The sequence below is a fragment of the Vigna unguiculata genome, chromosome 5, assembly GCF_004118075.2.
Source record: "Vigna unguiculata cultivar IT97K-499-35 chromosome 5, ASM411807v1, whole genome shotgun sequence".
In the NCBI taxonomy this organism is placed as follows: Eukaryota; Viridiplantae; Streptophyta; class Magnoliopsida; order Fabales; family Fabaceae; genus Vigna; species Vigna unguiculata.
Window position 1 is genome coordinate 46,224,900 of NC_040283.1, and position 281,556 is coordinate 46,506,455.

The 281,556-nt window shown below is 31.5% G+C and overlaps 36 protein-coding genes, 1 long non-coding RNA gene, 1 other non-coding gene and 2 pseudogenes across 67 annotated transcripts in view; 25 read left to right on the forward strand and 15 right to left on the reverse strand.

Moving 5' to 3' along the window:
- LOC114185141 (small G protein signaling modulator 1-like) overlaps positions 1-7,514 on the reverse strand; it is a 9,654-nt gene extending 2,140 nt beyond the window's left edge. Inside the window, exons 1-10 of one of the 6 annotated variants that reach the window (XM_028072688.1) lie at positions 7,494-7,514; positions 6,751-6,898; positions 6,125-6,223; positions 4,438-4,541; positions 3,295-4,079; positions 3,052-3,174; positions 2,837-2,925; positions 2,556-2,756; positions 1,111-1,548; positions 103-186 (exon numbers count right to left, since the gene is read on the reverse strand). In XM_028072688.1, the coding sequence (XP_027928489.1) occupies positions 103-186; positions 1,111-1,548; positions 2,556-2,756; positions 2,837-2,925; positions 3,052-3,174; positions 3,295-4,079; positions 4,438-4,541; positions 6,125-6,223; positions 6,751-6,885 (2,058 nt within the window). In that variant the 5' untranslated portion in view covers positions 6,886-6,898; positions 7,494-7,514. Of the gene's footprint in view, positions 1-102; positions 187-1,110; positions 1,549-2,555; positions 2,757-2,836; positions 2,926-3,051; positions 3,175-3,294; positions 4,080-4,437; positions 4,542-6,124; positions 6,224-6,349; positions 6,515-6,750; positions 6,919-7,195; positions 7,467-7,493 lie in introns of those variants that run through there. The other 5 variants (XM_028072689.1, XM_028072686.1, XM_028072690.1 and 2 more) reach the window with 5 other exon arrangements.
- Positions 7,515-17,114: 9,600 nt separating this feature from the next.
- On the forward strand, positions 17,115-24,423 carry LOC114185922 (protein NLP8-like). 11 transcript variants are annotated; one of them, XM_028073877.1, is made up of 9 exons: positions 17,115-17,429; positions 17,552-17,662; positions 17,775-17,840; positions 18,138-18,208; positions 18,315-19,382; positions 20,810-20,854; positions 20,974-21,720; positions 22,195-22,318; positions 22,844-24,423. In XM_028073877.1, the coding sequence occupies exons 5-9, from the start codon at positions 18,423-18,425 to the stop codon at positions 23,905-23,907; spliced, it is 2,940 nt and encodes a 979-aa protein (XP_027929678.1). In that variant the 5' UTR covers positions 17,115-17,429; positions 17,552-17,662; positions 17,775-17,840; positions 18,138-18,208; positions 18,315-18,422; the 3' UTR covers positions 23,908-24,423. The 11 variants fall into 11 exon arrangements, with proteins under 11 accessions (XP_027929678.1, XP_027929681.1, XP_027929683.1 ...); XM_028073880.1 differs by having other exon boundaries at positions 17,115-17,662; positions 18,143-18,208; XM_028073882.1 differs by lacking the exon at positions 18,138-18,208.
- A 737-nt stretch (positions 24,424-25,160) lies between these two features.
- LOC114185718 lies at positions 25,161-26,731 on the reverse strand. Its single transcript, XR_003604885.1, has 2 exons — positions 26,584-26,731; positions 25,161-25,576 (listed from the first exon to the last, which is right to left on the reverse strand). It is a non-coding gene; the product is annotated as an uncharacterized LOC114185718 (long non-coding RNA).
- A 2,361-nt stretch (positions 26,732-29,092) lies between these two features.
- LOC114185125 (peroxisomal membrane protein 13-like) lies at positions 29,093-32,422 on the forward strand. 2 transcript variants are annotated; one of them, XR_003604752.1, is made up of 5 exons: positions 29,093-29,294; positions 29,777-30,010; positions 30,113-30,432; positions 31,028-31,238; positions 31,792-32,422. XR_003604752.1 is itself a non-coding variant. In XM_028072658.1 (5 exons), exons 1-5 carry the CDS (start codon positions 29,270-29,272, stop codon positions 32,014-32,016), a joined length of 897 nt encoding a protein of 298 aa, XP_027928459.1. In that variant the 5' UTR covers positions 29,093-29,269; the 3' UTR covers positions 32,017-32,422. The 2 variants fall into 2 exon arrangements, 1 of the variants encoding a protein (XP_027928459.1); XM_028072658.1 differs by having other exon boundaries at positions 31,028-31,120.
- A 1,216-nt stretch (positions 32,423-33,638) lies between these two features.
- LOC114183191 (GTPase-activating protein GYP1-like) lies at positions 33,639-39,269 on the forward strand. Its single transcript, XM_028070118.1, has 10 exons — positions 33,639-34,118; positions 34,520-34,670; positions 34,781-34,964; positions 35,608-35,678; positions 36,022-36,159; positions 36,234-36,325; positions 37,308-37,579; positions 37,921-38,006; positions 38,208-38,309; positions 38,856-39,269. The coding sequence occupies exons 1-10, from the start codon at positions 34,012-34,014 to the stop codon at positions 39,015-39,017; spliced, it is 1,365 nt and encodes a 454-aa protein (XP_027925919.1). The 5' UTR covers positions 33,639-34,011; the 3' UTR covers positions 39,018-39,269.
- A 106-nt stretch (positions 39,270-39,375) lies between these two features.
- On the reverse strand, positions 39,376-42,801 carry LOC114183192 (pentatricopeptide repeat-containing protein At1g62350-like). 2 transcript variants are annotated; one of them, XM_028070119.1, is made up of 5 exons: positions 42,475-42,539; positions 40,845-41,531; positions 40,325-40,652; positions 39,848-40,243; positions 39,376-39,731 (listed from the first exon to the last, which is right to left on the reverse strand). In XM_028070119.1, exons 3-5 carry the CDS (start codon positions 40,616-40,618, stop codon positions 39,702-39,704), a joined length of 720 nt encoding a protein of 239 aa, XP_027925920.1. In that variant the 5' UTR covers positions 40,619-40,652; positions 40,845-41,531; positions 42,475-42,539; the 3' UTR covers positions 39,376-39,701. The 2 variants fall into 2 exon arrangements, with proteins under 2 accessions (XP_027925920.1, XP_027925921.1); XM_028070120.1 differs by lacking the exon at positions 40,845-41,531 and having other exon boundaries at positions 42,475-42,801.
- A 933-nt stretch (positions 42,802-43,734) lies between these two features.
- On the forward strand, positions 43,735-51,532 carry LOC114184962 (polyadenylate-binding protein-interacting protein 3-like). Of its 2 annotated transcripts, XM_028072398.1 has the most exons (15): positions 43,735-44,056; positions 45,561-45,724; positions 45,807-45,968; positions 46,524-46,660; positions 46,829-47,019; positions 47,756-47,933; positions 48,050-48,280; positions 49,013-49,140; positions 49,268-49,334; positions 49,444-49,477; positions 49,725-50,038; positions 50,148-50,288; positions 50,602-50,697; positions 50,785-50,841; positions 51,146-51,532. In XM_028072398.1, the coding sequence occupies exons 2-15, from the start codon at positions 45,589-45,591 to the stop codon at positions 51,173-51,175; spliced, it is 1,902 nt and encodes a 633-aa protein (XP_027928199.1). In that variant the 5' UTR covers positions 43,735-44,056; positions 45,561-45,588; the 3' UTR covers positions 51,176-51,532. The 2 variants fall into 2 exon arrangements, with proteins under 2 accessions (XP_027928199.1, XP_027928200.1); XM_028072399.1 differs by lacking the exon at positions 50,785-50,841.
- Positions 51,533-52,941: 1,409 nt separating this feature from the next.
- On the forward strand, positions 52,942-55,873 carry LOC114183912 (nuclear transcription factor Y subunit A-8-like). Of its 2 annotated transcripts, XM_028071092.1 has the most exons (6): positions 52,942-53,323; positions 53,508-53,692; positions 54,036-54,166; positions 54,240-54,302; positions 55,204-55,359; positions 55,438-55,873. In XM_028071092.1, exons 2-6 carry the CDS (start codon positions 53,542-53,544, stop codon positions 55,699-55,701), a joined length of 765 nt encoding a protein of 254 aa, XP_027926893.1. In that variant the 5' UTR covers positions 52,942-53,323; positions 53,508-53,541; the 3' UTR covers positions 55,702-55,873. The 2 variants fall into 2 exon arrangements, with proteins under 2 accessions (XP_027926893.1, XP_027926894.1); XM_028071093.1 differs by lacking the exon at positions 52,942-53,323 and having other exon boundaries at positions 53,600-53,692; positions 53,791-54,166.
- Positions 55,874-57,101: 1,228 nt separating this feature from the next.
- LOC114185338 (PHD finger protein ALFIN-LIKE 4-like) lies at positions 57,102-61,664 on the forward strand. Its single transcript, XM_028073006.1, has 5 exons — positions 57,102-57,392; positions 57,883-57,915; positions 58,739-58,967; positions 59,647-59,785; positions 61,120-61,664. The coding sequence occupies exons 1-5, from the start codon at positions 57,308-57,310 to the stop codon at positions 61,384-61,386; spliced, it is 753 nt and encodes a 250-aa protein (XP_027928807.1). The 5' UTR covers positions 57,102-57,307; the 3' UTR covers positions 61,387-61,664.
- A 1,544-nt stretch (positions 61,665-63,208) lies between these two features.
- Positions 63,209-65,340, forward strand: LOC114185272 (threonine synthase, chloroplastic-like). Its single transcript, XM_028072903.1, has one exon. It carries the CDS (start codon positions 63,238-63,240, stop codon positions 64,786-64,788), a length of 1,551 nt encoding a protein of 516 aa, XP_027928704.1. The 5' UTR covers positions 63,209-63,237; the 3' UTR covers positions 64,789-65,340.
- A 3,405-nt stretch (positions 65,341-68,745) lies between these two features.
- Positions 68,746-70,018, reverse strand: LOC114185789. Its single transcript, XM_028073704.1, has one exon. It carries the CDS (start codon positions 70,016-70,018, stop codon positions 68,795-68,797), a length of 1,224 nt encoding a protein of 407 aa, XP_027929505.1. The 3' UTR covers positions 68,746-68,794.
- Positions 70,019-72,289: 2,271 nt separating this feature from the next.
- Positions 72,290-75,463, forward strand: LOC114184784 (U-box domain-containing protein 34-like). The gene is made up of 6 exons (XM_028072093.1): positions 72,290-72,447; positions 72,542-72,639; positions 72,764-72,885; positions 73,035-73,220; positions 73,543-73,942; positions 74,016-75,463. Exons 1-6 carry the CDS (start codon positions 72,294-72,296, stop codon positions 74,706-74,708), a joined length of 1,653 nt encoding a protein of 550 aa, XP_027927894.1. The 5' UTR covers positions 72,290-72,293; the 3' UTR covers positions 74,709-75,463.
- A 3,006-nt stretch (positions 75,464-78,469) lies between these two features.
- On the forward strand, positions 78,470-79,434 carry LOC114183434 (mitochondrial import inner membrane translocase subunit TIM23-2-like). The gene has a single exon (XM_028070455.1). It carries the CDS (start codon positions 78,601-78,603, stop codon positions 79,165-79,167), a length of 567 nt encoding a protein of 188 aa, XP_027926256.1. The 5' UTR covers positions 78,470-78,600; the 3' UTR covers positions 79,168-79,434.
- Positions 79,435-83,981: 4,547 nt separating this feature from the next.
- Positions 83,982-87,720, forward strand: LOC114183038 (seed linoleate 9S-lipoxygenase-2). The gene is made up of 9 exons (XM_028069872.1): positions 83,982-84,342; positions 84,448-84,737; positions 84,826-85,066; positions 85,179-85,496; positions 85,603-85,688; positions 85,800-85,901; positions 85,988-86,292; positions 86,394-86,657; positions 86,761-87,720. Exons 1-9 carry the CDS (start codon positions 84,084-84,086, stop codon positions 87,512-87,514), a joined length of 2,619 nt encoding a protein of 872 aa, XP_027925673.1. The 5' UTR covers positions 83,982-84,083; the 3' UTR covers positions 87,515-87,720.
- A 384-nt stretch (positions 87,721-88,104) lies between these two features.
- LOC114184430 lies at positions 88,105-91,989 on the reverse strand (annotated as a pseudogene). The gene is made up of 9 exons (XR_003604590.1): positions 91,681-91,989; positions 91,118-91,401; positions 90,783-91,020; positions 90,318-90,638; positions 90,114-90,199; positions 89,900-90,007; positions 89,478-89,782; positions 89,119-89,382; positions 88,105-89,009 (listed from the first exon to the last, which is right to left on the reverse strand). The product of XR_003604590.1 is annotated as a linoleate 9S-lipoxygenase-like (transcript).
- An 11,378-nt stretch (positions 91,990-103,367) lies between these two features.
- On the forward strand, positions 103,368-107,068 carry LOC114185686 (linoleate 9S-lipoxygenase). The gene is made up of 9 exons (XM_028073557.1): positions 103,368-103,649; positions 103,789-104,072; positions 104,165-104,402; positions 104,519-104,839; positions 104,939-105,024; positions 105,132-105,239; positions 105,377-105,681; positions 105,778-106,041; positions 106,110-107,068. The coding sequence occupies exons 1-9, from the start codon at positions 103,442-103,444 to the stop codon at positions 106,864-106,866; spliced, it is 2,571 nt and encodes an 856-aa protein (XP_027929358.1). The 5' UTR covers positions 103,368-103,441; the 3' UTR covers positions 106,867-107,068.
- Positions 107,069-112,629: 5,561 nt separating this feature from the next.
- LOC114184324 (linoleate 9S-lipoxygenase-like) lies at positions 112,630-116,856 on the forward strand. The gene is made up of 9 exons (XM_028071633.1): positions 112,630-112,934; positions 113,499-113,782; positions 113,877-114,114; positions 114,261-114,581; positions 114,700-114,785; positions 114,892-114,999; positions 115,117-115,421; positions 115,517-115,780; positions 115,890-116,856. Exons 1-9 carry the CDS (start codon positions 112,721-112,723, stop codon positions 116,644-116,646), a joined length of 2,577 nt encoding a protein of 858 aa, XP_027927434.1. The 5' UTR covers positions 112,630-112,720; the 3' UTR covers positions 116,647-116,856.
- Positions 116,857-120,123: 3,267 nt separating this feature from the next.
- On the forward strand, positions 120,124-120,195 carry TRNAP-UGG. Its single transcript has one exon. It is a non-coding gene; the product is annotated as a tRNA-Pro (tRNA).
- Positions 120,196-120,257: 62 nt separating this feature from the next.
- LOC114185546 (seed linoleate 9S-lipoxygenase-3) lies at positions 120,258-123,959 on the reverse strand. Its single transcript, XM_028073340.1, has 9 exons — positions 123,652-123,959; positions 123,212-123,498; positions 122,897-123,137; positions 122,482-122,802; positions 122,299-122,384; positions 122,093-122,200; positions 121,691-121,995; positions 121,341-121,604; positions 120,258-121,245 (listed from the first exon to the last, which is right to left on the reverse strand). The coding sequence occupies exons 1-9, from the start codon at positions 123,866-123,868 to the stop codon at positions 120,492-120,494; spliced, it is 2,583 nt and encodes an 860-aa protein (XP_027929141.1). The 5' UTR covers positions 123,869-123,959; the 3' UTR covers positions 120,258-120,491.
- A 7,434-nt stretch (positions 123,960-131,393) lies between these two features.
- Positions 131,394-134,646, forward strand: LOC114185293 (eukaryotic initiation factor 4A-10-like). The gene is made up of 5 exons (XM_028072948.1): positions 131,394-131,571; positions 132,093-132,162; positions 132,265-132,371; positions 133,223-133,653; positions 133,819-134,646. The coding sequence occupies exons 2-5, from the start codon at positions 132,095-132,097 to the stop codon at positions 134,452-134,454; spliced, it is 1,242 nt and encodes a 413-aa protein (XP_027928749.1). The 5' UTR covers positions 131,394-131,571; positions 132,093-132,094; the 3' UTR covers positions 134,455-134,646.
- Positions 134,647-137,366: 2,720 nt separating this feature from the next.
- On the forward strand, positions 137,367-138,172 carry LOC114184088. Its single transcript, XM_028071327.1, has one exon. The coding sequence runs from the start codon at positions 137,511-137,513 to the stop codon at positions 137,853-137,855; it is 345 nt and encodes a 114-aa protein (XP_027927128.1). The 5' UTR covers positions 137,367-137,510; the 3' UTR covers positions 137,856-138,172.
- A 2,135-nt stretch (positions 138,173-140,307) lies between these two features.
- LOC114183838 lies at positions 140,308-144,922 on the reverse strand (annotated as a pseudogene).
- A 2,891-nt stretch (positions 144,923-147,813) lies between these two features.
- Positions 147,814-154,951, reverse strand: LOC114185980 (probable phospholipid-transporting ATPase 4). Of its 2 annotated transcripts, none has more exons than XM_028073970.1 (11): positions 154,676-154,951; positions 152,112-154,069; positions 151,831-151,941; positions 151,274-151,550; positions 151,104-151,192; positions 150,898-150,976; positions 150,602-150,811; positions 150,151-150,276; positions 149,239-149,337; positions 148,871-149,062; positions 147,814-148,780 (listed from the first exon to the last, which is right to left on the reverse strand). In XM_028073970.1, exons 2-11 carry the CDS (start codon positions 153,935-153,937, stop codon positions 148,100-148,102), a joined length of 3,690 nt encoding a protein of 1,229 aa, XP_027929771.1. In that variant the 5' UTR covers positions 153,938-154,069; positions 154,676-154,951; the 3' UTR covers positions 147,814-148,099. The 2 variants fall into 2 exon arrangements, with proteins under 2 accessions (XP_027929771.1, XP_027929772.1); XM_028073971.1 differs by lacking the exon at positions 154,676-154,951 and adding an exon at positions 154,450-154,615.
- A 12,406-nt stretch (positions 154,952-167,357) lies between these two features.
- On the forward strand, positions 167,358-173,075 carry LOC114185171 (serine/threonine-protein phosphatase 7-like). 4 transcript variants are annotated; one of them, XM_028072738.1, is made up of 12 exons: positions 167,359-167,599; positions 167,748-167,941; positions 168,047-168,097; positions 168,196-168,360; positions 168,470-169,036; positions 169,263-169,730; positions 170,273-170,416; positions 171,004-171,108; positions 171,419-171,484; positions 172,150-172,350; positions 172,561-172,632; positions 172,723-173,075. In XM_028072738.1, exons 2-12 carry the CDS (start codon positions 167,786-167,788, stop codon positions 172,789-172,791), a joined length of 2,064 nt encoding a protein of 687 aa, XP_027928539.1. In that variant the 5' UTR covers positions 167,359-167,599; positions 167,748-167,785; the 3' UTR covers positions 172,792-173,075. The 4 variants fall into 4 exon arrangements, 3 of the variants coding, with proteins under 3 accessions (XP_027928539.1, XP_027928540.1, XP_027928541.1); XR_003604756.1 differs by lacking the exon at positions 172,723-173,075 and having other exon boundaries at positions 167,358-167,599; positions 171,419-171,570; XM_028072739.1 differs by lacking the exon at positions 167,359-167,599 and having other exon boundaries at positions 168,189-168,360.
- A 2,596-nt stretch (positions 173,076-175,671) lies between these two features.
- Positions 175,672-178,626, forward strand: LOC114183311 (5'-nucleotidase SurE-like). Its single transcript, XM_028070285.1, has 10 exons — positions 175,672-176,117; positions 176,208-176,302; positions 176,400-176,467; positions 176,566-176,609; positions 176,730-176,807; positions 176,880-177,033; positions 177,230-177,379; positions 177,498-177,608; positions 177,963-178,028; positions 178,190-178,626. The coding sequence occupies exons 1-10, from the start codon at positions 175,870-175,872 to the stop codon at positions 178,286-178,288; spliced, it is 1,113 nt and encodes a 370-aa protein (XP_027926086.1). The 5' UTR covers positions 175,672-175,869; the 3' UTR covers positions 178,289-178,626.
- A 5,237-nt stretch (positions 178,627-183,863) lies between these two features.
- Positions 183,864-185,860, reverse strand: LOC114184180 (transcription factor MYB26-like). 2 transcript variants are annotated; one of them, XM_028071450.1, is made up of 3 exons: positions 185,385-185,860; positions 185,191-185,312; positions 183,864-185,058 (listed from the first exon to the last, which is right to left on the reverse strand). In XM_028071450.1, the coding sequence occupies exons 1-3, from the start codon at positions 185,451-185,453 to the stop codon at positions 184,224-184,226; spliced, it is 1,026 nt and encodes a 341-aa protein (XP_027927251.1). In that variant the 5' UTR covers positions 185,454-185,860; the 3' UTR covers positions 183,864-184,223. The 2 variants fall into 2 exon arrangements, with proteins under 2 accessions (XP_027927251.1, XP_027927252.1); XM_028071451.1 differs by having other exon boundaries at positions 185,191-185,320; positions 185,358-185,860.
- Positions 185,861-194,975: 9,115 nt separating this feature from the next.
- On the reverse strand, positions 194,976-197,419 carry LOC114183819 (protein IQ-DOMAIN 1-like). Of its 2 annotated transcripts, none has more exons than XM_028070970.1 (5): positions 197,169-197,419; positions 196,858-197,064; positions 196,184-196,411; positions 195,966-196,079; positions 194,976-195,849 (listed from the first exon to the last, which is right to left on the reverse strand). In XM_028070970.1, the coding sequence occupies exons 1-5, from the start codon at positions 197,238-197,240 to the stop codon at positions 195,241-195,243; spliced, it is 1,230 nt and encodes a 409-aa protein (XP_027926771.1). In that variant the 5' UTR covers positions 197,241-197,419; the 3' UTR covers positions 194,976-195,240. The 2 variants fall into 2 exon arrangements, with proteins under 2 accessions (XP_027926771.1, XP_027926770.1); XM_028070969.1 differs by having other exon boundaries at positions 194,976-195,852.
- A 3,045-nt stretch (positions 197,420-200,464) lies between these two features.
- Positions 200,465-203,069, reverse strand: LOC114182945 (IQ domain-containing protein IQM4-like). The gene is made up of 8 exons (XM_028069758.1): positions 202,741-203,069; positions 202,407-202,518; positions 202,091-202,156; positions 201,862-201,950; positions 201,678-201,765; positions 201,273-201,503; positions 200,973-201,074; positions 200,465-200,876 (listed from the first exon to the last, which is right to left on the reverse strand). Exons 1-8 carry the CDS (start codon positions 203,067-203,069, stop codon positions 200,475-200,477), a joined length of 1,419 nt encoding a protein of 472 aa, XP_027925559.1. The 3' UTR covers positions 200,465-200,474.
- A 3,998-nt stretch (positions 203,070-207,067) lies between these two features.
- On the forward strand, positions 207,068-208,103 carry LOC114183231 (EPIDERMAL PATTERNING FACTOR-like protein 6). Its single transcript, XM_028070166.1, has 3 exons — positions 207,068-207,389; positions 207,582-207,643; positions 207,831-208,103. The coding sequence occupies exons 1-3, from the start codon at positions 207,284-207,286 to the stop codon at positions 208,065-208,067; spliced, it is 405 nt and encodes a 134-aa protein (XP_027925967.1). The 5' UTR covers positions 207,068-207,283; the 3' UTR covers positions 208,068-208,103.
- Positions 208,104-208,825: 722 nt separating this feature from the next.
- On the forward strand, positions 208,826-211,059 carry LOC114184786 (coatomer subunit zeta-2-like). Its single transcript, XM_028072094.1, has 6 exons — positions 208,826-208,837; positions 209,506-209,665; positions 210,181-210,328; positions 210,434-210,511; positions 210,593-210,677; positions 210,914-211,059. The coding sequence occupies exons 1-6, from the start codon at positions 208,826-208,828 to the stop codon at positions 210,971-210,973; spliced, it is 543 nt and encodes a 180-aa protein (XP_027927895.1). The 3' UTR covers positions 210,974-211,059.
- Positions 211,060-211,976: 917 nt separating this feature from the next.
- On the reverse strand, positions 211,977-215,554 carry LOC114185305 (heterogeneous nuclear ribonucleoprotein 1). The gene is made up of 6 exons (XM_028072962.1): positions 215,217-215,554; positions 215,016-215,056; positions 213,489-213,652; positions 213,298-213,400; positions 213,040-213,209; positions 211,977-212,936 (listed from the first exon to the last, which is right to left on the reverse strand). Exons 1-6 carry the CDS (start codon positions 215,333-215,335, stop codon positions 212,472-212,474), a joined length of 1,062 nt encoding a protein of 353 aa, XP_027928763.1. The 5' UTR covers positions 215,336-215,554; the 3' UTR covers positions 211,977-212,471.
- An 840-nt stretch (positions 215,555-216,394) lies between these two features.
- LOC114185469 (nonsense-mediated mRNA decay protein 2) lies at positions 216,395-218,117 on the reverse strand. The gene is made up of 2 exons (XM_028073203.1): positions 217,625-218,117; positions 216,395-217,335 (listed from the first exon to the last, which is right to left on the reverse strand). Exons 1-2 carry the CDS (start codon positions 218,016-218,018, stop codon positions 216,842-216,844), a joined length of 888 nt encoding a protein of 295 aa, XP_027929004.1. The 5' UTR covers positions 218,019-218,117; the 3' UTR covers positions 216,395-216,841.
- Positions 218,118-218,459: 342 nt separating this feature from the next.
- On the forward strand, positions 218,460-222,104 carry LOC114185466 (glyoxylate/succinic semialdehyde reductase 2, chloroplastic). 2 transcript variants are annotated; one of them, XM_028073201.1, is made up of 13 exons: positions 218,460-218,707; positions 218,772-218,853; positions 218,964-219,029; positions 219,189-219,264; positions 219,339-219,394; positions 219,718-219,802; positions 219,972-220,032; positions 220,354-220,406; positions 220,500-220,570; positions 220,671-220,743; positions 220,982-221,086; positions 221,173-221,373; positions 221,893-222,104. In XM_028073201.1, the coding sequence occupies exons 1-12, from the start codon at positions 218,587-218,589 to the stop codon at positions 221,341-221,343; spliced, it is 1,020 nt and encodes a 339-aa protein (XP_027929002.1). In that variant the 5' UTR covers positions 218,460-218,586; the 3' UTR covers positions 221,344-221,373; positions 221,893-222,104. The 2 variants fall into 2 exon arrangements, with proteins under 2 accessions (XP_027929002.1, XP_027929001.1); XM_028073200.1 differs by lacking the exon at positions 221,893-222,104 and having other exon boundaries at positions 221,173-221,504.
- Positions 222,105-222,196: 92 nt separating this feature from the next.
- Positions 222,197-225,565, forward strand: LOC114185467 (nucleosome assembly protein 1;4-like). The gene is made up of 10 exons (XM_028073202.1): positions 222,197-222,861; positions 222,977-223,014; positions 223,749-223,847; positions 224,175-224,267; positions 224,409-224,475; positions 224,556-224,617; positions 224,710-224,891; positions 224,979-225,228; positions 225,318-225,349; positions 225,477-225,565. Exons 1-10 carry the CDS (start codon positions 222,825-222,827, stop codon positions 225,559-225,561), a joined length of 945 nt encoding a protein of 314 aa, XP_027929003.1. The 5' UTR covers positions 222,197-222,824; the 3' UTR covers positions 225,562-225,565.
- Positions 225,566-227,236: 1,671 nt separating this feature from the next.
- On the forward strand, positions 227,237-229,703 carry LOC114184787 (nucleosome assembly protein 1;4-like). Its single transcript, XM_028072095.1, has 10 exons — positions 227,237-227,273; positions 227,377-227,414; positions 228,128-228,205; positions 228,396-228,488; positions 228,623-228,689; positions 228,770-228,840; positions 228,933-229,111; positions 229,200-229,383; positions 229,475-229,506; positions 229,619-229,703. The coding sequence occupies exons 1-10, from the start codon at positions 227,237-227,239 to the stop codon at positions 229,701-229,703; spliced, it is 864 nt and encodes a 287-aa protein (XP_027927896.1).
- Positions 229,704-230,993: 1,290 nt separating this feature from the next.
- On the reverse strand, positions 230,994-234,017 carry LOC114183695 (beta-fructofuranosidase, cell wall isozyme-like). Of its 2 annotated transcripts, XM_028070807.1 has the most exons (7): positions 233,681-234,012; positions 233,505-233,513; positions 232,543-233,411; positions 232,278-232,436; positions 231,796-232,031; positions 231,583-231,673; positions 230,994-231,413 (listed from the first exon to the last, which is right to left on the reverse strand). In XM_028070807.1, exons 1-7 carry the CDS (start codon positions 233,865-233,867, stop codon positions 231,234-231,236), a joined length of 1,731 nt encoding a protein of 576 aa, XP_027926608.1. In that variant the 5' UTR covers positions 233,868-234,012; the 3' UTR covers positions 230,994-231,233. The 2 variants fall into 2 exon arrangements, with proteins under 2 accessions (XP_027926608.1, XP_027926609.1); XM_028070808.1 differs by lacking the exon at positions 233,505-233,513 and having other exon boundaries at positions 233,681-234,017.
- A 14,683-nt stretch (positions 234,018-248,700) lies between these two features.
- LOC114185187 (protein indeterminate-domain 11-like) lies at positions 248,701-251,428 on the forward strand. The gene is given in 4 exon segments (XM_028072763.1): positions 248,701-249,391; positions 249,394-249,417; positions 249,542-249,938; positions 250,309-251,428. Coding segments are annotated over 4 exon segments (1,464 nt in total). The 5' UTR covers positions 248,701-249,264; the 3' UTR covers positions 251,225-251,428.
- Positions 251,429-260,339: 8,911 nt separating this feature from the next.
- LOC114185199 (beta-galactosidase 17) lies at positions 260,340-271,020 on the forward strand. Of its 2 annotated transcripts, XM_028072787.1 has the most exons (20): positions 260,359-260,592; positions 260,668-260,720; positions 260,943-261,044; positions 261,401-261,596; positions 263,333-263,421; positions 264,476-264,556; positions 265,197-265,291; positions 266,296-266,366; positions 266,689-266,779; positions 266,851-266,968; positions 267,050-267,145; positions 267,227-267,275; positions 267,937-268,124; positions 268,203-268,274; positions 268,419-268,568; positions 269,526-269,576; positions 269,649-269,820; positions 269,972-270,117; positions 270,465-270,530; positions 270,769-271,020. In XM_028072787.1, exons 2-20 carry the CDS (start codon positions 260,718-260,720, stop codon positions 270,871-270,873), a joined length of 1,941 nt encoding a protein of 646 aa, XP_027928588.1. In that variant the 5' UTR covers positions 260,359-260,592; positions 260,668-260,717; the 3' UTR covers positions 270,874-271,020. The 2 variants fall into 2 exon arrangements, with proteins under 2 accessions (XP_027928587.1, XP_027928588.1); XM_028072786.1 differs by lacking the exon at positions 260,668-260,720 and having other exon boundaries at positions 260,340-260,592.
- Positions 271,021-272,763: 1,743 nt separating this feature from the next.
- Positions 272,764-273,438, forward strand: LOC114184788 (LOB domain-containing protein 22-like). Its single transcript, XM_028072096.1, has one exon. The coding sequence runs from the start codon at positions 272,764-272,766 to the stop codon at positions 273,436-273,438; it is 675 nt and encodes a 224-aa protein (XP_027927897.1).
- A 1,072-nt stretch (positions 273,439-274,510) lies between these two features.
- LOC114184314 (serine/threonine-protein kinase BLUS1) lies at positions 274,511-276,042 on the reverse strand. Its single transcript, XM_028071615.1, has one exon. The coding sequence runs from the start codon at positions 276,030-276,032 to the stop codon at positions 274,569-274,571; it is 1,464 nt and encodes a 487-aa protein (XP_027927416.1). The 5' UTR covers positions 276,033-276,042; the 3' UTR covers positions 274,511-274,568.
- Between the last annotated feature and the right edge of the window lie 5,514 nt (positions 276,043-281,556).

The window sequence follows — 281,556 nt, forward strand, 5'->3', positions numbered from 1 at the left end:
TTAAGCACTCACCAAATAAAAAATTATACAAGGTTCGCAAAAACAGTTAATACCTTATACTATGAGTAGCACATAGAGGAACATAACTAATTTAGGATTTACCTTGTTAAAATATTTCTTTTGGAGTTTGATTGCAGTTGTTATGCATCTTTTCACATTGATCTTTAGCATCTTGTCATTGAAGATCTATGAAATATAAATTTGCTATATAAAGTTAGAGAACGCACAATAATGATTAAATTTGTATATATGAATTTAATGAACCACCTGAGGAAGGAAAACTAAGATAGAACTTGAACGCAGATCTCATTAAAAAAAGTAAAGATGTTGGTTGAGAAAGAAAACACAGTTAAAAACAGATCTCCTTAAGAACTTAAAGAAATTTGTTTCAACTTTCGAGAAATGATTACAGAAAATCACAAAAAGAAGGACATAAAATTGGATACAATAAAATAAGCTAAACAAACCATGGTGAAATGATAAAAGAAATGAAAAAAATAACTTTTTGGTCACTATAATATAAGTTTTTTTTTGGCCCTCTTAATTTTTTCATTTTAGCCTCTAATCATCTGGCCTGTATTCTAATCTATGTTAAACACAACATCACTTAAAGACAAGGGCCAAACAAGAAAAAAAAAAGTAAGAGAATTAAAACAAAACAACCTTTTAGTCATGGGAACTAAAAGGCTCTTTAAGCCTACAAATATATTGAGAAAGGGGGTTTAGTAATATATAGTAACACCAGAACCAGGTATAAGTTGATGCAAGACAAGAAAGTCATCAAATAGGTACAACAAGCTCCTTTAACCTTCTTCAACAGAGTACAACAGACATCATTAAATGATAACACTGATATGCAATTATTCTACAAGTTAGTTTGCAAATGTCATGAAGGTACAAAGTCCATGGAAGAATACAAGCTTCCAGAAATAGAAGTCCGTGCAGTTTCAGCTTTACATTTTCAAAAACCACAATCCAAACAAAGGTACCCAAAACCAAACATTAAAAACATAAAATAGAAGACAATGTAAGAACGGTAAAATAATTATAAATTTTGAAACAGTAATTAAATGCTGAATAATAAAAAAAACTAAAGATTAAAGCACCTGCCTTTATTATATCATCAAAGGAGTGAGTTTCTCGAAGGATCTTCTGGCGGTTTAAAACCAGAATTGCTGCAACGCAGAATGTGGCCAACTCATTATTTTCTTTCATTGAAGAGGAAATACTGTTCATTTTTGCTCGATCATTTTTTTGCCAGATATTCCTTGCCAATCCACAAAAGGAATGGGATGAGAACAACTTCAATTTGATGCTGTATCCAGAGGTACAAGTTCTTTCATGACTTGAATGTGAGCTAGCTTTTGTGTTGTCATTTTCATTATGATTTGACTGTGACCTACCCTTCACACTAGCATCACCACTGTCTGCAATTACTTCTCTCAGATCATTGCTCGAGTCTCCAGGAAGATGTAATTCCAATGCTTCCAGGCAATTCTCTTCTAAGTCATAAGCCAAGGATTCATCAAAGTCAGCTGCCCACATCATCTGCACTAAACGAGAATATTCTGATCATGTATTGATGGACTAAATCATTGATGTATCGAAAAGGGCTCATTAGAAAATGGCACAATATAGGCAACATTCTTATAAATACACACACAGAGAAAGGATGTATCAAGAGAGAACTCTGGGTTATGATGGAAAATGGCAACTATAAATTTGTGTGATACAATCATACATGAAGAGTCAAGATTAGAAGTGAGTTACTGAGCACATGGCCACCTAAAAAAAGTCATTTCATTTATCTATTAATTTTGACCTTTCAATAGGATCTAACAATCCACATTTATAGTTTTCTTTTTTCACAATAACAAATAATTCTTACTAAATACCCTTTACTGTATAAATATGAGAGAACAAATCAAATTACTTTGCTGCAAGTTACAAAAACTGCTATAGTAACTCTATAAACGCTACAGTTTTCATTAAATCCAACCCTTGAGTTGTAATAATATATTATTATGAGTGTAATATTTATACACTAACAATGTAAAAAATTTAATGCAAAAGTTAACAAATTTACCATACATGTTTTTAGAATTGGATGACCATGCAAAACTATTTTACATTGTCAATGCAAAGTCTATTTCCTCTTATTTAATTCTTTTGTCAAATTCTCTAAAAATGGCGCAACTATAAGCATATAATGAAAGAATGTTTATGTTTTATATATTTTAAAAGTATATTATCTTACTTTTGATATATATATATATATATATATATATATATATATATATATATATATATATATCCGATAAAAAACCGTTGAGTTATATCAATGTTAGTTTAATATATAGCAATGTAAACTAATCCTTCCTCTATATATATCGTTATTGACATTTAAAAATCATTTCAATGTTTTCCAGTAATCCAATAATCTCTAGACTTTCTGTTGAAGTAGAAGCAGGCAAGTAAAAAAAGTAGTTCCCCGAGAAGTAGCTATTGAATTAATTGGTTCTATTTTGAAGATATGGGGGGCATTAATCACAAACCTCCCACATTGAAAGAGCCTCATTGAAAGACAACTCTCTTCGAAAAAGAACCAGCAACATACGAAATGCAAAATGAAGGCTTTCAGCTCCAATTTTCGAAAGGTGGGCAAACATTTCTTTGTCTAACAGTTCAAGAATATTCCATAAGGCTCGCAATTGCTTCAACACTCTAGTTGGGCCTTCCATTTGAAAATTTTCTCTCTGGAGATATGTGAAACAAAACAAGTCAGTCACCACAAAACTAACTTACATAGTTGAAATTTAGCAATATTTGTGAATACCATTCTCCTTAAAAGCATCTCAAAACACCAAAATGCATCTGCATTATCCTCAAAGATTACAACAAAGGGAGACAGCAAATCGCTCATACCTAAAATCAAATATTCAGTGAAAAAATAAGTGTTGGCATCCAGAGTCAGTGTGACAGGACTCTTGATAGAACAAAATAGAACAGAATCATTGGTAAGAAGTCAAGAAATACCAAGGAAATAACAACCTTGGCAATACCCCGTAGCAGGATCAACCCAGGCATAGACAGCAAGAATATCTGACATTCTGGCTAAATTTCTCGTGTCCTCATAGAATTCAAGATGACTATCAGTCCTCACAACATCAACAACTGAAAAGGAATTAGAAAAAAGATAAGGTCAAAATATATGATATCACCAAAAAGAGAAGATAAACCTCTCTCCTTGTTTAACTAGGGGGGAGAGGGAAACACACTATACAACTTAGGTACCTATCCTATGCAAGGTCCAAAGCCATTCTGATACTCTCTCTTCACTGACAGGCCAAGCTTGAGAAATTGAGGATCGTATCATTGCTGGCTGAGGTACATCTGATATTTTTAGTTGATTTACCATCTGTGCTTGATAAACTTGATTCTTAGACAGAAGTCCCGGCTCTTCCTCATCAGGTGAAGCAATTCCAATTTCAGAGTCCATGGGATGTAAGGTAGCAAGAGGTTGTTTGCTATTTGATTCAATAACTAAATCTACATTGTTATTAATTCGAAAGCTATGCATACTTTCATCTTCAAATATTGATTGTTCTGGCACAGGAAGCTTATCCCTGAGCTCTATGCCTGACTGATATTTACCACTATTTTCAAACATATCAGTGACAGATAAATGAGGAAAATCAAAACTACTGGCACTTACATAATCCAATTCCTCATCTTCTCTCCCTGACTTTGGGGAACTGGAGTTTTGTTGACCAGAAGAATCATATGCTACATTATCAGTGCTGACTCTCAAACTAACTAGTTCGACCCCATCATTTGAGCTATTCCAATGGCTTACTTTTGCTTCCTCTGTACAGATATTGCTCCTATCATAACATTTTCCTACTTCAACATTATTATCATAACAAGTAGATTCTTCTATATTATCCTGTAATTTCCGGCCATCTTTGGAATAAGTCCGCACATCCATTACTTTGGATCCAACAACATATGCCAATGAACCAGTTCCAATACTTGAATGCATTGTTTGGCATTGCTTAATCAGGTCCCTATAATGCTCCCTGCAAGGACAAATTCTTGTGGAAGTCCATAAATAATAATTGCATACTAAGAATACAGAAAGATGCTACCCTAGTTGAAACAAACCATATGACCATTGGATGCCAAAGTCATTTTCCAAATACCACTTCCAAACATTGACACAGTTACCCAAATAGTAACCAGATGCCAAAGGAAGGTAGCTATGCATGCATTACCATATGGTTACAATCATCGATGATAGAAAGATTGAATTTAGTAAGTTCTGAGTCGTGAAACTCCAGGCTAATGATAGTAAATTCAATATTAATTATGTGAAAAATATCATACAAGATCCCAAAATTGGAGGAAAAATGTAAAAGGAAATTGAAGGATCCACACCTCCTAGCCGCTCTCAACCTTCTCCGATACTCAGCAGTGCTGCTCAGCGTATAACAACCTAGTAAAAACTCCCAAACTTCAGGTCTTATTGATGGATCTACACCCTAACAAAAAATGTATAAAAAAGTGTAACAAATCAGGAAGACCAACAATTCACTAATTAGCTTAAATTGATCCTTCTAGAGTACAGATTTATACATTCATATTGATGAAAAAATAAATTACATTACAAATTTAAGTAAACATAAAGTAATCTACAATAAATATATTTAGAACATGGCAAGAAAGTAACCAGATTGGTTGACTCAAAAAATAACTTCAAGCTTTTTATGATGTTATTGATGAATTAAAACACATACATGTGGAAGAACTTCATAAGAAAAACAACTTGTTATCCCGTGCAAACTGATTTGCATATCACCAATTTGGTATATTTAGAGAATAATTCCTAGTATGATATAAAATGAATAGACTCAGTTTAGGGCATGGTATAGGATTTATTGAAGTTCTGCCACTAGGCCATGACTTAAGGGACTTCTTTTTTTCTATTTTAATGAAATGGTGGATTACTGATAAAATATTTGTTAAATAGTGCATGTGCAAGAGACCGTAGTACAATATAAAGTAATGGGAAAATAAATAAAAGTTATTGTATATTTTTGTGAATATGATGAACAGAATGCATTTTATTAGGCTTTCAGCATAAAAATTAAAGCAGCCAGGGTTCTGTCATCAATAGGATCCCAAAAGTAAAACACACTAACGCCTATGATGAACAAAGCTGTTATGGTTGTGTTAATATCAGTTTTGCGATGTTCATAAATTCAGTATCAAAGGGAACACGAGACTTCCCTATAATGCCATGGTAAAAACAAAAATTTTAGTGATAGAACTGACTCTGTTGACAATAGAAAACATTGAATGCAGCACGGTGAATGTGGACTGGTTCAAACTGTCCAGCTCATTAGAAATTTGAAGGTTAAAGTTAAGGAAAATCCCTTTTTCTTTTATCACATTTACAAAAGAATAAAGACAAACTGCCTACTGCTTATTTTTCCAGTAATTATATATACCAAATTGACTTTCACATATAATAAATTAGCAGGTTGTGGCATCATGAAACCTCATGATTTCATTAAAAAACAAAAAAAAATAAGAAGATCCACCTTTGAGTTGTGAGCAACATCCATGTTTTCATAAAAGTAATAGACAAATAAATCCTCCCTTAAGTTGAGGTTTCATTCCCAAGAATATGGATTCAATAAAAAAAATACTCTGCCCCATGCCATGCCCAAAATTTATCCGTACTCTCTCACGTTTGCATCTAATATAAATTATTCTTTTATGTAAAATTGGCAATTTGCACCTTTGGAATTGAAATTAAAATTCAAGAAAAGCAGGTCAATGACAACCACTGACAAAGAACACCCTCGACCTAAAAGCATCCGTGACCTTAAAGAAACTAAAAGAAATAACTACATATTAAATAAAGTTAGGCAGGTTTGTTCAAATCTATTACTCTATGCACAATAATTTTTGTTTTAAAAAACATGAATGGGTGCACCAAATTCATGAGCATGCATCATCCTAGACCGGAAGAAGATGATTATGGTGAACAGGGGATAACAAAGATAATGGTGCAGATAAATAAAAGAAGAAAAAGAATCACGGCATAATGACAACATACCCCCAGCACAATCAATTTTAGAGCTTTCCGGAAACCAGACACCTTTCCTTCACTATCTGACATGGCTTGCCACTTGTCTGGCTTAAGCATTCTCTTTACCTGCTCGATGAAGATTAGTACAATCGTTAAAAAAGGTCACCTTATAACAAGATTATATATCTACAATTAGCAACAAGATCTCCATAGATGCCCATGTGTTCAAATGACAAACAGAGAGGAATTTACTCTAATGCAAAGAGGGAGTCTGAGCGTTCTCAAATCACAGTATGTATTCCGCTATAGAAAAACCCGTGTAAAGTGCAATCAACCCAGAAGTTCTAGGGCATTGTCAATAGATGAACTAGCATCAAATTACAGAAGATGCTTTGAACTGATCATCCTAGTCCCATTCTACACAGAGGATAACATTCAAAAGAGCCCTGATATCAATCCTTGACAATATAAACAATGTTGAGAAAGAAACATAAAAAATTGTTCAACAAATAACAAAATGCTGCCTACCACTAGTCTCAGATAAAAAAATAAAAAATAAAGAGCAGCACTCTGAGTATGATGATGCATAACGAACGACCGAACTTGAGCACAAACAACGCAATTAAAAAAACGCGGTAGAGTTGTAGTCTTACAGTTACAACAACCTTTGCGGGCGAGTGAGAAAGGCAGGGATCCCCAATGTCACGCACAATGGAACTCAGTTTTCGAACATTGATAGCCCCAGCGTTTCCACAATTCCATTGGTTCTCTTCGCCACAACAATACATCACACTCGCTCACCTTCCATCACAATCACCAATCACAGCAATGTCAATAACTAACTGCACACATATTAAACCCCTAAATGCATGCCGAACGAAAACCTTCAATGTTACATTTCTATCGTTGTTGTTATTGTCATTTGCGTTTCAATTTCAAAATTCGATCACCGAACGATGCAAGTGACGACTACAGAATATTCCTTCTTTTGCATAGATTGAACGAGCAATAGTCGACGGTCAGAAAAATACGCTGATGAAAGAATGCGATAATAAAATAATGAAAAAAAAACAACGAAATCACGAATCGCAATCGTACCGAAATGTAAGCAGTTGAATCGAGAGGGAAATGGAAGAAGGATCGAAGTCGATGGTGGAAAGGATTTATTGATTGAAACGGAAAGGGTTTGAGTTGCGATGAGAGAGAAAAAGAGAGAGAGAGAGAGAGAGAGAGAGAGAGAGAGGGAGAGAAAGAGAGAGTGATGGAGTAATGGAGTGAGTGGAGGCTGAAGTTCAGGTTGAGGAGAACCTCCTCCGTGCGTGCATCGTCGTATGCTCAAATAACGAAAAAAGAAGAAGTGAAAAGACCGTTTTGTTTGTATTTCCCTGTTAAGTACCTTCGATAATTTGAGGATTAACCGATCCTCACTGCTTTCTGCCAAATGCTAAGTACACATTCGAACCATTAATAATTATTATAATTGATAATTACGAATAATAATACCGTATTTAAGAATTTTCAAACACACGCAGTCATAAAGCACCGCTTCAACACAAAAACGCGTGACAAATTAAAATAAATATCAAAACACAACATATTTAACGTTTACTTTTCTTATATAGATTTGCGTGTATCAAAATTTAATATTATATATATAATACTTATTAGATAAATTATATTTTTTCATATTATTTAATGTTAGTTCGTAACAAAAACGTAATTATATTTTTTTCTAAAATTTAAATGTAAACACAATTATCTGATTTTAATGTGTTAAGATAGAAGAAAATGTTCTCATCTAAAACAAATATAAGAAATACTTATATTTAAAAAATTCTTTAATTCTGATTTTGAAATGGGTTTGAATTATTGGGTTTTACTTAAATATTTTGAAATTTTAAAATAATGTTCGGTTTTATTATAATAATACTCTACCAACAGTCTTGAATCGAGCCAGTTTACTTTTAACCAGGTTTATTTAATTTTAATCTTATGAAAAGTTATCTAAAAAAAAGTTGTGCAGAACAGTTTTAATGGGTTTGATTTATATTATTTCTTGAAATTAGACCGAAACTTATAATACTATTATTTTATTCAAGTGAGATAAAACAGGTAGTTTATAAAAAAATAGAAATAAAAAAACAGAATCATAACATTTAAGATATACGCACAATTCTTAATATTTAAGATAAAAAGATAAAGAGGCCATGAGCACTTACTCAACCTGACTCAATTGATTAAAGGTTGGTTCTTTATGGTGAACCCTATACTTAGCTCATTTATAAGTGAACTTAAGAAAAATAATAGACCGGCTTCACCCATAGCTCACATAAACATAATTTTGAAATTTATCTTTTGCAATATGAAAATTGAAACTAACTTTTAAACGTAACATCATATAGTAAAATAACACTATAAATAGAGTATTACAATTAAAATATTAAGTATAAACATTTACTTAGTGTACAAAGTTCTCTGAGTTTTCAAACTATGAATAAGAACCAAAATAAAAGCATTTATATTAAGAATAGTGCATCAAAATATAACTATAGAAAGTGTGAAACTAAAATTTCATAATATTGTATATTGATAGTCTCGATACATCATCATTCTTACCTCCATCCAGTAGCGGACCTACGAAAGGACTAAGAGGGGCCATGCCCCCAATTTTTTTTATATTTATATTTATTAATATATAATCTTAAATATATTTTTCAAAAAATTAATATTTGTAATATATTTTATATATTTAATATTTTAATAAATCTGTATACATTTATATTTATAAATAAGTAAAAGTTTCTTTTGTCCAATTTATTTTTTAATTTTATATTTTAAATATTTTTTAAATAAAAATAATTATTTTATTAATATTATCTTTTAAATGATTATTTGTGTAATTTAACTATTTTTTATTTGATTATTTTTTAAAATTTAATCATTATAAATGAGAATTAATTATTGTAAAATTATAAAAATAATTTATATTTAATTTTATAATTATAATAATAACAATAATTATAATTTTTATTTTATTTTTATATTATAATGAAAAAAGTGGATATAATGTTTTTACTAATTTATATAAAATCTTTGAGATTATTTTTTTGGTTTCTATTTTCTTTCAAAAATATTAAGTTGGTCCTCCAGTTTTTTATATTTTTTTGTCTCAATTTAGTTCCGATTTTTGAAAACATGATGCAATTTTGTCATTTTCGTTAAATTTCTTGAATCAGATTTTTCTTCAAAATTGAAGTTGTAAATAAGAATGATTATTTGATTTGTTGGTATAATTGACATAATCCTAATATCAATTTTTTATGGAAGATCTTTCTTCCGCTTTAAAAAATTCAACGAAAAAAAAAGTACATCAATTTTTAAAAAATCACGAATAAATTAAACGAAAAGATAGACCAAAAGAGTAATTCAACCAAAATTTTGGCACCCCCAAAATTTTAGCCAAAGATCCGCCACTGCCTCCATCATCGTAAGTTTATGTATAACATATAGTAGATGGACAAATCACAAACCAAACAAAACATAAAGTAAGTTAATATAATTATAAAAGTTTATATCAATTATAATTTATCATATCATGATGAATTCAATTTCCATCAAATACTTTAAACAATAGTTAAATGTCTACAAAAATATGTTCATTTCGACACAAAAAGATAATTATAACTCTCGTGACCACAAGCCTTAAACATTTAATTCTACTTTCAAAAGATACATGTATCGAGTATACTCAAAGATTTTACACTTGTCATACCACCTCACACTCCCTAGGAATTCGCTCTTAAAGGATTAACCAAGAGCAATGTCCCCCTCAAGTATGCCATGGTAAAATTCTCATACATGCGATCAAGTTTCTTACCAAAACACCAAATTGTAGAAACCTCAATCAACTATTACAAACATGTCAGATGGATAATAGCAAAGTCAAGATAGTCTTATTGGATCACGATTCAATACATCCTATAACCAAATTCAATATAACACTTCCTCCTTAGAAGTCACCACACCCTATCATTCACACAATTCATGCATCACATTTATATTATTATCAAATAAATAAAAACATATACATAAATATAGAAACTAAAACATGTTAGATCATGAAATACATCTATTAGCACCCAAAGTTAACTCATTTTCGCCCAACATAAACAGGCCAACTTTCAACGCTCAACTTGGCGCTCAACTACAACTACTTGGCGCCTCACACTCATAACTCCTAATCTTGTATTTGAATGAGAAATTTCAAGAATTCTAATAAATTGAAATATATAATATTTGAATTACTTACAATTAAATTTTCTTCATTTCTTGAATAATTTGTTTGGATAGAGTAATTTAAATATCTTAGATTTCAATTTTATTGTTTGAATAAAACAATTTAATTTATATTTTAAGCCAAACTCAATTTTGCCCTTGCCTCCGAGTTGAGTTAGATCGAATTTCGATATGAGATTACTCATCTCGATTTCAACCCGAATAAACTCGACTTAATTTCGTCTTGGGTGGACTCGACTTAACATTCGGTTCGAGCCTACTCGACTTGACCTTCGATTCAAGCCAACTTGACACTACCCTCAGTTAGGTCAACTCGGATAGATATTCGGCCTGGGCCGACTCACCTCTACATTCGGCTAGGGTCCGGATGGCTTACCTTATGGTCGCGACCGACACGATTAAACCTCCAACTAGGACCAACTTGGCTTGACATTTAGTCGGACTGACTTAGGTTGACATTCTTCTCAAGTTTAATCGACTCGACCTCCATATTGGAACGACTCAGTTCAACTTTCGACCTCGGTTGGCTCGGCTCGACCTTTTCACCCTAGACCAATTTGACTTGAATTTTTCCCGATCGACTTAATTTAACATTCAACTCGAATCAACTCGGCTCAAACTTTGATCCAAGTCAATTCGACTTCATAATTGTATTTTATTTTACTAATAGTTATAAAGTTTTTTAGTTATATTGCTTGCTTTTATTATAGGGAGACATAGTGGTAGATGTTTCCATCTAAAAGAATAAAATACTTCTCTTAATTTCTTTTATGAATAGTAATTTATACATATTGTTAAATTTGAAACTACTCTTATATTATTCATCAAAATTATTATGAATTTTATGAAAATGCTCGAATATCATTTTTTTACCAATTCCAACATCATGTTTTTTTTTCCAGAAAGATGAATATTAATGAAGTATATTAGTCAATTTTACACAAAAAGCAATTGTTATTTTCTAGAAGAATCTTAAAACAATAAGTATGTGAATTGTTTTCTTTATACATTGTTCAATTTTTTCACTTCACTCTACTCGATCTGATTATTGGATTTACACTTTAATTTATTCACACTTGTATATTACAACATGATCTTCATAATCTAAATAATATAAAAAGAAAATAGGATAAGTTAACCACAAATATTCAAATAGACAATTCGATAAATTATAATTAAATGCATATTTATTCTATTTCATAACAATTTAAAACATGTTTAATCTAGTATATCTAACAGAAGTAATGTGACAATCTTTTACATATTATCCAATTCGAATAACTCAACACTTCCAACTAAATGATAAAAAACATCCATTGAGTTTCAGTATTTAATATTTTCATTTATGTAACTCTAATCATCAAATAATGTCATCGAAACTACTAACTTAATATTAATACTATACATCATCACCTAAGAGTACTTGTTGACTACTACTAATTAGTCATATCACATAAATGATCACATCTTACAAATAATATACTTACTTTTTTTCATCAATCATTCGTACAAACTACAATCGACAACATAATTAATATGCATCAACCGTTCGTACAAACTACAATCAACAAAACAATTAATATGCATAATGTATATTAAGTATTTAAGTATATAGTTAAATATACTTTTTTTCCTTAAATTTTAGTAAAATTTAAAATTAGTTTATTTTTAAAATTTTGACCTAATTTAGTCTCGTGACTTTATAAATGAATGTATTTAGTTTTTTTAATAAAAAATTGTTAATTTTAATTGACGTTTCAAACATGTTTTATAACATCATTTGAGTTATTTACATTGTTCTACACATTTTCGCTTCAATGGTGTTTGAAACATCAAATAAACTTAACAAAATTTAGTTAAAAAAATTAAATCCATGTATTTTTAAAATTATGAAATTAAATTTAGTCAAAACTTAGAAGAGAAACCAATTTAAATTTTACTGAAAGTTAAAAGATGGAAAACATATTTAATCCATATATAAATATAAAAAACAACATTATAATTTCAATGTCATATTAGGTCCCTAATAAGTGTTTCAACATTTGAGCAATACTTCTTTAAAAAAAAAATGTTACAACTTTTTCCTCAAGCTATCATTATATAACTTGAGCATTACATAACACTTCTTAAAATACATATAGTTACTTTATAGATAATAATATATAAATAACTACACGCCACTTGGGTGGTTTATTTGAATAACATGAAACATAATTTCCTTCCAATATAATCAAGACCATTAGAATCCTAATATTTAAAGTAAACTATTATTTATTGGTAATTATGCCAAATATTTATGTAATCTAATGTTTGTAAAAACAAGTTTTACAAAATGTACCAAATGTATTGTGAGAATGTTATTTTTTTTCCTCGTATTTGTCATGTAGTTTCCTGAAGTCTATCTCAACACATTAAGTAAAAAAAATAGTATCTTTTATACTACTGTAATTATCATTTACCTGACAATTATCATTTTAAAATTTTATGGTAAAAAAATATCATATTTTTTTTTTGAATGGTCTCGAAAACATAAAAAAATATGAAATATTTAACTAATTTAAGTTGAGTTTTTCATATGAAGACAAATATATCAATATCAAATTGCCTATTTTATGTGTCGTTAGTCGATGGCGTTGGTATTGGTAATGATCACGATACTACTTTGATTTGAATATATAAAAAAAAAAACAAATGAAAAATCAGAGCCGCATATAAAATTACATAAAGTTGTTTCATCTCCTACTATTATTAAAAAATTATGTTTTATTTCTAGAATAATTCATAAATTATTTTGTTCTTTCAATATATGAAAATTGTGTAAAATATTATTTCTAACAAATTGTAAATAACAAATCAAACTTTACACTAAAATGTTTCGCACGTGATAAATAGAATTTTCCAATAAATTATAAACTAAAATCTTTTTTGTTTCAATTATTCAGTTTTTTTTTTCATTTATTGTTAAAACAATTCAATTATGTCATTTTTATTGGTTAACATTAATGTGGCATTTGTACTAATACATGTGTCGTATTTTTAACTTTTGTTTCAACTTTTTTTTCAAATTTTTGTTTGGTGTTAAGTTTTTATTGTACAACGAAATGTCACATATAATTTATAAGTTAAAAGATGTAAAAGCATTTGACACATTAAATTTTAAATAAGTTAACAAAAAAAAATGTTTTTAAAATTATTTCAAAAATACATTTCAAATGTTTGTCCAAATACCTCTCCCTCCTTATTTTCCTCATTATCCTCCTTTATTTTTTATTATCTTTCATATTCATCTCCTTTTAATATAATATAAAACTTCATAAAATTCAATGGGAAATTTATCATCAAAAGTGTGTGCAAAAATATCCGTTTATAAAAGTTATCACAAAATAAAACCATCAATAAATGTAATAGTGTGATATCAACAAAACTTTCCAACAAATTTGAATATAAAATATGTCAATAATATTTATTTGTAAATTAAAATTTATCGACAAATTATAAACTATCGGTTATATATCGTATGAGCCGAAGGCCGCCCGCTCACTACAAGCGGATAATCACGTGGATTATTGATGTGACAATTTATTCGGAGTGATTTTAGGGAGCCCAAAACCTGAGTGGTCATAGAGCTCATTCTAATGGAACTTTGTCGCCATAATTATGAGGGCTTCGACAACACGCTTGACCCTTCAATCGGGCGGCTGCATCAAAACTAAATCTGCAAATTAAAGTAATACAAGTCAGTAATAAAGTTTAAAAAGTAATTAAGCAATTAATTAGGCCATGATTAAGAAAATCCTAATCACATGTCCATGTCAAACACTATAAATAAGAACACAAGGTAAGTTGGTAAGGACTTTTACTTCATATTTATTACAACATTAATTGCATTTATCCGAACGGACTTAAACTGACTTAAACATGAGAGCCTTGTAGATAGGTACTCTGATCGTCCAGGCAACCAAGCAAAAAAGAGCGAAACGAGATTGAACGTGAGCTAAAGAAAGGAAAGCAAACGGTAAGAACTATAACGATGGAAGAGTAAAGACAAATTGAATGTTTTTGGATAGGTGCTAACACAAGTTATATTTCATAAAAAATAAACAGTGTAATAATTTTTTTTATATATATATTTTTTTAAAATAGTGTATAGTTTAATTTAAATATAAAATACATTTTTTATAATTATTTAAAAATAATAAATATATGTAATTCATTATATACAAGTGTGTGTAAGATTCCGAAATTAAAGAAGACAAGTTTTTATTAGCTCATTTTGTAGAATAAAAATATTGTTGGTAGCAAATCAAAACATGACAGCGTTAAGCATTGAAGTTTCCACTGTTTCGACAACTCCGTTTGGGGTGGCCAACTGCTACATAGATTGACAAATAGATGAGAAGAGAATGAGATGTGAAATCCCAAAATAAAAGGAAAACCTAATCCCATAATTGTGAATCCCAATACGTAAAGTCCCATTGCCCTTATTTAACTAAACCTTCTTCAAAATCAAAGCTTCTTCATGTCAAACATTTACGTCTTAAGATACCGATCTTTATGTTTAGGGGTGGCAATGCGCGCCGGCCTGTCCCGTTTAGGCCCGTCCCGCATAAGGTTCGTACAGCGCAGGCTGACTCGTCTCATCCCGCATACTTTATGCGGACTGAAAACACTGGCCCGCCCCGCATATTTCTTGGCCCGCAGGCCGGCTCGTTTTTTTTATTTTTTTATTTTTTTAATTTTTTTTTAATTTTTATGATAAAACTTTTCATGTTAAAAATTGGGAAACTTTAAGAAGTTCACAAAATTAAGTAAAGACTTTGGAGAATTAGATGATAAATTGATAATTCAATATTTTCATCATATTCATACTATGACATACACAATGTATTCTTTAAAATTTAGCACATTAAAAATTACATAATACTTGTCTTTTCCAGTTATACAAGAATTTGAAACGTTAATGCGAGATTCTATAAAAGAAGTAATTAATATACACAAGTACAAGTTTTTTTTTTTAATTTTACGCGGGCTTGCGGGCCGGCTCGCGCAGGCACAGACCTATGCGAGCCTACGGGCTCACTACCTTGGCCCGTCCCGCGTTTTTTCTGCGGACAGACCCTAATTGCCATCCCTAATTATGTTTACAAAAATACAAAATTAAAAAATGCATTAATTTCAACATCACATACACCCTCATAATGTAGGTGCCCTAAGATGAGAAAAAAATATAAATAAAAACATTTTGTAAGCATTATTATAACATCACTCATAATTATCATTCAACTCTACCTATATATGGAATTTTCCAAGGATCTTTCCTTGAACTCTTTAAAGAATTAGCATAGACAATATTTATATATAACATTACAATTTTAAATGGACAAAGTCATGATTTTACAAATTAGTTTTACAAGAATGAATTATACCTAAACTTAAACTAATTTTTAAATATAGTATTATAACCTGTTTTAATGAGATTTTTTTAGTTTCCAGTAAAATATACATGTTTCGATTGATATGAGTTATGTGAGATGGATTACACTTAAACACAATTTCTAATGAAAAAATTAAAAGTTGCATATAGATATTTTTTAATTAGTAATTTGTGTAATATTGTATTGTTATTAAAATAATATAATTTACTTACACAGCTATAACTTATTTTCTATATATTAGTTTTGAATGATTATAACACTATTTATATTTTAGTATATCATAAACTAAAATTCATCTCTAAAGAATAAACCATACATATTCCAATTGACTATTCAATATCTTTTTTATAATCTTGACTTGAGCGTGCAATAACTCTTAAAATTCATGTAGATAGAAATATTATCATATGTGTAAAATATAATTGTATTTAAAAAAAAGGCTTTATTTCACCCAATATATAAAACAAATAGTATTTTAAGAAAACTCAAAAAGCAAAATTCTAAAAAACACGATTTTTTTTATACTTTAATAATTACCAATCTGTTTTCGCGAGGTATATTCAGAAACATAAATAAATACTTGACGTGCGTATATATTACAGCATATAATGAGTAAAAAATAAATATTGCGGTATAATACCCAACAGAGCAAAGATAAATTTAGAGAAGAAAAGGTAAATAATTTGCATAAATAAAACTATCAAATCATAAGGTGGATTTAGTGATGAATAGTGAAATTAGGCAATAATTACACATTACTAATATAATATATACAATTAAAATACTTTGAGCAGATATTTGGTTTACATTGTTAGAAGTTGACTTAAAGCGCCTTATTGCCATAATTAGAAACGTCAAAACAATGTTTCATTTCTGTCTCTAGAAAAAAAAGGTATTATTAAGATTCCAATTTCTATCAACCACGTTCTTACAATGTAAGTACTTTAATAAATTTCATTAAATTAAAAGTAATTGTTGCGTTGAACTTTGATGCCATAATCTATTTAGCCATGAAGTGAAAATAATTACTATAACTTATGCATACTATTATACCATTAGTAATATTTTCTTTTTTTGCATAATATAATTTCAATTGACGAAATAAAAATTAATATTGAGTTACAAGATATCGAATTCAATTGAATTGACTGCAATAATATTTTACTACGTAGGAACCGTAGAGCAAGTTTCTTTTATTTATTTATAATTATAAACTAAACAGCGAGATTCTTGAAGGAAAGTGAATCAATGGGAGATATTTAATTAATTTATATAAAAAAATTGAGATCTAAAACGGAAGAGACGAGTGAGTTCACATAGTTAAGAACGCCGTACAAAGGTGAAAACGGCTATGAAAACCGTCTTTCCGCTTTTAGCAACCCAAACCAAAACCTTCTCTCTGATTCTTCCGTCCAACGAATTCAGTTTTCAGCTACAACTTTCTCGTTCTTTTCTTTTCAGCAATACTTTCGTTTTTTTTTTCTCTAAATTATTTCCATTTCCAGAATTTTAAATTCTCACTGCGTCAACTTCAGAGCTGAGTTGCCCCTGTTTTGTTGAATTCTATGAGCAGGGATTTCGTCATGGTCGAGGATTTTAAGGTCGGTTAGACTCGCTGCCACTCTCACCAAACCCATTTCTAGGGTTCACGTGTTAGAAATCCTCAATTGCTTTGTCAAAATTGTCGTCTACCTCAATTTTTTTTTTTAAACTATGTTAACAGTTCACACATAATAACGAGGATTGGAGTCCCTCACAATTTGCCGGTCGTTGACAAGATTTTCGAAATTCTAGGTCCCTTGTACTTTACGCCGTTTTATTCCTCAACATTCAGGTTTTGGGAACCCTAACTAAGTTCCTTGTTATTGAGTTAACTTTGTGGGTTTCTTAATGGCTTGTTGTTTTTAAGGTGTATGTTTGAAATGTATTTTCTCCTCTATATCTAGTTCCAGTTGTGTTGTGGCTTTTTGTGGATTGGAATTCTCTTTGGGGTTTGGATGCGTAGCTTTGAGGTATGGGAACCTCGGCCTTTAAGTTGTTGTTTATGGATCCGGATTCTCTATAGTGTGAAGACTGTAGAAAATGAGTTAGAGAGATGGATATGATGGCGTTAGATTAATAATTAATATTTAACATATATCGAGATTGTAAAAGGACTTTAAATCAGCTCAACGAAATGCAATCAGGAAATACGAAGTATGCATATGCATACTGATATTGGATTTCTAATATTTTTCCTATGCAGTTTTTTTGTTTTTTGTTTTGTTTAAAGAACTGAAGTTTTATTTTGTTATTTTAAATGTTTTTAGAGCAGTTGCATATCCTGGCTTGGGCATGGGCTTCCAACTTACCATTCTCAAAAATCTGCTGTTGTGATGTTGTAGGATTCTAATTATCGATGTGAAAATTTTATTTTTTGGTTTTTTTTTTTCTGATGTTAATTTGCTTGATTGATAAGCTAGCTAATTTAAGTGGACAACTTACAGACTTCGAGAGTGCTGGTGAATATGGAAGCGGCGTCTCATGCAAATTTTTACACAGAGGAACTCTAGCATTGGTTAAATTTTTCAGGAAGTTTGATTTCCAAACCAAGTATGGAATACCCCTTTTCCTCCAAGGAAAGAGAAATTGGGGATTGGCAATCTTCGGGAACTCAGTTGGTGGGATCAACATCATTAGATGGCAGAATGAGCAATTCAATATCAGAGGATATGCCCAATAGCTTCTCAGAGCTCATGAACTTTGATACTTATGCTGGTTTGTGCAACAGCCCATCCATATCTGATCAGATTTTGGCTAATGAGCTTCCGTCATTTGCTTCATTACCCTATTCATTGCCTGATGGATTCAACCTAGTCCAACAGAACAATGGGCAATGCTATATGTCAGGAGCTGGCAGAAATGACAACGATATGGAAAGCCCCCGCATTTATGGGGAGAAAGTTGCCTGTCAGCAAGTGGACACCCTTCTTGGTTTCTTAAATGATGAAAATGAAGCAAATAAGTTGAATTCTAAGTTAAAAATTAATGACTCTTCTCAACATCTGAACAACTCTGATGCAGGAAATTATATAATGTCCAGGCCACCTGCTTTATCACTTGATGAGAGAATGCTGAGGGCTTTGTCCTTCTTTAAGGAATCAGCTGGAGGGGGAATATTGGCACAAGTTTGGGTACCCATAAAGGATGGTGACCAATTCATCTTAAGCACGAGTGAACAACCTTATTTGCTAGATCAAATGCTTGCAGGGTACCGTGAAGTGTCCAGGACATTTACATTTTCTGCAGAAGGAAAATCTGGTTGTTTCCTAGGACTTCCTGGTCGTGTATTTACCTCCAAAGTTCATGAGTGGACGTCAAATGTTGGTTATTACAGTATGAATGAGTACCTAAGGTTCGAGCATGCAATTAATCACCATGTTCGTGGATCAATTGCATTTCCCATTTTTGATTTGCACTCGGAATTTCTATGTTGTGCTGTACTGGAAATTGTGACTACAAAGGAAAAGCCAGATTTCAACAGAGAATTTGAAATTGTTTCCCGTGCACTCCAGGTATCTTTTTCTTTTTCCAATATTACTTGCCTTTCTGCACTTTTTTGTCTGTCTCACTACATTTCATAATGAGTTTGATGATAGTTTACCTGGTGTCCTTCACCATAAAATTCAGAATTTTCCTTGCGCTTTATTTGTTACTCCTCTGTTACAAATATACGTGGAAGTAGAATGCTTTTAGGGGTATGTACAAGTTAAGTTGGGTTAGGTTGGTTGGGTTTGGATAAATCCATGACCCAACCCAATGAAGAATTCTCATGTTAAATTAAGTTGGTTCAATGTTTTGAAATAATGAAATTGTCAAACAATAAGTATATTTTGATAATAGAACTAAACACAATTTGTCCTACCTAGTTGAAGCAATAACGCAAGTAGTCAATCACATTGCGAGCAAACTAATTCAAGGCTCCAAAAAGATGAAGCCACAACACACTCAATTTAAACTAATTCAAAGCATGAAAGGATATACAACACAATTCGTCATAATTAACAAGTCATAACCACAAAACAACATACTGACATATTAGTCTACTTTTACTTATGAACCAGTATAATACCAAGAGTAAATCTTTCTTTCTATGAACTAGTTTACTTTGCATGTTATTAAAAGTAAGCTAAAGAATGAGAGATTTTATAGACTAAGTTTTTGAAGGTCTTTGACTTATTGTTTGTCAGCTCAAAATCTTGCATCTGACTGAGCTTTCATCAAACAATTCATTGCGAATATTTCCAAATGTTTTAATACACAATTCAACCCTCCATTGTATAATTTGACTTGTTTTTCACATTTAAGGAGCTGCTCTTCAATCAGTTAGAAAAGTAACCCTTTTTTTCTATGCATGAACTCTTCAAATTCTTACCAAATGTAACCTTTTTTTCTATATTTTATGAAGAGTAAATAGTTAGTTCAGTACAAGTATTGACATATTTCATTTTTAGTGTAATAAGGAAAAAATATCAGTCTTAGTACAACAACTTTAATTCCGTTAATTTTGTTTCAACTCCTTTGATCGTTAAGGTGATTGAACGTGCGTTTGGTCTTTATTAATTGTCATGTGCCTTTATTAAAGGGAAAACTAACATTTATATGTAATTAACATCGAAGGAACCTTTGCCTTTCGCTTTGTAAATTGAAATATCCTTAGGTGGTTCCTTCAAGTTTAATTGCATGTTAACGTTAATTTTCACATAACAATTACTAGAGACCAAACACATTTTTATTTACCTTAACCATCAACGGAGTTCAAATAAAACTAATGGAATTAAAGTTTTTATACTAACACTGTAATTTTTTTTTTCTCACCGTACTTAAAGTGAAATATGTCGATACTTTTTGTACCGAATGACTATTTACACTTTTATGAATTTGAACATTATACTATAGTTGCAGGCAGTAATGATAATGTATTTATAATGATTTTTTGCAGAATGTAAATTTAAGCACTGCCAAGCCTCTTCGATGTCTTCCCCAGGTATTTTTGTGAATTTGTTTATTTATTTTGCCTATTGATATTACCCCACCTGGCCCACCTTAATTGAGATGTGGTTTTATCTGTATTTTTCACCTGCAATATTATTTCTTCTTCTGCAGTGTCTTTCAAACAACAAAAAGGCTACATTGACTGAGATAGTTGATGTGTTACGTTCTGTCTGTCATGCACATAGATTACCGCTGGCACTTACATGGCTTCCCTGTTGTTACACTGAGGGATCAAGAGGTGAAGCTACAAGGATACGAATTAAAGGGTGCCATTCAACTATTAGTAGAAAAAGCATACTCTGCCTTGAAGAATCTGCTTGCTATATAACTGATAGAGCACTGGCAGGATTTGTCCGTGCATGCACAGAACATCATATTGAGGAAGGGAAAGGTATAGCTGGGAAAGCTCTTCGATCAAATCATCCTTTCTTTTGTCCTGATGTGAAGGCATATGATATTAGTGAATATCCACTTGTCCATCATGCACGCAAGTATAATTTGAATGCTGCAGTTGCAATTAGGCTAAGGAGTACTTATACCAATCATGATGATTACATATTGGAATTCTTTCTGCCTGTTAACATGACTGGGGGTTCAGAGCAGCAACTTTTATTAGACAACCTCTCAGGTACCATGCAGAGAATTTGTAGTAGTTTGAGGACTGTGTCAGATGCTGAATCATCAAGAATAGAAAGTTCACAAGAAGGATTTGAAAAGAAAAATGCCCCCTATTTTTCTCCTTTGTCACGTCAGAACTCTGGAGTACCATTAATAAATGGTGACTATCATTCTGTCCCAAAGATGTCATTGACAGCAACTAACGCTGGAGACAATGAAATTGAGCCTTCTGCTATTCAGGTACACATGCTATTTTTTGGACGGAATAAATATATTTTATTATCTTGCAAATTTTTTTGTAATAGTTCTTCTTGATGTCCAAGTTTGCGAATAATTTTCCTCGTGAAATGAATGGCTACCTAATGTATATAATAAACTTTTTAAAGTTCTTAATCTTCATAAATTTCTGATAATTCTTAACCAGGAAGATTGCACAAGATTAGATGTTAATAATTTATTATTATATTGATATAGTGGCAGAATTAAATGTGAAATTGCTGCTCCATTTATGGACAAATCTACTGCAAGTGATTATGAACTGTGGAGTAGATCACTGGAGAAACACTGAATGCTCGTTATATTTCTTTCTTTTTATGTGACAAAGTTGTCTGCTAATTGAGAGCAAACTTGATATAGTTTATGCATCAACTTTTTAAGTTATGAGTGATGTAACAGTTTTTAATATTTCCTTGAGACATCTTTTTTGTCGTGTAGGGAAGAAATGGAGCAAAAAGACAGGTCCAGAAAAATAGAAGTACATCAGAGAAGAATGTTACCTTGAGTGTTCTCCAACAATACTTTTCTGGTAGTCTGAAGGATGCTGCAAAAAACATCGGTGGTTAGATTTCAACATTATTTATACTAATTTCCGTATATTCATTGAACTGGCTTATTTATTTTAGATTAAGATGACTGGTGTTAGATTTTTTATCAGATTTGCACTTTTTGGGTTATATGGGTCGATCTTAACCATCATTTTGGGCTGTATACCTTCTGAAAGCTATTATGAATTTTATTTTTTTTCTTCAGTTACTATTTAGTGTGGAAAACAATGAATGCATTTCACCATGTATCTTATGACGGAGTTGTTTAAATGGTGCTGATTGCATATGTGGCACCTTTTATTTGAAGAACTCAATTGTTCGTATTATATTGAATGATACAAGAGGGTTGTTTAAAGAGTGGTAATTGCAGTATCTTAGCTTCCTCGTTAGTAACAATTTTACTTGATATGTGATACAACTGTTCTATCTTAAATAAAGAGTACCATTTCGTCGTCCATAAGAGATGTTCAGTATTTCTGAAAGGAAATTCTTGTTAATTGAAACAATTTTTTATTGGCAAATATTTCTCCTTTGACCAGTTTGCCCGACAACTCTGAAAAGGATATGTAGGCAACATGGAATCTCAAGGTGGCCGTCCCGCAAGATTAATAAAGTGAATCGATCACTGAAGAAGATACAGACTGTGCTCGACTCTGTCCGAGGAGTGGAGGGAGGGTTGAAGTTTGATCCCTCTATGGGGGCATTCGTGGCAAGAGGGTCAATCATCCAGGAAACTGATGCACATAAAAGTCTTCTGTTTCCTGAGAAAAGTATTATAAAAGACCCTGCACCTATTACACAAGAAGCAGTCCCGGTACCATCTGCACCTTGTAATGAAGTTGAGAATTTTTCATTTAAGATGGAGGAAAAATTGAAGAAAACCAATGCTTTTTCCGTTGGCTGTTGTGAAGATTCAAAATCAGTGGCAATTGACGATGGGTCATGCGAAATGGAAAGCCTTTGCACCAAGGTGCAGAATTGTCCTGAGCAAGCTTGTTTGGGCTCTGTTCTTGCAAAAGAACAAGATAAATGGACTCGGAACAAGAGTGGTTTGAGAGTAGAAAACTTTAAATGCAGTATTCTTGGTCAGAGTTCAAATTCCTTGATTGGTAAGGAGATGGACATTGGTGTAGATGGGGATGCTGGGGTTGTTGAACCTAACCACCCCAGTTCCTCAAGCTTGACAGACTCATCTAATGACTCTGGTTCAATGATGCATAGCATTTCATCAGGTTCTCAGAGCTTCAAGAACCAGAATCAGTCCAAAGTTAAGTCAACCATCGTTGATAGTGGGTCAAAACTAATTGTCAAAGCTATCTATAGAGAAGACACCGTTCGATTCAAGTTCGATCGATCTGCTGGTTGTTTCAGGTTATATGAAGAAGTTGCAGCAAGATTCAAACTACAAACTGGGTCATTCCAGCTGAAATATCTAGATGATGAAGAGGAATGGGTGATGTTGGTGAATGATGCTGATTTGCAAGAGTGTCTAGACATATTGGATGATATTGGTACATGCAGCGTCAGGTTTCTTGTCCGTGATTTGCCTTCCATTTTAAGCAGTTCTGGCAGTAGTAATAGCTACTTGGGAGGCAGCTCATAGATGTGGTTGGCGACTTCAATGTGAAAATTAAAGTCTCACTTTGACAAGATGATGTTAGTTTTTCGGAATCTTCTAAAGGTTCTGCATCTTGAGGAGTTTGAATGTTAGCCACAAGCCACCTACGCCAAGTGAAAAGCTTCAATTATCCAAACGTAGTGCATTGTCAAATTATCATTTCTGAATATCTTTTTGGAAGATAGAAAGGTGCGGTTCATTGGAAGTATTGCGTGTTAAATTCATAGTTCTGTACATATCGATCGAACACATAGCAGCAGAATAGAAATTTGTAGTGGTAGTGGCAGTAATCAGGACTGAGGTAAACAGTTCTGCAATGCTGTGATCGCACTCTGTAATTGTAAATAGACAGTATCTGGATAGATTGATTCTCAATGACATAATATAGCTAAAGTATGGTTGTATGGATAAAAGAGGACAAATCCAAGTTACGTGGCTACAACGACTACTAATTCAGTATCGCCCCAAGGCGATTATAAAAGTTATTGTAGATTTGGTGATTGCATCTTTTCGGACTTCAAATGATAAAGACGAATAAATAAATAATTGAATAATGACATCGTTATTAAATTAAAAATAAATATTTACTGTATTTAATGCAATTGTATTTTGAAACAAAATTACTTATTAAGTTATTTATAATTTGTTATTTCAAAGTAAAGTTTATAAATAAGAGTTTAAAAGATGAATTTGTGCTAAAACATGACAACTTTACTATTAAACAAATCTATTTTTGTAATTTTAAATTGTTTACTATTTACATTTTTTTATACCATCTAATATTTATATTTTAAACTTGAATGTTTATTAACTTCTCTCACAATTTTTAATAATGATATTAATATTAAAAATTTATTGTTATACATTTATTTTTAAAATAGAAAGGAATTAATATTAAAATGTTCAAAATATTCACACTTAAAAAATAAACTTCTGTAAGTATGTCGTAAAAGATATTAATGTTAATAAATAATTTTTAAAATATCATTTGTACTTATTTACAATAGAGAAGAGAAAGAAAAAAGTGTTTTGAAAATGTTTTCTATCGTTAGATAAATGAATACAACTAAAATAAGTATAATGTATACATAAGTATAAGTATGTTGCAGGTATAAAGTTAGATAATGTAATTGTTTCAAATATATATCCTTACTACTGATACATTATTTAGAATATTATATGACCTTACTTCTGCTCAGATTATAATATTGTTTTTTTATAAACTGGTGTGCCAAAGCAAAAGTAACTATTGTTTCATTCTGAGTGATTTATTCAGCAACTTTTGTCACAAAAACTATATCGTTAGCACTCGTTGAAAGTTTGTCTGAGAGTGATTTATTATGGTTGGTTACTCGGCAAGATAATGTGGGAAGAGATCACGTGCAGAAATTCATTCCGAAGATTATTTATTTCTCTTTGAATGTCATCCTTCTCTTCTGAATTTCCTATCCCTTCTCTTCTGAATTTCCTGAATTCTCTGCGGGGCGTTATAATGTTGTTGTAGCTCAGTATATTCTTGATCCCGCAAATGTGCAATTTTACGTAAGTGCTCTATCCCACCTAATAGTTCCCGAACAACTTTCCGTTTGATGGATAGCAAAATCTACATGGAACGGGGGAGGAGGTTGAGGTTGGTCGCCTGACATGACAAAACCTAATAAAACAGCAATCAAAAATAATTAAAACAAAAATTAATTAAATGAAAATATAAGAATACATAACACAATAACACAACACTGTTCTGTTCTGCATATAAGTGAATCATGGACTCTTGTTACAAGAGCTAAGTGGCACTGATCTGCTACAATTCACAACTCAACAATGAAACAAGACTCAGCAGTACAGTAATAATCAGCAGACACAGTAATAATCAGCAGACACAGTAATAATCAGCAGACACCATCCAATATGAAATAGTTTGCAATTTCAAATGAAGGCATAATCAAGGCAGCGCTGTGAATCAAATATAACCCACAAATATAACCCAGTGCATTTAGGAATGTGAAAACGGGTCAGTCCGACCTGATTTTGGTCCGTTTTATAAGGATCGGGCCGGACTGACCCAAAATGGTTAAATGGGATGAACTTTTGAGCCCGACCCGCGGGCTTTTTCATCTATGTTAAACTTTTAGCCCAAAATCAGATTTCAAATATGACAACAAAAACAATCCTGCAATGTATAATAAAACTGATCACAAAACAAACAACCTTACTACAATATATAAATGTACCACCACTAGCGACTATACTGCATTAATACAATAGTCCATCAAATTAATACAATAGTCCATCAAAGTTCAAATAGATTGAAAAAATGAAAAAGACATATAAATGACGTTTTGCTCTCTGCAACGCAAGTCATCAAGGTCACTGCTGCAACAATCTCCCCAACATCAAACATTGGTAGGGATGCCTCAATCAAAGAAATGGTGATGTAGCTCTAAAAAAAAATATCTTAAGTTTGCAAGTCAGCTTCAAAGATCAACATGACAATCAACATGACAATCAACATGAATTTATGGACATGACAATCAGCATGACAATGTCAGAAAGCCAAGCCAAAACAGAATGTTCAAGGTTCAACTCAACATTCAACACAGAAATCAACTCGAAAACTCAAGCAATCAGGATCAGAAACAAGACAGGAATCAATAAACTCACAAGAATTGGTAAACCTCGATCTTGGCCAGTGGATTTTGCTCTCGCACTAGAATTTCAAAATCTCTTCTTTCGGGTTTATAAACCAAACCCTAGGTTAAAAATTTCTCTATCTATTTTCGTCAGAAGTGATTAAATGACATTCATATTTTTCACTAAAATGGGTCCCGCTTTATGGATTAAGTCCAAAAGTATATGGCCCGTTTAACTCCTCGAAATTTCGAGATTGGCCCGTTGTGGGTGGGTTGGGTTGTGAGTGTGAGAGAAGTAAAGTGGGTTAATGCGTTTGGGCAGTGGGCAGAATGTATATATATATTTTTAAGGCTTAAATATAAATTTGATCAATATTTTTGTTGATTTTATTTAATTTGGTCTCTATTTTCGTTTTACGTTTAATCAGGTCTTCATTTTCGTCAAATTATGGTCAATTTGGTCCTTTTCACTAACGTGTTTAAATAGTTAACGTTTTTGAACAGTACATGCCACGTGTCAGCTTTTGGTTTTTTTGATTTTTTTTTAAAAATTTTTTAAATTTTTTTTAAATTTTTTTAAATTTTTTTTTAAATTTTTTTAATTTCAAAAAAATGATCCACGTGTCAAGTCACAATTGTGCCACGTGTCAATGCTAGTGCCACGTGTCAGTTTGTGGTAGTATTATTTTTTTTGTTCAATTTAGTCTCTATATTCGTTATTTTTGTTCAATTTAGTCCAAATTTTTATTAAAATAAATCAATTTTGTTCTTTTCAAATTGACACTAAATTTAATATCTTTTATACAAATTATATTAATGTCTTTTCTAAAATTAACCTTTAAATTTATTATTTTTTAAATTCAATTATAAATTATTAAATTTAATTATAAATAGAATAAATTCTTATATTTAATTTCTAAATAGAATATAATTATTTAAAATATTATAAGAGTATAATTATTAATTTTTTTTCTAATATTTATATTCTAAAATATTTTTAAAATTGATATATAAAAATATTTTATAAAAATAAACTAATATTTGTAAAATTAACATTTACATATAAAATATTTTAGGATTTAATATCTAAAATGCAATAAAAATATTAAATATTTTAAATTGAAATGTAAATTTTACAAATGTTAATATATATTTTTAAAATTTTAATAATTATATTTTAATTATATTTAAATAATTATATTCTATTTAACAATTGAATCTAAAAATTATATTCAATTAATAATTAAATATTATAATTTATAATTAAATTTAAAAAATAAGTAATAATAATGTCAATTTTAAAAATCAAATAGTTTTATTTTAACAAAATCTGGGACTAAATTAAACAAAAATAACGAATATAGGGACTGAATTGAACAAAAATAACGAATATAGGGACTAAATTGAACAAAAAAAAAATACTACCAGAAACTGACACGTGACACAATTGTGACTTAACACGTGGACATTTTTTTTGAAATTAAAAAATAAAAAATAAAAATTCAAAAAAACCAGGAGCTAACACGTGACATGTATTGTTCAAAAACTTTAACTATTTAAACACCGTTAGTAAAAAAGACCAAATTGACCACAATTTGACAAAAATGAGGACCTAATTGAATATAAAACGAAAATAGGAATCAAATTGAATAAAATCAACAAAAATAGGGACCAAATGTATAGTTAAACCTATATTTTGAAACAATTTAGTACGTTTTTTTTAGATTATTATAAACCATTAAAATAATTTAATGATATAAAGAGTATTTTATTCAAATTATTATCTAAAAAAATATGGAAGATGAGTTAATACAACAATTGTTTGATCGAAAAGAAATAAAATAAAACTAATAATTGATAAATAGATAAATAAAATATAAAAATATATGTGAAAATAGCATAACAGACACATTATTTTATGATCTGATTTTACCAAATTTTTTAATCAAATCTCTTGAACTATTTTCTTTCTTTTTAAGTGATAAGGAATTTGTTGTAGTTGGGAGCGACAATTCTGCATTGGCTTTGGAAAATATGGTTTTCTATCTGAACGATTTGATTAACATTGTCTCTCTATCAGTAAGTATACTATATAAAATCATTCTTCCATGTGAATGAACATTGACATACCGTATTCAAATACTAACTTGTATTGAGTTTAAATGCCTCTTACACATATTTTATATTCTGACTTCTACTTAATCCTGAATCTTTAATCATAATCTTGAAATTAAAGAAATAGAATCAAACTATTCGAGTACTAGAATTAATAGTAGACAAATTTTAAAAACATCTGACATTACAAATTGATTTCAATTTTTAATAACATAATATATCGCAAATTGCCTATCATTTTTTTATACCAATAATAATAGTTATTTTAACTTTATTTTAAAAAAATTATTAAATCTTGTAATAGAATGAAAATTTATCTGTGAATTAAAAAAGAAAAAAAAAAACATTTGATTGAGATTTGGATGAGATGAGATGGAGAAATGCTTTACATAGGTGAAGGAGTTGGGTCCCACCTCAGAATATAGAATAGAAAAAAATAGAAGATGAAAGAAATAAAGAAGGTGCTGCGAAACAAAACCCGCCCCCTTCTTCGCCGTGTAATTGTAAGGCGAAAGCCACCCGAATCGCTTGGCTTTGGTGCCAAGAACTGAACCTCTGCATACACAATCTTCTTCTTTATATGCCTTCTCTCTGCAATTCCCATGGAACCTAACCCACAACCCTCAGGTTCGTTTTCCTCGCTCAATTTTACGTCCCACACTTTTTTTTTTTTTTTATTTCCTTCATCGCCATGTTCTCCGTTTTCTCCAAACCCTAAAATCCTACGCATTCCACGTAAATAACAATACCTCCCTTTTGTTCCTTCCTTCGATCTGTTATATCATTGATTTTCATCAACCGCTTTTTTTCTATATAAATTGAAGCATGTGTACTCTGAATATTCTGAAAACGAGTATGCTTTCTGTTGGCCTCAGACTGGAATCGAATCATGCTTTGATTATATTCTAATTTATTTTCCCAACTTGCTAGTTTTTATTTTTGTGTTTCTAATTGTTTGAAACAGCTTAAGTTCACCTTTGCTCACCTTTCTCAAAAGGGCTTCTTGTTATTGATATATACGAAGTATGGCGCTGGAAATTCTTACGAACTGCACTTTGATATCTGAAAATTTTATGATATTTTGGCTGTGTGTAAATTTTTTGTGGCAGCAAATGGTCCTCCGCCAAAACCCTGGGAACAAGCAGGTTCCTCGTCTGGCCCAGCGCCTTTTAAACCCCCGTCAGCTGGCAATACGAGTGATGTAGTTGAGGCTTCAGGAACTGCGAAACCTGGGGAAATTGTTTCTGCTTCTGATAGGACTGCAGCTGTTAACAGGAATTCTCTTGGGAGGCCCGTGCCCACAAGGCCGTGGGAGCAGAATTATGGAAATAGCACATATGGAGGTGGTTTCTTCTTCCTTGTTGAAAAATGTTTCGTGATGTGAACTTTTCTCTCTGCTTGTGTATTTTAACGAACCTTGTTAATTTTGTTATTGTAATATGCAGGATATGGTTCTACAATGAATTATAATTCTGGATATGGAACTGGGATGTATGGATCCTCTTATGGTGGACTAGGAGGAGGAATGTATGGATCTTCTTATGGTGGGGGACTTTATGGTGGTAACAGTATGTACAGGGGAGGATATGGTGGTGGCATGTATGGGTCGTCCGGGATGTATGGAGGGGGAATGTATAACAGTGGCTTTGGAGGTCCAATGGGTGGTTATGGCATGGGTGGTGGACCTTATGGAGATCAAGATCCCAACAATCCATTTGGTGGCCCTCCATCCCCACCTGGATTTTGGATTTCTGTCCTACGTGTGGTGAGTGATATGATACTTTGGTTAGTTTAGTTTTTCTTCCATAGGGGTGATTGATGAAAATGAAGAATGGTCATTGTTTCTCCCGATTTGGTTTGCTAGATTAGTTTGTCTGTTAAGTCATATTTAATTCTTTACCACTGGCAACTTCATGTTTGTGATTGTTTGTTGGTTGACCCATTCATTTTTTTTGTTTGCATGCCGTTGTGCTAAAAGAATTCAAATCTTATGTTTCAATCTTGTTATTAGTTAGAGTGCCTATGAGCCAAGTGAGACAATACGGTATGATAATAAGGGTAATATCAGTGTTTGTTTAATTGAGTTAATTTTTTGAAGAAATATTTGCTAATTTTAACCAATTTATGACAAAGCTTCTGAAGAAAATAACTGATTCCAAACATTCTGCTAATACTTTGTAGCTGGGAATTATTGGTCTCTAGTCAAATTTCTATTAGTTAAAGTGCCTGGTTATCATAAGCAGCATAGGAATATTATATTTAGGTACATATATAAATATGGATATGATTTTGTTATATGTTATATGTTATTTAAAACTTTTATTTTTGGCATTTGTTGAATTCATTTCTTCTATTGACAGATGCAAGGTGTGGTTAATTTTTTTGGTCGAATATCAATACTCATAGACCAGAACACACAGGCTTTCCATCTGTTCATGACTGCACTTCTCCAGGTTTTTTTATTCGTCATTGTCTTTTCATTTTACGTAATTTTGTCTATTTGCTAATTGTATGCCCAGCTTCTATGGCTGTTGGAACTTTGGAAGAATGATATTCCAGTGAAAAAGGAAGGTCAGATATGTTTTTAATTGCTTTGGAATTTTATCTTTGGGGAGGATCTCCTGTACAATGATTTTGTTTTTTTTACATAAAGTTGTCTAAAAAACTGATTGGTGGAATTGTTCTCCTTTGGATATTAACAATGAGATATACTACTGTCAAATTACGAGAAAGGTTATACAAATGATGCATTCTCTTTCATACAAAATTTTAGGTCTTTTTGGTCTCGCATGATGAATAATAACCTATTCCGGCAAAACCAATTTGAAGTCCTTACCAGCTTTTCTAAAGACTCAGTTTTTATAAGTAACTAAGTAATCTTGTCCAAGCACACCGATTAACGGCTGTTATTTCCTCAGGAAGCGCTCTACCTTGTGTAATATTTAGTTTAATGTAGCAGTAAGCCAGTTGGGTATATAATGTAACATTTTCATTGCATTTGTTGAACCCATTTGTCTGCAGCACAATGCTAAATCTGGGAACACATTCTATATTATATAACACTTTATTTTCTTGTGTTATGAGCGTAGTTTAATTTAAGATGATTTCTTGATCTCTAATGCAGCTGTTTGATCGCTCCGGTTTATTGTATGGAGAGCTAGCTAGATTTGTGTTGCGCTTGCTTGGAATTAGAAGTAAGTCCAAGAAGGTTCACCCACCAGGTCCAAATGGACAGCGGCTGCCTGGACCATACAATTCTTCTGGAGATGTAAATTACATTGAGGCACCAAAGGCTGCTCCAAGTGGTGGTTCATGGGACAATGTTTGGGGAAATGACTCCCCTCAATGATATGTTGAATTTTTTCTGCTAAAAGAGATCGTCCAAATACATTGAAAAGATGAGACAAAAGCATTCCACAAGAAGATACTGAAGCTGCAAAGTCGTGTATATCCCAGATTTTAAGCTCAGTTTCCTGTTCTGTTTGTTTGCGTTGGTCTTGATTTTACTGGAAGGGGATCTTAAATAAGATACCAACCCTGCATTATACCTTGTAAGTGTTTTCTGAATCTGCAGGATGCTTATATTTGCTCCCTTATATGTATTATTTTGTATTATAACCTTGTTAAGATTTTGTGGGGCCATTCAAGTACGCTCCTTTTCGTGTAGTTGTAGCGTGACTTCAGATTTGCTTTACGTATGGATGTGCCATACATCGGTATGAGTAATAAAGTCTATTGTTAAATTTTTGGTTTAATTGCAGTTTTAATACGAATGGTTATATGATGCATAATTTTGATTCTTCATTAAGTTTTTTTTGTTGGATTTGGTTCTTTCTTTTATTGTAATAGTTGCAATTAAATAACTCAACATATCCCAAATTTCGGTCGCCTTTGTGCGAACTCATTGATGCCTAACGTTAGGCACTGTAGCGAGGCAAACGTTAACATCACATTACTGAAGACATTTTTATTGTTCGTTTTTTAGAAAAATACTAAAATGAATGGGTTTTACTTCATATTAAAGATTCCCATTTATGATTTTGAAGGTATCAATATATTTTTATTTAATAAAAAAGTGTTTTTAAAAAGTATACTTGAATATATTGTACTGACACTTTTAAGAAGATAATGCATAATGTTCATTCTTTAATGAATTGTTATTGGATTTAATCGTTTATTTTATAATGGATTCAATTAAATCCTTCCGTTAAAATTGGTCCAATCTAACTTAAGTTTTGGTCCAATCCTTCCATTAAAATTTCTCATTGTATAATTCAATTTTTTTTTTATGTTATACAATTTAGAATTCATCGTTCAGAACGTGTAATCCTTAACTATACTAAAACTCGGACTATTATTTTGGATTAAAGACTTCTAATAAATGAATTAAATTTAAAGATGAAAAAAAATAAAATTTACAATCGAAATAACTATTTTCTGTGATTGAAAAATGATATATTATAAAATATGTGTTAAATTTTGTAGTGAAAATTATTTTATAATTTTTTTAAAGTGTTTAAATTTAAATAACTTTAATATATACACTTTAAATTACCTTTCACATACAATAATATTTTATTCAAGTTTTTGCTACCAATAAATAAAGGGAGTAAAGTATAAAATCATGAGGGCGTAAAGCAAAATTCATTAGACTTCTAACTCCGTACTCTATCCCACTTTAAACTTAATTTTCTTCATTTTGGCTGCGAAGTGAACGGAGGAAACGTTAATAAGAAAAAAACACTTTTATGGGCTCAAGTTATTTAAAAAAATTGCAAAAATTATGGATTCCACTTCATGTAATGAATCTCATTAAAATTTTATTATTATACTTTTGGATATGTTTTTATTCATAATTTTTAAGAAAAATACGTTGAGATATATATTTCTAACACTTCTTCAGCAAGAGGAGTTGATTAACAACTGTTCTGTTGCAGTATATAAGCATTTTTTTTTGTAGTTTTCAAACATTTTAGTATAAAACCAAACCGTGTATTAAAAGATCTGTCAGAAAATGATATTGAGTATTTGTATGATTCAATCTGAAATTTACATAGAGAATTGCCAGATTCAAGTTGTGGATCTCTGTTCTCTTCTCTCGCGCACACGTGTATGAAGTGAGTGTTGATTAGCGAAGAGGAAAAACGAAGAAAAAAACATGATTATGGATTAGTACCAAAAGAAAAGAAAAAAGAGAATTTTGGGAAGCATTGATTCATGAACCATGATGTTGCTTGCACGCACAGATTCAGTATAGTCACTCACTAGCTCTCAAAAGATATCAAAGTGTCACTAATAACTATCAAGCAAAACAAAACACGGATTCCATTCTGAGAGATCAACCATGAAGAACGACGACGACAACAACAACAACAAAGCCGAACGCAGCAAAGACGCTGCCGTGGGAATCCCAGATTCCCGATTTAACCAGACCCTCAGAAATGTTCAAGGGTACCTATCCTCCTTTCTTCTCTCTACTTAGTAGTTGCTTTTAATTTTTCCTCATAATTTTCTATCAAGAACTCACGATCTCCAGAATTTGGCTGCCCGATTTGCTGATCTTTACTTCCTAATGTTTTCTTCCGTTTGATTTAGAAAACCCATTAGAAATTTTGAATCTTTTTGGCATAAGGATCACGAATTTTCGATGGGTGAAATTCTAATACACCGTACTTAGGAATGGTTTATGTGCGTCTGGTGTAACCACCCCATTTTGATTTGATTGTGATCCGTTCAATCAAATTGGGTAGCTTCTTTTCGTTTTGTATGGATTGTATACCATATACAATCAAATTAAATATACCATATACAATTGATGGGAATTTATAATTTTATATTCTTCCTTTGTGAAGGTTACTCAAGGGTCGTAACATTCCTGGTAAAATATTATTGAGCCAGAGGGTTAGTTCTCCAGATTACTCAAGCTTATCCTCACCAACTTATACAAGGAGCTTCTCATACAGTGAAACTGGAACAAGTGGCCTCACATCTGAGAGAATAGAGGTGATTTTAGTACATTCATGTGTCATAGTTGTATATTGTACTCACATACATATCTCTAATTTTCGTGATGGGTAGCAATTCATCAAGTGAAACCTCTATTCTTAACACAGAAGCAAGCTCAGAGTTCAAGGAAATCATTTGGTTCTCTCAATGACAATAAGTTGAAAGTATCAGCATCCAATGTACAGAGCCCGTCCGAAGAAGTACAGAAATCTTCATTCGGTGCTAGAGCTACAGATTCTGCTAGGATATTAAAGTTCACTAAGGTGCTTTCTGGGACGATGGTTGCATTAGGTATTATAATCTCTTCATTTCCATTTTTTTTTATATCAGCAATGACTGCTTCTCATTGCTCCTTTATATTCTGGTGGAAGTGTCATATTTAGCACATCCGTGTTCCCATATTACCACACTCATGACACAGTTGCCTTTGCTTGTATGATTTTTTAATGGTAAGGTTCAAAATAGTTTTGCAAGACAATGTGCGTAGTTCATATACCTTCTACCCCTTTGTTGATGCCCCCAAAATGTTGTAAATATGTCAAGCATCCAAGTTTTTTTTATAAAACATCTTTTTGAGAAAGAGGAGAAACACAAAGTGACGAGGATAAGAAACCCTCTGGAGCTAAAAATTACTGGAAAATTGAACTGAGAGCATGATGCATTGAGGACAGCGTGCAAGTATTCTATACCTACTACATTGGTAGGTGCAGAATTGGAGTAAAGCAATGAAGATTTTCAAGATATAGTCTTGTATTTTCAGTTCTTAACACGCAGTTCTATCAACCCCACATAGTAAAGGCCTCAATTGGAAACCACCCTCGGCTTCTTAACTGCCAAAACCGTATTGAGAATTAAGAATATCCAATTACTTTTCTATTTTTCAGCAATGAACCAATGATGCAGAGCTTATATTTCTTCCTCATCTATCCTGTAGAGAAATTGCGTGAATTATCTTGGAGTGGTGTTCCAGATTACATGCGTCCTACAGTGTGGAGACTTCTCTTGGTAAGCTCTGTGATCGTAAGCCATTTATCTTACTCAAGCATGTACTTTCATGACAGTTATCAGTTGTACTTTGGAGTTTAGATTATACTTTATATGGATATGTATATTCTTATTTTATTTTGGCGATATGTGATTCTTTTTTATAGAAATAAAATCATTGAGGGTAAGTTCTTTCATAGTGATGTAGGTGCTGCATATATAAACTATAAACAAGGCTACACAAAAAAAATTGAGTATTTACCCTATGATGTTTTCTTGTTAAAAATTACATAGATTAGTTGCGTGTTTTCTATGGATACTTTCTTTTCTTATTAAAAATTTAATGATGAACTTCGGAGTCCAGGGATATGCACCAACTAATTCAGATAGAAGGGAAGGAGTTTTGAGAAGAAAGCGCCTTGAGTATCTTGACTATATTTCTCAGTATTATGATATTCCTGATGCAGAACGCTCGGATGATGAGATCAATATGCTTCGCCAGGTATTCTTGATTATATCATATTCCTAATTGGATTAGTGGCAAAAAATAAGGTTCTTCATTTTTATGATTGTTAGATTGCTGTTGATTGTCCGAGAACTGTACCTGAAGTGTCATTCTTTCAGCAAGAGCAAGTTCAAAAATCATTGGAGCGTATTCTTTACACATGGTTAGATACTACTGATATCTTGTTTCTATATGTCTGGTTTCATTTTGAGCTAGTGTTCTTTGTTGTAAATTTTTTTGAGGTGTAAAAAGGCTCTAAGCTTTCACTTTATTTGAGCTTAAAAGCTACTACAAACTGAAAATTGAAAATAAGAGCTTTAAATTTAAAATGTTTGGGAATTTATAATTCTATAATTTTTTGAAGTTTTAAATATCTTGTATAGTGTGTTCATTTTGGGATTTGAAATAAAGTAGGAAAAGGAGAAGTACAGTCACAAGCTCCTAAAACTAGTTTGTTTGGAAGAGAATCCGAAAATAAGTTGGTCCAAACACTAAATTAGAATGGGTCTTTCTGCTTCTATTTTTTCAGATTCTGTACTCAATCTTTTTTTTTTACACTAGTAACAGATGATATTATTCCATAGGTTAGCAAATGACATGAATAATTTATTATTATGTGCCATAGTTAAGGAAGCTCGATAAACTTGTGGTTGTGATATACATAATGAATTAACTTCATTCACTTTTGGATGGATCATATATTTGTTTCCATTTATCTTATAAAATGATAACCTTGATGGAGACTGTGAGTAGATTCTGTTCTTCAAATGGTTTCAGCATTGGAAACCAGAAAAAAATGGTCCAAACTACCTTATGATGCATATTTATTGCACTTTCGGAACATACTTAGAATAACTGCTATGATATTGTATTAATAGTAGTTTAGATCAATAGCCTGAGAAAAGAAAATAGGAAAAAAAAATGATAGAACCACAGTAAACCTTTGTGATCTAGCTTTCCCATTTTAAGTGCATCACTCAGTTGTCAATTGGATAGGTAGTCATCTTTACCCTGATAAATACTCTGGAACTCTTTTTCTTCTGGATTATCCTTGTTGAACTGATTTTTTTTCTCACTAAGTATGCTATTGTTAGAAGCTTTTTTTTTTTTTTTTTTACTTATTTGGTTTCCTGATTGTCTTCCAGGGCCATCCGGCATCCTGCAAGTGGATATGTTCAGGGGATAAATGACCTTGTCACGCCATTTTTAGTTGTTTTCCTATCAGAATACCTAGAAGGGGCCATAGATAATTGGTCAATGTCTGGTTTATCTTCGGATCAAATCTCTAATGTAGAGGCCGACTGCTATTGGTGTTTGTCAAAGTTGCTTGATGGCATGCAAGACCATTATACATTTGCTCAACCAGGAATTCAAAGGCTTGTTTTTAAGTTGAAGGAATTGGTCAGGAGGATTGACGGTAACCTTTTCTCAGGACTGCTGTTTTTTCTTCAAGTAATAATTGCATGAACTTAAAGACTCCACTTTTGAATGTTTAGAAAAATATAACCACATTTGACTAATTATCCTGTCACTCTATGTTAATGCTCTCTCTTGTTTCACTTTGCAGTTATACCGAGAGAAAATAAGAATAAAATTGAAAGATAAAGCAAAATGAGTAAATAATGACTTGGTTTTTTGAACTGACTAATAAAATGAAACAAAATTTCTTTAAAAAGATAACTGACATTTGAAATGTGGAGTATATTATGATTCGAATATCTCAAATTGAATCCGATACTGAATTTTGAGTTCCACCAGATCCTGTTTCAAGCCATATGGAGGAGCAAGGACTGGAGTTTCTTCAATTTGCTTTCCGCTGGTTCAACTGTCTTCTAATTCGAGAGGTTTGCTTTCAACTCCTTTTTTTTTTTCTCATAAAGTACGATAGTCTTTTCCCAAGAAGAAGTGCATGCATATTTTATAAATTGGCTGCACATCAAGCCTCAAGAACTGGTACATTTAGTCAGTAGAGAAATTCTAAACTACAAAAAAATAGGCATAATTTTATGCTTTTGTTGACTCTGATTTCTGATTTATGCAATTAGGTACCCTTCCATTTGGTCACACGTCTTTGGGACACGTATCTAGCTGAAGGAGATGCCTTACCAGACTTCCTTGTGTATATATTTGCCAGTTTTCTTCTAACGGTGAGTCAGCATACTTTGGCCTTTTCACCAATACAACTTATTTGAATTAAATTTCATCCTGTAGCGAAGAAACCGAGGGGTAGTATTTGTTGGTCCATTTCCCTCTTGTACATTGCAGTAGGTAATGGTAATTATGATTTTCATTTTTTTTTTGACAGAGTACACTTGTCTCTTGCACCACTTTTATGCTGTTAGAAATCCCTTTTTAGAGATGATTGTGTTATTTTAGAAATCTCTTGCTCCTCTTTTAAGCAGAAACACAATTGTGATCTATTATGTTTTCTTACTGTTATAATATAGTATAATCTTACGTTTTAGATGCTAGTTAAATAAATGTATTCTCTGGTTTCTGCTTTCACTTCAAAGCACACATTCTGGTTATGCTTTTCGCAAGTACGGTTTATTAGGTTGTTTATGTTTTCTATTTCTGTCACCATTTCTACCATAGCCGTTTTAGAATAAACGTATATTATCTGTTTTATCAGTAATATTGATTATGTGTTGTAGAGAATGAACATGGTCTAATCTCTATGACTGTTTTATCAGTGGTCAGAGCAGCTCCAGAGGCTTGATTTCCAAGAATTGGTTATGTTCCTTCAACACCTTCCAACAAAGAATTGGACGCACCAGGAGCTGGAGATGGTACTTTCTCGTGCGTTTATGTGGCACAGCATGTTCAACAGTTGTCCCAGCCATTTAGCTAACTGATCAAGGAAGCAGTTGTGATTTTTCTGTATTTAGTCACTCAGTTTTCTGGTTCTTTCCTCACTTCACATCCCATCTTTTTCCCCTTTAGTGTGAGATGAACTAATTTTTTTAACCAATTTTTTCCTGTATTTTGCCTTGTAATATCTTGTAAAGGAGAGACAAAATAATCAGAAGAGAGAGAGAAAGGCTTTTTATTGTATTAATTTTTTTATATATGCATATTCTAGTAATGTCAGCAGATGATCATAGTTCCTTGCCATTTCTTGGTAGAAATCATAGCATATGGTTTTCAAATTCAATTATATTATGGAATTGGACCTCATTCAAAAAAAAAAAAAAGGAATCCACACAGTAATCAGATTTGTAATACAATGATAAAAGGAGAAGTGTTTAAATACAAGTTTGTTTCAACAGGATTGTTTGTATTTTCGTTGCCCCACACCCTAATATTACTGTATATAAACGTTATTCTCCAAATAGAAAACTCCAACTTTCAAATCAATATCACAAGCACTACTTATAACACGTGAAAACATCATCATATTTATGAGGTACAAGTCTACTACTAATGTTTTTACATGCCAAGAGCATATACTGATCACTATAACCTAAGATTTCAATTCAAGTTCAATTTTGTGTAAACAAGAGCCAACAACACCACCCTGAAGCAGAAGCTGCAAAATTTCATACAAGATCCACACGTCTCTTTCTGGGCTGAACACAAAAGAAAACACATAATAATAATAATTATTATTCATAAAATATATATATATATATATATATATATATATATATATGCTCACGAATGATGTCCGTATGTATAATCTTACTTTATCTTGTTGAAGTTGTTGAAGGAATTTATCAGGAAACTCCACATAGTGAAAACAGTCTTGTTTGAGAGACTCCACCAGTTGTTGATGTTGCTGTTGTTCGTTTCTTTCTAAATTTGTGATGAGTACAGTGAAAATGAACTTATCGGGGGAACAACCCCATTCCTTCATGGACCCGTATATCTCCATCGCCTTCTCCGTCATCCCAGCTTGCAAATACGCCCCAATCATCTCACCGCACATCCTTGTGTCCGGTTTCAATCCCTTCTCCGAAACTTGAGAGAAGAGCTCCTCCGCCATGTCGATTTTCATGTTTCTTCCGAGCAACAGAATCATGTCGGCGTAGAGTTGCAGCAGCGTATCATGCCCCACCTCCTCGCGAATGAAGTGGAAAACCTACGGTATAAATTGAATTAAAAAAATTAGATTAAAAAAAAAGTCATCATCATTGAAAATGAAAGAGACAGTGTGAATTGCCTTGAGGGATAAACTGAGTTCGTTTTGTCTTAGCAATTCGTCGAACAGGTTTAAGGCGTCGGGTTTCAAAAGGCGTGAGAGTTTGGCGTCGAGAACGTGGTCCGGGGATTTGGCGAGTTTAAGCGCGTGAATGACTTGAATGCTTTCTTTGGAGAGTATCCTTGTGCGCCGCCGCGCTTTGTAGCCTGAACGGAGGCCGCATACCGTCACCGGTCTGTTGTAATTCAAATTTGACGATGAGAACCGCCGCTCAGAACCCCATAGCGCAACCCTCTCAGAGACTCTCAAAATCATTTTCAATATAAGGAGGTATTCGAAGGGACTTAAACTACACAATTAAAAAAATAAAATTACTCCTAATAAATTTGTAGCGTCAAAAGGTTAAAAGAAAACTTCAAAAATTCAGGCACGAGATTGACGAGAAAAAAATACTTCCCACAAAAACGACTGTAACTGCTATTTCCAAGAAGCATTTAAAGAGCACTATACATTATACACACTATAAAAACAAAGAAATTACCCGCATAGCAGCAAACAAGCCTAGGTCAATGAGAAACTCGTGGTTTGTGGGGGGAATTTTTACCCAGGTACCTCCTATTCTTCCCCCGCCCCCTCTTCCCCGTTCCAATCACAACCAAAGTACTAATCATATTTGTCTACCCTCACTCCTTTATAAATCAGAAACACACATTGGCAAAGATTCTACGAGGACTTGCAGATTGGGAACGTCCATATCTCTGATCCGAACTCCCGAAGCATACAAATTATTTGGCATCCACTCCCTACATTGCCAACTTACTTGAAGTTCTTTTTCTCTCAGAAATAAACATTTACCGAAAATTTCAGTATTCCAAACCCTAGAAGCAAGAGAAAAATCAGAAACTGAAGTACCGCGATTTTACACTAGGCCATATGGAAACCTACCCTAGAGCACAATGATTGGCAGTTGAAGTTCGAACTCGAGATTCGTGCGGCGTAAACTATAGCTAGTTAGGGATGTCAAAACGGGCCAGTCCGGCCCGTTTTGACCCGGCCCGATTTTGGCCCGATTTATACGGGCCGGGCCGGGCCGGCCCGCAAGGGTGAAACGGGTTACACTTTTGAACCCGGCCCGCAAGCTGGCGGGCTGGCCCGCGGGCTTTTTTCCATATGTTACATTTTCAGTCCAAAATCAGATTTCAACAAAATTATTGCAACAAAAACAACCCTGCAGTATATAATATAACTGATTACAAAACAAACAACCCTACAATATATATAAATGACATTTTGCTCTCTGCAAGTCATCAAGACACTGTTGCAACATCAATAACAAGTCTGAATTAGAGTACTTTAGGCGTGGAGCATTACCAAAGTGCAAACAGTTACATAAAAAAAAACAGAAGCATTAATTATGGATGAGAGGTTGTATAATTTGTTTGGCAACATGTGCTGCAGAAGCATCTAAACCCTCCAAATCAATAGGACCATCTTCTGAAATCTCCCCATCATCAAACCCCGGTAGCATAGTGTTACAGAGAAAGGGGTGAAGGGAATTTTTACTTGGTACAAGGGAGGCCTATGTGGGTTTGTAGCGGTCAACAACACAAGCCACTATTGTTCTAAGTAATTGGAGCTAGAAGAATGCAGGACACTCAATCACAAAACGAATTAACACCAAATCAGATCCAATTACTCCAAAAAGTACATTCCATATAAATAACACCAAATCAGATCCAATTACTATATCCAATGTACTTTCATCAACCCTAGAAACCGCGAAAACGAAACCTCATCAAAAGTGAAACTACAAATGACTTAAAGCGCACGAGTTCATCTGAGATAGGCGGGGATCTTAATGCGGATGAATAGCATACTCATAACGTAGGCGAGGACGACGGAGGAGACGCCGGCGGAGGCGTAGGAGACCTTGACGGACTTCGCGCGGTTGCGATCGAGCGCGAGATCAAGGAGAATGATGCCGATGCCGCCGAGCACGAACATGAAGCCGGAGGAGAGGCCTTCTATGATGTACTGCCCGTTACAGGAACAACAACCACACATACACCATAACTTCCAATTACAGGACACCAATTTTAGGGTTACGAAAATCATAAATTTAGGTTACAAATTGAAAGAAAAGGGAACCAGAACGCAAATTACAAACAAACCTGTGTTCGTGGTGGTCGTGGCGGTCGAAATCGTTCGTCAATCGCAGTCCGATGGTGGCGCTGCTGCCCCTGCCAGCGACGTGGTGGATGTCACGGTGGAGGAGAAAGGAGACGCCGTGAATGGCCTGCACTCTGCCTTCGTGTTTCTTGGCCAGCGACGTGGGTGGAGGAGAAACGAGGGTGCTCTCTTCTGGTTTCCCAAAACGCGGGTGGTGGAGGAGGAGGAGAAGAGAGTGTGAGAGGAATGAAGGAATAAGTCTGGCAGTGCCAGAGTAGAGTAGAGACTTCAAAAAAATTAAACACTCCACCCACCTCCTGCTACACTGCACGTGTTATTTTTTTATTCATTAACTTATACGGCCCGGACTGGCCCGTTTTGGCCCATGGGCTGGCCCGACGGGCCAGCGGGCTTGACGGGCCGGGCTGTCATGAATTGGTGGGCTAAAATTTTTGGTCCGGTCCATATTTTTTCAGTCGGGCTGACGGGCTGGCCCATCGGACCTGACCCATTTTGTCATCCCTACTTTAAGTTTATGATATTTTTACTTATTAAAGTTAACATATTATTTTTAAGAGAAATTAATAATGTTTAACTATTTTTATTAGTTTAGTCTATAATACACAAATTAGATATATATCGAATATATATCCAATATATTTATATATTTATTTAAAAAATAAATATATATATATATATATATATATATATATATATATTACAAAAATATATAAATAATTTTTATAAATATAATAAATATAAGATTATGTTTTTTAATCAAAACTAAAATCACACACATTAAAATTATAAGATATATATCGATATATTTATATATTTATTTTAAAAAATCAAAGATACGTGATATATATTAAAAAGATATACAAATAATTTTTGTAAATATAATAAATATAAAATTGTTTTTCGTGTGAATCAAGATTAAAATCACACACGTTAAAATTATAAGATAAAAAATTATAAATTATTACTGACTTATTTTGTAAATTAAATATTTTATTTAATAAATATTAATAAAATATCGTACAAAAATAGAATTAAATCCTTGCCTTTTGCATGCATGGATTCATTAAATATCTATTTGCGAACAAAATAATATTAAATAGATTAAACGGGTAAGTAAATCACAGTAATGTGAGATTTTTCTTTTTTGAATTGTATCTATTAAGATTAGATACGGTGAATAAGTTTTTGGAGGACATAAATACATGTAATTGAACCATACGATACGAGAAAAAGGCCCACGATACTCCCAACCGCAGCCGATAATTTCTTGATTGTCTTTTGGGTGTTTCTGCTTCGTTGCGCTCTCGCTTCGCACCTCCCTTCAAAATCTCAAAAACCACTCTCTCTCTCTCGATCACGCCGAGAGAACCTAACCAAACCGAACTCCTCCGCCGTCTCTCTCTCTCTCTCTCTCCGTCGCCTCGTCCGGCCACCGCGCCCTCCCACCGAAGCAGCCCCTCAATCGCCGCAATCAATCCCTAACCGACACAAACTTCCTTCTTTAGCTCCTCTTTTCAACCTCTGCCGGAATCCGTCAGTTAGGTTCTGATCAACCTCTTGCAGGTGCGTTACTTCGTTTCCAATTCCTTCTTGCCTTCTTCCTCTTTCCGTTTCTCTTTCCAATACCTCTCTGCTTGCTATTTATTTCTATGCATGCTTGGATCCTCTTAAAACAGCTCGTAAATTAGGGTTTCCACCTTAGGAGAAACCGCAGTTTCCCTAGGAGGACCACAACGAAAGATTTATCTCCGCCTGGGGAACTGTAAATAGGACTAGCTATAGTTTACGCCGCACGAATCTCGAGTTCGAACTTCAACTGCCAATCATTGTGCTCTAGGGTAGGTTTCCATATGGCCTAGTGTAAAATCGCGGTACTTCAGTTTCTGATTTTTCTCTTGCTTCTAGGGTTTGGAATACTGAAATTTTCGGTAAATGTTTATTTCTGAGAGAAAAAGAACTTCAAGTAAGTTGGCAATGTAGGGAGTGGATGCCAAATAATTTGTATGCTTCGGGAGTTCGGATCAGAGATATGGACGTTCCCAATCTGCAAGTCCTCGTAGAATCTTTGCCAATGTGTGTTTCTGATTTATAAAGGAGTGAGGGTAGACAAATATGATTAGTACTTTGGTTGTGATTGGAACGGGGAAGAGGGGGCGGGGGAAGAATAGGAGGTACCTGGGTAAAAATTCCCCCCACAAACCACGAGTTTCTCATTGACCTAGGCTTGTTTGCTGCTATGCGGGTAATTTCTTTGTTTTTATAGTGTGTATAATGTATAGTGCTCTTTAAATGCTTCTTGGAAATAGCAGTTACAGTCGTTTTTGTGGGAAGTATTTTTTTCTCGTCAATCTCGTGCCTGAATTTTTGAAGTTTTCTTTTAACCTTTTGACGCTACAAATTTATTAGGAGTAATTTTATTTTTTTAATTGTGTAGTTTAAGTCCCTTCGAATACTATTTTGTGATTACAATTACAGTCACTTGTACGAAAATGTATACTTTCCACCCGATTCTCTACTTTTCCAGTGTGTCAGATTTTTTTTTTCTGTTTATTCTTTAACATGTGTCATACTATACCATTAACTTTTATACCGTACCTATACCATGTTCACGGTCACCATTTGAACAATTTTTAGTTATTCAGCAAAAATTAGGTTTAGTGTTTAAAAATTTGCCCACAAAATTATCTTTGAAATGTTGATTTTATTTTATCAACTTGCATATGCATTGTTAGAAGTGTGTTCATTTTGAATGAGGCATAATTCAACTATAATAGCCAAAAAAATTGCTGTCCTAGTTGCATTATATTCTAGAAATAGACTTGTTCATTACAGTCAATCACTTGAAAATTTGTATTTTCATGATTTATCCAATGGCCACCAAATAGCTTTGTGAACTTGACATAACTATAGTGCTATTACCATCAGCAGCAGTTCCTCTTCTGTAATGTTATTTTAGAAAATCAGTTGGATTTCATAAATTTTTCCTTGAAATCTTATGTAAGACCTTTGGGTTTTCTTTTTGGTCTTACGAATATATATTTATTTTTTCTTTTGTTATAATTTCCAGATTAGAGGGGCAGGGGCTGTAAGTGAGGATGAATCTACAACAACCTGGGCAGCCCAAATCCTCCAATGGATACGGCCGCCGAAAAACTGAAAGAGAAGGGACAATTAAATCTGAGAATAAAATCCTGTCTGGCAAATTAAATGCCAGCAGATTAACAAATACAGGTAAAATTTGGAGCTGTGTAATGTATTATTATTTATTTGTTGCTGCATTCAGAATGTTGATATTTTTTGTTTGTTGTCAAAGGTGCGGTGACTGGCAGTAAAGGTGGCAATTACGAGAGTCCTTCACATGATCGATTAGTATATGTAACAACATGTCTTATTGGGCACCAGGTGGAAGTCCATTTGAAAAATGGATCCACGTATTCTGGAGTCTTTCATGCAACAAGTGCAGAAAAAGATTTTGGTATGTTCTGTTGTATTTTTTATTGGAAAAACGTGTTTTAGTCTCTGTACTTTCAGTTAAACTTGGTTTTAGTATTTATAATTTCTAATTGATGAAATCTATCCTTTAACTTCTGAAAATAGATTTTTGGTCCCTCCCAACTAATTTTGTTGGTGACAAAATCACATAGTGGAGGTACAAAAATAACATCTTTTAAGTAGTTGAAGAATTGATTTCATCAATTTAGAAGTATAAGGACAAAAACCAATTTTTACTTAAAGTATAGGAGTAAAAACACATTTCTCCCCAATTTTATTGATTTTGGTTGTATTGTGAAGACTATTGTCTTATATTGTTTCACAGCTCCCTGTAGCAAAATCGATAAGCATGCTATTTAGGGAAATTATGCTTTTTAGAATATTTTGTTATTTCTGTTTGGTTTTGTCTTATTTTAATAAGACTTTGTTTTAAGAGTTATTGCTCAACTGGGATTTCACTAGCTTCTTCTAGACCTCTATCTGAATAAGCTTCTGCTGCTGTTTTCATAATTAATTTTATAAAATGATCATATTGTAGGAATCATTTTGAAAATGGCTCGCTTAACAAAAGATGGTTCGTCACGAGGACAGAAATCTGGTGCAGAATTCGTCAGCAAGCCCTCTCTGAAGATTTTAATTATACCTGCCAAAGAACTTGTCCAAGTTACAGCACAGGTTTCCTACTTTTCAACTATTTGGAATGTGGTAGTTACTAAGCTAAGGTTTTTGTTGGAATGCTGTATGCTCAGCAATGATTTTGGAGAATTTAGATTAGGAGAAGTAGCTTTTAACACATTGTTGATTTCTTTGCTGATAATACTATTCGTGTTTCAATCATGGCAGGATGTTGCTATTGCCTGGGATGGTTTACCTAATGAATCTCACCATGATATGCATCAGGAAATCATGGTTGATTCATTGATATCTCAATCTCGTCATGTTGAGCCAGGGAGAGAATTAAAACCCTGGGTACCTGATGAAGATGATCCACAATGCCCAGAACTGGAAAACATATTTGATGGCCATTGGAATAGGTTGCTTGTTTTTTATAAAATAATTTTGTGAACAGAATAAATATCAGTTTTTCTTGACACTTTGACACCCATTCGGACTGTTAGTTGCCTTCATTAGTACACCATCTTTTCAGTATACAATAAGAAATTTCTTTACAAGTGTCCAGCTGTAAGTAGTAGATTTTAGAGTGATATCTTTCTCCAAATTTCATTGACAACACTTCTCCTTTTATTATCAACACTTCATATTGGGTATGTCGAAAGAATAAATACTGGAGACGAAATAAAACCTCCTTATAGGTATTGACATGTACTTCCTGTATTTTTCTTGATGACTTCTAGAACCATATTTCTGGTTAGGGTCCATTCACCTTGCTTTCTATAATAATCTAAACCCTTTGTTATGAATCTGATTTTAATAAAGATTGAGGGTTTATAGGTATTCTATTTGTTTTCTTGTGTTGCTTCAAGTATAGTTTTGAGCTTTCAGTCCATAATCATTTATGGAAGCTAACAAATGTTGCCAAAGGAATTATTAAAAGATCATTGGCACACAATTGATTGAGATTATGTTCTTGATGTAGAAAAAGGAAATAGGATTTTTTGTGCTATATCCTTAATGATTAAAAGAGGCTGGAGTGAGTATAGGAAGTTAACTAAAATACCATGATTATAATTTATACACGTATTTTTATCTTTAATTTACTAATTTCAAAATTTGCACAGAATTAATGATTTTTTTTTTTGTATTTTTAAGAGGATGGGATCAATTTGAAACAAATGAGGCATTGTTTGGTGTAAAAAGTACATTCAACGAGGAACTTTACACAACAAAGCTTGAAAAAGGGCCTCAGACAAGAGAATTGGAAAAGCAAGCTTTAAGAATAGCAAGAGAAATTGAGGGTGAGGAAACCCAAGATCTTCATCTTGCGGAGGTTAGCATGGTTTCAATACTTATCGTTCTTTATTTTCATTGCTGCTTGTAAATTTCTGCTGTTTTTTATTTAATTGACTAATTGAATTCAACGACCTACATAAATTTTCTTAACAGGAAAGAGGCTTTCACTTGCATGAAGACTTTGATATTGACGAAGAAACTAGATTCTCTTCAGTTTATAGGGGTAAACGTGCTGATGACAGTGGATTTGATGAGGATGTACTGTTTGAAACGCGCAGTTCTGATACTTTTGGTGGTGTATTTGGTTCGGTTGTTAAGAGGTCTAGTGAAATAAGTGGTGGGAAAGGAAATGATGGAGCTCGAGCATTGGCAAATTCCTCTGTGGTATCACCTGAATTATATTTAATTATTCATACTCTACTATTACGTAATTCTTAATCGTTTTTCATTGTCACATTTACTGGCTTGTCCTTTTTTTTGTCTGATTAAATACTGCTGTTAAGTTTTCATATAGATTATAGATATCACCAATGTCATTCCTATGTAAGACTTTGGTTGTTGTCACCATAGAACCCAGTTTTGTAAGGCTAAATCAGATCCCAAGGTGTAAATTGTTAGAACTACCATATTTTATGTGTGTACCTTATTTTAAGTAAATAGTTTCTTTTAGGTTTTCTTGCATTCTGAAAATCTTTGGTTCGGCAATTCTATAAAGGTAATTGCTTATTTCAATAGAAGCTCTCTCAAAATGTTTGCAAAAATAAATGATTATTTCTTGAAAATGAGCTGTACCAAACGTGTGTTCAAGACAATGGCTTGCTGTCTCCTACTTGCCTAGAAAATATTCGTGAAGATTCTGGTACATGACTATTATTTTAAATGACACATTTGTCACTAAGTTCTGTTTGAACATGTCCTATCAATCCCGAGTCTTGTTATGCTTACGAAATTGGTACAACATGAACCTCTGATTGATGCAGCTGAGTCTTGTTGGGGAAAAATGTTGATATGAAACTATTCCTTTTTTGGAGTTTTTGTCCTTGTCTCTCCCTCCTCTTATGAAGTAATTATTTTACTTTCTAAACTCACCTTAGTACTTGTTAATTATGTGTGCAGGATCACACGCAATCATCTCAGTCAAGTACTAGTGTGGATTTAAGCCGCTCTGGTTCTTATGATCATGCTAAGCAGTTAGCATCTGAACTCCCTGCCATGAGCTATTCATCAGTGGATGGGGAAAGCAGGTGTTTGTTACCCTTTTCTCTTCTGTATATACATTCTTTCTTTGTTCTGTTTTTTATACATCAATTTTGAACTTGAAAAAGAATTAAATTCTTCGTTATCGTGATTTTTAATATGCAAAATGTACAGGATTCTGGAGAACTCAATTAGTAATCAACATGGAGACAATGATACTACCAAGGAAGCAAGTGTGATTGTGAGTTGAAGTTTGTGCATTATCTCTTAAACTTGTGTCTAGGAAAACATCTCATGAGAGAGATATTAGTTCTAACACTCAAAGTCTTTTTTTTCTTCAATTGATGCAGCAAGCTGAGGATGTTCAACTGTCAAAATCTGAGGGTCTGTGAAATCCTTTTCTTAGCTTTCTTAAATTTTGTGGATTTAAGATGTTGTGCCTGAAATGATGCAAATGAAGCAACCATTTTCATATTATTGATTATTCTGTCTATTGTAAAGGAAGTGCTGAAGCTTTCTGTTATTACTCTTCATAAGTGCTTCTGAATGGCAGCTAACCTACATTTCAATTTGGTGGCTGCTTCTTTCATAAAACATGTATTCCTCTAATCTTTGGCAAATTGTGGCGCAGATTCACAGGGACCACTCTACTTGAAGAAGGATGGCTCTGATAAAGGGGTATTATCTCCTAATGCTAGCTCCTATGCCCCTTCAATTCATACTTCATTAAAAGCTCATGAAAAGATGGGATCACATGGAGATTTAGTTGAGGGTTCAGCAACTGGCAAGGTTAATGGGGAAACAAAATCTGTAAATTCACGTGGGACCCCATATGTGTCAGATTCAGTTGGAGTCCCTGCAGCATCTTCTGGTCCTGGCTTATCTCCAAGCTCATCAGTTGGTTCACTGTCTTCTGAAAAATCAACTCTGAATCCCAATGCAAAGGTATGGAAGTTCAAGCCTGACTTTTTGACAGAATATTTTTTTCCCGCAATCTGGTTCTAGTCTTTTATGTTACTGTCACATGTCTGAGTTTGCCCTTTCATGTTGTAAGGAATTCAAGCTTAACCCTAATGCAAAGAGTTTTATTCCATCACCTGCTCGGCCTCCCACTCCAGTGTCCGATGGTTCCTTCTATTTTCCAACTAATGTAACTACTGTACCAAGTATGCCAGGCATGCCCATGGGTATTGGAGTAAGTCATTTGGTGTGCATTTATTGAATATATAGAAGTGCATAATTAGGGAGTGAATTTACTTCTCTAAGGTTTATTGCATATCCTAGTCGCACGTTATTGCAGGTTATAATTTTCAGTTTGGGTATCCAATCTTATGGTGTTTTAAATTTTTGCTAGTTAGTTAATCTATTTGAGGATAAAGATTTCATTTTGCTGATTGCGTAAAATAGTTTGCAAAAGAAGTTATGCAGAATTGTTGGGCATGGCTTAATAATCGCCTCCCAGCCTTGGTTCTGTTAATAAACTTGATTGTTTTGCACATGTCTTGCAGATTGGACCTACTTTTGCGGGTCCACAACCTATGGTCTATAATCCTCAGGTAGCACCAATGCCGTCTCAAGCATATTTTCATCCGAATGCACCACAGGTATAAGATTACACGCATTATCCCTCTGTTGACTGTTCCGTAAATATTGGTGCTTCAGGGCAATTGCTTATTATAATCTGATTTCAGTATGGACAGCTCCTTGGTCATCCTAGGCAAGCTTTATACATGCCGAGTTACCTGCCCGTAAGAACCCTCGTGCTTAATTTTTTTTTTAAAATTGGTATTTAATTGATATTGCTCATGTCTTGAACACTATGGGCAGATAAAATATAAAACTATCTATTTCAATAACTTTATACATGGTTGATGCTCCACCTTGATGTGTCATGATGCTTGTTGGATATTCTTCTTTGACACGTACCTTGGTGGAACATATCAAACTGAATTTGAGCAATCTTATCTGTAGTCCTATATATACACTTTTGAGGAAACTTTATCTGCTTATTAATGTTCTTAGAACTCGATCTTCTGAAATAAATATTTACAGGAAATGCCATACAAGGGACGGGACTATTGACGACTTGGCTATTAGCATTCTTGTTGGCAAGTCAAACCCTTGCTTGAAAAGAATAAACAAAGTGGTTGTCCTGCTAAGTTTTAAACGAGGATATCTGCAGCTGATGCGAAATCTCTAAAGGCATATGTTATGATATTTGCCAAGTTTGCTAATTCTGGGATATAATTTTATGACCTTGTTTTAACCCATGCATATACATCTTTTGGGGTTTCTCAGGCTTTGGTTGTGTAATAGATTATCTCAGATTCACCTTTCCCATCCTTTTTTCTCCCTCTTTAAATTCAAAGCTTACTTCTTTTAACCTCAACTGCCATTTTAGTTGCTGTAATGGTAAATTTCTTTATTTTATCGATTTAATGCTCGTGCCATTTTTAACATTAATGTGTCTCATAAACCTGATAATCAAGGGTAAACAAATCACTGGAAGATAGTCACTACTATTGTCAAAAACGTATACTCTGTTCTGGTTGGAAACTCTATTAGGATTTTTTTGGTCAAACAAAGGGTGTGCCTTGGCAAATTATTCAGTAATTCAAAATTGTTTTTAACAAATCGGCATTTTGTGGATAGTAGTAGTGGAAGCTTAGTTTTGCAGAAAAAAAAGATAGCACTTAATTTAATGGTAATGAGGCAGAATCTGTTAATTGATTATTCTAATAGCTCTGTAGCGCATGCTTTCGAAGAATAGAAGTCCGAATTATGTAATAGTAATTTCAATTTATGGATAAAGCGTAGTTCTCAATAAATAATGTAACCCAATTTTGTTAGAAAAGAAACTGTTTGTTTAGCGCAGTCTCGTTTAGTGACATGTTTCCAAATCTACTGTGAAGAATATTCAACTATCTTTTAAATAAGAAAATATTGGAAAATTCAACTAATTTTTTATCACAAAATATAGTGTGGCTAAATTATTTATTAACGTTGCACAAACTGTCAATATTTCACAAGTTAAATTATTTATTATAAATCTAATTATAATTATCGAAGAGATTTTATTCATATGAATTAACATAGCTTATTTGTTTTAACTTAAGTTCAGAATAAATAATTTGGAGACACTCCCAATTTCGTTCTCTTTTAATTATAAATTCTTAAAGCTGTTGTCTTTTCCCTCCTTCCTTTGAGAAATGTAATTCTAAACTAGTTGTTATTATCTTTCCAATTTTATCTCTAAGTTTTATTTTGAAAAGAATAAGGCAAAATATATATGCAATTAAAAGAATAAATATATTGATAAGAATAAAATGACAATAGTTTGAGAGATATTTGAGATGAGAATTTTATTATTAGTTGTGGCGACGATGTATGTATTAAATGCAAAAATCTATTTATTATGCATTTGAATTATATAAAAAACACTAATTGTACGATTTTTAATTAATTAGTTAATAATATAAGAAATTATTCATACAACAACTCACATAATCATTTGTACAATGACATTCTTCTTCCTTTTTCTACCTCTCTTGGCCATATCATTTGTTCATTACCTTAATATATTAAGTGGTTTTTGAATGTAATACTGAAATAATAGTGCTCTTCTTTCGGTGAGTTAATGAAAGAAAATAGTTGTCTTCTGCAGATTTAATATAAATTAAGCTGTGTAATTATTAACTTGCAAGAATTAAATAAGCAGAAGAAATGACAAAGAAAGTACATTAATGGGGTTTGGCAGCACAGAACTGAGGTTGAAAATTTGGAGGCATTGAAGATGTAATAAGAAAAGCATATGATAAGCAGCAGGAAGCATGATAATGAGAGAGTGCGATGCCATGCTCCATTACAAAATTCTTATTTCATTTTTTTAAAACCAGACAACAAGGAATATCAGTAGGGACAGCAAAACGACAAAAATGGAATGCATCACCATAAATCATTTTTAATTCATAGATATTTTGAAACTTAGATTCTCATTTTGAAAAATGTTTTTTTTTTCTTCTCTTTAACATGGTAGCAGATGAGTGCAGTTGGTGTGTGTTAATGCAACAGAGTCACTGTTTTTAAGACTTTGTATAAGCCACTTTAAGGGTCAACAATTTCTTAGCACTAAAGCCAAGAGACCAAAAAGACTAAAACAATGATGCACTCATTCAAGTGTGATGTGTGACTCAGTCTCTGATTCCTCTCCAAATTCATCCAACTTCCAAGGTCTTTCTCTCTCTTCTTCCTTGTTTTTTTCCTTTTCCACTTTGCTTTCTTTCTTCTTTCATTTGCAATTTCATGACATGCCTTGAATCATTAAAAGGGTAGTTTTTGAAGTTTAGGATGATGGAACAAATCTTAGATAGATGATTTCTCAATTCTATTTATCTTTTTGTTTTCTTTTTCAAAGTCAAGGGAATATTGTTCCAAGAGGTCAGAAAACAATGAATTGTTCATCATGGGGGACTTCAGAATCCAGAAGTTTGAGCTTAGAAGTGGATTTTCTGCCACAACAATGCCACAGGAGCAAAACATTGAGCTTTCAATTCCAAGAACAGGATTCATCTTCGATTCATTCGGGTCAATCTTCTACCGGTAATTGGATTTAAACCCTGTCTGTTTGTACAATTCTGAATGCTTCTTGTACTTATCATCTGTGGTTCTGTCATTTCTTTCTGTAATTGAAACTGTAGCATAGCAGTATACTGTTTTGTAAACGAAATGAAATGGAGCACCAAAGGTATATGACTGTGATGTGATCCTATGTTGCATTAAATCCTCACTCAGCATTGGATATTGGATAAAAGTTTTATCCACACATGATAGAAGATTTCTTCCAAAATGGCTTATTCGGCATCAGAAAATTCTTGTCAAATTCCCTGGCATGCTACTTCATATACCATATTGATGAGTATTTTCTCTGCTCTTTGCATAATAGTTGAAATGTCTGTTCAGCATAGTTCTATTGGTTCAACACTTGGCACAACCGAGGGATGTGTCATCAGGTCATTTATGCAGAATCAGGATTTCACCTTCCCTCCTCCACTACTGGATCAAAGCCAAACACTTGTAAGTAGATATATTCTCAAGTTCTTGTGGATGGAAGATATATGCATATGTTTTCCTAAAATTTGTGTTTCAGGCTCACTATGCTGATCCAGGCTATAGCAATCTTATGTCTTCTTCATATGGTCCACAATCCAAGGTAATTAGTACTTTGGTACAAATTATATTAAAACACTTTATCGACTAAAGATAAGACCAATTTAGAGTAAATATGTGATGCTTAAGGCTTTATTTTACAAACCGGTTTTGTAAAGTTGAGTTAGACTTAAAATTCACTATGGTATCGTAGGTATACTTTGGTACTTCTCAATATAGATACACTTCAGTAGACATTATTCATCTATTTTCATTACTACTAACGTGATATGCAGGTTCCTCTTATTTAGGTCTGAATTCTGACTAAACAAAATTTCATATGAATGTTAAATGTTAAATGTTGCTGTGGAAAATCCTGTTTGTAACTTTATGTGGTTCTTCTAAACGGAACATTCAAGAGTTCAACGCTATATATCCGCTGTTTTTTTCAATTTCTTACAACCTTAGATTCTTTTCAGCAGTAATCCGTGGTTTAATTATTTTTAAGGTTTGTTGTGCTGCGAATAATTCACCAGCATGGCATATTCTCATTGCTGATAAAGGTTAAAGTTGGTCTGTGGAGTATCTGTCTGTTTAAAAAGTTCCTCAGCTTTCCTTTGCATCTCGTTTATTCTCCTCTTTGCATTATTTATCAAAATTATTATTCATGGTGGGGAATTTATGTCTTGTCTTGAACACCAAGGTTTTCTTTATTATAGCTTTTATAAACATTTGAAGACGCAATCTCTACAAGAATATTCTTGTTGGCCTTTGGAGATGAGATCATGTGATAAACTTTCCTGATACTAAAATTCACAGTTTCACCTATATTTCTCTGCATCCTCTTTTCAGAGCCATGTTTCTTACCGTTTTTTCTCTAAGTTATTTAATTAATTACCTTGCACAACAAAACCATGAAGCTTGTAGCATGAAGATCAAACACTGATGAGATTCCTAATGTTCAGACAGTGGAAGAAACTGCTCCTATTCGAATTCCTCTGCAATTGGACGTTAAAGAAGAACCCATATACGTGAATTCAAAGCAGTACCATGCTATTCTGAGAAGAAGACTCTATCGAGCAAAACTTGAAGTACAAAACAAACCCATCAAGTATCGAAAAGTAATAAACATGTCTATGTTTTTTTCTCTACAATTTCTGCTAAACCAAACTATAATAACACTGTTGCTATGCATGCAGCCTTATCTTCACGAGTCTCGCCATCTACATGCAGTGAAGAGAGCAAGAGGTGCTGGTGGACGCTTTCTCAACACTAAAAAGCTTCAACAATCAACTCGTAAACATGGAAATACTGCAGAATCGAACATGCATCAAATAGAAAACTACAGAGATGGTGATAATGCAACATATGCATCTAACAGTGGTGCAAGAAATATGCAGAATTATACATCTGATAAGGGTGGTGGTGGCACCACTCAGCACCCTCTTTTTGTCTACATGTGAATGACTAAACTGGGTTGTTCTTGGATTCACCATTGGGAAGTCATCCTTGGCTCATATTCATTACGTTGTTGCTGTTTATTATTGTGTGTTTTGATTTTCCTCGACATTGACATGGACCTGTTAAAGTTGTTTCAAACTGATTTGTCAATAACAGTGTTTTTCTATGCTGCAACATGTCTCGTTGGAATTCGTTTACGTGGCTTCTGATGTTTGGTTTCTGATACCAATTCTGAAACCATTGACACATTGCGATATTTTCTATAGGCCAATCATTTTCCTTACCATAGATATTTGGGTGGATAATGTTGTTTATTGGAACAGTAGTCACCATTTCAGTTTCCGTATGGAAGGTGTTATAAAAGTAAACACAGAACAACTTTTGCTTCCTACGAAGATCTTAATAATAGCATTCCAACTATTAATAGGAGAAAAAAAAGTTTTTTTTTTATACCATATTACACTTATACATAGATAAAATAATTATAAAAAAAAAGTTAAATATGTTTTTATCCCTTAACTTTTAATTTTTACTCAATTTTGGAATTAGTTCATTTTAAAATTTTGGACTAATTTAGTCCTCCATCTCTCAAAATACGGATTTAGTCATTTTAATCAAATTTTGTTAGGTTTTTTTGATATTTTGTACGCATTTTATAATTGTATTTGAGTTGTTTATTCTATTTGGTATATTTTTATTTTAATGTTAAGTCAAATATTATTATGAAACGTATTTAAAATATCAAATAAATTTAATAAAATTTGATTAAAAATAAAAGAATAATGTAATATGGGTGTGAAAATATTTGGAATGTTATGAAGACAATGAGATTTTTGGTCTCTTTCTCTTCTCTTCTAAAATATTCGGACTACAGAAAAATAAGGCAAATCACCATTTTTGTCCTGGTTACGAGCATCTTATAAAACTGACATACGTACATGAAAAATATTAAAATGTAAACAAATATTAAATTTAGAAACTTGGATAAAACCGCAGAAACGGGGATAAATTTAACATATATTTCGACGAAATTCGAAGTTTTAAAGATAAAAAAAATTGTATGTTAAACTTATTATTACATTCTAACTAACCTGTGCATTTATTTAATTCTTTTATCCTTAGAAAATATTTTTTAAAATTATCATTTAAAGAAGACATTTTTCAAAATATTTATCGATATATTTATTAAGATAAGACGACAGTAGAAAAAGAAGGACGGATGCAAATTGCGTGACCGGTGGGTCCCACACGATTGAATCATTGCATATATAATGTACGGAATAAAATATGGAAAAAGTAAATCGAAATCAAAGTGAAATCAAAATCGAGATCAAGATCGACGATTGATATGCGTGGAAGCGGTGAGGTTGTAATTTAATTGCAGTGGACGCGATCACAGAGAATGGAAGGAGGAGGATTCATTGTTCATCATGCAAATGAAATAAATTTCACTACACTATACTCAAACGCAGCACATACCATAATACCCTGCGACTGCGTTTCGTTTATTCTCTCTTCTCTTCTATCTCTGAATTTTGTTGTGAAACAAAGTTGCGTTTGTGCAGTGTGGTGAGACCCTAAACGACCTCGTTTTCACGTTCTCTGAGAATGGAAGCGCGAAGTCGCTCCGTGGAAGACATATTCGAGGATTTCAAGGGACGAAGAGCAGGCATCATCAAAGCCCTCACCACCGGTAACGTAACTAATGTGTTTTTCAATTTTCAATTCCATGCACCGTTAAATTAATTATCCACCACTGTTCTTCGCAAATACCTATTCCTTTCTCTTTTTTTTCATGATGGGTTAATGAGTTATGTAACCAGAAAAATAATAATAATAGTCATAAATCACGAATCATGGCAGGGGATTGTTCACTGATCTACTGTAGCGGTTTCTTTATTTATGTCATTTCGGTTGTGAATGACATGTTAACCTGCGACCGGTTACTGTTCCGTTACGACATTCGGTTTGTTGTATTGAATGAATGGAATCCTTTTTTTGTTTTTTTTTCTTTTTTTGCATTTCTATACCTTCAGGGGATTTCAGTTTGATGAGTCGCACGTAACGGGTTTTGATCTTTGTTTTAATTTTTTTAAAATTTTATGTTTCAATTGTTTGAAGGTTTTTGAATTTTTTTTTTATCGTACTCGTTTAATATTTTTGGCCTGTTTGTGCTGTTGCAGATGTTGAAGATTTCTACAGCCAATGTGATCCTGGTTAGTTACCCTGATTTTAGGTTTGAATTGTTTTTCTAGCGGTTTGCAGTTACCGGCTCTTGAGTTTTCCTGATGCTCTTGCTTTTCTAGTACATGCACTGAAATCAGCTCGATATTCGAGCATGACTGTTTTTCTTGGTCTAGTGTTTGATTTTCACCGTACCCATCTCGAGGCTCTTGCTATAAAGGGATGTTAATTCAATATGGTAGTTTTTTATCTTTGTGGTGACTTGGTCATGTATTTATTTCAATTGACGGTGACAATTTACTATTCTCTATCATCTGACTGTAAGCTTCGGACGCCCACTTTTTCTGTTTTTTTGTTGAATTGCCTTCTTTGTAATCATCAGCTCATGTAGCTGTAAATTATATTGCGGTACATATTTCCTTCTATGATTAAAATATATTGCGTAGACTTTGGGTATATGATAGACACTTGTGGAATGACAGTAGGTCACTAGGTTTGGTATGGTTCTGGCTTTCCCCATACGGTTTGTGATTGGTTACGACCTTACAAAGTTACATAGATGAGGGGAATGCACTATTTTGCAATCCCAAGCATCATTCTCCCCTAGAGATATTATTGTATTATTACCTTAGCTGCAGAGCTAGGATGACATGAAATGCTTGATACTTCTTAAAAACCTCTTGGCAGTAAATTTTTTTCGGGAGTAAAGATGTTATGGAGTTATTCTAGCTTCAAATAAAAGTATGCTGTAAAGGTAGAATTACCAGTCGTTTTATCCATATGAAATTTCTTTCCTTTGTAGCTAGTTTATCTGTGTATGAGTTTATTTATATATCCTTTGTTTTATTTTTTCAGAGAAGGAGAATTTGTGCTTATATGCATTACCCAGTGAGCAGTGGGAAGTAAATTTACCTGTTGAAGAAGTTCCTCCAGAGCTTCCTGAGCCTGTCCTGGGCATTAACTTTGCTAGGGATGGCATGCAGGAAAAAGACTGGCTATCTTTAGTTGCCGTTCACAGTGATACATGGTTGCTTGCCCTTGCCTTTTATTTTGGAGCCAGATTTGGATTTGATAAAACTGACAGGTATATCTTACTCGGAGCATAACTCATATCTCATGTCAACTTGTAAAGGATTTGGTTCGAGATGAGGTTGAAAATAAAGGAACTAAGGAAGCAATTTAGTCCAAACTTTTCTGATTTATCACCTTGGTTCAGTCAAGTTCGTGTGGGATTTTTTAACTTATGTTTTTTCTTTCACCACCCTCCTTGCTGAGTAAAACTTTACCTCTTGTTCAATATGAACATTCTTCTCCTTTTAATAGTTATTTGGCTGCATCACTGTTTTTATATCGGTTGATTTATAATTTTGTTGCTGACTAGTTATTGTAGAAGCAGTTGCTCACCATGGACAAGGGCAAAGATGTTGAAGAATATACTAACACATTTTGCCTTTTTGTTTGAGAAAAAACATGTTGAAGAGGAAGAGAGAGAGAGAGAGAGAGAGAGAGAGAGAGAGAGGAATAACAGTGTTATGACTACTGTTTACTGACTTATCTTAAGATGGTGCAAGGAGAAAAAGTAGTAGAGCTTTTATATTAGTTTCATGTGAATGGAATACCGTAGTGGACTTCCTATCTGGCACCTAAGTGAATGTTCTTTCTGTCATCACTTAGTAGGCTGTGTATTTGTTCTTGATAGTTGGTAATCTGTATATGTTTCCTCATGCATCGATCTACTCGTGATTTTGGCATTTGTTACGTAGGAAACGACTATTCAGTATGATCAATGAACTACCAACAATATTTGAAGTTGTTACTGGTGGTGGAGCAAAGAAGCCAGTTAAAGAGAAGTCTTCAGTTTCGAACAACAGTGGAAACAAATCTAAGCCTAACTCTAAAGTGGTAAACAATATTTTTCTCCTCAAACCTAGACATGACATGTAAATACAGTTTGCTCATAAATACCTATCTCTCCAAGCTGTGATGGGAAAAAAAATCAGGATATTTTCAGGTGTAGACTGTTTATAGAATTATAGAAACCTCTCTGAAGTTAAGGCCCCTTGGTAAAGGATTAAGAATGTATTACATGTGCATTAAATATTATAACCAATACATAACATCTTGGGAAGTATTATCCTAAGTTTTAGGAGTTTAGTATCATGGTAACTCTAATATATAACCCTTAACGTAAAGTATGCGAAGCTATGGATTGTGGGATTGTTTTTCATCTTTCAGTTTTTAATTCTTTCATACTCTTGGTTCTGACTTTAAGTCCATTATGCTCTCAGGTCTTTTAATATAACATTGCTAAAGTTGATAACTGTTTCAAGATATTGTGTTTTGAAGCTTAATGCTTCTGTGAAGTCTGTCCTTAAAAAATAAAATATCTCGGTGACTTAAGAGAGGAAAGTGTTTATAAATTTTACCACTGACATTGATTCGTAAGCGATTTTTTTTTTTTTCAAATGGAAAAAATAGAGAATTGGTTTGACATGGTCCATGTGCTAAGATGAAAATTATATTGAGACCTAGAATAGAAACATTAGGATAAACATAAAAAAGGCTACAAATAAGGGTTGTTACAGCTTACATTTCAGTTCCTTGCTTAGCCATTTCAAGGTGCAAACGTTTAGTATTAACTGTAATGATTTAAACTGGCTGGCACTGAATTGAAAAAGAAAAAAGGAAGAATAGAAAAGCAAGTTAGTTTAATTAGCGAAAAGGGAAACAATTGTTTGAATCAAGAAGTAAAAGAGTTCTTCCTTATTCTAGACCCTGTCACCAAAAACCGTATAACTTGTTATAACTTTCCATTCAAGCATTATCTGTTTTAAAAGACTGAGGTGTTACACTTACAATTTGTTAAGAAAAAAACCTTATCCTTAGCCTTGCATTTGAATGAAAAATGGAGTAGGATAAATACTACAGAGGGATGGTGAGATAAAAAGATCATGAGGGATCCTAATATGTTATATCATGCTTTTCCGTTGTTATCTTTTTAATTCAGTGTATAAGAACATTAGAATATGGACATTTATTGATAGCGGCATCTCATGTTCTTAAAGTGCGTCAATGAGTGTTAATGGAGGAGCAGTCACTGGGTTCTGTATACATGTTCTTGCAAATATATGTGGGAGGAGTTTGAGAGTATCTGACCTGTATGGCTAATGTCATCTTGTTTGTGGTTCTCCTTTACTTAATTTGTGTTCTTATGTAATTGTTGGCTGGTGGAACAGCGGGTTTCCGAAACCCAGGGCAGACAGTCAAAGGCATTGTTACAACCAAAAGATGAGGATGAAGGAGCAGAAGAGCAAGAGGAAGATGAACACGGAGAGACCTTGTGTGGGGCATGTGGTGAGAATTATGGGACTGATGAGTTCTGGATTTGCTGTGACATCTGCGAGAAGTGGTTCCATGGCAAATGCGTGAAGATCACCCCTGCTAGGGCAGAGCACATCAAGCAATACAAGTGTCCATCGTGCAGTAACAAGAGAGCTCGCTAATGAAGTTTCTGTCACGGACAAACTTTGTTCGAGCCTTTACTACTCTGGTTAATATGTTTTTCTTTCTAGATGTAGTTGATGGATAGTTTTTCTGTTTGACACAAGTAGATTTTTTTTGTCTTGTGTTGGTTGTCTGGGGAAAGTTGTGTCTTTCCCTAAGCCTAGCCCTAGCTATGGATTCACGTTGGGTTGAAACCTTAATCTCCTGGCCACCTTAAATATTAAGGAAATTGAAGTGGTACAACATTTGCACCAAATGAATGGATGGCATTTTAACATCTTAATTTTCAGTTCTTTAGATTTTCTGAGGGGAAGAGCAACTTTTAGAAGTATGGTGCTTCTCATCATATGAAGCCAGAATTTTATTAAAGCAATGTCCATGAACAGGTACTACTGAGTGAATGATCTCCAGGACAAGTTGATTCAACGTTGAAGATTCTTCTGGCGTACAATGACATTTGCTAAATGCTGGAAACAACTCATATTCTTTATTAATGGTACTCTCTCCCACCAAGAAGTTGATAGCTCCACTGCTCCCACGATTAAATAGATAACGTCTGTTTTAAGGTGAAATAAATTATTTATGAGATTTTGTTTTGGAAATAAACTTTCAAAAATAGTAAATAGAACTAGAAAACTGAAACTTAGTGAAATAAAATTTATCCAATTTTTTTTTAATAAAATATGATTAAGTTTGAATATTAATTGAAATGAAATGTATTTCAACTAATCAGTTTGAAATAAAAAAAAACAATAATATTATATATTTTTTTTAAATTATTTAGACTTAAATTTACTAAAAAATCTTCATTTTGTTTGTGCTAATTAGTTTGTATACATAACTTTAAATTTATATAAAACCAAATAGGTTAAGTGTTACATAAAAATTGTGTGTGTAGGTGTTAACTTTCTTGTATAATTTCGTAAAAAAGATGAAAACTACTACAATTAGAAGTTCACCTTACAAAATTCTAAATAAAATTTATAATCTTTAATGGGCTGTTAATGTTAACTTTATTGACTTTTTGTTTGTCTCTTTAGTAGAGGAATCCTTAATAACAGGCAAATTGGTGGAAGATATGGAAAGGAAAGAAATCTTCTCTCACTTATGTGTTAAAACACGATTAGTGGTTTATTGACTCCCAACATTATAACCTATTAATCATATAATATACTTTAAAGAGTTTGAGTTCTCTTTTTCCTCGTTCAGCATCACTACAAGTAATATATATATCTTAGTAGGATGAATGAATAAAATGTTCTCTTATTACAAGATTTAGTTTCTCAAAATCTAGTCTTTATCCAAGTTTCCAATGTTATTGTTTCATGTGAGAAAAATATCTTTTCTCCTTCTCATACCTACACCCCTATGAGATATTCTATCAATACAATTAACATACATTAAGATAGTTTTTTCTTGTGAATGAGAGGAAGAAAAATAAATTAATGAATAAAATTAACATATGTGTTCATGTTATGAAATTGTATTTGTACATTTGAATCTCATATGTCAATGAAAGGAAGAAAAATAAATTAACGAGAAGATAATTTTGCTTGGTAAAAATTGATTTAATAAGTATTAAGTATTTTAAGTGAAATTTTTTATGTATACCATTGGTCAACTTAATAATTTATTTGTTAAAAAAAGATTGTGTATGAAAAAAAAAGTATTTTAATTAAAAAAAAAGAAAATAGAGGTGAATAATTATTACAATAAGATAAAATTAAATATTATTTTGTAATGAAATAGTATTATTTATTATGTAAATAGATCTAAAGGGTGGGTGCGGAAGGAGTAATATAAAAGGAGACGCATTGGTCGAATCTCACTCCAAATTGAACACTCAATCCATGGCTTCCGCATCTCTCTTTCAGTCTCTCCCTTTCCCTCTCCAAAACTCTAATCGGGCCTCTCCCAAGCCCCCGGCCCACTTCGTTATCCGAGCCCAGTCCCTCAACACTCAGAACAACCCACCCGCCGCCGCCAAGCAGCGCCGCCCCGCGGATGAGAACATCCGCGACGAGGCCCGGCGCGTGAATGCGCCGCACGACCACCACCTCTTCTCCGCCAAGTACGTGCCCTTCAACGCCGACCCCTCCTCGTCGGAGTCCTACTCCCTCGATGAGATCGTGTACCGGTCCCAGTCCGGCGGCCTCCTCGACGTCCAGCACGACATGGCCGCCCTCAAGCGCTTCGACGGCGAGTACTGGCGCAACCTCTTCGACTCCCGCGTCGGCAAGACCACCTGGCCCTACGGCTCCGGCGTCTGGAGCAAGAAGGAGTGGGTCCTCCCCGAGATCCACGACGACGACATCATCTCCGCCTTCGAGGGAAACTCCAACCTCTTCTGGGCCGAGCGTTTCGGCAAAAAGTTTCTCGGCATGAACGACTTGTGGGTCAAACACTGCGGAATAAGCCACACCGGGAGTTTCAAGGATCTCGGCATGACCGTTCTCGTAAGCCAGGTCAATCGCCTGAGGAAAATGAACCGCCCCATCGTCGGTGTCGGTTGCGCTTCCACCGGCGACACCTCTGCAGCGCTGTCCGCGTATTGCGCTTCCGCAGGGATTCCTTCCATCGTCTTTTTGCCTTCTAATAGAATCTCTCTTGCGCAGCTTGTTCAGCCCATTGCCAATGGCGCCTTTGTGTTGAGCATCGACACTGATTTCGATGGCTGCATGCAGTTGATTCGAGAAGTCACTGCTGAGTTACCCATCTATTTGGCGAACTCCCTCAACAGTTTGAGGCTCGAGGGGCAGAAAACTGCTGCCATTGAGATTCTGCAACAGTTTGATTGGCAGGTTCCTGATTGGGTGATTGTTCCTGGTGGCAATCTCGGCAACATTTATGCCTTTTACAAAGGGTTTAAGATGTGCCAAGAGCTTGGACTTGTGGACAAGATCCCAAGGCTTGTTTGTGCTCAGGCTGCAAATGCAGATCCTTTGTATCGGTACTTTAAGTCTGGGTGGAAGGAGTTTAAGCCTGTGATACCCACCACCACCTTTGCCTCTGCCATTCAGATTGGTGACCCTGTTTCCATTGATAGAGCTGTTCATGCCATTAAGAGTTGTGATGGGATTGTGGAGGAGGCGACGGAGGAGGAGCTGATGGATGCCACGGCGAAGGCGGATAAAACCGGCATGTTTATCTGCCCCCACACTGGGGTTGCTTTGACGGCATTGTTCAAGCTCAAGAACAGTGGGGTTATCAAAGCCACTGATAGGACTGTGGTTGTTAGCACTGCTCATGGCTTGAAGTTCACTCAGTCCAAGATTGATTACCATTCTAAGAACATCAAGGACATGGCTTGCACCTATGCTAACCCACCCAAGGAAGTGAAGGCTGATTTTGGGTCTGTTATGGATGTTTTGAAGACGTATTTGCAGAGTAAGGCTCATTAGGTAGGTTTTCCAAGTTTTGCTTACTCATTACTATTTGTTTACTTTTAGGCACTACTGAATTGTCTTTTTCTATAGGTCTGAGTGTTGTAATAATTTGCTTTATTATTATGCTTTCTGGCATGTTAGGGTTTTTGTTGTAGATTTTTCTTGGTTGAGTCATCGTAGAAAAATGAATTGGTAATTGGTACGAGGAGGAATGCGTATTGTTGTCTTCTTAGAAGCCATCTCCTCAAAGAAAATAATCCCAAATGATATAATTAGAACATTTTTCTTTCATGATATGTTATTGGCATCAAGCTATGTTGGGTAATGGGAAGTCACTGTTCAATGAGAGAAGAAATTGTTGGAAGGGGCTGCATTGTTGGACTAAGCATACATGTTATATTGAAATGGTAGTCAATTTAGATACTTCATCTTACGCTTTCTTCTAAAGATGAGTTTTCCTTAGTCATTTAGTATAATATTTTATAGTATGAAATTTGACTTTTAAACGCCTTCAACTGTATTTGCTTTATTAGAAAAGTTGAATGAAATGTGGTGTGTTGGATTGGATATCTTCTCTTCCCTCTGCCTTTCATTGTGGCACTGTAGTTTCTTCTATTGTCCCACTGAAATCAAAACAGAAAAAATGGCCCTTGCAAATTTGCATTTGAGTTGAAGTTCTTGTTTGTAGAATTGGAATTATTGCATGTTTTTAGTACAACTTGCACAAGTTATTATGAACGCCTTGATTCTACAAACGATCACAATAAACAATTCTGAATTTTATTTTTTTTTTCGGAAAGCAATCATCCCTTTCTATTAGGGTTTCGAAAGTTTTTTCTTTTTTTTCTTGTGGTGGAGGGAGAAATTTGATTGGATGTAAGAAGCAACGTTTTCTTCCATCCCCTTCCATATCTCCACCTTGTAGCATCTTCATCTTCTTTCTTCAACCTCTCCATCACCACCGTTCTTAATATCTCTATTACCACTCACACACACCATCATCTTCCTCATCCTCCATTCTTCTTAACCGAGGAAATTGAGAAATAGAATGGTCAATAAAGAGCGCATTGGAGAAAAAGATAGAGAGGATGATAAAATTATACATATATTCTTCTGAATTCAATGTTCTGGAAGATAAAATTTACTCTTACTCCTTTTTTTGATATATTTTAAGAATGAACGTTTCTAAATATATTTTCAGATATAGAAATACTTTCCAAATACAACTTTTTTTAATATATTTCAGAATGAATTTTCAGATATTAAAAAGTACTTTTCAAATACATAATCCGGAAAACATTTATTTATACATTTTCGATTATATATTTCAGAAAATATTTTCAATTCTATAAATACATTCCAAAATATTTACTTTAAAATATATTTTTATTTTTTGAAATGGATAATATTTTTCACAACACTATTTCAAACGGTGTAAAAAATAAAAATATATTTTGAGTTGTTTATTTTGAAATATATTTTCGGATATAGAAATATCTTTCCAAATTTTACGTTTTTATTATGATTTGAATGAAATATAATTTGAGGCTCATGGGTTTTATGGTGGAGGATGGAAAAAAGAAAAAGTGCGTTGAATGTAGCGTGTCACTTGCCCCTGTAACATCTATAAATAGTAGTATTACGTTAGTCTTCTGTGAGAAAGTCTAGATTCAATGTATCGCGTAAACTTTGTTATGCATACTTTTTTTAGGATCGGATTAGATTTAAAAATTAGACTTGAACTCCACTCTTAACTCTTAAAACTTTTTCGATAAAGAACAGCATAAAGAAAAATGTAATAGAAAATCTTGACTTGGAGTCTATAACTTTTTGAAGAGGAAACTGAACACAAATTCCGGTATAAGATTCGAGTAAAACACTTCTCACTGGGAGACTTGTTCTGGCGAATGTATCCATCATCTCATCATGCTATTTAATATTTATTTACACACTACATTATCTTAACATGTCAATTATATTGTAATTAAATTTCATAATAAATTAACAACAGAGTGTGTTAAAACATATTTTTAGAAAAGTATTAACATAAAATTATTTAAAGCTTAATTTATATAGATAAAATTGACATAGTATATATCTTTTAAGATATGCTAAAAGATGAATTATTTGATTACTTTTAATCATATTTAATATAAATAATCAGGAAGATGTCAAATTATAATTTAACGGTTGAATTGATAAAATTTATTTTTGCATAAAACTGTTAATCGTTGAATTAAAGTTACATCCGTCGATGTAATATATATATATATATATATATATATATATATATATATATATATATATATATATATATATATATATATATAAAGAGAGATCGCCTTAATAATTAATTCAAATTATTAGGTCATTGATATATGCTTCATATATACAATTTAAGATATTTGTTTTAAATATCCTATATTGAAAGAGTTTGACTATTTTATTTCACATTATATTTAAGTAACTTATGTATAACTATGCTTCAATAATAAGAAAACTAGACGAATTACATCTTTGTTTATATTTAGTTTTTTTTATTAGAATATTATTATTTTTTATTTGTAAATAACTATATCTTATAAGAAAATACACAACTTATTTTAAAAAGTTTTTTTTCTTTCTTTTCATATTAATGATATTTTGAAAGGTTCATTGGAGAGACTTAATATAACAATGAGATAAAATCGAACCTTCGGAAGTCATTTATATCACTTTGAACTCAAAATTTTAAGAAATTGAATTTATAGATCTTCATTTTAATATAATGTTTAAATTTTTTATGTCTATTCTCAATTGTTTCAAGCTTAATTCTTAACACATATTAACTTATTTTAATAAAAATAATATCTTAAATTAAAATACTTACAAAGATATCTTTTTTAAAAATGCTATTAGATTAAAGTTTATATATAAACTTGAGTAAGACGGTCCAACTTAGTACAACTTTAAAATGAAGGAATTGTGTCATGTTGAAGTAACTTCGCTACAAATGAACTAAAGTTCTACTAAGCTGTGATAATTTCTATGAAAAAGTTGAAGTCATCAAAACTTGAGACAATTTCAACTGTTTTATGAAATGAGCTGAAGTCATGTTATATTACAACGATTTCAATTTTGTAATAATTTCAATTCGTTTCTTTATAAAACTAAAATCATCACAACATGAACAACTTCAATTCCTTTCGTAATGTCATGACTTCAATTCATTCTCAATGAAATCGTTTCAGGTATAATTTCTTCATTTTAAAGGCATATCAACTTGATAGGATTTGTTCAGACTTAATTTTTTTTAAACTTGAACTATTCTTATAGTTCATAATAAAATTATACCAAAATGGTAAAAAAGTCCCAAGAAAACACGATTTCAAGTATTATAAACAGAAAATTACAGTCCCCCGTTTTATTTTTTCCTTTTTCTTTTTAAACTTCATGAAGTTCATCTTACAACAACCAGTATAATTCCCTTTTAAAATGGAAAGTTTTCTGCTTTTTTCCCCAACCATAGACTCATTACAAGTAAATATCAAATACAAAAAAGCAAGTGGTGTTTCTATATCTTTTCAAAATGAAAATTAGATAGAACTTTTCGTGTAAGATTGAGTAAAATACTTCCTTGTATCACACTCAACTTACCCGAGACTACTCTATGTTTTGAAGAAACTGCACAAAGCTTAAACAAGAATGTTTGGCATAGCTGTAAGGATGATGAATAATCAAGAAAATACAAAGAAGGATTCAGCATTTTACTCAATTAGTTCCACTCCTAAGAAAGAGACATTGCTTTTTCAAAGGAACATTGTCTTATTATAACTCTGTGTTAAACCAATCATAGCAAGTGATGTTATCAAAGGAAGTGTTAAGCATATGCTATGCAAAACTAAACATCTCAGGTGTTATATACATTAAAAAATGCTAAAACAAAAAACATCACTTCATAACAATTCTCAGAAAGAAAGCAAAAACATAAACTAATCAAAGAATAAAGACATAGCATCGATCAATTTTACACCTTAAAAATTCAACTGGGTCCACCTTTCAAACCAGTTCTGAACCTTTCAATAAAAGTATCAGCTTTGGTATCAACATCATCAGGGTTAGGATCATAGAACAATAAGATTGCAGGTTCTCCACCATTTTCACTTCTTGGTGACTCCACAACTTCATCTTCTAAATCTGGGGAACCACTACTCCAGCTTCTAATGCTGTTTATTCTAACAAAGTCACCCTGCACCCGGAACTTCCACGCCGGCATCTTGAACGGCGGCGGCGGCGGCGGAGGTATAGGGATCAAACGTGACTCCATACCAGTAACAGCCACATTTTCCTTCAAGAAAGTCTCTTTCTTATTTGATTTAAGTGAACTGGCCACACTCCCACGAACTGGTTCGGTTTTGGATAATGAAACATGCGATGATGAAGCAGACTCAAGTTTCTTCCTCTTGCTTTTCTTAGAAGAAAACATATTATGAAAAACTGAGGAAACTCGAGGATGTGAATGAGATTCAGAATTTCGAATATGCTCAAGATTTTCAAAGCTTCCTTGTCTTTGTTTCTTCTTCTTCTTCTTTCCCTTCGAAGAAGTCAACAACTCTTCAGTTGTTGAACTTGTTCCCTTATTCTCACTTTCCCCACTCCCCTCCTCCGCCGGAACTGGTGGTGGAGACGCCGGTAGCAGCGGAACCTCTTTATCTACCACTTCTATGTTCTTGACGCTCTCTTCTTCCAAGTCAAATCTACAATAACCGTTAACGTGTGTATCATCATAAAACCGCCACCGTTCGTCGGAGGCTAGCCACGGCGACTCTCGGCGGAGATCCGGGTAGGAGTTGAAACTCCTGAGCCTGTTATACGATTTGTAGGACGTGCGATCTGTTTCCTCGTACCACTGTGGCGTCGTTGTAGGGTTTGGTTTCTCGTACTGGTATGACGTGTCGGAGAAAGTTTCGTCGGCGTTGTTCCGGCTGAGGAAGGCGCAGAGAATGGCGAAGAGGATAAGCACGAAGTTGAGGGAGTCCCAACTCTTCTTCACGGAATTGGGTTTGAAAAGATGGTAGGGGAAAGCCTGCAACGTGGAAAAGATGGTGGGAATTATGACCAACGTGAATGCAAGTGCAATCACCAGAACGCATATCAGAGCTGCACCGGAGCTCAGAAACAGCGAGTAAGATCGCCGGAGGCGGCGGTGGCCACCGTTCTCCGTCCAGAAGTTTGGTGGCGTTTCTTCTTCTTCTTCCGCTTCCATTTGGTTTGACAATGCTTTTGTGTTCTTTGTTCGCTTATATATATACACGTAAATACGTGGTTATTATTTTTATTATTTATTATTATAATATTAATTATTTTATTTTATTTTTTGACATATTTTATTATATGAATTTAGTGAAATAATGCAATTTCATAGTTATGTATAAGAAACTATTTGCAATTCAGTGTATTGGGGAATAGTACAGCCAAATAAAAAATGGTGTAAATAATTCTCCATGCTCATTTCGAATTGGTCAAATTTTAAGGCCAAAAAATATTAGTATTTTTATTTTATGCTCGAAGACTATTAAAATGGACTAACTCAATTCATGCCATATCACGTAATCACGTTGCTTCTGCATCAAGTTTATAATAATATCATTGCAAGTTAACTGCATATGTTTTCTTTAAACTTTGTTTTTCCCACAACTTTCTAGATTTTGCTATTACTATTGGACCTCTTGGTGTTTCTTGTGAACATGGCTTCCATAAAGACATTAAAATAAGTTAAATTAGTTATGATTTTTTTTAAAGACAACACACTATACTTCAAATTACGAGTATTTATGAGTTTTTATCTTCAATAATATAGAAAATATTGACTTTCATTTTTATCCTTCAATTTGGCTGGCATTTCAGAAAGTATTCATTAGTTCTTAGAAATTTATGATATTTTATGTACTAAATTTGGTTGATAATTGGTTCATAATTTTGAGTTGAATATTTTATAATATTAATTTTTAAGATTAATTTGATAGTTTACTTGCAAAAGAACATTACGTATGTTGTAGCATACACTAAGATGATGCTGGCCGTGCTTTTCCCTTGAGATCACCAAAATGTCTTAAAAATTTTGAGTCACGTAATTGCCTAAACATAAAAATGACGATGATAAGTAACGAAAAAGATGAAGAGGATTAATAAATTATGTTATTATCATTTTTTTTATAATTAAATAAAAAAATGGTTTGATTCTCAGTTAAAAAAAATGCATGGATTAATATAAAACGTCAAAAAAGCAGAAACATTATCAATATAATCAAGGCTTATATATCCTCTATTTAGTAAGATTTACATACGAATTTCACTAAATAAAATCAATAAATATTAAAAACTAGAGATTACTTATATTTCTTCGTAAAAAAAAAAACATGATTTGATTCCTTGTATAATGTTAAAGAAAAGCGTGTTGTGTAATGGACAGCTTGTGTTTTTTGTTGTTTATTAATTACGTTAAAAGGAACCACCATAGTCTAATAAGAATGAAGCATGTTTAATTATTTCGCCTTTGTTACGTTTTGTGCAAAGCATGTTTTCTAGACATATTATTTGACTTTATCTTTTGGTTTATGACCCTAGGTACAAGGAACATTCTTCGAATTTTCCTTTATATTTAAAACATGAATTTAACTACAATGCATAATTTTTAAAATGTAGTTATTTAATTAATGTTGGTGCATAAATTATTTACATGATTATAAATTTGAGACTGCTAAAAAAAATTAAAACAACTTCATATAGTGTTTATTAATTTTTGCACTTAATTAATGGTAAATTATGAATTATTATGGTTAGATAATTTATTTGTATTTAATGTCAAATTATTGTTTACTACATGTTTTTTTAAGGAAAAATAGTTTACGGAAAAAATACATTTCTCTCATTCTAAAATAAAACATGTAATAGTATATATAGTTGATGAATTTTTATGACAATATATAAGAGTGAAAATTAAACGGTTAAGTTTCATAGTTTTTTTACTTGCTTTTTCTCCAAGAAAAAGGAAAGCAGCGTATAAGAAAGAATCCTTCCATTAATAGTTAAAATTGACTTTGAATATAAAACTAAAATAATCAAGTATAAAAGAAATATAATTAAAATATTAACAAGTTGTGAAAAAATTGTTGTATTTTGTTATACTTTGACTGACAACAATTTTTTTTTTTTTAACTGACATTACTTTTTACCTTTTATATTTAAAAATACAAAAAGTTATAATGTTTTGTTAAGATTACTTTATTTCAATAAAAGTTGTCTGATGATAATCAAATAACAATTTGTTTCTTCTTTGTTTAATGCTGTCAACATATCTTCTCCTGATTGTAAATACGCTAAAGTTGGATTTACATTTAAGATACAACGTGCATTCCTGCTAAAAATATAAGAAAAAGGTTCAAAACCCCTCAGACATGAATGAATGAATGACATAACAACAACCACATTGGTTATTGCAGTCTTAGATTTTTGTGAAACCAACGTTGTTGTTCTTGGTTATGGGTTCAAATGCAGCAGAAGAAGAATCTACCTTGATCGCCATTGATACCGATCAGAACAGCCAACACGCTGTCAAATGGGCTGTGGAACATCTCTTCAAGAACAACTCTCCCTGCACCCTCCTTCACGTCACAACTAAGAACTTACATCACAGTAAATGCTTCAAACCTGTAACAAGAAATAGCATCATTTTTGGTAATTTATCATGCATGGATTTTTTTCAAGTTTTTTTCTTTGGTTTGTGCAGATGATTTGGAGGTTTCCCCTAAGCAAGGTCGTCCACCAACAGAAGAAGAATTGCAACACATTTTTCTTCCCTTTCGAGGATTCTGTGCTCGAAAAGGGGTGCTGAAATTATTTTAGTTTCATTACTAAGTTTGAAGCTCTTTCAAAATCCTTATTTCCAATATATGACTGTAGATATTTATATGATATATCAGTTTTTGATTATGAACATTGAATATATCAGATCGCAGTTAAAGAGTTAGTTCTGCAAGACACTGACGTAGTAAAAGCGCTTACTAATTACATAACTCAGAACTCTATCAACAATGTTGTTGTTGGTGCTTCTCGCTCCAACGCTCTTCTAAGGTCATTGTTCTCTTACTCTCTCACATACAAATTCTTCTCAGCAATGCAGAAGTTTCTGCAGAAATCAGTAATGACTGCACAATTTACTTGTTTGTGAATTTTCTGGTTTATCTCTTTGAACAAATTGTCTTGCTAATTATATTGTGCAGGAAATTTAAAGATGTAGATGTGCCTACAAGCTTAGTAAGATGTTTGCCACAATCTTGCATGGTGCATATCATATCAAAAAGAAAAGTGCAGAATATTCGACCTCATTCTCATCACAATAGTAGTATCGCACCATCAAAATCTCTAAAAGCCATCAAGGAAAGTTTTCGGTCCAAAGATTTAAACAGGTGTGAACACAAAATGTTGATAATTTGATGGGAGAAGAAGAAAATGTTGATGAATTATCTCATGGTTTTTCAGGACTTCTCCATGATAGTTATGAGATTGGTGGCATATATTAGAAAAAGTGATTTTGAATATGTTTAGCTAATGACTTTATTATAAGAGTTAGAATTAAAATAGTTAAATATTTTTTCTTGTTTATTTTTAAAACTACGTGGCTGGATATCATTTTACTGAACATTATCGATGTAACAATGAACTCCAAATTATTTGAACATGTTTCTGTGCTTGCTAAAAGTTGTTACATGTTTTGTATTGTATAAACAGAAGATCACTCCATATTAAATTTTGGCATAGATCAAACAACGATTGGGTATCTCCAATAACACCACACAAGAACAATGCAGAGACTGCTTCTCCAAAGCCACTTGATGAAGAACGGGAAGCAATGGAAAGTAAAAAGGGAAAGCAAATCGAAACAAAAGTTATGCATGAAAAAGAAGAAGAGATGAATAAACCATCAAACGAAATTGCACCCAACAAAGTTCCATTTAAGAGATACAACATTAAAGAAATTGAAGTAGCAACTAATTACTTCGACAATGCCCTCAAAATTGGTGAAGGTTCGTACGGACCCGTTTTCAAAGGGGTGCTTGATGACATCGATGTTGCTGTGAAGGCTCTCAGACCAGACATAACCCAAGGGGAGAAGCAGTTCCAACAAGAGGTAGCCATGTCTTTTCTTTTCCCAACATTTGAGTTGACAAATAACTAATTATTTGTTCTGAAATTGGTACAAGGTTGTTGTTTTGAGCAAAATAAGACATTCAAACATGGTTACACTTCTGGGTGCATGTCCGGAGTATGGATGCCTTGTGTATGAGTACATGGAAAATGGAAGTTTAGAAGATCGTCTCTTCCAGAAAGATAACACACCAGCGATTCCATGGAAAGTGAGATTCAGAATAGCATCAGAAATTGCGACAGGTCTTCTTTTCCTTCATCAGACAAAGCCTGAGCCTATTGTGCACCGAGACCTGAAACCAGCGAATATTTTGTTGGACTGTGACTATGGTAGCAAGATCACTGATGTGGGTTTGGCAAGGCTTGTTCCACCTGCAATACCCAACAAAACCACTCAGTACCATAAAACAACTGCAGCTGGTACATTTTGCTACATTGATCCAGAGTATCAGCAAACAGGGCTATTGGGAGTTAAATCAGACATTTATTCACTGGGTGTGATGCTGTTGCAGATTATAACTGGAAAGAGTCCTATGGGTGTGGGTCACTTGGTTCAAGAGGCTATAGAAAAGGGTAGATTTTCAGAGGTTCTTGATCCGAATGTGATGGATTGGCCTGTTGAGGAGACTTTGTCGTATGCGAGGTTGGCTTTGAAGTGTTGTGAGATGAGAAGACGAGATAGACCAGATCTTGCTTCTGTCATTTTGCCGGAGTTGATTCGGCTAAGAAATTTAGGATCTCACAAATAAGTTAGTGACTGATGACATAACATTTCCCAGAGACAAAATCATGGTGTAAAGCTTTCCATGTCATGTAAATTTGTGTATGATTTTGTATAGAGTAATGATACATTGACACCCCATTTTTACCACTTCCTTGACCACCTGACGTGGCAGCAGCATTTGGGTTTTATTTTTTTATTTTTGAACAGAAAAATGAAATTGGCATTCAGAGACAACATTTCCTGTACAAGCGCGTGTTGTCACAGCCTTCTCCCACTCCTCACTCCAGCGCAAACGTTAACATTTTTTGGTTTTTGAAAACTCTCCACCGCGCTCCACTGCTTCTCCACTCTCCCCAAATCTCGCAGTTCCTTTCCCCAGTTCGTCGAAAGCTCCCAGTTCCGCACCACACAGACACGAAGCCGGCGCCCCACAACCATCGTCCCGCACACCCACACACCTCTGGAACCCTTCCCGCACCACACACAGTTCTGCTCCACGACTTCAAATCCCTTACCGCTCCACAAATCCCCTCCTGCACCCGAACCCCTTCCGGCGTCATTGTTCTCACCACAAAACCCCTGTGTGCGAGAAACCCTAACCCGAGAAACCGCAGCTTTCTTCTTCGTTTGTCAATCCCCGAATCCCTGTCCACAATCCCAAATCCCCAATTTCATAACCTAACCTAAATTTTGCCCCAATTTCAACGGTCACCACCGCTGCTCCCACCGGTGAGGCTCACCTGCCATCTTCCCGAGAGAATTTAGTTTGGAATTATTATTGTGTCCAATATTTTGAATTACAAGTTTTTTATGACCTTATATATGAAGAATGTTGTTTACAAAATTATATTTTTTGTTATTGGTAATGACAGGGTCGTACTGAATGACAAATTCATTTGTTTGTCTTCATTTCAGTATACAATTGTGTGACAAATGCTGCTCCACTCAAACTATATTAATCTGTTACAATGTGTGTGTCCGAAAAGTCTATCCTGGGTTACAATTTATATTTCACTGGGTGGCATGATAAATTCCAAAAAGGTCCACCAATGTTTGGGGTTCAGTTATAACATATGCAATGAGTAAAAGAAATTAAATATTGTCTGCCATCAAAGGGGGAAACAAACTGGGGTCAACCAATGCCCTGGGATTATTATTTTATTAAAAGAACCCTACAAGTAATTTGTCCAAAAAGTCTATCATGAGTTACAACTTATATTTCACTGGGTGGCATGATAAATTCCAAAAAGGTCCACCAATGTTTGGGGTTCACTTATAACATATGCAATGAGTAAAAGAAATTAAATATTGTCTGCCATCAAAGGGGAAAAGAAACTGGGGTCCACCAATGCCCTGGGATTATTATTTTATTAAAAGAACCCTACAAGTAATTTGTCCAAAAAGTCTATCCTGGGTTACAGTTTATATTTGACTGGGTCGCATGATAAATTCCAAAAAGGTCCACCAATGTTTGGGGTTCACTTATAACATATGCACTGAGTAAAAGAAATAAAATATTGTCTGCCATCAAAGGGGAAAAGAAACTGGGGTCCACCAATGCCCTGGGATTATTATTTTATTAAAAATACCCTACAAGTAATTTGTCCAAAAAGTCTATCCTGGGTTACAGCTTAGATTTCACTGGGTCGCATGATAAATTCCGAAAAGGTCCAACAATGTTTGGGGTTCACTTATAACATTTGCACTGAGTAAAAGAAATAAAATATTGTCTGCCATCAAAGGGGGAAACAAACTGGGGTCCACCAATGCCCTGGGATTATTATTTTATTAAAAATACCCTACAAGTAATTTGTCCAAAAAGTCTATCCTGGGTTAGAGCTTAGATTTCACTGGGTCGCATGATAAATTCCAAAAAGGTCAACTCAAAATTCTCGGGAAGATGGCAGGTGAGCCTCACCGGTGGGAGCAGCGGTGGTGACCGTTGAAATTGGGGCAAAATTTAGGTTAGGTTATGAAATTGGGGATTTGGGATTGTGGACAGGGATTCGGGGATTGACAAACGAAGAAGAAAGCTGCGGTTTCTCGGGTTAGGGTTTCTCGCACACAGGGGTTTTGTGGTGAGAACAATGACGCCGGAAGGGGTTCGGGTGCGGGAGGGGATTTGTGGAGCGGTAAGGGATTTGAAGTCGTGGAGCAGAACTGTGTGTGGTGCGGGAAGGGTTCCAGAGGTGTGTGGGTGTGCGGGACGATGGTTGTGGGGCATCGGCTTCGTGTCTGTGTGGTGCGGAACTGGGAGCTTTCGACGAACTGGGGAAAGGAACTGCGAGATTTGGGGAGAGTGGAGAAGCAGTGGAGCGCGGTGGAGAGTTTTCAAAAACCAAAAAATGTTAACGTTTGCGCTGGAGTGAGGAGTGGGAGAAGGCTGTGACAACACGCGCTTGTGCAGGAAATGTTGTCTCTGAATGCCAATTTCATTTTTCTGTTCAAAAATAAAAAAATAAAACCCAAATACTGCTGGCACGTCAGGTGATCATGGAAGTGGTAAAAATGGGGTGTCAATGTATCATTACTCATTCAGGAAGCAAATGATCAACGATCCTAATATGGAAACAGAAAAATAACACCATAATGAGAACATGAAAAACATTAAAAAATGATTAAAATTCTGGTAACTAAATAAATAAAAGCATCATTGCTCAAAGCAATGACCGATTTAGTAATTAATTCGTTTCAGTTATTATTGTCTTGGTCACCGATGTATAGTGATTGAAATCCGTGATTGATAACCAAATTCGATTATCGATTTAGTAGTTAAAATCAGTGATTTATTTAGATCAATTAATCACATATATTATATATGTTTGCATATTTAACAAATAGAAAACTATTCTATAATCTAATTTATATTGGAAATGCATGTATTGTTAAAATGAAATTATTACCTTAAATCATTCTAATATTAAATTGTTAAGTAATGAAAATATTTGTAGTCTTATATTTATTTACAATAAAACTTTTAAAAAATATTATTATTTTTTCACTTGAAACATAATATTTTTTTAAACAATATAGTGTATGTAATTACAATCAACATTATATATTGTTGAAGATATGATATCAACTAAAGATTTAATAAATTTATAGTATATAAATATTTTTTTAAAGTTGAATTATAGATCGAGTAGATATGAGAACGACGAAAACGTATATAATTACATAATTATTCTCGTTTTCATATCAATTTAAAATTTTGAATATTATTTATATGTTTATCCGTATTTAATCATACTTGAAATATTTCTAATGGAGGTGTAATTTTACGATATTAAGCCCTATCTAATTTAGATGTGTATATTCATGTCTGACTTTTGAAAATTTTCAAAAGATTTTCTAGGTTAGTTGTGGGAAAAAGTAATTAAAAGTTTATTTTTACTATGGTTTTAAGTATCATCGAGGTAGAAAGTTTTATATAAATTTGTAATTTAAAGTGTATTCATATTTTTGTTTTTATTTTTTTTTTCTGATTCCATATACTAAAAACACTTTTAGAAAATAAAGAGAAAAAAAAAGGCAAGGACAGTACATTTTTTCTTTTAATTAAAGAAAGATGAAAAATATAAAAAGAAAGAGCTCAAACCCACCCTCCTTCACTTTTCTTTTAATTCAAATTTGTTTCTTTTCAATTTATTTTCGTTTAAGAAAAGAGAAAAGAATAAAAAGTTGCCACGTACAACGTCAAGAATAGAAAAAACTTGGCGAGCAAGAAGTTTCGCATTTCCGGTTCGATCCGGAAATAAAAATCTAACCGGACCGGACCGGGTCTATAACCCGCCGCCATAAGCCAAATCATAACTCTCTAAACAGCGTCGTTCGTTCATCTGCGACTCTCTGGTTTGTTCCTTTCTCTCTGAAACCCAAACCCTAACCCTAACCTCCACCGTCTGGAAGCCTCTCCAATGGCGTACCAGACCCCTGATCGAGATTCAGAATCGGATCCGAAGACACCAACGCGTCTCTATAATCCTTACAAGGACCTTGAAGTCCCCATTCGCAACCTCTACCAGCTCCCAACCTCCCCCGAGTATCTCTTCGTCGAGGAGGCTCGCCGCAAGCGTCGATCCTGGGGCGAGAACCTCACCTTCTACACAGGATGTGGCTACCTCGCCGGCGCCGTCGGCGGTGCCGCCTCCGGCCTCGTCGAAGGCGTAAAGTCCTTTGAGTCCGGTGACACCGCCAAGCTTCGCATCAACCGCGTCCTCAACTCCTCCGGTCATGCCGGGCGATCCTGGGGCAACCGCCTCGGCGTCATTGGCCTGCTATACGCCGGCATCGAGAGTGGGATCGAGGCGGCGAGGGACACCGACGACGTCTGGAACAGTGTCGCGGCGGGACTCGGCACTGGCGCGTTGTATCGTGCCGCGAGAGGGGTGCGGTCTGCGGCGGTGGCGGGGGCCGTTGGCGGCGTCGTGGTTGGAGTTGCTGTCACCGCGAAGCAGGCATTGAAACGCTACGTGCCTATATGAGAACGACACATTTTGTGAGCACTTAATTTTTCTTCTTCCTTTATTGGGGTTACTATCAATTTTGAGCGATTGTTGGGGGTATAAGCATTGTTATACCAGCATGTGGCAGTTTTAGCCGTTGCAAACAATTGGTTTTACCGTTATGCATATTTTTTTCAGCTTGATAATAGCTAACCTTTCTAATGTAATTTGTCGAATCATCATGCATGAATAATTGGGACGGCTTTAATGCTGGATATATAGTATCAAAATATCGTTCCTCTGTCAGTGGGTGCAAATGGATAATTTTGTAATCGGTGTCACAACAAGATTTTGTGGTAGATGATTTGATAGAAGTAATGGTTAGTTAATATTTGTGCTGAAAGAATCCGGCGTCATGCTTGTGTTCTTATGATTAATGAATTCAGGGATATACATTTTAACTATACTAAGATCTGTGATATTGGAGCACTAAATTGGGTACCAAGGTTTAGCATAAAGTATGTATCACCTGGTAAATTCAGGTATAAGTTTGGTATAAGGAAACTAGCAAGTGTGTTGTGTTCCATCTTTATTTACATCATTTTGTTATAGTTAATAGTGTATTGTCGATGAGTATTATGCCATTTATTAGGCTAATAATTTTAGCTGAAAGGGAGACGGTTGTGCTCCATACGAGTTAACAAAACATATGCTCTGGTTTGACTAAATATTATCCGAGGGAGGTATTTCATTGATAAACCACTGTTAGTGTCTGCTAGAAACTCTTTCCCGTTAAAAGAATGTATGTCAAAGTAATTAGTGTTTTGACGGAATTCAGTTGGCAGTAGATGCGATGCTTTTTTTTCTTTCCATCCTTGTAGTTTAGCTTTCATTGACAAATATTGTGAAGCCTGATCTTGTCATGTAAGAACTTCGAATTTGGTAATTTAGCCTTACACTTGTGATGATAATAAGCTCATAAATAAGCTAGGACACCATTAACTGCCCCAATCTCTTACCTCTTATTTGATGCTATTAATTCTTTTGTTCAAATCAAAGCAATAAATATATTCATAGCTTTTCTGTGTACAAATTACCACCCATTATTGTTTCTTGCTTGTCTTGCTAGGTGTTGTTTAGGGCTAGAATTGACTGAAGAAAAGTTTCCGAGCATATGATTGTGTTGGTTTTCTATAGAAGGGATATATATTGCCAATTAGCACCGAGGGATTTGCCCTCTTCTTTTTTCCTTCAATGTTGTATTTTGTGCAACTCTAGTTTCCTATGTATCCTTTCTAATAGATTGTGATATTTGGTTTCTCCAACATAATAGAGAAGTCTTAACGAGGAAATTATCTAGGGTCATCCTAGTCGTGTTGTGGTTTAGGTAGTTTCATGGTATTCTAACTTTCTAGGTTTAAAGTTTAAGTCCAATGTTGCTGTTTTTTGTCATACATAAAAATACCATTTTAACTGGCCTTAGAGATTTTGAACTCCCAAAAGTATATTTGTACTCAGTGAATGAAAATAAGAGGCGGAGGAGGGTGTTTATGCAGTCATTCTTCTTTTCGTTAATAAATTAAGCCCTACTGTGGTTGATTATTCTGAAGTTTATAGTTTATTTTTAAGCTTTCACACTCAGTTTATTATTATTACAGTCTAATAGGTCGTGCTAATCCCTCTCAGTGGGAAAAGGCTTTGATGCTTTCTCCTTCCAGTAGTGTTTTACACATAACATGGTGAAATGGTATTGGTAAGCTGTGGTTTTGTTCCTGTGGTCCTTCAATGCATTCCATTTGTCCCAGAAAGAAAATAGGACAAAATTAATTTGGAATAAGATTGTTTGGTATTGTTGTCCGTAGAACTAAACTGAAGTTAAATATTTTGGGTTGTCTGAATGGAAGAAAACAATATGAAGAAACTAAGGCCGTATAATTGCCAACTATGCTTTTCTGTTTTTGTTGGGACAACGACCCATCACAGTGTGAAGATTTTCGCTCCACTTGGGTCACCCAATTTTGCTCGCGATCTGTTTGATTTTCTAACGCCAAATCTACAAATTAAATCTACATAGTGTTATATTTTCCGGGCTATTTCTTTTTTGACTTCCATGGTTTTTTCATGAACTTCATGGAGTCTTCGGATAAGTCCCAGTTAGATTTTTTTGTTGTAGAATTTTTATGTGTTTTAAAATTTATAGGTTTAATTTATTTTTAAATCTACAATAAACTTATGTAATTTTTATTGAGTCTTAATAAATTTTATTGGTTTATTAAATGTCATAATTTTTTATTTTTAATTGAATTTTTTTCATTTAATTTTTCACTTAAATAAGTGATGGGATTGATATTTTATTTCATTATCTTATTTACATATTTGTATGTGTTAAGGAATATAATATTTATTTTTAATATAACATAATACATTTTCATATTTGAAATTGTTTCATTGAATAATTAAGATATGTATTTTGAATTATATAATCATTTTTAAATTATTAATTTGAAATATTTTTTAATTGATAATCTAAAAATATATTCTAAATTACCTAATTTTAAAATTAATTTTAAAATTAACTCATATGAAAATATAGTTTAATTACATAATCTAAGATTACATTTTGGATTATAGTTTAGAATGTATTTTCAAATTATAAATTTCGACAATATATAATAAAGTGTGTAATGTTTAAAGATTGCGTAATTTACTAATATATTTTTTAAATTATATTTTGGATTATAAAATTTAAAATATGTTTTTGCATTATGAAATTTAAAAGATATTTTTTAAATTATTACACACTTTAAAATGGATATTTAAATTATCTAAAATTATAATATATGAATACTTTAAAGATTTTACACCTGGGAAATAAGTTTCACGTGTTAAAAAGAGATTATTTAATTTTGTTTAGTCAGATTCATTTTATAACTTGCTCCGAGTTTTTTATGTTTATTTTGATCTATATTTCGTAAATGGATGAGGTTATATATATATATATATATATATATATATATATATATATATATATATATATATAAAATAAATTAATTCATCTCATTCATAATGATAATCATTAAATTCAGTGTCTAAATTTATTTTTGTTAATAATAAAAGGAATTTTAAGAGTAAACCGACACTTAAACATCATGATAAGAATATCATGATAAAAAGTAAATTTTAAATATAATTTAATTCTATAAAATTGATTCAAGTTTACACCTAATTATTTATATATAGATTTATTATTAGAAAGATCTTATTTAACACACCTACCTCATTTTTCTAATTCAAGATTTTTTTTACAAAAATAATTCCTTCAAAATAAAAATAATTTTCTATTCAAAATTCAACAAATCTTCTGTAATTTATTTTAAAACATAATTGAATATAAAAAAATGATTATTATTATTTTTTAAGTTTACACTTACTAGAATTAAATTGCATTTGAGTTTCTTAACTACTAAAGATTTTTAACCATTATGCTCCAATTGATCCTGAGCTAAATTACATGTGATGAAGTTAAAAAAATAATGATGCAAGAGTACTTGTTGGGCTATTCTCATCTAAGTGGCCTTCAAAAATAAACAAAGACAAAGAAAATTATAAAAGGCTTTTTCTTTCTCCATCGCTATAATTTCTAAATGCACCTTCATAACTTTTAAAATAATCATTAATTAAGTAAATATATTATCAATTTTTCATACATAACAAATTAAATAAATAAATCTAACCCCTTTCATCTTAATTAAGATCGTCATTAAGACAGGTTGCGAAAAGATGGTTTATCAATAAAAACATTATGTGTAATCTATATTAAAGTTATATATTTTTAATGATAAAAAATTCTACGAGCAATTCTTATTAGGAATATTTTAATAACTCCACTCTTAACACTATTTTCACAACTCTCTTATATATAAAATTAAGTAAAAATAATTGAAATTTCTGCTACTTTTTCATGTTTCTACACCAGCGATATTCGCAAATAAAATATTTGTAAAAATGCAATCAAAATTAACTTGTAAACAGGGTTAATTTGAAAGTGATATTTAAAAACCAGAATAACATATCCATTAAGTTAGCCACAAAAGATATTAAAAAACTCAAAACACAAATTTTAATATAATTAATCAAATATGAAAATTTATTTAACTTAGCTTGGTCATGAACTAAAGCTTAAGAGTTTAAAGTTAAAATCAAAATCAATTTATTGTCACAGGAACTAAGAAGCAGTGCAAGTTACGTTATTCCAAGAACTTTGTACAAGATAATAATAATAATAATAATTTTTTTTTTTCATAATTTCTGAACAAATTTACCTCACTTATATCAAAAAATAAAATAAACAATTAGATAGAGATTTGTTTTAAAACTAAACACTAAACTAATAAAAAAAATAAACATAGTTATATTGCTTTAAATTCATGGAATTTAAAATTTTGAATGATCTCTTAATTTTAATACACTCTTTCTTCCAAGACCAATTAAAAATTAATATTTTTTACTTTTCCAGTTAACTCATCTTAAATTATTTTATATTTTAATATAAAAATATAATTTTATAAGGGTATTCGTGTATCACGACCCTAAATTCATTTGGGATGTGTCACCTTTCGAAAGCGTTCCGAATTGACACATGCACTTCACGTCAAACCAACCACATGCACAATCATTTACACTCTCTGTTCATTCAACCCTTTTGTCCTTTCTGCATGAATTCTATGTGACACCTTGCATTTTCAGGACTCCACATCCTTACCTACGATTATTCCCAAACTTCAACAAATTGCTTCATTAACATGTTACTACAATGAGTAATCATCCACACAATTAAGAATAGCTAGCTATAAATAGCAGAGATAGGTTGGTTGGTTTGCTCACAGCAGACACAGATTTTCCTCTTTTTCTCATTCTGGGAAAGAAAAACAGTGTTGTTGGTAGGTTTGGAAAAGATGTTTCAGGTTCCAGGAGTTCCAGGAGTCTCAGGAATCCTGAACCCAGGAGTGCATCGTCAGAACAAGATCAAAGGGACAGTGGTGTTGATGCGCAAGAATGTTTTGGACTTCAACTCTGTCGCTGATCTCACCAAAGGAAACGTTAGTGGAGTCATTGGAACTGGTCTCAACGTTATTGGTTCAACAGTTGATGGCCTCACTGCTTTCTTAGGCCGAAGTGTTGCTCTTCAGCTCATCAGTGCCACTAAATCTGATGGTTAAACAATTTCTTCTTCCTTTCTATTTTTTCCATCATCATCTATTACAACTGTATATCACTTTTTATTGATTTGGTGAGTTGATATTGTGTTATGTGTTGCAGAAAGTGGAAAAGGAAAAGTTGGTAAGGACACGTTCATTGAAGGGATCATTACTTCGTTACCAACTTTGGGAGCAGGAGAGTCTGCATTCTATGTTCATTTTGAATGGGACGAAAGCATGGGAATCCCTGGTGCATTTTACATCAAGAATTTCATGCAAGTTGAGTTTTACCTCAAGAGTTTGACTCTTGAAGACGTTCCAAACCATGGAACCATTCGCTTTGTTTGCAACTCATGGATTTACAACAACACCCTTTACAAAAAAGCCTTACGCATATTCTTTGCCAACAATGTATGTAGCTATTTATTTACATTGGAAATTCTTTGGTTAATTTCACACTAATTAAGAATTATAAAACTGGTTTAATGTTGTAACGTAGACTTATGTTCCAAGTGAGACACCAGCACCGCTTGTGCATTATAGAGAAGAAGAATTGAAGAACTTAAGAGGAGATGGAACAGGAGAACGCAAAGAACACGAGAGGATCTATGATTATGATGTGTACAATGATTTGGGTAATCCAGATCTCAATGAAAATTTTGCTCGTCCTACTCTTGGAGGCTCTTCCACTCATCCCTACCCTCGTAGGGGAAGAACTGGTCGATACCCAACAAGGAAAGGTTAGTCTTTTATGTTTTTTGTGATGTTATAACGTTGTTATATTATGTTTGTTTTTTCAGACGATTTAGTTTTTAATATACTGTTGTTTACTGATGAATTTGAACTGAACAGATTCGAGTTGTGAGAAGCCAGGCGAAGTTTATGTTCCAAGAGATGAAAACTTTGGTCACTTGAAATCTTCGGATTTTCTTGCATATGGGATAAAATCTTTATCTCAGTATGTCTTACCAGCGTTCGAATCTGTGTTCACTTTGAACTTGACCCCGAATGAGTTTAATAGCTTCCAAGATGTGCGTGACCTCTGTGAAGGTGGAATTAAGCTTCCCACAGAAGTAATTAGCACAATTAGCCCCTTACCAGTGATCAAAGAACTCTTTCGTACCGATGGTGAACAAGTTCTCAAGTTTCCAACACCTCACGTCATTCAAGGTCTGATAAACACACATACTTGACATCACAAACAAATGCAAAACTTATGTTTTGGACGAAATTTATGGTTCCATTTTGACAGAGATTTTACATGTTTATTGGGCAGTGAGTAAGTCAGCATGGATGACCGATGAAGAATTTGCAAGAGAGATGATTGCGGGGGTAAATCCCAACGTAATTCGTGGTCTTAAAGTGAGTTCATCAAATACTTGTTTCTAAAACAAATTAACAGACCAAATTTGATGTCCAAATATATTAAAAACTTGTTTTTTCTTGTGATATTTTCTTTATAATGAATGGCAGGAGTTTCCTCCAAAAAGCAATCTGGATCCTGCAACCTATGGTGATCAACACAGTAAGATAACAGCAGAGGTGCTTGATCTAGAGGGAAGCACAGTGGACGAGGTAAACATACTTTTGTACTAATTTTCCACTTATAAAGTAAAAAAACACGTTTGTTCTGATTTAAATGACTTTAATCTGTGGAACAGGCTCTTGCAAATAAGAGGTTATTTGTGTTAGATTACCATGATATCTTCATGCCATATATTCGGAGGATAAATCAGACTTATGCCAAAGCTTATGCCACAAGAACTATCCTTTTCTTGAAAGAAAATGGAACTCTGAAGCCAGTGGCCATCGAATTGAGTTTGCCACATCCTTCTGGGGACCAATCAGGTGCTGTCAGCCAAGTAATTTTACCTGCAAAAGAAGGCGTTGAAAGTACAATTTGGCTGCTAGCCAAAGCTTATGTAGTTGTAAATGATTCTTGCTATCATCAACTCATGAGCCATTGGTACAAAAGCTTTTCATTGCATTCCACAATTCAATCTCTGATATCTCTCAATATGAGATATATTATACTAAGTAAAGAATGAAATGTTTATTCTGTTACAGGTTAAATACTCATGCAGTGATTGAGCCATTCATCATAGCAACACACAGGCACCTTAGTGCGCTTCATCCAATTTATAAGCTTCTAACTCCTCATTATCGTGACACCATGAACATCAATGCACTTGCCAGACAGTCTCTAATCAATGCTGATGGCATCATAGAGAAATCCTTTTTGCCCTCAAAGTATTCTGTGGAGATGTCTTCAGCGGTTTATAAGCATTGGGTTTTCACTGATCAAGCACTGCCTGCAGAACTTATCAAGAGGTTAGTAAATATCTAAGATCCAAAGTAGTAAAACTAATGGTTTATATTTTGTTGCAAAATATAATGATGCATGTAATGAAAGTACATATTTTGATTGGTTCAGAGGAGTGGCAGTTGAGGATTCATCAGCCCCACATGGACTTCGTCTCTTGATAGAAGACTACCCTTATGCTGTTGATGGACTAGAGATATGGGCTGTGATTAAGTCATGGGTTCAAGAGTATGTGTCAGTGTACTATGCAAAAGATGATGATGTCATATCTGATTCTGAACTCCAACATTGGTGGAAAGAGGCTGTGGAGAAAGGACATGCTGATTTGAAAGACGAAGCATGGTGGCCTAAGTTGCAGACACTTGAGGAGCTTGTTCAAATCTGCACCATTATCATATGGACTGGTTCAGCCCTCCATGCAGCTGTTAATTTTGGTCAATACCCTTATGGAGGTTTCATTCTGAACCGTCCAACTTCTAGTAGAAGGTTGCTTCCTGAGAAAGGCACACCAGAATATGAAGAAATGGTGAAGAGTCATCAAAAGGCCTATTTGAGAACAATTACATCAAAGTTTCAGACTATGATTGATCTTTCTGTGATAGAGATATTGTCAAGGCATGCCTCTGATGAGGTTTACCTTGGCCAAAGGGAAAACCCACATTGGACCTCTGATTCCAAAGCGTTGCAAGCCTTTCAAAAGTTTGGGAACAAACTGAAGGATATTGAAGAAAAACTTGGAAGCAAGAACAAAGATGAGAAACTGAGAAACCGATTTGGACCAGTTGAATTGCCATACACTTTACTTCATCCTACCAGTGGGGAAGGGTTGACCTTCAGGGGAATTCCTAATAGCATTTCCATCTGAGTCAGCCTGTGGTTTCACTTTAGTTTTTGTGTTGTACTTCCTTCCAATAAAAGAAGATGCAAGGCTAGAGATCCAATAAACCTTGCATCTTGTCGAATGTTTTAATAATCTTGTGTTGCTTGTGTGTTTGAATGTTGAAATTCAGCACTTAATCTGGTTTTTGTTTGAAAATAATGGCAGTACCGAGTATTGTTAGTTTGTGTTTAGTTTCTGTCAGAATTTGTAATATACCTTTTGCAGATTGCGTAGCACAAAAGTTGATGTTATCAGTAATCTTTTTTATCATACTGACATATAGAATACAAAAAGCATATAAGAAATATAAATGACTACTATTAAACACAAATGAAGATAAATATAAGAATAACTTTTAAAATAATTAAAATTGTATTTTATTATATTAGATTAAATTAGAAAATAAAATATGGGTTTATGAAAAGTAACACAGATGTCAGTATAACACACAAAAGTATGTGTGTCGGAGGGTAGCTTTTTGTTTGCATTGTTATATTGTTAATGGTAGGACTTGAACCTGACGAATGGTTTCTAAGAATACGAAATAAGTTTCTTTTCTGGTTTGCATCACAATAGAATCATGGAAACACAAATTTCATTATTAATAACAAATACAAGTAGGAACTCGAAATACATAGTTAAACATAAAACAGTGATGAAGGAAATAGATTTCCTCTATTTCACATTTATTTAAAACTAGGGAAGCTCAACAACCATAGAACCCTTAGATAGAGATACTGTTGGGTATTCCTCTGAAGGTCAATCCCTCCTCGCTGGAAGGAAAGAGAAGAGTGTAAGGCATTTTAGCTGGCCCTGTGCGGTTTCTCAATGTCTCATCATTGTTCTTCTGCACAAGCTTTTGTTCGATCTCTGCAAGCTTCTTCCCGAACCTCTTAAAGGCCTCCAATGGCCCAGCATCAGAAGTCCAAAAGTCACCACCATCTCTCTCTCCAAGGTAGAACTCATCAGATGCATGCCTTGACAATATCTCTATAACTGTAAGGTCAATCAGGGTCTCTTTCTTCGCAGTTATAGTTCTCAAAACTCCTTCTCCGGATTCTTAGCCAGCGCATCATACGCAGCAGAACCTTTCTCAGGCATGAATCTTCTGCTAATAGTTGGCCTGTTCAGGATCAAACCACCATATGGATATTGTCCGAAGTTCACAGCTGCATGAAGGGCTGAAGAAATCCAAATGAGGGTGGTGGAGACTTCAACCAACTCTCCACGTGTTTGCATCTTTGGCCACCATGCCTTATCTTTCAAATCACCATGACCCACCTGAACAAGTTCTTTCCACCACGCTTGGAGTTCAGGGTCCTTTTGAAGTGCCTCATCTGATTTGTAGTAGAATGCAACATACTCTTCCACCCAGGATTTGATGGCATCCCATATCTCCAACCCATCAGAAGCATAAGGATAATCCTCAATCAAAAGCTTAACACCGTGTGGAGCAGATGGATCTTTAACTGCAACTCCTCTGACCACCCAAATAACATTCATTAGCATCACAATTATATAAATCCTGAGACCTTCTTTTGCAGAAGATACAATACTAACTTTTTGAAATCCTGTAAAAGATTACTCACCTCTTGACAAGATCATTGGGTAGTGCTTGATCAACGAAAGACCAGTCCTTGTAAATCACAGCAGACATTTCCAGAGAGTACCTACCCCATAAGAATGTTTTCTCTATAATACCATCTGCGTTGACCAAGGACTTGCGGGCAAGTGAATTAATGTTCATGGTGTCACGGTAGTGAGGGAACAGGAGTTTGTAAACAGGGTGAACCACACTCAATTGCCTGTTTGTTGCTATGACGAAAGGCTCAACGACTGCATGAGTGCTTAGCCTGTCATCCATGTTATTATGTGAATGTCATTTTATTCATAAATACATTAACAAAATTAACTGCATGGATCTCATTGTGATTTGAAAATATCATACCAATGGCTAACGATTTGATGGTAGCACGAATCATTCACAACAACATAAGCCTTTGCCAGTAACCAAATGTAAGCTTCAACTCCCTCGTATTGAGGCACATAAACTTCACTGAGAGGACCAAACTCGTCACCCTGTCCATGTGGCTTACTTAACTCAATGGCCAATGGTGTCAATGTCCCGTCATCTTTCAAGAAAAATATGGTTCTTGTAGCATAAGTCTTTGTGGTAGAAGAATTGATCTTCCTCAGATATGGGATCAGATAGTCATGGTGATCTAAGATGAACAACTTATTGTTCTCGATAGCCTGTTCAACCAAGTATAATTAATTACTTTCTATTCACCAGATTCAAATAAAGAAAATTAGAAACCAAACATACACAAAGCAATTGCAGAAACAATTGGATACTCATATCATCATTACCTGCTCAACAGTGAGTCCGCCTAATTGAGGCTCCAAGTGCTCTTTCGTTATTATAGAGGTATGATCACCAAAGGCTTGAGTGTCTAGCTTGCTACGTGGTGGGAATTCCTAGAACAAATTTAACACCCAATGAGTAATCTCAAATTTGTCAGGAAAATCCAACCTTTTTGGTTACATGTAGCTTTTAACCAATCAACTTTGAAATTAAGCTTACCTTAAGAATCTTAATGACATTAGGATTGACTCCAGCAATGGTTTCTCTTGCAAATTCAGCATCAGTCATCCATGCAGACTTATCCACTGCATCAAATAAGAATAGTTCAAAAGTCCATCCACGTGATTGAATGTTGAATGAAAAATAGGAGTACGTTGCTAATAAAGATGTGATTTTTCTTCTTATTCAACACGTGCAACATACCTTGCATGACTTTAGGTGGTGGATATTTGAGGAACTGTTCACCATCAGATCGAAAAATTTCCTTGACAATTGGTATAGGAGCGTATTTGCTGAGAAAGCTGGTAGGCAATGTAACTCCACCGTCATAGAGCTTGTGCACTTCAGCGAAACTATCAAACTCAAGGCTCAAAATATTTCCATCGAACGCATCGGTCAACACTGGTAACACATCTTGGGACACAGATTTCAATGCATAAGCAAGAAAATCGGATGACTTCAAGTGACCAAATGCTTCATCTCTTGGAAGGTAAACAAAGTCACTGGGCTTCTCACTGGCAGGATCTGTTAAGCCAAACACATTATATATGTTAACATCCTAGGAGAGTAATTGCTGTAATGAAAGAACACCCTTAACCCATCAAGTTATGCCAAAGCAAAAAGCATGAAAAGTGTATATATTAGAATAGAAATGAATAAGTGGATAACCTTTTCTGGTTTTGCCTCTTCCAGTTCTTCCTCTACGAGGGTATGGTAAGACAGAACCTCCAAGAACAGGGCGAGCATAGGCGTCACTTTTATCTGGGTTGCCCAAGTCATTGTAGACATCATAATCATAAATCCTATCATATTCCTGTCGTTCTCCAGTTCCATCGCCTCTTACAACCTTCAATTCATCTTCTCTGTACTTCACAAGTGGGGCTGGTGTGTCGCCAGGAAGATACGTCTGCATTATTGTATGATCAATAACTTAGTTTTTTTTTTATCTATGTGGTGTCTTAAAGATGAAAAACAAGAAGAAAGAATTATATGAAGTAGCTTACGTTGTTGGCAAAGAAAATGCGAGGTGTTTTGTATTTAGTATTATTGTAAACCCAGGAGTTGCATACGAAGTGAATGGTTCCGTGGTTAGGAATGTCTTCAAGAGTGAAAGACTTGAGGTAGAACTCATTCGTCATGAAGTTCTTAATGTAAAATGCTCCAGGAATTCCGAAGTCACTGTCCCATTCAATGTTAACATCGTATGCTTCTTCTCTCGCACCCAAGGTTGGCAGAGATATCTGCCCCCTTAACTTTGTAGCAGTTCCAACTTTTCCTTTTCCTTGTCCTATCAAATTTCACACAAAATTTAACATTTTCGAATTCATTCTCACATCAATCTTACAACAAAAATTACAAAACCAAATAAATATACTTATACTTTATTGTACGTGGCATGTATCTATATCCTTCGGCCAATAAAAGTATTCAATCGTTTTAACATAATTATCTTAACAATGCGATCATCCAGCATTATTAAATGAAAGTTCAAAAGATGTTAAGGAAGTTGTTGTTTAGAGTGTGTGAGAAGATATAGAAAAGAAGAAGAAGTGAAGTAAGTAGTTACCATCAGCCTTGGTGGAACTGATGAGCTGAATGGAGATGGAGGTAGCGAAAGCTGTAGCAGCGTCGAGTAAACTTCCGGCGAAATCCAAGGCGCTGTCAATAACGTTGGTAGGGTTGAGGATGCTGTTGATGTCCAACACATTCTTTCGCATAAGCACCACAGTACCCTTAATCTTCTGCTTATTGTTTCCGAATATCCCTCCGATTAGCGACATCTTTTCAACTTCTTCTTTTTTTCAACCAAACACTCTTCTTCTGATTAATATGAACAACACAACCAAATACTCCTTCCTATTTATACACATCCACGTCCAACTCTCTAACATACCAAAACATGTGTTTCATTTTTTAGTCTTTTCCCCATTCAAATCATGATTAAGCCATGTGGCGGACCTAACCACCATATCATAAACCAGTTTAACATTATTAATTGTTCTTTTATCTTTTCCCAACTCGACTCTATTACTCTTAATATTATACTAATTAATCAATCTCCTCGTTAATCTACAATACTGTTCGCTTTTATTCCGTCTATGTAGAAAGATAATCCCAAAAGGACCATCATTACCGGTGGGAATCATTTCTACCCTTACACAACTTGCTGTTCAAGATTTTTTTTTTTTTTTTAAGTCCAATCTAATCGAAAAATATTTTAATATCAATTCAGATTGGATCTTCTATTTTTCTTTTTACTCAAAATCTCGATGCAAATCAATAACTATTATTAACTTATGCACAAATTTTAACAAAGATTATTTGCTGTCAATTATTGATCAGTTTTAATAGTATTTTGTTTGTACACAAGCTGATAACCAGTTTTATGTGTTATATCATACATGGTTTAGGCTATAACTGGATAAGGTGTATTGATAATAGTTTATCTTTGCTGTAATTTTGTATTGAGGCACGTGTTTTATTATAACTATTTCAAGTTATTTATTATCTTATTATAATTACGTGTAGACTATTTTGGTCATATATGTATGCCTATTAAAATATTTTGGTAATTTTTGTGAACTTTTAATATGATTTTTTTCTTAATTTATTGAAGGAGTTATTGGTAAGATAAAATATTATTTTGTTTCGCGACATCTAATAGTTTCACATTATTTACGAATCAAGGTCAAAGACAATTTAAAAACATCTTACTTTTCAATTTTTTGAGAAATTTTTTAAAGATAAGATCATGTTAAAAATCTAATTTCTAAAACTGACAATACATGGAATGTGATGATTGACCCTAAACTCTAAACCATGATAGAATATTATTTCAACGGACTTGAAATTTGAACAATATTTATTTTTATAATTTCAAATCTTAAATTTTATGTATTATATTTGATATTCTAGTATATCCCAAAGGAAGGGAGCTATTAGAAGATTTATCTCTTAACCTTACATATGTTGCAAATAGTTTATTAATCTTTTAAAAAGAAAAATAGAAAATAAGACTTATAGACTAGTTCTCTTATATATATTTTTTTTTAATTTTTTTAACTTATTTACACTATAATTCTAATTGATAAAAAAATATGTTTATTTGATTTAGAATTATTTTTAAATAAATTTATTCAAACATGTATATTATATTTAATTAAACTATCAAAATTATACACTTAATGAAAATTTAAGAAATCAAACCTTTTTTATTTAATAGTAGTAAACTTTAATTTTTCAATAACGAAAAATCTTATTTGTGTTGATATCCACGTCTATCTTTTTCAATCCGATTAAGAAAATTAAGCAACTAATTTCAAAAAGAATTATAATTTTATCCTCTCATTAGATTAGATGTTGATGAAGATGTCTAGCTTTCAATTTAATTAGGAAAATTCAACTGATTTCAAAGAATTATAGTCTATTGTTTCATTTAGGATTGACCTAGATCTAAGCTGAATGGATAACAATTGAGGAGATCCAAAGGTTGAGGAAGTTCAACCAATTTAGGAAACTATAAAGAAGAAGAAAGACTTGATTAATTACTTTCCTAAATAAATTATTTTATTAATTTTTCGACCGTAATAAATCATAGTATAAATTTTCAAAGTCCGATACTTTTAAAGTATCAAATTTATGATATTTTTATTTTTAAAATAATTGTAATAACGCACATATATTGAGTTAGTTAGGCTTTAATTTAATTAACAATATATTTCAAAGTATGTGAGTTAGTTTTAGATTTTATTAGAGTAATAATTGGTTTAAGTTGATAAATAGAAAAGGAAGTGAGCTTAATTAGTGACTCAAAGATGTGTAAATAATGAATATGTTTCTTTTTATTACAACACACAAATTTCTTCCCTCTTCATATTGGAAATTAAAACACACACAAAAGAAATTTTTATTTCTAATTCTTATCATTCTATCTTTGTTGAGTTGAGAATCTTTCTGAAACATCATTTGTTTCCGTATAACATGTGATTATCACAATTAAAAAATAGATAAATGATTTTTAACAACTTTATTTTATACCATAAAGTAACATCTTCTAAGTAACTTCTCATTTTTCTATTTTTTCATTTATTTATATTCCAAAACCATTTAGAAGATGACATATTAGATTATAAGAGAGAGTCGTCAAAATATCATTCTCCTAAAAAATAACACAACAAATACATGGGATAAGAAAATAGACCACTTTTATTCTTAACTATTTTCTAGATCCATATAATTTGTTTCTTTATTCTTAAATTTTAATATTTTCTTCTACAAGTCCCCATGCATATCTAGGTTGTTCAATGAAAAATGATTTTTGTGTAATGGTGTCTTTAAAATTTTGAGGATGTCAAATGTATACTAAAATTGGAAAGTATTGTCTTTATTTGCGATGGGTTTGAAGTTATTTGCGATGTATCTAATATAGCTTAGATTAGGATTCTTGAAGTGATCCCCTCTTTTTCTTTGACCTCTATTTTCATTAAGATACAAGGTAAAGAAAAATAACTATATTTCTAACTAGGTGTTGAATTATGATTTGTATGTAAAATTTATGAATCAAATTATATAATTTCATTGAAATATTTAAATTGGATTTTTTTTCTATTGACGTTGATGAATTATGATTTAATTGCGATCATTGTATAAGATTTATTCTTCAACTTTTGCAATGGATGAATCGGAAGTGGAGTATGTTATATGATATGACATGACATAAATGGATTTGCTAAGGTGGATTGATGCTATATGCTTAAATTTTAGTTAAGGACATGTTAAATAAAGTTGTTTCAAAAATGATTTTAATAAGTTCAAATTTAATCATTAAAAAAATTTCAAATTATCAGTGAAATTTTATCGATAAAAAAGATGTCAATGAATATATGTTCTAATTTATAATATCATCTTTCTTTACTCTCTCCTAATGAATAGTTTCAAAATTATGACACTCTAAAATAATGTTTTTTTTTCAATATATATATATATATATATATATATATATATATATATATATATATATATATAATGGTATAATACTTTTATTTTGTTTTTAATGATTCCTTGTATATACTACAAAGTTTCAATACAAGACACGTGCGAAAGAAAGCATATTCAAAACAAGACATACAAAATAAAAAATAAAAAGATATATTTTATGTATATAATTAAATTATAGTATTTTGCTTTTACATTTTTTTATTAGTTATAATGTAAAATTATATTAAAATTAAATGACATAATAAAAATAATGTGGAAGATCAATCGTGACTAATACATCTCTTGTATGGTCTTGCAAGAATTTGGATTTTCTACTGGTTTTTCTATCTTATTTTTCTGTTGTGTCTTCAAAATACACTGGTGGTTCATTAATTTTAAAAATTTAAAATATATTAAAGTTATCTTTAAAATACCAAAACAATGTGTTTTTTAATACTTAGCAGAAGACCGCACAAAAAAAATTCAGTAGAAAAATCATACTCCTTTTAAAATTTTTGATTTTCTTTATCTCTATTTTAGGTTTCTCTCAATTTATGAATATGATATATATTAAAGAATGGTGTATGAATAAGATACTCATCATCAATATTACATCCCGTTATTATAATAATAATTATATTTATTACAACATCTTATCATCATTACTGATTCTAAGCACTCATATCTTTAGTTATTAATTCTAACATCATGACTATTAATAGTTTCGTCATTATTACTGCCTTTAATACGATTTATCATTATTATGTTACTATCGTAATGCTTAGTTTTGTCTTATTTAATTATTCTCTTATCGTATTTGTATATGTTAATCAAGAACCCAATTCAAATTACTTTGGAATGAATAAGAAAATTGTGAATCTGGAATTGAGTCCTTTACAATGTTCATGAGTTAAGTACTATTAATAGGTTGGCGTTTAATTAAATATAAGGTCCACCATGTGGCATGATCATATATGGAAAACATCTCCCGTATGAATGAGCAAAAGCATTAATTTCTTAAATTATTATTTTAATTATATTATATAATTGACAAATTATTAGTTCTAAATTAAAATTTTATAAATAAACTAATTCATGAAAGTAAGAGTATTTAATTAAATATTTATTAAGTGCTTCGGATTATATATGTTTTGATATTCAACCTTTAGAAGTTATATTAAATATGCGTTTGGATTGCAGTTAGAAAAATTAAATTTAGTTAACTAAAGCTAAAAATTTCATTTAATGAAAAAAAAAATATAATTTTGTTTTAAAAGCAGTCCACACTTAGAATTAATAAAACAGAATAAAAATTTGTCAAATATTATTTGCGATTCTCGATATAAAGTAAATTTATGTTTGAACTCTTAAACTCAAAACTAAACACACACTAAAAGGTTAAATATACGTATTTATATAAAAGTTTTTCCCTCTCTTATGACCTCTGATCTTTTTTTGACTGGTTTTGCCCTTCTTCATGTATTTCTTTTAGCATGATTTATCTTGAAGGTTGATCAATGGAGTAATTTACCAAAAATAATTTAAGAAGCATAGAGACCTACAATTATTCACTAGTACAAAAATACATATTTTCTGTTAATGATTTTTTGAAAATTTTATTTTTTTATTTGGAAAATATTTGTAAATTTTATTATGAATAATGATTAATTTCGTTAAAAATATTTACAAATTTTATAATTTTAAAAAATTATTTATTAAAGAATTATTTGATAATTAAAAATTAAAAAATATATAAAAGTTATTCTTTCTTTCGAATTTTATAAAAAAATTATAAGAAAAATCTTATAAAATATAAAATATCCTAGTGATTCCTTTCTATAATTTTAGTAAAACAACGTTAGGGGCGTTAATTGAATTTTATTATTGTTTTAATTAAAAGACAAAATATGCTTTTTGATTTTCCTAAAAGATGAATATATCTATACATATGAAAACAGAACCAGATATATTAAATATGATTTTTCATTATTTATGAATATTAAAAATTATTGTATTTAATAATTTATTAGGGGTAAAGTGGTTATACATATATGGTGACACAGCGCAAGGTGTCTGTTTGGGTGTGACTTTACTTTACGTGGCTCACCGTCAATGAATTCTGTACCTGCCACCCATTATTAATATTATTTCTCACCATGGATAATTCAAAGATTTAAAACGTTTAAACAAATATAAAATTTAATCCTTAATTTTTAAATGATAAATTAATATTATCATTGCGAACTCTCCTAAACATATTTTATAATAACTACTACAATAATTTGAAGATGATCTCTTATAAAATTGTTAGTATCGACGTTGAGTTGTCAATGATATTACTACTACTATTTAATTATTATTATTATATATCTCACGTGGTGTTTACATCTGATTTTAAAATATCTTAGAAAATAGGCTGAAAGCATCGACGTCGAGATTAAAAAATAGAGATAAAAACACAGTGGACTTGTAAGCTTTTTGTGGGCCCACCATTTATCCTTTTTTTCTAATCACGTTTTATTTTATTTTTAAGTATATATATATCAATCGTTCATTTAAGAAGTTGATTTGGTAAAACATTTTTTTAATAAAAATAAAAACAAGTTTTAAATAGTTTGGGTTAAATATATTTTTAGTTCTTGTATTTTAGTGAATTTTAAAATTAATTTCTTTTTAAAATTTTATATCAATTTAATTTGTTATCTTTAGAAATATATAAATTAGTCTTTCTTATCAAATTTTGTTAAGTTTATTTGACATTTTAAACGTATTTTATGATAATATTTAATTTAACATTGAAGCAAAAATGTGTCAAACGGTGTAAACAATTCAAATACTATCATGAAATGCGCTTGAAACATCAAATAAACTTAATAAAATTTGGTGGTTAAAAGAACTAAATTTATGTATTTTTAAATATGAATGATCAAACGATTTGAAGAGAAACTAATTACAAATTTCACTCAAAACTTGAGGGACTAAAGACATATTTAACTTAATACATTTTTTTATCTTTAACTTTTAGTAAAAATTATAATTAGTTATTTTTGAAAATCTTGAATCAATTTAGTCTATCTTCTTTAGAAATGTATGAATTTATTCTTTAAAACAAATCTTTTTAAGTTTACTTGGTTTAAACTACTTAAAATATTATAATGAAATATAAATCCACACATTTATAATCAGAGACTAAATTAATTTAAAATTAAAAAAAAATTCTAATTTTTAGTAAAAATTAAAAAACTAAAAACATATTTAATCTGAAAGTAAACCAATAATATATATTAAAAGTGTAAAAAAAAGTATATCGATGTCTTCAATCGTTCACCCATGTTTTACTTTAAGAAATAAAATATAATTTTTTATTATAAGAACTTTTATATTCAAAAGATTAATGAATTCAAATAAATTGAATACTAAAATAATATATTTTTTGTTATTGTTAATGGTGATGTTAAGCTACATATCCATACATAAATGATTCAGATTCTTTAATAATGGATGAGTCCAACACATTGTTGCGTAGACATGGCGAATAAAATATTATGAAGTGAGTTAGTTTGAAAATTGTGATTGGTGAAGAAGAAACATGACAGTGAAGGTGCGTGCAACGACAAAGTAGAAGGTACCTATTGAGAAATTAGGGATAAAGTACAATAATAAACCTAACACGTGTTACGCTGTCAATGGGAGACCATTGCAAAAAGACAACTATGGACCCATCACGTGATGTTCTTATTATCATATTGCTTGTCAAAACTCGTGACATTCGTGTCTATATTTTATTATATTGTTACCACCAAACATATTATATTATTATTATATTCACCCTCGTGCTCCATGCTTAATTTTTATTTATTTATTTATTCACCGTTATTCTATTATTTAGTTATATAAACTTCGTCCGTATCAACAAATATTTTCTATAATTCTTGTGTCACATACACTACACTTTTATTATTTAATAAGGATTATATGTATACATAAGAGACTAAGAAGTAATAAAATACACTAATTAACGTATTTATTGTATTTTTTACGTAGGAAGGGAGGGATACTATATTGACATCTCTTAAAACAATGCAATTTCGTTTATATTTAAATATGAAACAAAGAATATTGTATTTTTTTTAATTTTGTTGAAGATAAAAATATAATATGTTAAGAGTGATCAATTAAGTCATAAGATGGAAAGTACGGTTAAATTTTAAAAAGATTTTTTCATAATAATTATCGGTAGGACAGAGGTGTGACAAATTGTGGATGAGAAGTTATTATATAAATAAAAAATATACTTTACACTTTTTTAAACAAAAATATTTATTTCACAGGTCATTATGATAACATATTTAAATAAAAAATAATAATTAAAATACTATTTTATGAAATTGTTGAATAGATTTATTTCTTTTTATTATTAACATCAAGTTCATATATATATATATATATATATATATTTTTTTTCTTTTCTTCTAGAATATTGAAATCGCAACTTTAAATCTAATATGTATTCAAATAAAGCATGCCGAATTTGCTTTACGGATGCATTCACATCCATAATTCTTAACTTTGTCGACATTCATTTACTTTTACCTTTCAAAAGGCACGGATTCATATTTTCTAAAACATTTTATTTTTACTCATCTAGTATTAATTTATATTATATTTATTATATACTAGTGAATATATATATATATATATATATATATATATATATATATACTTTTTTATTATAATACAAATTTTATTAAATTATCAAATACTTTTCATAAAAATGTAACTATAAAAATAAATATTTTTTTTATTTTATAAATGATTGTTTTATTATGAGTAATTATTTGAATTTAAAAAAATAATCATTAAAAAGATAAAAATAAAAAAATATTTTTGAAGTTTTTTTTTTTAAATTAAAATAATAGTTACTAAAGAAATAAAATTGAAAGAAGATTGTGTATATCAAGACAAATCTGTTTATTAACATTATAAATGATATTAAAATGTATTTGACTTCTTTATCATATTATATATATATATATATATATATATATATATATATATATATATATATATATATATATATAAAATTTTAACTTCAATTTCTTTTTCAAAATAAAGAATAAGAAATTGGTGTTAATATATATATGTGATAATAAAATTCTATATTGTGTTTTGTTTTTAACTTTTTATATTATGTTAATCTGGTTTTTATTAATGTTTGAGTTTTTTAACCAATGTGTTAATTTATTGGCATTAAAAATATGTATGCTTTATAAAAAAAGAATAAATTTTTAAAATAAAGTATCAAAATAAGATATTAAAACGTAATATGATAAAATAAATAAAATGAAGTTAAATAATTAAAATATTAATGGTATTATATAGAAGAAAGCAAATATACGACTGTTGTGAGATGCTGCTTTTTTGTTGTTTTAGTGAAACACCGTAGATAGAAAGTGTTTATTTAATAAAGGTTTTTTACCTTTTAATTCATATACTAATATATAAAAGTGTATATATATATATATATATATATAACCTTTATATTTAAATAATATTTTTTAATTAAAATAATTATTTCATTAAATTTAATTTTGAAATAAGTTTTTTAACTTAACTATTTTTTATTTAACTGTTTTTTTAAATTTAATTATTTTTAATCTAAAATAATTATCTATAATAAAAACTTAATTATAAAATAAATAAAAATTATTTACTACAAAGTTATAATATATATATATATATATAATTGTAGTAAGAGTAATTTTATTATTTTTTATTATTATAAAAAAAATTAAACGACACATGATTACATTTTACTGGTACATATAAAATAATTTTTTACTGAAAATAAATTTTAAATACCAATTTTTAAATATATATATATATATATATATATATATATATATATAATTGTACTTAAAAATTAAAAAATAATTTATCATATAAAATTATTTTAATTCTTAAGAACTTCTTCTGAGAATTCTAAAATTCAATTTACAATTAAATGTATACAAATTTCTTTCATATCAAGTATGTTTTCTGTCTTTATACTTTTATTGTCTTCTCACTCAACAATAAATGATAAAATGCAACTGAAAAAGATTTAATAATTCATTCTTACTATAAAATGTCAATAAAAGTAGCATTTTTTTAGAATAAAAACTTTGTAATAAAATAGAAATATTTCCTCGCATTATCAAAATAAAAATATTTTGTATTAAAATAGTAATATTCGTATTAAAATTTGATGATCCAAATTAAATCCTTCAATCGATTTGATTATAATTTGATTTAGTTTGTCACATAAAAAAAATCGTTTATTTGATTTTTGTTGACATCCATATGTGTTCGATTTGATTTTATCCTAACATTAATTATTAAAATATTATTTAATTTATTAAAAACATTTAAAACAACACGTATAATCAATATTATTATTTTTTATATTTATTTTTTATTCAATTATTATTTAATATTTTTATTATTATAACTAGCGAACACACATATGTATCCGTATTTTTTAATTTTTATAAGATCAATAATATTTATTTTTAGAACATATATAATAAATTTTAAAATAGTTGTTAAATAAAATAACTGTTAAAGAAAAGTTTTTAGAATAATGTTCAAAATAAAAAAATTTAAAAAAATGGTTAAAAAAATAATTATAAAATAAATAATTTTTAAAATAATAATTAAGCGTAAAATTGAAAAATAAAAAATGGACATGAAAAGAAGAATCCTCTTTATATATTGTTATATATTTATTTCTTAATATTTGATCTAGTAAAAATGAAATATATAGTGTTGATGTTAAATACTTAATAATATTTAAAAAATATATTTAATATATATTTAGAAAAAATAAAATAAAAAAATAATATATGCATTTTTTAACATAAATGAAAATATGATAAAAAAAAATTTCAAAATATATGAATAGAAATTTATAATCAACCTCCCACATCCTATTTTCAATTTATGTTTACATTTGATATTTTTCGTTGTAAATGTATGTAATAAGAAGAAACCATTTGCTTTGAATACTTTTTTAAAAGACGCACGTTTTTCTGCTGCATTTAAGATGTGTGTATTATTTGACTAATAATTAAAATGTTATTTTGAAAAGAGAGTTTTTTCTTTAATGGATGGTCTTTTCGCATAGTATTATTATAGTTAACTAATATAGTAGAGAGGATATTACAAAAATTATATTAAAGTTATTAAAAATATTATAAATAAATATAATTAGAAAAATATAAGTTTTATTATGTCATTATTGTGTAATAAAAATACTTCATACCTTTTTTTAAATTAGAAAATAAAAATATTTTAATTTTTATTCAAAAATTCTAATTACAATTATACGATATAAACTCCCTTTATTTATGTGACTAGATTTTTCAGAAAATAGGAACTAAAAAAATAGTTAAAAAAATAGTTAATGTCCGATGAAACAACATATATCAACCAAAAATTCGTAATCGGATATTTGTGTATAAAATTTATAATGGATAAAAAATAATATTTGTGGATAATGAATATTAATATTTTTTATATTTGCATATAAATAAGGTAGGTTTGAATATCATAGAAATATCGTATATGTAAGTATATGTAAGTACTTTATTAATTATATTCTAATTTAAATTAAAAAATAATAAAATATTAATATATTAATTTTAAATATTTATCGATTAATTTAAGAATATAATTATTATTTCTTTTGTAAAGTGTTATTTAATATTATTTAAATGATTATTTAATTTTTATTTAAATTTTGTGAATGTTATATATTATATTTTATTTAAATTTATGGTTAAAATATGATAATATAAATATTTTAATTTTTTTAATATCTGAAAATACCGTAATATTAAATATGAGTATCCCCGTAACAAATGCCACATAGATATAAATATGAATTAAAAATGAATATTTATTGAGTAGATATATAAAATAAAAAATAACTACTACCACCGATATCCTATTTGCCGATTGATATCCTCAGATGAAGCGAACGGAGTTCGGTTCCTGTAACAGTGTAAAGACAAACACAGGAAGACGAAGCATATATTAAATGCAGTGTCAAAGGGTTGTGGTCAAAAAGTAAAATAAAATATATAACATGAAGAATATAAAAACTATTTAATAATGTGAAGTATTAAAATAATCACTTGAAAACATACGGGTACTGTACTTGGTGATCAGTAAAGAAAAACCTGTTACTTGGTTAGATTTCATAGCTGAGGTTGTTGTCTATAAATAGGAGCATGGTGGTTGCTGTTGTCCACACCGAGAAGAAGAAGAGGAAGAAGAGTAGTGTTTGTTGAAAGTAAGAATCAAAGAAAATGTTGGGAATCCTGGGAGGCAACAAGGGTCACAAGATAAAGGGAAGTTTGGTGATTATGCGAAAGAATGTGTTGGATATCAACAGCCTCACAAGCGTTAAGGGTGTCGTCGGAACAGGAATCAACATCATCGGTGGTGTGGTTGATACTGTCACTGCTTTTGCTTCTCACATCTCCATTCAGCTCATTAGTGCAACTAAAGCTGATGGTAATAATCACTTCTTTGAATTAGGCAATTGCTTTGTTTTAAAGAGTTTAAATCTGTTTTACTATTATTTTATGTCTTAACAATGATTAGTGAAGGATACACAAAGTAGATTAAATTTTGTGTGTATGTGACATGATAGGACATGGGAATGGAAAGGTTGGAAAGTCTACAAATTTGAGAGGACAAGTATCATTGCCAACCTTGGGAGCCGGAGAAGATGCATATGATGTTCATTTTGAATGGGACAGTGATTTTGGAATTCCTGGTGCATTTTACATTAAAAACTTCATGCAAGTTGAGTTTTATCTCAAGTCCTTAACACTCGAGGACATTCCCAATCATGGAACCATTCACTTTGTATGTAACTCGTGGGTTTACAATTCCAAAGTCTACAAAACTGATCGCATTTTCTTTGCCAACAACGTAAGCTACTTCATATGACTGTTTCTTGTTCTTCATCGTTAAAACACGGCATGGACTAAAAAAACTAAGTCATTAATTTTATAACAATGCAGACATATCTTCCTGGTGAGACACCAGCACCACTTGTGAAGTACAGAGAAGAAGAATTGAAGAATGTAAGAGGGGATGGAACTGGAGAACGACAGGAATGGGACAGGATTTATGACTATGATGTCTACAATGACTTGGGCAACCCAGATAAAGGTGAAGCCTACGCTCGCCCTGTTCTTGGAGGTTCTACCTTACCTTACCCTCGTAGAGGAAGAACTGGAAGAGGCAAAACTAGAAAAGGTTACCCACTTTATTCATTTTTTTTTTTGTTGTTGTTGTAATGCATATATTCTTCATGTTTTTGTTTGTCACTCTCCTAGGATGTTAACATATGTAATATGTGTTTGTCTTAACAGATCCTAACAGTGAGAAAACCAGCGACTTTGTTTACCTTCCAAGAGATGAAGCGTTTGGTCACTTGAAGTCATCCGATTTTCTGACTTATGGATTGAAATCTGTAGCCCAAGATGTGTTGCCTGTATTGACTGATGCCTTTGATGGAAATGTTTTGAGCCTTGAGTTTGATAATTTCGCTGAAGTGCGCAAGCTTTATGAAGGTGGAATTACATTGCCCACAAACTTTCTTAGCAAGATCTCTCCTCTACCTGTCATTAAGGAAATTCTTCGAACGGATGGTGAACAGTTTCTTAAGTATCCACCACCTAAAGTCATGCAAGGTATGCTACATACTTTCATTATGCACAAAAGTTTCATCAGTGTATTCCTATTTTTTATTCAACATTCAGTCACTTGAATTGCTCTTATTTGGCATATAGTGGATAAGTCTGCATGGATGACCGATGAGGAATTTGCAAGGGAAACCATTGCTGGTGTTAATCCTAACGTGATTAAGATTCTTGAGGTAAGCTTAATTTCAAAGTTGATTGGTAACAAACTACATGCAGCTAAAAAGTTTGCTTTTCAAATTAAGATTGTTGACCTCATCCACCACATGTTAAATTGTCCCAGGAGTTTCCACCACAAAGCAAGCTAGATACTCAAGCCTATGGTGATCATACTTCCATAATAACAAAAGAACATTTGGAGCCTAAGTTAGGTGGGCTCACTGTTGAGCAGGTAATGATACGAGCATCAAGTTTCAAATTAAAATGATGTCACTGCTATGTTCTTGCAATCATTTCATAACTACTCTTGTTCTTTCATTTTTTTTTTCCTCTAATGTCATTCGATTGACCAACAATCAAATTAAACAGGCTATTCATGGCAAGAAGTTGTTCATTTTGGATCACCATGACTATCTCATTCCATATTTGAGGAGAATAAATCAAACCACCACAAAGACTTATGCCACAAGAACCATATTTTTCTTGAAAAGCGATGGAACTTTGACACCATTAGCCATTGAGTTGAGTAAGCCGCATCCTCAAGGCGACAACCATGGTCCTGTTAGTGAAGTCTATGTTCCTGTGTACGAGGGTGTTGAAGCTTACATTTGGCTACTGGCAAAGGCTTATGTCGTTGTGAATGACTCGTGCTACCATCAACTTGTTAGCCACTGGTATGATATTGTTAACTCTCGCAATGAGATTCATGCAATTAAACTTGTCAATGCATCTACGTATGAATGATTAATGCTTTATAACTTGAATGGCAGGCTAAACACTCATGCAGTTGTTGAACCATTCGTCATAGCAACAAACAGGCAACTGAGTGTGGTTCACCCTGTTTACAAACTCTTGTTTCCTCACTACCGTGACACCATGAACATCAATTCACTTGCCCGCAAGGCCTTGGTCAATGCAGATGGTATTATAGAGAAAACGTTCTTATGGGGTAGATACGCTTTGGAACTATCTGCTGTGATATATAAGGATTGGTCTCTCCACGATCAAGCATTACCTAATGATCTACTCAAGAGGTAAGTAATTTAGTAAAACATGTATTACTTCAAAATTCGACAATCTAAATTCATATAACTCTGTGCAGAGGAGTTGCAGTTAAGGATTCATCTGCTCCCCACGGTGTTAAGCTTTTGATTGAGGATTATCCTTATGCTTCTGATGGGTTGGAGATATGGGATGCCATAAAGTCATGGGTGGAAGAGTATGTTGCATTCTACTACAAATCAGATGAGGCACTTCAAAAGGACCCTGAACTCCAAGCTTGGTGGAAAGAACTTGTTCAGGTGGGTCATGGTGATTTGAAAGATAAGGCATGGTGGCCAAAGATGCATACTCGTGAAGATTTGGTTGAAGTCTCTACTACCCTGATATGGATAGCTTCAGCTCTTCATGCAGCTGTTAACTTCGGACAATATCCATATGGTGGTTTAATCCTTAACCGACCAACTATTAGCAGAAGATTCATGCCTGAAAAAGGGTCTGCTGAGTATGTTGCATTGGGTAAGAACCCTGAGAAGGAGTTTTTGAGAACTATTACTGGAAAGAAAGAGACCCTGATTGACCTTACAATCATAGAAATCTTGTCAAGGCACACATCTGATGAGTTCTACCTGGGAGAGAGAGATGGTGGTGACTATTGGACTTCTGATGCTGGGCCATTGGAGGCCTTTAAGAGGTTTGGGAAGAAACTTGCAGAGATTGAACAAAAGCTTGTACAGAAGAACAACAATGAGTCTCTGAGAAACCGCACTGGACCCGCTAAAATGCCTTATACTCTGCTCTATCCTTCAAGTGAGGAAGGCTTAACTTTCAGAGGAATTCCCAACAGTATCTCCATCTGAGGCTCTATGGTTTCTGCAGGATTGCGTTTGTTTTCAATAAATGCCAAATAGAAGAAATTTGATTTCTTCGTCACTTGTGTATGGCTAAGTTATGTATCTCCACTGCTTGAAAGTTCTCGTGTGTTTGTTATTAATGAAGAATTTGTGTTTGTACTTTGTATGATTGTGAGAATATAATAAAATAAAGGGTTAAATATCTTAATTTTGTTATCTTATTTAAAACGAATTTTGAAATTAGTTCATTTTAAAATTTTGAACCAATTTAGTCTTTCATCTTTTGAATTACGTGAATTTAGTCATTTTAATTAAATTTTGGTAGGTTTATTTGATGTTTTGTACGCATTTCAATATTGTATTTGAGTTATTTATACTGTTTGACACATATTTACTTTAATTTCGTACACATTTCAAAAAATTAAAGAATAAATTGATCCAAAATTTTAAAATAAACCGATTTCGAGATTCATAAAAAGTTAAAAAAAGAAAATCATATTTAAGCCTAAAATAGAATCAGGTACCGTGCTTAAATCTACTTGCATTACAAAATGCATATCTTAATCGGAAGGTTAATAACTAGATTCTTAATTTTTGTATTACGGAGTAGATGTTAATATGTGAAGTTTTTTTTTTTTCACTTATCCTTTTTATACTTTTTACAAAGTCTTTGTTCACTCCTTTCATGTTGTTTATCAAAAATATATTTTTTACATTCACTCTATAATAACCCTACGAATTAATATTTTACTTTAGTATAATATAATATCTTATTATAAAGAATGTATATTGAATGTTATCAAAATACCATCACTTTTTTTAGTAAAAATATTAATTTATAAAGTTGTCGAGTGAGTATAGAAAAGAGGACACTCTTCTTTACACAGAATTGAAAGAAGGGATGAATATGTTGCCATAATGGTTATGATTGGGAAGGCATAACATTCTTCTTTCTAACTTTTGCATAAAAAAATGAAGAGTTTTTTTTTTTTGTATTGAAATATAAAGTTACGCAATTTTAACTAGACATACATCATCACATGATTGCAATTTTTTTTTTCACCTTCAAATAAAATCATTTAACATTTAATATAGATAAAATAGCTCTTTTATCTTATAATTGTGATTTCTTTAATTCTATCCACACACACAAACTATTAAATTTTGTATATAACATGTAAATAACAATAAAGTGGTAGTTTAAAAAGTTATAGAATTTTAATAGAATGACACGTTAATATTACTATTGAGATTTTCATATTAGAAACAAATCTATTGTAGTGTTAATTAATTAAAAATAACAATAATTATAATATATATATATATATATATTAAAAAATTATTATTTGAAAGAATCTTCTAAGAATAACAAAAGAGGAAATAAATAAGAAGTAGAGTTCATAAATATCTTTTCATTTCATGAAACATGTCGTGAAAAAAAATTAAGAATAAATGAAAACTTGACTTATAAATTGATGAAATAAAAAATATCACAGGTGATATTAATTATCCTATGGTAGAGGTTAAGTGAGTTATTATCGAATCGTGACGGGTGCTTGGATTGTTATATACATTCTTAAGTAAGAAGAGTTAGATTCGGACTAATAGCTAGAGTTTTTGGCCTAATGGTAAGCGATGATCATAACAAAAGAGAAACTAAAAGAAGATTAAAGAATAATCTGAGGTAAAATTAAATATTTTTTTATGTTAATCTTAATAAATGTATCTATGTTTTATTAAATTTTTATTTATTTAAGTTATATATCATTTTATTTTCTTCTATTGATTTTTAATTATTATCATTTCTATTTATTTGTACTTGTATTATTTTATTATTTTTATTTTTATTTAATTTATTTTCCATTATGCACATTTTTTATTTATTTATATTTATATTATTTAATTGATCTTCTTTATTTGTTTATATTTGTGTCATTAAATTAATGTTTAGTTAAGTAGTTATCCATTTTATTTATTTGAATGAATTTATTTATACATACCGATACTATTTATTTATTTATAATTATGTTATTTAATTTATTTCTAGTTTTATATTTAGTTTATTAATTTATAATTAAATTATTTAATTTATTTCTAAGAAGTAGAGTTAAAGATTATCTCTTCATTTTATGATGGTAATACCATGAAAAAAATTTAAGAATAAATTAAAACTTGACTTATAAATTAATAAAATAAAAAATAAACTAAATGGAAGTGTAAGAATAGTGTGGGGTGAAATATGTTTTTTTTTATATTAATCTTTAAAAATTTATCTATGTTTTACTAAATTTTTATTTATTTTGAGTTATATATTATTTTATTTATTTTCATTGATTTTCAATTATTATTGTTTTTATTTATTTATGTTTGTATTATTTTATTTAATTTATCTTCATTTATATATATGTTATGTTTATTTTATTTATATTTATATTATTTAATTGATCTTCTTTATTTTTTTATACTTGTATCATTAAATTAATATTTAGTTGGGCACTTATCCATTTTATTTATTTGAATGAATTTATTTATACATACCGATAGTGATGATATTGTTTATTTATTTATAATTATGTTATTTAATTTATTTCTATTTCTATACTATTTCTTTTATTAGTTTAAAATTAAATTATTTAATTTATTTATAGTTACATATTTATATTTTTTTATTAAATTTATTATTATTTTATTTTATTTATCTCTAGTTAGATATAAAATTTATGTAATTAATTTATATTTCTTTTCTTTATTTGTATGTAATATTTTGAGTCATAGTTATTTATTTAAACTTCTTATTTAGATTCTTATTTTATTATTTTGTTATTTTAAAAATAAATTTTTTATAAATTGAATAAATACATATTAAATAAATAAATAAAAAGTTAATGCTTTTTTATGCAATAAACTTCAATAAAAGGAAGTTGCTTATATTATTATTTTTATACTTTTTGTATATATTTTGATGGTACATAGATTATTAGTTAAGGAAGATAAGAAAAATTTTAATAGTCATTACATTATGTAATTCTTGAAAATATCCAAAAATATATTAATTGAAAAAAAGACTTAGATCGGTTACAACGAGTTGAGATCAAATTAATGTATAACTTTATACATGTTTTTGTTCAAAAAATCACAATTTGGTACAATATGAGATAAAATATATAAACGAAGGTGAGATGTAAGAAAATATTCACCAAGTAGATGAATATTCTTAATAGCATTATGTATTGGAATATTCATAACACAAACCTAAGACTAAGGATCTATGTTTATGATAAAAGGATAACGAGTCTTATAGTTGTATGTCAATACTAAATCTTGTATTTTATGATAAGTTTATTAAAATTGATATTTAAAATTTAACTTCATTCATTTTGTATTAATTTTTTTATTTGGACATGTTACACGAATAGGAGAATAACATGTTCCATAAAAATTGTTTGCGAGAATGTCGAATCATAAATAACTTATATTAATATCTTCAGAAAATATTAAATATATAGATTATCTTATATTCATCGTAAAACTCTTATAATAATGTACAATATATATATGTTTTTATAATATATTAATGATTACAAAATATTAGTGTTTATATATATATATATATATAATATGATATTATGATTATTGTTTCTTTATAAAACAATAAGGGTTAAATATGTTTTTGGTTCCTCAAGTTTCAGTGAATTTTGGAATTAGTCCCTCTTCGAAACTTTATACCAATTTAGTCTTTCATCTTTAGAAATGTGTGAATTTAGTCCTTCTTACCAATTTTTGTTAAGTTTATTTGATATTTTAAACACATTTTATGATAATATTTGAGTTAATATTGAAGCGAAAATGTGTCAAATGTTATAAATAATTCAAATATTATCATAAAATGTGTTTAAAATATCAAATAAACTTAACAAAAATTGGTAAGAAAGACTAAATCCACACATTTCTAAATATGAAAGACTAAATTGATATAAAGTTTCGAAGATGGACTAATTCTAAATTTCACTAAAACTTGAGGTACCAAAAACATATTTAACCCAAAAATTAATTCACAAAAAAAAATTAATTTTAAATAAATAATATTATTCATATCCGTACTTTAGATATTGTATATACTATTTATTTATAGATTGCATCTTTAATCAATTTGGATTTTTATTTTTATTTTCTGATTCAACTAATGCTAATATAATAATTAAAGGGAATATAAGGTAAAAGGAGATTATGTATATACCATTTCTTAATATTAATGAATTGGCGGTGAGAAATTATATCAAATGAATTTTATTTTAATTACGATTTTTAGCCATCCATCAAATTAAATAGATGAAGTTAATCTTATTTCGTTTATATTTTGCAAATGAATGGATTTACGTGTAGAAATGGATGGAAAAGATGTATTTGTCACCGTCGACCATAGTAAACAGATTTTTCCTAAACATTTTAAAAAATGATAAGAATTTTTTTATAAATTAAAATTAATTTATACATAAGCTAGTTAATAAATGTTATTTTTGTATATTTACTTTATTTTTTAATTTTAATTTATACATAAGTTAGTTTTATTTTATGAAAAAATCATTTAATTTTTTTCTCCTATATAAAATGTTATTACAAAATTTGTCCGATCATGCCCAAATTCATGTTGAGGAAGTATATATATCAAAACTCAGTTCATAGATCATTAAATTGTATAGTAAAATTCAACTGACTAAATGATTTAATTAGACTCGTTTATTTAGACAAAGTCACCTGTCTAGAATGTCTGTCATTTATCCATACTTTAAAATTTGATTAAATAAAATTTAGTTAAAATAATAATTTAAGAAAACTAATACTAAATGTTTTAAACATGAGTGAAAATATACTTATCACTCCTTTTAAAGGATAGATTAGAATAATATAAAATAATATTAAAATAGAGTCAGTAAAAATTTACCAAAATACTTTAATAGTCATACGTAGATGACCAAAATACTACATGTAATAAGATAATAAAACACGTGCTCAATACAAAATTATAAAAGAACATAAACTATTACTAATTCACCTTATCCAGTTTATAGCCGATCAATAATTGACAGCATTAATCATTATTAAAATTTGTGCATAAGTTAATAATATAATTATTGATCATTATCGATTTTGAGTAAAACAATTTAGAAGATCCAATTGATATCAAAATATTTTTCCATTAGATGGGATTTTTTTTTTTTAAATGTGGTTAAAATCCCAAAGAGCAACTTGTGTAATAGAGGGTATAGAAATGATTTCCAATGATGGTACTTTTGATATCATTTCTAGAATTATTTTTAGAAGATCACATGAAAGATTTAATATTAATGAGCATGAATTGAATCACATAAAATATTAATATCATTCTTAATCCAAAATTTTAAGTCAATAAATTTATGGGTCTTTATTATTATATAATGTTCTACTTTTTCATTTTTAATATCAATGTGCTCATACTTAGATTCTTAACCATCTTTCCTTCAAGAATGAGTCCCTTCAACCATATTGATACGCTACTCCTCCAACAAAAGCATTCTCAACTAGGGAGTACTATATTTTGCAAACTTAGATTAATTAGTATAATATTAAGATTAATAGATTGCAGTTGGGAAAAGATAAAGAATATATAATTAATAAGGTTATAAACTGGTTTATGCTAGTGGTTACGCCGGCCACAGGACTTAATCGTGATTTAAATGGGGAAAAGAATAAAAAATGAAACACATGTTTCGGTACGTCAGAGAGTTGGAGGTGGATGTGTATAAATAGGAAGGAGTGTTTGGTTGTGTTGTTCATATTAATCAGAAGAAGAGTGTTTGGTTGAAAAAAGAAAAGTTGAAAGATGTCGTTGGTAAGAGGATTTTTCGGAAACGATAAGCAAACGATTAAGGGTACAGTGGTCCTTATGCGAAAGAATGTGTTGGACATCAACACCATTCTTGACCCTTCAAGCTTCGTTGATAACATCTTCGATTTCGCCGGAAGTTTACTCGACGCTGCTACAGCTTTCGCCACCTCCATCTCCATTCAGCTCATCAGTTCCACCAAGGCTGATGGTAACACTGCTTTCAATAAATTCATTTTAATTTCATCCATGTTTAAGCGTAATTTATTACCTTCACTGCTGAATCTGAAGCTATTTCATATTTTTGAATGTATATTCACTTACTTTCTCACACCGTACATCAATAATGTATGTTTATAATATAATAATTTCTCTTCATTGAAAAAATGCCTTCTTGTAATAGTAACCAAACTTATTTTAGTGATGTATTATGTCATGAAAATGATTTCTTAACTTGTGTTGGCGAATCTCACGATATATATCAATATAATACATGTTATATTTTTAAATGCGTAATAATTTATCTCTGATTAGGTAAATGCTTTTTCAAACAAAAATAAGTAATACTTTTTATTATGTCTATTATGTCATGAAAACGATCGAATACTTTTGTTGGCCTAAGGATATTGATACATGCCACGTACAATAAAGTATAAGTATATTTTCTAGTGATGAATAAATTGAATAAGAATATTAATTTGGTTTTGTAATTTTTGTTGTGAGATCGGTGTGGGAATGAATTTGAAAATGTTAAATTTTGTGTGAAATTTGATAGGACAAGGGAAAGGAAAAGTTGGAACAGCTACAAAGTTAAGGGGGCAGATATCTCTGCCAACCTTGGGAGCGAGTGAAGAAGCATACGATGTTAACATTGAATGGGACAGTGACTTCGGAATTCCTGGAGCATTTTACATTAAGAACTTCATGACGAATGAGTTCTACCTCAAATCTTTCACTCTTGAAGACATTCCTAACCAGGGAACCATTCACTTCGTATGCAACTCCTGGGTTTACAATAATAATAAATACAAAACACCTCGCATTTTCTTTGCCAACAACGTAAGCTACTTCATTTAATTCTTTCTTGTTGTTCATCTTTAAGACACCACATAGATAAAAAAAAACTAAAGTTATTGATCATACAATAATGCAGACGTATCTTCCTGGCGACACACCAGCCCCACTTGTGAAGTACAGAGAAGATGAATTGAAGGTTGTAAGAGGCGATGGAACTGGAGAACGACAGGAATATGATAGGATTTATGATTATGATGTCTACAATGACTTGGGCAACCCAGATAAAGGTGACGCCTATGCTCGCCCTGTTCTTGGAGGTTCTGTCTTACCTTACCCTCGTAGAGGAAGAACTGGAAGAGGCAAAACCAGAAAAGGTTACCCACTTATTCATTTATGTTCTAATATATATACTTTTCATGCTTTTTGTTTTGGCATAACTTGATGGGTTAAGGGTGTTCCTTCATTACAACAATCACTCTCCTAGGATGTTAACATATGTAATATGTGTTTGTCTTAACAGATCCTAACAGTGAGAAGCCCAGTGACTTTGTTTACCTTCCAAGAGATGAAGCATTTGGTCACTTGAAGTCATCCGATTTTCTTGCTTATGCATTGAAATCTGTGTCCCAAGATGTGTTACCAGTGTTGACCGATGCGTTCGATGGAAATATTTTGAGCCTTGAGTTTGATAGTTTCGCTGAAGTGCACAAGCTCTATGACGGTGGAGTTACATTGCCTACCAGCTTTCTCAGCAAATACGCTCCTATACCAATTGTCAAGGAAATTTTTCGATCTGATGGTGAACAGTTCCTCAAGTATCCACCACCTAAAGTCATGCAAGGTATGTTGCACGTGTTGAATAAGAAGAAAAATCACATCTTTATTAGCAACGTACTCCTATTTTTCATTCAACATTCAATCACGTGGATGGACTTTTGAACTATTCTTATTTGATGCAGTGGATAAGTCTGCATGGATGACTGATGCTGAATTTGCAAGAGAAACCATTGCTGGAGTCAATCCTAATGTCATTAAGATTCTTAAGGTAAGCTTAATTTCAAAGTTGATTGGTTAAAAGCTACATGTAACCAAAAAGGTTGGATTTTCCTGACAAATTTGAGATTACTCATTGGGTGTTAAATTTGTTCTAGGAATTCCCACCACGTAGCAAGCTAGACACTCAAGCCTTTGGTGATCATACCTCTATAATAACTAAAGAGCATTTGGAGCCTCAATTAGGCGGACTCACTGTTGAGCAGGTAATGATGATATGAGTATCCAATTGTTTCTGCAATTGCTTTGTGTATGTTTGGTTTCTAATTTTCTTTATTTGAATCTGGTGAATAGAAATTAATTAATTATACTTGGTTGAACAGGCTATCGAGAACAATAAGTTGTTCATCTTAGATCACCATGACTATCTGATCCCATATCTGAGGAAGATCAATTCATCTACCACACAGACTTATGCTACAAGAACCATATTTTTCTTGAAAGATGACGGGACATTGACACCATTGGCCATTGAGTTAAGTAAGCCACATGGACAGGGTGACGAGTTTGGTCCTCTCAGTGAAGTTTATGTGCCTCAATACGAGGGAGTTGAAGCTTACATTTGGTTACTGGCAAAGGCTTATGTTGTTGTGAATGATTCGTGCTACCATCAAATCGTTAGCCATTGGTATGATATTTTCAAATCACAATGAGATCCATGCAGTTAATTTTGTTAATGTATTTATGAATAAAATGACATTCACATAATAACATGGATGACAGGCTAAGCACTCATGCAGTCGTTGAGCCTTTCGTCATAGCAACAAACAGGCAATTGAGTGTGGTTCACCCTGTTTACAAACTCCTGTTCCCTCACTACCGTGACACCATGAACATTAATTCACTTGCCCGCAAGTCCTTGGTCAACGCAGATGGTATTATAGAGAAAACATTCTTATGGGGTAGGTACTCTCTGGAAATGTCTGCTGTGATTTACAAGGACTGGTCTTTCGTTGATCAAGCACTACCCAATGATCTTGTCAAGAGGTGAGTAATCTTTTACAGGATTTCAAAAAGTTAGTATTGTATCTTCTGCAAAAGAAGGTCTCAGGATTTATATAATTGTGATGCTAATGAATGTTATTTGGGTGGTCAGAGGAGTTGCAGTTAAAGATCCATCTGCTCCACACGGTGTTAAGCTTTTGATTGAGGATTATCCTTATGCTTCTGATGGGTTGGAGATATGGGATGCCATCAAATCCTGGGTGGAAGAGTATGTTGCATTCTACTACAAATCAGATGAGGCACTTCAAAAGGACCCTGAACTCCAAGCGTGGTGGAAAGAACTTGTTCAGGTGGGTCATGGTGATTTGAAAGATAAGGCATGGTGGCCAAAGATGCAAACACGTGGAGAGTTGGTTGAAGTCTCCACCACCCTCATTTGGATTTCTTCAGCCCTTCATGCAGCTGTGAACTTCGGACAATATCCATATGGTGGTTTGATCCTGAACAGGCCAACTATTAGCAGAAGATTCATGCCTGAGAAAGGTTCTGCTGCGTATGATGCGCTGGCTAAGAATCCGGAGAAGGAGTTTTTGAGAACTATAACTGCGAAGAAAGAGACCCTGATTGACCTTACAGTTATAGAGATATTGTCAAGGCATGCATCTGATGAGTTCTACCTTGGAGAGAGAGATGGTGGTGACTTTTGGACTTCTGATGCTGGGCCATTGGAGGCCTTTAAGAGGTTCGGGAAGAAGCTTGCAGAGATCGAACAAAAGCTTGTGCAGAAGAACAATGATGAGACATTGAGAAACCGCACAGGGCCAGCTAAAATGCCTTACACTCTTCTCTTTCCTTCCAGCGAGGAGGGATTGACCTTCAGAGGAATACCCAACAGTATCTCTATCTAAGGTTTGGATGGTGGTGGTGAAATTTCCAGCTTTTAAATAAGGAAAATAAATGTGATATAGATGGAATATAATTCCTTCATCACTGGTCTATGTTTAAATATGTATTTCAAGTTACTAAATGTACTTGTATATGTTATTAATATAGTGAAAGTTGTGTTTGCATAATAATAATAATAAAAAAAAAAATCTATCATATTGCAAACCGGAAAATAATCTTATTTCGTGTTCTTATAATTCTATTGTGATGCAAATCAGAAAATAATCTTTTCTTTTGTATTCTTATTAATACATCCCAAGATAAATGACTACTTAACAAATATAAAATATGACAATACAAACAAGAAGATAGATATTTAAAGTTTGTATTAAATTTTTAGACATAAATATTGATAATTTATGCTTAAATATTCAACAACTAAAATAATTGAATATAAAAATAAAACAGCTAAATATAAAAGCAAATTAAATAAAGAAATATCTATGTCACGGTTATTCTAATCACGATTTTTAACATCATTATTATTATCGGGTAATAATTTTGATATTTTATATTTTGATATTTAATAATAATTAAGAAATATATCCTAACGATAAAATTAAAAATTAATAAATTTAAATTCCGATATTGAAATATAATATTGTATAAACAATATGAACGGAGAACATGTCAAACTTAGTATATTTGAACTTTTCTTAAATTATAAAATTCTGTATGTGAGGAAAAATTAAATGGACATTTATCTTATTCCATCCATTTTTTAGTTTTTTCTATTAAGATTGCATTTCCAATATTATGGTAAATGTTTTTTTACTGTAATAATCATTATGATAACTATAGATAAAAAAAATGTATAGCTATTTTTCTTAATTATGTCAATTTTTTCCTTTATCATAAAAAATATGGCCATACTAATTATAACCTTTGTATTTTTTATTTTTTTTCTAGTTATGATGATTAATGTGAGAATGCAAAATTGTATCATGATGAACTACCCAAACAAAAAATAAATAAAAATACATTTACGCGAGGATAAAGCAATTGAAATGGCCCGTGCTGGTTAACCTAGATCAACTAACTCCCACCGAGTAGAGATGGCAAATAAACTCGTCCCCGTCGGTATTGTCCGAACCCGTCCCCGTTTTGACGGGGAATCCCCGCATTGACTGGGTATGGGTATGGGTATGGGGAATCCCCGACTTTTTCAGTTAGGTATGGGGATGGGTATGGGGATGTACATATACCCGCCATAATACCCGTCCCCGTCATATCTCCATTCTCGTTTAAATTATTAAAATATTCACAATTAATCAAGTAACCCCTATATATATATACATATATATATATATATTTTTTTTTTTTCTATTTTTTATTTCTTTTAATTATTTCATTTGTCATGAAACTCATTCTCATCTCCAATATATTTTTTATCTTATCATAACCTTTATGTAATTATGTTAAAATGATGTATGTTAATTAAAAAAAACTTATGCCTCACATTTGAATATTTATATTATTTTTTAATATTTTTATTTATTATAAATTTTGCTTTCACATGAGAATGTTTATACTCTCAATTTAGGGTAATATAAAAAAAATTATTTACTTATTATTATTATTAATTTTTGTTTAATTTGAAGAACTCTTTTGTTTCATTAAAATAATTTTCGTTATTTTTCAACCATTAAGTATATATGTTGATATTTGAAAAGTTTTCTTAATTCTCTAAGATATTTTTCGTCTTATTATACCTTAGTTATACATTTGATTTGTTTTTTTTCGATAGTCTCTCAAATTATTTCTAAAACACACATTTGTTAGTTTTTTAATATTTTTATTTATTGTTTTTATTTTCATCATGTAGAATAATATTTTGATATATTCTATCTAATTATTTTTTATTTTATAACTTATTATTAATCATAATATAATTTTTTCACTTTAAATTCTGTTTGAAGTGGTTAAAATTATATATATATATATATATATATATATATATATATATATATATATATATATATAATGATATTTAGGAATAGTATATGATAATTCACTACAAGAAAAACATGAAATGGTGACTGATTTAGTCAGTAACCCATATCAGTCACTATTTTTCGTCATTGGTGGTAGTAGTTGATTTATTGTTTGAATCAATGACTAAATTAGTGACCGATTCAATGATCGAATCGGTACTTGATTTAGTGACCAATTTAATTACTAATTTATTTGTAATTTAATGACTAATTTTTTGGTCACTAATGATATTTCTATTTAATTTTAACCACTTCAAACATAATTTAATAATTAGTTCTCGAAGGTATTTTTCATTTTATCATACCTTAATTATACATTTGATTTCCTTTGTACGATTTCTTTCGATAATCTCTCAAATTATTTCTAAAACACACATTTGTTAGTTTTTTAATATTTTTATTTATTGTTTATTTTCATCATGTATAATAATATTTCGATATATTCTATCTAATTATTTGTTATTTTATAACTCACTATTAATCATACTGTAATTTTTTTCACTTTAATTGTATAAATAACTTTTATTTACTACAATATAAAAATTTAATGTAATTGCTATGAATATTTTTTTGTCACTATCCAACATATATTGAAGTTCAAAAGATACAAAATCTATGTCAAAATTTTATTATTATGTTTATTATTTGTTCTTTGTGTCATTTTGATCAAGTGATGTATTATAACTTTTATTAGTGTATAAAAAAGAGATTCATTATAATTTAAAAAATTGAAGTAAACAAACATTTAAAATATATTTTAATTTAAATATTTGTTTTCCTTTTATTATTATGTTTATTATTTGTTCTTTGTGTCATTTTGATCAAGTGATATATTATAACTTTTATTAGTGTATAAAAAATAGATTCATTAGAATTTAAAAATTGAAGTAAACAAACATTTAAAATATATTTTAATTTGAATATTTGTTTTCCTTTTATATTTTTTTGAAATATTTTTTAATTTTACCAACTAAGTTCATCAATGTTGTAGTTTGTAAATTTAATAAATGTTTTGGTTCACATGAAATTTTATTTGGTATTCTAATATAAAATGTAAACAATTATAATTTATTTTAAGGTATTTGGCATCGAAGAAAATCCTCCTAATATTGAATATTTCATAATATTATGTTTTCTTTACTGTAATTTTTTTTCTTTTATAAAAATTAATATTGAAGTAGTTAGAACACGGGTACGGGTACGAGATTATACCCGTTATCCAGTGAGGATGGGGATGGGAAAAAAATTTGATACCCGTTGGATTTGGGTATGGGGATGAGGATGAATTTTTTATGCGGAGATGGGTATGGGATAGCGAAACCCGTCCCGCCCCCGCCCCCGCCCCGTTGTCATCCCTACCACCGAGAAGCAAAGCCTGAACAAAATAATAAAGAAAATAAAATATTGAGTCTCGAGTTCCGGTCTTGGAAAGCTATAATCAGCTCTGGGCATTTGGTCTAGTGGTATGATTCTCGCTTTGGGTGTGAGAGGTTCCGAGTTCGATTCTCGGAATGCCCCTTAATTTTTGTTAATTTTACCTTTCTTATGCAAAATTTGAACATTCACTTAATGCATCAAACTTTGAAGTCCAAACATCATGGATTTTGTGAAACCCATCTTTTACTTCTGTTCCAGATTACAAGAGTAGCCACCCATACTGCAAGAAGCAGTAACTCTGGCTTTATTGTTCGAAAACACTCTACAAGCACATTTGCTTTTATTAAGGTCGAACACGAAACACTTTATTAAACAACACAGTAAGTAGGTTTGGTTTCCACATGCAGAGGTGGAAGAAGGATTCAGATTCCTTCTCTTCAGATGGAGATGCTGTTGGGAATTCCTCTGAAAGTTAACCCTTCATCACTGGAAGGGAAGAGCAGAGTATAAGGCATCTCAACTGGTCCATGGCGGTTTCTCAGTTTCTCATCATGGTTTCTCTCCGAGAGTTTCTTCTCAATTTCCGAGAGCTTCTTCCCAAACCTTTTGAATGCCTCCAAGGCCCTTGTGTCAGAAGTCCAATTTGGATTGTCCCTCTCCCCCAGATAGACCTCATCAGAAGCATGCCTTGACAAGATTTCTATCACAGAAAGATCAATAAGGGTCTGAAACTTCGGTGTGATAGTCCTCAACAGAGCCTTCTGAGGGCTCTTCTTCAGCTCCTCATACTCAGCAGAACCATTCTCAGGCATTAATCGCCTACTCAGAGTTGGACGGTTCAAGATTAACCCTCCATAAGGGTATTGTCCAAAATTAACAGCTGCATGAAGTGCTGAAGCAGTCCATACCACAATAGTGCAAACCTCAACCAGCTCTTCACGACTCTGCATCTTCGGCCACCATGGCTCGTTCTTCTTGTCACCATGACCCACCTCTACCAGTTCCTTCCACCAAGCTCGGAGCTCAGGGTCTTCTCTGAGTGTGTCATCTGATTTGTAGTACAAGAAAACATATTCGTGAACCCATGTCTTGATAGCATCCCATATCTCAAGTCCATCAACAGCATAAGGGTAGTCCTCTATGATGAGACGAAGACCATGAGGGCACTCTGGATCCTCAGTTGCTATTCCTCTATATCACAGTTTACAGATAACAACATGAGGTTAATTATGTTAAATTGTCAGCTTTTGTTAGCAATAAACCAGACCAGGATGAAAATGAATCACCTTTTTATAAGATCAGCTGGCAATGCTTGATCTGTGAAAACCCAATCCTTGTAAATGGTAGCAGACATTTCCATAGAATACCTTCCCCATAAAAAGGTTTTCTCTATAATTCCACCGTCGTTGACCAGAGATCCCCGAGCAAGGGAGTTTATGTTCATGGTGTCACGATAGTGAGGATGCAGGAGTTTGTAAATAGGATGAACAACACTGAGATGCCTGTTTGTTGCTATCACGAATGGCTCAATAACTGCATGCGTGTTTAACCTATTGTATAATTCATGAAAAGATGTTAATAATCATTCTATATGGATTGAATTGTTTTTATGTGATTTTGGTGAGAAAATTTATACCAGTGGCTGACTAGTTGATGATAGCTGGAGTCATTCACTATTACATAGGCCTTTGCCAGAAGCCAGATAGAACTTTCAACACCTTCATCTGCAGGCAGAATAACTTGACTAACAACACCTGATTTATCATCCCCAGGATGTGGCAAACTCAGTTCTATGGCAAGTGGCCTTAAAGTTCGGTCGTTTTTCAGGAAAAGGATGGTTCTGGTAGCATAAGCCTTTGAGGATGTTGCATTTATTCGCCTTAAATATGGCATGATCGAGTCATGATGATCGAGTATGAACAGTCTCTTGCTTTGAATTGCCTTTTTAACCAAATATAGTGTGCTCGTTATATCATTCAAAAAACCATCAATTAAACTTTAATTAGAAACACAATTTTATACCATATCGATTATGTACCTCATCCACAGTGATCCCTTCTAAGTTACACTCCAGGTGTTCTTTGGTGATTTGACTGGTATGATCACCGTAGACTTGGCTATCTAGCTTGCTTCGTGGAGGGAAATCCTGCAATGGTAAATATAGAATAATTATAAGAAACTAAGAAAATCTAACCTTTTAGTTTGCTGTATTTTTCATGATGACAAAATCTTGATTAGGCTTACCTGAAGAACACGAATCATGTTTGGATTTACACCGGCAAGCATTTCTCTTGCAAATTCTTCATCAGTCATCCATGCAGACCTACTCACTGCTCAAGTCATAACAAAGAACTATTGTGAGATATGAGTAACTCAGAGATTCATTTCGGATCCATTTTAGATACAAGTATATAATATGAGAGATACCTTGAATCACTTTAGGAGGAGGAAACTTAAGGGCCTGTTCACCATCAGTTCTCAAGATTTCCTTGAGCACGGGTAATGGACTTATCTTGCTAATTACATCTGTTGGCAGCTTAATTCCACCTGAATAGAGGCTATGAACATCATCAAAGCTATCAAACTCATTGGGTGTGAAATTCAAATCAAAAGTAGATTCCAATGCTGGAAGAAGATTCTGAGATACGGATTTCAGCCCATAAGTCAGAAAGTCTGATGATTTCAAGTGTCCAAAAGCTTCATCCCTTGGCAGATAAATATCAGAGCTCCTACTCTCACTTTTTGGATCTGTTTCATCAAAATCCAGAATTTATCAGCGGCAAAACATAAATATTAAGGATCATTATTACAGCATGATCAAGTGTAGAAATAGAAGCCAAACCTTTCCTTGTTGGTCTTCTACCAGTTCTTCCCCTACGAGGATAAGGCAAGGTGTCAGAGCCTCCAAGAACAGGACGCGCATGATTTTCACCCTTATCTGGATCACCTAAATCATTGTAGAGATCATAGTCATAGATCCTCTCCCACTCTTTACGTTCTCCTGTTCCATCTCCTCTCAAATTAACTAACTCGTCTTCTCTGTACTTCACCAGAGGAGCTGGTGTTTCACTTGGAAGATATGTCTGCAATATATATAAAATTGTTAGCTTCATCTTTTCATGAAAAGTTATTGAGAACTTAAAACTGATAACTTGACCTGGTTGACAAAGAAGATGCGATCATTTTTGAAGTGTTTGGCATTGTATATCCACGAGTTGCAAAGAAAGTGGAGGCTTCCATGGTTTGGAACGTCTTCAAGAGTCAAACTCACAAGAAAGAACTCAGTCTGCATGAAATTCTTGATGTAAAATGCTCCAGGAATTCCCATCTCATCGTCCCAGTCAAAGTGAATCTTGAATGCAGATTGGCCTGCTCCCAAAGTTGGCAGTGAAGTGATGATACCTTCCAAAAAGGTAGCCTTTCCAAGCTTCCCCTTTCCGTTGGCTGACCAAAAAGAAAAGAAACCAAAATCACCGTTTTTTCGTTTCACTTTTCTTGGACTCCATTAAAGATATACAAGAAAAAAATATACTGATATATATGAAGTGAAAACAAGAACAAGAACAAGAACAAGAACGAGAAGAAGAAGAAACGAACCATCTGGTTTGGTGGCACTGATGAGTTGGAGAGAAACGGATCGACCCAAGAAGGAAGTGAGATTATCGACTGAGGAACCAAGAAGGTCGAGACCTTGACCAATAACGCCCCCAACACTGGTTACGCTGTTCACGTCCAACACATTCTTTCGCATCAACACCACTGTCCCTTTTATCTTGTGCCCCCTGTTGATCAGACCAGACACACCCGAAAACATCTTTGGAACTCACCAAAACTATGTATCACTTTTTCTTTTGGGGAGGACTAGGTAAAGATCAAGCGATGCTGAAAGGAAACGGGTGAGGGTGGTATTTATAAGGAGGAACACTGAGAACCAAGAACTGCATGCAATGAACAAACATTTAAAACTCACTTCAAACGTTAACTGACACATTTTACAGATTTAATAAAATCTACTTTAATCTTTAACCAAAACAGTGCAATAATGACTTTTCAATTTAATAAATTATCTAAAAAATTAGGTTCATAATTAATCATTCGTTTTATTTAAAGTTAAATATGCTTTTTCTTTAAGTAAATTTTAAAATTAGTTAATTTTAAAATTTTAAATTAATTTAATTTTTATTTTTTAAAATTTATAAATTTAGTCTTTTTTAATCAATTTTTGTTAAATTTATTTCATAATAGTATTTGACTTAACATTAAAATAAAAATATGTCAAACACAACTTAAATACAATTCTGAAATGTGTACGAAAAATCAACTAAACCTAACAAAATTTAATTAAAATAATTAAATTCATATATTTTAAAAAATAAATAATTAAATTAATTCAACATTTCAAAATTTAACGAAAATTAAAGATAAAAGAGATAAAAAATAGTTAACCCTTTATTTGAAGTAGTGAGTAATATAGTATTGGAATCATTCATTAATATTTCAATAAATAGTTATGAGAAAGTTGTGTAATTAATATTTGCTTTTAATATTGAACCTCGAGCATGCATGAGTATGAGTGATAGAGATGTTATAATGATGACACCTACCCTTCGGATACTCATACACTTCCCTTTAGAGCCACTTGCCCCAAATCACTTAACACCTGTCTGTCTGGAGAGCAAATTCACTATTGTGTGGTATTTTTCCTTATTATATTTTTTTCGTAATACAAAATTTAAAGGATAAAACAGTTATTTATATTTTTAATATTATCAATTTTTTTCCTATTTAAAAGGAAGATTTCTTGCATTAATCACAATTATTTTCTCTTATTATAAATTTTAATAGTATAAAAAATAGTTCATAAAGTTACTCGTATATATATTTGGTGAGCATTTTTGTAACAAGCTTATCCTAGGAAAAAAAAAATATGAACTTGCACTCGTAATGAAAATTGAACTGATAATTGTCGTTCTCAGAGACAAGTTTTCTGCAATTTCGATGGCGGTGGAGTCTCTGCACAGTCCCTGACAACATAGAAATTGGAACTGCAAATTGCATAAATAAAGGGAGAAAACATTGTTCATGTAAGGTAATTAAAGAAACTAAAAAATTGTCTTAAAAAATCATAACATTTTCTCATACTCGTTCTTGGTATTTCAGTAGTTTAATATATTTTTCAAGAAAAAATTAGTTGAAAATAGAGTATTAATTTTGTGAAGATCAAATTACAAAAGTCACGACAAAAAACACTTACGAGTTGTTGCATAATAATATCCGTGAAGAAGATAAATTTGAAAAGGATTGTGTTGTGAGGTGTCGAAGCGAGTTCATGCAAGAAAGACAGCAAATGCAAAATGCCATGTATTCACCGATTATTTTAAGAAAGAGGAACTGAATTCAACACCACTTCTCTCAATAATGCCATGTGCCACGTTCGGTTATATTTTTAGTTCAATTTAAAATCTTCCAGGAAAATGAAAATAAAAAATTCATATACTAAACTTTTGATTAAATTAAAGAAATCAATTTTGAAAACTATAAAAAAAATAACTTTATAGTTTTTTTTTTTTTAAAATGTTACAACAAGTTGGTTCAAATTAATTGTGTATGACTCTTTAATTCTACAGGTGCAAAGTTTATTTGGGGTTTAAATTTCAAGATGAATGCTTTAGACTAAATTTCAATATTAATTGGATTCTTTTATAAGATTTGGAGAAAAGATTTTTAGCGAAAAACGGACCGAATTGTTAGTGAATCGGATTGGATTGGTGACGAAACGGACTAGCGACAAATTGGACTGGATTGTCGATAAACTAGATTGGATCGTCAGTGAACTGGACTGGACCATAAGTGAATTAGACTAGATCTTAAGTGAACTGGACCGAACTGTAAGTGAACCGTATCGAATCGCTAGTGACGGGACTGGACTGCCAGTGAATTAGAATAGATCATCAGTGGACTAAACCAAAAGGTTAGTGAATCAGACTAGAATGCACATGAACCGGACTGGACCATAAGTGAATCGGATCGGAACGCCAATGGACCAAATCAGACCACTAGTGAACCGGACTGGATCGTCAATGGACCGGATTGTTAGTAAACCAAACCAGATTGTTAGTGAACCGGATCGAACCGTCAGTGAATCAGATCGAACCGTCAGTGAATTGGACCGACCCATCAGTGAACCAGACTGCACCATAAGTGAACTGTATCAAACCATAAGTGAATCGAACTTGACCATAAGGGAATCAGACTGGACTGGACTGCCACTGAACCGAATTGGACCGCCATCAGACCACAAGTGAATCGGACCAGACCGTCAATGAACTTGACCAAACCATCAATGAACCGGACTAGATCTTTAGTGAACTGGACCAGACTGTTAGTGAACCAGATTGCACCATATTTGAACCATATTGGACCGTAAATGAACTGTATCAGACCGTAAGTCAATCAAACCATACCACCAGTGAACCGGACTGGACCACTAGTGATTGGACCAGACTACCAATGAATCGGACTAGATCATTAGTGAACCGAATCGGATCGCTAGTGAACCGGACATGACCGTTGGTGAATCGAACCAAACCACTAGTGAACCGAACCGGTGGCAAAACGAAGTGGCCTATCCTTAAACTGGACTGGATCATCATCAAACCAGACTGGACCAGACAGTCGATGAATAGGACCGAACCAAACCGCCAATGATCAAGATTGGACCATGTCAAACCATGGGCAAACCGGACCAAATAGTTAGTGAATGGGATCAAACATTTTGCGAATAGTAAGGGATCGTCCACAAACAAGACCAGAGCATCCACGTACAAGTCCGGACCCTCAACTAACAAGACCGGATATTCAGTGAATCGAACCAGACCATCAATGACCAGAACCAAATCGTGAGTGGACCGAATCAGATCGTTAGTGGATCGAATTAAAAGTCAATGAACCAAACCGAAAATCTAGTAAACCGAAACAGACCGCTAATATACTGAACCTGACCACCAGTGAATCAGACCGGACGTCAGGGAAAATCTTTTCTGCAAATTTTGTTCTCAAAATCATGTTCTAGATTAAAAAGTCGGAAAGCCTGTTCTGAAATAGTCATTTTAAATTTATGGGAGTGCAACTAGAAAGTATGAGAATGGATGAAGAAAAAACTATAACCAAGTGGACCTAAATGCATTTGGGTCACATTTATGGGTTTCTTCATGGTGCTTCTTCTTGCACTCATGTTTTTTTTCCTGCACCCATATCTTTGTTTAAATGACCTCGTTGCCATTACTAAAAAAATTAACAAAAAAACCTAAAATCACTTCATCTTTCACTGCAAGATGCCACTCTCCTCCATTTCTTCCATCAGTGGTGAGGTTTGTTTCCTGACATCAATGGTGTTTCTCAGTAAAATCAACATCAACGTTTATTTTCTTTTCTTAACGTTGCAGTCCTTAAACCTTTAATTTCATTGTTTCTTTGCCCCTAAAAGGTCCCCATGGACCAACTTTTCTTCAAGCACCTTCCCCAAACAGATGTTGTATTTAGAAAATTTTGATAAAAAATAATGGTTAATGGGAAACCATTTCCTAAGTAATATATTTTCACGACTTATTTCATCAGATATGATCTCAATCATTCTTACTCTTAAAATAAAATTATCTAAGATTTCACATATTTTATCTCCTTTGTTTTGTTTCCATTAAACCTATTATATTACTTTATTATGTCATAAAAAAATAGTTAATAAATTAAAATATATAAATATACCGATCTAAAATTATAATTTTGATATAAATCACAAATTTCCAGAAATCTATAAATTATTAAAATCACGAAAAAGGAAAAAAAGTGATCATTGATGCTTTCGTTTATACTATATTTTTTTATTATTATTAATTTCATTTATTTCATTAATTACTATTATTTATACTATATATCTTATATATAAGCACATCTATAACTATATAAATAGATTTTCTCTTTTATAACCACGTTTCATAATTTTCATTTTATTTTTTATTATCTAATTATTTATTAAATTTTTAAAATTTAACAATTATTTTAATATATTTTTATAAAATTATCTATTTTGTCTTTTTTTTTCTATTCATAAACCATCTTATTTTTTCATATATTTTTCATTTATTTTATTTTAATTTTAATAAATATAAAATTATTTTATGTATTAACTAAATAACATTGTAATATTGTCATCATTAATTTATTTATATTTAAAAAACACATACACAAGTACGATTATACTTATATTAATATACTTTAATTATTATTTCTGTTATTATTATTAAAGTAATAAAAGTATGATCGAAGCAAATATAATCACTTAATTAATTAATTGATTCGCTTACGGTATATCTCTCATCTCAATTTCTAATGATAGAACTTACATTTATTTACATTTATATGAATAAAAAAAAATTGTCATCAAATTGGAACGGTTTTATTGATTCAATGTCATTTTTAGTATACAAAATAAATAAATATATATATATATATATATATATATTAAAATTCGAGCTATTATTCGTTTTGTTGGTTTTTAATTAAAGAAACTACACACATAAAACATAAAAGAGAATATGTGTAACATCCCGTTTTTGATAGTTTTTAAAACTATTAAAACAAAACATTCAAATTTTAATAGTTCAGAAGCAGATAATGACATAGGCCCGTATAACATAATACAGTCATCCCCAAAATGAACCATACATATACGGATCAACGCCTACCGCGCATACATTACTAAGAGGTTACAAAACATCTGATCAGCTAAGCAAAAGAAAAAAAAGGTCACATATGCTACTGGTACGTCTAGTGCAATCATCTCACGTCCCTGAGGGTGTATCCTCACCTGCACGATTATCTGCTCACGCCATCCAATCGAGGCGATCATTGCAAAGTAGAAGACAAACACAAACACGCCACAAAAACTAGAAGGGTAAGCTAACTTGAATGAGGAGTAACCATGCAATTTAATTTATGTTAATGCAGAAAAACAGGATTCATTAAACAGTCTATCAAAATCATCCAGCTGATTCCAAATATAATACCACACACCACTCTAGACTCGATATCCAGATTGTGTAAGTGGCATTGGAGCTCTTGGTGACTTGCACCTGAGATGGTTCCTAAACTCTGCAGAGTTTTAGGCACAATGGGTATTCACCCAACCACTCTCAAGGTAAATCCCATCACCTCTATGATGGATCGGTTTCATAGACCAGGACCTCCTGCTACTTCCCCCGACGTAATCCATTGTACTCTACTTGAGTCTTAATGGTTACTGGAAGCGTCAGGATATCACCAATCTGAGTCCTCATGCCCTTACACTTACTAAACCACATTCCTTAGGATTTCCCTTGAAATCCTAACTCTAACATACTTCCATTCACATCAAGTTCACACTCAATTTCTGCATACAGTTTAACATGCATAAAGATCTCATACATTATCAACCATTATCATCTTAAAGCAACCAATCAAGCATCAAGAAATCAAAACAGTGGGAAAAACCAAACTTCTGCAGGGAATCTCGCTTAGGCTAGAGGATCTCGCCTAAGCTAGAGAGTCCATCTCGCTTAGGCGAGTCGACCTCGCCTAGGCGAGACATCATACAGTGGCAAATAAAAAAATCCTGGGCGAACTCTCGCTCAGGCGAAACTGGCTCGCCTAGACGAGAAGTTATCTCGCTCAGGCGACTCCAGCTCGCCTAGGCGAGAATTCGTGCAGTGGCAGAGGTGATCCTCTGATATTTTCGCTCAGGCGAGAGCTGATCGCCTAGGCGAAAATACCAGGATTCCTCATCTGTTCCACGCATGCATCCTCGCCCAAGATCATCTCATGCTCAAAATCACACCCAAACACGTCCAAGCATCAATTAAACACAAAATCAAGCAATTATATCACTCAAGAACACACCTCCTACAAAATTTGAGTTAAAGGTCAGCTTCCCTTACCTATTCTTGAGTTAAGGTTTGAGTGGAGGCAACCTAGGAGAAGGGAGCTGAATTCCTCAACTGAACCTAGGAGAAGAGAGACCGTGAATGGAGGCAGCAGAAGGCTCAGGCGTGGCTTCTTCTTCGGGACCTGATCAAGAATCAAGGTTGATGAGGTCAGAAAGAGGGAAAACAGAGGGAGAGCTGAGTATGCAGAGAAGGAGGATAAAAAGAAATGAGGTGAGTTTGGTGCTGTTTTTGGAAGAAAAGAGGGGTCTTGCAATATGGAAATCTCTAATTAATTTACCATAATCTAATCTAATATGGTAAAGCTAATAAAAGTATTATTTTATTTTATTTTTCATAATAGCAATAGTTTTGTAATACAAATGTTTGTTGTTGCTTAGTTATAAATAATAATTTGAAAAATAATATTGATTATTCTCTACCACTCCAAATTCACTTTTGAATATTAATTGAGTTGTATATATATTCTGTATTTTTTAAAAATTTAGAATATATTATAAGTTAATAATATATATAAATTAATTAAGTTAATATATAAGACAAAAATAATAAATAATAACAAGTATAAAATATATAAATGTTAACGGTAAAAGTTATAAATATATAAACAATAAGAAAGAGAAAAGAAAATTGTAACAATTTATATAAAACTAGCATACAAGCACTGTTAAATATGTATGATATTAGACCATAATAATATAATGATATTAAGTTAATATATAAAATAAAATTATATTTATTAAAAATAAAGTAAAATATATAAAAAATAATATAATGATATTAAGTTAATATATAAAATAAAATTATATTTATTAAAAATAAAGTAAAATATATAAAAAATAAGAAAATAATTGTTAATAAATAAAAAAAAATTATAAAAATATCAATCAATTTAAAAAAAAATTAATAATTAATTATATTTTATAACGTAAAATTAATATTTTAAAATGTAGATATAATAGAAAGAATTTCTTTATACATTATTATAAATATGGTAATAGCGAAAATTACAAATATAAAAAAAAAAATATAAGAAAATTTGTGACAGTTTTGTATAAAATAATTTAAAGTATTAAGTACATCTAACAAATCAATTAATGATTATATTTCTTGGAAAAACCAGTTAATAATTGTATTTAAAGAATAAAATTGAAATAGAAATTATATATAATAAAAAAGTATCTCTAGGTGAAGATTTATATATAATAAAACTGGACAACTGTTAGGATACTAACTTATGAAATAAGATTTATATATAATAAAACGTATATTATTTATTATTAAAATAATAATATTTATTTTCACACTATTGTTTTGGGTGATGTAACGAAAAACTAGGTAGAATAGAATAGTAGAAAAAAAAAAGTAGAAGTAATTACATAACAAAACCTAAACTGAACACATTCCTTCTATTCTATTCATTCTCCTTTCTCTTCCCTTCAACTCCACGGCGCAGATCCGAGGAGTTTGGGAAACCCTAATTCCTCTTTTCGCTTCCCATACTTCGCTTTTCTCTTTCTCTCTATTCCAACAACATCAGGTAACCCTAACTTCTCTCTATCTTCACCAAAGTTCATCATTTTCATAAATCGCCTTTTATTTTATTTTCTTCTGTTTTCGTATCACTCTCCTTATTATGTTTTGAACATGCGCTTGATCTGATTGCTTTCTTCGCAAAGCTTTTCATTCGATTTTAGGTCTTATGTTATTGTTATTTGTTTGATGGTTAGTTCGAACTCAATTTTTTAATCATCATCGGCTTTTAATGGGTGGTGCTCTTTTTTATTTTCTGTTTTGACACAGATTAGAGTAGTGCTCTGAATTTTTATCAGTTTAATGTATGTTTTTATTTTATTTATTGGTGGTTTTGAATTTGTTTTCTTATCTGGCATCATGCGAAAAGAAAAAGATTTATCATAGCCAAGAGCCCCTTCGTGCTCTTTCACTAGCGTTGTCTCGCGATGATTTATTGCGAATTAATTTTTGTTATGGTTTTGGATTTGTTAGGTCTTCTTATGTACACGTATCTTTTTAATTTTTACTGAAGTTTCTGTTTTGCAGTGATGGCAGGATTGGCTCCAGAGGGTACTCAATTTGATACTCGGCATTATGATACTAAGATGAATGAGTTGTAAGTTATTGCACTTCATATTTTTCATTGCGTGTGACGCTTGACTTATTTTTTCTTGCAGTTTTCTGTGATTTTAATTATTGTTTTGAAAACTAATTACAGGCTTTCTGCCGATGGAGAAGAGTTTTTCACCTCATATGATGAAGTCTATGATAGTTTTGATGCAATGGGTTTACAAGAAAATCTTCTGAGAGGCATATATGCTTATGGTATGTCAAATGATATTTTAGTTTGTTTTCTCTGGTGCTTATTTAATGCTTGAGAAATACTAGGTGTGCCCTCTTTTAGTCACTCTTGATGCTGGTTAATAGATTCCTTTTCTAATGAATCGATACTCTAAAAGTCACTTTTTGAGGCCTGCTGAATTGGCCTTTTACAGAATGCACTGAAAACAAAGATTGTGTTTAAAATACAAAGCCTGTATGTCAGTGAGTGTAGCTGTGTCAGCTACTCAGCAATTTTAAAGATGTAGACTAACTGCTTTTATTAACGGATTTAAACATTGTTCTCTGCAATGGATACCCTGTTGGAGTTATACTGTTTCAGTCATTATCTTGCAATCGACGTATCTGGAACTTCTTACAATTGTAATTATATTTTAGCTAAACAATTTAAATTATCATTTATTTAATTTACTGAAGTTTCTCTTTGAAGCTTAAAAGTTTTAAGATTTATTTTAAGGGGAGTCTTGGTGCAGTGGTTTGTGTTGTCACCATTAACATGGAGTTGTAGGATCTAGACGTGGAATTGACCTTTTCAAAACGAGGATGCCTACTATTTGACCTATCCCTGGCCCCCCTGATGTTGGGAAGTTTATAGTATCAAGTAATGTAGCAATATAGGGGCATTTGGCCATTATTTTTTGGATGACATATGCTTCGAATTATTGTTTTCTGAATTTACACATGTTTCCATTTCAAACTATTTCGTAGAAGATTACAAAGTGGATCTGCAGGTATCAACTATATGATATATATCCTTTATTAAGAACAAAAGCAAATGTTATATGCAGTTAGCTGTTGCACAGGTTGATGTGAAATCTTTTATTCTTGTTCTATAGGTTTTGAGAGGCCTTCTGCGATACAGCAAAGGGGGATTGTTCCTTTCTGCAAGGGTCTGGACGTGATTCAGCAGGCTCAGTCTGGAACTGGAAAGACAGCTACATTCTGTTCTGGAATTTTGCAGCAACTAGATTATGGATTGGTTCAGTGCCAGGCTTTGGTTTTGGCACCAACAAGGGAGCTTGCACAGCAGATTGAAAAGGTTATGCGAGCTCTCGGTGATTATCTTGGCGTCAAGGTTCATGCTTGTGTTGGTGGAACCAGTGTCCGTGAGGATCAGCGCATTCTCCAAGCTGGTGTACATACTGTTGTTGGCACTCCTGGGCGTGTGTTTGACATGCTGCGCAGACAATCTCTCCGTCCTGATCACATAAAGATGTTTGTTTTGGACGAGGCTGATGAAATGCTTTCACGTGGTTTCAAGGACCAGGTTTGTTGGTTTTCCAGTGGTTTGTTTTCCATTGTATCGTGCATATTACTGATTTTTGTTTTGTAATATTTCTCTTTATATAAAACAGTCACCTACATTTGTGCTAAAATGAACTCACCTTGAGTTAAATAGTTAACAGTTTTCATTTTGGTGCATGAAATGCAGATCTATGACATCTTCCAGCTACTGCCGGGTCAAATTCAAGTTGGCGTGTTCTCTGCTACAATGCCACCGGAGGCCCTGGAAATTACAAGAAAGTTCATGAATAGGCCAGTGAGAATCCTGGTAAAGCGTGATGAATTGACCCTGGAGGGTATCAAGCAGTTTTATGTGAATGTTGACAAGGAAGAATGGAAACTGGAGACATTATGCGACCTTTATGAGACTTTAGCTATCACCCAGAGTGTCATCTTTGTGAACACAAGGCGCAAGGTGGACTGGCTCACTGACAAGATGCGAAGCAATGATCACACAGTCTCTGCGACTCATGGAGACATGGACCAAAACACTCGTGATATCATTATGCGTGAATTTCGCTCTGGCTCTTCTCGAGTTCTAATCACCACTGACCTCTTGGCTCGTGGTATAGATGTACAACAAGTGTCTTTGGTTATAAACTATGATCTGCCTACCCAACCTGAAAATTATCTTCACCGCATAGGACGAAGTGGGCGTTTTGGAAGAAAGGGTGTTGCCATAAACTTTGTGACACTGGAAGATGCCAGAATGCTATCTGATATTCAGAAGTTCTACAATGTCACTGTAGAGGAGTTGCCCTCAAATGTTGCTGATCTGCTCTGATGGGTTAATTTTTATTCTCTGTTAAGTCATCAGAGCTATTACTTTTTGACAATTATTATTTTGTGTCTTTCTTTTCTTTTTCAATTTTTACCGGTTAGAGTTCAATGACGCCTTACTTTATTTATAATGGATTCTATTAAAATTGTTTATTTGCTTATTTTAGTAGGTTGCTCAAAGCCATTTCTCTTTTAATTGTGGTATGTATCTTATTTCTGAATAATGCCTTAACCTCTTCTTGTGTGAATTACGAAATTCTGCAAATGCTAAAATATATTTCATCCAAACCAAAGTGTGGAATTTTGTAAATTTTTAAGTGAAATTTCGTAAAAGATATTTTGGTCAAGAAATTATAGTCATCCGTCCAATCATGACCTATCACTAAAGGCTCCAAATCGCGTTTTCTTGAAGCAACATATGTCCTTTTCTTTTTGACTCTAAAGGGTTATATTATTTCATTTTAATTCTTTCTAAAGCATGCAGTCGGTGGATTGAGTGTGCCTTTTCCCATTCAGATAAGTGTGGTATAATAATTATGATGATAAAAAAGAGAGAAAAAATGTAATGCATTAACATTGTAAAATAGTTTTTAATTTTTTTATAATAATTATTTCAAATAACTTGCAAGCCGTGACATTGGATAAAAATGAAGACTAGAGATGATTTTTTAACTGCTAAACGTATCAAATCTAAAATAAATCTCTTGACGCATGTTGAAAATAGACATATAATTTGATGTATCATTTTGTTTTGTATTTTTGAAGAAAAAAATTATTATGCTAAGTTAATTTTCAGTGAAAAGCAGTGACTTGCTAGAAAAAGAAGGGTCAATACAATTTTATTATTCCCTGAAAAACTGTAATCCCATAAGTTTCACACCTACTCATTAATTATTTTTTTTTGAAAATTAAACATAGTTATTTTTAGTCACTAATAGTTAATAATATACTCTGAGTGAATACTTACCCACTATTTTAGAAAACCGCACACTTATTTTTTTAACAAAAAATTTCCCAGAACAGAGTCTCAAGTTAAAAATTAACACCTCCCAAACAAATTTGATAAGATTATTATTTTTATTTCTTTTTAAATTTGGATATCAAATTTGGAACATAAATGAATACAAATTTTCCATCCAAGTTCAGCACCACACAAGGTATTTCTACCGTAAAAAACTTCAAATTAACTAAAATATTTGGCTTTATGATTGCGAGAAGAAAAAAGCGACACTAAAATAATTACAAACTATTTTACACGCAAAGTGTTGCATGCATAATATTGTTATGCATTATTCAAAGACTACAGTGTTAAAATGAATCGTTTTGAATACTTGATAATTAAAGTGTTGTTGAGAGTGAAAGATACATGCTAACCCCTGATCAAGTACTTGTTTTAGTGGAACACTAGCAATTAGATTGAACATGATTACTTTAATTGTACTAACACACTTATCATCATAATTAATCATAATCAATTCATTTCACACTGCACTTTCGGCCAAAACTTTAAAGTCAAGTTTGTACAAAATTGTGAGAGCAACTTTCCAAATGCTTCATGCAATTAAAGAGGACAAAATATTGGAACTTGGGAGGTACATAATAATTACCTTTGCTGGCTATAATAATTTCATTTAGAGTTTTTTGTTTTAGAATATTTTTTATTTTCAAATATTTTATACTTATTTCTTCAAAAACTAAAAAGAAAAATGCTTTACTTTTTTTTCATACTTAATAGCTTGAAGACCAACAAAATGGAACATCTTAAATGTATTTTATTCATTTTTTTTTTGTACTTGAGAAAGCCTTTATATATTACGTTATGTACAAATAAAAGTCTAAAAAGTATTATATGTTATCCATCTTTCTCAATAATCTAAATTTATTATCACCCAGCCACTAATTACTAAGTCTATTTGGAAAATGACGGATAAATAAAGCATAAGTAGTCGTAATAAAAATGTTATTTCATTATTTAAATATTGTGTGGTAGAATAGAAAAAAAATGTTCATTTAATCTTTATAAAAATGAGTGGTAATAAAAAATGTTATTTTATGCTCCATTGGTCGGATGAATTTGAATTTTTCGCCGATTTGTTTTTGTGTGATTTCTCTGTTGTCTTCAAAATAATTTTAAAAATTAAAAATATATTAAAAAAATATTTAAAGTATCAATCTAGTATATTTTTGATATTCATCCAAAGACATAAAAAAAACTAATTAAACTGTTAATTTGAACACATGCACGTGTGAAAGGTATCCGATGGCATCATGAAATTCTGCTCTGCAAAGAGGGTTGGATGAGTCCCACCTTACCCTACTAATTTTCATTAATGAAAACAACATGTCATCTTCTACTGACCCAATTCAAAAAGATTTTATTATATAAATTAAAGAAACTTTTCAATTTAATATCATAATATTTTTTTTTCTAAAAAGAAACAACTTTGGTGTAAAAAGACCAACCCCATGATTTATTCTAAATTTGACAAGCCTTTTAAAGAAATTATTGGATAGAATTATTTGATAGAAACAACACCAATAACACAATGAAATGTGAAATTAATCTTATATTTTCAACATTACTATACAAATTATATAAATTAAGTAAAGACTTTTCAATTTAACATCACAATTTTTTTTCTAAAAAATATAACTTACTATAACTTAAAAAGATCAACACTGTGATCTATTCCAAATTTGATGAATTTTCCAAAATTATTTCTTGGTAAAGAAAATATCAATGATACATAAAATCAATTTATACATGGATTGATATCGATAAAAATTTCAAAAAAAGAAAATTTTATTTATTTTTGACTTATTTTTATTTCAATTAAATATAAGGCTCTGATTCACTTCTTTTAGGTAAATTTAAAATTTAGAATCACACTTAAATTTTAAATTTTATCCGTATCCGTATGAATCAAAATTCTTTTCACGCAAATCAGAGGAAGAGAATTAAACTATGCTAACATACAGCTACAAAAGAGCAAAGCCACAAACCCTTTAATTTGTTCCTTGTTCTTTCATATTACTCTTGCTTGGGGCACTGTGGTTGGCATGATGATGGAGTTCAGATCCAAGTCATGCAGAGATGAAAGGGTTCAGAGAGAAAGCAACTGTGGAGGCAAGGTGGCCCCAACAACCATGCAAGATCTGAGGTGTCACAGTGCCAATAATGCTTCTTCTGCCACCACTGCTAAGGAGATTAAGGTGAAGAAAGTGAAAAGGGTAGCTTCTAAACCATCAAAAAGTTGGAGCTTCAATGATCCTGAGTTGCAGAGGAAGAAGAGAGTTGCAGGCTATAAAATATATGCAGCAGAGGGCAAAATGAAAGGCTCTCTCAGAAAGAGTTTCAGGTGGATCAAGCACACTTACACTCAAGCTCTCTATGGATGGTGGTGAATCATGTTTTATTCTCCCTTCTTCATGTTTTCTTTTCTGTAATCAGAGTTACTTTGTTTTTTTTTTTTTTTCTCAGTAAATGTTTCAATCCTATTCGAACAAGATTGTGTTTCTGGTTCAGAAGTTTAACTCCCTTTTGTATGAAATTCCATTACTACTGCTGAATTTCCTAGTTATCAGATCACATTTTAAGATGAATATACTGGTTTTGAAGTAGATTTTGATTGGCTTGTTTGTATTTTAATTATGATTATGCGTGTCAAGAACAAAATAAATGAAAGCTCTATGACAGAATCACTCTGTTTCTGTTCTGTTTCTGTTCTGTTTCAAATAATGTTCTGTTTCTGTTCTTTTGTCATAGCTAAATTCAAACCAGAGAGAAAGTTTTCTTCTTCATTACCAATCTTGCAAACCTCAATGACTTTGTGTATACAGAGTTGGTTTGAAATAAAGCTCTAAACAATGTCACAAATCTCTTTCAATGGTTCATCAACTAACCATACAAAAAATCTTGAATAGTTGCCACACTGTGACCAATTTTACTTAAAATGTAAAGGATTCCAACAAAATTGTACCTGTAAAAGTGATTATTCTTTTATCTTTTGACATTTTTTCCTAATTAGTGGAAGATGAAAACAAAATATAATATGGCCAAAAAAATAATGATAAAACGAAAGATAATAAAGATATCAGGCCCATAATGTATCTATATTATTAGAGAGAGAATACAGGACATTTTTAATTGATTCTTGAAATTTGTAAAAGCACATTTTAAAAGTGAACTTCTTTTAAGGGAGTGATTTATTTAATTTGTAATGCATTATGATGTTAATTTTTTAAATTTAAAGGTAAATGTATTTTTTTATTCAAGTTAGGGTTAATTGATCTAAAATTAATTATCAGTGGTCTATTACAAATAATTTATGCCCCCTTTTTCTGTTAATTTAAAAAAGAATCACTATCGCAACACAGTTGCTGTTGGATTAGACCCAAATCCCATTTAAATTATTGATAGATTCTTTGTTGTATTGAATTGATGTTTATTAAAATTATGTTGAAAGTTGCTTGGAGAATGGAAGATGATATGAAGATGAAAATAAATTTGAATCTTTTGTTGAAGAGAATAAAGAAGGAAAATAGTTTAAAATTAATGAAATTTATTGTATTGTTTCTTATATATTTTACTTATCTTTTCTTCTTTTTTATCTTTTTCTCTATTTTTTATCAAACACGTTTAATGTCATCTTTTATTTTATCAATTTATTTCTTTTTTGTCACTACTAAAGAGAGGATAAAACACTTGAATAATGACTGATTAGAAAACATATACACGAGACTTGAAATATATGTTATAAATTTGAACTATGCTTAAAAATATGAGTTTTAAAACATATACCTACATTTATTAAAAGTCTGCATTTTAAAACATTATTTGTTCATTTAAATTTAAAGAATTTAAATTATCATAAATTATATTTTAAAGATGATTAAAACTATATAGTGATGTAATGAATACAAAATAGATAAATGTAACCACTTATGTGTGTAAGAACTTAGCTTTAAAGTACCTGTTATTTTATTTTTATTCTACATATAAAATAATTATTGTTATTAAGCATAGATAAATATTATTAAAAATCTTGAAGTAAGTACAATACCTTATTCTATTTTATTTTTTAAAATTTAAAAACCTATAAATTAAATTTTTCTTTAATATTTTGCATCATAGAGTTATGATATTATACTTTATACATGTTATTTAATTATTATACTAATTTCATTAATACTGATTTGACTTCAGTTCAACCCCGATAAAACTACAAAATCTCAAACCAATTTCTTGACCTATTGAATAAATAATGTAATTATCTACTAACATAAATAGTTAATTTAACTTAAGAGTCGCAATTTCATGTATTAATCATTACAGAAAATTGTTTATGACATGCCATCATTGAGTCAAGTCCCATATAAATTAACAACTCATCAATTTTAAATTATTTATTATTTATTATTTATGGCAATGCATACAATTTTTTAAATGTTATTATATCAATTATTACTATTATAAAAAAAATTATTGGCTAAAATATCGATACGAAAAATGGGAAAATATATGTCTAAATTACTTAAGCATTGAATATTTGTTTTAGAACAAATAGTATTAATACTTCCCTGATTTTTAGTGATATTTTTTTAAACACAGCAAATTTTAAAAGTAGTAGATGATATAAACAGAAGTAAAAAGTAAAATTGGTTTAAGTAAAAACTTACGTGTTTAATATTCTAAATTTTAAAAATGTTAAATACATTTTATAGTATTGGAATAATTAATAAATATAAATTGGATAACTTAAATTTGTTCCTTAATAAACTTTTCTTGGCCAATAAACGGTCAAAGAAATAAGAGCTATTTGTTTAAAAATGACAGAATTAATTATCGCCATTTCAATGAAAAAGACATGAACATAAAATGTGACTAATTTAATTATTCCTGTGAAGCACATCCAATTATTGAAAAACAATTTCATTAAAATTGGTTCTACAAATCTCTATATACTAAAGATTAAGGGACCTTTAAATTTATTAAGATAGGTGATCGATAATGGGTAGCTGATACCTGTTAATACTGTAACCTCTCGTCGTTGAAATTCAGGGTCTCAAGACCTCGAATAGTTGACTCAAAATTCTTCATGTTCGATGTATTTCTGGCAGAGGATATTTGGCTGTGCTCAAATGACATGATAGAACTTCTTTGAGCATCCATGGTGAGAGGATGAGAGGGCTCGCTCTCATTGCCCATAGTTGCATCACAACTTGGCCGGAACATATTAGAACTACACAACTGCACACAGCATACACAATTTAACATATCGGGAAAACCAACCGTGGCTTTTGGTCACCATTCCATAAATAGATATACTAACCGTAACATCTTTAGATCCATTTGATTCACTTGGAACTGTAGCTTCACCAGTGTGTCTATCAGCATTTACAACAGCTGGTGGCACCGCAGAACTTGGTCCAGCAGCAGAACCCTGAAAATGTTACTAGAAGTAAGATAATTTAATATCAAAAGCAAATATCAAACCTAATGCAACTGTACAGCAAACCATCACTTACAATAGCACGAGCAGCAGGTGAGGCAATTTGAGATTGCTGATAGTTCAAATTGGTCCAATCAAAGACATCATCAAATTGGAATCCTTTAACAAGAAGGGAACACCAACCAAACACAAAAATTACATGTTAAAACATTACCATCTAGTTATTAAAGACTACACCACATCCAAAAGTGAAATAATACTTGCAAAACTGAATAGTTCAAACCTTCACGAATGAAAAGGTCACTGAAAAGCCTTTTCAAATAAGCATAATCTGGTTTGTCATCGAATCGCAGTGACCGACAGTAATGGAAGTATGAAGCAAACTCGGACGGGTAGCCATGACACAAAGACTAACAAAGAAGCAAGCCACATTTTGTCATGATCAAGGGCCACATAGATAATATGTACTGACACACTATTTTATTCACAGTTTTTCTCACCTCAATAGAAGTACCAACTTTCTTCTCACTGATTTTCTCCAGTTTCGTAGTACCCGCTTTCAGTCCCTGCCACGGGAGACTGTAGAAATACTAAGTAAAAAAATAAATTAAAAGTGATAAAAAAAAACAATAAACAAAGGACCATGAACAACTACCGTCCTCTCAAAAAATACATAAGAACAAATCCAAGTGATTCCAAGTCGTCCCTACGGCTTTGCTCTAATAAAGAAAAAAAGGGTAACCCAAACTTCAGAATCAATTAACAGTAAATACAATGACAAGGGAGTTTAATAAAGAGATTCATTGAGTACGTACAAATTCCAAGATGAGCTTTCATACTAGCGTATCTAGCCGTTCCAATCAAATTCTTATTCTCTCTGCACAGATTACAAGCAAGTGACAATCAGAAAACCCTACAAAATTCAACTACTATTTTAAAATAATAACTTGGAAGTACTGCACAGACATCCATATAAATAATAAATAAAATAAAACAAAGAATAATACAAAATCACCATTGCGAATCTACCTAAAGATATTTTATGAGTGACAATAGCAATTCCATGCACTAATTATTGAAACATATGTCCACAAATAAAATAAAAAAATAGTAAATATAACATACAATTGGAAACGAAAGACTTTAAATCGGATTGATTGTCTGTGTTAACTCTATACTTTAACACTTGCACCCAATAATTTTCATATAACCCACAATGTAGGACCTCTCAGTTAACTTGTCCAGTTAACCGTAGAACTTTCAACAGCAGGTACATCAAAGTTTTCAAGCAATTCCATATCACACATCTACTTTGGTAGTTAACAGATTTATCAATATTATTCTACAACTCAAGGATCTAGTGAAAATAAACTAGCTTCATATCTTGCCACAATTAGAATACTTCACAGCTGCATAAGTAACAAACCAGAGGTACCACCTACTTCCCCCACCACTGTTTTATTAGGAAACCCTCTCTCTAAAAAGTCGGTGTCCTTAAATAACGATACAACAGTTTTCAGATACACTATCCTAGTTCTTAAAAAATAAATTAGTTTTAGCTTTGCTACAAGCTGGTGGAGCTCCAAAGGTGCATGAAGAGCTCCATGTGTAGCGGAAATGGATGAAGGAATGGAGGCAAGTTGGAAGGCACTTGCAAGCAATGGAAGGTGAAAGAGGTGATAGGATTTCCTAATCTATGCTGGCCTAAGGAAGGTGGCTAGAGATAGAGAGAGGAAATCTCTAGAAAGTGGTGACTCTCAAAGGCAATAGAGGGAGGAGTGCTCTCAACTCAAGTTGCATCTATTGCATAAAATTTCAAGAGTGTCTACAAATGAGTGAAATTTTGGCTTTTATATGAAGCCATTTACAAATGAGAAAGGAGAGCCTTTGGATGGAGTGGGCCTTGATCTTGGCCCTTAGATCAAGCTTGGAGAAGGAGGCTTGATCTTGGCCATTGGATGATGCCTTGGAAAAGGAGGAAGCATTCCTAACCCTTGGATGTTTTGGATCCATGAGGTGTAGGAAGAAGTGTTAGATTTCCATATAGTCCACCTTGACTCTTTTGATAGCTCATGGCCAAATCTCCTATTGGGCTTAGTCAAGCTCAATTTTATCAATTAAACTACTCATTGTTTGACTTATTATTCTAGAAAGCAAAGCCTAAATTGCTATTCTATTGCTCTTTGAGACACCTCTTCAAATCTTCACATCTTCTTTGACCCATGTGAAGAGTATGAGAAGCCCATGTGGGTTTGGGCCATCTTGAATGAAGTCTAATTGGATCTTTTTGAGCATGCTCCTTGTTATTGGACCTTTTGATGGACTTGGGCTTGAAGGTGCATGTGGACCATGTATTGGGCCTTAAGCATGATTTGGGCCTAGGCGTTGACCCAAGCTATAAGCCTTGTTGGGATCACATCACAAGCACACAAAATAAAAAAAAAGTGAAAATGAAACAAAATACCTGTAAGGAATATGTCGGTAGTTGTCTCTATATTTCTTAGCAAGGCCAAAGTCAATGATATAAACCTATAAAAGAGGTAAATTTTAGAAGGATGCATCCAAGTTTAAGAGATGACATAAAGGGACAAAAATAAAATGATTGGAAAAGCAGGCATCAAACCAGTACCTGATTTGCACGCCTCCCCAAACCCATTAGGAAGTTGCCTGGCTTGAGGTCCCTATGTAAAAATGATCTGGAATGAACAAGTTCAACTCGATTTATCTGCAAACAGTTCGAGATTGCCCCACTTAAAACAAAATGTAAACGTAAATTAGAAGAGTATCTACACAATGCAAGACATCCCACCATCTGATCAGCAAGCATGAGAACAGTTTTGAGGGACAATTTCCGGTTACAGAAATTGAATAAATCCTCGAGACTAGGGCCCAGTAATTCCATCACAAGGACATTGTAGTCTCCTTCGATGCCAAACCATCTCACCTTTGGGATCCCAGCTGTCAAATAAAGATAGTGAACCAAAAACATTTAAGCTGAGTAATACAGATTCTACAAGTAGGAATAGAGATAGGAAGGATAGAAATTCAGTAAGAAAGGACATTACTTCTTCCTTGCACTATTTTATAAAACTTTAACTCATGCAGAGTTTGAGGATGCTTGGCTTTGGCACTTTCCTGAATTAAAAGGCAAAAAGAAATGGAAAAGAAACATTTCATAAAACATATCTCTAATCCTCAACAGTCAACGCAGTTCTTCAAAAAAGTCAACTATCATCAATACCACCAATGACAGAGGATAAGCTGCATTAAATATATGGCCAGACGTCCCATGGAGTTGGGAAACTAAGGCACAAGAGACAAATTCCTCAAGAAACAGACTTACGGCACACCTTTTGGCACCTCTGGCCACGCTACTTCATCCATAAAAATTAAATCAATTAAAACATCGTCCAACAGCACACTGTTTCTCACACATTACACTACACGACACTTCATAGCATATATACAACCGTTTACAATTTCCCAACAAAAGATTATAAACAACCAACCACACCTAAAAGAACTAGAGCGACGTTTACCGATTCATGCAAACTGTGTTTCGGATTAGCAAACATTAAAAGTAGAAGTCAACAGTTTGTGAATTAGAGTAAGTCATAGTAGTAGTACTCACGAGCTTAACTGCAACCTCTTCATCTGTCTGTATATTAACACCTGAAAGAAAAATCAATGAATGAATAATTGAAAGTAAATAACCATACATTAAAAGCGTGGAAGAAAGAGAACAAACCGAGATAGATCTCGCCAGAGGCTCCGCTACCAAGCTTGTGGCCAAGACGGAACTTGTTTCCAACCAAACGTTCCATTGCATGAAAGCGAAACCCTTGGGTGGTAAATTAAACCCTAGAAATTGATAACTGAGAAAGGACGTAGCAGAGAAACTGAAGGCAGAAGAGGACATAAATGCGAAATCAGGAAAAGGTGAGGGTAAAAATGGAAATAAGACTTTCTCTCTCTACTCTTAGCGCTTTTCATTCAAACAAATTTTCTGAGTTCTAAGACCAATTCACTGCTGCTAATGTGGTCTTTTCCTTTTCTAAAAAAATATTTATTTCCATTCATATATATAATAATTTTATATTTAAATTAAGTATACGATAAAAGATAGACGAAAGTAGGGGTGGCAATACGGGCCGGCCCGGCCCTGCATAAGGCCCGCACAACGCGGGCTGATCCGCCCCGCCCCGCATACTTTATGTGGGCTGAAAATACTGGCCCGCTCCGCATACTCCTTGGCCCGCAGGCTAGCAGGTCGGTCCGCTTTTTTAAAAAAAAAATATTTTTTTTATTTAATTTTTTATTTTGTATGATAAAACTTTAAATATTTAAAAATTGAGAAACTTTAAGAAGTTCACAAAATTAAATAAAGACTTTGGGGAATTAGATGATAAATTGATAATTCAACATTTTCATCATATTCATACTATGACATACACAATGTATTCTTTAAATTTTAGCACATTAAAAATTACATAATACACTTGTCTTTTCCAGTTGTACAAGAATTTGAAATGTTAATGCAAGAGTCCATAAAAGAAGTAATCAATATACACAAGTGCAAATTTTTTTTTCTTTTAATTTTATGCGGGCTTGCGGGCCGGGCCCGCAGGCCAGACCCTAATTGTCATCCCTACGAAATAACTTCTAAAATGAAAAAAAAAAGGAACAAAATAATTTCAAGTAAATTAGTAGATATAACAAAAGGAAAAATAAAAGCAATTAGAGTAAAATTAATAAATAAAAAGTACTAAAATTGATTTATATTCTAAACAAACTTATTTTCATTAAACCAATAAGATTATATGAAATGCTTGAGTATGTTTTTATCATTATGTTGGTGATGAGAAAATTTTGCTAGCTTTGTTAATAACTTGATTTATTTCAATTTTGATTAATTAATTCAATGGAAAATTTTATCACAATCAATTCTTTTAGGTATAATTATTAATTTAGTCTCCTAATTGTTAGGTTTATTATAATTTGATTCCTTTATTATTGGTTTGTTCAATTTAGTTTTCCAATTATTTAAAAATGTTCAATTTGATTTTCTTCATTAAGTTAGAATTAACACCGTGTTCGTAAAGTACACGTAGGTGAAATTTTCAATTTTTTTTAATTTATAAACTGCCACGTGTCAGGTTACCATCGTGTCACGTGGCAGTTTATAGTCGTGACATGCAGTGGTAATAATTGTTTTCAATTTAGTCATCTATTTAAATATTTGGTTGAATTTAGTATCCCTATTTTTTAAAACGATCCAATTTTATCCTTTATAATTTGAGACAAAATTAGTAAATAAGCTTAATTATAATTTATATATACATGTTAAAATATATTTTTTTAATTTATACATCAAATCACTACACCTAAATATTTTATTTTTTACAAGTGTACAACATTTTAAGTATAAGAAATTACAAGTAAAAATGTAAAAAAATAAAATAATTTGAATATTTAGGTAGAGTTATTTGATATATATATATTCAAAACAATTATTGTAACATATATATATATAAGTTGTAATTAAGGTTATCTAATAATTTAGTATCAGATTGGAGAGGACAAAATTGAATTATTTTAAAAAATAGGGTTACTAAATTGAACCAAAAATTTAAATAGATGACTAGATTAAAAATAACAATTATCACTACCACGTGTCAATATCATAAATTGTCATGTGGCACGACGGTAACCTACACATGACTGTTTATAAATTTTTTAGAAAAAATAATTAAAAAATTAAAACTAAAAAAAAATATGGTTTGACACGTGTCCACAAGACACCTATTAACTCCAACTTAACAGAGATGACCACATTGAATATTTTTACATGATTGGAAGACTAAACTGAATAAACCAATAATTAAAGAATCAAATTGAATAAAATCAAAAATTTAAGGAACTAAATCAGTAATTATACCTTCTTTTTACTGTAAAAATAACTTGTCAAACACACTCACGAACCCTCCATCTTCAAACACCATATTCAGCTTAATTAAGAAGGTATATTTAAAAAATAATATTCTTTTCATGATTTGCATTCTTTTTCTACACAGGAAAATTAAGAAAAAAAATTTATACACAACACTAAAATCTAAATATTTCTTGAAAAGAAGGTTAGGTTACCACTTAGATCGAGATTGTATGTTGATATTTTAACAAGTTAGTTTACGGTTATTGGTAATTAAAAGTTTTTGTATTATTGTTTAATTATAAATTATACATTTATGTAATAATTATTTTAAAATATTTAATTAGCTAATAATATAAATTTGCAATCACAGTAAACAAAAATAAACCCATACCCTCATGGGAGGGGGATAGGAAAATTGATTTCATAACAACGAAGCAAAAGGAGGAGATATTTTTATCTCATATTTTGTATTAAGTGAAAGATATCGATAGCCGTAGTTGTCAAGTACAGATAGATAAGTGCTGCCGTATCCAAAATAGTTCTGACAGGTGACAGATACAAAAGAGAAAAAGTTCTAAGACAATTTGTATTGAGCTGATTATAACCATTTTTGTCGTTTCCTTACCCTCTTGTTTCTCTCATCTTTCCATTTCCATCCCTTGCTGTGACTTTCTTATTTCAGATTTACGATCCTTCTCAACTTCTACTTCTATACAAGTGCTTTAATGGAGTTTAAAAGATGTGTTTAAGAAACTCACTCATCAGTCAGCAAGAATTTTTACTAGCAAAAATTAATTTTGAACTACTGAATAGAATTGAAATATCAGTAAAATTTATTTTTGATCAAATTAGTTGAGTCACTGAATGTGATTAAGATGTGTGAATAAAATTAATCTGAACCACATATTTGCATTGAAACATAAGTCCTTTTTCATTAAAAAAAAATGCAATAATATATTTTTTTAACTTCGAAACCAGGTATACCGTAAAACTGTTTAGCACAACTTGGCAACATCATTTGAATTATATATAACCATCTGCTACGCAAGAAATACACTTTGATCATTCAGAACTTACTAGCTTGGTGAGCTCTTCTACTTAAATATGTTACATACAACAGCTCACTTTTTTTTTTCTTAATGCAAGGGGCTTTAATTCACCCATACACATAAGCACGAAAAGAATTTAAATGAGACTAGAGCTAAAAAAATTAAAAAATGCAACTCCTAAAAGGTGTGAAAACTAATAAACTGTGTTTGTAATTGTCATAATGGAGACAAAGAGCCCACTGAAGAGCCCACTGAAGACTGCTGCTGCTTCTTCTGCAATTTACTTCTAAAATACCTAATCTTTGCTTCCACTCTTGCCGTGAATCCAATCTTCGTTTCTTGCCTTGCTTTAGACCGCTCCCTCGTCCACATGTGTTGATCTTCAATGTCCTTCTTGTAGTACTTGATTTCTTGGATAATGTGATGATCCATGGGATGAGAACATCTTTGCAAGGATATGTGGGCGAGATAAGGAAGAACGCATGTGATTGTTACTAATAGGGTTGTTGTCCAATAAATAGGAGCAGGAGCAAGAACCTCCACCAATATTTTGTAGGCAGATTTGCAATATTTTGGTGGAAGCATGCCATATAACAAGAGAAAGAGGTACCAAGTGGTTATGCTGCCCCAGACAAAGAGGTGTTGGATCCATGTGAAATGGCTCATTGTCAGTGCAATCTGGCAATTCACAGTCCAGATGATGCAAGTGAACATTGTGGTACCAACAGCAGCCATGTCTGCGACCTGGCCATTGGCACGGAATGCTTGGTCATAGAAGATGATAATGACAAGGAAGAAGATGACGAGGGAGGAATAAAGACCATTCCCCATCCATCCCAAGATTCTATACCAGTCAAAGAACAAGTTTTTGGGTCCTTGCTGATACAGTGCAGGAAACTGCAATGAGCGATGGCACATCATAGGTTAGATTCATCCAAACACGGACAAAAGTACAGACTACATTGAAGGCGTTTCAACGGAACAAACCTGTAAGCAAACTTCTGATGGAACATCTTGTTCAAAAACTCCAAGAGAAATGACAGGCAATGATGTAAGAACAACATTGAACAATATCATGTACCAGTCATCATAAACCGATTGTCCAGAGAAGCCCGTAAAGGCCTCAAAATAGAAAATGGTGAGGCCAAATGCTATATTTTTGTAGAAGAAATAGCATATCTGGTAAAAATAACGAATCACTTTAGAAGGGAAATATACGAGTCAGTTCAAAACAGAAACAACATGTTAAAGATTCAATTTATCTCTATCATGCACAGGATAACAGTGAATTTGACATCAAAGACATTGAAGATATGAGAATAATGATCAAGATTCAAGATAAATATATCAATTACCATTTGTGCAATTCTCTTGTAACACCAGTGTCCATGGACTACCAGAAGCCGCTCCAAAAACCGGAATTGGGCAATAGAAAAGTCACTAGCCATTACTGCCTGAAAAGAATTTGAAAGCTTGAGTTCCACAACTTCAACAAATGGCATATGCTTCCAAACAGAAAAGGAACACACATCTGTTTTTTCTTTATCTGAAGTACGAATGTTCTAGACCAATTGTAGATTTTAACCAAATTATTCTTCACAGTTGATGATGTAAAATTGTAAATATGAAAAGTAGTCAGCAAGGTGAGATTTTGCATTATTTCACATGAACGGAAGCACACAAATTTGCTAAATTTAAATATTGCTCGGCTGACAATTCCATGAAGTCCATATTCATATTTCATAGCAAAAACTATAAGTTAGACTAAAAAAATATTAATTACTGTAAAAAAAAATTAACATTAACTAGTACGCTGAAAACATTGTTAACATTCAGGGAATGAAGCTGATAGGTTGGAAAATAGTGTTGAGCACAATGAAAATGTTTACTCTTCGATAAATTCAGACTGAATGATCCTCATCTGGTAGTTTAAGATAAAACAAGGAAGCTCAATATATTCCATCCAAAGCAAAAAGCTTCGCCCCCTTGGTCAGCGCTAACAACAATAAAGTCATTGAAAAGGCTTGACAAAAGATCGTAACCCGAGTCCAACATGAAGAATTCTAAAACACAAACATCACAGGCTCCCAATATTCCTAACCGCAGTCATTTTCTAAAATACCACCAAAGGTATACAAAACCAAAATTTGATTTATATTGTGAAAATTAATCATATAGTGTTGCACCCTAAAAGAGTATGTTAGAATACATCATGCGCAGATATAATTTAGCACGCATAGTCATGCATAAAAGAGCTGGACACTTACCTGCATACCTTCAACCCCACTGATTCCAACACCAATGTCAGCTTCTTGAATCATGCCAACATCATTTGCACCATCACCAATGGCCAAAGTGGTCTTCCCAGTTCCTTCTTTCACTAGCCTTGTAACCTGACTCCAAAGGAATAAGGGATTAGAACACAACAAAGCAGTATACATTTTATAATTATACTCGTACACTTGATAAAGAGATTGAGATTAAATTAGATTAAGATAAAATCTACCTACAGAAGCATTTAAGTAACAATATTTCACAACAGAACTCCATACCCGATCTTTCCCATATAACATCAACATATATGCATACAGTTGTCAATGTTTTTTCACTCGAATTATTGACAGTAGCATCATTTATAGTGATCCATTATTGAGATGCAGTATAAACTATTAGAGTAGATCTTACAAAGGAATCGATGAAAAAGGAAAAAGTTCTTACTAGTGCTTTTTGCTTTGGAGACACACGACAACAAATAACAGACGCACAGCCGACAGCCAGTCCCAAAAATTGGAGTTTGACATCATCTTCTAAAGCATACGTTAGAGTTTTCCCATCAATAATTAATGCAAATGCAGCATGTGGATCCTTTTCTAGCTTTATCATTTGCGAGGCATTGGTGATTTGATTCAAGATGTTACCTTTGATGACCTGAGGGGTTACAAGAGCCAGGCCTAATATCAGATGAAACTCATGTCTATTAGTGAGTTTCTCTACTATCTCAATGAAAAAACTACCTCTTTCGAATCATTGGTTTCTGAATTCATTGTGATACAGATTTGCCTCATGCCCTGTCGAAGTAAACTACAAGCAAATCTGCAGAGAACAGAAACAGAAGTTTCACAAAATTCAATTACACAAGCATTTTCAAGTAACTTGACAAATAAATTCAGAACAAAAATGGGATGGTGTTATGTGGTTAAATAATTTGCAGAGGACAGACCCAATGTTGATTGCAGTTTCCATCTTATCCCCAGTCAATACCCAGATCTTTAGACCAGCTTGAGCAAGTTTGTCAATGCATTGAGGCACCTGATGAGAACAAAATGTTGAGGCAAAGAGCGAAGCAAGAAGATATTTTATTTTGACTGTATAAATAACGAAACAACCTACCCCTTTCTGTAGTTTATCCTCTACAGCAGTAGCGCCAACAAGTATCAACTCTCTTTCCATAACATCTGAAACCTGATCAAGCATTGCCTCTCTGTCAGCTCCAACAGCTGTTTTGGCCTTCTGAAACTTGTTATTCCAATCAGAGTACTCTTGGTCGTCAAGCTCTCTATAGGCCAAGGCTAGTGTTCTCAAGCCAGCTTCTCCATATTCATTCAAATGTCTAGTAGTAGCGTCCAAATACATTTTTCCATTCTTAGACAGTCGATCAAATATGATGCTGCACAATCAAGCAAGAAAGTAATGGATGCGAAGCTTACACAGGGAAATCAAAAGTATCTATACTAAGACAGCATATGCGTATTTTCACAACAAACTTTTTCTGGAAGCAAAGAGTTGTTGTGATTACATAGTATGCTCGTAGAATATAAACTCCAATCATGAAAAGGATTTTAATTATTCCATTGTGGAAACTGATAGAAGGTCATACTTGATCATTAACACCATCAGTTCAGCTGAGCCGACAATATTAAAGACAAAAAACACATGAATATGCTAACCTGTCAGCTCCTTTGCAAAAAAGAATGATGTTTCCCTCCTCGTCACGCACAATCACTGACATGCGCTTCCTTTTGCTAGTAAAGTCCAGCAGATTCAAAATTTTATATTCTCTGTATAACTCAAACAAAACACCAAAATAAATAAGCATACAAATAAAAAGTAAGAATTATGACATCACAAAAGAAATAATTTAAAAGCAAATGTCAGAACAGCACCCTTCTCATAAAGAAAACAGGAAAAGGATAAGCGTGGTAGAGTTTGTTGTGAACAACCATCTCACCTTTGAACCAATTGTCCTGAGGCAGAAAATCTTTCGCGGATGACAACACTTGATTGAGTTCTCCTATAAAATTCAAAACCAAATTCTCTGGCTGCTACTAGAAAAGCCCCTTCATCAGGTGACTCGGCCTCATAAGTACAAATGTCAGTCTCCTCATTTAGTTCAGGGATGGCCGTATGACAAATTGCTAATATCCGGAAAAACAGTAAAAGGACATTGGCATTTGGTTCTTTCATCCAGTTACCATTCATAAGGCGATCATCTTCGAAACCAAATCCCTTTATGGAAGTCCTTTGATCTTGATCTTCATCATTCTTGGAATTAGCAACAATCCCCAGTTCAGATTCTTCATCTACAGTAATATTTTCCCATGGCACTTTACTCTCCTTAGGAATGGAAAAATTAGACATATCCATGTCCGGCTCCTCAAGATCAGAAGCCATCTGCTTTGCTGCAGCAAGTTCAACCTCACTGGAACGAACACCATATGCAGTACCGGCAATGGAGCACTTCAAAAAGTCCATCTGGTTGCAAGTTAAAGTGCCAGTTTTATCAGAGAGGATGGTATCTACCTGACCCAACTCTTCATTCAAATTTGATGTCCGTGCTTCAGCTGGAGTTCCAGTTTCATCATCATACATTTGAATGTCTTGGTCAATGAAGGTTGCCTGTAATACCTTGACAACCTCAATTGAAACATAGAGCGAGATAGGAATCAAATATCCATAGAGAATGAGTGCAGTAATCAGATGGCTCATCCCAGCCAATCCGATTTTCCCAGGATCAAACTGATATTCAATATTGTCAGGCCGTAAATACCACCAAGTTGGGGCTTGGTATTTGGTCTTTGCAACAAATCCTATTGAACTAATAAAAGATATCAATATAAGGACAGTGAAAAGTGTATATATGATATAGTCCATCTTCTTTTCTATTGTGCTTCTCTTTGAAGGGGATTTTGTAGAATTCTGCATGACTTTGCTGTCATGTCCAGTGAAAATGACCACTCCATAAACATGATCAGTGTTCCTAAGCTTCGAATCTCTGAGGAGAATTTGACTAGGATCAAGAGGATAAACCTGATTTTCATGCTCAAAGTTCCCAATAAAAGTGTAAAGATTGGGATTTGGATCTTCACAAAATATTGTTGCAGAGAAATCCTTAAAAGCCTCGTCGTTATCCAGAAACAAGGTAGCCTCCAAAGATCTCTTCACCTTCAAGTTGGTCTCTCCATCTAAATTCATTGTCTCCACATAGCATATTCCATCCTCATAACTTGACGCCAAGAGAAGCAAGTCGGCTGGAAAAAATTGATCTTTTTCTACTTTGACCACATCCCCAACCACAATCTTCTGCCACGATCTTAGGCCAAAAGTCCCATTGCCTATATGGAGACAAACTTTCCGTCGATTAACTTTGACATCCTGAAAGAACCTGCGAGAATCCTCCAATGCCTCCTTCACCATACTGAGTCCCACAACAAAGGCCAGAGGAGCAATCATGCTCAGTGGGCTGAAAGGTGAAATTGGAGAAGCCGAAAGGCAAGCAGCCAAAAGAAAGTATATGTTAGCAACCCTTCGAAACTGTTCAAACAATGCCTTAGGTAGAAACGTTATGACATTGTACTTGGTGGTTGATATATCATTCTTGCAATAAAATAGGGAATTCTTTTCATGGAGTTGAGGCTGGTTGCAGAAAACTGTTCGCGAGTAGCCAGGACCTTGAAGTGGATAGGGCAACTCTTCAGTGGTAGTTGGCTTCAGGCAACCAAATGTGTAAAGTTGGCTCCTCCTACGGAGCCTTGCCCTGATCCTCCCCCGCGCCATTCCACCCAGATTTCAGCTCAAAGGTAGTTTATAGCTGACACATAACCAGTGACAGCAAAACCTAAATTTTCTTCTACCCTCCAGGGACCAATTAAACCTCCCCCCTTATCCCCAATTTTGTTTTTCCGAAACCTGACAAAATATACACACAAACAAAACTATTAACCACTTCAAATAAACGTGATGATAATTTGATTGATGCACATCACGGAACATAAAGACAGCTACCAATTCAGCAAAACAACCCTCGAAAAAAAAACCTAAATTCATGCGTGAAACCTAAAACCACTAAATCGAAACAAAAGAGCAAACATTAAAATCCCTCCCGCATCCATACATCAGAAATTTCAAAAATACAATCCGACAGTTAAGAGGAAACAAAATAAACCAAAGCTGAAGAGAGATCTTGTGACGGCTCAGTGAGGTCTGAGAAATTGGTCGAAACAAAATTGAGAAGCTAATGCAAAGGCGCCCATCTCAAGAATTCACAAGAACTGAAAGGAAGGTCTTACCAGGACTACTATTCGTTTGAAATTTTGCCTTGGCGAAACAAAAAGAGGAGCGGAGAAAGAAATATTTAGCTAGAAATAAAGATCACATAGGAACAAAAACCAAAACCCCTCGAAATTGAAAAAAGGAATAATGAATTGACATGAGAACAAATAGACGAAGATTTCGAAGAAACTGCATTCCGCACAAAAAAAAAACACATTTAGAAAAAGAAAAAAAAAAACGCACCACACGGCAGTAGCTTCTCCATACAGCGGAAGACGGCAGAGGCTGTAACAGAAGAAAACAAAACAAAGTAATGACAGCAACAGATAGATACATAGATAGATAGAAGCTGGTTATTGTGATTGTGTCTTGAAGGTTCTGACAAGAGTAATTGCATCGGTATTTTTTTTACCCCATGAAAGAGAGAGAGAGAGAGAGAGAGAGAGAGAGAGAGAGAGAGAGAGAGAGAAGAAGAGTGCTTGTGTTCAAATTGAATGAAAAAACTTTAGGATAAAATAAATACAGTGAAGAGAGCAATAAAGAGAAGTACTACTACTGCTATAAATTAGAAAAAAAAATATAAATATATTAATTATTATTTTATTCTTTCAGAGGAAGAAGCTGGAGAGAGAGTGAGAGAAAGAGCGTGTCACTCACTCTGTCACTTTCCTTCCTCACAACAAGTCCAAACAAATTTCTGGTTTTTTTCTTCTTTTTCATAATTTCATACCTTCCACTTTCTTCTTCTTGACTTTCATAAATCAAAAAGAAAATTCTCCAAATTTTGTGAGAGGATCGACACGGTTTCTTGCGTGGAACATGGGTTTCATCGTGAAGTGCCAAATGGCCTAATAAAGGTATTTTTGTACTATAGAAAAAAAAATATTTTATAGTAAATTTAAGAAAATACAAGGTGGACCCCACTTTCCGATGTGGCAGGTCCTAATATCGGATTCAGAGGCACCTAATAATGGGTTTGTCAGTAACAGGGTATAGGATTTTTGGGTTTCTATTTGTGGGCCCACATGTGCCACGTGGAGGAATATGTTTGGGTTTTAAAAAGTAGGTAGGGCTACTACACTACAGCATAAATTTATTCACTTTTATATAACATAGGACAAACCACACGTTGAAACTGTCAATTGTAATGAAACTTCCTAGAAGATTGATTAGGCATAGGTTTCAATCCTAATTCCTGTATATAATTAATTAGGTTTTATTCAAAATATACAAAATATTAACAATACTCGGTTTAACTTTTGGAATTATGTTTTTTCTTAAAAGAAAATGTGTGAAACGCTTTTCATACAAAATAAAGTTTTTTTCTAAAAAAGCTTATATGACACCTTATTGACTAAGTCTTCTTTTCTTAATCCATGCCCAACCTAAAATGCTACTTTAAAAAAGAAAAAACATACATCAGTTTTCCATGGGATTGTTATTTTGACTTATAAAGGATATATAAAATTAAATATTTATTTATTATTTATTACTTAATATAATTTTCTTTCTAAAGTGTTATTCTTTTTAATTATTTTAAATATTTGAAAATAGTTATTTATCATTTCCCAAGACCAATAATTACAGCACAATATATATATATATATATATATATATATATATGATCAACTCTATTTAATTATAATATTGAAGAATTTTTTTTTCTCTCATTTCAAGTTCTCTATTACTTTTGTTGCATGGGTAAAATTATGTTATTGCATTTGAGGATAAAAAATAAATTTGCTAGTTATTGTAACGATACATGTTATTGTTTAATTATATTTTTATGAGCAAGTTAAACTTTTGGTAACTCTTCTTCGGAATAATTCTTGAAAAGTTAACATTGAGAGAAATTAACTCACACTTAATTGTGATTAATACTTGGAAATAGTGGTTGAGATATTATGAAAGACTATGAGTTAGATATTTTTTGGTGAAAATAATTCTTTGAAAGTTAACATTTTGTAAGGTAGGAGAAAAATTAACGCATAGTTATAATAATTGTGATTAATACTTTGAGAGAGTGGTTGAGATATTACAAAAGATAATGGGTTAGATTTTTAATTAATTTAATTTATGCACTTTAAATTGTATTTTGTAAACTGTGAAAATATTGTTTACAATACTTTTAAATCTTTGCGATAACCCTTAAATTATATATATATATATATATATATATATATATATATATATATATATGTGTGTGTGTGTGTACGTGTTAACAAATAATTTCCTTAAATATTTTACCTTTTGTTAATTAACATTTAATTTCTTAACTAGTTTTGTAAGTTATTCTTAAAACTAGTTTTTTCTTATTTAATTTTTTTATAACTTTATCATTTGAAGTTATAATATAGACTTCAGATGATTGTAATTTGAAACTATTATTGCAATGATTATTTTGATTTTGGATTTTTCGTTTAGCTCTTTTTAATCTATAATAAGTGAATTTTCTTGTTTGTGTACATATTTTTAATATAACTCCTTTATAATATAATTATTTATTAAATATTTTAAAATTAATAAGTTATTTTTACTTATTTTCTATAAAATTCATTATCTTTTTTTTTCTTTTTTATTCATCAATAATTCTCTATTCATTTCATTTTATTTTTAATAAATATAAAATTATTTTATATATTATCTTAAAAATATTAAACTATTATCACCTACTAACAACATATTATTATTTATATTTAAAAAATTATACACACAAGCACGATAACACATGTGTATACGGTAGTATATATCGACACTTTTCAGATTTTAAATGTTGTTTTAATACTCCTAAAATATTACTCACCAATATAGAAAATTATAAGTATTTTATATTCCATAATTAATTTATTAAATTTATTTAACGAGTGGTATTTAGTAAAATAATCATAACAATTTCTTAAATTTATTTTATTAACTAATATTTTAACATTTTCAAAACTACAAATTTTAATATTTATATGTATACTTTAATTATTAGTATAAACGTATAGCCATTAAATAAATATTCTCGGTAATTTTTTCATTAAATAGTTCGCATAATTTTATGTAAAGCAAATAAATATCGCATAGGTGTACTTGATTAAGAAATGAAAAAGACAAAAGAGAGTTAAAATATCAATAACAATAATATTTTTATTTATATTTTAATATTTCAATTTTATTCTTAATTATTATTTTTAAAATTAATTATTTTATAAATATTTTTCCTTTATTTGTTATTTTAAAATTTTCTCTTTTGTTTATAACTATTATTTTTGAAAAAAATTATTTTCCAAATTTTATATTTAATAATTATTTTAAAATTAGTTATGTAATTTTTATTTATTTTAACTCAAATTTCTAACTGCAAACACATACACTGTATTACATGTGTTTTCTCTTGTATCAATAAGGTTTCTTTGATGTATTATAGAAAAACGGTTTGGTTGTAAATTTTATAACTGTACAAATGACGACAAATATTCATATGTTTTTTCTTTTTTTTTCCTGCAACTAATATTCATTCAATAGAAACTAACCATTAACAAAATTAAAAATATGAATTTAGTTATATGTTATTGTAACAATAGTGTATCCGTTATTTAAAAATATGTAATATAATAATTTTGGAAAATTAACATATATTTAGGGAAAGAAAAAAAAATTCACAGTTTCTTTTTGTTTTATGAGGTTTATGAGTTTTCAAAATTAAATAATCTATATATAAAACTATACTTTTATATATAAAGAGACTTTTTTATATAAATTTCTTATTTGATTTTTAATAATATAATTATTAATTGATATTTTTAAAAATATAATTGTTAACTAATTTTTTAGAAGTAATAACTGATTTGAAATATTTTTATTTTGAGATATTTTGTATAAAATTATAACATGTTTCTTTCATCTTTGTTTTCTTTCCTATACAACTTCTTACTACTCAATATATTTTCGTGTAGCTTAACTTAATCAATTCACATATTTTATTAACTTATTATAATACAGTACAAATATTTTGAAAATGTAAACATATCTGTAATATAATGTCTATGTTTAAACTAGTATGTATAAAGAGAATTTTTTCTCCTTTTCGAATACATAATTCATATTTCTATTTTACTTTTTATAATATAAGTATTATTAACTAAAATTTTAAGAGTAATTATAACTGTTATTTTAAAAATTTTATAATAAAACAGTCACACATTTCACTTTTATTATTTTTTTTCTTCATTATATTTGTAGTTTCTACGACTAAATATTTTTTACTATTCTTAATGTTTTTATTTCATCTAGATATTCTATATTACTTTGAACATGACATCTTATTCTTAATAATAAATTAGCCACTGAAATATTTTTTTATAAAAATAGTTTTAAAATTATATTTTAATTTACCATTTTCTTCACTTATTAATTGTAATTAAGTTCTGCAAAAGAATTTATCATCATTATCTATACATATATACAATTCTTAATATTTATTTACACCTAAATACAATTCTTAATATTTGTCATTTTTAAAATATCTATAACATATTATATGATGAGTCGGAATATTTATATTCTTAATATTTATCATTTTTATTGATACTTCTTTAAATTTTGTATGAATTATATATTAATATATTGTAGATATTTAAAAAATACAAAAACACAAAGACTATCTCTCATAACATAATATATTATAGATAAATTATAAATATTAGCAACTCACAATATAATACATTATATATATATATATATATATATATATATATATATATATATATATATATATTTAAAAACGTGGATATAATATACAACTCACAATTTAATATACTGTAGATATTAGAAAATTAGATACACAAACACATTAACACCTGAATTCTCTCTGGTTTGTAATAAAGGCATTTATAATTTCTTTGTATAAAATTTAATCAGAAACAATTTTTAAACTTTTTTATTTCCATTCTCTTCTAAAAATGTGATAAAACCTTGCTTCGAAAAAAGTCACTTAAAATTCAATGTTAAAGTTTGCTCAAAGACTACACTCGTTCAGATCTCAACCCACTTGCCTTTAAATAACACTCTTACACAATTTTTTAGGCATTCACTTTATCAACCTTTTACAATTTTGTCTTCATCATCAACTTTCACTCATTTTAATGTAAAAGTCTCTCTGTACATATGATTTTTCAAATGTTGACTTTTCTTCTTTCAAGTCAACTATCCCTTTTACAATCAATTTAATTAGCTAATCAAACAAACCAATAAAAAGAAATACTCACTCATACTAGTAAGCTTTAAATAATAACTAATTGGATTTTGTTCAAATAAATTTGTTTTAATAATATACATAAAAGAAAAAGTGTTCTAGTGTTCATAAATCTTATATCTTTTATGATTTATAATTAAGGATAGTTTAATTATATTTTTTTTTAAGGTTGAATATGTTTTTGGTTGTCTGACTTTTAGTAAAAATTGAAATTAGTCTATTTTTGTAATCTTGAATCAATTTAGTTTCTAAATTCTGTAAATGCATGAATTTAGTTTTTTTAATCAAATTTTATTAAGTTTATTTGACGTTTCAAACACATTTAATTATAATATTTTAGTTGATTTACTCTGTTTGACTCGTGTTTGCTTCAATGTTAGCCGGTAAAAGGGAACATGAGTCAAACATTGTAAACAAACTAAAATATTATAATTAAATGTGTTTGAAACATAAAATAAACTTACAAAATTTGATTTAAATGATTAAATCCACACATTTAAAGACAATGAACTAAATTGGTTCAAGGTTTTCAATAACTAATTCCAAATTTTACTCAAATTTGTAAGCCAAACACATATTTAACCTTTTTAAAATTTTTTAAAACCTGTTTCAAAGATGAAATTATAATGAAATTATGACTTTAAAAAAATATTTTAATTGCTTTAACAATATTATTAAATCAAATTGAAATTTGAACATTAAAAACAAACTGAATTTGAAAACAATTTAAATATATCTTATTCTCTGAATGACTTTGAGAAACAAAATTGTAATAAAATTTCAAACTCTTATTTAAAATTAGATGGACGATCTAATAATATAATTTCAAAAAATTTGAAATAAAATTAAAATATACAAAATTAAATCTTTCTTATAAACATAAAATTCAAAAATATTATATAAAAATAAAAATATATTAATTTAGATTGGAATTTGACTAGCAAATTATAAATGTTTAGTGATTGGTACGTGGTGGCAGTGCAGGAGAGAACATGCAGTACATTAATTATGGTCATGGGATTATGTGGTTGAAGATTCATCTACTAAATCTATTCATCAACCAAATTGTTATGCCAAATAAATGGTCTCAAAAACACACAAAATTCTCAACTCCATCACATTACCATGTGATCGTGCTTTAAACATTCCGACACCAACTTTGACCTTTATTGCCAACAAAAACCAACCATTCATGCATTCCGTGTATCTATTATGTTCCAACTTATTAGTATTTTACTTGCATTTTAGATCAATTTAGCGTTTTGAAATTTACCGAAACTAATAGAGTTTTTCATTTCAATATTAAAGAAAAAATAATAATTTTATCACATAATTTTTATAATGGTTTGAAGTCTTATATCGACTAAAAATAATACAATTTCATAGTATATAACGGGAGTGCAAATCTCACCTTATAAATATGTGAAATTGAGTTTGATTCAAACTTTATTTCTTTACATGATATCATTATCAGGTTAAAACATATTTTAACCAGATTAATTAGACATTTTATTCCATCCACATTCACTGTCAAACCATTAACATACCACTAATAGTAAATGAGTTACAAATACAATTTTGTACCAACTTATTAGTATTTTACTTGTGTTTTAGATCATTTTATGCTTTTCAAATTTACCCAAACTAGTAGAGTTTTTCATTTCAACATTAAAGAAAAAAAGAGAGAATAATTTTATCACATAGTTCTTACAATGGTCGAAAGTCTCACATACAGAGATAACACAATTTTATAATATATAACTTATGTGTAAATCTCATTTTACAAGTTTGTTTTGTAGAGTTTAGTTATACTTAAACTTCACTTATTTACATGGTATCATAGTCAGATTAAAACATATCCTAACGAGATTTATTTGACATTTTGTTCCACTTGCTATCGTATCGTTAACAGACTATTCATTTGAGATGAATTACAATTATAGTTTTGCTGGATTGAGTCAAGTTTTAACCCACTTCTTAACAATAACAAAATTTATTATTAGTATATCAATACAGTGTCTTCTTACAAATTTCAAAAAAAAAAATCTTAGAACCTATTTGAGATTTTTTAACAAAAACATAGACCAAGGGAGTATTTTAATCAAAATATTAATGATAACAGCAACATAAGAAGGTAAAAAACAAAATAAATATTAATTATATGAAATTTTGTATGTTCATCATAAATACTAGTAATGATGTGTATTTTTATGTTCCATTTGGACGAAAAACGGACTTGATAAAGAGTGAAAGAAAAAAAAAAATGAAAAGTGTAATTGTGTCACTTGCAAGAAACAGTAAAAAAATTGTACTTTATTTGATTTATGTATAGAAAAATTAAATTAATTAATTAATATAATAAATTATTAAAATATATTTAATCAAAATTCAATAAAAAAGAAGTATGAATTAAAATTAAAATAATTAATGATAAAGTAATTATTTTGTAAAATTAAACATAACATTTAAAACTTAAACAAATTATTTAAATATTTAATTATAAATTATGCGCATTTTTCTATAAGTCAATTAAAAAAAATAGAGAATAACACAAAATTTGCAAATACAAAAATAAATTCTAGATATATTAGGTAAACTTTAGTTTGAATTAATGTTCCGCTTAGATGGATTAGGTAAACTTTATTTTTGGTCTTTTTACGTACTTCTTCAAATTTTATGGCGGTGATGTAAAGGAAAATTTGTTATTTGAACTATGTCAATTTATGCGTTGTTCACTATTTATACACGTGACAAAGTCATTAACTTTACATTAACTATTTTAAACATGATATTGGAATTAACTTTTAATTAAACAATCATATATAATATTATCCAGAATATATAAAATTTAAACTCAAGTTATTGTAAAAAAAAAATCATATTATTGGAAAATTTGTCTCTAACAAATCTGAATCATAAACACATCACTAGACTCGTACACTCAAACCGTAAACTAAATACGAAAATTCAATTTTGGAACTAAACTCATAAAATCCATAAATCAATTCGATTTATAAATCACAATTTCTATTCACAACCTATAATTTCAACCCGTAAATTCAACCTATAAATTTGATTTGTTGACTCAACTTAAAAATATCAATAAATTTTTAACATTTTTTGATTAAATACATTAAAATGATTATGACGTACTAAACAAATAAACAAAACCAATAAACAGTTTTATTTTAACTCTTCCTATCCCCAAAAGCTCAGAAACACTTTTGGCTTTTGGACCTCGATCAGTTTTATTTTATACATAACCCATTCTATTAACAGGGTAATTTTTGTATTACTTTAATATAACTATATTTTTATCTTAACCGCGTAAACATAATGAGAATAATTAAACATCTAACCGAGGCGGCAAAATAAAAAAGAAGGCCGGCAGAATTTATAAATTGGTTTTCCATTGCTAATTTTCCTTTCACACTTATATATCGCTACTTTTCTTTAATATAGTTTTTTTTTTCTTGTAAATAATCTGTTTTTAAGGAGAATTGTTCTACGTAATTTTTAGGGTTAAATATATTTTAATTCCTAAATCTTAACACAAAATTAGAATTTATTTTTATCTGAAATTTTAATAAAATTTGATCTTTAAACTTTTAAAATGAATGAATATTAATGTATTATAAAACATGAAATTATAGTTTGAATTGTTTACACAATTTGACACATTTTAATTTAAGTATCGGTCATAAAGATATATTAAGAAAACATCAGATAAAGAAGACTATCCAATGAAATTTTTTTTTAAATTAGGAATCAAAATATGTCAAAATTTTGGATACAAACAAATTACAATTTCGTATTAAAATTTAGAAGTTAAAACATATTTAACTTTAGTTTTTACACAATAAAAAATATATAATTTTAGTACAAAATCTTTTATGCTATATGAATTTTCATTTAAATTTAGTAAAAATAACGTTAACATGTAATTAATTTAAAAATAGTTTATTATTAATTTATTTTTTGTTTTGTAAATTTAAAGGCACGTCAACTTAAAGAAAATGTTAGACTCGATAAAAATCTAAAGCAATTTTAAAATCGTTAGTCATAGTTTTATAACAAGCATAGATGAAAACGACATACAAAATGAAAAAGACACAAAATAAAAAAGAATTTAAACATTAAAATATCTAATTAGTACAAGATAACAATTCAAAAAAATTCAAAATTTTCCCAACAAGTGGTAAAAACATGTAAAATAAATGGATTTTTTTAGTAAATGAATTTTCAAAAATATAAGGAAATAAAGAAAATTAGTAGATGGATTTTATTTTTTTTTGAGATTTTGATCCTTCAATCTCTATCAACATTGTCCAACATATTTCTTTCCTCATTTTAAGTATTTTTTTTTCCTTTTTTATGTTTTTATCCGATTTCTATTTCAAAATTAGAAGCTTCTCAAATTTTACTCTACAAAAGTTTTGTGTTTAAAAATAAATGTCTCTTACTTAAATGTAAGAAATTTCCTATCAATGCTCATTTTACTAAAACGTCTATTTATTTATTTTCTTTTTTCAATTACCTTTTTTTACACATCATGAAACTTTGGTGTGTCCTTTCCTTTATATTTTATAAATGTTCCCCTATTGCTTGATACATATCAAACGCATAAAGCAAATTATTAAAAACTAAAAGGAAAAAAATTAAAACCTACTCAAAAGCCTCACTATCTAAGATCATGGCTTTCTTTACTTTAATATGACAATAATAAAAAACAAATCATGACTTAGAAAAAGGAAAAAATATGTTTTAGTTTCTGAACTTCTCGTTAAATTTAATTTTTCTCGTAATTTCAAATCGACGAATTGATGTTGAAATGTTTCTAAAATATATAATTTGTTCACTTTCTCAGTTTTATGGTGGTAAAAAGCTATTTCTAAATATTAAAATCAAACATATACACGGACTAATTAATCTACTTTAAAAAATAATTTTTAAAACTTGAATGTTCAATCTCCACCCTTAAATAACGTATTGCTTTGTGATATCATTAAAAAAAAACACAATCGAAATCGTAGGGAATACTCATCCAACAGTAGGTTTATAAATAGAAAGTTGCGTTTGCGTTGGGATTGATCATCACTTTGAGACAAAGTCAATTAAACGATTTCAGGGGACAAAGAATAACAAGGTCAATGAAGAGGAAGACACGTTTTGGGTTATGCTTCATTATTGTTCTCTTAGTTTCTCGTACGTCTATAGAATGATGTTATGTGATGTTATGTTCCATTGTTTTTGTTGGGTTTATATATATATATATATATATATATATATATATATATATATATATATATATATATATATATATATTATGAGTTATGTTTATAGATATTGAGAGATTGTAGTTTCATATGATTATATGATATTAGTCTTGTATATATAAGATATTTAACACCACTTTTACTCCAAAATCTTGAGGCAATGGTATTATGAGTATTTATTTTTCTCATATGGTATAATATATTTCCCTTCAGGTGTATGATAATCCTTTTTGGTTATGGTTATGCGGTGAACCATCAACTCTGATATTACTGATAAATTATATATATTTTTCATATGAGTTATAGGATTGTAGTCATTATATATATATATGACATTAGTATTATACATAAAAGACATTTGACACCAATTTTACCCCAAAATTTGAAGAAAATGGTATTATGAGTTTTTATTTTTATATAGTATTTAATTTTGTCTGTTATATCCAATGTGTGACTTTTAACTCACTTGAACTATTTTCATCGTTTTTATTTTTCTAAGAACTTTAGTTATACAAAAAATATTGAATATAGTGAAAAAACTATATTTTTTATTTTAAAGTTTCTTTATTTATTTACTTTTGAGAACGAGACATGATGAGTCTTTATTTGTTTTAAGAGAAAAAAATTGAAAGTCTGTTACTGAATATGGATCTGATTAGGGTTTTGTTGCAGAAGAAATGATGGTGGTGGAGGGTGAAAAATGTGAGAGACGAAGTGTTCTGTTCCCAGAAGGATGCATTGAACCAGTTGGGAGCCAACAGTGTGACTATCTATGCAAGATCGGAGAAGGTTTACTCGGTGGCACCTGCAACAGTGATCAAATATGTTATTGTACCTGTTGAATTCAATCATTCACCATTACTAAATACACAATCAAACCCTAATAAACCTAGTTTGTGTTCATGTTGAACGTATCTTAATTAGGTTTTTAATTTCCCTCTGGGGAGAACCAAGAGTGGATTAGGGAATGATTTCACTCGTTTTTTTACAATATTAATACAAATATATATTTTTATTCTGAATAATCAATTGAATGTTAAAAGGCATTTGCAAACTTAAAAAAGATAAATAATTAAATAATTTGTATTAATAAAAATAAAATTGATAATAAATTACGTATAGTAAAAAAATATGATTACCATGATTGTTAAGGGGTTATGAAAAAAATTCTTTTTATTAATAATTACAAATTCGTAGATTATTCAGAATCATCTGATAATAATACATGAAAAACTGGAATTCACTATTGGGCTAACTCATAGAAACAAATGGGTTATAATAAGGAAGTTTTTTTCTGCACCTTCTTAATTTTAATTACACCTCCATGTAATTTTTTTTGTCTATTACTATTATACACGAGATTGGATTTAATTCAGCATTCCAGATCGCATTAAATTTTCTTGCTAATTCAACATATAAAAATGTTTGCATTTAAATTTTCATTTACATAAAAACTATGAAATCTAACTAATATCGAAACATAAGCTACACAACAAGATCGCATTAAATTATTATTTTATAAATATTATAATTGTCAAAATATGTTAATTTATTTTATAAATAATTTGCTCATTTTATTATGTGATAGAAAAAAAAATATTAGTTTTACTCAGCCTATCCCAAGTTAATATAATAATTTTTAATAGCAAGTATAATAAAAGGGACCAACTTCATTCCTCTAACATACATGTAAAAAATATTTCCCAAACATATTGTCATCTTCTTAGTATTTACATAAATAAAAAAACATATATTTTTCAATATTTAAGTAAATGTATAGAAACTTATTATGAATAATGTTTAACAAAAACAACTCTAGTTTTTCAAGTATGTTTTAAGTCCTTACAAAATTTAGTTTTCATCACTCATTGTTCATGAGTAATGTATATAAAAAGATATATTATGTTATAGCAATCATCACTTTTAAATAATATATCATCCATCATTTTACATTTATGTTATCACTAAATAATAATATAATTAAATCCATTTTAAAATGTCTTACAATTTATAAGAACCAAAATTAACATCTCTTAAAACTAATGTGAACAATAGTGAGATTTATATAAACTAAAAAACATTGAACTCAATGCATTAATATGGTCATGTGAAATGGAAGAGAAGAGAGTCATCAAAATATATTAATGTTTATGGATGTATTATAAAAAAATGTTGAGAAAAATTCTTTTGTAGTGCGTGACAGTTGGAGTACAAAGGGATTAAAACTTAAAAGCATTTAACAAATTACATAAATACATTATTAAGAATTGTTCACACAAATAAATTGATATTACTTAAGTATCATTTGATCACAAATATATCCCAATTACAAAGATAAAATAGAATTGGAAAGAAACATTTATCACAAATAATAATTAATAATATAACTTCTGCCTTTTTTTTTGTTGCATTATCAATTTCCATTGATCCATAAGCATTAGAATCAGTGAATCACCAGAAGCAAACCCTAATTTTCTTTCTTTGGGGGAACGTACATCGCTTGCCCAGGATAAAGGAGAAGACTTTGAAGTTCCGCTCGCTGCGATACCCAAATCGGGGGCATTCAAATTTTCAATTTGAAGAACATTTGTTATAGAACAAAAGCAGAAGTACCTGCTAAAGTGAAGGAAGAAAGGTTCTACCAGGAGTGAGGTTATGCTTAACCTGATTTACCACTTCATTCCTCATATTTGGTCTTCATTGAACTTTTAAAGTTCTCACCTTTCTATTGTCTAACTATCTTCGCGTTGGTTTGAGTGAAAATATTCATCTGGGGTATTGTCTTCGTTACATGTGTCAGTTAATGTAGTTCTCTCTTCGAGATTGCCGGCTCTTATCATGGACCACCAGAAAGAGAGAATTAAGAGTGGGTGTCAGAAGATTTTGGAAGGAATAAATTCAATGTCTCTGGCAAACTTGGATGACCAGCAAGTGCATTCTTTAGTGATGATGAGAGAAATAGCACGTGGGGTTGTTGATGACCGAGATAGAAAGGTACTACAATGAGAAATTTAGCGGCTGCTATTACAAGTGTGTTCTTTTACACGTTTATCTTTGTCCTGCTGAACATTACCCTCATAAATTGGATGATATTTGCAGGTGACTAGGAGTGATGTCATCACTGCCCTGCGCTACAGCATTGAGAAAATGGTTCACAATGATACCTTTGAGTTTGAGAGTTAATTCGTCATGGACTATGTCAATGTTGATGTTTGTCTCTCTCTTGACTGACTTGATGCAGTTTGCAGGTGTGTGCATCCAGGGATATCATTCAGATATTAAGTAGGATCTCTTTTGAAGGTTTGGATGACCAAAGGATGCATTTAGTGACGAGGATGAAAGAAATTGCTCATGGGGTTATTGATAAACAACCTCAAGTTGCAATAGCTAGGCCTAACTTGCTTGCCGAAGAAGTAAGGGGTTAAGGGGTTAATTCTGCTTGCTGTTTTCTTATGTTTTAATTTGTTTCATTTTTGTCTGGACTTAAGATTTCTGTTTAAGGTACATTGATCAGTTTTACAGGTTGGCTTTGTGGATGAAGGAATGCAAGATAGTCCGGTGGTTGAATCAGCAAAGATTTGCAATGGGGATGCCCTAATAGACGGGGCACAGAGCATGACTAACGAAGATGAGATGCTGGATGTAGAACACGTTTTAAGGTTTGATAATGGGATGGATGAAATACAGGAATCTTTGTTACCATGCTTTGAGCAATTTCTTATGTGGCCGCCTAATGATTGCGTCACCATAGAGTGGGTTCAGGATGTGATGGTCATCCTTGAGCATGCTTCACAGAAGATGCTGCCATCTGAATTCTGTCATGTTGTGCCCACCCTTTTGGTGGACAAATTGACAGGTGCTGCTTGCAGTATTTTGTGTAAAGAACCAAACTGTGTGGAGATCAATTGCCAAGGAGAAGATTCAAGAGTAATTGTAGTTGGCGATATTCACGGGCAGATTCATGATTTAATGTTTCTTTTCAAGCATGAAGGAGTGCCCTCTGAGAACCAGATTTACGTTTTCAATGGAAATTATGTAGATAAAGGAGCTTGGGGAATTGAAGTATTTTTGGTCTTACTGGCTTGGAAGGTAAGGTGATGGCTGCAAAACTTATTATATGCTGAGATCCTTCATGATTTTGTTGGCGGTTGTTGCCTTGGTGTATTCCACCAGGAGGAGAAAAAAGGTCCCAGAAGATATTGTTTAGAAATATTTGTATGTCCTAATAACTGTTATGATGGGCAAATAGAATACTTACGTATATATTACACACTGAGTATTTATTAGTATGTAAAGGCTGTTATTGCATATTCAGGTATTGATGCCTCACAGAGTATTTCTACTTCGCGGAAATCATGAATCGAGATATTGCACTGCGAGATATGGTTTTAAGAAGGAGGTGTGGGCCAAATATGGTGATCAAGGTGATGATGTCTACAATAAATTCCTAGAGTGTTTCAAGGAGCTTCCATTAGCTTCAGTTATTGCCAACTGTGTTTATACTACTCATGGAGGACTTTTCCGTAGCATACATGCAGCCCCTTCACAGAGACTAAAACGGAATAAAGCACATAGAGTGGATCTTGGCTCTTTAGCTGAGTTATATAAAGTTAAAAGATCCTGTGTAGATTGTCCTTATGAAGGTCCTAACATATTGTTGAGTGACGTTCTCTGGTCAAGACCATCAAACAGGTATGGTCTGAGGGATAGTACAGGTCAAAAGTTAGGTTTATGGTGGGGTCCTGATTGCACTGAGGCATTTCTAAAGAACCACAATTTAAAGGTAATAACATTCAAAATGATAATTTGACTATAATACTGAATGCTTATTTTCTTTGTTGTTTGATGTAAAACACCACTTTTCTCTTTTACTTACTCTGTTTAAGCATAGTCTGCCTTCTTTTCTTATTTTTTTATATTCCTATGTTCAGGAAATTTATTTGTTAACTGAATAAAAACATTATAATCATTTGTTCCAGCAAGGAAATTGAATTATTCATGTTTTTTTTTTTATTTGTACACATTTGGTGTGCTAGTTCCTCATTTTTGTTTTCAAGAATTGCCTTATACCAGGGAGTAATGATCCTGTTTATATCGTGATTTTTTCGACTTTAATTATCGGGAATGCAATCACTAAAATACCACGCTTGAGCTTAGTGTTATATTTTTGGAACTATTATAACATATTGTCATCAATGATACCTGTCATAGCACAAAATGGATTGCATTGCATGCTTAGATTTGTAAAAAGGAATCAGTGTAAACTATTATTTGTCTTATTACTAAATAATATTACTCTTAGTAAATATTATTTTTTCTGCATAGCTGATTATCAGATCACATGACGAACCTGATTCAAGAGCTGGTAAAGATGATGATCTTGGGGATATGCTGAGAGGATACAGCATAGATCATGATGGAGAATCGGGAAAACTTTGTACACTTTTTAGTGCTCCAGACTATCCAAAGGTTTGAATTTGCATACACAAGTAGCATTTTTTATCAATATTATTAATTTATTACTGGTTTTAATTTTCATTTACGACTATACCTATATATAATTGTTATCTAAATAATGTTCCAAACACCATGACTTTAACAAAGGTCATTTAAATCACTATGATTTGTGTTGTTTCAACTTCTCAAATCTCTGTATATTTTCTATTAGTATATTTTGACATATCTCGGAGAATGGAAGTATTGGTTTTAGAAGTTGGTAAATTATTTAATTCATAGGTTTGTTATGTTGGATTTAAATCTATTTATTCTGCTCGTTGCAAGCACGGGACTAACATTATGTTTTGTAATTAATTTATTAAGTTGAATTTTAGTGATATATTTTGTTTTTTACGTCTGATAGTTTAGTTAATGTATGAGATATCATTACTGATGTTGGAGTTTAGTGACATGTGGTGTACATTTCTGATTTCACTAGTAACTCTGCAAACAAGAATTGTTATACAGACAGTGATTTTAACACTTTCAGACAGTTCTAACCCTATGAAATCCGCAGCATCCTAAACATTATATCTCCTAAAAGCTATTTTATGCTGCAGTTTGGTAAAAGGAGATGTAACAATAAGGGGGCATATGCCGTATTGAAGTCACCTGATTTTGCTAGTCCTTCCTTTCACTCGTTCAAAGGGACAGAAAGACCAATGGTACAGAATCTGAATGACTTGTTTTCTTTTCTACTGAGGGATAGTGAATCAAATACAAAGTGGGGATAGCCTCAAGAAAATGAGATTTGTATTGAATTTGGAGAAGATTTAAAAAACAAAATCTAAGTAATCAATCTGGAAAATTGTGGTTATAAGCAGAATTTATACACTAAAATAATTTAATTTATGTGAGGATTGTTACTTTAAATGTTTTTCTGCTTAGAATATATTCATTTCATGCTAATTATAGATCAGAAAATTATTGAAGTGTTTTTCTTATTTACTGACTTTTTTATTTCTTGCTTCTCAGGTGGATCCCTATGTTGATTTTGGTGCTAATAACATTGATTCGAGTAAACTAGACTCTTCTCAAAGTGTATGTTAGCAAATAGATTTTCCAAGAAGTGCTCCTCGGCTTTCCTTTTCATGTGATAACTATAAGATGAATGAGTATAATTGCATGTAAGAACAATGGAAATTCTAATAGATGTAGACAATGTTGTGCTTCACATATTTCACATAATTTTTCCTTTGGGCAGTTATTATCAAGCTTTATGTTCTAAATTGTACATTGTGTTAGCAAGAGTCATTTATTCAATTATTTAGTCTCAGGTTTGTTGACATTTAAAGTGGTATTATTTATAATACTTTGTATTTTCTTGTATCACTGGATAAAATGGATTCTTCCCACGTGAGTTAGAATGCTTACCTACTAAACCTTTGTGTTTGAAAGGTGAGATTGAAATTGAATGTGAATTTTATGTGTCTGTGCCCTTATCAGCCTGAATTAAGTTCTTTTGTGTCAATATGGATAAGTAGTATTCTGGTGTTGGAGTTAAGAAAATATATGGGAAGTAAACATGTGCAGCCAACCATGCTAATTTTTATCACTTGAAGCTCCATTTATTATGTGTCTCTATAACTATTTCATGTGTCAAGACTTGAGATGCCGAAACATTTTCTCATAATCATTATGTCATATTGCTGGCTAGAGGTAGAAACACTGAATCAGCTTACTTCTGTGCTGACATGAATGCACAGGCTTCAACCTCTACCCTTTCTGCTTCTGAAAGATTTTATCCAGAAGGGATGAGACCCGAGTTTGACTTTGGGGCATTAGGTATATACAATGCCCCATGTTGGAGTGTCGAGCTTCCTGATGGATCAGGTGGTACTCAAGTTGTGGAGGTTCCAAGGGCATCATCATTGGTGGAAGGGTTACCCCTGCCTCCAAACATACAGGTAGAGTGTGTCATTTATGATATACCAACAATATGTGTGTTAACACGAATTTGGATTCTCTGCTGAATTTTTCTGTGTTATTTCTGTCTTCAAACATGAATGGTCTTCAAACATAATTCTTAGCATAGGACAACACCAAAAAATCCAGTAGAAAATCTAGACTCTGATCACATGGTTAGGGCTAAACTAAAGTAAAGGTTCCTTTTGCAGGAGCCACACAAGGCTGCTTATGAGTATTTGTTTGAGCTAGTTGCTGGGCTGAAACATATGATCGTAACAAGGGTGAGTTATTATGATCCATGCCATTGTTTGTTGTTTCTCAAATGTCTCTTTTCGGAAACTGAGTTGGTTTTTTTTTTTTTTTAATTCCAGGAGACTGAGAACATGGCCCGTGTGTCTGCTTTGAGAAGTAGAGCTAGGAAAAGAAAGGGTCAGGGATAGCTCAGACATGGGGCACTGCACTGCACTGCAGACAGCACCATGTGACAGTGCTTAAATTATCTCTGTAACATGTTTAATTGTCCTTTTATGTAAGTATTATTTAACTTGGTAATTCTTGCTTCAATGTAACAAGTTTTAGCTTTGGCTCTCTGGTTTATGTGTCACTAAGTTTTTGCATTGGTGTTGAAAGCTAAAGTAAACTTGGCTTTAGTATATTATTACTGCATCTTGGAATTACAATATGTCACACCAGTTACCTACCAGTATCAAGATCTTTAGGACTATTTGATAAATTGATGATAGGTAGGTGATTTTGCTTACTGTTAGAAAATTTTTTCTGTGACCATTATAATAAATTCATCGTACTGTTTTGTTATCTTTTACTCTGTCATATTAACGATAGTGTCAGAGTATTAAAAATCTGTCATATTAGCTGTAAGAGGATTCTTAATGGTGGTTTCTTAATGAGTTTTTTAATTTGAGGAAATTAAATTTCGAAGAAATTTTATGTGGTATATCAAGTTTTTTTAACTTAATAAAAAATTAGTGAATAAGAAAATATCATTGAGTAAAATTCACCAACACAAAATCACATATCTGGGTAGTAAAAGTTCACGTAAAAACGGTAACATTTTTGTGAGAAGTTTAATGTCGGATTTAGGGTTTAGAAATTCTTAATTTGATTATCTAGACAGCACATGACTGCAATTAAAAGACAAATATTTGTTAAATCATGCAATTAAAAGGTTTTATCCACAAATATAAGTTATAAATAGGCTAGTTTTTTTTTTTTTTTTCTTTTATCTCCCTTTCTCTTTATTTTTCTTACTAAACCAACTTTATATTCCAATCTTAAAAGTTGATAAAAAAATTAGTACATAATAGGCTTGTAGTACAATGTATTACAAAACATTTATTTTTTAATAGGAGTAGTTTGGGAATTACAACATTTATGGGGTGCAGGAAGAAAAAAAGGAGGGTACAGGAAGAAAGACCCTTAAACTCTGCACATATCGTGGGCGAATCTCTCCAGAAATTGATACTCTTGTTTAAATTTGAAATTAAGTGTTAATGAAATAAATAATTAAAAAAAAAAAACTCGTTGGATAAGTATATAAGGATGTGTTTAGAAAAAAATTATTAAATAAGAAGATTAAAAAAACATAAATTTATTTATTTTAATAACATTTCTAAAGAAATAAACCCTATCAAAGATTTAATTATTATTAACATGTTTTCAAAGTGTTGTTTAAACATATTTTTTATTCTGGCAATCTAACATGATCTACACGTCCAAAGAATACCATGAAGAATATTTATTATTCTCTGAGCAATTGGATTTAATTATGTTTGGTAAACAAAGTTTTAAGCACCACAAAAAAATAATAATTAAGATATTCAGATTCAGATCGGATAAGCACTAATTAAAAAAATTGGTTGCATCTTCGTGTCATTATACTGATTGTTGGCTACACGACATAGACGCTAAATTCTTATTAATAAAACATGATTTTGCATTTTAGTGGATTACATGTATCTAGACCTGCTACGTTATTCAACCTTTCCATTTAAATTTGTGTCAACTTAAATTTACATTTATAATTCTAATACTCTTTTTCTCCTATAATATAGGACATGCAGTGCTCAAGGTAAAAGAGACATAATTGAGGTTGAGATAAATATAATTTATTAGTTAAGTTATAGATTTGAATATTGAAACAAAATCATGTATAATTATAATTTTTAAATAAGTGAAACCCCTCGATAAATCTAAAAAATGGTATCAAAATTGATGGTTAAAAAAAAACTTCGACTCAGATGAGTGTGAGTGTAATATAGTTCTTGTATCGAAAGTCTTTTTTGCAAAGATTTTATGTAAGCGTGTCCTGTTAAGAAGAATGACGATACAGAAAAGACAAAAAAAAATACTCGTAATTGGGAATGTTTCCGCTGGAGGGGAAGTGTACCAATGTGGTTGAAGCTAGAAATGAGAAAGTAGAGCACTGTATAAGGATAAAGACCCATAAACCTATTGTTTTAAGGTTTTGGGTTGAGAGTGGTGTCAATAATTTATGTAATTGAGCTAAGGTCTTATTGATTATCTCAATGAAACCTCATTCTTTGTAAACCTAACAAATAATGTATAATTATAATTTTTAAATAAGTTTTTCTTCTTTTCTCAAACTTGAGTGAATGTAAAAAAACTTATCTAGTTGTATATTATTTTGATATAATTTTAAAATTGTCATCTTTTTGCCTCATTGCCCCCACTATTCAAAACTTTGAAGTGGCATGAGCCATTTGGGATCATTCCAAAGAAAAAGTGTGACGCATTGAAAGCTTGTAAAGTCTGTTACCCGGAGCAGTAGCTTGTAGTTGTGGACTTTCCCAAATTAATTTCATTACTTCAATCAAGATTCCCACTCTTTCAAAACTTTTTTTTTTTGTTGTTGAAAGTTACAAACGCGTTTTTTCAATAAAAAGCAATTAAAAAACAGGGCAAGCTTTTGTTAACTTTAATAGATTCATTAATCAAATAAAAAACAAACGAAATATTCACTATAATTCTAGATTCTGAAATTTCTCGAATAATTTATATTTAATTTTCAACCACAAATATAAAAGTTTTTGATTGATTCAGTCCTTAAACAAAACATAACATTTATCCAAACAAGTTTGCATTATTAAAGTGGAAGATTGACATCATGAAGTTGATTTTTTGTGAATGTAATTATTCCATTTTGAATTTATCCACGAAAAAAACAAAAACAAAAAAAAAGGAAAGACATAAATAACTAATCAGATCTCCACATCTATAATTGAAATTAAAATTGAAAAATTTAGGAAGCTGTTTCATTACCCTCTTATTTTAAAGGGCGTTTGAAGCGGTCTAATATATCATTCATCACTTATCATTCCAATTTCACTCACTTTTCTTTCTTCATTTTCAGCGCTTTGTTGCTCCACCTTTTTCTCCTCCTCTTTTCTTTCTTCTTCTTCTTCTTCTCGTTAGGGTTTTTCTTTTTCAATCTTCTTTCTCTCTGCGACCGAATCCGTTCGCAACGACGTCGTTGCAAGATGATGCCACCGGGACTTGTTTCGAATCTTCAAGAGGTGCTTCTCAGCCGCAAAGGCGAATCCAATTCGAACGCCAATGCGGAGGAGGAAAAATCCACGGAGACCGTGGAGCCTGTTGAATTCGACGAGTCAAAGCCTACTGTGTTGGTCACCAACAGCGATGGCGTCGATTCGCCTGGCCTCACGCACCTCGTTCAGGCTCTCGTTCAACAAGGCCTCTACAATGTCCACGTCTGCGTTCCTCAATCGTGAGTCTGTAACGTAAATTGAATGCACTTTTCTACCACGTTTTCCGCTTCTCTCTTTGTAATTTTGTACTTTGTCAAACCGTTGCGTAGGGACAAATCGGCTTCGGGACACTCCGTAACCCTCCGAGAAACCGTTGAAGCCGCTTCTGCCAAAGTTAGTGGCGCCACCGGTTTTGAGATTTCTGGTATTGTCTAAGTGCAGCTTTCTTGTTTGGAGTAGTAATGATAATCATATCGATGCAGTTATACGCTTGATGGAATTGAATTGTTTATATAATTCAGGAACTCCCGCGGATTGTGTTTCGCTGGCGTTATCTGGAGCGTTGTTTTCGTGGTCAAAGCCTACGCTGGTTAGTGTCGCTGGAAATTATCAGTTGTGCGCGTGATTCATTGTTCTCATAATGAAGGACTCAGGATTTGTCGATGATAATGTGGTTTTAATTTTCAGGTTGTCAGTGGGATTAACCGGGGATCGAACTCTGGTCATCACATGTATGTTGTTTCATTTGATGGTTAGAGATGAACATGTAGATCTAAGTCTGTACACGATCTAGGAACTTTAAAGTCTTTATGTATTAACCCGTGTTTATCTCGTGCAATAAAAATTCCCAGGTTATATTCGGGGGTTGTTGCTGGAGCCAGGGAGGCGTTGTTATGGGGTGTATCGGCGTTATCGATATCGTTAAATTGGTAATTTCATGATTCTGTACATTTGGTGCTTTTGTACTGGGCATTATGAATTGATATTGTGTCTGGTTGTAGGAAGAAGGACGAAAGCCAAGAAAACGATTTCAAGGATGCTGTATCAGTCTGTTTACCATTAGTAAATGCGGCTATTAAGGATGTTGAAAAGGGAACTTTTCCCAAAAGCTGTTTTTTGAATATAGAAATTCCAACATCTCCTTTGAATAACAAGGTAAGCAAAATTTATTATGTATTATTGATCAATTTTTTTGAATGTTTTGCTCCGTTATGCAAATGCGGGTATGTTGTGCAAAGTTTAGTGTGCATGATAACATTCCTGGCTGATTAGATTCTAATGATTTGAAATGTTACATACTTATGTCTTTCTTTTTGCTTACATGGATGTAATTTAATCATTCTTTTGATAGGGCTTCAAATTGACCAAGCAAAGTATGCGGAGATCCACTCTGAACTGGCTAGCGGTTTCCAGTAGCCGCTATCCAACCGGTCATTTCATGGCCAATCAAGGTGGCCTTGGTCTTCAGTTTGCACAGCTTGGTCGAGATGCCTCTGCTGCTGTAGGTGTCCTACATACTTATCATATCATGCCTTTATGTTCTCAGTAGTCCAAAGTGATTTTAATGCTTCTATTCAAATAGCGATGGTTCTCCAATCTTGCTCTTTTATCAACCTCAGGGCGCAGCTCGTCGATTGGCCACGCAAAAGAAGAATTTGGAGATTATTGAATCAACTGGAGCTGCAGGAAAATCTGATCCCAACAAGGTGAAGAAGTACTTCAGACTAGAGGTAAATATGAGGAATAAGCAACTCTTATTACAGTTTTTTCTGTCACCCTGCAAAAATCCTGTTTATATTTTAGCTAATACGTTTGTGTCATGATTATGATTTTGAAGATAACAATATGCCGAGGAGATTATCATAAAAAGAACGTTTTTCTGTGGCGTGTAGTTTTAATAGGTTTATTTTAATCACGGGTTCATCCACTACATATTTCTTGTGACACCGCCTGCAGTTTGGTGACATGATTCGGGTTTCTAATTTCCTTTGCATTTGTTTATATTTATGGATATATGTATTCCAATTGAATATTTTTAATTTTTCGTAGAAGAGAACTTAGCTATACTCTTCTTGTATCTTCAGTTTTTGGACAAGGAGCAGGAAGAAGGAGACGAAGATCTTGATTACAGAGCACTTGAAAATGGATATGTAAGTTGGAGCAATGAATTATTGCCTTTTCAGTTAATATTAGTTTCTTTTATTTAGTGTACTCATTTCCCTTATCGGTGCATGCCACTATGCTGGTATCTTCGGGGCCGACCGATTTCCCTCGTTCTGATTGATTATTTGCATGTGATCTGCATGAACAGGTTGCAGTGACTCCGCTATTTCTTTCTCCTCATATTGAATCTGATATTCAAGTGGCATGTTCTGATTGGGTTTCTACCGTGGTTCTTGATGGACAATAAATTTAGTATGATTGTGTAAATTTGAGATTTATGATGATTCTTTTTTTTCTTAATCAAAGCAAAGATGGAGCAGAAGCGGTAGTCACACCAATTCAATAGTGGATTTCCACCTGTACTATTTTTTTTCTTTTTACACTTTTGTTTCCCTCTTCATTGTTTCAGTTCCTTTGGTCACTAAGTTCTTTCTGATTTTGAAGCAAATGCTTCTTGTAATTTCTTGGGCATATTTTAGAAAAATGCCCGTTCGTCTGTTTGTAACATCCATTGCGAGCAAAAACACTGAAGCAGCTGTAATTTTCCGATTGTTTTTGTTTGAAGATAGTTAAAATTTTGTCTGATGAAAATACACTTAAAAGTTAGTTTGCACTATCGCGGTCTTTAGAAAATGTAACACGTTCAAACATCTGTGATTGTTTTTGAAAAAGAATATAGCTTCTTCATTTGTTGTGAACAAGCTTTATCTATGGCGTTGATAGCAATAAGTGAAACGTGAAAGCAGTGAGGTTTGGTGGCAGGCTGGACTCCCTAATGCATTGTAACACCGACAGAGGCGTCATGGAAATTAATGTCCGCTGCATTCAACAATTCAAGGTAATTTCAAAGTACAAAATGACAAAAAATTACAAATACAAACTCGGAGAAAAAAAAACAACGAAAAAACTACACATTTTTTTTTTGTTTGGACCATTTCTCGCAAAACCAATTAACGAACAACTTGGTCCAAAATTGTTGAAGCCGAACTAACCACCATTACTATTTTTGGTTTAGTTCTCACAACAAGATTCGAATCTATGATGTGATATTTAAATTCCTCTCGCCGCGATCTAATCATCGCATAATTACTGAATTATATCCTAATTTTATTACTTCACAAATTATTACATTTCATTGAATGTTTGTTGGAAAGGTTATGTTGTTTGCTCGAACTGTTTTTTTTTTTTTTCTTCTTCTTGCTTTTAATAAAAAATATTTTTAGTTTGGTCTTTCAGTTTGTTTATATTTGTTAAGTGATACTTCGTTAAGCAGGAATGATACGATATTTTTCCCCCTGTTTTGGTGTCAATAGCTTTTTACATTGATTCTCAATTATTTTTTCTTATTCTTGTCTGCTGTCAATTTTTTTTATTCTGTTTTAGTTTTTATTGTTTATTGACATCTCTTAAGGGGGGATGATTCATTAAGTTAGTATGTAAGAGGTTCAGTATGAGGACATGTGCATTTTTTTTAAAGAAAAAAATTATTCAATGTGATAGAATCAATACCATTTCATTTTAATTAGAATTTGTATTCCTATTTCTTTTAGGTTCCCTAATTTAAAGGTGAAATCCAAAAAGATGAAAATTAAAAGGTATAATTTCTTGTTGGAATTCTTCCTTTTAGTTTCACCAACAAGTAGGACATATGAAAGAAAAAAAAAATGACAACTTTAATAAAATGGAACATCATTCTTTGCATACATATATCACTTCTCTTCAGCCACTAAAAAAATAATTTATCATTTAAAAAACGTCAATAAATAACATGGACGAAAATAGCAATACTTTTTAGGAGACTAAAATGAGAAAGGATTTATCGAGGATAAAAAACAAAATATCAATTTTTTGGGAGAAAAAAATATAAAATAAGAATACAGAATATCAGCTTTACTTAATCACTGACGAGTCGTTTAACGAACAAGTCATCCCTTAACGAATATCAACAAACGATAAACAGAAAACAATTTACAATTTATTTATTTTATTCAGAATCAGAATTAGAAGAATAATTATCGGAAACAAAGTGCAAAGGCTGCAAATTTATAAAAAAAAAATTATTTATTTTTAATAAAATGGGAAATATTTCAGCCCAACCCAACCTATCATCAAGTGGTAGTAGATCAGTAGTTTGATAATCTGGGCTTTAGACCCACTCCATGCCCAAGAATTGATGTGTACATCACTTTGAAGAGAACGGAGTGCAGGAAGAAATTGGTGGGGGTGCAGGGAGCAGTTGCATCACTTTCACTTTGTCTGAAAATGGATCTGCTGGAATTTAGAATAACAACTGCACTCCATGTAATTCGTAATTTCACCGTTAATTCGATTTTTTTTTCTCTTCTTCATATATTAAAACTGAATCAATTGTTGAGGATCTTAACCAAGTTTCACTCCAAGATCTGAGTTTTTCAAAAGGCAAATGAATAAAATCTGTGATCACTAAACATTGAAAGGAGAATGGTTAAATTTTCAGTTTTGATTGATAAGATGGATGAATGGGTGTAAAATGCAAAATGGGACACATGCTGCTTACTTTATGGACATGGGTGATCACGAGGTGCAGATTCACATCTCCAATAGAATACAAATTAATATAAACTAATAAGGAATCTGAAAAGAACATAATTGTCTTGTCATAAGAGTTGTGCAATGGAAAAGGTAAGTGAAGAAGCATAATAAGAGAAGAAAATGAGGGGAAAAAGGGGTAGGTTAGAAGAGTGAAAAACGCAGGCTTTAATTTTATAATTTTCTGGCCTGACTTTGTTGCTGAATTCCTGCGAAGAAAAAGGGTCCGAGATTAATAAAATGAAATGATGGCGAGGAGTGTTGGGCCATAAGAAAGAACACTTTGTAAGATTCTGAGCCATGAAAAAAATTGATTAGAGTGAAAAAGAAGGCCCACCCTTTGTGTCAGAATGGAGCAACGAGTCCACTTCCATGGTTATGGGACCTTCAAATTATTGAAGAAACGCGGTGCCGACTGTGATGAACAAGAGAAAGGAACTTTCTGAGTGTTGTTCTTTTTCTATTGCAATTTGCAAATTCATGCTCATCCAGAGAGAAGAAGAAAAAGGCAAACGGGTAGGTATGCTACAATCATTCCATGATTGAAACCACCTTTGTCCCCCTAACTTAGATTCTTTCAGAAGATTCCATATCTCACCACAATCATGCTTTCCCCTTCATTTTTCCAACCCCCTTTGCTTTATTAACCACCTTTTTTACTCATTCTCTTCGTAGATACGGACACGGACACGATACAGATATGACACGAACACACACCCAGAAATACGATTAAATTAAAAAACATAAGACACAAATGTTAGTTCAAACTCATGTTTAATTTAAATATGAATCTCCACTTTGAAGAATAAGGTAACTGCAAGACAAGAAAAACCAGACCTAGATATATTTGGGTTGTTACCGTGGACAGAAAACATGTTTTACTGTGTTCACTGTGCTTAGGTAGCGGCAAACACAAGAAAAGGAAGTGGAAAACAGGGACAACATATGTAAGAGAAAGACAGCAAATGGCTATGAACCAACAACACGACCAATGGAATCTTGCAACCATTCTCAGTTTGGAACTTTATCATCTCTCTCTCTCTCTCTCTCTCTCCCAACATGTTTTAACCTTATTTCTTGTAATTTTACTGAGGTTCAGAATAAGAGAACTCAAGTTTTTCTTCGTAAATTTGTTTATGCATTCCCTTTTTGTCATTGTTGTGTTTACACTTTACAATTATGTGTGAATACTGTTGTTCTGAACTCCAAACTGAAAAATCACTCAATGAATCATAGATATTCTGATTGGTTTCATTCACATTTTTTTTTTGTTTTGCGTAATGATGTAATGAACGTGTTTTATGTTAGACGTCTTAAACATAACTTCTATATAAATTATACAAATTATAAGTCAAAAGTCCCTTTTTGTCTCTGAACAGTGCCTTCTATACTTTAAACTGTCTAATATGATTGGCTTAATATTTTAAGTGAAGAAAGCAAATGTTAAGGAACGTGACAGAAAAAATTGACAACGAGTTCAATAGCAATTCTGAGAGAGAGAAAGAAGAAACATTAAACTATTAGGGCAAGACACTGATAAATAACTGGTTTGTGTTTGAATGCAAGTAATATCAGTAACATTATAATTTACAGTTCCATTTTGGTTATTCAAGGTTTGTGTTTCTGCAACTCAAAATTCGTTTTGGTTTTTTAATATCAGAAAACCAATTCAAATAAGATCAGCTTAGAATGAAATATTCTTTTTTGCTTCTTCAAAACATGATGATGATTCAATAAAGGAATATATCTCCTTTTTAACTGGCTATAACTTTTCTCTTACTTGACAACTATTTTAACTGGAGTATGCTAAAAGATATATCAATTAATCCAAGTCATCTTTCACGAATTCTAATGATAAGTATAAAACTTTGTTTTTTACACACTAATTAATCGAAAGATGGAAGAATGAAAAGTAGAACACAATGAAACAAATATATGGAAAGTTGGAGTTGGGGAACAAGAAATTGTACAGTTCTTGGAGAAATATAATTAATTTGTATACATAATTTACACACAACAATTTCTGCTTAATTTTGCTTTACTTGCAACTATGAGCTGTAATATATTAAACATCTTATCACTTGATAAACATGTGTTTCACACGACATGGGAAAAACAAGTTTTACTTTTTTGTCTAATATTTAATAAAACGAGGATGGAAAATGGGACATGATGTAATAATCTCCTGATGTACGGTTCTTAATAATGTATATATATGAAAAAGTTAGAAAGATATATTGAATCATCATGATATCTTTTAACGTGATTATTTAATCTCTTTAAATAATTTTTAAAATTTTTCATCATTAAATAAAATTGAATAGCCCGTATGTTAACTTTTCTGTTGAAAAATATATTTGAAATATAAAACCATATATATATTGATCAAATAAACTTCTTTAACAACAAACCTGAGTCTTGTTACGTGTAAATGACTTTTTCAAATAGTTGTGATCACTAATTTTACCTTAATCTGGACATCAATCACGTATTTATTAATATGTATATTAATTTACTCTTATAATTCTTATTATTTCTTATTATAGTAGTAGTGAGAGTTTAAATTTTACCTGATAAAATTCTTGTCTCTGTGTGTATATACTGATATAGATGTAGATATAAACGTTCACTTAATCAATCTTCTATTTCTCTCGTCACCCTTGTTTCGTTTTTCAAAGGATTGGAAGTGACGTTTTGTTCTTTATATTCTATTTTCTAAAACTTTAACCAAAGTATAAGCAAGATCAAAATTTCTCCGGGAATGAAAATGTCAAGACACAAGATAGGATGGTCCCTTAAATATATATCTACGGCACCATGCAAAAGCAAAAAGGACTCTTTTTTTTTTCTTTCTTTCTTTAATTGAAGATAATAGAGTTTGTTTCTATAGCTAAAGTTAAAGAAAACTTGTGGAAGATGCATAAAAAAGTCTATGTCGATATGATCCAGAGTTATGAAATTGTTCTCTTGAATACAATTAGCTCGTATATTGTTCTGATATTTATGAGTTCATATTGGTTGTTTCTTGTTTAAGCGATCACATCAGAACATGGTATGTCATATAACAACCAGAACATCCTAGCCTAGCTAGGTCACATGTAAGGGCACTTTGGCCTCAAGTGCCAACAAGTTGACTATGGTGTTTGTACGGTTTTTTGTCTTTGCTACGTCGTCACAGAGAGAGAGAGAGAGAGAGAGAGAGAGAGAGGAAAACAAAGGGCAATGAGTCAACTTAAAGTGCACAACTATGCATATGATTGTTATACAACATTCAGCACTTCACAAGAGAAATAAAAATCATACATGGACACGTACTTTTAGTGGACAAACATGTGAAAGAACCTACATGTATTTATGGAACCTCAGCAAACATCGTTTAATGGAAGAGAACCAGAACTAGCATGGCTCAGAGGTTTGCCAATAGAAGATCTACTTACCCTCTTATTCCAAAATTCAAGACAAAATTAAATGCATGCAATTAATTCACCTCATCACAAGACTCCCACTACTCAATTATATACACATAAAATTAACCTATTATATAATTAATGCTTATGATGATGACAGCAACTTGAAGGAATGACAAGTTTTTCTTTTTTCTTTTTTGTGTGTGGCTATTTGTCTGCTTGATAGAGTGATACTGATGAAGATGATGTTGTTGAGGATGGCAACGATGACATGATGATGGCATCAATGTACTCCACTTGATTGGGTACTGCAATTTGATCTTGTGGACAAATACCTGGTGTGTAGCAGGCGACAGCATCCTCGTGTTGATGATGTTGTGAATTGGCAGCAGAAGAAGAAAACGGAATGCTGCAGACATAATCCTCGACGCTCTCACACACTTTTGGAACAAGATTATCAACGGTCGGTTCCACAGCTTGGTGCTGCCATGTACTTGGATTGATGAGTTTCTCAAGAATTAAGTGTGGGGTGGTGGTATCAGCAGTTTTGGTGATCATTGTTTGACTTTGTTGATTTGGATTAAGATGAAAGGGTACGCACCCGAAGGAGGACCATGTATCTAATTCAAACAAAGATGGAATAATGTTGTTGTTGGATGATGGTGGCACTGTTTCTGGCATTGGATTCTGAAAATGTAGGAAATTGGAATTATGATGATGATTATTATTATTGTTGTTATGATAATTGTTTATGTCAATCTTGATATCATTGTTGAGATGATCAAAGGCTTGTAGGATTGTTGGGGTTGGGATGATGGGAAGGTATAGGTGGTCTAAGTGATGATGGGAGTTTAGGATAGTGTTGTCAGATAAAGGGAAGAAACTTTCCATGGAAGCATTGGCAAGACCGTGAATATCAGAAAATGTGGCTAAAGAAGGAACAACATCATGAGAAAGCAGCTTCTTCTTTATGCTTGAATTCCAAAAGTTCTTCACCTCATTATCTGTTCTTCCAGGTAGGTGCTTCGCTATCTGAGCCCACCTGTCCAAAACAATGCCCTCTTGCTAAGAAAAGTGAACAAACCTAACTTTTTCATATAATAATGTTCCCTTTGATCATCATCAAAAACAGCAATTAACGGGGAAAACAAAAAACAAAAAACAAAAAACAAACCTGTTGCCAAGGATACTATGAAGTTCTATAATGAGTGCTGCTTCTTGAGGAGAAAAGCTTCCCCGTTTCAAATCAGGTCTCAGATAGTTTATCCATCTCAATCTGCAGCTCTTTCCACACCTCTGCAGGCCCGCACTTGAGAAAATCATTAAGCATATATAGAATGAAGAAATATGATGAATAAAATGAATTACCTGCAAGTTTTGGAACTGAACTCCAGCAACCGTGGCCATAGGTTGTGATGTAGTTGATGAGTTTTTCATCTTCTTCAGGAGACCATAGTCCCCTTTTGACCTTCTGCTTGTTGCAGCAAGAGTGATGCCCCATGTTTTTGTTTGTGAATGTTATTCCTGAGAGTGAGATGGATTGATTAAAAGCAGTGGTAGTAGGGTAAAGAGAAAGATGAGTTTTGGTGTTATGTTTGAATTTGAATAAGATATGAAAGATTAGGGTAAAGGGAGAAGAAGAAAGAAGGGAAGTAGTAGTAGGTAGTAGGTAGTAGGGTAAGCCCTAGGTTTGAAGAGGTTGTTATATGGAAAAGTGAAAGGAATGGTGGTGAGAGAAGAGTGAACAGAAAATGGATGATATGGTGAAGGTGTGGTGAGTACAGTGAGGTGGTGAATTTAATGAGAGAAGCAGTACCATTGTGGCCCAGTTAGGGTTTGTGGCAAAGGGCTAAAATGTGCAGTGTGAGACTGCAACAATTGTAGGCCTTATAATGGATCCTTGTTAGCTCACTCTGGGATGGGCTGGATTGTACACGTGGCACACATGCAGGGTGGTGGGGCCCACCCTGTTATCAGATCAAGAAAATTATTATTTTCAACTGGGTTGGTTGGTCACACTTGCATCTCAATTGCTTTATGTTCTAGATTGATTAGTTAATTACCTCTCAGTTTTTTCCCTTTTTGTTCCTTTGAGAGCGGTAACTATGCATAATTGCAATGGTGAATTCACTTCTTAGGGTTCCACTTTTTCAATCATTGGACTTCAACAACCACAAAGTGTGAAAAAGAAAATCAAAATTCAAACTTGGGTAATTGTGTGAGAAAAACTAGCTTGTATAACAGACATATATGTCAGTTTTATTGTTGAATATATATAATTAATTAATTCTGCATGCATGTATATAAAGTTGTGAAAGATTTAGAATGAAAAGCATGAAATTTAAAGGTGGCCTATTTATGATGAAATGAATATTTTAATGTGAGTGCAAAAGTTTGTGCATGCACTTCCAGCAACTTGGCCCTCCACAACACATTTTACAGATTATGTTTAGCTATGCATAATTATTATTTCAGTCTTATTCATAAAGCTTTTGTTTTTCAGCGCCATGTGTATATTTGAGAATCTAATCAACAACAGAGATGATTAAGGGCCATGATGATAGAAAAAAAAAAGAGATTTTTACGTTGAAAAACCAGAAAGTATGTGTAATTTCACGAACCAGCTATCAGACCAAACTAAAGTTTGTGAGCTGGTTTTACATCGACAATGTTCTTTTCTCAAAATTTCTACTATTATATATAAACGTCGGTGTTTGCCTTTTTGTTTTGATTATGTATTTGTAAATTAATTTAATAATGTATGTGTTAGGTTTTATTGTGAGGGTTCCACGGGAAAGATACACACATAAATAAAATCTGAGTTCAATCATATTAGATATTGACACCACATTCGATCTAAAATTTTAAGACAACGTGTTTATGAGTCTTTATTCTTATATAACGCTCTGTTTTCTCATTTTTAATCAATGTAAGACTTAAACTCACATCTATTCATAACCGTATATCCATGCATTGCGAGGTTAAGTGTTTGAGATTTTAACATTGTCATTAGTTTATGTAACAAAACGAGTGTTGATGTTTGTTAGGAAAATGTTTGGGGAATCTGTGCAAGTGTCTATGAACTTTGCAAAATTGCCACCAAACGCGGTCAAAGGTAGTAATTATTTGCTGGATTACTTAATCATCACGTGTTCCTTTTTCATGAAATATATGAGCTTCCATATACCATATACTAAAATATTCTTATAACATAAATGTTATATATAATTAAACTAATTATTTGTAAAAATATATAATAGAGAATTTACATCGATATATACAGTACAAATTAAGTGGTCCTATCGTGATGATGAATCCATCAAAGCTAATAAATATAAATACTACAAGAAATTAAAGAAAATCACAGATAATAACCTGCAATGATTTTCAACTTATGTATAAACAACCGACGTCATAATATAAAATTACTTCTTAAAATAAAATTATTGCATTAAAATAATACAAGTTTAACTTAATCAAGGATTAATAGATGCTAAATTCCACTTTGGGTAAAAATGAGAAATTGGAATCCTATAAAGATGAAGACCCATAAACTCATTATTTTAAGGTTTTGGGTTGAGAGTGGTGTCAATGTCTTGTATGATTAGAAAAATCAAGTCTTATTGATATTGTATATTTCCAATAAAACTTTCTTTTTAAACCTAATACATTTTATGTAACAATCCAAATAAATATTATAAAAGAGTCCTTGTTTACCGAATAAACATTGATTATTACTTTTTTTCTTTATTTATCGAATATTGATAACTTGAGTGTTAGGAATTTTTTCAATATCTTATACATCTCGATAAAAAAGATGAATAACACACCATTGGACCTAAAAACTTAGACACAAGCGAAATTGGAAAAAAAATAAATTTTATAAGAACATCTTGTAAAAATAAATAATCTTGAAAAAGCATATGAATAATAGTTTTATCAAATGAAAGTTAATCTACTCAAGTAACTATATTGTGATAATTTATTTTTGTTGAGTGATAAAGATGGGTGTACCCATTCAAAGCCATATAAGGCATATGCTTGACTAGTTGGGTGAATAAATGCTTAAGTAATGATGATTAATCATTCTTATTCATATTCAGACTAACCAAGTTTAATTCAAAAGTGACATTATAATGTACAAATCCTTCCATATTTGTGATATGCCTCATGTCTTTAACAACAAGATTCATTCAAGTCTTTACTTTTACGAAACTTTCAAACTATATCAATTAATTACCATCTCAAAGGACCAAGAAAAAACATAATAAAAACTTCTTTTCAATCAACATTTTCTATAAATAGAACAAACTTCAGAACTGATTTTTTTTTTATCAATTATAAATAGTTTTTAGGAAAACTAATAATTAATATAAGATTTATGATTAACATTAATTTCAGTTTATAAAAAAATACTAGTTATTACTTTTTTTTATAAATATTTATGAAAATAAAATGTTCAAAATGAACATAGTCAAAAACTTTAATTGATTTTTTTATTATTATAAATGATCCATGAAGCGTATATGTAATTAATTAGTTTGTCCAAACAATAACTTTTTCTAATCCACAACGCAACCCTTTTGCTTATTGACCACAACCACGACCATAATTCATGGCTAATATTTGTCCTTAGAGACCTAGATTCCCTCGCAATGATCTTTCATTTTTAGAACACAAAAGTTTAAAAATTCTAATAATTAGAAAAAGAGGTTTTCTGCTAATTGTGTTTTCTTTTTTTTTTCTCTGAAAAATTAATTTATATATTTTTTAGTATATTTATTGAAAATTCATCTTACAGATAATTGAATCTTTCCTCCTGCGCACATGATTTATTATGACGAAACAAAAAAGAAAAATGAAAGAAGAGATGAAAAACATTTTTAAATCTAAAAGTAAAAATTTAATTTTGTTTTACTCAAACAAAGAAAAGATTCTCAATTCAAAGAGAAAAAACAACTATATAACAATAAATTTCAAGTTATTCTACGTCATCTATGATTAATAATAGAGTATACTATATGAAGATATGTAAATAATAGAATAGATATATAAAGTTAAGGATAACATAAACAAATGTTTTTAAGACACAATTATATATATATATATATATATATATATATATATATATATATATATATATATATATATAATACATTTCATATCAATGTAATACAAAATAAATTATAATTTTTTAAATAAAGCACTCAATTATTATTTTAGAGATTAGAATTATCTCTACCTAAATTTTGGATATGATGTTGTTTCACAACTTATGTTAGAAAACTTATATAAGGAGTACTATAATGAAAAGGATAAAAATAAGAAAAAACAGTTGTAAAAACATCTATACATCCTTAAAAATCTATTTATGATATATATTATAATGTATTATCATTGTTGTTCTTTATCAGAAAAAGAAAATCTTTTTAAAAAGTTGGTCGTATATATATATATATATGTGTGTGTGTGTGTGTTTTTGTGTGTGTATGATACTCTAGCTACACACTTAATTATTATAATTGCGCGTCCTTAAAATTATTTTTAATCGCAAAATTCTTTTTACAATTTTTTTATGACAATTATCATAATAAAACATTTCAAATGTTATTTTACATGAAAGAAGAGAAGTAATACACGTACAATAATTTATACATTTTTTTTTGTTTATTTTTCTTCATTGTGATAAAATAATAATAACAATAATAGTTTTAATAATAATAAGAGAGAAAAACCGTAAAAATAATAGTATAAATTGTTGTATAGATCATATTTTAAAAAAAATAATTGTGAATTTGTTAGTAAATTAATATCAATAAATATGATGCTATTAGAAGGTAAATTATATTTAAATTCTACAAATTATACATATTTTAACGCAGATCGAAATATAAAAAAGAAAGTAAAATGGGAGAGGAAATGAAATGTTGCATTGGGGATTCATAGCCAATACTTTTTCTTTATATCTAGAAGGGTCCAGTTATATTCTTCTCTTTGTGCTTATGGGGATTTGAGCTTATCATAAAGTTATTTTTTTATTAAAGCAAACTATACTTTAAATATTTGAATTCATGTTCATGTATAATTTAAGTAAATAACACAGACTTTTAACAATTTTTATAATTTAGTTCAACTTTAGATCTAATGCATGACTATCTTTTTAAATAATTAGTAACTTTTTAATCAAATTTCCAAATTATTATTTTTAATTCAATCCTTAATCTTTAATACCTTTTATAGTTCAGTTCTTAGAGTATTGATTATTTTTCTAACAATTTCAAACTGTCATAAACTAACTTCGAGGATTCAATTATGAAATTGTAAAAATTTAAGAACTACATTATTGTTATTATTATTATTTTTATTTTGGAGACCTTATGAAAAGTTTTAAAAAGATGCGTAAATCAACTATATTAAAGCAAAATTTTATGTACATGTAAATAGAAAATGACACATATATAATTCACTGGAATTCAGTAAATTTTCGTTTAGAAATTACTCGTGTGTTACTTTTTCTGTCTCTTTTAAATATTTGTAAATATATACATCTCACTAATATTAATCAGGAGAATTTTAATTTAAAAAACACAATAGATATTAGGATTGGGTAATTAATGTTACATTCAAATTCTATAAACCTAATATTTTAAACTTTTGTATTATCATTTATATTAAAATTGTTACTGATTATGTTATTCTTACTGGATCTGTGATGAGATTTTGTCTGTCTCTTTTTCTCCCTTCGCATTCCAATGCATTCTTTACCATTTCCTGAAAAACGTTTTACTTTTCTACCTAATTTAGTTTTAAATCTTTAATTAACAAACATCTTTACAGATAACTCTTTAGCAATTCCTATAATTTTTACCAATTTTTTAAGTAACAAGAAGTTTGTAATTTATTGCATCACACTTTCTGAGTTATTAAAAAAAAATCATAAAATTTGTGAATTTTGCTTTTTATCAACATTGTTTTACTAATAATCTACAATTTTAAATAAATTTTAATCATCAAGAACTATAATAAATGAGATATTTGTGTGTATATATATACATATTAACGCTTCTTATTTACCAGTCATAAAATGCTTATTCACTAAACATTTTCACGTGAAATGCTAATCAGTTACTTCAAACACGCTTTCAAGAAACAAAATATAAAAGAAAAAATTGTTTATTGTAATAAATGTTTTAAAAAAAATTAATACTTTTTATTTTGCAATTAGAAATATCCAATGTGATATGTCATATATATATATATATAATATTTATTTAATTTAGAAATTAAAAAAAATTATAATAGATGATAACTTTTATTCCTAAGAAAATACATTAAATAGTCATCCAATTTGATGAAAAAAAAAATGTGAAGCATGAGCATTTTGGAAATGAAACATATTTTTATAATATTCTAGCAAATATAAACATATATATATTTTCAGGGTGGAAAGGAAAAAAGATGACACATGAATCAAAGACACTTATTTAATATGTTTAATTTAAGAGCTTGGACATTGTGATTCCTGTTTTCTAAAATAAAAGGAACAGAATATTCAATTATCTTTTGTATAAAAGTGTGATAGTTACTTTAACAAGTTAAAATTTGACATAGATTTGATGTAATTAAGAATGGATAAAGAATAAAGAAAAGAATGGTAAGAAAATGTGAGTGTGATTTGTATCCAGAAAAATGGTAGCACTGGAAAGAAGGCAATGGGGACAAGTTGAAGAATATAATTGCCGGCCACTTTGTGTACGCATTTCATTTCATTTTGATCGATGGCCACCAAAAGCATCTGCACAAAAAGTATGTTTCTTTTTTTTCATCCTGTTCAGGGATTCCATGTAAAAATAATTGCCTCATCTTAGATCTTTTCTGGATCGGATGCCCTAAATTATTATATCTGCACCTTCTCATAATTCATATTATTTAATTTACTCCTCTGGTTTTTGTTTTCTGCTGTGTGTAAACTGGGTGTTACTTGTTTGCTGCATACATATATATAAATACATACTTATTTTTCAATGATCTAGGTTAAAGGAACACGAGTGTTTCACGAATGTAATGTGCGTGGCAAAAACATGAACCATAAACTAAAGGCAACCTTGTTTCCATGTCTTTGTTTGGCTATTATTGTTGCATACTCATTCTGTTTGACCATTTCATGTCCTTCCAGGTTTTGTTATTCTGATCTGCATATAAACATGTGTACTGTCAAAGTAACAAAGTTTTTTTCTTCAGTTTTTATGTCTGAGATGTTGGATACTGCATTAAAATCCCAATTAGAATTCCGAAAAACAAGTTATCAGATGTTACTCAATTACTAAAAACATAATCCTAATGATTATAAACAGGCCGGTTAAATAGTTTCAGAGTTTTGTCGTGTACATTGATGACAGCAAGATTATGTTTTTGTAAGAGATACATAGAGTATCAGTTTTTTCCACAAATTCTGTTTGTGTTAGTTAGAAGTGGATCCAAATTGTTACGCAGTGTTTTTGAAGTTTGAAGAGAAAACACAATGAATTATGGATTGAGGGTTGAGGGTGATATTAATTACAAGTGGGGCTAGCCCTTTGAAGAGTTCCATTTGTAGTAAAAGAAAAGCGAAGAACAAGTTTCTTAGTTGCTGTGAAACAGACAGCACGGAGTTCTTATAATTTGTTGCTTGTGGGAGAAAAAAGTAGGAGCTTGGCAAGCTTATGATGGAAGAAAGAGGTAGTTAAAACAAGATTCCTAATTAATTGCTGCACATGCAACATTTAATACTACTGGGCTCTTTGCTTTATTTGTTGAGCCATCAAAGGACTCTTGCTGTCAGAGTATTTTGTTTTTTTTCCTCATTCACAGAGATATCAAAACAAGTACATGAAAGAATGGCATGTAATTTTTTGTCCTCTATTGATCTCAGATTGGTTTTGGTAAGGGTCATTTTCAGTCAAATGCTAGTTTCCTCCTCTTTTTCTTGCTTTTCCCCCTCTCGAGAGGGTGGGGAATTTTCCTCATACAAGGAAAGAAATCAAGATGCATTGTCCCTTCAGATACAACGAGAATCTAAATAAAGAAAAGTTGCATAGGCCTCACCTAAAGTTATCTTCAAATCTCTTTTGCCACCATGCTATGGTAAATAAATAACCACACACACTATCACAAAAACTACAATTTTCTTGCATAAACTGTTTGCTATGTATGTGTATTATCAGAAAAACTAAACTGATATTATATGATATGATATTCAACTCATAACTCTAACTGTGATTAAAATGAAGACAGAAGATGCTTGAATTTGAATTTTGATGAGTCAATCAATAATTGAAAGTGAAGGGCCACATTAGTATTGATGAGTATGGCCAGTGCAAATAATGGGAAAAAAAGAAAGAAAAAGAGAACAGAGGTTATATTCTTCATAAAGCAAGGAAACAAGACTAGAAATGCCCTACAGAAAAAGGGATATCCAAGAAAATAGGCCTCCTACAAGGACCCACTGCCCCCACTTCGTCTTCCTTCTATTCATGGCAATCCCCCATGAAAGGAAGCTTGCACATTTACTCCAAATTGAAGAAAGCGTCACACACTTTTTCTTTCCCTCACTTGAGAATCCCATCAAATGACATTCAAATTTTTTTTACAACTTTTGGTAGCATCCTGATTTCTTGCCTTTGTTAGCGCATATTCTCACGTGGAAACCCTATAACTATAACAAACAACAGCCTCGTCTTGTGCACGTACACCATGCAATGTACACAAGTCAAACTAATACTCTCTGAATTCACCTTTGAACCGTTCCATTGTTTGGTCTCTTTGCCACTCAAAATGTTTCATTAACGTTGTTTGTGTCTGTTTTACCATTCTTTTTTAGCAGTTAAATTATGCAGAGATGCTTCAATTGTGACGGTAATAACTGTGGTCCTTGCATGATTGACTGGAACTGGACCATACTGCATGTTGCATCATTACATATTATGAATTGGACCACGTGATTTAACTAGCTATTATATTATTCTTGTTGCTTAAGTGGAGATAAGCTTTGTCAAATAAAGCTTACTTACACTTCTCTAATCTTGAATTGATGCTTTTTGCATCCTTCCCATCGTATTGACAGTTACTGCTCTGCTGTTTTGGGTCGACCATGGAGTTTACTGGTGCAGAAAAAAACAAACATGATTTTTATTTTGGTCCACAACTAATAAAAGAACTATTTATGATAGATTCAGTTGAAGATATTAAATAACAAAGTGAAATGATTAAGTGGTTTATTGAAAATTTATTACATAGTTTAAGACTACACCTTCAAAATGGTCCCACCTCTCAAATGAATCTTTATGTGACATTTACATTTTCAAATTTATAAAAAAACAGTAGTACTTTATTGAATTTCATGTGTAGATTAGTACAGATTATAATAACTTTAACTTTTGATTAATCTTTATGTGACATTTAATTTTTTTTTTATTTGTAAAAAGTTTAATGATACCTAATTGGATATCATATAAAATTGATTAGATGTCACTGTATCAGACTACCAATGAATGACACTGTCAAATGTTAATTTGTAGTAATGCAGAATAGGACACACTGACCAGCAGCACAGTATTATTGCAAGACTGCTACTCAAGATAGCAAATGTGTTTAAATTGGCTTATTTTGAAAAAACAAAAATATTAAGTTTAGATTTAATTAGTTAATAGTTTTTTTTTTCCCATTGAAGCCCAGCAACGAAAACATGTAGTATGTTAAGATGGGTATTGATCCCAATTGAAGCCCAGCAACCAAGCCTGCAACTGACAATATTACAGGCTGTAACATATTATTGTTCTTATTTATTATTTGGGGCAAAAACATTCAAATTCATGAAGGAGGGAAGTTGTTAATTCCATAGTATATAGATAAAGGAGCACTGGTCTAAGACTTCACTAAATTGTGGGAAGCTAAAATACTGCATTGATAGTTTCAAAAAGGTGAATAATACTGTCTTCATATTAAGCTACAGAGTTATATAATTCACACAGAGAAGCCACTTATGCTTATATTAGTATGTAAACACCATACAGATTAAAATAGTGTACTAGTTTGTTGCTATTTCATTCTTCACACAAAAAACAAAACCACCTATGTTATCTACACGGTCAATTAGCCCTTTATCCTAACTTGCACGCATGTTCATGTTCATCTCGATCAGTCAAAGTGGCAATGGACAACAAGCTGTTGCCACTGTTACAGAAACTCATATCCGAATTTGTCGTTTTTGATAACTTGCTCTCAGAGGTGTTGCACAAGAATCCTTCCATACGTTAACTGAAGGGTCAGAATTAGAACTGCTTCTAAAATCTCCATTCATCAAACCTGTGGTTGTGCTGTGAGACACACACTCCTCCATCGCTAGACTCTTTGAATTCTGGGAAGAACTCCTGCTAGTTTTCAGTTTAGCCTTGGTTGATTCAGTCAAATTCATGTAGCTTGGTTGATGAACCTCTCTTTCCTCTGCTGCTTCCATTAGAACAGTATTGGTGGACGGAAAAGATGGAGATCCAGCTGTATAAGAAGTTGACACAGGACTATCATCACACATGTATTCAGAGCTTATTGCCGAAGATGAAGGAGTGGATTGGCTAGTTATTAGAGGTTTAACTGCTGAAATCCTGGATGTCACACCATTCTTTCTTATTTGAAAAGCAGGAACAATGTCTTCACTCTTCCTGTAATTTGGACTCTCCCAAGGCTTGGCCTCCATCCAGCGTTCTAACAAGCTACATCCTAAGCTCTTGTTGCTTAGGTTGTGCTGCTTCAGAGGAGTCAATAACTTATTGGCATTTGGACTGGCAACCAGTCTTGACTGCTACATGCAAGCAAAATTAAATTTGAACCACATGAATTTCTTGAGTTGTTAGCTACTAAAATCTTACCAAAGCAACAAGCTTATTTCAAAGCAAATCTTCCCAACTTCATTACCTGTGTGGACAGAGAGTATGCCATCGCTCTATCCCTCTTGATAGCTCCTTCTTGTCTCATTCTTAGCTTTGCTTTAACTTCATCCATGGTTCCAGGAATGTCACACCATCCATGCTGATAACAATAACAGAAACAACGCTACATGTTAGCATCTCCTAATATATTAACTCAAAATCATGATTAGAGAATGTTACATAATTATGAAGCAAATCATTAACCTCAATTTGCTTAAAAGGATCAGCTAGGTTGCGATACTCATCAAGTAATTTCTGCACGGCTTTCCCTTCAGGAGAATTCCTCACATTCCTTGCCCTCACATGTGCCTGAACTCTAACAAGAGCCTGCATACACCTCAGAGTGACGGCTGCTTGCTTTCTGACTAACCTGCCTCGAAAAATAGCTTGCAGCCTTACCACTGCCTTCAGGGCCCTCAAAGCTCGTTTAGCCTGCAAAACGTGTCAACAGAGTAAAGGTCGACATGAAAAATAAAATAAAACAAAGGTAAGAAGAGAATGACTCAAGCACAATAGACACATTCATAATTTCCAACTCATTAGAGACACTAAAAAAGCTGACCAGGAATGTTAAAATTCCTTTTCACTTGGGTTGAGCTTAGAATCGCTCTGAACTTATTTGAAATCATAAAAACACATGCATTCCTTTTCTTATTTATTTCGATCTATTGGTGGATCTTGCACGTGCAAGATCCGGAGGTTCCAATTCCCAAGTTCTAAATCTTAATTCTTCTTTATCCTAAATTGGAGATTCAAAATTCAGGGTCACATCTATCATAAACCAGGGTCTAATTCAAGATATGTTAGAAATCATGAACTCAGAACATAACTAACAAGCTTAGATTGTAGGTTAATGCATCCATGAGGGTGAAAGTTACCAAGAAGGCTCGAAACACAGCCTGAATGCGGATGGCAGCCCATTCCTGCTTGATGAGCTTGAAATCTTTGGGAACCATCACAGCCACTGCATAAGTAAAGGAAGAATCAGGTACAGCAGTTTCACCACCTTTCTTGACGGTGGACCCTTCTGAAGAAGCTCTCCATAGCTTCCATTTCTTCTTGCTCTTGTTTTCACCACCCTTCTCCTGATTATTACACATTACATTACATTACATTACCCATACTCAGTGAACAACAGCAAAAACACCAAACTGAAACACATACAAAAATAGTAGGTTACTCCACTTACTTGATCAGTTGTTGAAGTTGAGGTCTTTCGAAAAGGAATGAGTGACTTGAACCACTTTCCCGAAGCACCCATTGGAGAAAAGTAACCGTTTTTGCCGAAGGGTATGAGAAGTTTAGTTTCTGCTGCGGAGCACTGCGAAAGAGAGAATTTTGGGGTTTTAGCTGTGTGTAAGAGAGAGTGTTGTTGGGTTAATTAAGGCAAGGTTGAGAGAGAAGAAAGTTTTGAAATTTGAATGTGTGTTGGTGGAAGAAAAAGATCATGAAATCAAATCATAACGGTAACTAGAGCCTCCTACTTAAAAATCAAAACTCACCTTTTTCTTCATTTCCCACGCACGCTCCGATTTGACACTTGTCACTAGCTATCCGCGGATTCTTGACATAACCGCACACCTACCCAGCCCATTAGAATAAGGCCCAATATAACAAGGCCCACACTCTTTTTTCTTAACAGATTTCTTGAATAACTAGTTCTAGGAATGGTCCAATTAGTTCGGTTTTTTTAATGACATACGTGTATAATCAATTATTTTTCATTGTTGATTATCTTAAAATAATTTTTAATTACTTATAATAAGAAACTAAAACTATTTGTGTGAAAAAGAAGATAAAATATTCAACAATTTACAAGGTAAATTTCTTAAAAAAAATCATGAACTCAAGATCAATGTGTATAAAAAGATATGACACCAAATATTTATTATTCTCACTTCTTAATTTTCTAATTGGCACCAAATAATTTGAGAAACTATATCAAACAACACTTTCCCTTTTATAACTGTCAAGTCAAATATTGAAAGATATGACAGAAAAAAAACCCTCTCAAATCATAATAATAACACTCAAATAAAAAATAGTGTTACAATGAATCGATCTAAGAGTTAGCATTTATAAGTTGAAACACTTGTACTAGTTGAAAATATATTTTGGTTATTAAGAAAACTTAATTTTTGTATTTGTAAAATAAAGAGTGAAATGGAAGGATAAAATAGTAGATATAAAGTATGTGTAAAATTTTTAGATAAAAAAATTGACTTAACTTTAATATAAATTGAATTGTTTCATAAAATAATTATTCTAGTTTAAAAAGTAAAAGAAATATTATCTTATACACATCTATTAAAGTTATATATCAAATTATTATATGTGAGTTACAATTAATTTTATTAATATGGTTCAAAAAATTAAAAAAATCACAAAGTGACACGTGACCTTCACTGTTCATTGTCATTAATGATTTTAATGGTGTTAGCAAAAAAGAACCTAATTGAATAAAATTGACAAAAATTGAGACTTATTTGAACACAAAACTAAAATTAGGACTTATTTGACAAAACTTGATGAAAATTGAAAAAAAAAAAGTATTTTAACCTATTTTTTAATATTAAGAAAACAAGATTTAAGGCTAACTATAATTTTATTTTATCTTTAATGGGCATGGATTTTTCAGAAAACTCTTCATAACCAAGAAACTCGATATTGAATAACACGAAATCTCAGTACCTTATTAAAATAGATTTTAAAGCATTAGAATAACATCTTAAAAAAATGAATATTTTAAACCTGGTACTGTATGCTGACTTTGTAATCCTCATCATAATTGATTGTTTAAATTAAGTGAATATTTTATTTAAATGAACTGAATTTATTGTTTTCTTAATATTTAAAAAAAATCAAATACAATTTAAAAATTCGGAGAATATACAAAATTCAATGTAATTCAGGTAAAAATAAAGTTTTTTTCTTAAAAAAACAAATAAAACTACCTCAAATCATTAATAGATTTAAATATTTTTATTTAATATTTATTAAATTACTTTTATTTATATAATAATCAAAACTTTTGCACTTTTTAATTAAAATTTAACTTTTATCTCAACCGAACATTGTGATAGAGATTTATCTTATTTTACTTTGTTTTCATAAAAATATAAAATTTAATTAAAAATACTTAAATTTATTATATTTAAAAATTAATTAATTAATAAATTAATTATGTTATTTTAATTCTATTTTTATATAACGTATTAAACAAAAGTTAAAAAATAAATAAAATTAAAAAAATATATCAAAATAATAAGGTATTAAAAATAAAATAAAAAAACTAAAAAAAATAGAAGCAAAATTAAATTATATATATATATATATATATATATATTCTTTTTAATTTTTTTTATATTTTCTATATAACCTTTTAAAATAAATTAAAAAATAAAAAACTAATAAAAGAACAAAGTATTAAAAAATTAACTAAAAAATTTATATATATATATATATATATATTTCTTTTTCTTTTTCAAAATTCCATAACTATCTAAATCAGATTTTGAGATCTCATAAGTTCTTTAACTGGATTCCAAAGTTTGGTAAGTTTTTTAATTGAATTTCACAATTGAGAAGTTTCTTCTTAATCACATCTTGAAATTAAGTAAATTACTAAATCAGATTTTGAGATCTGATGAGTTCTTAAATTTGGTTCTACCTTAATCGGATTTCGAAGTATTGTGATATACTTGCTGTAGTTTTCAAAATATGGTCACTTCGGAGTGTATCAGTAATATAATAATGTTGCAAAGAAACTTTATAACATAATCATCTGTTTGTTTTAATCTTCAAGATTAAACTAAAGTTAAATGGAGAAGAACAAGAACTGTAATATACGGAGAAAGTTCTTTCAAAACACTTGTAAGACATTGTTGAGTCACCTTGCTTGCAATTTTGAAGTTCTTATTGCAGATTAGCGATACAAAACTTGTCAACATGAGAAAATAGTTCCAAAAAAATCATGACAAATGTTGGAAGCAGTATCCATCCACATAATCTTGTTGCATTATTTCCAAATTTTGTACAGAGGATCAATAGAAGCTGGACAAGGAAGAGTGTTAAGAACACATTTCTCTTTGTTCTTTGTTTTGAGAGCCATGATCATTTCGTGTTTTCATTGCTGATAAGAACACATTTCTCCTCACAAACTACTCTGACATAATAACGTAAAGAAGATAGAAAACAGAATGAAGCTAATACTCTAACAATGATCGAATCCACATCAAGAGATGATAAAAAAATAGCTGTATTTGCAAATGTGATCTGACTTACACAAGAATGGACTATTAACCTAACCCTTACTACTAACGGATAAACGGGTAGGGCAAAAAATAATTCAACAGAAACTAACTCACCCAAATGAAAACAAAAAAGGTGTTGGGTTAGCTCCTTTGTGACCTTTATATATAATATTGTAATATGTACTAATGTTCCAAATTTTAATACAAAAACTAAACAAGTGTCCACCATGCATGCATGCACTTCAACAATGTCCATGTAGCATTGGGCTAGGAAGTCCCATGTTCACAAGCTTAGGTGACATATGTTTAGTTCTTGGTCTTGGAGAAGGAATTGGTGCTTTTCCTGCAAATGTTCCCTGGTTCACTCTGGGTGAAAGATTGAGCTGTTCAAGTGCTTGAACTTGGAATTTTGTTGGATATTCTCTCACACAACCAATCCTAGGACCTACTCCAGTACTCCATTTGCTTGACATTGGCTTGTTCTCAGCTACTGAACCTTCTTCTTCCACTTTTTCTTTACCTTTATTATTATTAGCAGTGGAAGAGTCACTGCCACTCACATTGCCTTCCATGTACTCAAACCCCAGCTTCTCATCATTGCCAGCTTCACAAGGTGGAAGAACATCTTCATCCACTGCATCTTTCTGCACCAGACAACCACCATCAAATTATTACAAAATGCTTCGCCAAATTCATGCTTCTATTATAGGGGTAACATGCTTTTATAGTGTTTAATTCACCTTTACATTTGTCATATCCACTTTGTGTTCCTCCAAGAAGCTGATGAATTCCATGAAATTTTTCTCTGTTGGACGGTAGTGACCACTGTATGGCCATATAGCCTGCGTAAGATGTAAGATGAAGATCAATTTAGAACTAACATGATTGTAAAAACTGAAAATAAGATTAAAGTTTTGAACTTTTGATTTTGGCATTCGTATATAACTGTAAGATTAAAACTTTTAGTTATATCACATTCTTAAAATAAGAACCATTCTTCAATTTCTTTCTGTGAAATAAAACAGATTTTTGCAGCATACTTGAAGAATTCCATGGTCAACAACCAATCTTCCAGATGCAATGGTTGCACCACCAGCCAGAAAACTGGAGTGCTGAAAATGGCCTTTGTTCTTCTGCCCAACATACAAAATTCTAGATAAGCTAAGAACAAAGATCCACTTGGATTCCTCGGTAGTGTGTACAAGGTTCTTGCTCTCTCTATAAACAAGCCTCCCATTCTCTACAATCACTTCATATGCTTCCCTTTCTTTCTGCATAATTCAAGGAACAACGTTGAAACCTTTAATACAAAGTCATCATAGGTGAATTCAGCAATTCACCAGTATCAATGTCACGTAACAAGATGCCATTGTTGCATTATTATAGAATTAGTACAAGTGTTATCATACGTGAAATTGTGTATGGTATTTAGTGAAACAACTTACAGGTCCAAGGTACTTTATGCACTGGTTCTGCAAGTTCTCTCTAGGACATGCTTTTAGATCCACTTTTTTGCCATCTCCAACATCCAACCTTCGTTCACCAAGATACAGTTAAGAAATCAGAAAAAGAAAAGGATTCAATTTTTTTCAGACTAAGGCATTTAGCATTCCACTGTTAACAATTTACCAGTAGAAAAAAGGCTGATCGCTCTGGCTACGAAACCAGACTTCATAGTAAAAGTGAAGGTTGTGACCATATCGATGACGGGGATCAATCTGAAAAATATATGAAATCATAGCCTTGATTAATTGGCTTCTTTGGATTCTAAGAGGATAATGACAAAACAAAGGAAAAACTGTTATATTTAGAAAAAATGAATTTATGTTTTAGTCAAGATGTAGACGGATGAGCTTACAGCTTCAAGCCAGTATCTTAGTGCTAATTTCTGTGCCTTATCATCTTTGGACAAACCTTTTCCCACCTAACAACAGAACAAAGAAAAAAGTATAGTGGTTGTCATTAAATTCAACAAGATCCTAAAGGAAATTTTTTTAAAAGAGATGGTAAACTTTGAATACGTCTCTCTGGTCCTGGTCAAATTATGTTAAGTACATCACAATGAAAATGGTTCAAAGAAGACTAATATGGGCCCAAATATCGAAGCAAAGTACATAGAAAGATATTCCTTAGTCAAAAGATTAAAGTTTATGGCTTCTAAAATTAAAAAATACCTTAGCAGCCATCATCCTAGCCTTTGCCCATTTTGAAATAGCTGTTTCTGATTTATCAGAGTCAAAATGGGATATAGAACACCTGTTAGCATTAATCACCGAATCCTTCCACCTGAACCAGAGAAAAAAAAAACTTAGAACAGTAGTTTTTAAAGTTCACTGTTCTTTTTAAAAATGTACTCATCTTAATCTCTATTTTTAACTAAAACAGTTCTTTAATCCTTAGAAGAGGCTAAAACTGCATAGTTTTTGCAAGAAGTGGTATTTTGTAGCATTAAATGCAAATATTAGCTCAAAATGAGAAGAATATAATAGAGTTGGATATTGAGCAAACCACAGCTCCTCGCAAACAACTGCACAATCAGCCAGAATTCTTCTGATCCTGTAACTCTTGTAGACTTTCTGAACCTTAATTGCTGCTAGTTCAAGCTGATCATAGGACTTTGGAGAAAACATTTGTTCTGGTTTTTGTTTGCTGAACAAATATCTGAACGAGAATGCGGTTTGGAGCTTCAGATTTCCAACCTTCCTTCTCTTCAAACTCGTAGATTTTTCAGCAGTTGCATCAGCTATCTGATCAGGCTTAAAGAAATCATTCAAGTTTATCTCGTTCTTGAAGCTCACTGTGACTTCTCCTTCCTTGTTTACCGCAAATATTCCCATTCCTATGCAAAAATCTGCAACACTGTGCTTTACATTTTCCAGTATATTCATGTTAATTATTAGCAGTGACACACTCAATGCAACAACTTGTTCAAGATACTTATACGTGAATATTGATAATGCATGGGATAGCTATATAAGTACACATAGCAAAATCATATACATAAACAGAAGAACGAGAAATGACTCACCTGGTATTAAAAAGTGAGGTTGTTTATAGTTTCATGTATGCAGCAGAGTGTAGCCTTTGAAATGGCGTTTCACAGAGTCTTATATACTGCACAAGTTTGGAAGATTCATTCATTAGACAGATTCAATTTCGCAAAGTATGTCATAGACAAATGTGGACAATTGAAAATTCGGTTCTGTTTGAATAGAAAATTAAGAGAAAACATTATGTATAACTTTATGGTCCCATAAAATTGAGTTAGTTTGAATAGTAAATAAAAAATAGAAAAAAAAAAAAGATGTTGCGACTTGCTGAACCCACGAGGTGTTTGAATGGGTTCATTCAATATTCATACAATATACTGTATACGTATACGATAATGAAGAATAGTAGAATAATAGGTGTCTTACATGTGTATATTTATACCATATATGTAACCAAAAAAAGTATACCGTACCGTACATGGTTTTGTACGTCTTGGAAGCAGAAGTGAAAAAGGAAAAGTTTGGCTTCACGCGGAGAATTGAAAGAAAGAGAATGAGTCAAGGCTATAAATTTTGGCTTATATTTCAAAAACAAAAACCGGTCCAAATTAACATCTTGATTTACGAAATTCAAGTTTGAGTCTAAGTTCCACGTTAACTAGAAATGAGAAAGTGGAGCATCATATAAGGATCAAGACCCATAAACCCATTGTCTTAAGATTTTGGGTTGAGAGTGACGTCTATGCCTTATGTAGTTAAACTCAGGTTTCATCGGTCAAATGAAACCCTTTCTCCACATACAGTAGTATTAGAACTGATAATTAAAATCAGCTCGATCTCTCCGATGAAATCCCTTTTCTTAAAAAAAACCTAACACAATGTATGTGTCATTTGTGCATGCTTTTAATAAATACATATTTATATATAGATAGAAGGCTAAAAGGAAATGCAAAATGTTCTTCAATCCATTATTACAAGTTCCAAGGATTCTCTTTTGTTAATAATGGTTAATACCATTACTAATACATGGGATTTTTGTTTAGAAACAATTTTTTTTTTCTTTCCATATCAACAAAATCCTTGTATAAATTAAGAATAGATAATGTTCTAACATAGCTACCTAAAAGCTAGTAGAAGAAGGTAGAAGGTACCTCGATTATGTTTATGGCGAGAAGAAGTACAGTGACAGCACAGAGGATACACCGGTAACTGTTTCTATGAATGTCACCAAATGGAACACTCTGGCTGTGGCTCATGGTGTTCCCATGTAGTTACATTTATAGCAGCAGAAACAGATTGGTTTATCATGGTTCCAATTTTTAATTTGATGTAATTAAGGTTATTAAATTGTTCCATCTATTTCATGTGGTTTAAGAGAAGGACAAGTTGACCAATTGGTGTTTGTGTCTGAGACTCAGATGAAAAAAAATGGCTCTTCCTTCTTAAAAGTGGTCGCAGTGACATCAATGACCCTCTGCGTAATGGAATATCTGTGATTAACAACAACACGCAATGCACAAATCATAGGTGCATTGCGGTGACAATTGATGTCACAAGTTTAGAAAAATGGATTAGCGTGTTGCATTCAGATATGCTAAAAGATGGGGTAATATACATTTTTTTTTTATATAAAAAAAAAATCATGAGGATGAAGTGATAGAAAAGTATCATGCTGTTAAAAATTATTATAAAAGATATTCCATGAATAAAATAATTTTTAAAAGCTTTCATTGTTGTTCTGTCAAGTGGGAGTCTCTGATTTGGAAGTTTAAGACCAATGGTTCCATTGATGGAAATGGAGATGGAAAGTTTAAAGTTTTGCATATAAATAAAATGAATGATGCTGAAAACATGAGAAAATACATTGCTTTATATAAACAAGAGTAAATAATTAATTTAATAATATATTAAAACTTAATATATTACGATGAATAATTATGAGGAGTATACATAATTTTAAAAGTATTTTGTATAATTAGAGTTGTAGTCATTTTTAACATAATTTATAATGTTCAGTATGTGTGTATTAATATTGTCTCCATGGTAAAGAAAAAAAAAATGTGAACATTGTTATGAGATAGGAAAAACAAATTCTACAAGAAAAAATATTTATTTGTAAAAGAATTACATAATTCTTATGGAATATATGTCTATTTTTCTTAGTGACTAAATTACATGATATTATATAATTTTAAAATTAAAATTTTTAAAATAATGTCAAAGCAAAAAATATCATTTTTCCGAAAGATCTTAGACTATTCGCCAGCACCGTTTTTTATTTAATTTTAATTGACTATTGAACAATTTGATGGATTTTGAACCCATTTTTCACTTCACTTTATTTTTAGGTTCTAATTACTTTATATTCTCAGTTCAATAGTCCATCACTATTCTAATTAAGTAGTATATATTGTTATTTTATTCTGTTATTGTTTTTTCAACTCTTTTCTACCATTTTTGGCTTATTTTTTTGGTTAGAGATTCAAAGTTAATACATTTATATATAGAGAATATAATACACTTGGAGTTTCAAATATAAATATATTAAGAGTTATGGTTTATAGATGAGACATTCATGTCATTAACCTTTATATTTAGAACATTTCCAAGTTAATCATGCAATATATATAGTTAATGTTCATTTTCATAAGTAGTAAATAAGCCTAAACATTTCATTATACTTAATAGTGATTTCAAAATGGATGATAAAAATAATTAAGGAAAATATATTTTATTAAGTAACTAATAAAGAAGGAAATAAAATCTCGTGATTGAATAAAACACATAACAATTCGATTTACTATAAACATTATAAAATATGTATCGGAGAATGAGAAATCAAAAAGCTAAAAAGAAAATCTCAAACTATGTGTATCTTTTGTTATCTTTTCTATCTTATACTTTTTGCTATTTCTTTTGAAATAGATAAGTTCGGGTTAACCTTAATATGTGGTTTACTTTTAGATTAAGTAAGAATTACATTGTTAACGGTTTAAAAATTACGAAACACAAAGTTTTAAAATATAATTATTGAATAGTCAATAATATATTAAAAAAATATTTATATAAATTTGAGTTAAACATCTAAAATTTAATGTTTTGAACATTCATATATTTATTTTAAAAACTATAATGTAAAATGTCATTTAATTTTAAAATTTTAAATAATACATAACTTAACTTTACATTATATATATAAATTAATTAGTGAAATGATCCACTTATTCATAATACTCCTGAATTGAATCAGAATAAATTGTAGACTTTTCAAATGTTTCCTTATTCAGATTCAAAACTAAAGACATTCAACACCAAAGACATTCATAACCAAAGACATTCAAACTACAACCTGTTATGTGAAAAAATAGGCAGCAGAAGATGTGAGGGACACCCAAATTTAATGTCTTCTAAAGAAATGGTCCAAATTTTGGATCTTGATGAAGATATTTGTCTGTTTCCCAACAACTAACTCCTGCAAAGTTGACTCTAAGCAGAGTAATAATATATTATATTAATATATCCATTTAACTAAGTCAATAAATACTACTGGTACAGTGAAGTATATTATATTTATTTTTTCTTCTGCTCCACCTTTATATGCATAATAACTGTCACCCTGCCATCGATTTCTTTCTTCCGTATATGGCCATGAAATTAAAGCATCACTAAAAGACAATGGCTCTGCAGTCTAGATATCAAAATCATTATTTTAATACGAAATATCAGAAAAATTATGAGAGTGTTGCAGGTGTTTTCAGACCCAAAATGGGTGCTGTCATTCTGTACTACTACATCACCATATATTCTGCATTACTTTAAGATTCATTGTAACAAAGATAGACTAGTCTTAGAGCACCTACTCAAGTGTCAAAACAAGCAAAATCACTTGCTTCTCAAGCAAAATCTCTCATCTTTTTGGGAATTACAATTCTTAGCTACCCTTTCTCCCCTTCTTATATTTCACAATTCTTGCCTCTTGTTGTGAAGGGAGAACCAAGATCATAATCATCATCATCATCATCATCATCACATTCATCATTTGCTGTTTTGAAAATACAAAAATGAAAGTAACATTATGCTGTTTTCTTCTGCTAGCTCTACAAATAACCAGTTGGGAATCTGCAGCAAGAAGATCCTTTCCTCCTTCTCATACCATGTCCAATGCAGGTTATTAGTTAAACTACACACTGTTTTTATGTTTGACTTGTTAACATTACGTGCTAATCATGATCAGCAATTATATCTTCATGATATTCAACTTTTCTCAGTCCATGTAGATCTTTTCAAATGTGAACAGTGTTCTTTGACAACTAACTATTACATTCTTGTTGTACTATGTTGTTGTGTATGCTCCATCAGGCCCCAAAGAGGCACCAGGACCAACGTCTTCTTCACCACAGAATACTGCAGACTCAGAAAAGGTATATCATGTCACCCTTCTTCCATTTTCGAGTTACATAGATGGATGCTGATTTCTGGTATCCTAGAGTTAACATGTTAAGTAGTTGTCTCAAAGATTTTGAATTGCTGCAAAAAAGAATACTGTTTTGCATATAGTTTCAGACTTCCTAGTACTAATGTGTTTTTTTTTTTTTTCCTTTGATAAAGGGTCTAATGGACAAGGAAGTTATGTCAGATACTATGAAAAAAACATACAACATAGGAATGAGGAAAATAGGGTCAGTTCCACCGAGTTGTGAGCATAAGTGTTATGGTTGCACTCCATGTGAAGCTGTTCAAGTTCCCAGCACCAGCAGCAGAAACAGTAATTTGGGTTTGCAGTACTCAAATTATGAGCCAGAGAGTTGGAAATGCAAATGTGGTCCTTCACTCTACAGTCCCTGATGAATATTATATATGTGCTTGTTGTTTGTTCTTCTTGTTCATACCCATTCAATATGAATATACTTCTGGTTCATATATAAATATAATCAATGATCTCCTACTTCTCTCTCACCTTCATATTTATTGTTTATTAATGTAGCGTGGAGCCACCATTATTTACAGCACATCTTAATTATAACTTATTCAATGTACAGACCGATCTTTTTTATCAAATATTCTTAAAAAAAAAAATACTTTTGGGGATGTTTGGGTTTGGGTGGATATTTTTAAGAGTTGCGTCTAAAAAATAAGAACAAAAAAATTGAAATTAAAAACTTTATTATTATTTTTGTTTTGAAAGTATTTACGAGGAAGTTGATAAATAAATTTCTTTAATAAATACTCAAACAAGTCTTTGAAGTGGGTTAACTTTCATGTTCAAAAATATGGCAATTAATTATTAACACTATTGCCTTTAAAGTTTATTTAGTTTCCTTTTGATTTAATAAACTTAATTGTTGGCCTGAAAAATAAATCAATTTGTTCGTAACATTTTTATTTTTATTTTTCAGGGTTTGTGTGTACATTAATTTAAATTTAAACTATATATATATATATATATATATATATATATATAAACACTATATCAACTTTTTTTAGTTATTATAGATTATAATATTACCAATATTTTTGTTTAGCAAGTTTGTATCTCAAATCAAATCTGAATTATATGTCACACTCATAGTCCCGCATTTTGTAACTGACTCTGTTTCTCCGAAATGGCTACCCAGGCAAGTTTCTCTGTTTTTCATTTCATACTATTCTTAATCACAATGCAATTCCAGAAAATTACTGATACTTAACAGTATCAACTATTTCACATTATTTATTTCTATGGATTCGTGAAGGTTGAACCAATATTCGATATCTCTTGTTTTCTTTTTTTCGTTTTCCATTTAGTTATATGAATCCGAAAGAGATTTAGAAATTGAAAATGATGTATATTGGGATTCGAGGTTTTGTGCTTGTTTCAGTTTCAGATTCATATTATTCAGTGCTATTATCTCGTAAACTTTACCAACATAGCATCAATTCATGAATCTGTACCTGCAAAAGTGGAAACAGTACTGACAGAATGGATTAAATAAGAATGAGATTCGTTTTTCTCTTGTTTAGTCACAATTGAATACTGCAAGGCTTAATTGGATTCTCGGGGATAATGAGTACTCTGTATATCAATTATTATTGTTACCAGCATTCATTCCATTGAGAACTAGTATCGGACAATGAATGAGAACGATTATTGAAAACAAAACAAAAAAAGTGCGTATCTTCCTTAATGAATGGAATGACGTGATAAAAAAATGATGAAATCTGATTTGAGTAAGGTATGGGCTGCACGTATTATATAATAGTGTTAACTCTCCTTTCATGAGTTGTGGGTACATTTTATCTGTAGGCCTCATGTCCGTTGATAAAGAATATTCTTCTTCTCGATTCAGAGGGAAAGCGTGTGGCAGTCAGGTATTTTTCTGATGACTGGCCAACTAACAGCTCAAAGATTGCTTTTGAGAAGTTTGTGTTCAGTAAGACAGTTAAGACAAATGCTCGAACAGAAGGTAAGCATCAGAGTTTCACAAACACTCATCACAAAACCAAGTCATGATTTTAAATGCGATGCTAGGATACTGGCATATCGTAGGTATTGCAGGTTATATGTTACGCAGATAGATATGTTAAAGTGTGTTGTTTGTTTATGTAATATTTTTGGATCATGGTTAGTCTTTCTTACTTTCAGTTTCAAAAGTGATTTCTTAAGACTTGATTTTTCCTCTTTTCCTTTTGGGCATATCAACATGCATCCAACATCAGTATTCTCTATAGCCAAAACTATTTGTACTGGTATTTGTTGTTATCATTGAACTAAAGAACGAACTTTGTCAGAATGTTGGACTGAACAATTTGTCAGTGAACTTTGAGATATATAAAATATTGGTTATTCTTTCGAGTGTGGCTTTAAGAGATTTCTTTTGATCATTATTTTATATTGTCATTTACCACCAAGTGGAAGTCTTTACTCGTGTTTATCCTGTTTTTTTGGTAACGGGGGTATGTCGTTTCACATCATCTTTAGCTGAGATCACATTACTCGACAGCAATGTCATTATTTACAAATTTGTACAAGATCTCCATTTCTTTGTCACTGGCGGGGATGATGAAAATGAGATCATTTTAGCTTCAGTTCTTCAGGGTTTCTTTGATGCAATCACGCTTCTCTTAAGGTATTTTAGATTGGATTTTCTTTTTTTATCTAGATTTTATATACAGATGCATTTTACTCATCATGCTTCTGTCTTCTCTCCTATTATTTCTTATGTCATTTACAGGAACAATGTTGACAAAAGAGAGGCGCTTGAAAACTTGGATCTTATACTTTTATGCCTTGATGAGATTGTGGATGGAGGGTATGCATATGTTATTAGTCACATTTCTTTTTTGATACTGCAACTATTTTATTTATTTTCTAGAGGTTTTCTTCCTTGAAGGATGATACTAGAAACAAATGGACCGCTTATTGCTGAAAAAGTGACCTCCCATAGCATGGATGCCGAATCCCCCCTGACTGAGCAGGTAATGCAACACTCTTTCTCTTTTCTTTCTCGCACATACTGTTTTTACATTACAGACCCAGGGTTGTTTCATTTAGTCCTCATACTAAACTTACTTTTGAAGGCTATTATTTAACACTTTTTTCCGTAAAGTTAATTTTGTTACTGAAAAATCAATTTTGATGGACAAATTTTAGGTTAAGACCAACATATTGCTTTGATCTTCAATCTGATGATTGTAAATTTCTGATATTGCAGACACTGAGTCAAGCCTGGACTACAGCAAGAGAACATTTGACAAGAACCCTTCTAAAATGATTTTTGCATGCGCTGGAGTTTCTTTTATGTTCATTCTAGACTTTTTAGTATCTAGACAGTTAACGTACTAAACTCTGATTTTTTTTTTTTTTCATTCTTTAGTTCTGTTGTTCTTTTAAAAACACTGAAGAGGTTTTATTTATCTTAAATAACCATTCAACCATAAAAGTATACACTATTAAACTGATAAAATTTTCACAATCAAATAATCTATTTTGTAATAAAAGTTTTAAATCTTTTCACTACAATATTTTTTTTTTTGGTTTGTGATGAAACAATTCACAATCGAAGTGGGACAGAGGCGCTAATCGACGTTGGATGCTAGATAAGTGGAACAAAAAAAGTGGCTTAATTACATTTTCAATCTTACCACTATGATTCACTTGATATTTTCACTTTTCGACAATTTTTTACTTAAATTTAAGAATTTAATTAAATACGCTAAGAGCATAAATCATAGCACTTTTAATTCTTGATTGTCAGGTACAATGATATTTGAAATCTTTTACTAGTTAACTTTGAATATAAAAATTTGTACTCTTAACTATGCAATGCTTCAATTTCATTAATCATTACAATTAAGCTTCCTTTATCAATTTTCTTTTGCATAAAATCCTTAAATCTTTAGCTTCCACTCAGATGCAAAATATAATTAAATGTTGGTAGTGGTAAAGAACACAAGCTTACAAGCTTAGTACAACGGCGCCGTATTTGCGTCTGAAGAATTGACTCTTTCCATTCAGTCAGTGGAGCAGGGTGTGCATAAGAATTGAAAAGTACTTGTAGACAAATTGTGAATCTCATTAAATGCAAACATTCATTTGTTATTCTCTAGCTCCTATCTTATCACTATATATCACTGCGTTCGATTATTATTTAATATAATATAATATAATTTAACACTTCATTTGTTACATCCATAAACCGTGTAGTAGACGGGGCCCCGTTAATAAAATATGGATACAAATGTTACAAGAGATAAGTAAAGAACTGGTTGTGGATGTAAAAAAGGGCAAAAATTTCAACCAGAATATAGAAAAAGTTCAAAAAAGCATTTCAAACATGTACAAAAATATAAGTTTACTCCTAAATTATGTCATATCAAACAAAGTCCCTTTAAACCTAGTTAGAACCAACGATGTTCAGCTAGTATACCCATTTCCACCGAGGGGATTTTGAATAAACCTGATTCTTAACATATTTGTAGCGAGAAATCTAAGTGTTTGTGTGTGTGATTTTTGCTTCTGGTAGTTAATTTTTACCAGCATCTAGGGATCTTTCATATATGACGCTTCTAGAAATCAGCCTAGTCCTTATCAAAGAAACTCCAAGAAAGTTTTGCAAAATCCATTAGATACAATAACATATATACCTTTTGTTTCCCAACTTCTCATCTGAATGAATTATATCTGCATCAAACCTGGAGGGTGCTACTGCTGTCGCAGCCATACCTTTTGGAGCATTGTACGGTCTGCCGACTCTGTCTTGATAGCAAAATTCATTTCCAGTAAGGATGGTACCTTCCAGTTGTAGGACCATCGTCCTTCTCAGCTCCTTTCCCACCATCATAGCCACTGTTGCGGTTGAAATTACCGTTTCTTCCATATGCATTACCATCTCCATGGGAAATAGTGCCGCCACCATAAACCCCAGGATTACCATAAGAATTGAGTCCATAGCCGCCATAGCAATACATCGGTCCACCATATCCAAAGCCATAACCATATCCACAATAACCACCATAAACAGTGGCAGCACTTCCGCCAAAGCTTCCCTCAAAATAGCCATATGCGCCGTTCATTCCAGGATCTGTATACTGTCCACCTCTTTTTCCATGATTACGATTTCTAGAGCTATTCCCACCATATCCATCCATTCCATTGCTAAAACCACCATATGACTTTCGTGAGGTACTGATGTGATCAACTCCAGATCTTTTCGGCTCAGCTCTCTTAATTTCAACCTATATTTATAGTCAGAAAAGGGTATCCAAAAGAAAAAAATAATATCAGGTTATGTGCAGCACAATAAGAATATCCTATTGTAACTTCAATAGTTTCACTAACCTGCTTGCCTCCAATTTCATGTATTTTTCCCGCTGAAAATACCTTTTCGACTGAATCTTCGTTGTCAAAAGTTACAAATCCAAAGCCTCTAGATCGCCCAGTGTTGTGATCTAACATAATTTGGCAGTCAACAACATCGCCATAAGGTGAAAAGTATACCCTCAACTCATCTACAACGTACACAATCCAGTAGTCAGAAGACAGAACACACAAATTCCCATATAACCTAGAAGAGTAAGGGCATCTGGTTCACTATACCGTCAGTGAAAAGTTGGGGTATTCCCCCTACAAATATCTTCTTTGTTTTTAGTACTCCAATTCCTTCCATGTCCTCCCTAGGGACTGTCCTCTTCACTTCAACCTGATCAAACAAAATTGAATTTGTCATCAGGGGCAAGGATGTGCACTGCTACAATGTTTGAGCCAACATGTTCGAAACAAGAAGTTACCACTCTGCCATCAATGGTATGTTCATGGGCCAAAACTTCATCTGCTACAGCTGAATCGGCAAATGTTACAAAGCCAAAGCCACGTGGCCTTCCAGAAAGTTTATTTGTCATTATTACTGAATCTGTTACTTCTCCATATTTGCTGAAGTAATTAAAAAATGATTCTGACAAACAAAAAGAAAACACATGCTAGAATGAGATAATATATACATAAAGGAATATAGGTTCAACCATCCTCTATTTTCGAACAGTATTCTTCACTCCAATAGGAGGGACACGTAAATAACAAGTAAACAGAGAATGAATGAATTAACATAATAACATACAGTCTTTTGTATCAAACAAACTGTGCTTGAGTTGCATGCATGGCATAAATCAAGGATGAGGGGAAAAACTCTACAAAAACATTCTGATCCACATTATAATTGTAATGCTTAATAACATTTTGCATCAGATAACAACCTATAAAATATATTCAACGAACAAGATAAATAAGATCAGGGCCATATTCAGGTTCAACTAAGTACTCTTAATCGGTACTTCAGACTCTCTTCAAAAGTCCCTATAAAATCACCATAATAGAACAATCAGCACCAGAAATTAATGTTCAAAAAAAACTGAGAAGGGCTGAAAACTACCAAACAGGCTACAAACAGTATGGACACAAATGGCCTTTTCTAATAATTGAACTAATACCGATAGCACTCTGTAGGTCTGGTATAGCAGTGAAGGGATGTGTGTGTGGCGCCTTACTGTCTTAGGCAGCTAAAAGATTTGCAAAGCAGAGCATTTTTCAGCCACCGAAGCAGTAATAGCGGCCATTATTGTGGCAACTTCTGGCACTATAGCTGCACAACAGGAAGCCCTGTCGAAAACTCATTTCCCTCACCTAACCCAGGTAGTATTTTTCAACTGATAACAAGACTGTGACTCGTGCATGTGTATGCTTTAGTTGTCAAGGTAATTTTTTTTAATCAAGAATCATAATGTATATCAAAAAGGAAGATTCAGAGGCAATAAAAAATAACTTCAGAATATATCTTAGACATAACAGATAGTGTTTGGCGCAATAATTTTAAACTAGGAATAGATAAAACAATTTAACCATAAGTCTCACAAAACAAATTGTTAGTTGTGTTTGAGTTTGTGAAGTCTTGTTCTTGGTCCAGCCATGGGTCCCCACCAGCCCACTGGACCAGCGACTCGCGGCTGGCCCAGACGGTTTTTGCAGAAGACGGAATTGGAATTCAGGACATAGATAGGACCCAAAAAGTGTGAGCACGGTAGTTTTTGAGGCCTGTAGTTTCAAAAAACGAAAACTAGGCAACAAAACACCCAAGCATGCAGCAAGAATGGAATGAATGAGTGACAAATAAAGTAGTAGATCAGAAGTGCTCCTCCGATTCTTTTCATTGAATAATTTAAGAACAGGCATGCATGGACGAGAAAACAAAAATCCCTTCGTATAAATTTTCTACTCCAAAAGGAAAATATTAAATTTAATTTATGGAGAAGAAGTGAGAATACCTTGAGAAGTCTCCCATGAAATGCCCCCAACGAAAAGTTTCCTAACACAAAAAGAAAAAACCAAATCGTCAAAATACCCACGAAAGAAGTGTAATTGGGAAAAAGGGTGGCGCGAAGAACATGCAAGAAAAAAACTAACGCTGCAAAGCCCCTTTCTCCAGAAAAACACATGTACCACCACCCACTACAGAAGTAACTAACCCTGAAGACGAATCACGAGGATTGGGGGAGGGTTTTGCGAGCTCATCATTGGCATCACCGTGGTAGGCGCCAGGTTCAGATTCGAATTGCAAGCCATGCTGAGAAGGATAATACTCCATTGAAAAAAATTTCAGCGTTGAATTACTCTCTAACCCTTCTACTAAACCCAAAATAGTGCAATTTCAGAAGATGAATAATCGCACATGCTATGGCACAACGCAGATTGTTGAAAAATGAAGAAAAGCAGAGTGAAAAACCCTAGAAATTGAACTGTTCAGAAACCTCTAGCTTTCCCTTACCCACTGCACCTGACACAAAATTCCACACTAAAAGCCCTGGTAAAACTAAAAAGGTGCAAAAATATATAAAACAACTTTTAATTCTGCCACTTAAAATTTGGGTCAATTTATTTAAATTTCCAAACTAATACACTTTACCATTTTTTTATTTTTTATTTTAGGAAATGTTGTCTGTTCAAATAACTGCATGTAAGACAAGTGTTTTCTTATGCAACACATGGATGTAGATATATATATATATATATATATATATATATATATATATATATATATATATATATATATATATTTTCTTTTTCACTTTTTTTCCCTTGTTAACCAATTTTTTACTTTACATAATTTTTAAAAAAAATACCCATAATAAAATATTTGAATTATGTTTACTTATAATCATAATAGTTAGTAAAACATTTATTTTTATACATGCTTTGTTATGGTTACTTTTTATTTTGATAGAGAATTATAAGTGCTTTTATATATAATTACAACAACATTACAGAAATTAATAAGAAGTATTTGCCTTTATTTACACAATTTTTTTTATGATGTTAATATAAATTTTAGAGAGATTATTTTATCAATATTTAGTTTTTATAATAAAATTCACTATAAATAGTTTTTCAATACCCTATTAATAGGGTAAAGACAAGTAGTAAGAAACATGTACCTGTGATAACCGCTGTATTTAATTATATATTAAACAACTTGCTTAATTAATTTTCAACACATGATATATTTAATTTTACTATAAATGTGTGTTTATATGTTTATTTTTTTAATTTTATTTTGACGTGTGACTTTTTAAGTAGTTAAGTGAGTCTACCATTAAATTAAACCCACTAAAATATCATTACCAGTATAAAAACAACTGAAAATTAGTTAATGGATAACCCCATAGATGAGTTCTGATTCTCTTAAATAACAAAACAGGTACAATTCTATAGTACACTAAACTCAAAGGGTGCACTTTTCTTCAACTTCTCATCACAGATTGAAGTAACTTCACAAAGGTTAAGTAATTGTGCTTTGACCAATATCACTACAATTTCAATATACTGAAACAGAAAAAGAAAGAAAATCCAAGAAAACCCCACTGCTGAAGAGAAAATGTGTGTTCAAAACTAAACCTGTGATCCAAATGTTCTTAATCCTTCTTACAGCTTTTGGACATGTACTTGTAATCTGCATCATACATGAATCTGGTTCAGTCACGTTCTGATTGCTTTTGATACCCACTTCCACCTTTTGCTTGAGCGTTGGTGTTGAATTTGGCAATAATCAGTGTCTTCTACAAGGCTCCAATTGCAGTGTTTGAAACTCTTGGCTTTAATCATCATCATCATCATCAAACTCTTCCTCTTCTTCTTCATCTTCCTCCTCCTTATCATCATCATCAGCTTCATCAACAACAATGAACCCACTCAGTGTCTCATCATCTTCATCATCTTCATCTTCTTCTTCTTCTTCTTCTTCATCGGTTGTTGTTTTCTTTCCTTTAGAATTTTTACTAGCTTTGGTGGTATCTTTGTTACCTCCTTTCCTATCTTTTAACCTTGTGGAGTACCTGGGCAACTTCTTTTTCTGCATACTGACAACAACGCCCTTATCATCTTCACTTTCACCAGTCCATTCATCATCTTCATTTACCTTACCCAGTTTTCGTTTTCCCCTCATTCTCCTCCTCTTCTTCTCACTATCATCTTCCTCATCTTCGCTATCCTTTCTAGGTTCCTCAAGGAACCACTCCCAATTCTTCGCATTCCGAATCATCCCCTTAGGATAGTTGTCAAACTCGTGCCCCATCACAAGAAAACCAAACTCTGCATTTTTTTCAAAATCACAACATCGTAGAAGTTTAGTTTCCAATAAAATTTAGTGAAAATTAGAGATTCATTAAAAAAAGATGTTTTCTTTAAAAAATTTCAACCAACAAAACTCGTTGTATTCAGAAGAATGCTTAGGAGAGTGACACAGGACATTACACAACCTTCCACCGAAAAAAAGTATAAACCTTTCAGCACAAGCAACAACCAAATTCACATGGGAAATCGAGCCCGAAAGCAACAAAAATTGAAAGAGGATGTTAAGGACAAGGAAAGGCAGTGATACCTTTGACGGGATCGATTTCCGAAATGTTGATTTCGTCAAGGTTAAGCTGAGGAAGAGGTTGCTTGTTGCTGAGAGTGAAAGAGTACCAGAGAGGTGCGTTGGGAGAGAAACAGAAACGGTCTCCGGGTTGCAAGTGACCCTTCTCAAACTTTCTGAAGAACCGAAGCGTTTCTCCGTCGTACACCCAAAAGGGGTTCTTCCCCATCACTTCGAACGAAACCCTAGCATTATCATCAGCAACGTCTGAGTCTGAACGGTGGAGTTTGAAACACACGTGGCGACGAGAAACTGTCCGGTCGTGGGTGCTGAATCCACAACCTCGTCCAAACACAGTTTTTTCATCATTTACCAGTGCCAATTTGGAACCATCTTCACCCTCTACTTCCACCTCCATGCTTTGATTTTCTTCAGCCCATAAAAATCCCTCCTTTTCTTTATGCTTTCAGTGAACAGTCCAAAATCAAACACATAACAGCTACCATTAGAAAATTCCATGTATACCCTCCATTTCCTTTGTCTCAACTAATCATTTTTCAACAAATCAAATGGAGATATATTTATCAAAATTAAATTGTAATGTGTAAGGATGAAATGAAATTAGTAATCTTTTATCTATAATTACAACTTACAACATGGTATACACTTTCTCATTCCACAATGAATCAGTTTTAGTCATGTAGAAATATAAATGGGTCGATATTCGTTTATTTTTCAACAAAGTATCAATCTTTTCTTGTAATTTTCCTCAAAATAATAATTTTTTTCCGACCAAAATCATGCATTTATTAAAGGATGAAATTATTTCAAAAAACTAATTTTGAAAAATCATGTAAAAGAGTGAAGAGAGAGAGGGTAAAAGGGAAAAAGGAACAATAACTGGCCCTCCCTCTTATCTATAGTGGTAGTGTTGAGAGTGAGCACAGGTGTTGGGTGTGGTGTGGGATAAAGTGCAGTCTCTGCGTATGTTGATGTGTTCCACGTTTTGTTCTTCTATTCCCCATCACTTGAACCTTGCATCCATGATGATCATGAAGCGCTTCTCTGCTCCCATTTCATCGTATGTTTCGCCGAGAGCTCAAGCTAGTAAGTGTTTTATTATCATCGTTTTCCCTTTCAATTTCTAGTGTCCCTACTCATACTGTTTCAGTAACGGAGCCACCGTCGCGGGTTGGTTTTCTGGGCATCGGAATCATGGGCTCCCCAATGGCTCATAATCTCCTTAAAGCTGGGTATGCTACTTTTTCAATGCAGTTTTTTATTTCTGAGTTGTTCTTCACCCTTCATCCCTTTCCTTGATTGTTTTGCATTTTTAATTAATCGGCATTCCTTCTTGTTGTAGGATTGATCTCACTGTTTGGAATAGGACCAAGAGCAAGTGTGACCCTTTAATCAGCCTTGGAGCAAAGTGAGTTCTTTCATTTTCAGATACAGGATTGTAATGACGTACTTGTGTTTCTGTGGCCTGTGGATGGCACTTGCATTTTTTTTAAAAGACTCATAAAGAGAAGAACTAAATTTAAAAATTCGATGTGTGTTTGAGAGCTTGTGTATTTGCTTTCTGCAGATATAAACCCTCTCCTGAGGAAGTAGCAGCATCTTGCGATGTCACCTTTGCCATGCTTGCTGATCCTCAAAGTGCAGTGCGTATAATTTGCTGTAGTTTTTTAGGGATTAGATTATAGTGTCTAAGTTGGTTAACTCTGTTTCACATCAGTTGGATGTTGCTTGTGGGAAGCATGGAGCTGTGAATGGAATTGGTCCAGGGAAAGGGTGATATATTCAAACTCAATTTTAATTTGTTTATTGTATATTGCTTCCATTTGACAGATAATGGCATTTAAAATCAATATTGACTCTTTTCTGCACTGCATACAACTATTCCCCCCTCTTTGACCCCCCTCATTCCTTAATCTTTTCATTGAAATTTTTTTATCCCTAGTTTGATTATAGACTAACCATATTCCATAGTGATCAAGACATTGCATATCTTGGTTCACAGTATACCTGTTTAGTTGTTTACTTATTTAAAATGACAAAAATGAGAGATAGATCTTAATCTTTTGGTTAATAATACCTTATCTATTTTCATTCAGATACGTGGATGTTTCAACTGTTGATGGGGACACTTCTAAATTGATTAGTGAGCGCATAAAATCCACTGGAGCATTATTTTTGGAGGTGCAGTTTTTTCATAGTTTTTAATCTGTACCTATTATCTATGGCACATTCAGGGTGCTATGTAACTGGGATATGTTTGAATGCGTTGCTTGCTTTAGTTGAATAGTTAGATAAAAGATTTTGTAAGTTGTATTGTAACACCTACAATGCCATTTATTTTTACCCACAGGCTCCAGTTTCAGGTTCAAAAAAGCCAGCAGAAGATGGGCAATTGATATTTCTTACAGCAGGTGAATATTACTATTCAACTTCTAATAAATTAATTCAATTTGGCATGGGAAAATTGTTGTTGAAGAGATATTTACTTTTTCACAAGAAGAAAATTCAGGCTGAGATGTGACATGTAAGTTGTAACACCTAGTGCAATACAAGGTAGCTGCAGATATTTAAAACTATAAATTTATAAACAGGTCACATTCTAAAGTTTTTTTGTTTTCCTTTATAGCTCTCATTTGCATAATTAACACTGCATACCATTGTGAATCAGACTCTATTCACACCAGAGTATTGAACACTTACAGAATCTGAGGCATGTATATAATATGTTTCAGGGGACAAAAATCTCTATGATACAGTTGGTTCTCTCTTGGACATCATGGGGAAAGTATACACATCTAATTTTTCATGTAAATAAAGTTCTCTAATCTTTCTGGCAGAACAAATAATAAATTCATGTATGTTTTACACTTCTATGCAGTCTAAATTTTATCTTGGCAATGTTGGAAATGGAGCTGCAATGAAACTCGTTGTTAATATGATCATGGGCAGGTCTTTTGCAATTTATTTGGTGCTTTTTCTGTTACTCATCCTTTTGTACTAATGATTAAGTGACACTATTTCTTTCTACATTTTCCAATGATCTAAATAGTATGATGGCATCCTTTTCTGAAGGCTTACTCCTCAGCGAGAAAGTTGGCCTTGATCCTGATGTACTAGTGCAGGTATTTAGATGACTACACAATTTTCTTTTTCTCAAAAGACAAAGTAAGACTTTTGTTGATTTTTTTCTTCTGAAGTTCACAATATTTCTACCAGTTTATTCCTAATCCTAGGAGAACTATTTGCCCAGAATCTGTCTTCCTTTGATGTTAAGGTTCATCTTCATTGTTGTTTATAAGGAAGTACTGTCATGAGTACTTAAAAAAACTGTTGAGCCTCTATGCAATGGCAATTTTGCAGGTAGTTTCACAGGGTGCCATTAGTGCTCCAATGTACTCAACCAAAGGTCCATCCATGATACAGTCACTTTACCCAACTGCATTCCCCCTAAAGCATCAGCAGAAGGTGTGTGAATGTTGAAATTCCTGTTCATAACTTTGAGACTTGATGATTTATATTTTTGCTCTCTCATCCAAAATTAATGGTGACAGGATCTAAGACTAGCCCTGGGGTTAGCAGAGTCTGTTTCCCAACCCACTCCTATTGCAGCAGCTGCTAATGAGTTATATAAAGTTGCAAAATCCCATGGCCTTAGTGATCAGGACTTTTCAGCTGTCATTGAAGCATTAAAATCCAAATTTCAGCACTCAGAAACCAAGTGACTTTTCAACATGTTGAAGTTCAAAAGTGTAGTAAGTTAGGCAAATTGAATCAAGTATAGACTTTCATTGTGAGGCTTGTCCATTTAAATTCATTCCCCAAATGTATGATATATATTTGAATATTTCCAATGATCTAAATTTTTTTGTTAAAATTGTCTCAATAAATCTCTTAACACATAGCACTCCAACTTCTCACTGAGATTAAAATGTAGTGGCCAAGTAATATGTGTGCTAGTATACATACATACATATATATATATTTGTTATCTGTGTGTATAAAAGTAGGTTTCATTCACTTTAAAATGGTGCAAGACATAAAGTTGAAAACAATATAAGAACCCTGTATAACCTGCACTTCAAACTTCACCTACCTTAGTTTAATAAGACTTGATTCACTGCAAAATATGTCTTCAATCAATGCAGATATTTAGTTCCTTACTTCCTTCATATTGTAATATAAACAAATAAAAAAAAAAACTGATTTGTATTGTTATTTGACTTTATTGATTTTTTTAATATTTACAAAAGAATTAATTTCTTCATTCTCAGGTTTCATGTCCTCCATTAAGTGAGCATGGAGAGAAGACGAGGGAAGAAGAAATAAACACCACCTTCTTATGATAATTAATGGAATACTTCAATATTATTGGAACTTGTTTTAAATGGAATGTTATTTTTTTTTTCACTTAATTTTGAAGACCATGTGATTGATATTATGAGATTAAAAGGATAATTGAAATAAAACAGAGAGTATATTAAGATTATTCTTAACAAGAGTTCATATAATTATTTTAAAAATGATTTTTGTAATGCATTTCCATGAAAAAAAAAAATCACATTCTTTTGATAAATGGACTAAAAAAATCTACAGTTACTTGAAATCTTGTATGTATATTTGTGAGAGGTGTTATCCCAATCAAAATTGTAAAATGAGAGGATAATTTTACTCTCTGGACAAAAATAGAGACTTTTATTCAAATTAAATCAAGATCCAACTTGTATAGATCTATGAATGATTTATATTATAATATGAAGATATGTTTAACTATAAATATTGTCTAAAAGTTATATTAATTTTTTTAATAGAACATTTATTATAAAAAACATGTTATTTTTATCACGTGTTATGTTTATAAGCTGTTATAAAGAATAGGATTATTGAGGTTTTATAATTTAATAAATCGGTATAACAAAAATATTAGCTGTTAGTACCAACTTTCAACTACTTTAACTAGTTTAACTGTTTTGTAACTAAATTTTCTAACTTAAACCAAAATCTAAGTCCTAATTTGAAGGCCAACTTCCACAGCACGTTCTGTGAACTCATTACAAGAGCCAAAAAAACACTTTTCTTTCCCACTGCTTAACCACTTGCAAACAAAAGAAAATGCTATATATACAGAGATTTTAGAAAACATTCATTGTTTTGGTTCGTTCTTTCTTCTTTCTTTGCAGTTTTCCCTAACACTCATTCCTTCACCATGTCAGATAGCTCCAATTCTCTTCCTCACTCCGGCGGTATCTTGAAATTCTTTCCACCCTCTTCCTTCTCTTATAACTGTCTGTTTATTCTACTCTCTTTTTTCTGTTGTTGTTGGAACGTAAATTTATGAACTTTTGAATTTGTGTGCAGTTCCTGCTCCTGATGATGATCGTACTGATACAACGAACGTAAGTTTTACCATGTAATTCTTGCGGGATTCAATATCTACAGGAAATTGTACTAAGGACTTTGGATGATGTATTCTTATATCTATAATACTGTGTGAAAAGTATAATGCATTTAAAAAAATTTACCCACGTCAAGTTTTTAACTAATGTTTCTTAAAATCTTTTGTCTTGGCTCGCCCTTTTTCTTGATCTATATGATAATGTATAAACCTTTATCAACTTTATCTTTTTTGTGTTGTTCTTATTTCGTAGTTGAGCAAGAATTGTGAAGGTAATTATTCAGAAGAAAGAAAGAAAGAAAGAAGCTATCTTTTTACATAACTGTTTCTCTCAAATAATTTCTTTTCGAATAGTTTTCTTTGAATGATAAAAGAAACTTCGTCTACTCGATTACTTTACTAAAATAGTTACGTTTTTATTCAAATCAGGGAGGCTTAACATGTTTTCAAATGTAAAAACAATACTATGATTTCAAAACCATAATCACAGACATGTTAATATCCTGATCTGTCAAGATGTTTTCCTCTTCTTTTTGTGTGCTAATTTCTGTGTTAATATGACCATTTGTCAATAAGAATCTTTAACTTTATACTAGCAAGTCTTGTCTATAGCTATACATGAAAACTTTCCCTACTACATGACTAGTTTATAACTGTTTAAATCTGTTGAAGTGACGAAGTTACAAGAAATAAATCAGGGATTTAGCTATAATCCAGTTGACACTCTTTGTACAGGACGATTCCCAGCTTTCATTTCGGGAGTTTCTGAGGACCTTCATGGACCTATTATTTCCAAATGTCTTGAAACGTGTAGAATATCTCAAAGAACTTCAGGTTTGATGTTTTTGTCATCTACTCAGTTGTGATGTCAAGAATTGAAGTGGTGGAAGTGTCTATCTACTCGAACCACCAAAAGAAATTGGAGACACTTGTTCAATGTTTTGTGCCTTTGTTTTAGATAGAATTGCACCAGTTGTTTTAGTTTTAGATAATGCACCTCTTTGGTTATATTCAATTCCAAAAATCCGTAGCACTAGTTAATATTGATTTGTAGTAAGAGAAAGTCTACTCCCATTTCCTTTTCATATTAGAAGTTTCATTTTATATTGACAAGGCACACAGAAGTGAAGTTCTGAATTCTGATTTTGTTTCAATATGCAGAAACAATTTGATAAGCTGCAGGCTGAGTATTTTGTGGAGCAATCACTGTTGCGAGCTAAATACGAGGAGCTGTATGAGGAATTTTACCAAAAAGTATGTATGTTGCTCGTTATTTGTAAGATATCTTATTGATTTATGAGATTTTGTGCTCAAAGAGGAGGATTTGTACTTTCATGGATTTGATGGAAATAATGATGTTACTGACAGAATCACTCACTCTTTTGTTCATTACAGAGGTATGAGATTGTGAATGGCATCAAAGACGTAGAAAATACAGATGAAGCAGACAAATTCATGGAGGGTAAAGTTGTTTACTTTTGTTTACCATAGTAGCCTTGTGCATTTTCTCCTGATGGTATCTGAACTACCCTTTTAATTCAGTGAAAGGAATACCTAAATTCTGGCTAGCTGTTATGAAGTCTAATGAGAAACTGGGTGAACTGGTAAGGGAATTTATGTTCATATATATTCTACAGTTTCCATTTGTTGAAAAGATTGTAGGATAATTTTGTACTTTTCTTTTCCCTTTTGTTAGATCACTAAAGATGACGAGGGGGCCCTCGAATATCTTAAAGATATAAAGAGCTGTAGAATTGACCATTTTAAAGGCTTCAAGCTGGAGTTTTTCTTTTCTCGTAATCCTTATTTCAAAAACTCTGTGCTAGAAAAAACATATACGATTGACAAGGCTGGACCCGTGTTCATAAAAGCCAAAGGGTAAGAAATATTTGTCAATTTGCAATGCTTGTTTATATCTATGTCTTCATTTTCTGCAGATATATTTTTAACATTTAAACATTGTAGGACGGAGATTGAGTGGCGTCCAAGAAAGTGCCTGACAAGTAAGGTTCTTCGTCTTCAGAAGATGCGAAGGAATAGATCAAAAAATGATAAACCCCTCACAAACACTGTAAAATGCAAAAGTTTCTTCAACTTTTTCAATCCTCCCCTTGTCCATGATGAGGATGATGAGGATGATAATGATGAGAATGATAACGATGAGGATGATAATGATGAGGATGATGCGGATGATAATGATGAGGATGATGTACCTGTAAGTCTCTGATTTTAACTACATATTATCTAATGGAAAGTTATCAAATGATGTTTATTGACCATTGCTTTTGATGCTTTCTTGGATAGATTGAAGAGATCCAGAAGGATTATGAGTTAGGGTAAGTCACTTGAATGATATTTCTTATTCTACTTTTGAATGATATGTTCTGTGGAAGAAAATGTTGATATTTATGTTAGCATTTTTGTGTTATTGAGATTCATTTTCGTTGATGTGTGGAACTGCAGTTGTGTAATTCGGGACCAAATCATTCCTCAGGCTGTGTCATGGTTCGCGGGGAGTTTTACAGACACAACGCTTTTTGTTTTGTGATATAGATGAAGATGAAGAACGTGATGCTATGAAAAGGAACATAATTTGGACACATTCTGCTTCATTCTTGAGCCATAACACTGTTTTCTTGGTGTTTTGCTGTGTATAAATACTGTAGATGTGTGGGGGTTATTTTGGTCATTTTTGCTACTTGGTTTCCCTATTATTGCTTTCTGAGAACATCTCAGCAAAACTCAAATATCATAAATAATCAGTCTTATTCTACTTCTCACTTCTAATCTTTCTATATACGTATTCATTATCTTCTTTTTTTTTTTTTACTCTAAATATTAATATAATAGTATTATTAATTAAATTATTTAGAAAAAATAGTCAACAATGAAAATAATACATTTTGTAAATATTTAACGTTTAAAATACACACAAAAAGTGAATATTTCATAATATGTTTTGAAAATAACAAATTTCTTGAAAAGAATGACATAGACTTTACTTACTAACTCCATTTTTAAGAAGAAAAACCAAAATAACATTTATATGTTATTTACTTTTTAATATTTTTGATCAAACTAATGCGAAGTGATTTTTAGTTGATTTATCGTTTTCTTTAAACCATCCAGCACACAAAAAATAACGAAGAAATCAATCAAACTAAAACATATTTATCTTTACATTTTACTGATAAGTTTCTTCTCTCACCTTTTCCTAGTTGGGATAATTGTATTTTTTTTATTTGAAATAATTAGCTTATAAAATTCGTAGACACCAATACAATATATAACATTTGAATAAATTAAATAATTTTTTCATTGTTTCAAAAAAGAATCATTTTTATTATTAAAAATCTATTTTTGATTAGTTATTGAAAATACTTTCTTAGTTGGCATAAGAAGATATTCAGTTTAACTTAGCTTTTAGATTTGATTTCATATATTCTTAAATATTTTTAAAAACTTTTGTTATTATAATAAATAATTGTATTACAAAAGGGTTTGTGCATAATTTTCTCTCCAACCGTTTTTTCTATTAATATGAAGTGTTATTACATTCATATTATTTCAATTATATTTCTGCTTGTGTTAAAGTGTTTTCCTTAATTTGATTATCTAGACATTACATGACTGCAATTAAATGGACTAAAAAAAAACTATAGTTGCTTGAAATCTTAATTGTATATTTGTGAAAGGTGTTATCCCAATCAAAAAAATTGTCTAATGAGAGGATAATTTTATACTCACTGGACAAAAATAGAGTCGTTTATTCAAATTAAATCAAAATAGAGTCTATGAATATTTTACATTATAATATGAAGATAAGTTTAACTATAAATATTGTCGAAGCTATATTAATTTTTTTTTCAATAAAACATTTATTACATGTTATTTTTATCACGTGTTTATAAGCTGTTTTAACGAATAGGATTATAGAGGCTTTATAATTTAATAGATTGGTATAACGAAAATATTAGCTGTTACTACTTACTTTCAACTACTTTAACTGTTTTGTAACTAAATTTTCTAATTTAAACCAGAATCTAAGTCCAACTTCCACAGCACGTTCTTTGAACTCATTACAAGAGACAAAAAACACTTTTGCTTAACCGCTTGCAAACAAAAGAAAAGGCTATATATACAGAGATTTTACAAAATATTCATTGTTTTGGTTCTTTCTCTCTTCTTTCTTTCCAGTTTTCTCTAACACTCATTCCTTCACCATGTCCGATGGCTCCCATTCTCCTTCTCACTCCGACGGTATCTTGAATTCCACCCTCTTCTTTCTCTTACATATAACTGTCTGATTCTCTTTTTTCTGTTGTTGGAACGTAAATTTCTGAACTTTTGAATTTGTATGCAGTTCTTACTCCTGATGATGAAAGTACTGATACAATGAGCGTAAGTTTTACATGTATTCTTGTATCTATAATACTGTGTGAAATGTATAATGCATTTAAAAAATTTACCCACGTCAAGTTTTTAACTAATGTTTCTTGAAATCTTTTGTCTTCTCTCACCCTTTTTCTTGATCTGTATGATAATACATAAACCTTTATCAACTTAAGCTTTTTGGTGTTGTTCTTATGTCGTAGTTGAGCAAGAATTTGTGAAGGTAATTAAGAAGAAAGAAAGAAAGGAAGAAAGAAAGAAAGAAGCTATCTTTTTACATAACTATTTCTGTCAAATAATTTCTTTCAAATAGTTTTCTTTGAATGATAAAAGAAAATTTGTCTACAATTGCCCTTTTTGACGATGGAAAAGAAACTCGATTACTTTACTAAAACAGTTACCTTTTTTCACATCTGGGAGGCTGAACATGTTTTCTAGTGTAAGAAAAAAAAAACTATTATGAATTCAAAACGATAATCACAGACATGTTAATATTCTGATCTCTCAATGTGTTTTCCTCTTCTTTTTGTGTGCTAATTTTTTGTGTTAATATGACCAGTTTTTGATAAGAATCTTTAACTTTATACAAGCAAGCTTTGTATATACATGAAAACTTTGCCTAATACATGACTAGTTTATAACTGTTTAAATCTGTTGAAATGAAGAATTACGAGAAATAAATCAGGGATTTAGCTATAATTCAGTTGACACTCTTTGTACAGGACAATCCCCAGCTCTCGCCTGAGCAGTCTGTCTCGCCAAAAGTTGCGAAACGTGTGGAATTTCTCGAAGAACTTCAGGTTTGATGTTTTTGTCATCTATTCAGTTGTTTGTGCCTTTGTTTTAGATAGAATTGCACCAGTCGTTTTAGTTTTAGATAATGTACCTCTTTGCTTATATTCAATTCCTCTTCATATTAGGAATTTCAATTTATATTGAGAAGGGACACAGAAGTGAAGTTCTGAATTCTGATTTTGTTTGAATATGCAGAAAGAATTTGAAGCGGTGCAGGCTGAGTTTTTTGAGGAGCGATCACAGTTGATGGCTAAATACGAGAAGCTTTATGAGCCAATTTTCAACAAAGTATGTGTGTTGCTCGTAAGATATCTTGTTGATTTATGAGATTTTGTGCTAAAAGAGGAGGACTTGTTCTTTCTATGGATTTGATGGAATCATGATCTTACTGACAGAATCACTCACCCTTTTGTTCATTACAGAGGTATGAGATTGTGAATGGTATCAAAGACGTAGAAGATACAGATGAAGCAGACCAAGTCACGGAGGGTAAAGTTGTTTACTTTTGTTTACCATAGTAGCCTTGTGCATTTTCTCCTCATGGTATCTGAATTACCCTTTTAATTCAGAGAATTCAGAGAAAGGAATACCTAAATTCTGGTTAACTGCTATGAAGGCCAATGAGAAACTGGCTGAACTGGTAAGGGAAATTATGTTCATATATATTCTACAGTTTCCATTTGTTGAAAAGATTGTAGGTTAATTATGTATTTTTCTTTTCCCTTTTGTTAGATAACTGAAGATGATGAGGGGGCCCTCCAATATCTTGAAGATATAAAGTGTAGACTTGAGGATTCTAAAGCCTTCAAGCTGGGGTTTTTCTTTTCTGCTAATCCTTATTTCAGAAACTCTGTGCTAGAAAAAACATATATGGTTGACAAGGTTGGGTCTGTGTCAGTAAAAGCCGAAGGGTAAGAAATATTTGTCAATTTGCAAGTGTTTGTTTATATCTATGTTTTCATTTGCTGCAGATATATTTTTAATATTTAAACATTGTAGGACGGAGATTGAGTGGCTTCCAGGAAAGTGCCTGACAGTTAAGGTTCTTCAGATGATGCCAAGGAAAAGATCAAGCAGTGATATCGATAATAAGCCCCTCACAAACACAGAAAAATGCGAAAGTTTCTTCAACTTTTTCAATCCTCCCCTTGTCCAGGATGAGGATGATGAGGATGATGCACCTGTAAGTCTCTGATTTTAACTATCTATTATCTAATGGAAAGTTATCAGATGATGTTTATTGACCATTGCTTTTTTGATGCTTTCTTGGATAGATTGAAGAGATCCAGAAGGATTATGAGTTAGGGTAAGTCACTTGAATGATATTTCTTATTCTACTCCTGTGGAAGAAAATGTTGATATTTATGTTAGCATTTTTGTGTTATTGAGATTCATTTCGTTCATGTGTGGAACTGCAGTTGTGTGATTCGGGACCAAATCATTCCTCAGGCTGTGTCATGGTTCAAGGGGGAGTGTACAGACGCAGATTTTTTTGATTTGTGATATAGATAAAGATGAAGAAGGTGATGCTATGAAAAGGAACATAATTTGGACATATTCTGCTTCATTCTTGAACCACATTACTGTTTTGTGATATAACACTGTTTTGTTGGTGTAAAGTGCAGATTGTTGTTTTGCTGTGTATAAATACTGTAGATATGTTGGGGTTATTTCGGTCATTTTCGCTACTTGGATTTCCCTATTATTTCCTCCTTGAGAACTTTTAACAAAACTCAAAAATCATAATCAGTCTTGTTCAACTTCTAATATTTTTATATAAATATTAATTATCTTCTTTTTTTAATTTCACTCTAAATATTAATAAAATAGTATTATTAATTAAATTATTTAGAAAAAATAGTCAAAAATGAAAATAATATATTTTATGACTTTTTAGCGTTCAAAATACACACAAAAAGTGAGTATTTCATAATATGTTTTGAAAATATCAAATTTCTTGAAAACAATGACATTTACTTTACTTTCTCTATTTTTAAGAAAAAACCAAAATAACATTTCGATGTTATTTTATTTTTATATTTTTCATTAAACTAATGCGAAATGATTTTTAGTTGACTTATCGTTTTTTTATTTTATAAACCATCCAGCACACAAAAAATAACGAAGAAATCAATCGAACGAAAAACCTATTTATCTTTACATTTTACTGATAAGTTTCCTAGTTAAGATAATTGTATTTTATTTTATTTGAAATTAGTTTATAAAATTTTTAGACACAAATACAAATAATACTTGAATAACTAAAGTGATTTTTTCAGTGTTTCAAAAGAAAAATATTTTTTTATTATTAAAAATCTATTTTGGTTAGTTATTGAAAATATTTTTTTAGTTGGCGTAAGAAAATATTCATTTAGATTTGATTTCATATATTCTTAAAAAGAATTTAATCTTTTTTATTATAATAAATAATTGTATTACAAAAGGGTTTGTGCATAATTTTCTCTCCCACAGTTTTTTCTATTTTCCACCTTCATATTATTTCAATTATATTTCTGCTTATGTTAAAGTGCTTTCCTTAATTTGATTATTTAGACAGCACATGATTAAAAGACATGTATTTGTTAAATCATGTAATTGAAAGCTTTTTTATCCACAATTACAACTTGTAAATAAACTAGTTTCTTTGATCTCTCTTTCTCGTTATTTTTCCTACTAAACCAACTTTATGTTACAGTCATGACTTAAAAGTTGATATATATAAATATTAAAAATAAAAGGAGTACTTAATAGACATGTAGGGTGTGTTTGTAAACACAATACATTTTTTTTTTCTATATCATTCTTGTTAAATACTGTAAGAGACTAAGAACACAGTATTTGTTATATAGTACAGTAATGAAACCGCAAACACTGATAAAATAACACAGATATTAAACGATGATTTTGAATTTCCTACTGGGTCATGTGTGTTTGTTTTAAAAACACACTTTCTAGTTCCTGTTTAAGTGAAAGTTCCTCGTACGAAATGAATTGACTTTTGAATGGAATATAGAACTGTTATAAACACACTTTCTAGTTGATTTTTGCCTTCTTCATGCTCCAAGCACTCAACTTTGTGATCTTGACAGAGGCAGTTCCATTGTTGAAAGCATATAACTGTGCCTTCTCATTGATTGCTATCGTGGGATACACTCTTGCTGTGATGCATGCCCTTCCTTCTCCTTCGAAACTTTCTACCACCGAGTGATCAATCTGTGAATGTGAAAAATAAATCTCAGTTAGTTTACTGTTTCAAATCTCAACAACCAACACATGAATCATTTGCTCTTATGATTGAAGAAAATCTAACCCACAAACTTGCTTTTCACAATAACTTTGTGTGTATGGTTTCCTGAAAGGAAATATTACATCATCGACTTACCAAAGTTCTTAGAGAGAGCTTCTCGCGAAGAGGGTCCACGTCCACAAAAGTTCCATAGGTTGTCTTGTCGTTATCGTTATTCAAGGAAGACCTGTCAAAGTATTAAATAAGAGAGAGAGGTTTTGGAGTATCTCAAGTTTGACAAGTAACAAAGTTTGATATAAAAGAGAGAAAAAAATTGCACATGGAAAGCGACAGAGGACAAGGACAAACCTGCTTTGGTCGCTGCACATGAGAACCAAATTTTTATTTTGGTATCTAAATATTCTAAAGAACACTGCTGTGTACTCTTGCAAGCCACGAGAAGCAAAAACTAACAAACCAAAGGGTCCCAAACCACCTTTTACGATTGCACCCTTTCGACCACACAGAATTTGAGGATCTTCCAAATGGTCCAATACTTCGGCCTTTCCAAACTCATTTACTTCAAATGAAATTTCAACATCAGCCTGCCATAAAATAACCAGTTAGAACACCCACTTTCATACACATGATAATCTTAACTGTTCATCTATATTATCAGTAATTTTGCCTTTATTCTGCTATAGTAACCAGAATGCGACTTACGTATCACTCTCGCGTATTATAGGCATGGATTTGGACCAATATAAAGGCAAGATAATTAAGATATTTCAGCAGATACAGTAATAGTATATTTGTCTGAAAAGATTGTTCTAACATGTAGTAAAAAATACCTGTGCTGCAGTAACACCAGTCACTTGAATAGTTTCACCACCATTGACCACTCTGGAGGGCCAGTGAACAGGTTTCACACGCAAGCTTTCGATTTCAACAACCGGCCATTGCACCAACTGTTTCCCCGATTTATGAAGCCAAATGGTCCTTGGAATAGTCTGCAAATATATATATTCAAATATTTGGATCAATAAACCAATCTAGTTAACCATAGAATCTAGTTTAAAAATATGATAACAAACGAAGAAACTGAGTCCAACTTACATGGATTCCGGACCATCCTTTCTCGATATCATCAGCAACACTTGAGGATTCGTTAACCCAACCGAACAAGACCCTTCTGTTCTTTCCATCTTCAAAAATGGTTTTCGAGGCATAATATTTTCCATAGTCGTGTCTTAAAACGGGTTTGGTACTCTCAAATCCGCTATCCGGAGTGAAGATATCCTTGGCAGAGTCATAACTCCCAATCAGATAATGATCATGTTTGGTATCATCCAAGCTAACCTTGAGAACATGCCTAACATGATCACCATTCACCGAAGTGTCAAGGCCTGTAGTCAATGGACTCTTATTCAGAACTGGGTAGAAATCAGGGCACTCCCACATTCCAGTGCCTTCTGATGAATGAAGAGGGTGTTCTGCTTGGACCCAATTCACAAAGTTTTTGCTTTTGTACAAAATTGCCATGCCCCTTCTGTGTACTTTGCTTCCAATCAGCACCCTCCAGTACCCATCTTTGCCTTTCCAAGCAGTGGTGGGGTCCCTGAAGGAGCTAGAATTTATCTGGTTAGCTTGAGTTGGAGCCATTAGAGGATTCTTGGGTGACTTAACCCATTCCCTGAGAAAAGGGTCAGAGAAGTTTTTGGGTATGGCCAAGTTTTGAACTTGGTGATTGTTAGGGTCAATTCCTGTGTATAAAATGGCTGGTTTGCCCCCAGGAAGGGTAGTTGCTGAGCCTGACCAACAACCGTTGATATCAGACTGCTGAGAAGGGTAGATTGCATGATCTAGTGGAGTCCAATTAACAAGATCCTTTGATACTGAGTGGGCCCACACTATGTTTCCCCAAACAGCACCTTTTGGATTGTATTGATAGAACAGATGGTAAAGTCCTTTGTACCTCATTGGTGCTGCACAAAAACCCACATATCTTTAGCCAACAAAAAACATCATGCATGTTTTATACATATAAACAAAGGTGTGACAGAAAGAATAAAACTAACCATTAGGATCTGCAGAATATCCCCAGCATAGCATCAAATGACAAAAAAAGGAGAAGCAAAATGAAAAGTATAGTTAGATATATATATATATATATATATATATATATATATATATATGTAAAACATTCACCATAAGAGTATTTAAGACTGTTTCATGGTGTAGGATTATACTGTACCATTTATCCAATTCTTGGGAGGTTGAAAATGATAAGCAGTTCTGTAAGGTTGATGATCAGAGGAGTGATCATGAGAAGAAAGAGTTTGAAGATTTCTGTAAACATGGTGGGTGGCTTCAGTGGGAAGAACACCATTGCCATAGACGAGAAAGATTATAGCAGAGAAGAAAATTGCAGAGATGGCCATGGTGAAGTGAGATGCGGGGAACTTGTGCCTCGTGTATCTACTTATATAGATTCGGATCTTCTGCAATTTGGTAAACAGTGTTGCAGTTTGACTTTTAAAAATGTATGGTCTTCAAACAAAACATTGACAGTTGTACAAAACTATATATTATCCTTTATGAACACAGATAAAATAAACTGAAAACGAGTCAGAAAGACTTTTGAACTGAACTGCATCATCATCTGGTTCCTATTTGGTTGGAAAAATCTGCTGGCTATTGTTGAAATTATTGCAAATGGGATATGACAGGAATCAAAGAAATGTGTAGTTTTCTAAATAAATATTTGGAAAGAAATTTCAAAGATCACGTCAGAGAGAAGCATTTCTAGGAAAAAAAGTGTCTTGATTTTTAGGTTTATTGGTAGTAAATTAATGCTGCAAGTCAACTAAAAGAAGGTGCAGTTTTTTTATATCCATTTCCATTGAAGAGTATGATTCTGTTCTGTGTCGTTAGATTCAGAGAGTCAATAAAATACAATTACACTGTTACTTTTCTTTCTATTGACTCCCGAGAGTTAGTTCGCAACTTGCTCACGTCTATTTTATTGTTTTTAAATTAATAATCATTTCACCGACGAAACAAATTAAACGAATGAAAATAATATAAAAAAAGAGAAAAACAAAAGGATAAAAAAATTATATGAAATGTTTTTTTCTTCAAATAAAAAAAAGAGAGAAAAATATTATCCTTAAATTTTACTTTAATGGTATATGTCACCTCAAGTTCTTAAATATATCTTTTAGATCATACTGAATTTTTGTATAATATGAGAAAAAAATAAAATACGAACATTTTTTAATATTTTGGAGGTTGTGAGAGTTAATTTTAAATAACTCACTCTTCACATAAATTATCTTATTTTTCATTTTAGTGTGAGATCTTGTAAATAATAATTCTTTATTAAAGATTTACCACTAAATATAGTTTTGATTTTTTTATACGTATGTATATATGATGATTTTTTTCATTTGTATATTTAATTATTTGGAATGTTATCAATCTTAATCAGCCCATCTAGTTAAAATGATATTTTTTTACAGTGGCAATATTATTGCGATGAGTAGAGTCGTCAAAATGGATAATCTGGTCTCATCCGATTCGATCCATTGCTGGTTAATCATTTAGTGAGTTAATCCAATCTGACTCACTTATTAGCGAGCCGAAAAAATTTGAACATGACCCAATCTACTACAGGTTGGTGGGTTAAATGGATTCGTTCACAAACTCACTTAATTAAAAAGAATATAATTTTTTATTTTTTTCAATTAAAACTAAATTCTAATTTTAATTAAAATCTAAACAAACTTTAATATAATCCAAATCCAAACCAAAATCACAAAAATACAAATTGTATATGTTGGCTAAAAACAACAACCAAACCCAAATGTAAAGTTCAACTTAACAAAAAATATTTATGTAACTCTTTATTTGTGGGTTGGTGAGTCAATCCGACTCACCACGAATTCAATCCGGGTAAGCCAGATTCTAGGTGGATAGGATCAAAAATCAATCCGTATTGAAATTTATAAAATATTTTCAACCCAACCTGACCGAACCCATGGTAAACCGAATTGACTCACGGATTTCGATCCATATTATTTTAAACATTTTTGTTCGTGATATTTAATGATAATCCAGCAACTTGAAAAAAAATGTAACTTATCCAGAAAACATGGTTTGCACCTATCGTAGGATTAAAAGGGATAGGAACACATGAAATTCAACTGGGTTGTATATTTAAACCTGATGAGGATAATTTGAATCTTCTTTTTTTTCATCAATTGCTCGTGCTTAATCACTTTTGACATTACCTAAAACTGTGGGGAATTGAGGATGTCCACCTCAGAATGATGCTGTGCTTATCTACAATAGCTAGACAAACTGATTTGGTTGCCTACTTTTTGTTTGGACCATAACTTTGAAGTTTTTCTTCAATCCATCTATATCCATTTCAACATTCATATTTCGTTTCTCGTGATTGCATTCAAATTCCTTCAAAAGTAAAGCCTTCGCTCAAAATTTAGATCAAATTCACCTTTACAAACTAGTGGAGTAGGTTAGTTCATTTTTGTTTAAACAATTATAAATTTATTTATGCTTGGAGTTTAACCAAAAAATCTCTAATCTAAATGTGTCTTAAATACAAATGAGAAAGTTAAACAATTTTTAATTAGAGTTTATAAAATTATTTTATGTATATATAATAAATATATATATATATATATATATATATATATATATATATATATATATATATATATATATATCGTTTAACTTAGTCTAAGTTTTATTGCTATTAAATATCTCGTGAATCTATATGACAACTTGTCAAAAATACTTTTTTTAAATCAAGAAATTAATTTGTGATTGTTGTTTCTTATTTTACAAATTTTTTCTAAACAAAATACTTATTTAGAAGTTGGAAAGTAAGTTGATCATTCACATATATTAATTCACGAGTTGAGCTGAAAATAAACTAAATAAACTCAATTATTTTTTTGTTAAGACATGAATTTTGTAATTCAGTTAGATCCTCTTAAATCGGTGACTTGAATGAATTGACGTCCTTAAAAATATTTTGTTCTTCTGAATTATTTTATGTATTTATTGTTATATAATAAAAATAGATTAACTTAATTATTTTATAACAATTTGATTGTTTATTTCTTAAAATATCATTATAAATATAGTAGTTAAAATTTGAAATATTTAATCTTTAAAAAAATTAAACTTCTAAATTATTTAAATGATTATTAAACAACATTGTAATTACTTACTTGTCTCATGGGTTTAAAGTCATTTTTTACATCTACCTGTATTGAATTAAAAATAGAAATTAATTTAATATCAAATGTGTAAAAGTTAATCTTTCGTTACTTTTTTATTTTTTAAGTAAGACATAGGAAAATGTTAAAACTTTATTAAATTTTTCCTAACTTTTAAAGTTCAGCAAAAAATTTGGTAGTTTGGTAGTTTTTTTTGGGTTAAGCAGGGTGTTTAGTATGTGAATTTTTATCTAAAATTAAAATTCGTTTTTGTCCGAAACTTAGATATATTTTAGTTCTTAAATTTTAAAATGAATGTAATGGACACCTAAAAAAAATTAACCTAATTAGATTAAAAGAACTATATTCATTTATTTTTTAAATTTAATAACTAAAATGTATTAAAGTTTTAAACAAAAATGAATTTCGATCTTAACTCAAATTTTTATTGACTAAAGCCATATTTATTCCTAATTTTTTACATTTTGATCTTTTCACTTTCATTATTTATTGAAATCCTTATTACCTACCTGCAATTTACCTGAAATTGAGTAATAATCTTTGAAGTGCAATTTGATTTTTTTTTTATCTCTTTTATTTTTAAACCACCAAATCGCTCGATCATTTTGACTTATTTAACTTATAAAAATTATTTTCTATCACTATATTTCTTTCAAAGGCATATTTATACTTATTGTATGAAAAATAGTAAAAGTATAATAAAACTATTATTATATGTTTTCATTTTAATCATATTTTTATTCATTAAACCATGCAAACCTAGTAATCTTGGTGGCATGAGAAAGTAATGGGTAAATGGTTTGAATATGGTTCTCAACACTACTAATTTCTAAAGGTTTAATTATACTTTATCAGCAAAATGCGTGAATTTTGAAAATAAAAGACAGAAGCTACAATAAATTATTTTTTAAAATAATATGTGAGCATAAACTTTGGGAACTACTATGAATTTTTTAAAATTTGGAGGTTGGAAAAAGATATTAAATCCATTTCATTCGATAAAATATAGAATTTTGGTCTGGTACCTTATATTTTATTAATTTTAAAACCTGATTTAACTCGTTATTATATTTTTTATAGAGTATAATAATTAAAAAATTATTAATGAATGTAGGGACAGATTTGGAGACAGAATATCTCCTTTTTCCATCCTCGTGTTGATAATTTTTTCAATTGTTTATCTAAACAATAATTATTTATTAATAATCATGTTTAGCGATTTTAATTTGTTTAATTTGGAAATTGAAACCACGTGAAAGGGAGTGTTCTTCATTTTCCTTTTTCTTTTTGTTGTTTAATGTAAACGTTGCAAACCATGTTTTAATTACTATTTTTTTTTAAATAAAGTTGTAAATTCTCTCTCACTATTGCTTTTCATTTTTGTTGACCAAGTTAAAAAGTTTTCATTGATGCACCTTTACATTAGTCATAAAACACGAATATACCAGTAAAATAAATATTAATAATTTCATAAAATATTATTTTAAAAAATGAAAAACATGGAAAAAGTAACCATCAACCTTGAATGAAAGTACGAAAAAATAGAAAAAAAAAGAGAGAAAAAAAAGCGTGGTAATAATGAGATACATAAAAGTGTTATTTTTGAACCACGTTCTTAGTATTACTTTTTTTTATGGTTTTATATTCATCACACGCCATTAAATTTAAAGGACCTAATTGTATATAATAACCAACGGAATTGTTCACATTAATTATTCCACTGTGTAAAATTTTATTATTTTCATATAATTATTTTTTATCATATATGATATTCATAATGATAGTCCTTTTTGATATTTTCATAATACATTATTTATTCAACCATTATACTATTTACAATATTTATTTTAATATCTTTATATTAAAATTGAGACATTGATATTGATAATATAGAAGATAGTATTTTTTTTTCTTCTTACTATTATTGAACTTTTCTAACCGTTTGATTCATTATTATAACAAAGATAAGATGTCTACTTAACAGCATAATATCTTACTTTACATTAAATTTAATTAAAAAAATATTAATATAATAAATAAGAATTTAGTAAATTGTTTCAAAAATAAAATATGAATATTTGATTACTTAAACAAAAAATTTATAAAATAAAAAAAATCATTTAAAATTTATTTTAAGAAAATCATCATCTCTTTATAAATATTCTTTTTTTTTAATTTCTCTAACTTTTCTCTATATTTATGAGAAAATTACTCTCTTTTTTTAATTCAAAATCTGAAAACATGTTATTGTGTAATGAACATAGTGATTTTGAGAAAAGGAATATTTCCTCAAAAGGAAATTGTGATTCTAAAGAAAATTATTTTAACTCTATTTATATTGAACTCATGCAATGGAAAATATCAAGTGAAGAGAGTTGAAGGAGATTTTTGAAATAGAGTCAATTATATGTGATATAAAATTATAATTGATAAAAAGTTTGACAATAGATACTTAATTTTTAATAAATCGTTACATTTAATTTCTAATAGATCTTTAATAAATGAATTTGGTTGCGTCTAATAATAAATAGATGGGATGCGAATATAATATATTTAGGAATTTGATATATTAACACTTCCAAGCTTTTTAAAAATTCTAGCTTAGTCGTTGATATTTTTATAATTGTTTTCTTGATAAATTACATATTTGATTATAAGAAAACCTTATTTTAAAAACTTTTAAAGAAAGTTCTAAATATTATATATATTATTTGAAATGAAAATAACTAATTCAAAAATATTTTTTACAAAAGTTTAAAATTAATATACCTATTTAAATTATTCTATGTTTATCAGTTACTTTCAACAAATAATTTTTCCAAAACAAAATTGAAATCAGTAACAATAAAATATTTCAGTTTTTAATGTCGATCATTTTAAACCTTGACTTTGGAGTGCATGAATACGTTTAAGTCGTAATTAATGTATAGCACGTCAATCAATTTAGTCTAGACCAAGCTAGCAATTAACTAATGTTAAATACATGATAATTTCCAAATTAATTTAGGTAATTGTCATTTTCATAATTTAATCTACCTACCCTATGGAAAATTTAGTAATTACATTCATAATCTTTCTTTGTCTAAAAAGACAAAAGAACACACCCTTATACTTTTTTTTAGGTTGGTTAAGAAAGAAAACGAGTCAGATAAGATACGAATAGTGCATATTTACGACTCGATTCACAACAAAAATATTTATCCGTTATTTATGTAATATCTGTTTGTAAAATTGGTGCAAATTTTTTAAAAATTTATAAAAATATCCTTGAATACCTGCGAATATTTTAAAAAATATATAATTTTTTTAAATAAATTTTAAATAAAATAAAAAAATTAAAATAAACATAAATTAAATATAATAAAATAAAATAAAATAAAAAATAAATTTTATTTAAATTTAAATCTATAAAATATAATTTTAATTTTAATTTTTATGAGTATCGTATATATATATATATATATATATTTATATATTTATATATATATATATATATATATATGAATGATAATATGATAACTGAATCTATTTCAGTTATAAACAGATATTAAAATACTTGTTACCCACTTATAATAAATATACGTAAGTATTAATTATTCACCATGAATTTTATTTGCAATACTCATCTATAAGAGTATTTTTATTTTTTCATTCTTACTCTACTCTCGACTATAATCAGGTTGAATATGCATAAAATTTAATCATTTTTCTTTATTTTTACTTTTATTTTTCTTTCTTCTTCGGTGGGATTGAAAAGTTAAAGTAGTGCCCACCTTGTGCATAGACTAAAGGAATTAAGAGACAGAATTTTGAAAAAGAATTTGTAACTAATTACACCATTTATTATTTTGACCTTTAATTTGTAATTTTTTGAAACGGAGTGCTTTTAGACTCACATTTATAGTACTTTAATTTCGTTTTGCTAATCATTTACCACCCAATTATATTACCATTTTTTCGTACATTCAGTAAAAAAACTATTCTTTAGTCAACATAAATTTACCATCCTAAACCCTATATGCAGTAAAAAAAATAAAAAAATTGAACATTTTTCATGATGATACTAATTTTCTCAACATAATTACCAGTGTATGCTGTAGATTTTATTCTTAAACTTCACCCATCTAAAAAAATTCTTCCTAATAATTTTATCTCCGTATCACTAATTTTTATTTTCTCTTTTTTCTTTAGTCAATTTTCAAAAACAGAATTTTCAACATTCCTACTTCGACGCTAGATTTTGACTTCGTTTTTTTTTTATATAAAAAAAAAGTTGTAAATTAAGAAAAAAAAGGTGTGAGAGTGTTACACGTTGTTAATTAAATTTCTGGGAGACTAAATTCTCCACATAAACACTAAACAAGTTCAATCTAAGAATTAAATTGGGAATAAATTTACTAAATAAATTTGTTTTTGAAATGGGTTTATTCAGAGAAAACTATTTTTCTTTTTTTAAATCCAATTTTAACAATTGATATATGTTATAGTTTTGACAACAGCGCTATTAGAAATTGGTTAATTTAGTTCACCATATTAAATGTCTTAGTTTTATGCTTTATAAAACTATATCTAAAATAATAAAACACATAAAATTAAAATATTCTACCGGGTATTTATTGAATGGATACAAATTATTTGGAAGAAAATAACTAATATGAGAAGGTTTTATATTATTTTTAACACAGAAAACTATACATCGCTTTAAATTTGAATAATTTAAAAATAATCAGAAATTATTTACTTACTGATAATTATTATTTTTTTCTTTTTTATTTACCGGTAATTCAAAATAGGTTAATTAATTAATAATAAGATGACTGCCGGTACATTCTTACTTTCTTAATTTACGATTTATTCATTTACTCTCCCCTTACTCCAATATTTTTTTTTAATATTTCTACTTAGTAAATTTTTATATAATAAGAATATAATACTCATTGGAGATGCAGGATTTACAAAAAAAAAAAAAGGTATTGAGTGCAGGGAAAAAAATAAAAAACTATGAAAATTAAAACCAGTAATTGAAAGAAAAATAAAATAAAATTAACACGCTGGATTATAATTTAGAAATACAACTATATTATCAACTTGGTCGATTCCAACTTCATATACTTTGGATTGGGCCAACGTTTTGGACATACGCCTCTCTAGTCCAAGGCTTTCTTTCTGCACCCAACTAATGGGGTTTTCTTCCTGCACCTCCAAACATTTTCTAAATACCAAAATTGGCCTTTAACCATTTGACTTCAGTATTTAATTTTTTAAAATTCACTCTCTCATTTGACGTATGCAATGCAGGTAGCAGCTACCAACTTCAGAACTTCATAATTACTTAATTATTGCTTTTACTTAATTCAGTTTTTTATTTTGATTTTTTTTAAAGGGTAAAATTGGAAGGCAAGAAAACTTTGGGAATGCAGAAAAAATATTGGGGGTACAGGAAGAAACCCCGTACTAGATACCGTTCTTCATTGGATCACGTCAAGTTGCCATTCCAACGTAGAACAACAAAAAGAAGAAGAGAAAAAATTTGTTCCAGAAAAAAAAAAACCATCATTTGGGATAGCATTTCAAAATAGATGTAATGTGTTTAAAAAACTTTTGTATCGTATATATTCTTGAAATCTATTTTCTAAAATCATAATATAACAACCAAAAGTAACTTTTATATAAAATAAAAAAAGTGAAATAATCATTTTAGAAATTATAAAAGTACACATATAAATTACAAAGGTGCATGAAGGAAAAACCTTACCTAGCCCCATATAGTGATAACCCAACTATTCATGAGATGATGATCCACGTCAATTTGACATTTAAATTAAATTTATTGCAAGATGTAGGATTGATGTAATTATACTAGGCATTCATGCTTTTTTATTCTTTTTTTAAGTTTTTCAAAAACATGGGTTATTGATTATTTTGTATAATATACCTAAAATGGATATATAATTTTTTTTTTAAATATCATGGATCAATTTTACTCATATTGTTTGTTTGATAAACGATCCAAATATTATGGTAATTTACATCCAAAAGAATCTAACTTTTTTAAAACTTTAAATATTTTTTTCTACAAATTTATAATTTGTTTAATATATTGCCTAATAATATTGATAGAGTTGTATAATGGAGTTCTTTAGGAAATACTTTAACACTATATATATAATCCAACTGTGTAAACATACCTCCATCTCTAACTCCAATAAAAAAGTAACACAATTTTGCTCTTCAATTCCACATCCCAAAATATTGGATTAATAACTTTTATTTCTTTTCTAAAATTATTAAACAAAAAATTATTAAGTTCCTCAAGTATCATTTTTTTAAGGGTGGGCATAAAATCAAATTTTTATGATCCAATCCATTTTTTCTATGATCCAATCCATTTAATAGTCATTCAATTAAAAATTCAATCCATTTAAAATCCATTTTATTGGATCTGGATATCAATCTAATCTACATTTTATATATTTTATGGATTTGATATTCATTCTCGAAATCTAGATTTTCAAAATGGATAATCCAAAATATCCAATCCAAATTTTCACTTTATATTTTTTGTTAGGTTAGGCTAAAGGTTGAGACGGACTAGCCCAAATTTAGTCGTATTTGATTGAGTTGGCGTGATCCTATACAAAATTTGGCCGAATTAGGCCAAATTCTGTCAAGTCGGTCCCATTTGACCCAGTTGGTTCTAGACAAAATTTGAAAGTATTCGATTGAGTTCACCCCGACCGAAATTTGACTCCATTGGGCTGAGTCGACCCAGACAAAATTTGACCGTATTCGACCAACACAACCGCGACCAAAATTTGGCTGTATTTAGCCTAATTGGCTCCAGTCAAAATTCGTTCGAATTCAATCGAGTTGGCCTCGATTAAGATTTGACCGAGTCGGCCATGGCCCAAATTTGGTCGTATTCGACTGAAACGGCCTAGGATTAAATTTGGCCGTATTCAAATGAGTCGGTCACGATCGAAATTTGGTCGTATTCAACTGAGTTGGCCACGAATAAAATTCAGTCGAATTCAGTCGAGTCGGCTCTGGTCAAAATTCGGTCGTGTTGGCCTCAACCAAAATTTGACTGAGTTGGTCCTAACCTGAATTTGGTCGTATTCGACTGAGTTGATCGCGACCGAAAATTGGTCATATTTAGGCGAGTCGTTCCTGACCTAAACTTGACCAAATTCAATCAAGTTGGTCATGACCCAAATTTAGCCGTATTCGGTCGAGTAAGTCCCGAACGAGATTTGACTATATTCAACTTAGTCGGTTGTGATCGAAAATTTGCCATATTCAGTCAAGTCAGTCTCGATCGACAAATTTAGTGGAGTCAACCATGACCGAAATTTGACTGATCAGGCCTTGGCCCAAATGTGGCCATATTTGGCCAAGTCGACTCTGGTCAAAATTTGGTCGTATTAGGCAAAATCGGCCCTGGCCGAAATTCAATCGAATCCAGTCAAGTCGATCTCGACTGAAATTTTGTCAAGTCGACCTTAGCCCAAATTTGATCACGTCGTCCCCAACCGAAATTCGTTCGAAAGTCATTCAAGTTCATCCCATGCTGAAATTTGGCCTCGTTGGCCCCGACTAAAAATCTGTCAAATTCTATGGTGTTAGCCCTATGGACACAAGTTTTAAAAAAATTAATTTGAATTTATTTTATGAAAAATGAATTTTGAATTTTGAACTTGATCCAAATATTTAGATCTGGATTTAAACTTGATCTAAATATTTGGATCTGGATTTTTAAAAAATTCAATTTACTTTTTCTGAAAAAATGAATTTGGATCGAAAATTAATCCAATTATTTGGATCCAAAATGAATGTGGATTGGATCATTAAAAATCCAATCCATGATCACCCCTAAATTTTTCTCTCAACAACTTTTCATAAATAGAATTCTGTTAGAATTGAGCTTTAAGCATAACACAATATGTAAGTAAGGTTTGCACTCCACTTATATAATGAAATGACCTTTTCTCTAGTCGATGTGAGACTTCCAACAAATTGACAACCATGATTATTAATATCAATTATTGGATCAAAAACTTTAAAACCTAAAACTTTTGCTAATATAACTCTATTTATTTAAAAACACAATAATTTAAGTGTCACGATTTGATTGTGACTTGACTTATTTAATTTGCACAATCTAACAATTTATGTCACTCTTTTTGTGGATGGTTTTATCTTTACATATGTAATAATAAAATCATGTGTGACAAGTTTAAAAATTCAAGTCTTGGACGTTGACATGTTTGACATGAAAAAGATGAAACATTTTCTTATAATAGAATTTAGACATTGTCTAAATAAAATTTTCATCTTTCAAAGAAATATGTGCACAAAAGGTTTGGAATGAAGAATGGTAACACAATAAATAATCAAACAGTGTTAGGAATGAAATTGTCTATGATGAAGGAAGAATGATGACCGATGAAACTCTATCTAAATAGTTGGTTGGAAGTCTCATATATTTAAATGTGTCTGGGTTTGACTTGATATATGCAATTAATTTGATAAGTAGATTCATTTGTAGTCTTATTATGTCATATTTATCTAAAAAATACATATGACTATGAATCTTTTATGAAAAGATACAATTGACTTTTATTATAAAAAAATTGTATATCATTGATGATCACTACCGTCGATAATAACATATATTCACCGGTAATAAAATATTTGTCGATAATTGTGATGTTAACGAAACTTTTCAACAATTTTACAAACTCATTTTACTTCATTTGTAAATCAAAGTTCACTGACAAATTATTAGACGTCACTAATAAACGAAATTTTTGTAGTCTTCTAAATTTTTAAGAGAAAGGAGAAGTCTTTGCATTATTACATATTGTGACTTGATCACTTAAAAAGACAATTAATACCACATGTCACGATCTTTCTCAATAATTATGTGATTGATATAACTCAACTTACTTTAGCTAGAGACTAATTGTGCAACTTGTAACACCTCACTCATTTCAACCAAGGTGGAATTTTTGACCATACACTTGAATTGATCCTCCTTGTCTAAAAAACTATACTTTCTAAAAAATATTTTGGAAGTGCATGTTTGTCTTTCTCTTCAAAACCTAACTTTCAAAGCTAAACATATTTATAAACCAAACTACCACAAAATGATGAATCGTAGCAAACCACCAGCACCTCCACCTTTCCAACCAACTTTCCTTTGTTTCCATAACTTCTGTTCGTAACCTCACATTCTTGGAAAGGCAAAATTAAGGAATCAGAATAAACACATTTTGACTGCTTCATTCTTTTCCTTCATCACTTCTTCTATCCTTCGGAGTCAAAATATTTTTTTCACTTTCAAAATCTTCAACATGCCAGTAGTTAATTGAAAGAAACCTCTTTACTGATAAAAAAATTAAAAATTAAAAAACTGGTTTTCCTTTCACTGTCAAGTTAAAAGGGTAAGCCAATCTGTGATATCATTTCTGTTTATATATTTTTGTATATGTTCATTCATATCTCTTACTAATTTATTATTTTTCATTACTTTTTTAGTGGGAGGGCAGTTTTTTCGTTATTTTTTTTATTCAAAGATAACTTTTTACTAAAAGAAAACTATTTTTCCTTTGTCAAGTTGAAATATATAAAATTATTATAATGTAACAAATCTTTTCATCTGTAATATACTCAAGATTTAAATTAAAGACAACGGATTATGTTGAAACAAGTTACAAGTAAGATGATAAAACTATATTTTATATCACTTTGAATGTTTTAGTTTATCTCGAAATATTTCCCATTTTTCTTCAAACCAACCAATCAATACTATAACATCATTTTCTTGGTATTTTACTTGTACGTAAATAAAACGGCAGTTACATTTCACTTAATTTAATAAGTAAAATGATTTTATCACAATAGTTTATGTAGGAGTTGAATGATGTTACATTCACCTTCATTCACTTTTTTTTATTGGGAAATATTATTTTAATGACACAAATGAGCTGGGAGTGCACATTGTGTCTTGGTCGTGCAAGATCCCATTTAATCATGGAACAATAAAACAATAAAACAAGATAATGACAAAAGAAAATAATTTTCTATTGCTAATTTTTTAAAGTTAATACGTGGTGCACACAAGACAACCTCATTGAAAGCTGAACAAACATAATAAAACAATGTAGTTTTGCTGTACCAACATATCCACCGTAAGACTTGTCTCTGGAGGGAGAATTATCGTAAAAATAATACAATAAGAACGATATACGTAAATTATAAAATTTTAAAGTAATAAATTTATCGCTTTTAATATAAAATAAATTTATGAGTTTGATATTCATATGGATTTTCTGTTGTAAAAATAACAATATTTAGAGGGAATTATACCTCAAAGACACAACATCAATGAAATCTAAACTCAACCATATAAGTTATTGAAATCATTCTCAACCTAAAACTTCAAAACAATGAGTTTATGGGTGGGTCTTTATCCTTATATAATGTTATACTTTCTCATTTCTAATCGATGTAAGACTTAGACTCACACTTTAATTCCTAACTATATTTTTATATATAAATGAAATTGTAATATATTTAAAAACATTTATGTTAATTACATAATCAAGCCGGAGAACCAAACCAGACATACGTCAACAAGACTCTTAAAGTTGAATATTTGCATTATTTGCAAATTCTTTAATTTTATATTTATAGTGTTTGTCAGATGCCAGATCTATTTGTGATAGACAGTGGAAGTGTCCTATTCCAAGCTAACTTCACTTTATTTATTTTTTTCATCTAAACCACAAGACTTCAAAGTAAAAAGTCCAATATTCAATCATTGAAAATTCTTCTTCCAATGCAGGAATAGAAAACTAACAGAACAAAATTAATTCCGGTCAAGGAGTCAATACACAACAGATTATGAACACATGGAAGCAAGGAGTTTCATTTAGAGTGATGGTTCATTTTCTATTATTGATTTTGGAATCAACTTGAGCATGACGACGTTAGCAGAAGTCGTTTGAACTGAGGATGAAACTCATAATGTTGTATAAGTGAGAGGAGAAGAAACTCAAACATGTTAATGGTATAAGTTATTGCAAGCGTGGTTAGTCTGAAAATTGATTGAGTAAAATTTTATGTTACCTAACTAAGAGGGTGGGAGAGTTGAAGGTGTGTACTATTTGTTGCAGCATTAATAGTTTATCTTAATACTGATAAAGACCATCACGAAATGAAAAAGACAAGGCCGACAAAGGATTGTATTGGAACACATATGAAGAAGATGCAGAGATTGAGATAAGGGGGGGACGCTATGGATTTCGGTACGTTAGGCATCTTTGTCTATGTGGATCATATATGTGTGTCTCTTCACACACCAGTTAAAATTCTTGAGTGTAACCATGCAAAAAATGTCGGAAAATTTGAGCTTTTTTTTTTTTTTTTTTATGGGCAGCAATAGTTACAGTGATGATGGGAGGAAGTGTGGGAGAGAAGAATAGAAAAAGAATTAAGGGCAGAACTCAGAAGCTTTTAGCCATGCTGGTTGGAATTTAATCAATGAATCAATCATGTGTGTCACTGTAAAATTTAGAAAGCAAGGAGGGTCCACTTGCAATGATGTTGAGTAACACAACAAGGGAACTTCTCTCTCTCTCTCTCTCTTTCTGTCATTCTCTTTCTCTGTTCTTCTCTCTCTCTAAGTGCCTGTGGTATACAACTATATCAACTATATCTATCTATTTATCTATCTGCATATACAAATGATACTCTCTTTTTACGTGGTTTGCTTTTCCACCCCCTTTTTTCTGCTTACTTTACGATATAAGGGAAAGGGGAGTGAGAGGGAACTGTGTATAAACAAAGCTTTGTAGCAAAAAATAATTGAGCTTGATTAAAGGCAGCATATATTATAAACAATAAAGAAGGAAAAGATTTTTCTGGTGTTTGAGAAAGAGAACAGAGGAAAAGACAGAAAAGCGCAACGTCAGAGTTAGCCATAGGGTTCTCCTTGGTATGTGGTTTCTGGTATTGTTTTTCACTGCCTCAGACATAGAGGGGAGATACTACTTCTTCTCATCTTCCTCTCTCTCTCTCTCCCTCTCTCTGATTTTGAGCTTTGAGTAGCTGGTTCTATACTTTTTTTTTTTTGTTTGTTCATATTATTATAGTGTGGATATCACTGGATTTTCTTTGTATGTATATATAAAACAAAAAACAAGAATTGTCTCTTGGGTTGGTGCCAAACAAGTTTGAGAAACCATGAATTAAGTTTATAGTATTTGCTTCACTTCACAGATGTAGAGAAACTCTCTCAATTTTCATTTTTCTCTCACTGATACTATTTTTTTTCTTTGTTGGGGCCATATATATGTGTCAATTTTGCCTCTTTGTTCTGTTCGTTTCTCACTAGTCCAGTTCCAGCCTTTTCCTTGTCTGTTTTAGGTGTCATTTGATCGATCCCAGAAGGTAGCAAGAGTAGTAACATAAGAAAAACTCAGATCTAGCTATGGCTGGTGACAATTCAAAAAGGTCCAAATATGAGAAAAGACGATGAAGGATTTGATTTGATGTTCCAAAAACCATGTCTAATTTGACTTCTGCATCCGGTGAAGCTAGTGCTTCTTCAGGCAACAGAACCGAAATTGGTTCTGATTACTCGCAGCAATACTTTGCTAGCCCACCAACTCAAACCCAGGCTCCACCAAAGAAAAGAGAAACCTTCCAGGCAACCCAGGTTTTTTTTTTCTTCTTTTTATAAACTTCCAAAGTTTGTTTTGGTTTTGGTTTGTTTGTTGTATGTCCTTGTCTTGTTTATCTGAATTGGGTTGGTGTTTGGATTTTGTTAATTGTTTATTCAGACCCGGAGGCTGAAGTTGTGGCGTTGTCTCCAAAGACTCTCTTGGCCACAAACAGGTTCATCTGTGAGATCTGCAACAAAGGGTTTCAAAGAGATCAGAATCTGCAACTTCACAGAAGAGGGCACAATTTACCATGGAAGCTGAAGCAGAGAACGAGCAAGGAGATAAGGAAGAAGGTTTATGTGTGCCCAGAAGCAAGTTGCGTCCACCACGACCCTTCAAGGGCCCTGGGGGACCTAACTGGCATCAAGAAGCACTTCTGCAGAAAGCACGGCGAGAAGAAGTGGAAATGCGACAAGTGCTCCAAGAAGTATGCTGTTCAATCAGACTGGAAAGCTCACTCAAAGACCTGTGGCACAAGAGAGTACAGATGTGACTGTGGAACTCTCTTCTCAAGGTAACTAACCTAAACCCATCACCTCTCTCTATATATATATATGGCTTCACTTCACTTTACATCATTCATTTATGAAGCATATGAATCCGAGGTTGACTCAAAATTCCACCACATTTCTTCAACTTTTTACAACACGTTCTTACAATGAAGAAGATGACACAATAAACAAAAGTTGTATACTATATATATAGGTATATACCTAACTATAACTACACCACCCTTGTGAGAGAGAATATTTGAATGTGGCAGCCAGGTGCCTAAGAAACATGGAGTGTGTATGTATATGTCTTTTAGGCGTTGGGAAAAGAGAAAGGTTGAAAATTTGTGCTTTAGTGACATGGGTTTGGTTGTATTTGTTTATGACAATCAGGAGGGACAGTTTCATAACCCACAGAGCCTTCTGTGATGCATTAGCAGAGGAGAGTGCAAGATCTGTGACAGGCATGGACATTGCCATAGGCATTCCCAGCAACTCAGCTTCAACTCCAACAACACCTGCAGCGGGAGTAGGAGTAGTCATCCCTTCATCCTCTCATCATCATCAAGATATCATCCATGGTGGTAACAATTTCCCATTGAAGAAAGAGCAACAAGGTTTCATGCCCCCATGGCTTGGACAACCACCCTCCACCGTTGATCTCTCCTCCTCCTCCTCCTCGTTCTTCTCTCAGCAGGATCATGTGAGCGGTCTCCATGAAAACCCTAACCCTAGAGGTGGTGGTGGTGGTGGAAGTGGTCCCACTTTCCCTCCCTACCCAACAGCACCTTCCCCTCCTCACATGTCAGCCACAGCGTTGCTGCAGAAAGCAGCCCAAATGGGAGCTACCATGACCAAAACTGGCTCCATGATTAGGACCCACCAACAGGCTCACGTGTCTGCTGACTCTTTGAATTTGTCCTCACGTGACGACCAGATGACCCCCACTTCCAACACCACCACTCCCCATGGCTTGGTACCTTTCGGGAATAAAGCTGTTCCTGCTTCTGGTGTTGGTGTTGGCGTTGGTGTTTCTTCATCACTCCTTCACCATGTTATCAACTCTTTCTCTTCCCCTTTTGAAGGGACTTCTTTTGAGGACCCTTTCAATGCTGCTGTCACCAAAACAACCGCCGCTGATGACCGTGCCGGTGGTGGTGCCGCCGGCGGAGGAAATTACAATGAGGCCATGACCAGAGATTTCTTGGGTCTTCGACCCCTCTCTCACACTGATTTTCTCAACATCGCTGGCATGGGAAACTGCATGAACTCCCAACATAACCAAACCCAAAACCCTTGGCAAGGTTAGCTCCATATGTTTTTACAAACATATATCTGCATTTTCCTTTTTCTTTATTTCATTATAATATATAATATACATTTAATTTTGCTTTTGTTTATCATATATATTCTCAATCTTCCCAAAGGGAGTGTGACCTTCCAGAATCTCAATATTTATGTAGCTACATTTTACAAATATATATGACATTATATTTATATTATTTAGTTTTAATGCAGTTAATTAATTTTCATAATGTCATTGATTTTTTTGTAGATCAGTTATCGATTATTAATTATTGTTTGAATGCTAGTTTCTGACAACTTAGCTAGACAAAAAATAAAATAAAATAAAAATAATCCTAGGCGAATCTAAATATATTTTGATTTTTGTCTCTATGTATAATACTATCACACCTTTCTGCTGTGGACCTAGTAAAAATATTTTTATTTTCAAATACCGTTGTCAAAAACTTTACTTTTTTTTTATCTTTTATTCCTTCTAATATTTATTTTTCATTTTAAATGTGTAATATTTGTTCATCTAAAAGAAATGGCAGATGCCGAAAGGAAATTACTGAAATATCATGTAGGACAAACACGGAAAAATGAAAAATGACTGAAGTAAAATAACAAACCAAATCAGTAATTTTACAATGATAATTTTAAAATAAATAATTTTTATGAGTACCAAAACCAAAGAATGATATATTATAGGGAAAATGTTTAGTTATGTTTAGTTCATTTTAACTATTGTTAAATAAGATATACATAAAATATAGTTATAAAATTGATTATGATATAAACATTAAACAATAAATGCAGCTAAATAGATGCAACAATGTTTCTTAAGTCACCGAGTATATATTTCAATTAAAGTATATATAAAATATTTAAAAGTAAACAAGAAATATACATGCCATGTATTAGATATGTGAAGTGAATAAAAAATTGTTTTTTTATGTGTTTTATGAAGGGTTTGCTAATTTAAAAGTGAAAGAAACTAGAAGATATAAAGAGTGATTATAATCATTTAACTAAATAATAATAACTTGAAGATTGTGAAACATATATATAGTATGCTAAATAAAATACATAGAGTAAAGATTAATCTTTTATCTTTTCCTTCTTTCTTAATTTTGAAAATTAAGTGAAACACGAGATTAGTAAATAGAATTTGTGATGGAGCTATTCATCTTTTTAAAATTTCTACTTTTAGAATGGGGTGGTACTTTTTTTTAATCATGTACTTAGATATAGCTTTATATTTTTTCTGACAATTTATTTGTCTTTTGTGCTTTCTTGGCATTGGATTCAAGTTGAAGTATGTTTGTTGTGATAAGAATAACACGATGAGTCCTTATCACACGCTCTCTTTGCATATTTTTTGTTTTTTATTTTGTTGTTCACGCAGCTTTACAGAACTAAAGAAACCAGACAAAACATTAAGAATGATAAACGTTAATTGCCAAAATGTGTTTATGCCCATCCTTCTCGTGTGTGGTTTTAAGAATAAAAAAATGGTTGCTTTGAAGGTAAAATTACGTTTTTAAATGATGTAATAAAACTGATATTTTGATACATGTTCGAACCTGTTTCATCTGAAAATTTTCACTTTCTGTAATTAGTTAACACTTAACGTGACCATTTTTCAAAAACATGCACTCTGTGGTGTTATATGAAATAAAATCAGCAGAAACTATTGGTCATTGATCACTGTTACGCCATCTGGTTTGGTAATAATGAAGTAATGAAATGTTTTCATGATGGTTTTGCATCTTTACAATGTATCCTACCTACCACTTTGTCTTAAATCTTAATTATATTAACCTTTTTTATCTTCACTGCTACCAAATCTTAATCATTAGGCTTTTTCTTTCATCATTTGCTCCTAACTTAATTAGTGGAAAAAAAGAAAACTCAACTTTTCTTAAGTCAATTAAATTGGTGTTTATTTGACCGTTAAAAAATATGGTAACCTGGAAATGTTAACTATCAAAAAAAAAAAAAAACACATTGCCGCAAATAATATGGTATTGTAAAGTTTAAGTGTGAGTCTAAATTTTCTATTAAATAAAAATAAGAAAATTGAACGATATATAATATAGAAGAGAAGATGGATAAACTCATTATCTTAGATTTTTAAATGTAATGTAAATCCTTTTTATAAGTTGAGATCAAGTTTAATTGGTAACCCTTCTCTAAAGATCTTGTTGCAATCACATTTAATATTGTTGATATGAATTGTATAAAGGAACACTAATCTTGTGTTTGGATGAAACATTTAAACAATGTCGAGCAATTGAAATGTATTGTATTTGAATTGCTTGTAATTAAGTTTTCTACATTTTCCAAATAACTTGTTTAGATAAAGAAATTAAAATATCTTACATTTCAATTTCTTATTTGGATAAAACAATTCAATTTTTTGTGTGATAAAATTTCATGTTAACAATTTTTATTTTAGGCTTAATTATGTTTTGAGTTCATGATAAATTTGGAAACGGCTCGACGATCCAGATGGACCAGGCCGACCCAACGATCCCATAGGAACGGTCTGACTCAACGATCCAGACGGGTCGGGCTAGCCTGACGATTCAGACAGGCCTAATTAGCCCAACTACCCATACAGACCGGTCATGCCCGTCAAGTTTTGTCGACTCGACCCGTCCGTCTAGGTTGTTGGTCCGGCCTTGTGGGCTTCTTTAATGTGGGACTTTTTGGCCCTATGAGATTTTTTGACCCAAGCTCACGTGGGTCAAGGTCAAGCCTATGAACTGGGTCAAATTGACAACTCTACCAGAGAGTCCAAAGTACGAGGTTGAGTGAGAAGAATTTTAAATTCAACCTATTTTGAAGATATTTGAATTTTTACTAATTGAAATATTTAAAAGAAAATGCTTGTATTTTAAATGTTTTTTAATTTATTTATCCAAATATAAAAATTTATTATAAATAAATTTAAATTCCTTAAAAAAAAGAAATTACTTGTATCCAAACGTACTATAAAGATGAGAGGTGTAGATGGTGAGAGATTGTGATGGGAGGAAGATCGATATTCGGTTATGGGGACGTAAGGATGTGTTGAGTATAAAGTGGCATTGGTGGATATACGATAGAGGGGATGGGTATAATAAGGTGCAAATATTGGGATTTTAAAAAGCATTGGATTCTTTTTTTATGAGGACCATATTTGTGACTATGATGTCTGCAATATATATGTTAGCTTCATTTAGATATCGTTTTAAATATTTTACTACTGTTTGTGGTACATTTATTTCATTGTTTTATTTTTTAATTAAGATTTTTGTTCAAAGTTTCACGTCTCAGTTAAATATAAAGTCAATTTGTTATATATAATTAAAATATCAATTTTATAAAATTGAGCTGTACTTAAAATCACTTACTAATTTAATAATTTAATAATTTGGTATACAGACTTCTCAATTTCATGTATTTTTCTTTTACCAATATAAAATATAGGACCTTTCTCTTTTATTTTTTCCAACATTTTTTCCCTAGTATATTGTTTCCTTTGTTTATAATTTATATATAGATAACAATTTTTTTTCATGAAAACAGAATTTAAAGTGTGTTATCTTTTACAGACAACTTTTCCCTCTCATAAGTCTCTTTTTATTTATTTTTAAATGAAGAGAAAATAAAAATTCAGATCAACATTCAGTTTTTCAATTAATCAAAGTTCAAAATTCAACTTTCGGAAAAATGAATTCTGAATTTACAGAATAAAATGAGGTAATTAAAAGACATTGTATATTATGTGAGATTTTCCCTCTCATAAGTCTCTTTAAACATTTTTTTTTTGTGTGTGTAAATGACCCAATATTTCAAAAATATCACAAAAGTTAAACATATTAATTTATAAGAAAACTATATAAAATATATAAATGATTCTTGTAAAATTTTAATTTTATCATATTTTCAATTCAAAATTTTAGGATGGTTGTCTTTAGGTGATAAACTTAACAATGAATCTTAATATCAATAATCAAAACGGTCAAATTTTGTATTACATCAAAATAATAAAATATATTATTAAAACATGTAATATATTTAATCCCCTAAATCCTAAAATTAAAAAAAAAAAAATAGAGTTTGATGCCAATATAATCAATTGGAATTCAATTATCTTAATTTGATTTTAATAAGAACTTTAACTTTAAATTTAAATTACAATAGATAGTCACACAAAAACATTTAATTGTAATTTAAAGTGTATTGGTCGTTTGGTTCCGAGTTATATACAGTGCACGGACATTAAGTTAACGCGAGTAATTGGGAATTTCAAAATAAAAATGTAAAATTATGTTTTATTAATTAAGTATTGATAGAAATAATTTATAGTATTTTTTCGTAAAGAAAAATATGTTTCTTAAATATTTCATTAAACTATTCTTATTTTTGAAAATAAATACATCTTTTTTATGAGATGTAACTAACACAATATTTTTTTCATTAAATATTAAATAAATTATGAATGAAAATTTGCATTTTATGAGCTAAGAGCATAAATTAATTTAGTATTTTTAAAAGCTAAAACTGCATATATTTTGAAATAAATACGCTAGCGAAATATTATTGCAGTCATACTATAAAAAAAATGACATAAAAATTGATAACATAAAAAATAGGTAGTAAAAGTGGTATTAATAAAGTTATAATCATATAAAAGTTACGGATACAAAAAATTGTTACCATAAAAGTGTAATATCTTCCTCATCTATCAGTGTATACATAAAACAAAAGTGTTATTAATAGTTCAGTCTGTTTTTTTATTAATCTATACTCTCTCTATAAAACTAATTTTAAAATTTCATTGTCTCTCTCTGTAATAACTACTTTATTTTAGTTATAATAAAATATCCCTAATTAATTAAACTACTTTAGTTCTAAATATTATAAATATAATTTTGGAAAATAGTACAGATTTTACATTCAGAATTCATTTCAACATTTCAACATTCTTAAATAGTTTACATTATTTTCTTTAATATGATATATAATTTTGTTACTTTTATTTGAATTACTTTTATATTACATCATATTGAAAAATAAAATCTAAATTAGATTAAAAAGTTGTATCATTGGTGATTCAGGAATCCGATACTTGGATTGCAACTTTTCTTCGAAATTCAACTCGTAATTTTTGCTTTTAACTTCGATACTAATTGTTATCCGATACTAATTGTTATGAATACATATTTATTATTAATTAAAAACTATAATTCTCGACACAAATCTTTTTACTTGAAAGTGTAAGAATTTAAACGTAGGAGTAGGAGTAGGAGTGACAAAACGGGTCAGTGTAATCTGTTTTGACCCAGTCTTTGTGGTTCGTCAAAAAATAGATCGGGTCGGACTAGTCCACCACAAATAAACGGGTTGAATATGCAACCCGTCTTATGACGAGAAGGCGGCTCCCCCATTTTTATATTTTTTAAAATTTTTTTAAAATTTTTTAAAATTTTTGTTTATAAATCTTTTACATATATATATATATATATATATATATATATATATAATGTAAAAAATATTTTTTTTAATTACTTTAAATTTTAAACATAAAAACAATTTAAAAAATTAAAAAAAAAGTTAGCAGACCAGGCTAGGACAGAATGATCCATTTTAGTCCGCTAAACTGACGGATTAAATAAGTCAAGTTATAATAAATTGATGAGTTAAAAATTTCAACCCAACCTGTCCTTTGATTAACAAACCAGCGGCCTTAACCGCTCTGACATTCTTACCTAAACGTCAACTTGAATTGTGATTAGAACTATTTAACCTTTGTCACAAAATAATTAATGTCCGTGCAACGTGGGAATCCTTGAAATGTGAGAATGTTTGTTATGCATATATGAGCTTGGGAATGTGTGAAGTGACATGATGAGTGAGGTGAGAAGAATTGTTTACGTGGAGGAAAAATAAGAATATTGCATGTTTAGGTATGTGAAAATTGTGAGAGTGAAAGAGACAGAAAAGGTGGTGAAGAACGTAAAGGGAAAGGGAGAGGGAAACGCAGCAGGTAACAGTAACAGGTATGAGAGCAGAAAGCAGAGTGGGCGAATAAAGAGTACTGTTATATGTTACATTGGTTTTTGATGTTATTGGGGTTTCTTTTTGTCTGCAGTCTAAATTGGAATATGAAAAATTGGTTGGTAGTTTCAAAAGTGTTTTTGTTTGTTGTCTCTGTATTGTAATGCTGAGCATCCCGGTTGACTTGTCGTTGTAAAGATGCTTCCCCCCACACTCACCTTTTCTCTTTGACTCACTTTTCTTATTAATAATGCAACCTTCAATTATCTATCTTATTTCCACTTCAAAAATTTTCCTTTCAAAAATTAATGTCTACTTCAAAATTTGTTGAAAGTCTCACATCAATTAAAGATAATGTCAATTCACAATATATAAGTGGGTGCAATTCTTATTAGACGTGGCAATTAGGACCTGGCCTGTCGGACTGACTCGCAGGCCCTTGAAAAAAACGCAAAGCAGGCTAGGGTAGTGAGTCCGCAGGCCCGCAGAGACCCGCATGGGCCAGCCTGCAAACCCATATAAAACTAAAAGAAATAAAAATTTGCACTTATGTATATTAATTACTTTTTTTATGAACTTTTGCATTAACATTTCAAATTCTTGTATAACTGGAAAAGACAAAGTATTATGTGAATTATCAATTTATCATCTAATTCTCTAAAATCTTTACTTAATTTTGTGAACTTGTTATAGTTTTCCAATTTTTAAACATTGAAAGTTTTATCATAAAAATAAAAAACAATTTAGAAAACAATTTTAAAAAGTTTAAAAAAAGTTAAAAAAAATGGGTCGGCCCGTGGGCCTGCGCGGCCAAGGAGTATGCGGGGCAGGCCAGCTTTTTCAATCCGTATAAAGTATGCAGGGCGGGACAGGGCGGGACAGCCCGCGTTGTGCGGGCCTTATGAGGGCCGGGCCGACCTGCATTGCCACCCCTAATTCTCACCTTATAAACCAGTTTTGTGGATTTGAATTAGGCTTAAAGTCTACTTCTAACATGATATCATAGTTAATTTAGAGCCTATCCTAGCCAACTTATATAAGTGGATACAATCCTTTTGTAGGATTGAGTTAAACTTAAAGTCCATTTTTAACAAATTATATATATATATATATATATATATATATATATATATATATATATATAATATTTTTTTTTATGGTAGAGCAACTTTCTTCTATATTGAAGTGATCACCGATAGATCTTTAGAGGTAAAAATTATTAAAAATATACTACACTGACTTTAATTAATTTAAAAGATTGACATCGTTTTATTCTCAAAATTTATAATTTTTTATCTTATATCTTACTTAACTTTTTTATTTTTAGGAAATTTAGACTCACAATTTAATTTTAATAAAAAAATATAAAAATTAGATATTAAAAGATACATCAATATAATATATAAATATATTGGTAGAACTTTTAATCTAAAAAATTGAAACAATGAGTTAGAATTATGAATATATTTTTTTTGTATATTTGTTAACTTTATCATTTTTATTTTTACAAGACTTAGACCTACATTTAAATTATCAGTTATATAATATAAAACCCTAGTAAAAATGGTTTGAAATATTTGAAAAAATTGATATGAGTCATGGGTTATAAAATATTTGTTAATTATACGGGAGGTTGTTGTGTTAATTAAGGGTTGTTTGAGTCTCATTTATTTTTACAATAAAGGCTTGTTCAGTTGTGGTGAGATATAAATTAGATGGAAATAAAAATGTGTAAATAGGAATGCGTAAATAAAGATGACAAAAATATCCACGTATGTATATATAGATGAAATTTAGTTAATATTCATAGATATTTATTATTTGTGACTTTTACTTATAAAAAATTAAAATTAAAATTTAATTTTTATTTTATTAAGTTAAATTTAATTAAAATTAAAATTAAAATTATATTTTATTTAACTAAAATTAAATTTTAATTTATATTATATTATATTAATTTTTTTATAATTTTATTTGAAATTTTTATATAATATATATATTTTTTAAATATTTGTGAACATACAATCCACAAGTATTCGCGGATTTTTTTTAAATCCGCCGATATTTTTTAAATGGGTACATGATAAGTAAATATGCAGGTTGTGAATGATTATTTTTTTTGCGAGTTGAATTGCAGGTAGACTCTATTTGTAGTCGATCCAACCTGTTGTCATCTATAAGTAAAATAATAAATATTTGAGTGAAAAATAATAAAAATAAACAAATTAAAAAAGGATAAAAATTAATTAAAATGATAAAAATAAAATAAAAGTACTAGTAGGATTTAGTCTATTTTAAATCAAGTTTTATTGTACCAGATAATAAATATTTTCTTACTGTTTCTTATACTAGTTTGTGTTATTTCTATCTCACCAAATTAAATCATAAATGTGAACCGAGGTAATGGGTTCAGGTCCATGGTATTGACTCCTTGGACTTTGGCCCAAAAGGAAAAAAAAAAAAAGATCTCTGGACTTTTGTCAATATTTTGTAACACTAGCTGCTAAACGTACGTTCGGTTTTGAAAATTTGATTTTGAATTAACTTGATTTTAAAGAATTGATTTTGAGTTTTTTTATTGATATATCTTAAAGATAACTACGTTTAAAAAATATCGTGTTATTAAAAACGAGTGTCTTTTTTGATAAAAAATTATACTTCCTTTCTCACAATACAAGGAACTAACATATTTTTTAGATTTTAACTTTTTAAAAACTTAATCTTCTGTTTGTTAGGAGAAATTTCATATAAAGGTGACATAAACAACGACGTTTTTCTTGGATAATATAAATTTTAAAAGATTTATTTTCACACGAAATCATTTTTGAAACTTATTATTAAAACTGATTTTCAATTTGTAATGATCAAAATAAATTTTAGTTTCGTTTTTTTTTTTTTCTTATTTTTTCTTCTCTTATTTACGACATGTGGGATAAGTGTCAAACATGTTGGTCAAAGGAATTATTCAATTTTCTTAGTTAACTCATCTTATCTCATTATTTTTTATAACAAATTTTGTTAAGGGCGTTAATTTTTTTTTCTTAATTTAAAAAAAAAAGATCAAAATAATTTATACGTAAAATGAAAACATGTCATTGACTTGATTCGCTTTAACAACAGAGTAATATTGAAGTGTGTTTGAAGCGAGTGAGGTGAATGAGAATCCGATCGAAGAAGAGTAGCGGTGCAGCATCCAAATTGGTGGCCATGGCGAAGAGAAGCTCCAAAGCTACAATTTTCTTCATCTTCGTCTCTTTCATGCTTTTCTGTGCTTTTCTCCCTGTTTTCGCTCCTCTTCCTTCTTTCCACTCTCACTCTCCTCACCGTTCTCATCGCAATACAGTAAGTTTTTGTACTCCTTCTCTCTCTCTCTCTCTCTCTCTCTCTCTCTCTCTCTTATATTACTTTTTTCTGCAGCTCAATATTCTCAACTGGTTACACAATTGCATGAGCTAGCTCTTTGGCAAATGGTAAATTACTAAGATTGAAGTGTTAGTAGAGCCGGTGATATTGGACTGTGCTGATAGTAACCTGTTAGTGAAAGAGTTTCTAATTGTAGCCAATTTTTTTATTGAAAATAGGGAAAATGTTATGATATAAGTACTGTCTTCAATTCTTCAAGATAACTTGCACTACTATAGTTTGGTTGTTATTTTCTACCTTAATTACTAGCTGTGATTGTTGGTAATCAGGTTAACAGAAAGTTTGAGATCGCCAGTGATAGGTTCTGGAGAGACGGTGAACCGTTTCAGATCATCGGTGGTGATGTGCATTATTTTCGAGTGCATCCGGAGGTAGTACATTTCTTCCTGACATCTCTTAGTTTAGAGAGAGGGAGAGGGATTTTCAGCAACTCCCTGGCTGAACACCCACTGCACATCATGATTGTGTTTCAGTCAATGGAAATGTTATTGCTTCTTCCTCTTTAAATTTGTTTTGTTTTTTTTTTTTGTCTTGGTATTTTATGATCAGCGAAACAAGAAAATGGAGTGAGCTATCATGCTCTCTTGTTATCTTCCTCATAAGGATAACAGAGATTGATAAATTAATTAGCCTAATTATTCTCTGAGACATGATAACTGATAAGCATTTTGTTTTGTTCAAGTTAAATGCTTTTATATGGTGATGTTGTTTTCTTTCTAATTGGCAGTACTGGGAAGATAGACTGTTAAAAGCCAAGGCATTGGGCTTGAACACAATTCAGACATATGTTCCTTGGAATCTGCACGAACCAGCTCCTGGAAAGTTTGTTTTTGAGGGTTTTGCAAACATTGAAGCATTCCTCAACCTATGTCACAAACTTGATCTGCTTGTGATGATTCGACCTGGACCATACATATGTGCAGGTTGGATATTGCATTGTTGAAGATATGATTTCATTGTTAAAGATATGATCTCATTAGGTTGAATGTAAATGGGGATACAAGATGTATTTAGTAGATATGCAGATATTTTATTATATTTTGTTACCTAAATTATCTTGTACATATAATTATAAATAGATCTCTGTGTATGCTCATAACACACCATTCCTGTGATCCTACACGGTATTAGGGTAGGGTTCAATTCGCCCCTTTTTTCTTCTCGCCCAGTTTCTGTTCTTCATGATGAATAGTACCGCTAATGCTTCCTGCTGCCAAACAATAACTCGTAATCAAGACCAAAGATCTGAGTATAACCATCAACCACCAAACGAGTTTTGAAATGATCTATAGCACCATCTGGTCCAACCTTCACTATATACATCCAATGACAACCAACGATATCCATCTTTGGAGGTAAATTTAATCCAATGGAGGAGCAAGAAACATAATGCAGTTGCAATATCTAGTATTGAAGTCAAATATTGTGCCATGGAAGTAGCTACAAGGGAAATTACTTGGCTACAACTACTCCTTCAGCAGCTCCAATTTGGGGACATTTAGGATGGTGAGCTTATTTGCGATGATCAAGCTGCTCTTCATATTGTATCTAATTCAGTCATATATTGTCATCTTGTGAGAATGAAAGTTCTCCCAGGAGAAATCACTAATGAATTTGTTAGCTCCTGGCTAGCAGATATGCTGACAAAATCTCTCAAGGGGTTTCATATTGCTCATATATGCGGCAAACATGACAGATTTTGCATATATGTTCTAGCTTGAGGGGGAATCTTGAAGATATGATCTAATTAGGTTGAATGTAAATCAGGATATGAGATGTATTTAGAATATATGTAGGGATTTTTTTTTATTACCTCAATTATCCTGTATATATGATATGATTATAAATAGATCCATATGTGTATGACCATAAAACACACAAGTCCTGTAATCCTACTGATATCTTACAACTTAAATGCCTGTTTACTCAATTTATCAATGAACTTCAAGTTTGTCTAGATTACCAAAACATAATATGCTGATTCTCATATATTCCTTTAGCGAAGAATATAATTTTTGGGCTGTACTCACTTATGTTGTATCTCTTTCAACAAAATAGCAGAATTGTAAAACCCATATCATGCAAGTTCCATGATAGTTTTAGATCTCCTCCCTGATTTAATCTATTCAGATGCCACATACAAGATTACATGGAATATTATTATAACTATGTTAGATTACAGATCTGAAATTCATTTGATTGCTTTACTTCATCCTGCTTATATGCAGGATCATCTATCAATTATAAACTTTAATAATTTGCTGTTATGATTTTCAAATCTGAGAGACCTGTCAAAGTTATTATACCAATCCATAATGGCAAATTTTCTTTTTTTCCTTTGTAGTATGACAAGAGAACGCAACATGTGTTCTCTGTTGCCAATCCAATGTTCTATGGCTGGCCATTGTCATCTTTTGTCACAATTATTTCCATTTCTTATTCTTTACAAATGATATAGAGAAGGAAAATAATGTTTGGCTTTTGTACGTTGTGCACTAACTTTGACATTTTTCTAGAATGTTGTCTTATCTATAGATATCTTATTTCCTCTTTTATACAGTATATTTAATCCCCACCTGGAATCTCCATTGATGTTGATATTTTGTTTAAAATGGTGAACAAGAATTCCAAATGATGAGTTACTGTTGATTTGTTTCAGAGTGGGATTGGGGCGGTTTCCCAGGTTGGTTCTATTCCATAAACCCAACACCCAAACCAAGATCATCTGATCCTACTTATCTTCAACTGGTATGTTTTTCTTTATATATTTATTATAATGTTGGTCTTTCATGCAACTAACTTCTTTGTACTCAGTAATCTTATGGCTAGAGTTGTATTTTTTATGTCTTTTATTCTATAATTCTATCTCTTATATGCCTTTCTGTTTTTCTGCTTTCCAATAATGTTTTTCAATTTTGGAAACACAGCTCAACATGTCTCCTGGTGTTTTATAGTTTATTCATATTTTATTAGATATTCTCTCTCATGTTTCGATGTTCTTTCCTCTCCACTTAAACATGTAAGTTCTTTTAGTCTTGACAATTTCTGTTTTGTTTGCGTGAGAATCCTGACTTTCGAAGAAGAATTTGAATGCAGTATTCTCTTATATATGTGGGAATAAAAAAATGTTACATGAACTACAGTTATGTTGTCTTGATCATTTCAGCATCATCCTTATGATTCTTGGGCTCAAAATCTCAATCATGTCTACTATAATGGGTTGAAACCCCTTGTTTGATACCAAAGTGTTTCAGTAAAGGAACCTCGAGGTTTTCAGATTGTTGTTACCTCTTCTGAGATCTGGCTTCTTAGGCCTGCATGCCTTGTTTCTGTTGCATCATCTTAAAGTTAAATTAAGATTATGGTAACATGCAACCTCGAGATTTGAATTGAGCTCAATCTGCTTGTGACAGTTAAAGAATGTTGGTATCATTTAGGAAGTTATTGAACGATATACAAGTGTAGATGTTGTCAAGCTATATTTTATCTCTCATTGATACCAGAGTCAGCCTTGTTGGAGAAATCCTTTAGTGCTTTGATGTCAGGCTATACTCAATTAAACCATCTATTTGTTATTTCTAAAAGGGAAAAGTTGAACTTTTTTGTGGCTTCAAATGGAGCATGTTAAACAATTATGATTATTGACCTCGTAGCATTTTGTAAACAGCTCTAGATTGTGAATCTAAGTAATGTGATTTTGGAAAGGATGTCTATGTCCATGAAAGCATTTGTTGTATGTTTTTGTCCAAGTTTATACATTACTTTTATTGAAGTCTGGACTTATTATAGTTTGAAATTTAAGGTTGAAAGATGGTGGGGTAATCTGCTTCCAAAGCTTGTTCCTCTCCTATATGACAATGGAGGCCCTATAATAATGGTTCAGGTATGTTCTTTGGGTAGAATTTATTGAGTGTATTTACCTGATTAACATTATTTTTCCAGATGTTTATAAAACATAAAATATGTTGAAGTTTTATGTTCTGACTTCAAAAACAAAAAACTTTATGTGCTTAAGGTGTTAAAATGGCATCATTTGCTTCTTCAAGTTATAGGAGTATGATGGAGAATGAAAAGAGATATTCTGAATTATTGATATGATATGTGTTATAGACAATTTACTGAAACCCTATACTAATCATTTTAGGTCATTAGTATAATGATGTTGTACACAAAACTTGATTGGTACAAGCCTGACCCTGGCCCAATAATGTCAGTAATGTTGTAAGATTAAAAAAAAAAAGAAAAATCCTATTATTTTTACCATTTCTTTTCCTATTTGTTCTCTCTAAAACTTAAATTATGTTTGGTTTGCTAACATGTAGTGGAAAGTAATTTGTCTTACTATGCAAGTATTCCTCTTTACTCATGTGAATCCCTGAATGCTTAAATTTCTCCATTAAGATTGGACTTAATGTCACAATTACTGAATATTTTTCAAGATTTGTGCATTTCTTCTATTTTGATGTTGACCACTTATCTTATGAAAGGAGAATTATATTAACTAATGTGACATCATTTGACAGATTGAAAATGAGTTTGGTTCTTATGGAGATGACAAAGCATATCTCCATCACCTGGTCACCCTGGCTAGAGATCGTCTTGGCCATGATGTTATTTTGTAAGGGTTATGTTTTTTAACCCTCTCACTTTATTGTTCTTAAGCTGGAGTATCTTTCTGTAATATGATATCTAGATGCTATAGTAAAAGATGTTGGTTTGTAGGACTAGGGTCATCTTAAGAGTTAGACCATGACTTTTAATTCTCCACTATCTTTCTTTGTATCATTCAGTCTCAGTAATTTAACTGCCTAAATTTCAATGTGAAGAAAAACGAAAACAAGATAGTGATAAAGAAATGGAACAATTGGAAAAAAGGAGAGAGAATGTACTGAAAGAGGAGGATGAAGTGGAAGAAGCTAAGTCAGGACAAAAAGAAGTCAGGCAACCCCAAATAATCCAATTTGTTTTAACTATTGAGTGTAAATGATTAGTTAGTAACGGACACGACTACTAGTTTCCAGTCAAACAATTAAATCGATAATTTTAGACATCATGAATGTTCCTACTTATTATTTCGTTTTCTTCACTTAATCTCACTTTTTCAAACATAACCTCCGAGATTTCATGCGTGTCTTGCTCTCCTTATGGCGAGTTCTGTATCTCAGAAATATGCAATTTTTAATTTTGTTGCATCTTCATAATTAACTTTACCAAAATTAGTTTACAGTCTCGTAGGAATTCCTGTCTAGACATATTATAATTTGTACAGGGAATGAAAAATGATGGTAAACAGTTTTTTGTAGAACCAATCATATGGTGACAGCTAAAGTTCTCTTTTCTATACACATTTTTGAGTGGTCTCTATACTGTTTCGAGGCAAGTAAGATAATTTGCTATAGTGGTATATTTTTCAGAAAAAAAAAGTATTGATTTGTTTATCAACAAAGAAGGATTGGGTAAACAAGAAGTTGAATTTCAAATTTTGAACTTCTATTTATAATGTTCAAGAACGCCCCTAGAAATCCAAAATTTAAACCAATAATGGAACAAGGCAATGTCATGGCTAGTTTGAGTTCGATCTCCCTTTTTGGTAATCTTTTTCGTTATATTCACTGTTTTCAGATACACTACAGATGGAGGCGTTAGGGAAAATCTTGAGAAAGGATCTATTCGTGGGGATGCTGTCTTTTCAGGTGAAAATTTGTCATTATTAATGTTAATTTAAGGTTTTACAAACGTGTTCACTGCCCTCTCTCTCCCTCCCTCCCTCTGTGTAAAGATATGTGAATAAGGAAAAGTCTCAAATTATTTGACATGCTACATCCATGACAGATTTGTGTGCCTGTGTTTGAGTGAACTACAACCTTATTTTCTTATCCTTATTAATTTGTTATTGACTGATATTATATATATATATATATATATATATATATATATATATATATATATATATGTGTGTGTGTGTGTGTGTGTGTGTGTGTGTGTGTGTGTGTGTGTGTGTGTGTGTTTCTGTAGCTGTTGATTTCAGTACTGGTGATGATCCTTGGCCTATATTCAAGTTACAAAAGGAGTTCAATGCCCCAGGAAAATCACCACCTTTGTCAGCGTAAGTGTACTCCTATGAAGTATTATTTTTTTATATCAAATGCTAAATACTCAAAGTGCTTATCATATCAGCGAGTTTTACACTGGGTGGCTTACACACTGGGGAGAGAAGATTGCCATGACAGATGCTGATTCTACAGCAGCTGCGCTAGAAAAAATTTTGCGAAAAAATGGTTCTGCAGTCCTCTATGTATGTCTCAATCTCTACCTTTCTACCGTTCGAAAATCACATTCTGAATAATCCTCGTGGTTTGGGTTTTCTAATTTTCAGATGGCACATGGTGGGACTAACTTTGGATTTTATAGTGGAGCCAATACTGGTGTAGATGAGGCTGACTACAAACCTGATCTCACTTCTTATGATTACGTTAGAAACCTTTTAACCCTTATGTTGCACCTTCCATAGTGAACTGTCATATGCAAACTGGACTGACTATCACATATCCAGGATGCACCAATTAGGGAATCTGGTGACGTTGACAATTCAAAATTCAATGGTATGGATGTAATGTTTCTCACTCATTTTCAAGCTATCAATACTCTGTTGTACATTTAGTTTTCAAAATGTCTACTATTTTGCAAATCTTTAGCCTAAAAGCACTCTGTCATGCTGTGGAAGAAAGTCAAATAGAAAGTGAGCCTAAATGACACTGTCTGGATATCCTAAATACATCCAAATTCTACCTTTTAATATCTAATTATGTCTTTCTATGTTTTATGCTTTTTCATGTTTACTATATTGTTATGAACTTAGTCGAGGTTTCAAAATCAAACCCTCTGTAACTTGGGCTTCCAGAATTAAGAGATTACTCCTGTTTTATAGGTAAAAGAAATATGATTTTGTTGCAGTTTGTGTTCGTTAGAGAAACAAAACATTCTGCATAAAACACATTCGACAAAAGCAGGTTTCAAGAAAGTTATACTTTCTCACCATCACCCTCTCACATATTATGAATGGAACTTTACAATCTATAATGTTTAATAATTTAATTACTTCTGTACTGGCATAAAATATCCTATATGCAGTTGAAGAATGTCTTCTAAATGATCCAAACTATAATTCTTCCCCTTCTCGTTTTGTTATTATTTGTTAAACTCTGTTACTTTCACTGTAATCATCCAAGCAAAATTTTAAATTTGTGCTTGCATATGTTTCAGCTATTCGAAGGGTTATAGCCAGATATAGCTCAGTACCTCTTCCATCTGTTCCCTCTAATAATGAAAAGGCAAGATATGGACCAATTCACTTACAAAGAAAGGCTTTTTTATTTGACACGTTTGATTTCACCAATTCCACTAATGTGTTTGAATCTGAAACTCCAATGCCAATGGAGTACGTGGGCCAGGTATGTTTTTCTTTTCATAACGGTGAAAGATTCCTAAATTCCTAAACTGTTCTATTTAATATTAACCTTTGCGTTCAGTTGTTTGGTTTTGTATTGTATATCACTGAATACCGAGCGAAGAGAGGTGGAAGAATTTTGTTCATACCAAAGGTGCTATTTTAATTCCTTCGTTAGTTCTCATTTTGTTTTGTAGCTCCTTTCTTTTGACACTATCGTCTTATTTCTATTACCCATAGCTAGAAAGTTTACAATAATGTCTCATCAATATAGCTTCTCTAATACAATAATATGCAGTTACATGACAGAGCTCAAGTATTTATTTCATGCCCTTCTGAAGAAAATGGTGCTAGGCCAACTTACGTTGGAACTATTGAAAGGTGGTTAAATAACAAACTAAGTCTCCCTGGTGTTAAATGCCATTCTAACATCAACTTATTTATTCTGGTATGTATTCTTATATTATTTTGTAAGAAAAATAATTTTGGCAGATTTTTAGTTCATGGGCTTATGTCGTGGACTAAGCAAATATCAGTTTTGATTATTTTGCTTTGTGGGAATTCATGATTTGGTCTTCGTCCTCCATTGTGGAGATAATAAGAGAGTACCAGAGAATTTAAATATCAAGGATAGTTTAAATATTTATTGACGACTTGAACTTTTGGTTTCAGTAGTACTTAAAGAGAACCACAAGTCCATTACACCTTTTGCTTTACGCTAATCAAAGAAGTTAACGTAAATAATTGTTAAAAATGTTGGTTTTAGTACTTCAATTTTTTTACACGTTAAATAAAATATATTTTGTTAAAAAAATTACCATTTCAATTATTTCGAGGAACCAAACTATATTTACTTGATGAATAATGTAAGATTTATTATGTTTTTAGTCTCTAAAATTTGGAGTGAATCATGTTTTCGCTCTCTAAATTAAAAAGATAGTATATTTAGTCTCTCAAATTTGTAAAAAATGATTTTAGTTTTTAAACACTAAATTTGAGACGTAAAACAGTTTTTTTTAAAAAAGTCATTTTAGTTGTTCAACTTTAATGTGTAGGGATTAAGATCACATATTTCTACTTCAAGAATCTAAAAAATGATTTTTGTTTTTTTTAATTTGATGGACCGTAATTATATTTACTCTAAATTCAGGGGGCTTAAATACCTAAGTAATTATGTATTTCTTAATTTCTACTTGTAAAGTGAGCCATTTGAATTAGCCTAATAGTCAATATTAGAAGTTAGTTGCTGAATTGATACATTATTTATTGGTTAACTTCTTACTTTAGTTGTATAGTTTGTTATCCCTGATTGTGATAAATCAAGATGCCTCAACTTCTGAGCAGTTTCCTTCAGCTTATAACATGTTATGGGAATTATTCAAATATTTTCTTCTGCATTTTGTAGGTTGAAAACATGGGTCGTGTAAATTATGGGGCTTACATGTTTGATAGAAAGGTATATGTCATCTGAAGCTGATGCTCTAAATGTTTGATGGTAATTGGTTGATGTTTGACACAACTTCTACAGGGAATTCTGTCTTCAGTTTATCTGGACGAGGAAAAAGTAAAAGGGTGGAAAATGTTTCCTATTCCTTTACACAACCTGAATGAAATGTCAACCTACAATCCAATCACCCAGGCTTCCTACTCTGCATTCAGTGAAATAATATCATCCAGAAAAAAGTTTATTTATAAGCATGGTATGTACTGAAATACATTCTGGGTGTATGGAGAGATGCCTTTTTCTATCATTAATGCTCATTTGTATCTCGTAATTTTCTCAGTCATCACTTTCATGGTATTAGAAATCGTTGATATTTAGTATTAACCAATGAGTTTCTTTTCCTGCAGAGAATACTTCCAAAGAACCAGCATTTTATTCTGGGCACTTCTCAATTGATAAATCAAATCAGGTCATGGATACGTTTATATCACTCAGCAATTGGGGGAAAGGAATTGTGTTTGTTAATGACTTTAATATAGGAAGATACTGGCCGGTAAAGTAAAATAGTATTCTATTCCTCTTAAATAAATTATAATTGTGATTATGTTGCATAATTAACATTTTTTACGTTCCAAAACTACAATTGTTTTAAACTTTGGCACATCCATTAAAGAAAGTCCACTATTATATGTAGCAGTTTTTTGAAATTCAATGCATTAGTAGATAGATATAGATAGGGGTATAACTAAAAAAAATATTACAAATGATGTTATCCTGGATTTGTAAAACATCTTTAGTTTTGGAAAAACGGAATTGTTAAAACAACTATAATTTTACAAGATTTTAGAAGGGAGAATTAAATTCTCTAACAATGATGTTTTTGCTTTGGTTCTTTGATAGTTGAGAGGACCACAATGCAATCTCTACGTTCCTGCACCAATCCTAAAGCAAGGAGACAACTTTTTGGTATGTTCCCGAAATAGCTTAAATTTGACTCTAACACCTATATTTGTTTTATGTGATGTAAATTTGCTAAGGTAAATGTAACTCTCTACTCATAAATGTTTCTATTGGAGATGTTACAACTCTAAGCACATGGTTCTTCCAACTATTAATATTGTCATTTATCTCAAAAAAAAGTTATATTCACTTAAGAGAATCACATTTAAATTTGATTACATTCTCCTCAACCAATAATGTGCAGGTAATACTTGAGCTGGAATCTCCAGATCCTGAACTTGTGGTACACACAGTGAATGAGCCAGATTTCACATGTGGCTCAAGTGGGAAGAGCCTTCATCAGCTTTAATAACATCTCAAAAAATGTATGACTGTTGAAAATACTTTAAGAAGTTGGAGTTCATTAGAATTTCTTACCTTCAATTTGATTTTAAATTACTGCAAATATAATATGATAGATTATATAACTATTGAAACATTAACCATTGACTCCTAATTAATAGCTATGATTGAGTAACCAAAATTAATTTAGCACTACACTTAAATTTATTTACATTAAAGTAACTAAACCATAGCATTTAATAATGTGTTTGAAACACTGTTGTATTCTCACATTGTCTCAGTAGTTTCCCTCTTGCAGAGTAAATTCAGTCAAGAGATAAATATTAATAATCTCTTTTGAAGTGTAAAAGTTATTGAAGAAAACTTTATGAGTTTTCATTTTTATTCTTATATTATATAAATCAATATTTATACTTCTTAGACATAGCTTTCACTGCTTTGGTTATATATCTCACAATATCGTTCTTGTATCTTTAAATGTGTAATTGTTACTTTTGATCGTTTATCTTTTTCAACACACTTTTCTAACACTTTCGAAATTAAATTTCAATATTTTTATGAGGTTATTGGTAGTTAAAATTGTTTTAGGCCTTTAAGCTATTTTCTATTTTATTCTTTCTCTCCCTCAACTTGGTTTCTGTTTTATTGTTTAGAACACGAGTAGTTTTTTATTTTAATAAATAATAAATTTTCTTCCCGCTTAGCACTTATTAATCATGATAATTATAACAGATTTTTTTAAAATAAATCAATAGTTAATTATTCTGTTATGATAGATATTATTAAAAGTTAAGTTTGATTTTATGTAAATTATTCATCATAAATCTAAAATGTAAGTTATATATAACTAATAAAATTTAATTATTGTAAAATTCAATTCTAATATAATATATTTACTTATTATAAATTTTACTTATATAAAAATAACCATTACCTGTTGAGAATGAACCACATGTGAAAGGAGGAAATTGAACTGGATATTATTGGATGAGTAAGATACCTAAATGGTTGAAGGATTAAACTGAATAACACAATATAATTGTTTAAGTGAACTGAATTAAACCGTTTAATATCTAAATAAACTGAATTTAACTATAACCAAATTATCTCAAAATCTAAATTATCATTGATATATTGATATATAGATACATTTAAAATATATATTTTATTTTTGTAACTTACATTCCAATTTAAATATTTTAGTTAGGAAAACTACACTGTTTAAAAATTAAACTAAAAAAACAGCCCAGATTCAGTTTTTATTTACAAAATAATTCAGTTTTTTTAATATAACTACCTATGAATTGATCCAATTAATTTTGTAAACCATAGGATATTAAATTCAAGGTGAATCTTATATGTAGACAGTCACATCAGCAACCACAGAACATCTATATGTATGTGTAGTTTACAACATACTAATTGTAACACATGAAATATAACTTTCTCTATGTAAAATTTATCTTTAGCTTCTTTAAAAAAGTATCCTTTTTTCTCTTTGATTTTTAAAAAACACTACCTTTAATCTTTCAAATGCTATTTAAACATTGTCTTTCCTTTATAAAATACTATTCAATCAAATTTAATGGATTTTAAAGATAAAGGGACTAAAAATATATAATCTTTTAAGGTATTAAAACTTGAACATTTTACAAGAAAAAGAACTACATTATTTCACCTTTATGGTATAAAAATGACTCAATTAAAACATATGACTAATGAGTAAGTAATGAAGAATTATAATTAAGAGTAATTATTAAGAAAAAAAAGAGTTATTAATTTGATGATCCAAAAATATCTTTTGGCATAACAGAATCTGTTGAGATAAATGAGATATATAAAGAAGAAGAAGTGAGAAATTAAAGGCTCTCATTTCGGCTTAAAATTTGCAGAAACCATGGAAGGTGGCACGAGTTCCTCAAGGAGCACCACACAGGCTTGTGCTGCTTGTAAGTACCAACGCAGGAAATGCGGACCCACCTGCATTCTCGCACCTTTCTTTCCTCATTATCGCCAAAAACAGTTCCTTCACGCTCACAGGCTTTTCGGAGTTGGCAAAATCATCAACATGATCAAGCCTCTTGACCCTGTTAACAGAAACTCAGCCATCAACACCATTATCTATGAGTCTGATATGAGAGCCAGAAACCCTGTTGGAGGCTGCTTAAGCTTCATTCTTCACTTGCAATCCCTCATCGTCTCTGCTGAATCCGAACTCCAATTTCTCCTTCAACACCTTGCCTTCTTCAGAGCACAACTTCTTCATTCCACTGCCACACCACAACCACCACCACCACCACCTTCCTCCTCCTCCTACGACCCTTATCTTCCACAAATGTCACTTCAAGAATCAAAAGATCCGTCACAGCTTCACCCACAACAACTTGGAAATGATCCCTTGCAGCTTCAACAGCAAGAACAACCCAAAGATCCGTGCTTTAATCACAACTCGTCTTTTAATTACTATGCATTGCAAGAAGATATGAGCGTGTCCGACATCGACAACTTAGTACATTTCTTTCCGTGGTTGCCGCCGCAGGATGACACCACCAGCCAATATCGAGATCCCTGATGGCTGCGGGTATGATCTTGGTCTCGAGAATCCAATGATTTGGATGATGCAAGTCTAGGTGTTCTGTGTATAATAAGTCCATAGTGTTATTTATTTTAGATTCTTCTAAATCCATTTCTTCTGACAGGTATATTTTTCTTTCTTTCTTTCAACAAGAAACAAATACTTTCTTGGGTCTCTCAAAAGTCCTTCATCTCTATATCTTCTTCTTGTGTTCTAAGGCTGTTCAGTTTCTTGATGTGAATGAACTATACCGCATAACATATGTGTCTTGCAGCCAACAGAATGTTGCCCGCTGCTACCTGCTACACACATGGTGATTCTTTTATTAATCTTTAAATATTAATTATCACGTACCCTAATCGTAATTTGTCAGCACTCGTTTGGGTTCATAGTCAGAGAGGAATCGGCGTCGTTCTGAACCGGATCCGATTCAAATCGGAAGGGGAATGGTGACCAATGTTACGAGAAGCTGCTGCTGAATCCGGAGGAGGGGGAAGCGGTCCATGAAACCAGGGCGGCGTGGCGGCGTTAGGGCTGCTGCTGATAGCGTTGTTTTCATGCGTGTTAAGGGTGTTGGTGGCGGCGTGTAAATGTTAGACGATGAACGGTGACTCGTGATAAAACGATGTGAATCTTTGTCACCACTCATATTTATTTATCATGTAATTTTATTATTACAAAATTATGTCTCACTTGTTGTGAAGTACTGTCTGGTCCATTCATAGTTGGAGAAGTAATGAGCAAAGCAATGATGTTATGGAAGAATATATAGGGTGATAGGTGATAGGTAAAATTTGAGACATAGTTTACAACTTTTTCATAATACCATAGTTTCAGTTATTTCATTTTTATCTTAATATTGAATGACAATAACCACAAAAAATATAACCATACGACAATTCAAAATATTAATATTTTAATTTTCTTAAAACAGTAAAAGTGGTTATAATTCACTTGATATTTTTTTCTTATTCATATAATAAACAAGGTGAATGGTTTAAAGAAACAGGAATAATACCTATTTCTAAGAACAAAATAAGAAGTGAATGAGTGTGCACAACACCAGAACTTGAACATAAGTTTAGATATAAAAGCATGGAGAATGCAGTGTTTGAGTTGATAAGATTTTAGTTGGAAATATTGAGAGGAGAAGAAAGTTGAAGCTTGCAGGTGTGGAGCTGCAACTCCAACTGCAAGTTCTTCTTCCTCTCATTCTCCAATGCAACCCTCAGCCTAGAAATCTCCTTCTCCTCACCATGATCTTGATCATGATCATGATGAGCAGCAGCAGCCGTTTGATCATGATGATGATCACTCTCCTCTTCTCCTCTTATCATATTCACCAGAAACTTCACTTCCAACAGCTCTTGCTCCAAGCTCCCTTTCAGCACATTCAGAGTCGCCAACATCTTCTCCTTCTTCTTCACACCACCTTCACTTCCAACAACATTAACATGCTCCTCCATTTTTCTCATAACACTTCCAACCTCACCCTCTTTAGCCCCTGCATCATCGTTTGGAAACACAGGATCAAGCTCCAACCCGTCTTGGTTGAAGTTCCACCCACTTATCCTTCTCTCCTTCACCTGCATGGAGGGGTCTTCATCTTCATCATCACCACCATCATCATCATGTTCATTCACCTTGCTCTCCTTGTACCTCTTCTCCACACTGGGCAACCCTAAAAGCACGTTCTTCACCAGAAAATCAGTTCCTTTGCAGTTTTTAAAAAAAGGGTGTTTCAGCAACTTATCAGCAGTGGGTCTTTTCGAAGGATCTTGGTCCAGACAAGAAGCCACCATGTCCTTGAACGCCTTCGAGAACTTGTTCCCGTTCCCCTTTCTATACTTGTCCAAATCGGAGAACCGAAACCGCTTCGTGATTTTGAGCATCATGGACTTCGAAGGTGGAAGGTGAGAGAGAGGAGGTCTTCCATGCGCCAGCTCCAAAGCGGTTATCCCGAAGGACCATATATCAGCCTTGAAACTGTACCCTGTGTGCGAGTGAATCACCTCCGGAGCCATCCAATACGGCGTGCCTGCAACATCGGTGAACTTGAGAGAGGAGGAACACGTGGAGGACTCGTAGATGGAAGCCGACACGCCGAAATCCGCGAGCTTTACCTGTCCGTTGGTGTCGACGAGGATGTTGCCGGCTTTTATGTCACGGTGGAGGTGGCCCTGGCCGTGGAGGTAGGAGAGGGCGTTGAGGGTGTCTCGGAGGACCACCGCGATGCAGGGCTCGGTTAAGCCGTTGGGGTGGGAGTGAGAGATGATGGATTGGAGAGATCCTGCGGCCATGAAGGGCATGACCACCCAGAGGCGGCGGTCGACGGTGAAGGAGCAGTGTGCTTTGAGGATGTTAGGGTGGGAAAGGAGGGACAGGGTTTTGGCCTCGCGGCGAACGTCGTCCAAGTCGGGGCGGGAACGGTCGAGGTCTATGGATTTGATTGCGACGGCGGCGGAGTTCATGGGGATGCAGATGGCTTTGTAGACGACGGCGCTGACGCCGGCGCCGATCTCGTTGAGGAGCTTGTAGGAGGAAGAGTCGAGTGGGTATTGGAGCCTTTTGGGTGGTTCTTTGAGTGCCATGGAGAATGAAAATGAATGAATGAATGGTGCATCGTTGCATGAAGTGGTGGAGGAATTAATGGGGAAGAAAGTGAGTGATTGAAAGCGCTTTTCCTGTGAGTGTTAGAGAAAAAGAAAGTGTTGCGTTGAGTTCTCCGTGCATGCATGTGATTAATCACATATGCTTCAATATACAGCCAATCTCCTTTTTCTATCACTTTGAATCACGTGAATGGACATCCCTAGCCTAATCTCGTTCAGGCGGCAAAAAAATAAGCGCCAGAAGGCCGCAATTATAGATGAACAATTATGTGGATTGTTGATCGATCATTTCTCCTAAGTGATTTTAGGAACTTCACGACCTGGGCTGTACTAAAATTATTGTAAATTAAAGTAATATAAATCAGTAAAGTTTAAAGGTAATTGAGTCGTGATTAAGAAAATTCTAATTACATGTCCATGCCAAACACTATAAATAGGATCTCAAAGTAAGTGGATACTTCGATCATTCAGACAACCGAACAGGAAAGTAAAAATTGTAACAAATGAAGAGTAGAGACAGATTAAATGTTTTGAGATAGGTGCTAAGTCCTACACCCGAAACAAATGCTATATTTTTTCCATAAAACCAAATTTACAAAACTCAACCTTCATTTTCTGATATAAATTAAAGTCAAATAAGGTATTAGGAAAAACCTCTTTTTTACTCATAAATAGTAGTTAAAGAGTAAAATCAAACGGTTATAAAATTGAGTATCATTTATAATAGTTATAGATTTAATATCAATTTATTATCAAGATGGTACAAAGTTTCCTAAAAGATTAATATTCCCCTACTTGTAACCAATTTAATTTACTTCTACATAAAACTTCTAAAATCAATCTTCAATCTTCATGCACATTCACTTAATTTTTTTTTCAAAACAATTATTGATAACTTTTATTACAATACAACCATATTTCACAACATTCTTAAAATATTCCTAATCTCATTACATTATTCATGACATTTGACAACATTATTTATGACATATCTTAACATATATCACCACATTATTCATAGTATATGATTAAAGTAGTATTGTTATTCTAAATATCTTGTTTTTTATAAATTTTGTTTCTTTATCTTCATGGTTACTATGGTCTATTTACTAACATAGAAATGACTTTTTATGTTCGATATTTTAGGTTTTTTATGTCTCTTTTAGATTAGATATAATTGCACGAGACGTTTACGTTATAATTTTTAAAGTAATTTTACGAATGTTAGTAAATAAATAAAAAAAAAATAGTTGTTAATTCGGTGGTTATTGGAACAACAAATAGATATACGTAATTAATTTTACTCAACTAATTAATATATTAATTCAAAGTAATCATTTCACATTTCTCGTTCACTGGTGTATTTGGAAATTTATATATACCGTATTCTTTAGAGCTGTCAAAACAGATAATTCGGTCAAATCCGGCTCAACCCACTACGGGTTGATAATTTAGTGAGTCAACCTAACCCGGTTCACTTTTTAGCGAGACAAAAAAATTTGAATCCGGCTCAGTCCACCACGGGTTGGCTCACGGATTCACTTAATTAAAAAAAATTATTTTTTAATTTTGTTTTTCAATTAAAACTAAATTGTAATTCTAATTAAAATCTAAATAAACTTTAATACAATCCAAATACGAACCATAATAAATAAAAATACAAATTATTTATATGTTGGATAAAAAACAACCTAACATGACTCAAATGTAAAGTCCAACTTAATAAAAAAATTAAAAACACGTGTGTGACCCTTTTATCTGCGGGCACGAGTTCAACCTGGATGAGTCGGGTCAAAAATCAACCCGTATTGAAATTTGTAAAAAAAATTCAGTCCACGTCCAACCCAACCTGAACCCGTGGTGAGCCAGATTGACTCGCGGGTTCCAACCCATTTTGACAGCTCTCATACTTTCATAAATATCAATATAGTTCATAATATTCGTATGACACCACTTTGTAAATTTTTTTAATATTATTATTTTCACTATAATTTAATTAATGTAAATGTTTTTAATATTATCATTTTCACTATAATTTAATTAAATTTCAACGGCGTGTGTCATCTTACAATAATCTCTCTATTCATTTTTTCCATATAACTTTGTAAATTTTATTTAATTCTAATAAGTTTCAAAATTTCCAAACAAAAATACAGTAACATAACAACTATATTTCAAACTTCTAAAAAATTTTAAAATAACAAAACAACCCACAAACAATAAATATAGTCTTCACTAATTATCATTATATATCATTTCAATTTACATACTACAAAAATAAGAAATCACGAATTTACAAATTTACATTATTATTTGTATTAGTTAGTAAAACATTAAAGTATAATGTATTTTTATAACTACTCTATCTCATATTTAGAGATGGCAAATAAACCCGTCCCCGTGGGTATTGCCCGAACCCGTCCCCGTTTTGACGGGGAATCCCCGCATTGACTGGGTATGGGTATGGGTATGGGGAATCCCCGACTTTTTCAGTTGGGTATGGGGATGGGTATGGGGATGTACATATACCCGCCATAATACTCGTCCCCGCCATATCTCCATTCTCGTTTAAATTATTAAAATATTCACAATTAATCAAGTAACCCCTATATATATATATATATATATATATATATATATATATATATATATATATATATATTTTATTTTTTATTTCTTTTAATTATTTCATTTGTCATGAAACTCATTCTCATCTCCAATATATTTTTTATCTTATCATAATCTTTATGTAATTATGTTAAAATGATGTATGTTAATTAAAAAAAAATTATGCCTCACATTTGAATATTTATATTATTTTTTAATATTTTTATTTATTATAAATTTTTCTTTCACATGAGAATGTTTATACTCTCAATTTAAGATAATATAAAAAAAATTCTTTACTTATTATTATTATTAATTTTTGTTTAATTTGAAGAACTCTTTTGTTTCATTAAAATAATTTTCGTTATTTTTCAACCATTAATTATATGTTAATATTTGAAAAGTTTTCTTAATTCTCTAAGATATTTTTTGTCTTATCATACCTTAGTTATACATTTGATTTCCTTTGTGTGATTTTTTTCGATAGTCTCTCAAATTATTTCTAAAACACACATTTGTTAGTTTTTTAATATTTTTATTTATTTTTTTTATTTTCATCATGTAGAATAATATTTCGATATATTCTATCTAATTATTTTTATTTTATAACTCATTATTAATCATAATGTAATTTTTTCACTTTAAATTCTGTTTGAAGTGGTTAAAATTATATATATATATATATATAATGATATTTAGGAATAGTATATGATAATTCACTACAAGAAAAACATGAAATGGTGACTGATTTAGTCAGTAACCCATATCAGTCACTATTTTTCGTCATTGGTGGTAGTAGTTGATTTATTGTCTGAATCAATGACTAAATTAGTGACCGATTCAATGATCGAATCTGTACTTGATTTAGTGACCAATTTAATTACTAATTTATATGTAATTTAATGACAAATTTTTTGGTCACTAATGATATTTCTATTTAATTTTAACCACTTCAAACATAATTTAATAATTAGTTCTGTAAGGTATTTTTCATTTTATCATACCTTAATTATACATTTGATTTCCTTTGTGCGATTTCTTTCGATAGTCTCTCAAATTATTTCTAAAACACACATTTGTTAGTCTTTTAATATTTTTATTTATTGTTTATTTTCATCATGTAGAATAATATTTCGATATATTCTATCTAATTATTTGTTATTTTATAACTCACTATTAATCATACTGTAATTTTTTCCACTTTAATTGTATAAATAACTTTTATTTACTACAATATAAAAATTTAATGTAATTGCTATGAATATTTTTTTGTCACTATCCAACATATATTGAAGTTCAAAAGATACAAAATCTATGTCAAAATTTTATTATTATGTTTATTATTTGTTCTTTGTGTCATTTTGATCAAGTGATGTATTATAACTTTTATTAGTGTATAAAAAAGAGATTCATTATAATTTAAAAAATTGAAGTAAACAAACATTTAAAATATATTTTAATTTGAATATTTGTTTTCCTTTTATTATTATGTTTATTATTTATTCTTTGTGTCATTTTGATCAAGTGATATATTATAACTTTTATTAGTGTATAAAAAAGATATTCATTAGAATTTAAAAAATTGAAGTAAACAAACATTTAAAATATATTTTAATTTAAATATTTGTTTTCCTTTTATATTTTTTTGAAATATTTTTTAATTTTATCAACTAAGTTCATCAATGTTGTAGTTTGCAAATTTAACAAATGTTTTGGTTCACATGAAATTTTATTTGGTAATTCTAATATAAAATGTAAACAATTATAATTTATTTTAAGGTATTTGGCATCGAAGAAAATCCTCCTAATATTGAATATTTCATAATATTATGTTTTTTTTACCGTAATTTTTTTTCTTTTATAAAAATTAATATTGAAGTAGTTAGAACACGGGTACGGGTATGGGTACGAGATTATATCCGTTACCCGGTGGGGATGGGGATGGGAAAAAAGTTTGATACCCGTTGGGTTTGAGTATGGGGATGGGGATGAATTTTTTATGCGGGAATGGGTATGGGATAGCGAAACCCGTCCCCGCCCCGCCCCGTTGCCATCCCTACATATTAGTGAGGAATTTGAACGACAAATAATTGATTATTATTTTGATGCTAAATAGAAATTATTTGGCCATTACATCAATATACCCCATGAATCCATCACAAAAAGTGAATTCGTAGCTAACGTATGGAACTTAATTGTTGACTAAATCCACACAAAGTACATACATAAAATGTATATCAATTTTATTATATTAATATCAATTTTATTAGATTAATGTTTTATTAGATGAGACCGTTAAAATTGATAAATGACAACAATTTTATAGACAAATAAATAATAACTGTAATTTAGAATCAATTTATAAATTGAAATTTTTTATATTTAAAATATTTTGTATTATAAATAAAACAAAATTATAATTTGACTATGAATTACACTTTAAATTGGTTTATAACCTTAATTACATACATTAATTTCTTAGGTAGCCACAAAACCTTGATAATTTGTATTTATGATAAAGGATATTTTATATATCAAAATTTTTTAGTTTATTAATTGATATCTATTTTTTTTACTATATTACAGTAAACATTCACTTAAGTTTGCACTCCGTCTAAATTCACATTTAGAAATAAAAAATTATCGGATCAATAATTTTGTAATTTTATTTTCAAAAAAAATGACGTGAAGTCATTTAACTTTAAATTTTGTTACATTTTATTATATACTATATATATATATATATATATATATATATATATATATATATATATATATATATATTGTATAGATAGATCGAAAAAGAAAGTATATACGAATAAAATAAAATAAAATAATAAGTTCCTCTTGCAACATATCTCTTATATCTATCATATATCTTATATCTCTCATATTT

Coding starts and splice junctions, on each gene's coding strand:
- LOC114184788 (XM_028072096.1), top strand. CDS start 272,764: ATGGAAGGTGGCACGAGTTCCTCAAGGAGCACCACACAGGCTTGTGCT.
- LOC114183311 (XM_028070285.1), top strand. CDS start 175,870: ATGATGCCACCGGGACTTGTTTCGAATCTTCAAGAGGTGCTTCTCAGC. Junction 176,468..176,565: donor CGTGGTCAAAGCCTACGCTG/GTTAGTGTCGCT, acceptor TTTAATTTTCAG/GTTGTCAGTGGGATTAACCG. Junction 177,034..177,229: donor CATCTCCTTTGAATAACAAG/GTAAGCAAAATT, acceptor TTCTTTTGATAG/GGCTTCAAATTGACCAAGCA.
- LOC114185125 (XM_028072658.1), top strand. CDS start 29,270: ATGGAACCTAACCCACAACCCTCAG. Junction 30,433..31,027: donor GGATTTCTGTCCTACGTGTG/GTGAGTGATATG, acceptor TTCTATTGACAG/ATGCAAGGTGTGGTTAATTT. Junction 31,121..31,791: donor TCATGACTGCACTTCTCCAG/GTTTTTTTATTC, acceptor TCTCTAATGCAG/CTGTTTGATCGCTCCGGTTT.
- LOC114183191 (XM_028070118.1), top strand. CDS start 34,012: ATGAAGAACGACGACGACAACAACAACAACAAAGCCGAACGCAGCAAA. Junction 37,580..37,920: donor ATTGGTCAGGAGGATTGACG/GTAACCTTTTCT, acceptor GAGTTCCACCAG/ATCCTGTTTCAAGCCATATG. Junction 38,310..38,855: donor TTGCCAGTTTTCTTCTAACG/GTGAGTCAGCAT, acceptor CTGTTTTATCAG/TGGTCAGAGCAGCTCCAGAG.
- LOC114184180 (XM_028071451.1), bottom strand. CDS start 185,517: ATGGGGCATCACTCTTGCTGCAACAAGCAGAAGGTCAAAAGGGGACTA. Junction 185,321..185,357: donor ATTTTATTCATCATATTTCT/TCATTCTATATA, acceptor TCTCAAGTGCGG/GCCTGCAGAGGTGTGGAAAG. Junction 185,059..185,190: donor CATAGTATCCTTGGCAACAG/GTTTGTTTTTTG, acceptor TGTTTTGGACAG/GTGGGCTCAGATAGCGAAGC.
- LOC114184962 (XM_028072398.1), top strand. CDS start 45,589: ATGAATCTACAACAACCTGGGCAGCCCAAATCCTCCAATGGATACGGC. Junction 49,335..49,443: donor CCAAGGAAGCAAGTGTGATT/GTGAGTTGAAGT, acceptor CAATTGATGCAG/CAAGCTGAGGATGTTCAACT. Junction 49,478..49,724: donor TCAACTGTCAAAATCTGAGG/GTCTGTGAAATC, acceptor ATTGTGGCGCAG/ATTCACAGGGACCACTCTAC.
- LOC114185199 (XM_028072786.1), top strand. CDS start 260,407: ATGAGAATCCGATCGAAGAAGAGTAGCGGTGCAGCATCCAAATTGGTG. Junction 269,577..269,648: donor CTTACATGTTTGATAGAAAG/GTATATGTCATC, acceptor CAACTTCTACAG/GGAATTCTGTCTTCAGTTTA. Junction 269,821..269,971: donor AAAGTTTATTTATAAGCATG/GTATGTACTGAA, acceptor CTTTTCCTGCAG/AGAATACTTCCAAAGAACCA.
- LOC114184088 (XM_028071327.1), top strand. CDS start 137,511: ATGATGATGGAGTTCAGATCCAAGTCATGCAGAGATGAAAGGGTTCAG.
- LOC114185686 (XM_028073557.1), top strand. CDS start 103,442: ATGTTGGGAATCCTGGGAGGCAACAAGGGTCACAAGATAAAGGGAAGT. Junction 104,403..104,518: donor AAGAGGCAAAACTAGAAAAG/GTTACCCACTTT, acceptor TTGTCTTAACAG/ATCCTAACAGTGAGAAAACC. Junction 105,240..105,376: donor GTGGGCTCACTGTTGAGCAG/GTAATGATACGA, acceptor CAAATTAAACAG/GCTATTCATGGCAAGAAGTT.
- LOC114185305 (XM_028072962.1), bottom strand. CDS start 215,335: ATGGAGTATTATCCTTCTCAGCATGGCTTGCAATTCGAATCTGAACCT. Junction 215,057..215,216: donor CCTCGTGATTCGTCTTCAGG/GTTAGTTACTTC, acceptor TTTTTGTGTTAG/GAAACTTTTCGTTGGGGGCA. Junction 213,210..213,297: donor ACCCCAACTTTTCACTGACG/GTATAGTGAACC, acceptor TGTACGTTGTAG/ATGAGTTGAGGGTATACTTT.
- LOC114185466 (XM_028073201.1), top strand. CDS start 218,587: ATGTTGATGTGTTCCACGTTTTGTTCTTCTATTCCCCATCACTTGAAC. Junction 218,708..218,771: donor TTCGCCGAGAGCTCAAGCTA/GTAAGTGTTTTA, acceptor ATACTGTTTCAG/TAACGGAGCCACCGTCGCGG. Junction 220,744..220,981: donor ATCCTGATGTACTAGTGCAG/GTATTTAGATGA, acceptor GCAATTTTGCAG/GTAGTTTCACAGGGTGCCAT.
- LOC114185272 (XM_028072903.1), top strand. CDS start 63,238: ATGGCTTCCGCATCTCTCTTTCAGTCTCTCCCTTTCCCTCTCCAAAAC.
- LOC114183695 (XM_028070807.1), bottom strand. CDS start 233,867: ATGGCCATCTCTGCAATTTTCTTCTCTGCTATAATCTTTCTCGTCTAT. Junction 232,032..232,277: donor CTGGTGTTACTGCAGCACAG/GTATTTTTTACT, acceptor ATTTTATGGCAG/GCTGATGTTGAAATTTCATT. Junction 231,414..231,582: donor AGCTCTCTCTAAGAACTTTG/GTAAGTCGATGA, acceptor TCACATTCACAG/ATTGATCACTCGGTGGTAGA.
- LOC114182945 (XM_028069758.1), bottom strand. CDS start 203,069: ATGGGAATATTTGCGGTAAACAAGGAAGGAGAAGTCACAGTGAGCTTC. Junction 202,519..202,740: donor GTTGTTTGCGAGGAGCTGTG/GTTTGCTCAATA, acceptor TCTCTGGTTCAG/GTGGAAGGATTCGGTGATTA. Junction 200,877..200,972: donor TGGATATGACAAATGTAAAG/GTGAATTAAACA, acceptor TGTCTGGTGCAG/AAAGATGCAGTGGATGAAGA.
- LOC114185338 (XM_028073006.1), top strand. CDS start 57,308: ATGGAAGCGCGAAGTCGCTCCGTGGAAGACATATTCGAGGATTTCAAG. Junction 57,916..58,738: donor CTACAGCCAATGTGATCCTG/GTTAGTTACCCT, acceptor TTATTTTTTCAG/AGAAGGAGAATTTGTGCTTA. Junction 59,786..61,119: donor CTAAGCCTAACTCTAAAGTG/GTAAACAATATT, acceptor CTGGTGGAACAG/CGGGTTTCCGAAACCCAGGG.
- LOC114185467 (XM_028073202.1), top strand. CDS start 222,825: ATGTCAGATAGCTCCAATTCTCTTCCTCACTCCGGCG. Junction 223,848..224,174: donor AATATCTCAAAGAACTTCAG/GTTTGATGTTTT, acceptor TTCAATATGCAG/AAACAATTTGATAAGCTGCA. Junction 225,350..225,476: donor CAGAAGGATTATGAGTTAGG/GTAAGTCACTTG, acceptor GTGGAACTGCAG/TTGTGTAATTCGGGACCAAA.
- LOC114183038 (XM_028069872.1), top strand. CDS start 84,084: ATGTTTCAGGTTCCAGGAGTTCCAGGAGTCTCAGGAATCCTGAACCCA. Junction 84,738..84,825: donor GCATATTCTTTGCCAACAAT/GTATGTAGCTAT, acceptor GTTGTAACGTAG/ACTTATGTTCCAAGTGAGAC. Junction 85,902..85,987: donor AGGGAAGCACAGTGGACGAG/GTAAACATACTT, acceptor TCTGTGGAACAG/GCTCTTGCAAATAAGAGGTT.
- LOC114183434 (XM_028070455.1), top strand. CDS start 78,601: ATGGCGTACCAGACCCCTGATCGAGATTCAGAATCGGATCCGAAGACA.
- LOC114183912 (XM_028071092.1), top strand. CDS start 53,542: ATGAATTGTTCATCATGGGGGACTTCAGAATCCAGAAGTTTGAGCTTA. Junction 54,167..54,239: donor TGGATCAAAGCCAAACACTT/GTAAGTAGATAT, acceptor TTTGTGTTTCAG/GCTCACTATGCTGATCCAGG. Junction 54,303..55,203: donor CATATGGTCCACAATCCAAG/GTAATTAGTACT, acceptor CCTAATGTTCAG/ACAGTGGAAGAAACTGCTCC.
- LOC114185171 (XM_028072738.1), top strand. CDS start 167,786: ATGGACCACCAGAAAGAGAGAATTAAGAGTGGGTGTCAGAAGATTTTG. Junction 168,098..168,195: donor GCTACAGCATTGAGAAAATG/GTTCACAATGAT, acceptor TGCAGTTTGCAG/GTGTGTGCATCCAGGGATAT. Junction 169,731..170,272: donor TAAAGAACCACAATTTAAAG/GTAATAACATTC, acceptor TTTTCTGCATAG/CTGATTATCAGATCACATGA.
- LOC114185293 (XM_028072948.1), top strand. CDS start 132,095: ATGGCAGGATTGGCTCCAGAGGGTACTCAATTTGATACTCGGCATTAT. Junction 132,163..132,264: donor GATACTAAGATGAATGAGTT/GTAAGTTATTGC, acceptor AACTAATTACAG/GCTTTCTGCCGATGGAGAAG. Junction 133,654..133,818: donor CACGTGGTTTCAAGGACCAG/GTTTGTTGGTTT, acceptor CATGAAATGCAG/ATCTATGACATCTTCCAGCT.
- LOC114184784 (XM_028072093.1), top strand. CDS start 72,294: ATGGGTTCAAATGCAGCAGAAGAAGAATCTACCTTGATCGCCATTGAT. Junction 72,448..72,541: donor AACTAAGAACTTACATCACA/GTAAATGCTTCA, acceptor TGGTTTGTGCAG/ATGATTTGGAGGTTTCCCCT. Junction 72,640..72,763: donor GATTCTGTGCTCGAAAAGGG/GTGCTGAAATTA, acceptor TGAATATATCAG/ATCGCAGTTAAAGAGTTAGT.
- LOC114183819 (XM_028070969.1), bottom strand. CDS start 197,240: ATGGGTGCTTCGGGAAAGTGGTTCAAGTCACTCATTCCTTTTCGAAAG. Junction 197,065..197,168: donor CAACTTCAACAACTGATCAA/GTAAGTGGAGTA, acceptor TGTAATAATCAG/GAGAAGGGTGGTGAAAACAA. Junction 196,412..196,857: donor CTGTGTTTCGAGCCTTCTTG/GTAACTTTCACC, acceptor CACGTTTTGCAG/GCTAAACGAGCTTTGAGGGC.
- LOC114185922 (XM_028073876.1), top strand. CDS start 18,423: ATGGAATACCCCTTTTCCTCCAAGGAAAGAGAAATTGGGGATTGGCAA. Junction 20,855..20,973: donor CTCTTCGATGTCTTCCCCAG/GTATTTTTGTGA, acceptor CTTCTTCTGCAG/TGTCTTTCAAACAACAAAAA. Junction 22,319..22,843: donor TGCTGCAAAAAACATCGGTG/GTTAGATTTCAA, acceptor TCCTTTGACCAG/TTTGCCCGACAACTCTGAAA.
- LOC114184324 (XM_028071633.1), top strand. CDS start 112,721: ATGTCGTTGGTAAGAGGATTTTTCGGAAACGATAAGCAAACGATTAAG. Junction 114,115..114,260: donor AAGAGGCAAAACCAGAAAAG/GTTACCCACTTA, acceptor TTGTCTTAACAG/ATCCTAACAGTGAGAAGCCC. Junction 114,582..114,699: donor ACCACCTAAAGTCATGCAAG/GTATGTTGCACG, acceptor TATTTGATGCAG/TGGATAAGTCTGCATGGATG.
- LOC114184787 (XM_028072095.1), top strand. CDS start 227,237: ATGTCCGATGGCTCCCATTCTCCTTCTCACTCCGACG. Junction 227,415..228,127: donor AAAGTACTGATACAATGAGC/GTAAGTTTTACA, acceptor CTCTTTGTACAG/GACAATCCCCAGCTCTCGCC. Junction 228,841..228,932: donor ATGAGAAACTGGCTGAACTG/GTAAGGGAAATT, acceptor CCCTTTTGTTAG/ATAACTGAAGATGATGAGGG.
- LOC114184786 (XM_028072094.1), top strand. Junction 209,666..210,180: donor GACAAATGCTCGAACAGAAG/GTAAGCATCAGA, acceptor CATCATCTTTAG/CTGAGATCACATTACTCGAC. Junction 210,329..210,433: donor GCAATCACGCTTCTCTTAAG/GTATTTTAGATT, acceptor TGTCATTTACAG/GAACAATGTTGACAAAAGAG.
- LOC114183192 (XM_028070120.1), bottom strand. CDS start 40,618: ATGATTTTGAGAGTCTCTGAGAGGGTTGCGCTATGGGGTTCTGAGCGG. Junction 40,244..40,324: donor AACTCAGTTTATCCCTCAAG/GCAATTCACACT, acceptor TTTATACCGTAG/GTTTTCCACTTCATTCGCGA. Junction 39,732..39,847: donor AACAACTTCAACAAGATAAA/GTAAGATTATAC, acceptor TTTTGTGTTCAG/CCCAGAAAGAGACGTGTGGA.
- LOC114185546 (XM_028073340.1), bottom strand. CDS start 123,868: ATGTTTTCGGGTGTGTCTGGTCTGATCAACAGGGGGCACAAGATAAAA. Junction 122,385..122,481: donor TCCTCCTAAAGTGATTCAAG/GTATCTCTCATA, acceptor TGACTTGAGCAG/TGAGTAGGTCTGCATGGATG. Junction 121,605..121,690: donor CATCAACTAGTCAGCCACTG/GTATAAATTTTC, acceptor ATTATACAATAG/GTTAAACACGCATGCAGTTA.
- LOC114183231 (XM_028070166.1), top strand. CDS start 207,284: ATGAAAGTAACATTATGCTGTTTTCTTCTGCTAGCTCTACAAATAACC. Junction 207,390..207,581: donor TCATACCATGTCCAATGCAG/GTTATTAGTTAA, acceptor ATGCTCCATCAG/GCCCCAAAGAGGCACCAGGA. Junction 207,644..207,830: donor ATACTGCAGACTCAGAAAAG/GTATATCATGTC, acceptor CCTTTGATAAAG/GGTCTAATGGACAAGGAAGT.
- LOC114185469 (XM_028073203.1), bottom strand. CDS start 218,018: ATGGAGGTGGAAGTAGAGGGTGAAGATGGTTCCAAATTGGCACTGGTA. Junction 217,336..217,624: donor GGAAATCGATCCCGTCAAAG/GTATCACTGCCT, acceptor AAAAAAATGCAG/AGTTTGGTTTTCTTGTGATG.
- LOC114185980 (XM_028073970.1), bottom strand. CDS start 153,937: ATGGCGCGGGGGAGGATCAGGGCAAGGCTCCGTAGGAGGAGCCAACTT. Junction 151,942..152,111: donor TCAGGACAATTGGTTCAAAG/GTGAGATGGTTG, acceptor TGAGTTATACAG/AGAATATAAAATTTTGAATC. Junction 151,551..151,830: donor TTTTGCAAAGGAGCTGACAG/GTTAGCATATTC, acceptor TTGATTGTGCAG/CATCATATTTGATCGACTGT.
- LOC114185789 (XM_028073704.1), bottom strand. CDS start 70,018: ATGGAAGCGGAAGAAGAAGAAGAAACGCCACCAAACTTCTGGACGGAG.
- LOC114184314 (XM_028071615.1), bottom strand. CDS start 276,032: ATGGCACTCAAAGAACCACCCAAAAGGCTCCAATACCCACTCGACTCT.